The sequence below is a fragment of the Diprion similis genome, chromosome 1 (assembly GCF_021155765.1).
Source record: "Diprion similis isolate iyDipSimi1 chromosome 1, iyDipSimi1.1, whole genome shotgun sequence".
NCBI classification, from domain to species: Eukaryota; Metazoa; Arthropoda; class Insecta; order Hymenoptera; family Diprionidae; genus Diprion; species Diprion similis.
Window position 1 is genome coordinate 11440599 of NC_060105.1, and position 249495 is coordinate 11690093.

General features: G+C 35.9%; 9 protein-coding genes and 1 non-coding gene across 13 annotated transcripts; 5 read left to right on the forward strand and 5 right to left on the reverse strand.

Annotated features, from left to right (window-relative positions):
• Positions 1-14786: 14786 nt before the first annotated feature.
• Positions 14787-27673, reverse strand: LOC124406247 (acyl-CoA Delta-9 desaturase-like). 3 transcript variants are annotated; one of them, XM_046881613.1, is made up of 6 exons: positions 27633-27673; positions 21466-21737; positions 20003-20133; positions 18443-18648; positions 15521-15706; positions 14787-15064 (listed from the first exon to the last, which is right to left on the reverse strand). In XM_046881613.1, the coding sequence occupies exons 2-6, from the start codon at positions 21725-21727 to the stop codon at positions 14788-14790; spliced, it is 1062 nt and encodes a 353-aa protein (XP_046737569.1). In that variant the 5' UTR covers positions 21728-21737; positions 27633-27673; the 3' UTR covers position 14787. The 3 variants fall into 3 exon arrangements, with proteins under 3 accessions (XP_046737569.1, XP_046737565.1, XP_046737558.1); XM_046881609.1 differs by lacking the exon at positions 27633-27673 and adding an exon at positions 22957-23122; XM_046881602.1 differs by lacking the exon at positions 27633-27673 and adding an exon at positions 22947-22964.
• Positions 27674-27817: 144 nt separating this feature from the next.
• Positions 27818-52751, forward strand: LOC124409207. Its single transcript, XM_046886686.1, has 14 exons — positions 27818-28003; positions 42759-42955; positions 43348-43532; positions 43619-44011; positions 44483-44650; positions 45143-45369; positions 45667-45869; positions 45987-46252; positions 47677-48301; positions 50801-50937; positions 52039-52103; positions 52204-52295; positions 52404-52544; positions 52625-52751. The coding sequence occupies exons 1-13, from the start codon at positions 27835-27837 to the stop codon at positions 52461-52463; spliced, it is 2787 nt and encodes a 928-aa protein (XP_046742642.1). The 5' UTR covers positions 27818-27834; the 3' UTR covers positions 52464-52544; positions 52625-52751.
• On the forward strand, positions 52629-53793 carry LOC124409213. Its single transcript, XM_046886701.1, has 4 exons — positions 52629-52773; positions 52917-52977; positions 53077-53219; positions 53506-53793. The coding sequence occupies exons 1-4, from the start codon at positions 52629-52631 to the stop codon at positions 53787-53789; spliced, it is 633 nt and encodes a 210-aa protein (XP_046742657.1). The 3' UTR covers positions 53790-53793.
• Positions 53794-54209: 416 nt separating this feature from the next.
• On the forward strand, positions 54210-201072 carry LOC124410639 (prolyl 4-hydroxylase subunit alpha-2). The gene is made up of 10 exons (XM_046889156.1): positions 54210-54497; positions 169576-169767; positions 195047-195369; positions 195672-195839; positions 196280-196452; positions 197923-198189; positions 198392-198616; positions 198900-198965; positions 199117-199282; positions 199722-201072. Exons 2-10 carry the CDS (start codon positions 169589-169591, stop codon positions 199814-199816), a joined length of 1662 nt encoding a protein of 553 aa, XP_046745112.1. The 5' UTR covers positions 54210-54497; positions 169576-169588; the 3' UTR covers positions 199817-201072.
• On the forward strand, positions 55095-55197 carry Trnay-gua. Its single transcript has 2 exons — positions 55095-55131; positions 55162-55197. It is a non-coding gene; the product is annotated as a tRNA-Tyr (tRNA).
• LOC124409217 (von Hippel-Lindau tumor suppressor homolog) lies at positions 82096-83607 on the forward strand. The gene is made up of 2 exons (XM_046886714.1): positions 82096-82325; positions 83340-83607. The coding sequence occupies exons 1-2, from the start codon at positions 82096-82098 to the stop codon at positions 83605-83607; spliced, it is 498 nt and encodes a 165-aa protein (XP_046742670.1).
• Positions 172638-178294, reverse strand: LOC124410619 (probable helicase with zinc finger domain). The gene is made up of 4 exons (XM_046889121.1): positions 177204-178294; positions 174712-175386; positions 173971-174483; positions 172638-173797 (listed from the first exon to the last, which is right to left on the reverse strand). Exons 1-4 carry the CDS (start codon positions 178110-178112, stop codon positions 173114-173116), a joined length of 2781 nt encoding a protein of 926 aa, XP_046745077.1. The 5' UTR covers positions 178113-178294; the 3' UTR covers positions 172638-173113.
• A 15176-nt stretch (positions 201073-216248) lies between the features above and the next one.
• LOC124410702 lies at positions 216249-217909 on the reverse strand. The gene is made up of 5 exons (XM_046889289.1): positions 217754-217909; positions 217643-217716; positions 217295-217534; positions 217153-217241; positions 216249-216698 (listed from the first exon to the last, which is right to left on the reverse strand). Exons 3-5 carry the CDS (start codon positions 217530-217532, stop codon positions 216288-216290), a joined length of 738 nt encoding a protein of 245 aa, XP_046745245.1. The 5' UTR covers positions 217533-217534; positions 217643-217716; positions 217754-217909; the 3' UTR covers positions 216249-216287.
• Positions 217910-233141: 15232 nt separating this feature from the next.
• Positions 233142-237266, reverse strand: LOC124410718 (J domain-containing protein). 2 transcript variants are annotated; one of them, XM_046889325.1, is made up of 4 exons: positions 236854-237153; positions 235150-235251; positions 233708-233824; positions 233142-233492 (listed from the first exon to the last, which is right to left on the reverse strand). In XM_046889325.1, the coding sequence occupies exons 1-4, from the start codon at positions 236935-236937 to the stop codon at positions 233280-233282; spliced, it is 516 nt and encodes a 171-aa protein (XP_046745281.1). In that variant the 5' UTR covers positions 236938-237153; the 3' UTR covers positions 233142-233279. The 2 variants fall into 2 exon arrangements, with proteins under 2 accessions (XP_046745281.1, XP_046745283.1); XM_046889327.1 differs by lacking the exon at positions 235150-235251 and having other exon boundaries at positions 236854-237266.
• Positions 237267-238151: 885 nt separating this feature from the next.
• Positions 238152-246952, reverse strand: LOC124410562 (ATP-binding cassette sub-family C member 4-like). The gene is made up of 17 exons (XM_046889042.1): positions 246879-246952; positions 245086-245196; positions 244644-245022; positions 243909-244040; positions 243641-243832; positions 243273-243581; positions 243118-243204; positions 242583-242966; positions 242143-242448; positions 241565-241685; positions 240345-240896; positions 240015-240245; positions 239698-239934; positions 239344-239606; positions 238743-239188; positions 238469-238598; positions 238152-238377 (listed from the first exon to the last, which is right to left on the reverse strand). The coding sequence occupies exons 1-17, from the start codon at positions 246950-246952 to the stop codon at positions 238180-238182; spliced, it is 4152 nt and encodes a 1383-aa protein (XP_046744998.1). The 3' UTR covers positions 238152-238179.
• Between the last annotated feature and the right edge of the window lie 2543 nt (positions 246953-249495).

Below are 249495 nucleotides of genomic sequence, written 5' to 3' on the forward strand. Positions count from 1 at the left end.
GAAATACGTATTGGCAAGAGTAAGTTATTCTGAATCGCTTGTATTTTTTCAATGCTTCGAAATTTAATAAGCAATGTAATTTATTTAAAATCTAATAAATTTCAAGTAATTTTAGATGAATTACGAATTATTAGATATAAGTATATCCAACAACCTAGTTAAATTTTGACTTATAACTAAACATGAATGAATTGTATTACTTGGCGAATGCTCTATGAAAACCGATTTTATTGTCTCGAAAACTGCATGCATTAGACCAAATCCGAGAAGGATTCAACCCCTGCGTAGTCCGGCAGGGATTGAAAAACACAAGTTTGGCGATCGCATGAACGTCATACACTGGAAAACCTTGACTATCCAAATTCGTGAAACGTCCAGAGGAGCAGAACGTGTCGAGCCTTGGTTTTTATCGCTACTTTACCAGGCATGGTTATTTCTCTTATTAATTGATCTGCGCTCTTCATGGGGCTTGGACGACCCGAAGGGTCAGATCTACCATGAGACTGTATCACATCATGACGCGGGGAATTCCATGATTCAATCTAACGGTTATAGGTATAGAAAGTAATTACCGATTATTATCTAGTTATGGATAAATTTGTACTTTGCTTACATGGGACTGAACAATAATAAACATGTAATACAGCAAGTAATGTACCACACTTCAGGCAATTGTCCCGAGAGTGTTGAGTAAAGTATAATTTTTTGGAGAAGCTAATTATTTTTATTAATTGTGGGTTTAGTGCTAGCCTCACTACTTCAACGATAAAAAGATAGAAAAAAGAATTCTAGATAAAAACGATCTACATCTACGATAACAGTACTACACCTTCCCGCACCATGACCACCACTAACAGCACCACATAGATACATACATAATTTATACGGGCACTCACTTCGGTTGCAGTAGAGTCGTTTGTTGACAGATAAAAAAAAAAAAAAAAAAAAAAAACATCAATAATACGTGATACGACTAACACTATATCGATGTTACATAAGTAACAACACCGCTAACGTCAAGAATACCAATGGTAACAGTTACACTGGTAAATATGAAAAAAAGAAAAAACAACGGAATACAATTTGCATAATGCGGATAATGATAATGTCAATGAAAGTAATGAGAATATAAATAAATAACGTTCATTATATACCGCATGTAACAACTAATCGTTAACATATAATCTTCTAAATCCAAACTGTTGCCCCCCAACAGTTGATTGTCAGAGTCGATCGCAAATCAAAGGACAGCACGGAATCGCCGACGTGTAAGGAAAAAGAGACGCGATACAAACACAAAAGGATTTGAGCGCTTCGCGGGCGACGAAACGGTTGCGCATGGCCACGTGCGCATCAGGCGATGCTTGGCCCAACGGCCATACGACCAAATCCACTGCTCGATTCCCGGTGGCGTGATACTCCCCCCCCCCCCCCCCCGTGCACAATTGCCCCTTGCCGACGCCACCACACCGGCCCAGCACGTGTACCACCAGCCTCGCCACAAAACAAGAAACTTGGCAAATTGACTGATTCCCTCCCTCTCGCTCTCTTTCTCTCGCTGCTCTAATCTTTCTGTAGTTCGTTATTATCGTTCTTCTTAACTTTCTGACCACCTGCCATTGGGAATGATTATTTGGTCGAAGTTAGCAATTGTGGAAAGTTTTTGAAATTGGGGTTATTTTAATGTCTGGATCCATAGAGATGAGATAGTTATGTAGATGGTCATTAAGAATGAGCAAAAATGATCGATTTTTTATTGAATCCATTTTTTTTTCTTTATGATTCGTTGAGTATGATCGATTGTTTTTCCGAGCCTATTCTTTTTTACATAACATACTCTCGTGAACGACGCAATGTGATAGCAATTTATGTTATTACAGTTTGAATTATTATCATTGTCTTATTTAGTAAGTACCTGACCTATTTGATGTGATCAGTGAAAGATAAATGAATAATTTTACCTGAAATTGAAAAATATTTTAAATGAAACTGTAAATTATCGGAAAACTTTCCAGATATTAAGACTTCATATTAGAATTTACGAAATCTTGTTTTCAAATGTACCGTTTCAAAAAAATGCGAAGTAATCGATTAATCGATTAATTTTTAAGAATTCAAACGAGTCGTATTTTTCCGGACTCGATTAATCGTTGCATCGATTATCTTTATAGCTTATTGTTAGCGCCATCACTGCAGACGAATGTCTGAGATTCACTCTCAGATTTTAGTAGCAGTTACTCTATGTATTTCAATCCGGATTCAGTATTTCGGAAAACTTTGGCATTTTAAGGGGCTATATCAGTGTGACACTTTAAAAAAATTGATTTTTTTTCTTGCCCTTTTCTACAGTTTATACTTTCAAGAATATCCTGTGAAAATTTCAAGACCGTATCTCTAATACTCCCCGAATGGCAGCCTTCTAAAAAATGTGGGCGGAGTTACGTCATGAAACATCGTCAAAAGAGGGACGAACAGCTCAGAGAAAAGCAGCAGGAAAGGAAGAAGAGGGCCCATTGTATGGGCCAGGTGTAGCTGATTAGCAGTTTTTATAGTAAATATTATTTTACCTAGCAAAAATTGATAGAAATCTTTAAACCCTGTTTTCTTGAAATGAGATTTTTCAAATTTGCTGCCACTGTAACTCAAAGAGCAATTATCCGATTGATTTGAAATTTGAACTGAGTTCTCTTGAATATATTTACTCTACAATGAGCCACGATATTTTTGATTGTATGAAAATTGACCATTTGGCATTGAAGAAAACGACCATTCTGTGGGCAAAAAACAGACTTTTTTCATAACTACGCCATTTTCTTAGATTTTTATATTTTTCCAAAATCCTAGGTCATTGTACAGCAAACGCCTTTCAGTTTAATGACATTTTTTCCTCTTCCGGTTTCAGCCACTCAATCGGCCGAAATCATGTCAGGAGTGGATGAACTTTTCTTTGGCGCCTCCGAAGGCAGCGAAATCGCTTAGATCTAAATATTTTTCTATAGAAAATTATGTAATATAGATCAAGTATAGCCAAATATATTCTGGATTTTCCGAAACATTTAATTGAGTACTTTTCTTTCAAAAAATTCGCGAAAATCACCCAAATTTTCAGGAGAACCCCTTAAGTCTGCAATTTTTCAAAAGTCAGAAGAAAAAATTTTCTCTATCCGCAAACAAATTTATAACATCTAATCTGGTCTGGAGATAAAAATTTTTCTCGACAAATCACTAATGCAAATAAGAAATCGCCGGCGGAAAATTTCAAATTGTTTGGTACGAAAACAAAAATTAAAAAATTTTGCACCGATTTTTTGAGAGCTGTCCTGTATTTTTCAATAGTCGTTTCTCCAAAAATCGTTTTGTCTGTACTTTGATCCTTTTGTGTAGTAACGCAACAAAGAATTGTATCACGGAAACGAATTTTTTACGTTTTTATCGTTAGCAATTGAGCGTTTTCGCGAATCACCCATGATTCTGGGTATTCATGATATCCCAAAAAATGTAGTTTTAAATTGTTAAATTGTGTTATACCGTAAGTACAATCACAATTCCTGACAAACTGTGGTTATGAAAACTAATTTTTTTTTTAATTAGGTAGCTTTATTCTACTTCTTTACTTCAGCGCTGAAATAATTTGAAAATATTTTGAATATTTTGAATATTTTGAAGAAAAAAATATTCAAATGAATAAACGTACGGTTTATAATATATAAATAAGAATAAAAACCGAAGGTCAGCAGTAAGCGTTGATGTAAAAAAATTCGATAGCAAAACTCAGGAAAATAAATCGAAAATAAATAATCTTTAGCTACTGGACACCAAAGTCCGGGCATATAAAATTTCCATCATAACGTAGTAGTGGAGTGTTGCGTAATTTCAGTTGAAAATATCGCGTTTAAATTTATTAATCTACTTTCCTTTTTCTTACATGCGCGATTATTTAAAAAAAAAATCGCAATCGTAAAAGACAAGCCTCGTATGCTACTAAACTTGTGGGGAAAAATATATTTGCTGGTTCCCGAATATATTTCAAGTGATTAATTGTTCACCTCATGTATCCGGCAGCCATTCATGCATCGTGCGATGTAATAACATAACTCTTCCAAAGCACCAAAGAATATCATTGACGAAAAGCATCATGCACGGTCAGTCTTTAAAATAAAATAAAAGTACGCAGTGTAGCTATATGTTTATGGTTTTGGCGCCATATAATTAAGATTCATTTGACTCGGAAAAAAAGGCAAGAAATAATTAGTTATTAAAAATTTTTTGAGAAAAAAAACTACCCATTTTAGTTTTTGTGAAATATCTCGAAAACTAAGGAAGACAGGGCCACAAATTATATGTTATATACGTTTCTTGTATAAGTCTATTTTGATTCCAGGTCTCGAAAATGTCCGATTACCTTGCTTTCTGAAAACCGTCCCTAAGATTTTTTTTTACATTAAAAATGACAGGAAAAATCTCGAAAATTCACCCATTGTCTGAACGCTTATGGGAACAAATTTCCAGACGTTCTCAATATTTTCCAAAGAAGAGACACTGAGTGTTTGAAGTCTAGTCCTCTTGTTCCGCAGTCTCGCAATCTATGCAAGACGCTATTGTGGTCGGGTATTAACATGACATTAATTCGAATTTTAATTATTCATGATATATCATGTGAGAATCATGTAAAGACGTCAGTAAGTAAGGACTATAAGTATCCTACCGAAAACTAAAATACTGCTGAATATAAACATAACAGAAATGATTATACAGTAAATGTACTGTAGAAACGTTCATTCTGTCAAACGTTTTTCTTCTCACATGATACATACCATAATTGTCATAGGGTGCGTTCCCAAATTAGCTAGCGGCGTTAGAAACTCCCTAGGAAAGAGGCAAAGTTACTCACAAGCTCGAGAGTGGAAAAGTGATAAAAAATTGTTGACAGCGCCGGGGATTAATATCGAAACGCACCCATAATATGATAAGAAAAAATTGACAGTTCAATATTCATAAGCAGTAGACGACCCATGGTACAGAACAACTCTGGGCAATTGGTGAATGCTGGAAGTAATTCCGGCCAAAGTACTTGCAATTATTTTAGGGGGATACTACATTAATTTCATGGCTCTCATAGTACGTTGTATGAATTTACCGGATTAGATTAATCAAAATTCAACAAAATACCGGAGAGCGATAACTCGATAAATAATTTTTTTTTTTTTTTTTTTTTCAACTTTCAGCAAATAGTGTATCCCTGTAATGCTTTATAATATACCAGGACGAGAGCAAAATTAAAATCATGGCCAGGTCGAGAGGCCTGAAGTACCTCACCTAACCTATTCTGTGATGGGTACCCAAGTACGTCCAGCCCATGCAATCGAAGCGTGCACTAAAGTCAATATTGCAAACGCTGAAAAGGTTACGCTCCCTGGCAGATCGTATAATGATACAAACCACCGAATGTGAAGAGTTGCGTGACTCGAAAGCGTGCACAGCCACATGATCTTACCACGAGCAAAGGTCTAAAGTTCGCAAAAATAAATGACGCGATCTGACCATCCGGTACGTCCTCAGATCTTGTCCGAGTAAGTACATCATACGTGTTTCACTTTAATTTGAGATATCGATTTGCGTGCCGAAGAGTGCAGGGTTTCAACGGTTTCGACTCACGTGGACCTCGTCATCGGCTGATAACGGCCACGTGGTGCTGCCGTGTCTCATCCTCAGGATGCCCTTGCATAATTGCAGAAGCGTGTGTATATGTGCACTCCAATACGTTCGTTGGATCGAATTAAGTGTACTTTTGCATCATAGTTGATAGAGTCCAGTCAAAGTAGCAAAAACAGAAAAATTACCTGGTAAAAGGTTACAAATTGGTGGAGACTTTTGTTTCGGCATAATTTTCAAGATAGTCAAGGTCCTGAACTCTACCTCCAAGGCTCGATCCACCGTCTTAAAAAAAGGTGCTCCAATTGAGTTTTATTTATCATATCTTGGCAATCGTTGATCCGATCGCGATGAAAGTGATTAGGAAGTTAAAAATTAAGGCTCATTAAATTTTCTGTATAAAAAAGGTATGATGCATTCTATTCATATCTTCAATATTATCTCCGTAATGCATTGGTAAACACATATACCTAAACAATTTTTACTTATACGCTGTGCTCTTGAATCTATGCTTCTACGCGTTCAAACTATCAACAAAAAACTATTGGCAATATTTTTAAATTCTTCATACTGAATTTGATAATAATGTCCACGAAACAGTGTCTTACAATAGTCTTTGGTTATACCTGAACTTGTTACGTACAGACAGACGGAGAGGCGCGAAAGAAGAGCTCGAGGGTCAAGGAACCTTAAGTAGGTCGATTCCTCCGATTTTGATCTAGTTGATGTATGCTGTAGTCCATAGAAAACTACGAGAAACGTATATTTTTTTTTATCTTCTAATAAATAATTTAACGGGACGAAAACGACCCCCAAAGATGGACCTCAACGATGTGATTTCTTGATACGCTTGATGGATTTGAGTGAAATCAACGCTGAAATCATCACGCTCAACCGTTTTTCTAAATGTAAACACCAAGAAAATACCAATTGTAACCCAAGCCTAGAAAAAAATGATCATTTCTCGACTCGTGTTATTCGTGTGAATCAAGTTGACTTTAGACAACTTATTGTTAACCAATGGGAGTAGTACACCATGCTGTGACCTATGCGGTGCTCAGTTTTACCAACATGAATATAGGGACATTGTTTCATGTGTAATGGACAAAATACTCTCGGAGTCTCAGGATAACCGGCAAGTGATAAACATCCGACGGTACAAAGTCCACCACGTGATATTCGACGATCCATAGTGCGTGCATTACTCACAGGATAAACCATTACCGGCTACTCTGTCACGGATTTTCTCAACTTTCTTATTTTTGTTTTTCACGTTTCGGGTAAAAAGAATGTATAGTCCAAATAATATGGTTTCGTATAAGAAGAGAATATTTATTTGATAAGTTACCGATTTTTTTTCACACACTCATCGTAATATGAGATAATCAAAGATGTTTAGTTGGATGGATTCCTTGAGGCAGGAGTGTTTGAAAAAATTGATTGTGATGTCCTGATAGTCCACATAGAGTCTACAACCATAGCCCATTGACTGTTTAACTACCATTTGTGATTAAACAGGATTATGAGAAGGTTCAATAGTGATGGGGCTTGATAGGGTTGACATGGACTTGTTATGCCTGATGACAGAAATTTGGAATAATTGGATCCGTGTCTTCCGGATCTCAGAAGAGCGCAATTCTCATTCTTTCAATTCTTTTGGGTTACACCTTTCCGGAAGTATTGTAACGATATAGTAGATATGTCTCAAGTACTTCTGGCAGAAAATTCTGCTTAATTTTCGCATATGCAGAGTAATCGAAATTTATGATACGACAAGGAGAACTTGTGACTGTAGTCGGAAAAGGCACGACACCATACGAATTGGGAAATATCATTATTACCATTGAACACCAAAATTTCCATACTTCACACGTTATTTAAGATTTAGAGTTTGAGCTCTGAATCTCTTATGGTCCTCAAGATGTTGCAAAAAAGAAAAAACAAAAGAAAACAGCTTGCACAAGATCAAAGACGGTGAATTTTCCATTGAGCATGCTTATAAATTCAATCCAAAATTTGAGTAAAATATACTTTGTACAGCTCTGTTTAAGGTTAAGGCCTTAGGCCACTCTGGAGGCCGAAAAAAATAGGCTTTTTGAGGATTTTTTTCAGAAATACTACAAAATAAATCGAGATAACAGAAACGTGATTTTATTATTCATATCAGTGACTGCTTACAATAATTTTTTTGGAGCGATTTATTTCGAAATGGCGGCTGTGCAGCGTTTTTGCCACGACGTCTCCTTTTTTTCGGGGTCTACGGCCGGACTAACAGCTCCTGTATTTTTTTTAATCATAATGAGCCAATGAATTTTTTTGATTATATATAATAACTGCTATAGAAGTACGTAGGATTTTGCGATATATTGATTTTTGGCCAAATGGCGCACTTCTAAAGTGGAAAGTGAAGAACTTGCCTAAAAAATTGTTAGATAATTGTTAATAACAAATGAACTACTCAATATAAAAAAAAATCCTACGTACTTCTCTAGCAGTTATTATATATAATAAAAAAAAATTCTTTGGCTCATTATGATTAAAAAAATTACAGGAGCTGTTAATCCGGCCGTGGACCCCGAAAAAAAGGAGACATCGTCGCAAAAACGCTGCACAGCCGCCATTTTGAAATAAATCGCTTCAAAAAAATTATTGTAAGCAGTCACTGATATGAATAATAAAATCACGTTTCTGTTATCTCGATTTATTTTGTAGTATTTCTGAAAAAAAATCCCCGAAAAGCCTATTTTTTTCGGCCTCTAGAGTGGCCTAAAGCCTCAAGACAAACATTTTCTCCACGTATCGTCAGAATTGGAGATGGTGACGTCCAACCGTCGGCCGATTTGATGTAGAATGAACCATAACCATTGCATCGTTATTATATCAGTGTCAATGAGAAGGAGTTTGAAATTTCTGAATTTCAATAAAAAAAAATTTCAACTTGTGGCTTTTGTAATCGCGTCATACACGAGCTGTGACGTACGATGAACTTCTTGAATACATTTACAGTGAATCTAGTAAAAAAAAAAACTTCTCAGTGAGCCCGGTTAGTCCACATCCCGGATGAGCAGCCTTTGCTTAATTAACGTTTCAGTAGTGAAAGTTATTTCTTATTAAGCATCACTCGATAATGGAATATCGGAGTGCGATCAACTTCTTGTTCGACGATATCTCCAACACGAACGGATCAGGGTAGGGTCGTTATGATGATGGGTCTGACGTTTGAAGTTTGAAACTTCGTTAGAATGTTATAATTTCTAAGCCTACCAATGAACAAGATGAAAATATAATTAAGTTTACTCGTGCGTCATAGTTAATCCGATGCCATCTATTCTACAATGCAAGTACAATTGGAAACTCATTTGCAACATTTACGACAGTGAGAATAGATAGTTTTTCCACTTGACGCATATGTAATACGTGTTTTTCTCATACGTAATTTATAAGGCCATTTTCTCGTTCTTTTCTTTGGTTTAACCGGCTAGCATAGCACCAGCTTTGTTGAAGGAAAAAATGGAAAACTTCCATGTACCGTTCAAGTGATCGTCCGACATATAATATGTTAGGCGTAGAGGAATGATGTAATGCAATTTTTTCTTTCACGGCACGCAATCTATAATGTGAACAATCACTGCTGCGCTCGTTTGCATAGTTGCAGAACTGTTTCTGGAAAATACATTAGCAATGTCACTGTCATTGCCTATCAACCTACGTCAATTGGACAACAATAATGAGTACTTACGTAGACACATTTATTTTAATCTGGTAGCTAGTTCAATACATCACTGTTAGGCTACACGATAAACTAAAAGTAAGCAGACAGATTAAAGTAAGTTGTACACTGTTTGCTTCTACAATTTTCTCATTGGGTAATTTTTAGCACAGGTTAATAGGATGATGAGCAAGTTTTGGTGATTCTCACTAAATAAGCACCTTGTATTGAGAAAAATAAGATAGAAAAAATTATCGTAAGACCTGGAGGAGGTAGGATATTATCTCGAATTCGCTACCAATTATCGAAATATTTTTTATTTAATTTTATGTTTACATCTTACGGATTTATATAAATATATTAGTTAATTTTTTTCGCATCGTGGTCCAATTAATCATTGTTCATAAAAATCAGCGACATTAAGGTGATGCGATACTCCTCTGTCGGTAACAAAAAACTGTTATCCAAATTTTTCCAAGACGATTAGCATCCAAAATCCATTATCAAATTTGCCTACTGCTACTGATACCCCAAGTAAAATTCGTGAATAAATTTATCAAATTGTTTGATATTATCATCGAATCGATGACCAAACATTATATCTTCCTGCAGAGATCATAAAACATTTTGATATCCTGACGAAACGACCGTCTTTTAATTCCGAATTAGAACATTTTTACACGGCACGCGCAGGACAGAGATCGTACAGAGAGATCGAACTCTCGTCTTGTGATAACTTAGAAATAAACTCAGACTCAATTGTTCTATTAAAAAAAAAACTCAAAATTTTTTTAATCAAAACAAAGTGAGCTTGTTTTATATTTCATGTTTTGTTGAGTCAAGAGTTCAATACTTGAAAGCAGGTAATGAAATTTTTTGCATCGACTGATCATTAGAGTTCATCAATTGCACAAAACGTATTCTTTAAATGAAATCATTTCTAATTCTGCGGAGTCGATATTCCCAGGATGAACCTTATACTTTACGGATTAAATCTCAAAACTTATTCTCGCATATCTAGAAGTCTAGAAGAAAATCTATACATTTTTTTTTTATTGTAATCAGTTTCGATTTCGATCACTCAAAATTTGGAACTACGAATTCTTCGTTCGCAACCGGTCTGATGACATTTGATGACAAATTGATGAGCATAAGATTTTCTATATGATTTTTAACAGAATAGTTAGTCGTTAGTTGAACAAGTAGAAAAAATAGAAAACGTATTTTCTATGCCTTTTTCTGGAATCGTGAGAACAGAAAGTGACGGCACATCTTGTGACAGTGAAAATATTAAAGACGGTATTCTAATGATTAGAACACATTAACAATCTTTTATGCTGTGAAATTTGACCAAGTAATAAGCAGGAGAAAAAGTCTTTATGAATTGCATAAGAAATTTTAGGTTCTGAATTTTGAATGCGAAATTAAAAATGTAAATTATGAATGAGACATTTTTGTAAAAAAAAATTTGGACTTTTACTTGCAAAAATTAATGATAATTCTCTCTATGTATTCTTCATATATATTATTCCAACTCTCTACTGACCTTCGAGGTCGGATAATATATTACAAATCATCACCTTTGATCACGCAAGATAAGCTACGCAAATTTTTATGCAATAGTATACTTAATATGAATGAATTATACAAATTGGAATCGTATTGATGTTCCTGTGCTTTATTTTCTGATTCAGTAAAAGTGAATAGTTAGAAAATTAAACGATCTTGAACCCAATCCGTTGAACTTGGCCTTAAAGTCGTTGCCTCGTGATAGATCAGTAACAATTTGACTGTATCACAACTTTCAGTAAATTCATAAGATAGTTTGCATTCTATATTATGTATGTGGATACTGTATGCAATAGGAATTGAGAACTGCATTACAACTGACCGAAAGATTGCAGAAATATGAAACTAGTGGCATTATACAACATACTATCAACAATGATAATAATGATAATACGAACAATAATAATGCAATTATATAAAAAAATAAAATATACCCCGAAGCAACTGCTTCCTCAGCTGCTGATGCTATCAAATCTAAAATGCTTTGCGCATCGGTTACTTCATTTTCTATTTTCCCCCTTTTTTTCTGCCCTTCTTTTTTCTTTTTTTTTTTTTAATTTGAGTCTCCGCTTATAATTACAAAAAATACATAATCTTATGAAATGATAAGTTTTTGATATCAGTTATACCTCAAGTCAGCTTGTTTAAAAAAATAAACTTGGTAACATATTATATACAGTAGATAATTAATCATATTTATGATTTACGTGAAATTTCGAAATAAATTCGTGTTTTTGTTTCAGTTTTAAGAATCATCCACTTTCAGCGCAGATGTCATATGTATCATCAATTTGGAACGCATGAATATATTTTTTTTCTCGAAATCGTTGCTAAATCGTTTATTGAAATCTGCTTTATACGAACCTGCTGACTCAAACTTAAACTCAAACGTGTGTTTCATAATGTGCAACGTTATCGCTTATCGGCGAACGCGCGTGAAAGAGTTTAGTTGGAGTAACAATGATCAATGAGACAGAAAGACGAGTTGTTTATTTTTTTTTTTTTTTTGCAACGTTCTCAAGTCACGTGGATATGATAATTTAATTGAAAATACAGGCGATGATTCGTAGGCCATTTGAAACTAACTATTTTGTATCGTTCAAGTATTAAAAATGGAAATTCATTCCTGTTTTATGTCCGTGAAAACTTGTCTTGCAGTCAATCGCGGGTGACAAAATCTATCAAGATTCTCAGACTGTCAAAATATCTGAATAAATGTAAAAAATGATCGCGTGTTTGCTGAAAATTTATTTATAGTCATCTCTGTGTTTTTTTTTTTTTTTTTTTTTAATTTTTTTTATTCTTCCTTTTGCAATGTTGTTTATATTTTAATTTAATTTAATTACAATTATCCGCAGATTGTTTCACGTCTTCCCCAAACTTTTCGACGAAGATAAGAAAACGTTGAAAATAATTAAAACAGTCTAAGCGTTGACAATATAATTACAGTTACAATTGTTATCAAAAGTTATTGCAAATCTGCAAGTTTCGCGATACGCAATCGGATTAATAATTCTTGATCTAAAAAAAGAGAGAGAAAAAAAAACAAAAACCTATAATGACTAAGAAATACCGGCATACCATATTGAGTACACATATACAAAGGTGTATAATAAAAACAAAAGCGATTATCGCTTATCACAAGTGAAGCAATCTGGATATTCTTGGTTGGAATTAAAACCATTGAAACGCGATCAGTACTCGATAACCTCAGATAGTTTATGTCAAGCTGCAGTTTTCGATAACCGAAGGACCAATAATCACGCGGTGGACGCGTGAGTGATTTTCGAAATTGCACTACGACATGACTGTACACGTGGTTAATGCGATAACGCCTCAATTCCACCTTCCATTTCTCACTCACTGCTTCATTGCACTATCCTGGTGCAAAGTTGAAGTCAAAGGAATTCATCTTCATCGTCGTATTATGGAATCACGTATTGATAAACACGTGACAACATGTGAGAAAATTGATGTATCTACGTTATTAAAAGGCTTTGGGTCACATGATGTGTTACGCGTTTGTACTATCGTGTGTGTCTTACATTTATCTTTATTAATTAATGCACTTGGCGCAAGACTCTACTGCGTTTATTCATTCATAATGATCCAAGTATATTCATCATGCACTTGGCAGATGCACTTGACGCAAAATCGCAACTACGTAGGAGTTGGCAATGAAGAGAGAAGAGAGATACGTTATATAGGATCATGCAGGGCAGTTAGAAAGCATGGATTCAAAAAGTTTATAAAACTTTGCGACCAAGTATATTCATGAATATTAGGGTCATTCAACATCCAGCACTTTGACCTTCTTCCCTGTTTGTTAAACAAATTAATTTTAATTCATCATAATTCTGGATAGTTATTAACAAGTATATTTTTTTTTAAATTGTCCAATTTGTAGTTGGAAAACTTTATTTTTCTTCTTATGAATTGAATTCGTGATTTCTTTTGAACACATATGAATTTTTAAAGAACTTGTTTCTGTTTTAATTCTTACAATTAGAAATTGTTTAATTTCGCAAAATAGTTTCACAGTAAAATTGACCTAAGAAGTTATATTGTTTCGTGGAAAAGTGTTCGTTCGATCCATCGCACTCTTGTACGTTGTAATTAAAAAAAGACTCCAAGTCCTTTTGTAATTTTTAACTAGAAGAAAATCGATGCTAATTACATTCGTAATTTGTAATTGAAATTTTTTTTTTAATAGAACTGTAAGTCCGTAAACAAAAGATTTAGTCATTTTCTCTGCGATTTCGTTACATTTTGTGAAAAATTACTCGTAATTTGCTTTTGTCTCCGTTCGACATTCTTAGGGTAAAATGAAATGAAATTCAAAATTGTCGAAGGTTCCAAAGAATGCAATATACGACTAGGAAGTATTAAAAAATGAGTCGTTCAGGCATATTGCGTCCACAAAATGAACACAATTACTGTTCACCATTAGTCGTAAAAATCTGTTCGTTAAAAATATCGGTTCCAGCTCCTTGGAGCATGATTATGTAACATAATGTGTTCAAATCTGTGATTTGATTAGCGTAAACATAATCATTATCAGTATGAGAAAATTGCATGAATGTAGAATTTTTTCTATTTCCATAATTTTATATTTTATGAACTAACAATTAGCGTTAGCATATTCGATCTTTGTATGCACTTGTAAGTTCAATTTCCGCATATCATAGTACGCGCATTTATGACTAGCAATAGTTTTACCCATGGGAAAATACATGTGAAAATAACAGTAACAAGATATCAGTATCAACAAATGAAGATAACAATTACACGATAATTATCAACGTAATCCCTAGCATTTTGATATCATTCTCCTTATTTTTATCAGCGTCGATTTAAAATAAATATACAACAAATTTAAATAAATTCTGCGGTGCACGTTCAATAACCTATAATTTGTAGGTCAAGAAAAAGATCAAAAGGTAGTACTTTTTAGGTACGAAACCGGAAACTTGATCTAAGGGTAATTCGATGTCGGTCAATCGAATGGTGGAATAATAATTTTGCAATAAACTCCCGAGATTATTATTAAACTAGGTTAAACCGTTTAATTCGAAATTTCATAACTTTGTCGAAAAATATCTTTCAAAATTTATTTTCAATACGTTTAACATACGTGTTGTTAAAGTTATTAGGTTGATTGCAAAATTATCATCACCATTCCATTCAGCGTCATCGAATCAGCCTTAGATGAAGTTTTCGGATTCATAAATAAAAAGTATTACCTTTCATACTTATTTTCTGGACTATTGCGCCGAATTAAGTGCCTGCATGGGACTTGAATAATTGCAAAAATCCAAATCTCTAACAAGGAAAAAATGCAAGCGTCTTCTGACACTTCACTGCTCTTTCGGCTCGTCAGCCTCGTGCCATTCGTGGTGCGAACCATCTCCGTGCTTTTCTGCGACTTTCCTCACAAGTGCAGCTGAGGGTTGCTTCAGGTCGTAGGCCCATCCGATTTTCGCGAACATGTCAATGAGGAAAGTCGTCACGTTCACAGAATAATTGCCGAGTTCGGCCGCCTTGTAGTCCCATGGAAACACGTGATGGTAGTTATGCCACCCTTCTCCCATCGCCACTATGGCCACCCCTAAATTTTCGGTTGGCGATATGCCGCTGCAAAATGAAAAAAAAATAAAAAATTTCCGTCACCTCACGATAAATATCGTTTGACTAAAAAGTAATTTCAACCTTTCAGATTACACAGAGTGAATTAATTCGTCTGCTAAAATTTTATTTCCGAGAGCAACTGTTTGCCAGGGTGATCAACCGTTGCAAATGTAAAATAAAAAATTTTCGTAGTTTTCGTTGACAGTTGTGCTCAATACCGACAACCTTTGAGACGTTCGAGGTTACGTACATCGCGAGGAATTGTCGTCTACGAAGGTTGGTCACCCTGGCAGACAGCTGCTTTCGGATTGTAGCGCATGCGCATTGAATTTTATCAGACGACGGACCGTTTGGCGATACGCTCCTCGAATTCTATGCAAGATTTTACAAAAAACATTTACAGAAAAAATAAATAAATAAATAAATGAAATGAAGCAATTGGAAAAGAAAAATTTAACTCACGTGTCGTAAGGCTTTGACCCCCACATGTGAGCTGCACTGTTTACCAACCAGGTAAAATTCAAACCCGCTATGTAGCGTATGAAGACCTGGCTCATTACGGAGATGTACCAAGTCTCATTCCAAAAATAGACCGGAACCACTATCGGAATAATGAAACAGAGGAGGAGCTTCATTTGCCAAAAATATCTGAAAAATTAATTGGTTGAGAAAAATTAGATTATTCATAAACATTATCGGTCGAATTTATTGCTAAATTGTGCATTTTGTGGATGCCAAAAATTTTTGCCCTTTGTCAAGGTATCTTGATTTGAAATCTAATTTGTATTTTTCGTAAATCAAAATTAGAAAATTTTCTCATCAGTATTGAAGAATTTTTTCTTCTTTGATTCTATAATTCTCAAATAAAAATCCTCCGATATTTAATCGTGCATCAATTATCTTTCCAAATGACTTGACATTGCGGCAAAATCTTTTTCACTGATAAAGATTTTGTTCAAAAAGAAATTGTCGTGTTTCTCCGTTGCGCCATGAATTCACGTTTTATAATGGCTAATAGCATTCAAGAAATTACACGAAAAGGTAAAAAAATTAATTGTTGTTTGACCAAAATTAAGTCTTGTAAGATAGCAACATGACATTAGTCGAGGAAACGAAAACTTTTCTTCTACTTGACGAAGTTTCTCGCACTGGGCAATTGATGAGAAAACAAATCATTCGCTTTCGTTTTTAATACTAATTACGGTTATTAAATGTTGAAATTTTATAATTCCAGACTAATTTCCAACGGCTAACGATCAATGGAAAAATTTCTCGTATTCAATAACATCGAAAACTTTCTTCTTTCATTTCTTATCATTAGTGTTTTATTTTCCTTCTTATTAGGAGTTTAATTAAAATGAAACGCTTTCTTACTATCGAAATCAATTTTACGTTATATTAGTAATCTGAAACCGACTAAAATCGTCAATTCGCAAAGAATAAGACAGAAAATTCAGATCGCAGGCATTCCTCAGAGAAAGTGAACGTGATTTTAAAAAACATGACCTACTTCCGACATCGATGAAGATAGCGTTAAAAGAAACTTACTGCATAAATTCTAATAATGACGAGTTTATCATTACATATTTACGGGTAGGATTTCATTGAATTCTCAAATTGTACGACGGTTCATGTGAATTATTAATTAAAAATAAATTATGGTCAGGGTAAAAATGAAAGCGAGAGAGCACATGGTTATGTATTCATAATTATTCGGCTGATTAAAAAAGCCTTATCGCGAATTGATTAGCACACATTTGCACGTTACAAACATGTATTCACATCGTGGTGCTGATTACGTAGTGAAGTAACTTATGCAGCATACGGTCAAGCGCTATATGCTTATAAATCGATATATATACATATATAGATGTATATTGGGGTGGCGCAAAAAAACCGACGGTTTTTTTTTTTCGAGTCTCGTGTGACAAAAGGTTAGTTTTTGATGTTTTAAGAGCCCACTCCAAAGGACAGCTCAAAAAAAAAAAATTTAAGAGGTCGCTCCACATTTTTTAAGACGTCAGAAATCGTCAGAAATCGATTTTTTTTTCTCGTTACGGTATAATTTTATAGACAAGATATAAAATAAGTTTCCGAAAGCTTCAGTCCGAAATTCGAATTTTAAAAGGTCGCTCATAATTTGTTTTCAATTTTTTCGTGCATTTCTTTAGATCTTCTCGAGCGACCTTTTAATATTCATATTAAAATTTCATAAATTTTTTTTCTTTCATTTAGTAAGAAAGAATCGATAACAATACACCACGACATGAATTAAAAATCAAACAAAATACTGAAAATATAATTAAATTTTTGACGATTTTTGACATTTAAAAAAATTTGGAGTGACCTCTTAAAAGTTTTTTTTGTGAGCTGTCCTTTGGAGTGGGCTCTTAAAAAATCAAAAACTAACATTTTGTCACACGAAACTCGAAAAAAAAAAAAAAAAAAAAATAATAGTCGGTTTTTTTGCGCCACCCTAATGTATACATATATACATCTATTTTAAAGGCGTGAACTGATAGATACGATAATTAATTGTTTCCTCACTGATTTGAGAGTAATTGTATCAGGTCGATAAAAATGTATTCTCAAATTCGACGAAAGAGAAATTTCATAGCTCGCTTTTCATGTTCACTCTCAATGTTTAAATTTTGATAAACTTATACAGCGTGTTTATGTGAGTATTATAGACACGACGTTCCGTGGGAACATGTTATCGGCGATTAATCGCTTTTGCGATGAATTTATTGTGAGTGTGTAAACAAAAACGCGACAAAGACGAGATTGGATCACCGAGCACAGATCACGCCACTCGAAAGTATACGTTGCATGTTCGTATTATGTTTTTTTGTGTGTTATATACACATATTTATATCCGTGGAAATAATTGAGCGAAAAGTTGTTATTCTGTAGACATACATACATACATATATAAATTCAGTAATTTAATAACTTTCTTTTCTACTGTTTATTCTCATGGCTTTTTTGAAATCTTTGAAGAACCAGATGGTGAATTAAAAATGGAGAACAAAGTGTTGGCTCATAAGGTTCGTATTAATCATAAGAAATCGAAGTCTTTCATAAGCGCGAAGAAAATGAAAACTGAACGATTCTCTGCAGCTTGAGAGTCCAGAGTTTATAAGAATCTAATATAAGTATAAACCTTGGCTTTGTTACTTACAAGAAGAGAAACGATACACATGCAAGGAAAGTAGGTTGGTAACAGTTTTTCATTGTTAAACTTTGCGAACCAGATTGCAAATTCTTTTCTTGGATTTAGCGCTAAATATTTCGCAATAGCGTTAGTAATAATGCAAGCATCATCGTTTTCATCCGCCGTCTTTTTCCTATCTTACAATTCAATCCGTTTAGCTTTGTACTCACCTCTGGTGAAATTGGACTACCGGATCGGAAAGAATGTCAGTCATATCTACTTGACGCCCTCGACGTATCACTTCCGGATGTTTTCTCATCATAAGCCACCCCACATGAGCGAAGAAGAACCCCCTGTTACTATTGTGTGGATCTGCGTCAGTTTCCGTGTATTTATGGTGGACTCGATGGTCACGTACCCAGTCGAAAATCGTATTCTGTTTCGAAAAGAAAGAGAAACATTCCCTCACTCTCACAAGAAACATTCAGTATCGTATAAAAACAATTATTTAGTTTAATAAAGTATGTTGACCTTTTTATCACATAATTCGCGGAATTATTACACTCAACATGACAGTATCTCGATATACATACCGAGAAGATTCCTCGGGGATTAACGGTGCAAACGAGTTTTCGCCTGCAGATAGGCAACTGAAGTTACACGTGAGGCAATCAGTGCGTGTAATTTGTAGCCGCAGTTGCCTATCGCACGGAGTTTACGCCGGCAGATAGGCAACTGAAGTTACTCGCGGGTTGCTCACTGCGTGTAAGATGTAACTTCGGTTGCCTATCCGCAGGCGGAGCCTCGTTCGCAACGCTAATTATCGAGGAATAATTGAGGATTGTTGGGGACTCTCATTTTCGTACTTTTGAGACTTTTCTAGATTTACTAAGTATGTACCACGTAGATGATTGCTTTACTATTGAGGAAAGAATCGTAAATAAGGTTGAAATAGGAAAATTCCAGGAGAGCATCAAGCTGACAACTCGAACTGAATAAATTTTTTTTGTGTGCATACATTTTTCCGTCGAATAAAATCAATGATTTATTTTATATGGGCTGTTAAGTAAATATTGTGTTCCGTAAAAAAATGCATCCAATTAGATGAATTGAAATTTTTCTGGTCATAATAAATCGTTTGTTCTAAAGGAATATATGATTCATTGATTGGAAGTGATCCATTTCATGAGATCGAATAACGAGAATTGATTTACTTTTTCTTGAATCGCATAAACGTTTTCCACTCTGTAGTATAAAAAATCCATATTCAAACTGTGTTATTGTGCAGTTTAACTAATTTCAATTTTAATAATAAAAAAAAAAAAGAAAACAATGTATCTCCAAAGTATTTTGGTTTCTCTGATAAACGCGTTGCACGTAAAATTTTGTTATGCAAAGGCCCAATTGCAATAATTACACAGAATTTTATCACCTGATACGTTGATAATGGTCTTGTGATTTGGCTGAAAAATTTGTCTATCATACGTTTCTACTTGGTGACATATATCTTTTTTTGGAACGCTTTAGAAGTCTATGAAGATGTTGCATCAGCCGAGATGATATTCTCGAAGAATTGACCACTCGTCATATACATGCACGGATAATTCTAGTCATACGTTGATTACGCAATAACATACATAATCTCACAATAAACGAGAATATCGAATCACGCGACTTTCAGGGTCCAATATTTGCACTGTAATAATTTTCAACTACCGCGATTGCGGTCGTGCGTAATTCGTTTATACGTTCAATACGCTTATTACCAGTCTATAGTTAAATTTGTTTACCTGGCCAGCGATGGAATAGCATATTGCAAGGATGACACGAAGAGGCCACTTTGCTTTGTAGGAACGATGACTCCAGAGACGATGAACACCTCCGGTCACTCCGAATCCACTTGAAATCCCGATGAAAAGTCCTTGAATAAACAGACACCAGGTTGTAATTATTGTCATCGGGGAATGATGTATGCGAAACAAATGTCGAGTGCTCAACGATTTCCTTGCTCAGTGGTAGCAAGGATAAATAAATACTGTCAGCTACGAACGACGCGTTAATTAACAATAAGATGGCTGAATTGTGGGAATCGGTGAGCCATTCAGTTCAACCGCTAAGTTAGGGGCTCTTGAATACTCCCGAGATATATTCGGCGGCCAAGAAATTATTCCCGAATCAATTTGCAGAAGCCATTCGACTCGAATCACGCCTTTCGATGTGCCGAGAATTCACGTACGCAATTTATTATTGTCATAATATTTTTACGCTTACATTTACTTGTTGAATAACCTTTCAAGCTTTTCACGTTAATCAAATCACTTTATTGTAAGCTCCTGCAAGGCTATCGTTTATGCACACTCATTGTCAGAAAGTAGATCGTTCTGAACGGCCACGATTTGGTCGAATAATCAAATTCTTTTTTCACTGTATTGTTGTCAAACAATGGTTTTCTAACTTCATGGGACGTTCCAGGCTAGATCGATAATGTTCGTCTTTAATGTTTCTTAGACTTTACATCGTTTACTGCATTCTCCTGCTCTATGTCGTATTTTATTAAAAATTCCAATTGTGTATTGAAAATATAAAATTATCGTTAATAAAATCTGAATTCAGGTATTTCAAACAGTTTTTACGAAGTGCGTCAAAGGAATCATGTTTCAATGCAATACAAGTTCACGATGTAATTACAAGTGTACGCTGTGAGAAATGATAGTTTGCAAATCTAACCAACTGTTAATTTTTATGAGTGTTTCGCGTTTGCCAGAAAAGATTTGTGAGTTCCCGAAAAAATCAAGGAAAAAAATTACCGATCAATATTTTAAGAATTCTTGTACTTATATCTTGCAGAATATTTGACTGTATGGCTAATTAGTTGTAAGTTAGCTGGCTAACGTAATTAGCCGAGCAAAATTGTTTAGCGGTTATAAACCAGATAATTTTAATCGGCTAAACCTGAAAATCCTGAAGATCAACAAGCAAATTTTTACAATATTCGTTCGGTGGATTCAAATTTCTGCTCAAAATCGACATGGCGGAGAGTAGCTGAAATGTAATTTTACCGTAAACAACTATGAGTTCTAATAATCGAGAATTCAGCTTGTAATAATGATTTTTACATACATATGTTGTAAATATGTATTGCAAAAAGAAATGATTAGAGCTTGATAAGTTATTTTTATTTGAATAGTGAACGCTTTCACTGTAAATGCTAGGTTCAACGTCATAAGTGAACATTAATCGGACTTTGGCTCACCCCAAAATAAAGTAGGTATTCTGCATTGGAATGGAATTGTGTATGCCATGTATATTCCGGTTAAATGAAGCACAGTGATGCTGATGATATTTGGCCAGATCAAAGTTGTTTCAAACCAAAATCGTCCCTCAGAAGATTTCTTAGGTTTCTTAGAAATGGTCGGAACTTCTTTCGGAATCACGATATTATCCTGTTTGCATCCTTCCACCTTTTGAAATTCCACCCCCAAGGCAGGTGAATCGCTCACAATGTTTGGCGCCATTATTTCACAGCTGTAATTACAAAGTTTGAAAAAGTTATAATAAAATTGCGTGCAATAAATAAAAAAAAAGGCACGATTTACGAAAGTTTTCAAAATGCCAAAATCGATAATTTCGGTTTTTACCGATTCTAACCATCAAAAATATGCTTTAATAATATATTGTGTTACAAGTGCGGAAAAACAGGTTATTTTTTCAAAACACCTGTGAAAGAATGTTTGGTTTCAGAAGTTCTGAAGTACTCTTAACGGCTCGATGCGCAAAATTAAGTTATTTGAAAGTGCGGATGCGCCAAAACAAAGCCCTCGTGTTTAGTAATAAATTAGAATATTTTAGATGTGCGCATGCGCAAACGTTATTTTATCGCTTTATTCTCTGCGCTATCCGAAAAGCCGTGGAGTAATAACAAAATCTTTTTCGGAAAAAAGTTAAGAAAGGTAAGAAGTTTTTTTCATTTGCCCATCTTTATAGGCATGATTGGAACCAATACCTATGAACATCGATTCAAACGTACAGGATAAAACATTTATTGATGAAACTTTACTCATGAATAAAATTTTGCACACATTCAATAGTTTGGAGTCTTAGTCCCAATATATTCCCTTAAATTAAAAATTTCACTTTCAGATCACTAATATTTTTACAAATTTTTAATTCTTCTTCACAATTGCATCAAAAGTTTTTGATTTGCAGGAATATAATTGCAAAACTTGTCTTAAACATAGGATCCAAGAATGAGAGCTTTGTCTCTACTCATGGTTTGATATCGCTTAATAAAACATAAGTTTATTTTTAAATCTTTGAAATTACATCGATATCTGAACGATTCTTCGAACAACTGTAAAAGCAGCAGAAACACTGTCTCAAACTATTAATAGATAACCAACGTATCAATAAACGGAACGAGAGAACCAATTTAAATGTGCACAATTAATTATCAATTAACGACATCGTTTTTTAACCTAAGTATAGTGTGAAAATAAATTCACCAAATTTTTAACCATTTTCTCTGAATACTCAGGGTTAACTTTAACAAATTTCACTCCAGTAACATCGGTTGCATTTTCCAAGCTTGAAGCTAAGAAGCTTTATGAAAGGACGATTCGTCCTGAGCATAGAAAAAGCAACTTTTTTTTAATGAAAAACTAACGCCAGATGGCAAACACAAAGAAACGAATAAAATTTCGTGAATTCGTATGTTTCCCAATTACTCATATATACCAAGACGTACCTTGCATAATCCATCGCGACGTGATGCTTTTTTACATCAACTTTCAAGCTTTGGTGTATTAATTTCAAATTCGGAACACGAAAATGTAGGAATTACAAAAGAAAAATATAACCAGTGACACTTTGGAAGTTGGATTTGAAACTGACGATCGGTAATCGCATTACCGGTTGCCTCAATTTTAATTCACCTTGTATTCGTACGCCGACGGTTGACCAACATCGAAAATGAAAATTGATGGCTGTGCACATTACTCTTTAAATATAAACAACATGTCACCAAGTGCTTATATTGTGTGTGGGTAGCTCAACACAGGCACGTGGCATAATACTTGTCTCACAGAATTGTTGGAAAGATGGTAGAAAGGTCATATTTCTTTACCTATATATATATATTATATATATATATTATATATATATATACAGACGAGTATATTTCTGACGTTGCATCACTGTGTATGTTTTTCAGTCGTCAAAAAGCGAGCATGGTTATAACATACATAACATACCTGTGCTAATAACAATTACTGATGCACTTATTGGTAATCGTGGCTACATAATGCAAACTGCTTGGTAACAAGTTCGTTCTTTAATAGCCTGAAAGAATTTTCAGAAAAATTTCTCAAAGAAGTCATAATCATCATTTTTTCCTTCAAGGTTTACTTTGACCATAAAAATTCCAACGTTTCACAAAAATATTTTCAACCACGTGAGTCACAGAGTGTCGATAATTGATACCTCGATGTATAATTATGAAATGTAATATGCAGTTGTTGTACTGTTAGACTAACGGTATGAAATATCGCACCATATCGTATTATACTAACGACCCAAGTAAGTAATCAAATTGATGATGTATGTACGTGTAAAGGAAATCCTCGTGCGTGAAAACATCTGTGTTTTTGTAATTTTCCGTGGTGAATCAACTCCGTTATTATTAACCGAGGAAAAATAGTTTAAGAATAGCCATTTGATTGAAATAAAAGTCAGGTTTACTTGTCGATTTTAATGGATAAACAGAATGTGAAATTAAGGAATTTCCCGACCTGCGCGATAGGCGTTCGTATATTTAGATGGATCAACAATTTTTTGAAAGTTACAGGCTTATTAAATATAAATTTTGAGGTAAGCACGTAACTCTAATTGCCGTCACATTTCTCCTTGACTGTTAACTCTAAAAAAAAAAATACGGGCGTGATATTTTACCGATAGAAAACTCTCAAAACAATATCTTGATTACTTTTCGAATTATGAGCGTTCAAATATGACGTTACAATCCTGTAGCCCACTAAAAACTCGGCAATGCGAGCAAAGCTTATCGTTAATAAAATTCTTAGATCTCAAAATCTATCAGAGATATTGAAATGAAACGAATACTTTATCCCAAACTATATAAAGTCACGTCTGCGTTATTTTTTCGACAAAATTTTTTGATAACTTCAAATCCGATCACGAGCGAAGTTAGCTAATATTTGCATAGGATGTGCTGAGAAACGATTGCTTGTAAAAGAAGAGTGTATGCCACATTAATCAGAATATTCAATATACTTTATTTTCCATGTCTACTATTTTTATCATGAAACCATGTATACTTGGGAACCAATTTTTCCAACACTTGTTTGGAAAGTTCGATTTTCCAAACCTATGGAGCGTGCGTAAAGTGCTCCATTTCCGCACAGTGCGGTAAAACGTCGTTGTCGCATACCCACAATTGACGTGTTGTATTTTACACACTAAGGCTCTCTTTGGTTCATGCGCACTTTCAAATAACTCAATTTTGCGCACCGTATCATCGAACGTAATTTTTTTTTTGTTTTTTATATCAATGAAAAATCCAAATTTTTCCGAGCTCCACGCCTAGACTGCATGGTCAGAAGAATTTCGAAAATCGTTTCAACATTATTTATCCACTCGCTCTTCTGCCTGTTGGATTTGTCATGACGAGTTAAGTTTGAATTCATACAAATCTTACAATTTTTTTTGCAAGTTTTACAAATCTTTCCAAACTCTTGAATTTCGGAAAAATGACTTGATCAATCCAACGAAATGTTGCTGAGAAATCAAGTATTCGGACAAAAAGTGTCACAAGAATTCCGAATTTTCCACGTCTTCGATTGAAAAATTATGAAATAATAACCAAATAAGATTATTCTCAAAAACATCTAATCCTCAGAATTTCTATTCAATTTTCATAGAATTTCATACGCGACCTTAAATTTACACAATTTGCAATTTATATTCAAAGTTATTATAAAACATTATATTACACCTATATTGCTGATAAAAAGCGATAATTGTATGGTGCTAAATGTAAATGGTAAAATGTGAAAAAAGTCATACAATCGAATGGAAAATACTGCGTTAGGCGACCGTCTCCAGTCGAGGAAAAACGCGCAAAACAATAATCGTCGTTCATAATACGTGTAATAATTATAATTCCATTGCAAACTTCCCGTGGGAGTAGTCCTCGCTAACGTCAACAGACGTGACAGATCCGTACAAATGATACCATCTAATTCTCGGCCATTCGGGACCCGTAATGTTTCTAGATTCACATCTCCGACTTGCAACACCGTCAAGCCAGTCTCGCCACGAGAAAACATCCATTTTCTTACTTCATTCCGCTAGTGGCGGTTGTCAGGTTAAATTCTACGGATAGTCGATTTTTTTATTGTTCGTCATTTCTTTTGAAGGTTTGGTTATAATTTTAAAATATCTATCACGATCCTTATTCTGTGGTTGATTCGAACGATTAGTCTTCGCCTGATTGTAAGTAGAATCGGTTGTCAAGACAACAATACTCAATGACAATACTTGATTGATTTACTATGTTCGATTGTTCGGCCAGAAACGAAAATTCAGGCGTTTGAACCTTGGTGTGCTTAGAACTCCTACGACACGCCCCTTTTTTCGAGGTTAAAGCCTTTAAGTAAGATGCGTACCAACTGTCTAAAAAAATCCCTATATTGTTAGGGAATTACTTTTTCTGGCGGAGGCAACCCTGCTCGATAATGCGATCGCGTATAGTTCTGGCGTGAGTTACTTAAGAGTTCCGCTCATTTTTTCCCCACGCAGATTCAACGTCGCAACAATTAATCACCACCGATCTAGGGTATTTTTGTACCATTGGTACACATCTTACTTAAGTCCAGTCCAGCTCAAGAGAGACACTTTTTTGGAGACAAAAAGCTGCACTCCTAGGCACACCATGTATACTCACACCTTGATTTAAACTATCATGGATTGACGATGAGATCGTTAAGAAATTTTGCACTGATATATATCGGCATCAAGAGAGAAAAAAAAAAAAAAAGAAAACAACTGTAGTAATAATTACTAGAACGTAAATCGCATACTTAGAAGATCTCACTTCTCAATGATCCTTTTCTTCAAATCACGGTAAAATCGTCTGGAAAAAGGGCTCAACAGTCCCATTCTATACGCAATTCTGAACAAAAACTCTTCAATATGTTTTCCCTAGCTGCAAAAAGACAGAAATGGCATTCATTCCACCAAATCGCAACAGTAAATTCGTAAAATTCATGGCATTTCTTTATTTTTACGTCAAAGGAAAATGGATTGAAATGTTTTTGTTCGGAATTGCCAATAGAATGGGACCACTAAGCCCTTTTTCGCGTTTGAGATACGTGGACTTCGTTATTTCGAAGTATACATAACACTGTCAAAATCGACTACGGTAGTCCCTTAAAGGGGGAGGGGGGGGGGGGGGGCAATTGGGATGGTTCAAAATCATACTTATTTCTAATATTTTTTAAATTAAAAAAAATTTTTTTTTTAAATTAAACAGTTATAGAGCAATTTGAATTTGAGGCCTTTGTTATTCATAGTTTCAAGAACATTCTAAAATTTTTTCATTGAAATTGATAGCAAAATGGCGGCATGGCGCATATAAGTACCGAACGACTACGTTTTCAATTCAATTTTTATCCGATCGACTTGTTTATCGATTCAAGCTTGTGGATAGATTTTTGAATTTCAATTCCAAGATTTTTTATAAAAATTTTTTTGGTTGAAGAATCAAATTTATGGTTCATAATCGTATTATATATCGGTAATTGTATACACCATGCCGTCGTTTTGTTATTAATTTCAATGAAAAATTTCTAAAATGTTATTGAGACTATGAGTAATAAAACCCTCAAACTCAATTTGCTCTATAAGTATTACCATTTTTTGTAAAAAAAAAAAAAAAAAGAAACTCCCAAATATAGGTATCATTTAGACCGTCCAAATTGTAACTCTCTTAATACGATGATAATTGTGAAATGAAAAATGTTGTTATTTTCATGAAATATCCGACTTCAAACCGTGTCGATAGACCGTTTTAAACAGCGTTCTGACATCAGACTGGGTTATGAACTAATTTGGAATTTATTATCGGGCCGATAATCGCCTGTTATTCGAAAATCTTCGAAAAATCGTATCACCGAATAAACAAAGACGATAAGCGAGACTCGATGGCTAACTCCAAGGCGGCTGCACGCGATGTCTGTGACTCTGAGTGAAGAAGAAGCCGATTCCTGATTAATTAATAGGCGGGTGTCATAAGGGTTGAAAAGTAACTGACGTGGCATTTGAAAGAGTTCGATTTTCGATTCAAGATTCCTGGAATGGGAAAAATGATGGATTACGGTCTAACGGCGCAGGGATGATACGTACTTCGATTTGGTATCCGAAACTGGTTCTTCGCCCAAACGTAACGCGGGTCTTTCACAAACTGGCCAAAGTCTTCTCTTGCCAACAAGTTCGAACTACGTGGTGGACTTCGCTTGGCTGCGTTCAGGTGTCGAATGAAGAGTCCGTTGCGGTATTTATCAAAATTCTACTATTCACTGATTATTACAGGTGTCCGTGAACCGCAATGAAGGGAAAGGAATGGCTCGACCTCGCGTTCTTCTTCATGTTCAACGTTGCAAGAGCTGGCTCTCAGTGCATTTCGCCATCGCCTCTGGGGCTGCAGTTGATGATGGAATACGCGAAGTGGAGGTCGTTGGACCAGCTCATCATCTTTGACAATCTGATACCCAAGAGTGAGTTTGATTTTTTATGCCGACGACATCGTTCACCCCCGAAATCACTCATTGCTGCAATTATACCTGCGTTTTATAAACGTCGCTCTATTTTTCTTGTCGGTTTTAATTACTGCCTGGCCCATTATCGCTTCATTAGCGAAATGCAACTCGCGTACTTTACGTCACGGAAACACGTGAACGATAGGTGCGATATCTAATATCGACCCTAATGATGTATAGCAGTAATAGTAATGAGTTGATGTGGAGCAAGGCGTGAAGTTATTTATTTTAGGTATCTCGTTCAATTATAGTTCGTTCTTACTGTATTAACGGTAACGGAATTCTTTGTTACACTGCACTGAAAATTTTTCGGGACTACCAATAAAGGGAACCGCGTTCTTGTGTGTAACATTCCAACGATGCAATTATTGTCTTTGATTTTTTTTTTTAAATTTCTTTATTTTTTTTCATTCAGGATTATTTCTGTACATATTAATTTTATTATTGAAAAACAAAACTAACCTTACGGCTTGACCGTCGATAATTTTTTTTTTTTTTCACAAAATATCAATTTTATTCTCTTTGAAAAATGGTTTTATTTTTCGTACAGCTAAAATTCTAACCCTCGTTTCATGATCCAGAGTGCAGACCGCGTAGTTTTCTTTACCTTGGGTTTCCTTGCACTTATCGGTATGACGTAGATTATAGTATATTGTTCAACGAGTGAGGAAATATGACGATTCTGAGTGAGTGTGAAGTTAGCCGCACGAGCCGAATCAATGAAAATAAAGAAAAGACGCTGTTTCCCAATGAATGATCACGTGGTGAAAACAGTTTTTGACCCAATAATAAAGCAAATAGTTCGCTATTTCGTATTCGTTGAGAAATAGCGTCTTTTCTTCATTTTAAGTAGGCGGGAAAAATCACTTATTTTTACGTTTCCACGCTGATAAATTCTGCGTAACGTTTCCGAGAGTTGGGTCTGTGAATGTGTTCCAAAATTTTATCACTGGCAAAATTAAGGACGAATGATAGTAAAAGGCAAAATACAAACAAACCAATCAAGAATATCTTTTCAAAAATTAAAAAACTTTTCATCCGACAGTTGGCAAATGGCGAAATGAGCATTCTAATCAGAATGACTATTCTTATTTTATAATATTATATTATCTTTGGACTAATAGCGTTTTACATAGTTTATCCATCAACTCCAATCGAGTGACACATTTTCGGTGTATATTCAAAACACCGTCGTGAGAATAAAAAAACTTCCTTATTATGAACGTAAGCTTGCGACTATGTGTTATATTGTGGCAACTTAAAGGAAAACGTCGACGTAACAACAATTATACGCGACTTTTTTACATCAGGAAATGAAAGCTTTTGACGTCCATACGTAGGTCACTACCCAAAAAGTAAATACGGATATCCTGTGTCAAAATGACGGCAGTAAGAAGCTTAACGCTTGCAAGATTGATTTGGAGGATCACGAATAACGTAAATTCTTTTCTTGAATGAAAGTATCACTGCTATTGTTATTTCTTATTTCTTGCGCTGCAGTTCGATTCTTGACTAGTTTATGCAAGCGCTATACATGGCAAAAAAATTTCTCAGCAGGTACACTACAATTTTTGGGTTGATTTAACCACTTTTTAACGTCTTAATAAGTGAAAGAAAAAACAAAAAATACGAATTTAACGTTGATTTGATAATTTGAATGTTAAAATTACAATAGTTTGTGTCATGTTAACTAAGATGTAATAAATGACACAAACATAAAGTGGAACTGCTGAACATTATGTTTAGTTAAATTCTTCTAACTACTAATTTATAATTCTACATTTTACCGATCAAAATCAACTCCATCATGATCTGTGATTGGAAGAATTTAAATTTTTTAATAAACGTGATATAAATGGAAAACAGAAGTTTATTTAATTGTTATCTACAATAAGGGTTTGAAAAAAATAGGTAATATTTCTTAAAATTTAAAATATCGCTCTGGTTTCCAAAAAAAGCAAACTTTATATGATAAAACTATTTTTTCTTTTATTAGTTTCGTGTCAAAAATCAATATTTGACGACCAAAACCTAGACTCAAAATTCTTGTTGACCGGTTTAATCATTCTCACGCTAATTCAACAATGTCCACTGTATAAGTATCTTGTAATATGGCCTTGAATAATGCTTCGAAAGCAAAATGCGGTGTTCGCAAAAGCGCTCAAGCGGCCATTGCATTCTCTTTGAGAGAAAAAAACGAAGTACAAAAATCAGTCATTACTAAAAATATTCGCATATTTTTTTACACTCGAATTTTTTACATCCCCATTTACAAAAATCATGCGAATATTTTGCGAATGTGACTGTGAAAAATACTTTATATTTTGTTTATAAAAAATGATGGAAATAATATTAATAATAAGACAAAGAACATCGGTTCGATAATGAAACTTTATTACTGAAGTTCCTCTTCACGTTTTAATCACACTCTATCGTCAAAATTAATTCGCTTTTGTTGTCAATTTGTCGTTATCGTTTAACTATAATCAAACAATTTCCGTAATGAAATGCAAACCACGCTAATTAATGTGAGCGTTCGATTTTTACGGTGTTCCCGTCAGTTAATGAATTGTCAATTTTTAGCCATGGAGAAATGGCGCGAGATTTAAAAATGCATATTGACATTTGCGAGTACTAAAAATTTGCATTCGTTTCATCACTACTGCACCGTTCACCACGTCACAAGATTGTCCTCACGTCAGTAAATTAATGGCATAAACTTAAGCGGATATCATGTGACAGTAACGGTTGATGAACTCAATTATCTGAATCGTACGATTCGTTTGGTAATAAATAAATGCGTTGAATAATCTCTCCCACAGTTTGTGGTAGAAGTTATTAAAAGTCTAGGAAAGTGGTTTCAAATCATGTGATATTTTTAAAGAATTCAGCGTGTAATTTATTGCACGATTTAGTATGTAAATTCGATAAAATGTATAAGAAATCACGTAATAAATTACTCGGATATACTAGATCAAAAATCACATAATGAACTATATACAAATAATTTTACAGGTAAAACTCTGTGAAAGGACTTAAGTGTATCCAAAACTTGTACGTAAGGAATAACAAAACAGTCGATGTTTTCACTTCTATCCGCTTTGCTTCGTGACAAAATTTCATTCGTATTCTAAATTGAATTTCACTTATCGTTAGCACTGATCTCTTTCTGGCACCGAAAAATTCATCGTGTTTATTCACATTGATGAACAACACATATATCGTCGGGTTAGTGGAATAAAGAGCCACCTCGGTTTTGAAGTAAAAAACAGGACACGTCACAAATAAAATTTTCTTATCACAAATATGAATTGTATAATATTTTTAATAGCGAATTGAATAAAAAATATGAAGTTTATACAAAAGAAAATATAGCTACATTTTGTAGATGTAAAAAAAAAAAAAAACAAGTTATGTTTATTAATCATTTTACTTGAAAAAATTAACTTTTAATAAGACAGCGTTGCGATAATTTATTCTTGTAATAAACAAAAAGACTATTTCTCGAGTCCTTATGAAAAAAAAAAAACAAAAACCAAGATTATGTAGATAAGTTTATAATGAATGTAGACGAAAAAAAAAATATTAAATTTCAAATCAACCCGAACGACAGATGACATTTCCGGTGCATTTCTTACGGCAAATGGTGTTAATCGAATTGAAAATTAAACGACGATGAGACGGTACTGCGAAGAAGGAAGTAACGCCACTCCTCAGATCAACCCTTTAAGTCGCAAAGGGATGTTCAGCGTCCCGACTGAAAGGGTTAATCACACGCTTAAATACTGTTTCATCGCTAAGGAGGCCGTTACGAAAGTGCGATTCGCGAATTTCTGGCGATAATCGACGTCATTTGCTGGCCTCGATATTTCACGTCAGAAAAATTAGCGAAAATGTGTTCACATAAAAACGTTACATTTATTAATATCAATCAGAGAGAAGGTAAACGAAAAATTGGTATAAAACTATGAACATGTGGATCAATCAAAATCATATAAAGGAAAAAATCATTCGCGGATCTCGCACTCTAATTAAAATACGACATATTTTGTTGAAATATGAATTTCGAAATGACGCAGGGACTTCTTGCTGTTGAAAATTACGCTGAATTGAAAAGTGACTTGACTTTATACAAATGATTGTGAATTACTTGTAATTTCAAACATTTGTAAATGTGACAAAATTTGACCATCTGAGTATAATAGAACGATGAATGAATGAATGAATGAATGAATGAATGAATGAATGAATGTGGCACAGGTACCTATTATTCATTCGTTTATTATCTTAGCTCTAAATGTTACAGTTGCTGGTGAATTTGTTCAGGAATCAATGATCGATCCTCACTAATTATTGATTACGACATCCATGTGGGTTTCGGTTTCGATGATGAATTGAAATTTTAGAACGAATTTTAGAATAAAAAAACGAATGTTTAGATCGATTCTCAATCGCTTTAAAGCATTTAATATTTGCTCAAGGGACTCAAATGTCAATGGCTACTTTCTTACATCGTTACAATGGATGTTTGCAGCTTTAGTCTTTAAAGTATTAGTCAGCTATGTCAAAGTGGTTGGTCAAATTCATAAGTCTAAAAAATTTAGTCAAAATTTTAATAGACAATGTGCAACAGTGATTATAATCGTGATGAATTGGACGTCGCGTAAGTCAATGACGAAAACTGAGTGTGAAGACACGTTTAAATCCATAAATGTTTAAAAAGTCTTTAATTCCTTTCTTCACTCACCTCTAACACGAATCCTGTTTAACGGAAGGACGGCACTCGAAGAAATGTGAATGTCTCCAGTCTACGTACCCCAGCTAAAACAGGGGATCAACGTTGGAGAAAACGTTTTTTGGAAATGAAGAGACGAGCACGGTTCTCTCCCGTTTGAGTTGGATTCAAAGACTGATCCTAGCTGAAATACACTGGCCGATTTTCCGATTTTTAAATTTCGAATAGTGTGGCCGAAAGTGACGGGGATCCTCGCCTCCCTCCCTTGGCCTCAGCCACTAAGAAAGAACCAAATTTCCGGGTCATTGAGTCTCCAGAATCGTAAGGCCGAGTCGTAGTTAATGTTGAGAAACAAAAACAATTCCTCGAATCGGTCTTGACATTGTTTTGATTTTGCTTCGACGTATCTATTACACTCTATGACTTGAAAATTTTTTTGTCAATTCTTCACGGAACGATAGGCTTAGTAAAGTAACGTAAAGCATCTACCTTTGGGTGCGTGATCAATGTTTGTACGATCCATTTACCGGATAGACATGGATAGTCGGCTCCAAGGAAGAAGCTTAGAAACATCTCTCAGAACTGACGATATGAAGTTTTGATACGTCATCGTAGTTGGAAATTGTTTGTCACTTTTTTCTGTAAATTAAAAATAATTTCATCAAATTGACACTCGATATCGTCACGTACGGATCTCCTTCCTTCGTAAGACTGATGATAACTATTTATGTGGCATGCCCGTAAACTGCCTGTTTTTTTGGCAAGAATAAAGATTTCAGGACGAGCCGAAGGCGAGCCGGAAGCGAGTACTGAAATTATCCGAGCCAAAAAACGGTTTACGGGCATACCACATACAATATTTTTTACGGTATGGGCATTGAAAAGCAAAACGAAGAGTGAGGTTATGTCGTGATCTGTTCGACGAAGCTACTTTATAAGGCAGTTTAGGATGCGCACTTCGAACTGCGCATCAAAACTGCGGAATAAAGACTTTATTCCGCAACTTTGTTCGCTGCCGTATAAAGCGTTACTTTACGGAACAAAAACTGCCACAAAAAGTGGACTTTTCAATACCCATGCCGTAAAAAATTATTTTCTCGCGTTGTGAAATTGGTAAGGAATTTTTTTTAACGTAATTAAACTTCTTTCAAATCGACTAAAAATAGATCATTTCGTTCAATCGAATCACATCACCGTCTAAAAACATTTTTCTCAGTTTACAATTAGTACGCAAACATGCAATGGATACCTTGAGAATAATTGATTCATTGAACAGCTCACGTGACATTTGTTAAGAAATTGTTCAAAGGATGCACTGATGAGAGAGGATTAAAAGTGTAATACATAGGAGAAAAACGTGGCGAAACAATAAATTATATGAAACATGGAGTTGAAAGATGGAACCGAATGGAATTCAAGTGATTTTTAATAATAAAGTGTCTCCATGAAGCATAATAACTCAGAAACTGTCAATTTTAACTGAAACGTTTTAATTATGAGGAGCCCATTTCGGAAACTTTAGATTCATTTTATAATAACAAGAACATGTCATTCGTTCGATTTTGATAAAACAAATTCTTTTCTCGTTTTATTTAGAAATTTATGCTTTACGAATTGCCTGCAGATGAAAGCTATCCTCTATTTCATTAGTTGATCAATAAAAAATCAATAAATAAATAAATAAATAATGTAAAAAAACGTACTAATAAAATCATTACTGGAGATAAAGAATTAACTCGTACATCGTACATCAAAGTCTCGATCAATTTGCGTCAATTTTTTTTCATCAGTCAAATCTGCCACATTTAATAAAACCAACAATATACGTTTGGTATTAAAAAATGAATGCAGTAACGTCAGCCTTTTAAAATTGTTGACAGTCAATTTTTGTTTATTTTTTTTTCTCTCTTTCTTCTTTTTTTGGTGTATAGTAATGTGAATCACAGGAATACTGATATGAATTATTTTATTTTACGTAAAAGGTATAAACGCAAGGTCTTCCAAGCGTGTAATATAATGTTCATTCTGATCACTAATCGCATTATATATATAAACGATTAGCGATCAATTAAACCCATCTATTTTTAATGGATTCGTTTCGATTGGAGAAAGTAATTGTAGAAATTTCTGACGAATTTATGTTGGATTTTTTCAGATTGAATTGATGTTTTTTTTTTCGTTAGAAAAATGTTTAAACGCTGGTTTTAACTCAACAAGAAATTCTTTCGTTGTGGATCTTTAACATAATTTAAAGGGGTGCATATTTAATAATAATGAAACTATTTTTTTTTTTTGCGGAAATGACAAAAAACCTGATACATATTAATAAACCACAACTTCTTGTAACTTTTGGCCAAGATGGCGGACTCAGTATGATAAAAGGGTTGACCAAAGAACAAATTATCGCCAAAGGATTTGTTGATGTTTTGAGAGCTGTAGAAATTATGCGGATTCGAAATTTTGGATTTATAAGTTCTCAAAAATTTATTCCTCAAAAACCATCGAGACAACCTGAGTATCGTAGTAAATAGTTTTAAGGTTTGCGAAAAAATATTTCTATAATTTAAAATATTGCGAACTTTTTTGCATTAAACTAATTGAAGAAACTAAGATTGCGACAAAGAGTTTCGGAGATATGAGTTTTCCAAAAATCGTCGATCCAAAATTTGTAAGCTTACAACTTCTCCAATCTCCAATTTTCTTGATAACCGTAGGCGGAAATTTCTTTCCAGGTTAACACTTGAATGCCACGAATTTTTACCGAAAACGGTCGACCATAAGGGTCAGACGTGATAAAGCTGATGAGAAAATTCCGTAGAGTCATGGAATGATGTAAGCCCTTTAAATTTGACCTAAAATTTTTACTCGGTAAAACTAACGTTGAGACCTTGTTTTATAAATAATATGTATGCTTTCCAACGCCTACTTTCAAAGTCAGATTTTGAAGCTTGTGAATGTGACCGATTTCCGAAAAAAATTGAGTTATTTGAAAGCGTGCATGTGGCAAAAAAAGCTTCAGAGCGGAAAGTAGAGCATTTCAGTTGCGCGCATGCGCCAACGTGGTTTTACCGCACCGTTCGGAAATGAGTAACTTTGCGCACGGTTACAATGTGTTATTTCAATTCACATCGTTTCACTTCACTTTCAAAAGTTGGATGGAGCTGAAATTTTCACTTCGATTTTCCTCACTGATGCCTGATGATATCTTCCAAGAATCATAAATCAATAATTATATAGTCGCGAATCAGACACAGTTTACGCAATGTTTGTTTACAGATCGAAAAAATTTTCAGTCCTTACGCAGATGAATCACGATAGGATGTTTGTCTAGAATCATCTTACGAGGAATTTAAGGTGTCGAATGACACCAATTCATGTAATTAAGGACTTGTTTGTCGACTAATCAATGGTCGATGAGTTTGATGTTCGAATTTTTGACTCATTAATTCATTTTTATTTCTGTGTCAAAAATCTACTTTCAAAAATATCTTATTGTTGAAAAATTCTAATCTCACAATCCTGCTAGTTTGTTTTTTTTCACTATAAATTGCTGAATTAGTCAGTCAGTGTATTTGACAAAAATTGTTATATTTTTTAGGTTTGTCAGAATGTACGTATATATTTTTCTCTATATCTTAAGCGTTTCATCCAAAATGATTTTAATGTAACGAAGGTGTTTTCATTTCGAGCTAAATATTCTGGATTCTTATTTGAGTCAAATCAAAATATCTTTTTCACATAGATAAGAACTCATGGCATGATTGTTTTCACACATACTTCATGAAGCTGTTTGGGAAATAATACGATTCAAAAAGTGAAATTTTCGTCAAAGATGCCATTTTTCGATTTTAAAAAATCTCGAAATTCTAACGTGATGTAAAAAAAATAGATAACGCCATTACATATTCAGAGCATAAAAAACGTTAGTTTGCCAAAATTTAAAGCGCTGAATTTATTCAAGTATTCAAGTGAAAGAGAAAGTGAGATAAACGAGACCATTGATTGTGATTTACAAGTTAATTACAAAAGGACAACCATTTTGAAAGTTGTAAAAATAGGATATTGGTAAAATAACATTCACCTAGCCGTTAGGTTTTCAGTGCTGATAACGTTAGCTGCCGATTAATACCTTTCAGGCTTATTCGTAGGCGTAATTGGAAGAGAACCCGATATAATCTCAAGCTTATAATTAGTAATAATTTATTGAGAAACGTTTAAATCATACGGAACCGATTGCACGTCCACACACTTTCATTTTGACGAATTTTTGTAATTAGTTAATATTTTTACGGTTGGCAAATAATTACTTATTCACTTATAAGTATAAGTACGGTGGAAATAATTGATTACGCAATTACTATGATTGTCATTAAGCTCTAATACTGGAAAGGTACAGGTATTATAAGTACGTGTCGACACACTTCAAGAGTGCTTTTCAATTTTAACCGATTGCGGTACCTACAGAGATTTGCCATGGGCATCAATGGCGGCCGATGTGATCAAAGTACACCTAAAGCTAGTTCTTGCACCTCCCCGAGGCTCACGTTGGTCAGAAAACAACTTAATTAGGTATAGACTACTAGAGACCTGTATCATTTTACGGAATATACTTTTGGAAACAGTTTTTGTAAGAGTTAATTTCTTTGTATCCTAAGATATTTGTGATGAAATTATTATGCTTTCTCAGAAGATTTCGAATTTAGTTTCCACCTGATAAAAACTGTGAAATATATTTCGAACCCTAAATTCAAGAGAAATACTAAAATTCAGATGATACAGAAACGAGAAAGAGATTTTTAGGTGATTTCGTGCTTAGATTCTCTTACGTCCGATGATAATTTTCGCCTCCCGTTGCGTGATTTATATTCGGGTAGAACGCAGTTTAACATTTTCCGTTCAACTAACGTAAGAAAATAATTATAGTTCTTTCGGAATTTTGTAGCTCAGTAATGAGACTATATACATAAATTTCCGATACGTATTTTTTTGGGGAATTGAATGCTCAACGAAAAAAGATCTGCAATAATTTTTTGATAAGTAAACTCTTTCAAAAGTTATTTCAAGGCTGAAGTTGAAATCATCTAAGAATTCACTTTTTTCGAGATTTATTAAGCGAAATTTTTTTTCTTGTAAGGCATTTCAAACGCCGTAAAATCACACGATTTCATTAATTTTCAACTTAGGCAAATTAATTTTGTAATTATTACAAGCAATAATATCTAATATATGTAAATCTACTTGAAACAGCCTTTTTTTTTAGCAAAAGCAAAAAATGAATTTCTTCTTTTTGGGCCTGAAAGCAGAATCAAAAGTGAGGAAAAGAGTAAAAACCATGTGAAAATGTCCAGAAACGTTAATTGCAATAATAATAGTTAACGTGAGTGAAACGATGAGCCTGATAGGCGATAGAAAAAAGGTTTTATAATCGAAACGTTCAAGTGGTTGAAACTCTTGTCTGTTTTTATGCGATTCTAATATTTTAGCCTCATTTTACTTACTGCCCAGATTTCCATAAGCTATTTTTAAAACGTTCTAGAAATCTTAAATAATGGATTGGTGGTCAACAAAATAACCCAAAACCTTAAGATTGAATAAAAAACAACGGAGTTGAACCATTTAATGCGTTCGGAATGTAAAACATCTTCTAAAATTGTTTATATCTTAGCTTTTGTTATTGAAATTTATGCATGTTCATTCCCATTACACCTAAATATCGAAAACGTTAATACTGCTGATCGTAAAATTAATGCTTTGTTTACGTGGATCTGCTTGACGAGATGTGTGGTCAAGATATTCGATCAGCAGTTTAGACGCGTATCTATTTCAACAATGATTAGGCATCAGAGTTCAAATTTTTTTCCGGTTAACACAGTCTTTTTTACTTCTCATCGTCTATGGACGTTTTTTGTGGAAAAAAAACTTTCGGTCGAAAATTACTTCTTGTATTCTAATGAATCTTGACGATTTGGAACTTCAGTATCCGAAAAACAGGCTTATAAAAAAATTATCATGTTTCATTTTATTTCCAATATTCTATTATGTTCATGAATCTAAAAGTAAATGAATCTACAAAAATATGATAGAAATAAAGGTATTGAAGTGCCGAATCTAGATCAGCTTTCCATTTTATACCATCACGTATATATTATTACGTGATATGATTTTTTTTTTTATCGTTCAAAACTTAGAATTTGTCATTTTTAGGAGATTAGAAAAAAAAAATTAAAAACGCTTAGAGCAATTCGAGTTCAAGGGCTTTATTATTCATAGTTTCAGGAACATTTTCAAATATTTTCATTAAAATTAGTTGGACAACTTGGCGGCATGAGGCATACAAGTAACAAACGATATCCGAATTATCAAATCTATGATAATTATACAAAATAATAATAATAAGAAGAAAAAAGTTTTTTTTTTTTGCATAACAGTGTTTCAACTTTTGACAAAATCTTGCAGGTTTTTCGAAAAGGCTGGATGAAAAAAATCTGAATTTTGCTTGACTTCACGTTCAGTCCTTTGGACGTATAGATAATATTATAAAAATTTCTAAAAAACGAATAAAATCATACCGTGAAAAAAAATTTCATGAAAAATAAAAGGAACGAGAATTTACGAGACAAGAGAATTTCTGGATTCTTATTTGAAATATTGGAACTTTTAGTAAATGAATTGATCTTCATGGGGTCGAAAAGTACTGCGAAAAATACCATTTTTAAGGGTTGGTTTTGTGGGAATCACGATTTTTATCGGAACGACAGTATTTCGGGATTAAGAATTATTGTATAAAATTGGTATTCAAGTTTTGAAACCGAACAACCCTAAACGTCGATAATGCCTACGAAGATACAACTTTGATTTTGATTTTGGTGATCCAGGACGATCGCCCAATAGGCTATCAAATTATTTATCGTGATAATCTTGTTTTCGTGATTCTTAGTTTTCAAAAGTTATCCACTCTTGAAATACCCAATGAACGATTCTTAAACATTTAGAATTTTTGTCGATCTGATTAACGAAATCCAATAATATTCTCATAGGGTTATATTTGGAAATAATAGATCTATAGAGTGGGTTACACTCTGTTCGTAATTATGCTCCAGGTTCTAAAATTATACTTCATCACGTAAATGTATCAACTATGTGATGAAGCGAACTAATTAAAATCACATTGCTGGGAATCTGATATCGTTTATTTTGATACACAGAGTCACCTAAAATGACTCAAGTTCCTCACTAATAGTGTCAAAAAAGTGCCGTCAGCTATTTGTGTCAGATATAATAAAGAAATCATTTCCAATTTCTACTCCAACCTCATGAAGAATTGTTTCTACGTTTCTACAGGGTGTAACAAAATTGGTAATTGTTGAAAACAAGACTGAGTACATCCCGATAAAATTCTGTAAACACTAGCATATTGCGTGTTACCAACTAGTGCGGAAAAGTGGGTGATTTCCAACGAGTATGAAATTTGTAGCATAAGCCCATTGACACAGTGCGTAAGTTAACCACAATATTTTGCTCGTCTTCACGGCTCACGCAGCAAACTTTGCACACAAGTACATCGAAAATCGTCTTGCATAATTGCGTTTGCGACATTGTATGAAACCGACAATTATCCAATGGTGTAATAATTTTTTTTATGCAAAATTATTGATATATACATGTTTTATATGCATATATTTGCACAAAGCCTCGTTATTGAAGTCTCTGCAAGCTGTGGGAAATATGGAACTCGTAATGGTAATCTAAACCAGACATTGAACAAAAGTTTTCAATTTTCATATATTTTGCTTTCAGGCTTACCTCTAAAAAACCGAAAAAATTGCAAGGTTGCATATTTTTAGCAAGTTTGAACAAAAAAAAAAAAAAAAACAAGTTTTTAGAACGTTTTCAGAATTGCTAAAAATATAAAATTTTACAATTTGTTCAGATTTTTATAGGTAAGACTGGAAGAAAAACATATGGAAATAAAATTTTTCTTATTCAATTTCTGTTTCAGACAATCATTACGAGTCTCCACTGTTTCTCTTATGCTATTATGCTGTATCTCTTGATATTCATGTACAAATATAATATATAATAATCCATCAAGATATATATGTTCGAACGACATTAAATCCATCATTATGACAAACTCGTTATAAAACAGCTTTTTATAACACCCTTACTATACCAACACGCATACAACAGTGTTTCTTTCGCTAAAAATTGGATTCGGCGAATCGACAATAGCGCAAAATGTGCAAAGTAATAAGGCGTAAGTTGCGTATACGCAAGTTACGCTCCATCTGCTGATACCCCCAGGCTTCTTACTCGCGCACTTTCAACCTTCGGATTGCCACGGGCATTTGCTGCGCTCGCACTCATGCAAATCGCTTATAACGCGCGCAGGCGCGCGAACTAGCAGCGTTCCTGCCGCGCATGCGCAGTAAGTACTGATCGAGTCGATGCTTCGGTCGACGACGTGACGTCTCTCCCCTCCCCCCCCCCCCCCGCCCTTCCCGCAATCAGTTATTTCTCTGTATTCGGTGTTCCAATTTTAAATTTCACCATGAACGGCGCATGCGCATCCGCTGGTAATATCAGGAGTCGATCGACTGTCGTTCAGATTGGTTTAAAACCTTTCTGACTCCAATGAAACGCTTGGTTAGAGAGGTTCATCCTGCAGTACTCCATTTTTTTGACTACTTATGCTTTTCTTGGAACTGTCCGTAATAGATACACTCGTTTGATGAAACACGCAGCAGCAGAAACGGGGAGTAACGTTTCGTTATCATCACGATATGAATAAAAATAATAGTAGCCCAATAGTATTTAGAAAAAGTAATAAAGTAAAACCGAAATCGCGAACAGACGAATTTTTTGGACAGATGGACTGACGATTTCGTACTTTACTTATGAGGGTGGATGATCAGAACTATAGTGAGAAAAATAATAATAATAATAATAATTATAGTTTGATGATCATGGAACAATAGAAATATTAGGAATAATAATAAGATGACACTTAATATTAAGGATACGTGACTTTCAAGTTTTTCATCCCTTAGTTTATTACAGTCTTAACATATGTGTAAGCAAGAACCAAAAATTCGAACGTCATGATAACAGAAGTTAACGGCAAGTTATACGGGACGACTAGGTGGTCTAGTGGTGGTCTAGTCTCCTAATGTTATGTTCGATTTCCGCCACTTAGGGCAGTTGAATAAATCCCAAAATTTTCATCACTAAGTGATGAGTCGAAGAAATTATTGAATATTGATAAAATTTCAGAATTCAATTGTAAGTAAGGTTTCTTTCTTCTCAGCCAATATTCCACGCCTTTAATCGTGAACGGAATGAACCAGAGAGTTTTGGCGTGACGTCATTCTATGCCTGACCAGAGTTTGGCCAAAAAATGCCTCATTTGAACTGAGAAAAACGTACCTAATGGTTTATTTAGAAAAAGTTTAGAAGAGGAAAAAGTTTGTTTGTCGGCAAAACGTTGAATACGTTTTTTATGCCCATCATGTGATCGATAACCTCTGTAAGTTTCAAAAATTTTCACACACCATTTCTAAAATGATTTCGAAAGTTTGTCCAACAGATCGAAATTCAAACCGACATTTTTCTAAAAACCTGTTTTTCGGATTCTAGAGGTTCGAAAGGGTGAATATTCAAAATACGTTCTACGCAACAAACGTTATTCGAGGCAATTTACAACGCTTTCAAAAATCACAACCATCAGATCACGTCATTTCAATGCCTAGCTCAAGCTGTCGTCAGATTTTGTTCACTATTTTTTCTATGATTACATTAAATCTGAAAGTCACTCTTCATTTTTTTTTACAGTTTTTCAAGCAGCCCCTATTTTTTAGTGTTTATTTTTTGTTACGGGAAAAGGCGTATCCTTTTCAAAACGAAAAAAATCCCAAAAATCCGTGATTATATTCAGAACATTTTAGTATACATTGAAAAATTTTTTATTCATGCTAATAGAATGCCAGCGACTGTATGCCCGGTCATTGATGTCCTGCTGCAGCGAGAAAGGAATGAAAATCTCGATACATACAGCGCTTGATGAACACCTAACAGATATTTTGCCACAAGTATTTTTGATTCGGAGGCATCGCGTTGGGACGGTCATTTTTACAGACGGGTTAAACCTGACATCGCCCGACAATATCCTGCTGTTGGTAATGAATATTCATTTTTCGTACATTCATATTGTTAAAGAAAAAAAAAAATTTTACGTGCTCTTAGACGAAAGCAAACGAAAATTTAATTTATTTATATTCGTTACGTTCTGAAATTTCGTCGATTTAGTTTCTAACAGGAGAATTTCGTGCAAAATTAACAGCGATAGGTCTTGGAAAGAAACTTTATCTGTTCGACGAAGCTACTTTATTCGGCAGTTTGGGATGCGCACTTCGAACTGCGCATAAAAACTGCAGAATAAAGACTTTATTCCGCAACTTTGTTCGCTGCCGTATAAAGCGTCACTTTACGGAACGAAAACTGCCACAAAAAGTGGACTTTTCAATGCCCATGCCGTAAAAAAATCATTTGACGTTACATTGTAACTCAGGCCTCACAGAAGCAACTTTTCAATTACTACATCTCATGGCTGATAGTGGCAACAAAACGTAACGACGCCATAATTGACACGCTTCTTCGTGTTCTCAACATCGGCATCGACAGCGACCTCATTGTTGCGACTTCACCTCTTTCTACATCGCAGGCTTTGAATGTGACAAATCAGTATCTGAATAGGTAAATGAGGGTAAATTTTATGTGTAAAAAAAAAATTTTCCATTCAATTTCTCGTCCCGATATAATAATTTCTAATATCTACGCAGGACATGCACAGGACTTCAAAAATACGCGAAACACTATCGAATGCCAAAAATGAGGCGGATTAAAAACCGAGAAAATGCGACGTCCAATCTGGAATATGTTGTTCAGGAAAATAAAACCGTTTCTTTCTACTTGTGCCACGTCTACAAGATACGAAACTCAGAGAATTCCAGCCTCGTGATCGACCCTCTAGGATCGTGGAATCCTGGCACCTACACGTTGAGGCTACCAATAAGCGTAGAGCTGAGAAACAATTTTCACGGTTTTCCATTGCTCGTTGGAATTTTGAACTCCAGCAGCGAAGTACAGCGCGATGACGTCGACGAGGAAGAAATGGACGATATCCTGCCCCTCTTGGACATCATGGCTTTCGTTGTCAGCGGTATTAATGCCAGGTACACAAGCATTCGTTTAATACTCACTTCCTTCGATACCTTCGCACGTGTGAATGTTGGGTGTTGGAAAATAATTCGACCATTTGTTCGAAATTGCTTTTTTCTGCTTAAAATGTGCGTCCACTCATTGCTCTACGATGGATAGATGGATGAAGCCGGAAATATCAATCATTGAGTTAAATAGCTCACTACTCCCCCCCCCCCCCCCCCCCCCCCCGCCCCCCGTCACCCCCCAAAATTAATGATCTGTAATTTTTGAATTTTACCTTCTTTCTTACGAATAATAAAATGCGTATCTTCTCTCTTTATATACATACGTATATACTTTGCGTAAAAAAGTTTTGATCAATTCCGAAAACATGATGTGAAAAAACTGCAAAATATCTGTCCCGTTTGACGTGGAATTGCGCATTTGGCATTTATGAAAGCATTTCACCCAGCCCTTGGTCCAACTAATTGATCAATTACTAGCATAGAGCTGGTGCCTCACGATAAACTTGGAACCGTGGTGAACAAAGCTTGGAGTCATCTTCTTGGCGATGTGGTTTCTGGAGTGGTTGACATAGGACTGGGAAACATAAACGTGAACGACGAACGTCAGCGAGGAATGAGCTTCACGCATCCCATCATTCAGTCAATGTTTGTATTTAGTGAAACGTTATAATTCTTATTTTCGCAAGACAAGCATCTGTACAATCGTGAAATCTAAGGTTCTTTCGTCACATGACGGAGATCATTGAATTGCTTTCTTTGAAGTACCTTCTTAGTTAAAAAAAATGAAACAGTGCATCAGGAATAATATCCGTAGCTACAGAGAAAGAATTTCCTTAATCTACCAAATATGGCGAATTGAATGGTTTTTTTTCGATTCAACAAAATGTTATTGATATTTGATCGAATAAAACAGTAGTTACAACAACAAATTGTGTTATCAAGTGAAACCACATTTACTGGAATGAACGAAACGTTTCTTTCCCCATATTTGGTAAATTGAAGATTTTTTTTTTGTTTAAGTAGTTTTCTAGGATGACTCTCAATTTTTCTAAATAAGTTCTGAATGTTGATCTTACCATCAAAGGTTTGAACACTTCGTGTGACTTGTCATGTGACTGCATGATTAACGTTTTGCAGGAGAAACATTTACTTCCATCCACCAGAATCTGGTTCCATGAGAGACATATTTTTACAACCTTTCAACAATCGACTGCTAGGATGCGTAGCTGTTACCTGTATTCTCATGGTGCTAGCAATGACGGCAATAAATTACGCAGGGAAACTTGCTCTCAGCGATGAAACGGAAACCCATACTGGATTGGGTGAAGCCGGTTTATGGTGCATCGGCATCATGTGCATGCAAGGTTCGCTACAACGAACTTAAAATTGTTGAAGTTGAACTTGGGCAAGTTTGAAATTGAATGAATCGAATTCCTTTCTCAAAGCTCAGCCACTCAAGTCAGCCATTATCGAATAACACGTGTTCAAATGACTTCCTGTGATTTGAAACGCTTTTCTTACCATCTTCTCTTGACCCCAAGCAATTGTCAGAAAGTAAATTACCTTTACATACTTGCCAAAGTTCTTCTACCGATTCGCAAAGCAAGTTACACCCTGCAAAAATCACATCCTGCACAGAAATCAGGGGATATTTACCTTAGGGTCACCATGGAGTCCCCGAAGTCCATCCGGAAAGATAGCGCTTTTGAGTAGCCTGATATTTGCACTCGTTATTTACAACGCGTACGCTGGTTTCATCACGTCAATACTGTCAGTACAAGCTGCGGGTATCAAGTCATTGGCGGACCTTCTCTTCAACAACTACAAACTCGGGTACAGCGGAAACGACGACGAGTACATACGGGTAAGCCATGCGTTTGACACAGATTCACGACTCCATTGAAACCCAAAGTTCATAATTTTGGTTTTCCAAGTCTGCAAATCCATTGCGTCCATTGAGTGGAGGTCTCTGTTAAAGTAGAATGCGAACGACAGTAATCTGCGTGAGCTGTACATCAAGGCTTTCAACGGACGCGAGGCTGGGGTAGACACCACTTCCGGTCTGCAAAAAGCTGCGAAAGGTGGTTACGGATTTTTCGTGAGTGCAAGATTGGCTCGGCGAGCTCTCCGCACGACTCTTCTTCACAATCGATGCTCCCTCAAGGAGCTCGTGATTCCCCAGACCTTCACAGTCGTCGCCTTACCAATGGCTCACACCTGTCCCTACAAGAAGATCATCACTCATAGGTGAATGACTGGCAAGTGAATTACCAGCGAGTTTGTGCTTCAATGTCGGTCCCACTTGACCAACTTCTTTTACCTCAGTGAAACCGTCTGCGAAGCTCTTAACTCGCCATTCGGTCGAATGTGTTTCTTGAGAAGTTCAAAGTGTTGCCAGCATGCATGAGCTTGGCGATCAGCCAACAAGCGTTAATAATGCAATCCATAATTTAGCATTGAATTGGTTTTATGGACTGAAAAGCTTGTCTTGCCTGAATCGGGGTTCTAAAACGCATTTTTACCTGTTTGTTCGAAGTAACAATTGCGATTGGTATCGGATATTGGATTACCATGTTTGTGTTGGATAGAGTGACGTAATAACTGTATTGTTTTGAATTTCTGGTATAAGATATAATTTTTGTGCAAATCGTTCGCAAAAAAAAAATTTCGTTCGATTATTTTTTCAGTAAATTATTCAAGAATATACAGTAAAAATATTAGAGGATTTGACCGATGCTTGGGTGCTGAAGATTATTAAAAATTGAAAATGATAAATTACATTTTTTTTTTTGCTGTGCATTTTATGAAAAAAAGGTAAAAGTAAAAGCTGTGTGTCAAGTAAGTCACGTGTTATTATGAGTTTAACTGTAATGGCAACGAACAAAAAAAAACGAAACTACATAGAGTTTGGTTTGTTGCATGTAAGTCAACGAATTAATAACGGTCATTCTGGGAATTTATCCTAAGGGTAGAAAAACCTGATCTCGAAATTAACGTACAAAATTTACAATCATCAATAATAATACGCCCTTCCTCCATAGACATTCACTTTACTTATACAAAAATTTTCAGACCTACGTCATGGTTGAATAGAACTTAGGGGCCCTTCTTTAATTACGTAACGACGATTTTAGCCATTTTTACCCTCCCCTACCACATGTAAGAACACATTAAACTTCCTGGACTCTCCCTCCCACTTCTTACGTAATATTTTACCTATAGTTTTCACTTATTTAATTAAAATTTGTAAATATGAACACATTAACAATCTTAAAAACTTATTATGAAACAAAATTTTTTACAATAACAATATATATAAATGAAATCGTATATTAAAAATGAGAAAATAGATCTCATACTTTATCGAAAGTCTAAATACAGATTTTTTCTATAGGCTTTGAAACTATGTCCTTTACTTTTCTGTACGATTTTTGTTTCCTGAGACATTGCTGTACGGACATTTTTTCTCAATGGAAAATGTCTATTACGCACATTCGGACTTGTGAAATATTACGTAAGAATCACTTTTAACCCCCCCCCCCCCCCCCTCCGCGGATTTTTTAAACTCACGTAATTCACGAATGGCGCCTGATAGAAGTCGGTCAAATTCTTGTATATTTCTACTGGACTTCACTAGATCATAAATCAAAACTAAGCAAAATCTTTCGCAGCATAATGCGTATAAGCGAGGTTGGAGTGTTGAGCCGAATAAGCGAGAGGATGTTGCCTAGAATGCCGCAGTGCGAGGCCCCGACAACCTTCCACAGCGCTCGTCTGGCCGACGTTTACTCAGCATTCGTCATCCTCGTTACCGGCGTGATAACAGCCCTTGCTTTAGGAATTTTCGAACGAGTTTGGAGCCAGCGAAAATCGGTTCGTCAAAAATTGATCCGAGCGATCCACGTTCATCGGCGAGAAGGCCAAAGCCATGGCCAAGCAAACGAGGTCGCATCTACGTCTCGGAAGAAGCTCGACGCTCTTGTTACCGGACACGATAACTTTGAGGAGTCGGAAAGCGAGGTGTCCCATGAATATGGGCGACGTGTTTTCACCTCCAGTGCTGCTATCGGATCACCGAGAATCGACTTACAAGGAACAACCGCCGTCGGGGATTTTTCCATCGCAGATAGACTTCGGACTCGCGGGATATTCCCGACTCCGAATATCGTTAGACCGCCTGGTTTTTCAAGCCTTAAAATATTCTCACCCAGGAGACGAGGCGACGTCGCATTTTCCCCTGTGGACAACCAGGTAGCCCCTGGTAACGGGAATCGGGAACCCGTTATTCCGTTCCATGATTAATGCTTCACAAATATTGACCCATTTCGAGCAGATGGTGATTGAGTATTATACATTAGATGGCACTCGCACTTATGTGTAATCCAAATGTCTAGTAAGTCGAGAAAGTGAAAAATGTTAATTACGTACTATAACGTGGGCATATAAACGAAAAGTGTTTTGACTGGCAGTTAGGCCATGCATCTCTGTTTTTGAAGTCTAGCAGTTCCGGATTCCAACTTCTCCTGCCTGAAGAATTTGTTTGTTTGATTCTAAAACATTGCAAGATTTTCTCGGTGCCTAAGTAGAGTGGAATACCACGTATGTAACTCAAAATCTGGGCTCGATGGAACAGTTTTGATATTGGATTCGGATTCAGCATGTCCAAAAACCCATCAAAAGGACCTACTCCTAGTTCGCACGATTCAACTTTCCTGGTTACTTAGCAACAATGAAGAAAAATACGCTTTTGTTGGTACAAAGAAACAAAAAATTTCAAGCTTGTAACAATGATCAGATAGAACATACATTTCACAATGTCTTCGTATAGGTGAACATAATTTTGTCGAAATCAAATTTCTCTGAATGCATAAAATGGGCTCTAAAAGTATGGTTTATTGGAGACAAGAATTACACATAGTTTGCAACCAGCGTCCACGCTTACGAAACTATGACTTCACTTGAAAAACCAACGTTTATCGCGAGTCAAGTCACACTATAATCTACGCCACCATCGGTCATTAGCATTTTATTTCGACCATGACTCGCATTTTTGCAAAGAAACTACCAGCCTTCGTCACCTCGGGTCGAGAAATGTTCGAGATGCACTTGCAGTCACGGAAAAGACCTTCTTCTCCTCTAAAGTATAGACACGGAGACATATTGTCAATGACTTGCTTATTGTTTGTTTATACGATTTTATCTCTAATCGTCGCACCGATTTTAAGCGGTTTGGTGTATACCTGGCTGTTTGGAAGGTCGAAGCTCGTACCTGCAAAGAATTGTTGCCAAGTCCGGTGAACGTCGATCATATCCACTCCACCTCTGCCATTCTTTGTACAGGTTTAGAGAGCCGTATGCAAAGAGGTACGCGTTGCATTTAGATTTCAAACTTTATTTTGAAAAGACGATTTGATTAATTAGTCACTCGCAGTTGTTCAACTTATTGTCCTATGAAGACAGTCTCGTCATCCAAATATTTTAACAATATACTGCAGGTTGAACTTATTACTGGTCGATACATATGGTGGATATCGATAAGAATATGTTTTTACCGATGAGTGGAAATTTTTCATTTCAAGAATTGATTTTGAAATTAACGAATTTTTAAAAGTGCAGGTAGCTTCATTAGAATGTTCTTGACAAATTGTACAAGGAAAGATTCTCTACGTGCTTAAGTTTTTAACGTGAACTTATTTACAAATCGTTTATAGTAGATTGATAGAAGTTAGAAATATCCATAAACATTACAAATACAAAAACACAATCTACATCTTACTGTTTTCTATGTAAAAGACATATCACACAAATACAAAATAATTACACTTTTATCTACCATTTAATTTCTGCAAAGCCGCTATTCGGCAGTAAAATCGGATCCTTGCAAGAATTGCTCCAATGGCCAAAACTTTCAATAAATTCAAGTAAAACTTGAATGACTTAATGGTTATAATTAAGTCAAATACAACCATTGCATGTAAATAAATTGTCCGCAACAGTTACCAAGAAAAAGAATCTAAAATTTGTGTTTATTTTGGGAAGGATCAGGATGATGTGACCCATTAAGCGTTTTCATTACTAATAGTTTTTCACCCTGAGAATAATTATATATTCAGACATAAATGGAAGAAAATTAACTCTAGCCATACTTTTTCTCCCAAAGACCATCGGCGGTTGAAACAACCAGGGTAGCGCCTGGAATCCGATCGCAGATGTAACGCTTACCGTAAATTTCTCGCAAGCTGTAACTAGTTGTAAAATGGAATATGTAAAAATGCATTCATACCACTACGAAGTAAAATTATCCAACAAATGCTCTGGCCTTCAGGGAAGACTAGCGATCAAACCGTTTGTGCAAGGAAAGTTTGGCAGAAAAATGGAAAAGCTCAATATTATGGAATTTCACCAGATTAATCATTTCCACCAATCGGAAGTCTATTAAAGTAATGCAAAAAAAATCTCATACCATGTATATCTATGTATCATATATTTGTCTTGGTATTGTAAGTCTTACTGTCTAAATGCCTGGTCGCATGTTGCTTGCAATAAAGAATACGCCTGGCTATCGTTGAGCCAATGATCCGGCTGCATCGTATCGTGAGTATCGATCAATGTTTGATTAATCTAAAATAAGCGTATGAAAGTATGCATCGTATTGTAAACATCTGTATTTATCATTGCAAATGAAACAAATAACAAATAAAACGTGTGTTTGGCACCCAACACAAAAGTTGCGAAATTCTGCGAATTGTTTTCTTGTTTATTGTTTTGCCTTTGATGTTATTTTATGTTCTCCAGTTTTTTATCCATTACTTAATCATTGTTATCACGTTCAATCGACTGACCTGTTCCGCCACCGCGAGACACAAACCGCAGCGAATGCATGCTGATGAAAAGCGTACGTCGACAGGAGCACAAGAGGAAAGCGCAGGAAGGTAAGAAATTTTTTGGACTATTCCAAAGTTTGTCGAACCACAGTTACAGTGTGGATCGATAGAATCTTCCTTAGAGTCGGTCAATGGGTTATAAAACTTCTGCTCTCTCTCGGTGTTGGTTGTTGGCTTATTTTTACGACAACGTCGTTTACCGAATGTACTGACTTCCGGTGATAATAAACTAGCTATAATAAGAGTCGTCAAAAGTAAATTGTACATGATTATTAAATAAATCGTTCAAAAATCACTGTTATAAGTTGAGGTTATTTCTTTCGAAATATAAAAAAAAAAAACGAATACTACATTCATCACAAAATTAATCTAGAAATTCGAGCTTTAAACAGGTCTGAAGTTAGCTAAAATGCAAGCTTTCTTCTTTCTTTTGTTTATTTTACTAAAACTCACTAGGCATTTATTAATTTTTCATTTGAATCAACAAATAACCGATAACCGTTCAGGCTAGTCTATCAATCATCGACAAACGTTCAAAGAATGATAAAAAATAAATTAGCGTAAAATGGGCAGATGAGGCGCGAATTATCGAAATTCCCTAGGCCATTTTACAAAATTATTCCTCAGAAATGAATAGATGACTGGGAAATTTCAGACGTAATCTATCATTCACTATTAAACGATTATAAAACAGTTCAACTCACTCAAAGCAGATGAAGAAGCAACAAGTGGGGTAATAGCTCGTCGCCTCTACTCCCGGAAAAAGCATGAACACTAAATAGAAATCAGTGTTCTACAATCTACAGTCACCCACACGTCGAGTTTACTCTTCTTTCTACTGCTGACATAGATACGTTTCAAAATAAGCTACAAATGCTGTCAATAATCTTCTATTTATTTTGCTCTGCTGAGTTCGCGCGTAGCTTTGCCTCTGTTCTAGGGGATTTTTAGCTCTACTAGGTAGTTTCGGAACGCATTCTGAGCTGCGTTCTGAAACCTTATTCGAGTTACTCGAGTATCGTTGTTTTTCTGTTTGATCTTATGCGTTAGACAGAGATAGGATGATACATGAGTCAACTCGAGTAAGATTTCGGAACGCATTCTGCACATGCGTAATGCGAAAGACTCGAGACAGCGTGTTTTTCACAGTTTCACAGCACAGTTGATGAAAGCACGTGATTGGAATTTGTCAAACAGCAACCAGATTAAAAATGGTAAAAACAGCCGCTGTAATCTTTTATCTATACCGTGAGAGTTCATGGTAACACCCATTAACCCCAATAATTGCTGCATGTTTTTAATTTCTCATTCTAGTCAATGTCAATGAAGAAAGTCCTAGCCTCAGCAAAGAAGGTTATGCATCCGAACAGTCGAAAGTCGATAGCAATAACAAAAAAGACAAAAAGGTAATTCTGTTGGTTCAAGACAGTTTTTCTCCACATTTTCAATGGCTGCCACTATAACTAATTATGGAGTAAAAATACTTGCTAAGACAAGACTGTTTCGTTGCGCAGAATAACAAACAGGGAAAAACTGAAACTTGGAAATGCCATGAAGCAGAATTTAATCGGTGAAAAAATGCTGTGGATACAGGAAAATATGTTGCCTGACGTCTCCCCTTATACCCCACAACTCGCTGATGAGTTGCTCAAGAAGTATTTGCTGTTTTTTAAATCTCAAATTATCTGTACAAAGTTACAAGTTCCCGCTTCACAATACCCTCGATATTTCATAGGTACATGGCCCGTCACGATAAAGAATTGGAGCAGATAAATATCAAGCATTCGATCGGCGGCAGAAAAAACAGGCAACACGCTAGCAGGGAGGACATATTACGCATGACTAAGAAGAATGAGGAAGCGGAGTACGATACGTGTGGGATAGGTGAAATTTTTTTTTGTTTCTGTGGATGTTGGCCAGTAGACTCAACGGTTGAGAAAACTTGAGTTTCAAGTTGTTTTTGCTTTATATATACTGTTATTAGTGGTCTAGAAGAATCATGCTCAAATTCTGAGTCTGCTGAACAGGATCCAGTTCTAACATTCGTCCATGCTTTCAGGTTGTTCATTACTTTGGAAATCTCAGCAAGTACAGGCACTAATCATTTGTATTTGAAGTTTTGATTGATCCAGTTTGATGAAAAACTGAAGTTTTTTGGTTGCTTGGTTCTACTAATAAATTCTTAAGAAGCATAAAAATTCTGGCAATTCAACTTGAGGCTGAATATTGCGATGCTCTCGATTTGTTGTTTGATGGAATTCAGTGTCAAAGAATTGAAGAATGGCGTATGAATGATGTCAGTTTTCGGTCAAGCTTGATTGAAACTTCAGGTACATCCGATTATATAAAATTTTGCATTGTTCATACATGCTCGTTTATGAATTATATGTAAAATTTGCACATTAACATATAATGCAAACAATATTTTGAAGTCAATTTGAAACTACTAGTGTTATTCTCACACTCATTGGCGTCTTAGTTTGTTTTTTAATACGAATCTGGATTAAATGATTCGGGCGACAACATTTTTTCAATTGTGTGCTTTGTGCTTTGTCAAGTATGTTAAGTCTGTATCGGTACATTGAGCCAAACTGATTATTTGTTAACAAATTTCAGAGATACCTGACATATTCAACCCAGCGCAGTGTGAAATGCTTAGAAACTGGGACGGCGAGCTTAGATATTTACCAAATTTTAAATTCACACGATTTGGTAAAAATCACTTACTGAAAGCCACACGCCATAGCTTGAAACCCAGCAAAAAATCTACGCCAAAGACTAGTGACACGAATCTTGACAAATTGATGGTGGAAACACATGGTAAAGACAGTACAGAAGACAAGGAAACGAGCAGTAGAAGTGGTATAAGCGACAAACCTTGTTCTATGGAAATTGAATAAATAATTTTACATCCACTTTCACCTTCTTTTTTTTTGTTCCCGAAGTTCCAATCTATCAAGCTCGATTAAAAATTCAAATTTCCATTTCTGGATGAGCACGCAATTGGATCCAAAGGGTCGATGCAAAATTGCAGTATTCAGCTATACCGACGCGATTTAACATTGGGATTAATTTACACATTTACATCTATATCTTCACTCAACTTTAATGCACAAGCTATACCATCAGAAACTGCCGTACCATCAAATGAAACTGCACATGTAAGCGTATATGCGCAATGGATCAGTTGCTGTCGTACAAATGTTGCCTACAAAGAACATTACTGGGCGTACTCAGCGGATAAAACAGTTAGCGAGTGACTTACCTCATCTAGCATACGCGGAGTCTCGCCAGTTCAGCGCCACCAGATGGCGCCACATGATGCGACTCAGGTTTTCAGGACTGTCCAAGGCCAGGAAGGCCCCGTGATTCTGCAGGCGTAGGAATTCACGAAGGAAAACATCGAGAGCGGCGTGAACGAGCGTCCGAGCACGGCCCAAGGGTGTAACGTGTGCGATGGTGCCACGAGTAAACAACAAAAGCATCTTCATGCAAGTGTAATTAGTGCCAAGTGACGTAACGGCGGGTTGTTCACAGCGTTGAATCAACGACGGTGTTTGGCTGCCAAATTCGGCGCGAATCTCGGAGACGCCGACATTTCACTTCCGGTAAGTGCATCCTGAACTTATTTCCCTTGGGTTTGTTATCTCTCGACGACTGCGACTCGACCTCTTGCGTCGCCCGTCGGTCAAAACGATACGTAATCGCTGCGCTTTTGTTTCGAGTTACGTAGCGTCGAGACGACGCCCGCACACCGCTAAATTCGACCAACAGCCAACAACAGCGCACGTGTCGCTTTTGTTAATGAACTTGGCCTTTCGATTATTCGTCATCGAATCACCTTACGAAATCGAGTGAGTTCTTCACAGGCGAACGGCGCAGCTTCTAGACACTATAATGTGCTCTCTCGTTCTCGTCTAATAAGTTCATCTTAACCCAATTTGCTCGTATTTACGTCTCATCGTTCCGATAAGAAGCAAACGATGTCAAGTACAATTTATTGTTATTCGCTAAATACAGATACACGGTTGTGTTCCGATCCAGGAACTCTGGGTCAAGCAATTGTTTTCAATCGAGAGGTTAGGAGTCGATCGATGTCTCCGTTACAGGTACTACATTTCTACCCGTGTTTTTTTTTTTGTTTTTTTGGCGTTCCACTTTTTTAACTTTCGTCAAGACCAAATACTCGCTCGAAAGTATCAAGACCTTCGATAGCTCAGTTGGTAGAGCGGTGGACTGTAGTTGGTAGAGTTAAGGCTCAAAATGAGAGACATCCATAGGTCGCTGGTTCAAATCCGGCTCGAAGGATCCAATTTTTTTGTTGTTATTCTCCACTCTTTCTCATTGAACTGTTTTTTCTTTTAATTTTGTAACTGCTGTTTATCAAGCTGACAATGAGACTTGTGGCTCATATTTTTTACACAAAGACCAACAATTTACAGAAATTGACGTGTAAACACATTGGTTTGTTTACAACTCTTTCCATGTAATGAGGATGAAGTTAGAGTAAACGTTGCTGCAATCCTACGTATTTAAGAAAAATCCTTACTTTACACTTTTGGGAATGTCCGAAGTTCAGTAAACATGAACAATAAAATATACTCATATTTCGCAAAACCAACTCCTCGAAAGTCGTGCTAAAACCACGCAATAATGATATTTTCCCTGACGATTCGGTCCGTTGACGTCACTGTTTTCGGCATTATTTTATATAATAGTTTCCAGTCACAAATAAAATGCCCTCCGGCTAAAAAGTATGCCTGGATGTTTTAACTCGAGACGCTAAGTTCCCGGGAGTCGGTAGATATGCGTCTCTGTTCGTAAATACTTTATCGATACTTGGGTACGCCGGATTCAGTCGACAGACCTGTTTCGACGTATTTCGTAATATTTCGTATATTCCATTGTCCTTTTATTATCCGTCAGTCTCGGAGCAGATCACTACAGAATTCCCAGGCTTAAGCCCTGTCATACAGACCTGACAAATACGCTACATTTCGATAAGTTTATACCACTTTCACGTTGTATCCGTTGCCGTGAAGTATTTTTATTTCAAAGAATACATTTCACTCTTCGAGACATTCAAATTTAACGTTATACCGTTTACACGAGTGAAAATTGAACAAAGTCATTTTGTTCATATTTTTAATATGGGCAAATAATAATAATAATAATAATAATAATAATGTATTGTTTCCAGCATTTGCCGTAAAGATTTTCACTGTCTACGATAGTTCAACACTAAGTGTAAAATCGGTATGCAAATTCACTAATATCTACGTTAATTTGCGGAATAGTTTATCGGAAATAATGAGTTCTGTATTATCTTTAGAGTCGAAATCCGTGTGCTTTTTCCCAGATTAAGTGTGGTTTGTACGTCATAATTGAACGGGAAAGAAACGGAGTTCTGTTGCTATTTACTCCCTCTCGAAATATAAAAACCAGACATTATTACCTTTGAAATTTTGACTATAGCAATTTTCAAAAAATCATGTAATCCTGGTTTTAATTACGTCAATTACTCGCTGTGACGATTACGAAATAACTCAGTGCACTTTGCCGTGAGATACGGTGTGAAAACAGCTGAAAAAAGCATTCGAAAACGAAAAATAATAATAAAAAAGTGGTAAAGAAAATGGTAGCGAAAAAAAGAAACCCCCCCTCCCCCTCAAGGTATGACGGAAGGGTTCGTAATTTTGTTCGTTCCTATCGCTAATACGATCCGTAGTAATGGAAGCGCGCAAAGTGGAACCGATATTTCTTACAAGATATTCCACTGTATAATATTCTTATCTGTGCTTGCTCTCGCTTACCCTCCAATGTATGCAGTATAGGGTTTATGTTTATGTTCCCTATGTTATAGTTTGAAGAGACAAAAAAAAATAAAATAAAAGTATGTGGAAATATTCGGAGAAACCAAATGTTGGCAGCAGCATTTCATTTTCATCCTTGGTATTATATATATAATTTGTTTTGCGTCACAGATTTTCAAAAACGTATGAAAGATTGGTTTTTGATGATTTTGCTCTCAATCTGTTTGATTCTCCATAATTTAGGACTGATTATCTCTTGAGTTAAATCGGTTTTCCTATTCTGATTCATTAGCGAAAATGTAAATTTTTCTGAAAAATTCTAAACTATTACAAAATATGCATCGAATAGACGAACAAACAAACGGATTAACGGACAGACAAGAAAGTGATGTAATAAAAACGTGGTAAAATGATGCGTTACTTCAATTAAATCATATTTAGTTTTGAAAGACTCATTTTTCATAGAATTTTTTACTCTGTACGTCGATTTCTTGCAAACTTGTATCTCTAAAGCTTTACAGCTTGCACCGAGTTTTCCGTACTTTTGTATGTCACGTAATTGACCCAAAACAATTTTTCGACAGTTCAGTTCGTCTCTGATATCTTATAAATTATTTGAAACGTCCGTTGTCTTCAAGTCGTCTACTAAAATCAGGATCCCAAATTCCCTGAGGATTCCAGGGTTTTCCAGGCTTTTCCAGACAGGAGAGATCCTGTGTATTTTTTATTGCTTTCAAGATTATACCTTTCAGTGTACTGAAAATTATTTTCAATCAAAATATTGCAAAGAATATTTTCGAATTTTAAACTCAGACTCGGTTAATCGAAGTAGCCTTTTAGAAATTGTTATTAACATTTGAAGACTGAAGTCATTGATAAAACCGAGGTTCCACGTCTAACGCATGTGCAATGCAATGCCAAAATATACGATAATAAAATAAAAATAGTAAAAAATTTCAAATGGCAATAATTATGCAGGAAAGAAAATACAGTTTATCTCTGTTATTGAAAAAAAATATGGTTCAGGCACTTAAAAGCATTTTTAATTCTTCTTTTTAATTCGAAAACAGGGTTTCACGTGACACTAAATATGTCGAATTCGATATCCATGGAAAGAGGTGAATGGCGGAATAGACTTATCATTTCGAATGAATTTGGGATTCGAATTGCAACAAGTTTCAACGGATATAAAGTAAAATTACGAAGGATGGAAAACCAGCTACATAGTATCGGCATGCAAACGTGCGTGTATAGCTTGTCAATGCTCGATTACACCCGTTTTAACGAATGTATGACTCGTAATATTCCGTGGAAATGACGTAATGGTTAACCACAATGGTATTACGGTATTCCGGGGTTGTAGGTGCGTTTTCTCCTATCAAAATAACCAAAATGGAATAACGCCGAAGCTGCGAAACATGTTATAAACGTATCGGATATCATATTATTATATACATATATATTATGCTGGCATCGTGTTACGCCTGCACCATGGCTCGTTCTCGTATCTACAATTTATATATTAACATACGTACATATATAATGCATGTTAAACCATGGTATATACGTATATTCCTATGCGCCGAAGTGGTTATACATATAATTTTCAAAATATTCCCTCAGTTCGAAAATTATCTCCGTGATTGATATCCAAGCTGCACCCTGTACCGTGGAACTAATAAATCCCTCGCAGAAATCAACGTGAAAATATGGGTGTACAGTTATGACTATCCTGTTTGTTACCAACAATCTTACAATGGGTTGCGCCTTATGGTTTATGGTTCAAGCCAGCCGGTGGCTAATTGTCATTTGTGCAAAAATCATACTTGATGTACATCAAAGTAATATTTTATCAGATGGCTAAATGCAAATCAATTGGAAAATATTGGAGTTGTATGAGGCACGAATTTTTTATTGTCACTCTTTTTTGTTATTCAGATTAAAACCAATCAACTACCACAAATATTTTACTAATTGTTTTTTTTTTTTTTGCTCAATTTAATATGACAAGGTTGAAGTTATGTAGTAATAATGAAGTGACGAAACATATATGAGGAAAAATGCACTGTTTTGAAAATTTGGAATGATTTGAAACTAATTGATTTTCCAAAGTACACAAAAATTTCAGTGAATATAGTTTATATTAAGAGATTTTTTAATTGAGTACGAGGTCGACGTTATTAGTAATGTGAACGTAATTAAACATTGAAATAATATCTATTTTTGTCACTTGAGAATAACTTGATTGAATTAATTAAGTTTGCAAAATGTAACTAAACACTTTGTTACGGTTTCATGAATTTCAGGCGATCCTAAAGTCACGAAATAACGAATTTTTCATTGAATTCGTTGCTACAGTAACGTTACGAATGATCTCATTACACATGTAAAAACAGTTTTTTTACTTTGCCAAATTGTGGCCTTCGAATATGGCGAGAAAATTTTTTTCCAGCACATGTTTAGAAAGTTAGATCTTTAAAATCTGTGGAGTGTGCGTAAAGTGCTCCATTTCTAAACAGTGCGGAAAAACGACGCTGGTGCATGCACACTGTTTAGAAATGGGACACTTTCCGCACGCTATCAAAATAGAAGTTTCTAAGCAGGTATTGTAGTTTATCACTAATTCTAAGGAGTTTGGTTTTACCTTTCGCAGTATTGCCAAACAAATTGCAGAAAAACTTCGACGTTTTATTCAATTTTTTTTACTTTAAGTACATGAAAAAAAAAAAAAAAAAAACAAGTTATCAATAATACTCATCAGCTAATTCCAATGTTATTTGGCCATCATACTTCAGCAAACATCTATATTTCTTTTTTTCCTGCATATTTCCACGTTATGTGGAAAACGCGAAAGAAAACAAGTAAAAGTAGAAAATTGGATCAGGTCAAAAGACTAAATTTCTTTTAATTCCTCTGAAAACATTTCGATATCTAAGAATCCAAGAGAGGGATGAACTCATCGAACTACATAATTGTAAGTGTGACTGCGAACATCCGTAGCTCTTGAATTTTTTCGTGACTTTTGTCTTTCATCTGCAGTGCGAAGTCAAAGCGTGGAAACGAATCCATGAATCGATGCAATCCTGATTACGCCGAAGTTCATTGTTATAATTTTACCACGTATAACCGTTATAACGGGTTAATCGCCAGTTTCGTTGCTCCCGCGAAATCTCCCGGCGTCGTTCGATTTGCATGACAATAAGAATTTCACATATTGGTCAGGTATATACGTATAGTAGGTGGTCCGCCCATACTTGACTCCGCGTTATGACCCACTGCGGGGTATACGTAATTCCACTTTATTGTGCAATTGATATATTGCTACGCTGCCAGATTTCATTAGCCTCGTTACTCGTTGACTCGTGAACTTGTGGTGAAAACTAGAAAATAGTACAGGCGTGGGTCTCTATCTATCAATGTCATTTTTTTTTTTTTTTTTTTGAGTCTCGTGTGACAAAATGTTAGTTTTTCATGTTTTAAGAGCACACTCCAAAGGACAGCTCAAAAAAAAAAATTTTAAGAGATCGCTCCAAATTTGTTTTTCACTACTGTTCGGAAATGGAAACACTATGCATGATGGATAAACTTTCAAAAAATATCATCGAATGAAATTAAATAAAACTTGTGTGATTCGCGAGTCACACTCGTACGGATACCGTCTATTTTCCGCACTTGTTACGTAATATACTTCTATTTCCTTGCCTCATTTCGACGCAAATGATATTTGCAAATAAGGTTAGATTCACATCTATCGAGGTAATAGTTAGGTGTAAAACGACTGCATTTTGGAAACATTTCGATTTTCAAAAAGTGAACAGGGGGCCGCCCAACTTCAAAACTCGATAAGAATTATGAGATTTTTAATATGTGATAATTCTTCACAATGAGTTCTGAAACTTTAGACTGTTTTTCAAATCAGTTCAGACAATTCAATTCCGTTTCCCGTTTAAATAATACGGGAATTATTTTTTTTATTTTTTTTTTTCATTTTGAAATTTTATTGCTCAACAACGGATTGGCGTTTCGTAAAGAGCAATACATTTTTTTACAGGAAATGGAACGATCTACAAAAAAGGTCTGTTGCGATTTTTTCGTAAATCTGATGGTTCAAAAGTTGATAAAAAATATAAATATTGTACAATAGTTTACGTTAAAAACTTATTTCTTGTCAAATAATCGGAAATCTCGAGAAAATTTCAATGTTTCGGTTAAAAAGATAACATGAACTTTGAGAAATATTATAATTTTTTTCATTTTTCAACCATTATTTAACAATGGAAGTAAAAAAAAAATCGTGAAATTTGACGTAACTAATTTTCAACCTTAATTAATAACTTTTGAACCAGTAGACTTACGAAAAAATCGCAAGAAAACTTGTTTTGTAGATCGTTCAATTTCCTACAATAAAGTGTATCGCTCTTTACGATAAATGCTTATCAATTGTTGAGCAATAAATTCCAAAATAATAATAATAAAAATAATAATAAAAAAATTTCCTCTGTTATTCAAACGGGAAATAAAAAATCGCAAACAGGCATATCTAACTAACGAAAAAAAATAGTCTTTTTTTTTCTTCGCCCACCCTAGTACAGACACAACGCATGCATGAATCTTTTCATTCGGATCCGTTTCCTCCGTTTCCTATTTGACGAACAAAATGACGTCGCGCAACGACCGTCGTAAATTGCGCTGGCATAAGCCGGGTCAAAGGTCGTAAGTGTACATATCATAAACCCCTGACGTTATTACCTCGTGTTACCCGACCGTTTGCACCCGCTACCGCTAGGTATGCAGCCTGTCTCTGAAATATAGCAGAAACTAAAGCAGAAAGAAAGAGATACTCGTATCCATCATAATTATACTGACCGGTACACTTACACGTATACATATATAGAGTTATTGCTAAGACAAATAAAATCTACCCTTAAACCACGGAAAAGATTAGATTATGCTTATGGGGCATTCCAGGCCAATTTGACCTGGGTTTTACCCGGATTGACCTCTCAGATTTGGCGCGCGATTTTTTCTATGATTGTTCTCACTTTTTTTTTTTTTTTAAGAATTAATTTGAGTTTTCTACAATTTTTAGAAACGATTTTATCGACCGAACAAAATTAAAAATTTGAAATATTCTGAATAATCCTGTGTCAGATGTCAACATTTTTAAGCTTGGACCCGGAGTGGACCGATTTTCCTTTCTTACTGGTCTTAAGCTTTTTCCGAAAAAAAAAAAAAAATGACTTTCGCTTCTAGTTTTTTTAACGTTTTTTTTCGGAAAAAGCTTGAAAACAGTAAAAAGGGTAAATCAGCCCACTCTGGGTTTAAGCTTGAAAGTTTTCATACCTGAAGGAGGAATTTTACAAGTTTTTCAAATTTTGAATTTTGGTCGGTCGATAAAATCGTTTCCAAAAATTGTATAAAATTCAAATTGAGTCGAAAAAAAAAACTGAGTACCTTTCAAAGTGAGAACAATTGTAGAAAAAATCGCGCACCAAGTCTGAGAGGTCAATCAATACAGCTAATAACTGAAAAGTTCAAATCGCTTGTTGTAAAAACCGTACAAGTGCAATCGAAACGTCTTTTCTCAAACCGAGTCGAACTTATAATTCTCCGTATTTCATTCTTAAAGGTGAACTCCAGTAAACTTCCAACAACACTAAGTTTTTTCTTTTTGAAATCACTTCGAAAGATCTCCTCAAAATTTCCTTTCAGCAAGTTCTAGATTACGGTAGTTAATATAAGTCTAAAAAAAAAAAAAAAAAAATCACACCAGGAAATTTTGTCAGCACAGCGCTGGAAGTTCTCTGCATCAACACCCTCAACCGTCGAAATCCGAGACTTGATACAGAAACGGGAAGAAATGGCTAAAGAGGGGGGAGAAAGCTAGGGTGGGAAGTACTTGGAACTACGGAGCGAGGTTCGCTGAGTTGTGGTAAAGGAATGTCAGTGAAAGGGATAAGAAATTGGTGAGAACTCAGAAGGAGGTAAAACTACCCCATTTTACTACCTCTCACCTCCCTCATCTAGCCACTGTGCAAAAGAATGTGTAAACTTGACGCTTCGTTTCTCATACCTTAGATATGTGAGCTATATATAACTTTCTCAACGCGTTTCGAAATATTTCTTTGTCACATTTTTCTCATCGTATATTTATGTCACAATACACTTGCTGATAGGCGGAAGGCATTCGTTCAATTTATGCATGAAACGAATGACAAATAGATATGATCTACTGTAAAGTTTCAACACTTTGCGTTGGTACCCTTGTCACGTGAGTACTTATGTGGCAGTTCACGAGGTATCGATCGAAATAGGTGATCTTGAAGAGGAAATGGTAAGTTTAAAAGTACATTTAAGGGAAACCCCTTGAGTTTTAGAGTGCTTATAGCGCAAGGCACAAAAAAATAAGAAAAGGGTAATTTTAGGGGAATACGTGAACCACCATGAAGTCTGTGATACATACGCTTACGTTTTTGGGTACTTTTTCACGCAATTGTGATACTTCGCTTGACAGCGGTCTAAGGATTGATTTTCCATTGTGTACACTTTTTGTGCACAGTTCGAAGAAAACTCCACGCTTCGAAAATTGACTCCGTCAAAAATTTAAGGCTCGTAAATAATGTAATCCAGATCTTATAGATCTATTTTGAATGATCGATCACGTATTAAAGTATATATATCTACCAATGAAAATAACTTTACTCCACTCTTTATCTGACTTGACAAATTCCTCTGCACGTGAGGAGTGTAACAAGATTTGACTTGCATGCGAGTTTCGAGCTTTTAATAAGTTTATCACTGGTTTACAAAACGAAATTCGAAAAATCTGTAACCCTTATTCTAAATACAATCTAAATAAATCGCATTTTCCTTGCATCTAAGCCTTCAATCCTCACCTATAGACCTGCCATATTTTAACTATGGAACAAAGTCGCTGTTCGTATCGATACTAAATTATCTTTGGCTCAACACTTTCACGAAACATCACATTTTCTTCCTTACGGTACCCCTCCCCCCCCCCCTTTCACCCTCTTTATTTTCCCATCCTTAACTTTCCTTTGAGGAGAACAGCTCTCCTAGTCGTGCCAGCAAGCAAGTTGATACGTGGGAAGTGAGAGAGAGAAAATGATCAGTTTTCTCTTTTTATTGTACGTCACTTATATCTTCATAGAGCGTCATTTGAGCCCTGGACCGGGAAAATTGAGGGAGGAGTAAAATAGCGGCCAAAAATAGCGGATAAATAACACTTTAGTCTGGTCACAAATATTTTCAATTTTCATGGGGTGGGGGCGTTAATTATCAGAATCTCTTATATGGCTGGAAAAGAATTATCCGATTGAGAAAGTGCAAAGAATTTTTAGGCAATTTATTTTGCGAGTAAACATTTATTATATTTAAAAATTTAAAAATTGTGAGTAAAAAATTTGGAGAAATATTTGCTTTGAAAGAACGAGAACAGTGTTATTTTAATATTTTTAAATTCTGATATTCAGTCTTGGGTAATTCATGTACCGTAACATCCAAGTCAGATATATATATATATATTTTTTGAAAGGAGGCTCTCAACTATTTACGATATTTGAATGATGGACACGCTTAGAATTACTATATTGATATATTGATCGCGCAGAGATGAATTCGCTGGAACGAATATTCTCTGCATAACCTACAAATTTTTAAGAGGTACTTATAATTAGCTTCGATGAAAATTGAAATAGGAAAGCTATGACCTAGGTTAACCTTTTCGGAATTCATTTTGGAGTTGGAGTTCTAATTATCATCCTTACAGGGTCGTGTAATTATGATTATTTTACGTGGTAGTAATTAATTATTACCATTGACAAAGATTTTTAATTAACACGTAATATGCTGCTCGCCATTTTCTTTTCCTTTTTGTCCCCACTCTTCGCAGTCTCGTCCTTGTTTTTGCTTCTTTGATTTATTTCCCCGAACCGCGAGAGAATCTGTTATTTCACGCGACACTCAACATTGCATGTAGAAAAAACTCGACGAATCTCAGTGGGTTGGATACATCCTATCAACACTCGTCGATTTTTTTTTATACTTGAACGAAAATGTGAAAGGGAAAAAACAAACTAGAAAAAAAAATATACCATTATAGGCACCAGCTTGTTGCAACGAAAGGTTTATCCCTTTAGGCCAAGTTGAAATTCCTGTTTTAAAAAGCTCATTTTGTCGAGGCTTATCGTGAAAATGAATGTTGAGGATGAATTGAAAAGTAGTCAGGACGTGAAAAATGCAAAAAAAAATTTTTTTTAGCCATATAAACTTTACATATTTTAACTTTACATAATTTACCTCGCATTGAGTAAGCTTTTTCCTTTGTCTAATGTGCTTCGAGTGAACTTGAACCGTGATTATAAATTCCGGTTTTACACTGTTTACATAATAAAGCACGCGTTTACGGCACTGTGTAGCTACATGTGTCCCATCACAAAGAAAATCCTTATGGTAATTAGGTACTGAAGAAAAAACATAACAACAAAAAACATTCAACCATCCTGAATTTAAACTAAGAAATGATTGGTGTATAAGAATTTGAATACGTCATATACATTGTACAATGCTTGCTTTATTATGTAAACAGACTGGAACCGGATTTTATAATCAGTGTTCAAGTTCATGATATCATTATTTAATTCAAGTTCATATATATGTGTATATTAGGGTGGTGCAAAAAAACCGACTATTTTTTTTTTTTTTTTGAAGTCTCGTGTGATAAAATGTTAGTTTTTGATGTTTCAAGAGCCCATTCCAAAGGACAGCTCAAAAAAATAATTTTAAGAGGTCGCACTAAAATTTAAAAAAATGTCAAAAATCGTCAAAAAATTAAATTGAAAAAATTGTATTTTCAGTATTTTGTTTGATTTTTAATTCATATCGTGGTGTATTGTTATCGATTCTTTCTTACTAAATTAAAGAAAAAAAATTTATGAAATTTTAATATTCATATTAAAAGGTCGCTCGAAAAGATCTAAAGAAATGCACCAAAAAATTGAAATAAAAATTAAGAGCGACCTTTCAAAATTCAAATTTTGAACTGAAACTTTCGGAAACTTATTTTTTTTTTTGTCTATAAAATTATACCGTAACGAGAAGAAAAATTAAAAAAAAAATCGATTTTTGACCACTTCTGACGTTTTAAAAAATGTGGAGCGACCTCTTAAAATTTTGAACTGTCCTTTGGAGTGGGCTCTTAAAACATCAAAAACTAACATTTTGTCACACGAGACTAAGAAAAAAAAAAATAGTCGGTTTTTTTGCGCCACCCTAGTGTATATATATTAGGATGGTCCTTCTGTAGGATGCTGATGAATTCTTTTTGGACCCCCCCCCCCCCCTCCCCCCCATTTAACTTCAAATTATTCAAAAACAATCGCCTAATTTTCTTTCTTCAAGTGATGATAAAAAGTTCGAATTTAGTAATAAACTTTTGTCTTCCGAGCAAAGGAATCAATCAGCTTATTATGAAACTCATTTTAAATGAATTTGCGTCGTTATTTTTAAAGTTCAAAAGCTCAACTACTTTCCATAATTCGATTCTCAAACTCGTATTAAAAAGGAAAAAAACTACAGTGTGCCATAATGATCAAACAAAATCCATTCCAGAGTACTGTAAGAACCTAATCTATATATATATATATATATATATGTAGTAAATAATAATAATAATAATAATATGCTAACTTCACTTCTCTTAAAAAAAAATTATAAAAGTATTGAACTTTCCTGGTTTATCTCCATAATTGTTAAAGTTAATTTGTTCTGGTCACTTTGAGTCAAACGAAGAATCACGCCGGGAACCTAAATTCCTCTACATTGAGAGATTTCAAGCTGCAAACCTTTTCTACGTTTTAATTCAAAGTGTGAAGTATGCGTATACCTATATATATATATATATATATATATATATACTCGTACGTTCATACCTTTGTCGTGGATTATGAAGGTCGGTGAATTCTTCCAATTTTCACAATTTCCTTATTTTTTTTCTCTCACTGTGGAATTCGTGTGGAAAATATTCGCTAATAAATATGAAATGATTGATCGATACGTTTTACAGTAATGTGCTCGAGGTAACGCGAAGAAAAAAATGGAATGTAAAATATTTCCAAAGGAATGGAATCTCCGTCGATTAATGGCACAAAGCTCCGAAGTATTTCTATACGCATATGTACCTACAGTATGAAATATTTAAGAGTACGTTTCCAAAAAGAATTTTCTTGGCTTACTTTTTTATCACACGTGTTTCGGTACTTGGCCATCCAATTAGCTGTCGCGTATTTGATGAAGTGAAGAATATGAGTTCATATTTTTGATGCTTCAAACTTTCTATCAATTTCAAAGTTTCGACCTTTTGGAATTATTTTTGGCAGAGGATTTATGATGTACTTTCGATCCGTTACACGTCCCAGTGTATCACCCGGAAGTTGGCTGGCCAGTATTGCTTGAAATCCTTTGAATTTTTCAATTTCGAGAACTTGGTTCAATCCTGTGCTTTCTGGGGTCTGATGCTCTATTGGATTCCCCCGGAGAACTGACGGTAAGATCCTCGCCAAAGCGCCCAGATCGCAACCAGCCAGACCAACAGCAACGTCGTGATCCTTCCTTTCGATGACGAGGAATCTCACTTTCTACAGTTCGCAATCTCAGTACGAACCTCGACTCGTACTTGTATTTGAATTTACCTTTGCAACACGATTTCGATTTTTCCTTTATTTCCGTTATACCTTACACCGCTCTACATTCCGGATGCTCCACTAGAATGCATTTGCATTGAGATGATTTCGTTCCTGCGACGTTTCCTTCAAGAGTAGAAACTTTTCCAGCTCTCGTATCCTCGGCTTGGAAGGTTTTGTTCTCTTATTCTCTGAGGCCAGGAACCACGCACTCACAAACGTACTCACACACTTCCTCAGAGCTCGCGAAGCTTCGGACTCTCAGTAAACAGGCGGTTAAACCAGAAAAGCAACCCCCGTAAAACCAGGAAAGTTACCACCTTTCCGGCTTCTCTGATGGAGGGTCTCCTTCCATTTTCTCATAACATCAAACTGTTTTCACCATTTTCTCCGATCAATTTTCTGTGACGAAAACTTGTTTTCTGATAACAATGCGACCCGGCTTTTTGCTTTTTGAATGGTAAACGTGTAAATCTGCACGGTTATAAACTTGGATTTTTTTTAAATCATGATCGTACAGATATTACAAATAAAGTAGGCAAGTCAACCATGCAGACGTCTAGGCGACAAAAAAGAAATCACTTCTTTCGAGTATTAAACAAGACGTTTGTAACAGCGAAGCAAATGGGTATGTTGACGAAGTACGTTAACAGGCTTCAGTAAAGTCCAATTCAATCGGATGAAAAATAATTGGCAACCATCAACGTTTCTCCTGTACCAACTGCACACTGACGAAAATTCAAATATTCGCAGCAACGAAATTCAGCGGTAAAAGCTGTCGGATTATGTTGAGACGGTTTGTGTTTGGACGGGAAAGCAGCTCATCGCTGTAGGCTGCAGCTTTCCGAGCTAATTAAATGGGAATATAATCTCTGTGACATGAGTAGAGTTACAGCAGAAGACAGGCTGCTAGTATTGCAAATTGTAATCCGATTTTGACGCGTAGAGCTAATCCGTGAAATGTGGATTTTTTTTTTAGGACGCGAACCTACGTATGAATAACATGTTCGTTAATTGCAACTGGTTTCCAGGACTTGGATATTGGTTGCGATTTCATCGGGATGGGAAACGTCATTTTAATTCTATAATACGCAGAATTGAACTTGTGAAACTTTTATAGTTATATTCTTCGAAGAGCGCTGAACTAAATGTACGAATTTCACCGGTGATGGGGTCTAATGGACGTGCGGGAAACGGCTTGAAATTTCGTTACATACTTCATTTGACGCGGTGAAAATTTAACCCTTCTAATTACCTTCACGGAGAGACCGTTTTAGTAAGGATTCCGTTCATAATCAGCGTAATAATTTTCGCACATTGAACAGACAAAGTTTCAAACTGTTGTGGGAAAAGGTATAGCCACTTCCTCACATGTTTTGCACGAATCCTCAATGGAAGCTATTATCATACGAACACAACGATCAAAACTCTCTGAAAATGTGAAACGTTATGGTAAATTTACGATATTAAAAAGGTGTTGAAGGGTTGTAAATTTGACGAGAAACAGTGTTAAAATGTTGAGTTGTTTAGTATAAACAATGCTAATTCAGTGTCCAATGCTTCACTATAAATCTACCTACTACATCTTGTAATATTTTGTTTACTTTTGCCTGTATGTTTTTGTGTTCACCACTGACGATTGTTCAAATAGAAAACTAGGTGGTGTCCATCAAGGGCTTTTGCCGATCTGCCAATTTTGTTTTTTTAGTAACCATGATCAATAATTACTTTTTTACGGCATGGGCATTGAAAAGTCCACTTTTTGTGGCAGTTTTCGTTCCGTAAAGTGACGCTTTATACCGCAGCGAACAAAGTTGCGGAATAAAGTTTTTATTCCGCAGTTTTGATGCGCAGTTCGAAGTGCGCATCCCAAACTGCCTTATAAAGTAGCTTCGTCGAACAGATCGCGACATAACCTCACTCTTCGTTTTGCTTTTCAATGTCCATACCGTAAAAAATATTGTATGTTGCATGCCCGTAAACAGTTTTTTGGCTCAGATAATTTCAGTACTCGCTTCCGGCTCGCCTTCAGCTCGTCTCGAAATCTTTATCCTTGCCAAAAAAACAGGCGGTTTACGGGCATGCCACATAAATAGCTATTTAGCGATTGTAACCAAAATAGTCACTGATTGTGAGTGTGTTGCCGCATCGCATTACCCGCATATACCTAAAATCCCTTTGAACTACGTCCTGTATACCTACCAAGTAGTTATCGGACGCCAAACTGCACTGCACTCCCTCAACTCCGCTAGATTCTCCATTAATCATGCCTAATTCTATCCGATAAATAATAGAATATTACTAATGCGATTTATTGCATATTGCCGCTCTGCAATCCTCACTAACGCTTCGTATACCGGGACCATCTCTAGAAACTAAACAGGAACTGCGCATGCGCGAATTTAAATCCGCCGTCCGTGCAGTCTGGCCACCCCGAGACCCTGCTGTCAAACTCTGTTTCTGTCGGCGATGTAGTTCACATGCATTTTTGAGGTTAGAATCTCAAGTCATTCAGATAGTCACTCGGAAAGGCTTGGGAAGCATTTGTTATTGAAAATTGATTGTTCAAAGAACGGTCGGAATTTAATGCTGATGCTCTTTGAAAATTCGTCCTATTCGATTGAAACAAGAAATCTGTTCAAATGTTGGGTGCTTGGAAGAAACGAAGCAGGTAGGTGGGGACAATTTATTCAATCATTTTCATTACTTCATACATTAAGAATAACAATGAAATTTTTTTCTTTCAACAGAAAATACAGCCAAAATAATAGCATCTCTGCTGTTAGCTGATGTCTTCTCTTCCCATTCAATTCATGACACATGCAGAGATCATCGGCCACTTTTGTTGGTTGAAAAAGGAAGTTGTAGATCTTACGGTTTCTTTCAATTTCAAATCTAATCTAAAGAAATCTAATCCCAAGAGTAAAACTCAGAAACATTCTGTGACACAAGTTAAAAATCAACATTTTCAAAATGTGCCTCAGTAATTAACTTTAAGGATAATCATGTTTTAGAGTAATGTTCAGAACATTCATATGAAAATATTGACTTATCGGGTTCAACATTGTACCCCTTGTTCCTTTGAAACAAATGAATATCTAATTTTCACTGAAGTTCATGAAAATATCTACTCAAACCTAAATCCAATACAATATCTTGTTCATAGTGCTCCGAACATCATCCAGTAACATGAATGTCCGGAAGGAATCCCTCTGTCGCAGAAACCGTTATAAGGTTCTTTGTTTTTAACTTGTGCCACTAGATAACTTTTGCATTGCAGATTCCATTTCCAATCTTAGGATGAGATTTTTTGTTTCGAACAGTGTTAACATGGGATGCAGAATTAATTGTAATAAATGGAGATTCACAAACTCTCAGTTTCAATGAAGGACCATTGTAAGAGTATAAAATTGAATCTGGTTTCAAGCTTTCAATAAGTTACCGGATGACTCCCTGATAAAGATTCATCATAAAAAAGTTAGCCAGCAAGTAAGTCCTATTGTAGACAAAGTGATCATTTGTAACGTGTACTAGTAAGTGAATGCATTCCTTAGACCTTGCTGGGGTTGAACGAGGCTCAAGCACGGATGATAGCTGCAACTAGCTAGTCAGATGATACTGTCGATTAATATTGACTTTAAAGACATTTTCAACTGAAGTTATCCAACATTTTTAGATTGAGATTGGTTCAGTTTACCCATCAAAATTCATCCTTGGAATCTGATTTAACACTTGAAACACTATTCATCTGAATTGAATACCAAGAGAGTGAAAAATAAAATATCAAAACTGCCGATAATAAAATTTGAAAAATAATGTGGACCAATAATACTGCTTGGATTACAATGGTGCACGGAATGATTGCTCTGTAAAATTAGTTAGCAGCAATTGTTGAATAACAAACTTATTACTATTGGCTCGATAGATCTAAAATAATGGAATATTCAAACACCATGATCTGTAGCGTGTCGTGCTCTTCAATTTTGCCACGACTGATGTTCAGAAGGTGGCGATGACCAGAAGAAATTCCTTCGGATACCTGTTGTCTAATGGAACAACGGAACAACCAGGTTCGATGGTTGGAACGGTGGCACCAATCGAGAAACTAGGGTCCTAGCCACCAAAACGTTTTGACCATCAGGTAAGGTATGATTTTCATCCTATTATCCAAACTTGAAACTTTAAGTCTGTCAGAACAAACGAATTTTATCATTGAATACATGTGAAAATATTGTAATATGCAAATATCATAGCATCAGAAATTTACTTACACGCTTCAACGCCTGACAACTTTAGTCTCGCTTCGATGATGGTTGTTTCCCACCTGAAAATATTAAAAGATATTATCATCAGACAAGAGCTTCTAATTGTTTTGGATACCACTAATTTTCAATAAATTGCGACAGAAAAACGAATTGCTACTTTTTGTACTCCTAAGCTTTGTGTTTCAAGATACACTATTTCTTTTATTCCTTGTTACTGATTTTATTTTAATATTTCATGTTCATCGGCACTGATTACTGGCTTCCGGAGCACTGCACTGTAACAAATCTACTCTGGAGCAACCTTCTACTGGGTTTCAACAATCCATTTATTTTTAATTTTATGTAAATAAAGAATCTGTTTGAAATAAACAATATTTTTACTTACCTGCCTCAGTTTGTCTAGACTCCCACTCGTTGATGACGTTCCACATTTAATTTCAGTTTTCTTCTTTCAATAAATAACTGATCCAATTTCTGTAGCTTTTGATATTTGTTTCTCCATTGACGCCTTTATTGTGTCGATTAAATATCTGCTAATATCAACTACGGTATTGCTGAATGACACTTTTCTTAGAAAATTCACGATAAGTAGGAATAAATATCAACATAACCTCAATACGCTACTTTACGCGCGAGATATTCAGAGCCTTGTCACATTTCGTGTACGTTGGTCGCCTTGGTTAGCTGACGAAAATTACTCCGCGGGGCAATTTCGCTGACCAATGAAATTGAATCATCTGGCGCATGCGCAGTTCCTGTTTAGTTTCTAGAGATGGTCCCGGTATATATATATATATATATATATATATATACATGTAGATTTCATTTGATTTACGTGGGATTCATATTACGTCCACCTTTACCAAACCGCAGTGCATGCTTTGACCAAAAACGTTTGTGTAGAGTGATACTTGGTGATGAATACTCGTCAACGTCGAAATTGACTTGGACAACCCTTTGATTTAACTCTGCATAAATTATCCTGTACTTTTAATCCAACGTCTTGTGTACATTTTCCAAATTTGTGTTGGATGAAGCTTGTTGATGGTTATTTCGAGAGTATAAATTCCATTTGGTAAATTGAATTTTCAAATCGATTGCACCAGCTGCCGGCTGCTTGCCCGCAGAAGAATCTACTGCAGCGAACCTTGGTGTACGGTGATCATACCTGTGTACCTGCATCCACATGCGTGTGTTTTACTACGTGTATATCGCGGGTTCTCCGTGGCCAGTCTGCATCCGGGCAAGACTGTAAACTAGCTCTCGTAAGCTGGTGGAAAATTGAGTAAATCCCCTGATTTATGGCGATGCTTAAAAAGAGAACCACCCTGTCCCGCTGTGCAGCAGGCGAATACCGTGACCCATGTTAGTTACAATTAAGCTTGGGTAGTTACATTCGTGTTACACCTGCATGGCTGCGTTCGTTGGTTGTGATTCAATGCGTCTATTTTCAACTCGCACTTCCTCTTGGCATTCGAACTTCGAGTATCGCATATATGTGTTGATTAGGGCGTTTCAAAAAAAGACGAATTTTTTTTTTTTTCTTATGGTGTCCAAAAATTGATATTATACCTAAAACCAAAAATTTTGGCGCCAATATGAGCTCTTAATATCAATAGTAAGGTTTGCCTCTATCCATTTCTTTATTTTCTATTTAAATAACACGGGGATATTTTTTTTTTATTTTTGAATTTTTATTACTTTGGAACGGTTCATCGTAACAACAATCTGAAAAAAGAGATTTGTAGGAAATTTCACGTTCTAAAAAAAACGTCTGAAGATCAAAGTTCCTCAGATCAACCGTTTCAAAGATATCAGCGATCATAAATAACACTAATCAAAAATTTCAAATATTTTCCAATAAAGCTACAAAGAAATACCATATGCCATATTTATATTATTATTATATTAGTTTACAGTTTCAGGTTAACAGAATTAAAGTAATTTTACATAAAAAATGATATAAATATGGCATATGATATTTTCTCGTTCCATATTTGAAAGTTTCCCTCGGAAGATCCTGAATTTCATATTTCAGACTTTGCACTTTCGGTATATGTTTTTGTTTGTTTACTTTTCATATTCTTTTCATGCACTTTCTTATATGTAATAGTATACCACCGGAAACCTTATGCGTTTACCTTTATGAACTTTTTTCGATGACTCTTAATATGTCCCACAGAAACCTGTTAAACAAATTCAGCTTCACGGTCCCAAGTCGAGACAAGCTCCGATTCAATTTCTCTGTATACCTGTATCTTCAAGCGTTATGGCTTGAAAAGAAATTTTAACCGAGTCTCAATCTTCCACGGAAAGTAGATTTGACTTCCTGAAACTGCCCGTGGACATTTTTTGACATGATTAATTGATTTTTTCGGGAGTATAGAATTCATTTGGTAAGAAACAAATCCAATCACACGTCAAGTCTATTTCTTGAATTCTCTAAACCTTTTTCCATATCATCCAATATTTAAACTCATTTTAAGAATCCATTCCAACTTGACCAAACTTCCATTTATCCAATCTGTCACGTAACTCAAAATCAGACCGATATCCTTGATCACGTTACCAAGCTTCATCATCGTATCGTGTATTTATGAATACACCTTTTCCTGCAGGCAAATCGACGGCGTGTCAGAATCGAACGGAATCAATTAATCCTAATTGCATTACGGTTTGAGGTTACGTGGTCTTCGTGATGTCTGTTCGCCATATGGCGAAAGGAATGACATACGTATGCAGGAGGGCAGCAGACCAGAGGTAGTACCAGTTTCTCGTGAAACTGCAGAGCACGTGAGCAATACGCAATCTGTCATTCTGTAGGCAGGGGGAAATTCGCGGTGATGGTTGCCGCCATTTGGCCCTTGCATTATACGAGTACCTACCTATGTATACGACGCGGACAGATTGGCAACCCTGGCTAGAGTCGGAAATCGGGATTCTCCACTCGTAACGACGACTCAATCTAATTATGTTTAAGCGCTGAATTGCGGCTACTCCAATTTCCGGGAGATGATACCGATTTGATTAAACCGCTTTACCTGCGCAAACTTACTTCGGATGCCTCTTCAATATTGTATACATATATATGTATGCGAAAGATATACCCAAAGCTGCTATATAATTTGGATACATGATACGTTGAGATAGTGAAAAGTTGTATTCACAGTCGTTTTCGTATGGTTGTTGTTTATTTACAAATTTAATCCCAGATGTTATACTTGCATTTTGTTTTTTTTTATTAGTTTGGTTCTTTCTGGCTCATAGATTGTTTTCTAGAAATTACGGAGTTGCAATATAAAAATTATTACTGTACTTACTAAATGACTTGATTGGCTGCATAACTTCAAATAAATTCAGGTGAATTCAAATGATTTCTGTTTGTACCTCTGCTAATATTACGAATGCAACGACCTCCTCGTGATCTCCAGTTTTGATGAACCAGAGAAATTACTCGGGGATTTCAAGAAAGAGTAGAAAAATGCGTTTATTTGGATGAAATGATAGTGGACCATTGATTTCGAACAATTTCATGGGAACTAGGGTGCAAAGTAACCATACCAATCACTTGTAAACTCCCAATCCGAATAACAACTTATCGGAAACTAATAGATTGTCCTTTGGGATGTCTGCTGATAAGCTGGTGGTGTGATTCGTTTCCATGACGCGACGCTTACATCCTAACTACTGTCGTATACAAAGTTGCGAAACTCTGACGGTAGGGGTGAGTTCTTTATATCCTGTCTGTCATGCTTCACAAGTTGTTCGTTGGAAGTGTGGCGCTTTGATCTAGAAAGACATAGTAATCCTCTAGGGAGTGATTGGAAAATTGCGTCGCAAGTTTTCTATTGTTCCAAGTTGCAAAGTTGATCAAAACCGGAAGCGAGAGAGAGTAAAAGACAGAGAGAGAGAGAGATATATATATATAGAATAGTATAGTATATGAATGGCAAAAGGCAGAAAAGGAAAACCAGAGACTATAGTTTTTGTGAAATACCTTGAATCCACAATACTTCCATACAATTATGAGGATAAAACTGAACTTAAAGTTTCAGACATTTGGCTTCTAAGTCTGGCTGCTAAAGCTTCAGCTTTTTGCTCTGGTCGTCGCTGCAGCTATGACACACCACCTTACCGTTTACCATACAGGAGCAGATGTTACTCTGATCCTAGTAAACGGGGCTACAGTAGGTAGAAATTAATATGCATGAATGTGAGGACGGAGCAGTGGCATGAAAACCAAAGAGTAAAGGGACGTGCAACGCAACGTTGTGCTACGGCATGTGTTGACGGAGAGCCATGGTCCACCGGTAGCTCGTGTTAAATTTTGTCACAGGATTCGTGCCGCGGTAACCCTTTGCGAATATCCTTTGACAATAATTTTCCTTCCTTGTTGAGCTGTTGCCCTAGCCCAAGTGCTACTTACACGTCGTATACGAGCCCCATGCTTCTTGCCATGCCTACGTTTTCACACTTCACTGCTGCAGACCTCGTCACTCGATAAAACGCCAAGTGCTTTTTAGCGATTCGAAGACGTCAGGTAGACACAAATTTCATGTTACCTTAACCTGCGCGTGTCGTAGGGATCACCTTTTTTCCTTGCGACAATTTTTAATCACACTTGCAAAATAATGCAGGTTAAAGTTTATTTGATTTATTTACAACGTTTATCAAAAATTTAACTAGATGCATGGAAAAATCCATTCATGCCGTTAATTTTCCATTTACTAGACACAATTCTTGTACACTTGTCACGTGGCAGGTGGAAACAAACTCACGTGCCTTTTGAGAAGCACGATTCAAAAAAAGTATTATTGCAGGATGAAGAATTTTCGGGAATTGAAATGGATTAAATAGTTGCTCAGTGAGTTTAAAACATTCATAGCAAATAACAAGTCGAGAGAACATGATAAGAAAAAAATGAAAAACTGTATATAAATTGCGGGGGTGACTTGGGGTATGAAAAAGGGAAAAAAATGTCGAGAACAATTGACAAGAGAGGGAGGGAGAGTGTCTAAGGTATAAGTGGTAAAATGACGGGAGTCATCGATTTTTAAGATCGCTGTAAAAAATGAGGGGGAAAAGAAATATCGAGTATACTTTTCGAGTTCGGGAAGTTCTAACGGTAGGTAATCACACGGAAAATTCGTGTCAATTTATTCCACGTCAGCGTTTCGATTCTACTATCTTGAGCTATTCAGCCACCAGACGGATAAACGACACTAATTTTTTTTCTTTTTCACTGACTTCCTTCTCTTAAAAAGTAACGCCGATACCTTACTGCCAATGATGATGACCTGTCTATCGAATCGACGGAACGATGTGGGTCGGATATGTAATATAGGGTACGTCCGGTAAAGATGGTCCCCTTAAGTGGAAAACGTTATAAAAAATCGTGCATTGATGAAATCAAAAATTTTATTAGACAGACTTCTTACAATAACTATAGTTATTGGATTTCAATTGCTTGTGGTATCTAATAGAAAATTTGAATATGTTGCATCAGCCATCTCACTGTAAACGTATGGTGAGATGATAACCTTTTCATGTCTACTGACATCCAATAACCGTTATCGGATATAAATTGAATGCTATAAAGCTTTGGTTACTAAAGCGAGTTGAAAATTTCAAGCCAATTCAACAGTGCTTTGATTTGATACCGACACATTTAGGTTATGTTTGTTACATTGTGATGGTACATTTTGCACAACAGTCACCGAAGTTCAGTCTAATTCTTATTCCTTGTAAAAACGACAATCAGCAAATTTTTCGAAATTTGCCGTACGTGTAGATCATACGCCATATTGTATAAGATCGTCCATTAAAAGAGTTTGTCATCGTGGCTCAATGACATCAAGATGGCGGTACGCAAAGGATTGTGGGATATAGCGAACTTTTTCTATCCCTAGAGAAATACGACACTTTTCTGTGGACTTTGATGAGTAACAAGATGCTGATATACTTCTCGACTCTCTACGATTATCATAATATTCAATTTTCTCCAGTTGTTCGAGGTTATCGACCATGTATAATATAAGGTGACCAGATTAGTGGAATTTTATCAGGTTGATGTTGGTAACGTTACATTAACGATGCATGTTTAGGAAAATCGTTACTTCGTCGCCTTTGGATTGTCTCGAATTCAGCTAGTAAATCATAACCAAGAAAACATGTTCATATTTTGAAAAACCAACTTCTTGAAAGTTATTTTAATATAGTGCAACGATTTGCTCCACAATGTTTCGTTATGTTAACGTTACTAACTTCAATATGGTGGAATCTTTGATGCTGCAATGGATTCCCAAGGCGGTGATGAATCTGAGCACTTCAAATCCTGTGACACTATATCAAAAAGCTTCGTTGCAAAATTAATTTTGTAATATGTACCTACTTATTCGAAATTCTTTCGCCGATCTTCTTGCTTTATTGAATAAGCTTTTCTTTTGTTTTTGTCTTTTTGCATCGTATCGTAAATTGCAATTGCATACTTCGGAAAAACTGATTAAACTTTCGATACATCTTGCTATTCTCATTGTAATTGAGTACAGTTTCATTTTAATCTTCTGTTATATTTTTCGGAAAGTTACGTCTTTGAAAAATACAACGCAAGCACGTTGCCTGTTAAGTTCGTGCGTGCTTAGAAAATGAATTCCTCTGGACTCGCTCAAACAATATCCCGCCCCTCTCCACAATACTAAGGAACAACAACAATCGTGTTCAGTAGGTAAATATAAAAAACGCGCGAAGTAAGTTGTAGGTAAGAAAAAACAAAAAGTATTATCATTGATTAGAACATCTAATCTAGGATCATTGCATGTTCAGCTATCGAATTATTCTGCAAATCAGCCGGGGTGAATATTTTTCCATGGATTATAATTCTTAATTAAAAACTCGTGCGATGAGAACGAGTGTAATAAAGAATCAAAGGGAAAACGAAAGAAGAGAAAAAAAAAAAAAAAAAAAGAAAAAGAAAATTTTTTAAATCATTTTACATTCCTACGAAGTGAGGCTTGGGATTTGGAATCAACTTTAATTAGATCGGATTCATATAACTGTCAGAACAAATTGCCTCGACTTGATCGCACTATAGAACCCCTGCAGCCTCAGCAGAGTAGGACTAAAAATTTCCTCGGGGGTGGAGGGTGATTGTCGCCCGGGATATAGCGAGTTAAAATTTTTTCCAGGCAATGTAATATATGGGATACGCGGTGGTTGAGAACTGAAAAATACAACTCCAGCCGAGCGTGCAAAGCCGCGAGAAAATAAGAACGCACCGCAGGAAAATATATGGGGGTGTGTGGTATTCGCGGTTGAAACGGAGGGAAATAAACGACGCTGATAAAATAGTAATAACATTCGTTAACACCTCATTAATTCTCCTTCTCCTCTCACTCCATGAAACAACGAGAAGTCTACGAGCTAGGGAGGTAAGATCGCCTCGACTCGTATTAACTGGGAGTAAACCGATTTCAGAGACTATTTTCTCCAGCGTCTTATCTATACTTAAGATTTTATGCACCTTCGATCTCACTCCGCTTTTTTCACTTCAGTGAAGAAAATTGACTATTTCTACTAATTTTTGCTTGCCTCTCGACTCTAACGTCCTTTTCTTCAGATCTTGAATTTGCAGTTTTTGATTAGATTCAACTTTTGTATTAAGCTCAGCGGATCGTCATGACAAATTACAGTATTTATTCTCAGCTACGTGCTTTTAATAAATTATAAACGAATACAAAAAAAAAATTCGCAATTAATCATTGTCAAAGAAAGCGTAACGTCACACTGATGGAATGAAAAATATCGAAATTAGTTTTACTCTGCTTAAGTCACTTGATGAAGTAGATTCTTACATATTTAATTTTCATAATCTTTAGAACTTTCGATAAAACTCTTCGATCGATCGATCGATCTTACATAGGTATACCTATATAGAAATGTTGTAATTATTTTTTATACGAATTGCCATATGAATTCGCTCCGGAATTAAACGGTTCCGCGTTTTTGGAGTCAATTATCTTACGATTCGCCTTGCCATTGAATTTCAAATTTCAAAATTGCAATGTTTAGGTCAATCGAACTTTGAATTAACGATAAGAAGCTCCTTGCTTCCGAGAATTTTGACTTCACAGCATCACACGTTGAATAAAGCTTAACTCTGCGCCGTCTCGTGTGCTTGACAAACCCAAGTCACATATTCATATGCACGCAGCTGGCGTTGGCTAGATTTTAATTAAAAGTAGAAAAAGTCGAGCTTTGCTCTGCGGGCGTAAGATCATTCCACGTGTACACAGAGTCCGAGTAACTGTGTAAACCGTTTTCATAAATAAAACTTTCAAATCTTCTAGTCACATGCATGGAAGTGAATAAAATTTAAACGACTGTGAACTCTCTCATTTCAAATGTCTTGCTGTTTTCAAAATTTTAGTTTCATTTTTTGTTTATTTTTTTTTTATTTTTTCAAATAGATTGGTATTCCCTTTTCACTCAGACAAAAATCTTGGACTTAGTAAACATATGATGCATTATAAATAGTTAGAAATTAATAATTTACGTTGCAAATCTGAATATTGTGTCTTTTTTTAAGACCGTTATTTTGTTTTTTATAATAATAATTGCAACGACTTATGTCAACAATTGTGAAATCAATTGACTTTTAGAAACGTCTGAAATACAGAACGAGTAAAACCGTAATTATTTTCCAACCTAATCAAACAAACTAAACTTTTATTTGCATCTCTGATTTTGTTTGTTATACTGAAAAAAATTTGTTGAAACAATTTTCCTGTACTCCGAGTTAATGATACCAGTTCTCTGGATTAATTACACAATATTAACCGCGAACCTAATTTTTCGCCAAAATTTCGTAACCTCGTATAATTATTTCATACAATTCTAAAGAAAGTCAAACTCAGTTAACTTTTATTGTTACTCTCATGAATTTTTTCAGTGGATTACATTGAGCGTGGAACCCCTGCAATCTTTATTAATATAAGTTTTTCCCCAAGTTTGGAAACTGCGGTATTGTTGCAAATAGAAAAAGGAAAACTAGATCGTTGAAACACAGATTTCTGTGCAAAATAATCATACGATATCCAGAAAAGCCATTGTCCGCATATCGACGCTTAAGATTCTGTATACCAATAAATCCATATATGCATGATATACATTCTTATGGATATTCTTCACTATCCCACCAATCGTACGATCGCTACGGCCCGAGGCACCATTATTCATTGTAGCTTTGAAACCGTTCAATCAAATATACTTTTTTATGTATTCGTATAAAAGAAATATTTACGTGCAAAATCCCGTTTTGCATTTTCTTCGGATGACTGTTTTTCCATATCATATACTGACGATGGGCAAAGTACAGTTCTCGATATTCTAACCCAAGTGCTTACAAAACAAAACTGTTTCCAGTTCGAAAGTACTATTGATCGAAATGTTGCAAAAACCACAAAACTATTTCAATTTATAGTTTTCAATAGCTTTCAACTCCACGGTTTTCACGATATCAATAGTCAAGCTCCGTTGCTCTGCTTAACAGGGCTTGGAATTCTATCGATGGTCCATTGCATTGAATTCATTTCACATCTTTCATTCATTAACTTCAGTTCATTCGTTCGACATATTATATTTGCAATTACTGATTTTTATATTATTTCAATTTTTTCTCATGATTTTCGGATACTTGTTGAAGTTTGGGGCTTTAATAAAACTTCTACGTTTTTGACTTCGGTTCATTTTCGGAAGTGTCAGCTATTTTGGAAAAATAAATCGAAAAATGGTTCTTTCGCGATATCGTCTTAACCCCAAGTCCTAGGATGATGTAATATTTATCGATCTTGTAGAGGATACAAAATAAAATATCCAAAAATCAGACCCACTACGTATTTTAAAAATCAGAAAAAAGCTATGGAATCAGGATTCGGCTTGTTTAAGAAACGATTCTCTTTGGATATTAACGATGGATTCAGTTAAGCTCTAGAAACATTCTTCGAATAAAAATCTTACGGGATAAATAAGATGATAAGAAGATCCCTCTAAATAAATTCTCTTCCCATCATCATATTTCACGCTTAAATTTTCTCCGTTCAATGGATATAACGACAAGAGAAACACACGTGTATTTATGGTGCTTGTAGTGAAAATTAATAGAATATGAAGAAATAAATGACTATTTAAATAAGTGAAATGGGTTTAATTTTGATTTCAGTGCTCGGGCCGTAGTCGAGTATGGAGATTTGAGAAGATAGTTCAGCGGACAGTAAGAAAAAAAGAGATAAAAAAAGAGAGAGAGAGCTCTTGGAAAATTTACGTATTTTATAAATTCCCTGGTCAAATTGGAAAAAAGTTAGGTCTTGTAAAAGTATCGAATATAGAAAGAGAGAAAGAGAGAGATAGAGAGAGAGAGAGACACCCTTCGTCATGAGCGCGGACGAAACCAACCACCGAAATCAATCTCTGCGTTCCATCAACAACACTCATAGCTCCTTCGTAAGGTTTGTGAATACAACCTCGCGAAATGTTGGCGTTTACTGGATCGATTATCAAGGTCAGGCGGTACAGTACAAGGTCTTGTCCTACGACGACCACCTCGACGTCAACACCTTCGAGACACATCCATGGATATTTGTCGATGAGGAGACGAGAGACAGGTGAGAGATTCCTCTCCAACAAGTTAAAAAATCATGCCTTCTTTAACTTTCGGTCATGGGAAATCGAATTTTGGAATCACACTTTGCTTTTGGAGGTATTTACACAATGACGAATTTCAAAGGGGAAGTTCGATGTTCTTTCTCAAAGTATCGACTCTCTAAGCATCATTCATGCTTTCCGTTCACTCCATTCATTGCTGATCACTCGACTCTTGGTGCAGTCACATCAGCCATCGCTTTCGTTGATCATATTCTGCTCACATCTCTTATTTTTTCACGAAATGCCTGTTGTAATATTGTTTCCATAGCGGCATATAGATTAGGTATATTCTTCATCAATACACGGTTATTTGTGTATACCTGAATATTAGGGTGACGCAAAAAAGACGAATATTTTTTTTTTTTTTTTCAAGTCTCGTGTGACAAAATGTTAGTTTTTGACGTTTTAAGTGCCCACTCCAAAGGACGGTTCAAAAAAAATTTTTTAAGAGATCGCTCCACATTTTTTTTTTTTTAATTTTATAAACAAAAAAAAAAAAAAATAAGTTACCGAAAGTTTCAGTTCAAAATTTGAATTTTGAATGGTCGCTCACAATTTTTTTTCAATATTTTGGTGCATTTCTTTAGATCTTTTCGAGCGACCTTTTAATATGAATATTAAAATTTCATAAATTTTTTTTCTTTAATTTAGTAAGAAAAAATCAATAACAATACACCACGACATGACTTAAAAATCAAACAAAATACTGAAAACACAATTTTTTCAATTTAATTTTGTTGACGATTTTTGACATTTTAAAAAATTTGGAGCGATCTCTTAAATTTTTTTTTTTTTTTTGAGCTGTCCTTTGGAGTGAGCTCTTAAAACATCAAAAACTATCATTTTGTCACACGAGACTCAAAAAAAAAAAAAAAAAAAAAAAAAAAAATAGTCGGTTTTTTTGCACCACCCTACTGTATATCTATAAGGTAAAAGTAGAAAAAAGGGTGAAACTTTGAATCTCGTGGTTTTAGATTCAGAGTAAATGCCAAAGACGTCTTTTACCCGGAACCCTGGTTCGCCAAGTACAGGGGGATGCGACGCGAGGAGTTGCCACCGCGGATCGAGAGGACCTTTGTGAGGATAACCCTGCCCATGTACTCGCTGAGAGACCTAGCTTTGCGTGCCATAAAAAAGCTCTTGCGGCTCGATCACCACGCCTTTCTCCTCGAGATACCACGTAGTCTACAGTACGAGCTGGCTTCCATGAACCCCCGGAAACATGACCCAGCAAATCTTTAGCCTAATTTATTTAATCACTGATCCTTGATCGTTTTCCTTTTCTCTTTCGCGGCTTTCTTATTTGGTACACAAGCCTGGAAAAACTGGTAGGATTGCTGAATCTTATAACAAATTTTATAAATTACCTGTTTTACGGTATTACAGCACAGCTACAGTGGATTCTTCATAATTTCTTGTATAGTAGCCTTTCTGATTTGGGCGTTATGCATTTCTGAAACTCTATACAGTCACAATAAGTCTGAATTCAAAATATTTGGCTCGTGGTTGCATTTTGGTTTATAGGGGGTTTTCGATACTCAGGAACTTAAATCTAAAGTCATTTTTGAACTGCATAACCCGGGTTTTGAGAAAACAGCCAAATTTGACGTTTTTTGCATTTTTCTCAAAAACTACTATCGATAAATGAAAAATGATTTGACCATGACCGTCTAGAGCGGGAAATTCTACGTTGAATTATGTTCTCACATGTTGGAAGCAACAAATTGAGAAAATAGAAATATTAATTATCGCCGGTATCTGGCGAATTTTTATAAAATAATTAATTTTTTCTGAATTTGTTAATTCGACTCCATTTCCTACATATCAGAACATAATTCGATGTAAAATTTTACGCTCTACACGATGGTCAAGTCGTTTTTCAGAGGAAAATGTAAAATACGTCAAATTTGACTGTTTACTTGAAACCTTGGCTATACAGTTCAAAAATTGGCTTCAGATTTGAGTTCCTGAGTGTCGTAAACCCCTATAAATAAAAATGCAGCAGCGAGTCTAATATTTTGAATTCAGATCTATTTTGACTGAACTATCAGCTCCAAATATTTCGAATTCAGACTTATTTTGACTCGACTATTAGGTAAAGCTCTCTAACTTACCGATTCTTAGAAAACTTATGGAGAGTCTACCGTATAACGCGAGTAAAAATTTCAACTTAACGCATATTAGTGCTCTTAGCTTAGAAGTGCCCGCGTTTTTATTTGCAGTTATTTTAATAACATTCTATTGCGACATAAATGAATAGGATCTGACACATTAACTTTTTGTCATGTTGGAAAGAGGGTTTCACTTCATACATCAAACCAGAAACTTTGATTGCATGGATATTCCGAATAGTGACATGTCTCCGAAAATGTATAACGGTAATAACAGAATCGTATATTGTATTACAAGTGCAGAAAGTAGGTGATTTCGAGCGTGGTTCGTAGCATGAGCCGAAACGACTGCTGTAATCATGAGTCAGATATCACCAATTTGTACGTGTCCTACACGGTATTTTTGCAATTGTTGCGAAGGAAAGTTTAACTTGAAGAAACATGAATATTATATTCCCGCACAGCTCAGAAATTATCTACTTTCCGCACGCTAAACGTGCGTGCGTCGAAAATTGAACTTTCCATGCATATGGTATAAAAAATATTCCAGAATATCATCTTCGAATTTGTTCATCGTGACTAGTCACAATACGTGATTTTTTTCTCAGGTAAAAGTAAAATTTCATACGATGTTATTTTCCTATGTCGATATGACGAAGACCTGGAAGTTCGTATGATTTTCGACCCGGAGAATCTTGGAAGGTGAGTTATTGGACACTTGAGATGTCCGCATACCTTAATTTAGCTAAGATAGTTCGGAGCAGTTTCTCACATCGGTCTTATTCAAAATTATAGTCGGACCTTGTTCGTGACCAGTATGGTTTTAAAAAGATATCATTATTACTTTAAGTACTATTATTATTATTATTATAGTAAATACAAATCATTATGTATGAACAAAGTTTCAAAAAAAAAAAAAAAAAATGAAACTGCAAACGGGTGTTTTCCGACAACTGGTGTGGTCCAAGTCATATGACAAATATAAAACTTACGAAGTTTACTTAATTCGTAAGATTTTGAAATTGTATAAAATTTTTCGACGCTCCATAAGGAAACGTAAAATTTTTATATTAGTTTGAGAAAAGAATCTGAATTAATCTTTAATCAAGTCATAATAATGACTTTACAAAACAAAATCTCATAAATTACGAATAAAACAGGTATAAAGTGTATTCATAGTTTTAACAAAATTGGAGTGATGATGTATATATTTTTTTTTTTTTCTCTTTTTCATTTTAATTCTGAAAAGTCACAGAAGAAACAGTTATTTTGAACGTGATTTAAATGTATAATGAAGTTTATTTATAAGCTCTGCATCTGCAATGTATAATAATAGTGTATTTTTGAAAAGGTACAATTATATGCCTTTGCGGCTGTGTAGTGTGTAGGTACGTGTATAATATAGTATATATATATATATATAATAAATCTAAGAATTTGTTACTGCCTCGCGTTTTTTTATGTGAACATAATTTCTCTCATCAAATTTGATTGTAAGTAAAAATACTTTAATGAATCCTTCACAAATTTTGAGTAACTCCACGTAACGCCAAGTTTCTTTGAGTTACTTTGCTCACCAACTTTAGATATGACTTGAAAAAAGACCAACTCTGTCGGTAAAAAAAATAAATTATAGTGAACAGATTTACATTCATCAAAAAATAATATATTTTAGGGTAATTCGAATATGAATTAAAAAATGTATCTATAAAATCGAATCATTGATACGTTGGCAAACGTGATTTTATTCGGATCGCTTCGACGTATACTTCAAATAAAATTCTTTGGGTGTTCGGGCCGTGAAGGGTAATAAAAATTCGGTGTTTATCGCGTCTATTACGTTTGCAATATATATCGACACACGCGGTCACACCCTCGTCGCCGGCGTCAATGTCCTATTGTCCTTCTCCGTACGAATTTCTGTTTAAAAACGTCCCTCGTTCAATCTTTCACCTCGACTACACCCAGACGTGCTTCTAAAGTTAATGACGATCGAGCCAAGGGAAACGCCTTCACATCCAGCGACCTTCGCGATAGCGACGCGGGAAGAATTGTCAACCCAGTGTAAAGCGAATATGTCGCCATGGTAATTACGTGGAGGAAAATTATGTGTGAATTATTTCCTATTTTTAGGTCAAACGCATTTAGAGATGGATTTCCTGTTTCTAAACGGATGGAAATCCAAAGAACTGATATCTTGTAGTATCAGGACAATGGAGGAATCAAGGTCGAAGCAAGTTTGCGAAAAATCTTCCTAGTCAAGAATATGGTTTCGACAAAAAGTCATGGAAAATAGTAGAACAGTATATTGAGTTACAAGTGCGGTAATCGGGTAATTCCCGATGAGTGTGAAGTTTGCAGCGTGGACCGCAAAGGTGAGTGCTATAGTCACACGAGTCAGATTTCACCCATCCGCACGTGCGACGCACGATATTCAATTTTTCTCACACCTATAACGGAAAGTTTGATTCGAGAAGAAAAGAAGGCGCCTTACTTTCCAAGGTACAGTGCGTAAAATTGAGTTATTCGAAAGAGCGCATGCGCCAAAGTTGTCTTACCGCACTGTTCGGAAATGGGGCGCTTTACGCACGCTCTACACGATTTAAAAATCGAACTTTTCAGGTTTGGAAAAAACATTCTTTATCGGTCTTTGATGTAGACAGTATCACGTGTCGACTCTTGTCTTCTGACACCGTCTGGGTCACGGCTTTGACAGGCACCTTTCAAGTCCGTAATAAGTACCTGGTTTGGGTTTGCCGCGTCGTTAAAGTGCTTCAGCACGCCTGTGAGCTTCGCTTTTGTTGGCTGTAATCAACCCTTATGCACTATACCCGATCCAACGAAAGAATGGATTTACTTTGCACATCGACGAGTAGAATGAGAAGAAAGTCAGCCTGCCAAAGTGTCACTTGATTTTTGGAGGGCGGCCATTAGGTAACCATTTCTTTTTCTCGATTCCTTTGTCGTCTTTTCGTAACAAGAGCTTAATATCAGTAAAGCGACTTACAACTAAACGTATATTGTAAATTTTATAAAATGGTATACTTTTTTTGTAATCACAAGTACGATGTACGAAAAGTTATGAAAAAAGGAATTGCATTTCCAAAACGCAAGTGCATTTGGTGACCCAATCGATCATCTCAACTTGTTCGTGGAGAAGGTGAAGTGGAATAAAATGTCCAAAAAGGTCGAAGAAAAAGTTTTTCAATCGGCTGCAAAGCTTAAGGCCGCTTAGGTATGTTGAACGATTAAACATTTAAGCAACAATTAATTCATGCAGCTCCTGGGACTTGTCATTATTGTTACCTTACATCGGACGATGCTCTGTTTTCGCAGCTTGTCGTGTCTGCCGGCACCGAGGCACGACTCGAGGCTCTGAAATTTTGCAGTTACCAATTAATTAGTATGGTAATGAGAAGCGAGTTGAGCGTTGCCGTCTCCTGGTTACGGTAGATAGTCAGGAAGGTTCTTCTCCGTTTCGGCGTATGCTTGGCACTATGCAAACACGGGTGTAGTGGAGAGTCATTTGAGTAGTGAAAAGTGAATATGCGAGCATAGCATGAACTCATAATTTGTTCATCACCTCGATTCCATCAACACGCCAGCGGAATTGAAACAATTAAAAAAAAATCACAGACGGTGATCACGTTTGTTTTTATTGTGATTTTATTCGTGAATCTCATGTCGATAAGCTAAATCGTCGTAAGTCATATACTTTCCTGTGTTCTCGAAATGTGTGTTGAAAATATCATCAGCTTATGTGGGAATGAAATCGTCCGTTGCGCGGAAATTTGACGATCTCAGCGTTACCTTGTGCGACCGGATATTACAGTTGTTGTGTATTTGTTGTTTATTTTATTTTCCTTTCGTCCTAGTTCTTGTTATACTTTTTTCTCGCCGGGTGGTCGACGCAGCTGCCGCGCTTGAACTTTGTTCCAAAGTTTCGCTCGAGCTTCCCCGAGCAATAATTAATTGTTTCGTGTTTCGGAGAAAGGCCAATGGTGCTCCACGCCTAAGTAAGTAGTTCATCTATCGGACAGACGGAGTCGATACTATCCGCCGAATCCACCTTATCCACCATCTCACTCTACGAAAGTGTGGCACGGTTGTTGCTCACCACTTTCCAAAATTAATGGAGTTCGAAGTTGGAAATGACGGATGGCACTGACGTAGGATAAATATTATATTTCGAGGGTGAGATTTTCCAGGTCCTCTGATAGCACCTATCACTTCAATACACGGATTTTCACTCAGAAGATGGCCTTTTAAACAGCAAGAAATATGATTTCAACTTATTGATCGTTTCACCTTTGAATATTTTCATTGCTTTTTTGAATGACGTTCATATTACAGCCTACCGTAGTACGTATCTGACGTAGTGATTCGTTCTGAATTCTATGTTGATAGATAAATTCTGAAATTCTTTGTGATTTAGAAATTTTCTAAATTTTTTTTTAAGACTTTTTTTTTTTTGCAAATTGGAACGAAATCTGCAAACAAACTTACGTATTTTTCGTAATCGATGGTTTTTCTTCTTTTTTTTTGTGAAAAGAGTTGGACAGAATTTTGACTTTCTATTATCCTTAAACTTTGTAAATATATTTAAGAAAAACACAGTGAAAATCGCGACGAAGAAAATGAAAGAATTACGGCCCAAAAAATCCAAAGATCGTTATTATATTCTTGTCGATCGTATATCTTCATATACTCGAACAAAAAATTCTTTGATTCTACAATTGCACGGTTTTTAATTACTATCCATAATTGATTTTTCTTAAAAATTATTGCTAGGAGATTTTTCTTGTTTTTTTTTAACGTCCTTCATCTAATCGAGGCTTTTAAAAATGATATCGTTATTTCGCAAATTGTACATTGATTTTGCAACCTTAACTAATCTTGCAGAATAATTCCGAGGCTGCAAAACAATAATATTCCAAACTCCAACTCTCCCAAAACGGAAGATGAAGGTTTTTTTTAAAGATAAAATACCATGAACTACCCAACATGAGAAAAAAATTTCATGGCGTGAGCAGAGAAGAGAATTGTTGAACAAACAGTAAAGTGTTTTTCTTGCTGAGCTGACGCCAGTCTGGGTAATGTTTAAAAACACCGAAACAGATTCCTCCGCCGCAAAAGTGGTTATGTTGATTTGTATTATAATTTAAAAGTACAATGCATAATTAATGTTCTATAATACAGAGGATTTTGACGGACAGTATTTAGCCGTTTTCGTACTCGGTAGATATGCAATTGCGTTGCACAATTTCATACTTTCGCCGCTTTATCCGAATTTGCATAGAGATTGAGAAGGCCTTGCGATCCAACCAACTCGTGGATTCGGAAACCGTAAAAACCATGCAACGGCACCGGGGTAATTTGCAAACGAATGCAAATCAGTCCAAGTCTTTGCCGGAGAAGCTAACCGACAGAATCCCCGAGTATCGCGTTCCCGTAGTTACACGTGCTAGTCATTCTTTTTCGTTTTCCATCTGCTTTCAGTCTCTCCCGCCATTCTGTGAACACTGGGATTTTTTTGTCTTTTGCAATTGAGGTACAATTACGTATTTATACTGTAGAATCGTGGACAAAAACACTTACTTCAACATGTTAACGTTCACGTATCTCTACACCGTGATTCATTTCTCTGGGAAATAATTATCTGAGCTTCCAAATCAATAGAAACTGCAATCTACTGAATATCAAGCAGATCCTTGCAACCGAGATTCAAAAGTCATCGAAACGGGACACATTTTTGCAAAACGGTTGCCTTTATATCGATCACTTTGAACCATGGATCTCAATCCAAAATTTTCGTCATAGTATTGTGTCTTCGTTAATTTCCCTTGGGATTAAAAAAATGCGTAGCACATATAATAAGAAAAACAATGACAATTTCAAATTCTACTTCTAATCATTAATTCGTAACAGTGGAAGTAATTTTTCAATCTTTTTTACAAAACATCCATAAAGTTGACAGTATCCTTTGGCACTTCCTTGTTCCTCGCTACGTATCTATCCACAAGAGATTTGCAAGTAAAGTAGATTCGACTTGAATAAACTTCAAGCGAAAACGAGAAGAAGTAACGAAAAGAAACAAGCGAAACAAAGTTTAATTCCACGGAGTTGTAGAGACAGTGTTTCTTCAATCAGACCTCTGCCTTTTGTCTTCCTCTGGGTTCATCAATTCCCAAGCAAGAGGAATTTATCGAGAGGTCTGCACTCTTTCAGGACCCTATAGACGTCTCTGCATTTCCCCCTTCTTCCAGAAGAGGTCCAATTTTGTTTCGAATAATCTTCGTTATACAAAACACATGGAAGCGCCATTGCCCTAATAAAATTCTTGCCTCATCTCCTCATCTTCTTAATGTCAGCCTACTATGGCAATTTTTATTCATTCCACAGTGTTCATTGGCACACATCTCGTCAAATTGCAGGATAGAAATAAAAACGAAACGACTGGATTAGACTCTAGGTCATCCAATTCAAATACTGTAACTGCTAAAAATAAAAAAAATCTGCATCAGTGCAGGTTCGATCAATTTCCAAACTTCAACCTGTGCCGCCAAAGTGATCTTTCCATTCTCTTCGCTCAATCCGCATAAGAAATCGTTTGAAGACGAATGAAATAGCTATTTATGTGGCATGCCCGTAAACCGCCTATTTTTTTGGCAAGGATAAAGATTTCAGGACGAGCTGAAGGCGAGCCGGAAGCGAGTACTGAAATTATCCGAGCCAAAAAACGGTTTACGGGCATGCGACATACAATATTTTTTACGGTATGGGCATTGAAAAGCAAAACGAAGAGTGAGGTTATGTCGCGATCTGTTCGACGAAGCTACTTTATAAGGCAGTTTGGGATGCGCACTTCGAACTGCGCATCAAAACTGCGGAATAAAGACTTTATTCCTCAACTTTGTTCGCTGCCGTATAAAGCGTCACTTTACGGAACTAAAACTGCCACAAAAAGTGGACTTTTCAATGCCCATGCCGTGAAGAAGAAACGATCGTAGGACCATGCGATACAGATACCTCCCATGAAACTTGGAAACGATTCGACAATTACTCGTACTTCTCACGTCCTACCCAATTCTAGGAAAAGGAAGCTAGTAAGTTTCTGGTATTGTAATCAGCGTAGAAGGAGATCCGCATACCACATCTGTCGACCTACTGTGCACGGTATAGTCTCCGAATGAATTCATCATCTAGTATACGGCTGTTGCTGTACATTCACATCTGATTTCGGATTGCACCACCTAACCAAGAAACCAAGAGACCAAGAGACCAAGAGACCAAGAGACCAAGAGACGGAGTTTTCGTCAGCGGGGCGTGCCGGCTCATCCGAATTGTCATCGTATTGTTCGGGTAGGGAAATGTGAGCAAATACAGGGTTGGAACCAGCACGAAACTTGGACTCGCGTAAACACCACCCGGCGTAGCCCAGGTATAACAACCCATCTAGACGTAGGTTATACGTGGGCAACTACCCGGTGTGTCTACACACGTGCGAAAGCACACAATGCGTTCTACTTCAAATTGCATCTGCGGGACGTTCTGCATGCTCACCGGGGGAATTTGCTCGGAGTTGTAAATTCTAACCGTCTGAAGGATTTTCTTTTGGGGAACGATGTTATCTCTCTACACATGGGGAATCCCATGCGAATCTAACCAACGTCTGACCTTCGCCATTTTTTATTTTGTTCAAAAAAATTTTATGCGTTATTTCAACTCTGAAACAGTGCCCGGAATTTTTTCAAATTTTTCAAAACATACTCAAAATACTGTATTTTCTTTTACAAATGTTTTAACACCAGCCCCATGATCGACCGATTTAAATTTTTTTTTTTCTTTTGGCTTCTATAATTTTTGAATCAACTAAAACGTTTTTTAAAAGGTCTAAAAATTTTTAGGAAAAATTCTTGAAACTTCCAATTTTTACTTAGAACATTTCTATACCAGTTTCGTTATAAAGTTGATCAAGAATAAAGTTGAATCTGTCAAAAAAAATGGACAAAAATCGCTCCATGATGGAAATGGCCTGAGAAAGCTTTAAGTAAAAATAGAAGTTCTGAGAATTTTTCGGGAATTTCTCTACCGTTTAATCAATGTTTTCGTTGACCGAAAGAATCGAGCGCTGAAAAAAATGGAAAAAAGTCGACTCATCACGGATACGATTTTAAAATGTTTAGAATAGAAAATACGGCTTCTGAGAGTTTTTATTTTTTTTTGAAAATTTAAAAACAAGATCCTTTTCGAAATCACTTTCAATACTTATAAATAATTGACCAGTTGTATAAAAAATCTGAAAAAATTCAATAAACCGTTACAGATTTGAGACAATTGCTAAAATTTTTTTAAACAAAATTAGAAATGATGAAATTCGCTGTAAAGAATTACGTCCATAAATTTTTTCGAGAAAGGAGATTAAAAGCAAAAAATTGGTGAAATTTTGTTTTGAAAAAAATGTACCTTTTTCGTCATGATACATCGTATCGTTACCGATTAGTTGTGATAATAATAATCAGAGTCGCCTCGTCTTTTCTGATTCGAAACGGTTGAGGCGAGGCTGTGATCAGATGCTCGATGGAAGAAGCGATAATTTATTCCTCCAGGGGCGAGAATAGACGCGGGGGTCGTAAACGATGTGAACACTGCATAAAGCATCCACGCATCCCTGCTCAGCTGAGAAATGAGATTAACGCGGTCACAGGTGGTGGCGAGATGCCACGAAATTGTGATCCTGGCTCAGGATTACTTGAACCATCGCGTCGCTAGCACAACGATTATCTCGTGTCTCTTTTCCTTCTATACTTATGCTAAGTACTCGAAGACGGCTATTGCTCAAGTCGATATTCCGATTAGACAATGGCGGCTTAGGGGGGGGGGGGGGGGGGGGGGGAGGTTGCCAAAAAAAACGATTTTTGAGAATATTTTTAGAGAATACGGTTAATGCAAGTTTAATTACGTAATATTGTTACATAATAAAGTAGCATCTGAAGAATATTGCGTTTAATTTTCTTTGAAAAATATTAAAAATTAAGCCAATGGCAGTAAATTTTCGCAGGCGTCTCGAAAAAAAGTTGTTTTACGGTGCACCGAATAACTCAACACTGGATTATCTGAAGTCAAAAAACTATAGTTTTTGAGTTTCTCTAGCATCTGTGCAACGGTGAGTTTCTTCTTTTTCTTTTTAATTACTATTATTTATTTCACTATAAAAAATGACCGATTTTTACTCTAAAATTGTTTTTTTCACTTCTGAGTGTTAGCAAAAATTAACAAAAAAAAAAAAAAAATAAATAAATAAATAAATAAAAAACACAACGTTGCAACCTAGAGAAACTCATTATTAACTCGTGAAAAAACTTTAGTTCTTTGATTTCAGATAATCCAGTGTTGAGTTATGCGGTGCACCGTAAAACAACTTTTTTTCCAGGTGCCTGCAAAGATTTGCTACTTTTATTTGCTAATTTTCAATAAAAATTTAACACAATTTTTTTGAGTTGTTACTGTATCATGTACCAATTACATAAATAAACTTGCATTGATCGTATTCTCTAAAAAAAATCTTGAAAAATCGCTCTTTTTTACCTCCGAGACCCCCCCTCACCCCTTAATTGTCATCCACAGTTTTCTTTTAAATAAAAAAGAATCGAATTAAGCCGAGGCCAGAGGATACGATTGCGCTGGGTACAAATCTCGTTGTGAAAAATGGCACGCAACCATTTAAAGACATACGGCGTGTACAGTCAGGTCAAAAATGCGTGAAAATAATTACACATGACTAAACGAAGCTTCGAAGTCACAATTGAGGCTAATCTAGTTTAATCTGATTCGGGAATGTCCGGAAAAATATTGAAGCACTAAATTTTTACTACAAACATTCTAACATCCGATTATTAACAACATCAGAGAAATCATATTATTGTTCAATTATTCCGATGACAAAATTCGTATAATTAATACCACAATTCTAATAAAAAAATAGTCATTATTATCGCGTAACATGAAATCTCTGTAAATTGTCTGAGAAAAATTTTTTCGCCAACTCATCAGCTGCAAAAAAAAATTATAATAAGATTTTCTCAGTTGCAATTCAGTATTTCAAAAAAAAAAAAAAAATGCCATCGTGTCGCAAGAATTTTTTTAGTCGATGTACTCACACGGAGAGGCAAAAATCGTGAAATCAACTAAATTATTACTTTGTAAAAATAAATTATATACCGTTATTCAATTCATACATTTTTCAACACATTTTTATTTAATTTAATTCAATTTAACCTAATTTTATTTCAACTACTTGTGTTGAATTTGCTGTATGTTATTTACGGTTGGACGTGATACCAACATGATAAATACAGCCAAGTCAAATCAACCAAACGAGTTATTCTAACTATATGGTTGATTCGGTTGAGAATTCGACAGTTCCAAACAATATTTAGTTTCACCAACCCAAACGCTTTGCTAAATTATCATGCGGTTGAACGCATGCTATTGCTTCAATTAATTGTTTTGTTGTCATTGAAGAAGACAGTAAAAGATGGAATCAAATTTGAGTTTCTTGAATCAACCCTTACATGCGATTCGCATCCCGAAGAAACTAAAAATGTATTTTCTTTGCCTCGCGATTAATTATAAATACTGTGCGTGACTAAAAGATGTTCAAATTCCCCTAATTACGCTAAATTTTTTTTTAATTATACTTTTGATCATAACCACTCCAAACGATTGTCAGAATTTCCTCCACGAATTCATTCAGCTCCGTCAACCAAAATGTAGTATTTTTCAATCAACTATTCGGTCTCATGAATCAAACAAACGATTAAATAATTAGTGTTCGGTTAGTTGTACCCAGCTTTAATTCTTCCTATTAAATATTTAGTTCCGTCAATTGAGATTTTACAAAACAAACAGATTATGATCTTCGCTTGATAAAATTTATATAATTCGTTGGATCAGAAAGTAGGATATTCGAATCGATCAAACGATTGTTTTCCGTCTCAACATCAACAAAAGTTTTTAGTTCAATTCGTGTAACTCACAAATTGTTGCATTAAGTTAATATTTACTTCGCCACCTTTAACTGCCCTACACAATTGCTGAAAACGAAGATTTTTTTGTTTCAGCAAAACTCGTGTAACCTTTTTCTTCATCATCACTTTTCGACCAGACTGTACATCCCATTTATCCTCGTAATTGAACGTCGCGTGTATCACGTATCGAAACCTTCAGCAACGCTCACACCAAATTCCAGAATTGCCAAGGTTTTGCGTCATACGTTATCGCTGTCGTCGCAGTTGGAGACGTGAAACTCTCGACTGAAACGTTGAGTGAATATCTTGAAACGCGCATGAATAATTTATGCTGACGTGCTCGAAGCGTCAATGTCGATCGCTCAACATTCGGGGAAACGTTTCGGTTAACGTAACCCGACGTAACGTAGCACGGTACAATCGGTAAATATTGAACGTTTGCTCTCCATCCTGTTTCCACCACTCGCCAATAGATTCTCGCTAACGAGCTAACCATCTAATCGAACGTTACACTCGACAATTTTCCGTTTGACGCATTTACGAGAAATCAACGAGTTATAATTCAGCTACTCGCACGAGTGCATTTCTCAACAGCGACGATATTTTTTATTTTTTTTTTAACAAAAAAAAAAAAAAAAAAAAAAAATCCACTTTTTCCTCATCTTTGATCTGGAAATTACAGTTTTCCTCATGCTAATCAAATCCAGGAAATAAAGTTACCGAAAGTTTAACATTCTCGCTTACTTGACTTTGGAATTTGAAGAAAACAACTTAGAGAATCAAAAATACCACAAAACCGTTCCCATTAAAAAATCAATTTTCCCCCCCAAAAAAAAAAAAAAAAAAAAAAAAAAACTATATTTCACTTTGTGTCTACTCTAAAATACTAACAAGTTTCAACTTTTACGCAACTGTACCTACTTCAGAATATTATTCCTATATACATTCAACCTTTGAATGTAAAAATATTACTTCGACAACAAATTTCGGAGACGCCCCAGTCATTTTACGATACTCACTCCCTCTTCTTTGTATAAGTCGCTTTAGCCCCCTCGACGGACTTGATTACTTTACTTCCGTCGTGGCTTGGAAAGAAGTGGTGGGCGGCCAATATCTATAAGATGAAAATGATCGGTAAACTTTACTTGCGGAATTGGGGGATCTTCGATAGCATCGATTCCCGGTATTCTCAAAAAGATATTACCCTCTTTTCCAATAGCAACTGTATACACCTAAAAATCATTCCCCGTACATCATCACTTACAGAATTTTCAATATTTTCATCTGCAAAGACACAGATATGTAAAAAACAAAAAAAAAAAAACTATGGAGATACTGGGGGTTGAAAAAATCTATATATTTAAGTGATTGCAGAAGTTAAATATTTGGAAGAAGAATAAAGTCACGAATTTCACGATATCTAATTATTTATCTTAGATCGAATCACTTTATTTTAGATTTTTTTCATGGAGAATTTATGGCGAAGATGACTTGGGGTCATTTGAACCCTCGTGTGCAGTGTAATGGTTAAAAGCGCTTGAAGGCCTTAGGCCACTCTAGAGGCCGAAAAAATAGGTTTTTTGGGGATTTTTTTTCAGAAATACTACAAAATAAATCGAGATAATAGAAACGTGATTTTATTATTCATATCAGTGACTGCTTGCAATAATTTTTTTGAAGCGATTTATTTCAAAATGGCGGCTGTGCAGCGTTTTTGCGACGACGTCTCCTTTTTTTCGGGGTCTACGGCCGGACTAACAGCTCCTGTAATTTTTTTAATCATAATGAGCCAATGAATTTTTTTGATTATATATAATAACTGCTATAGAAGTACGTAGGATTTTGTGATATATTGATTTTTGGCCAAATGGCGCACTTCTAAAGTGGAAAGTGAAGAACTTGCCTAAAAAAATTGTCAGATAATTGTTAATAACAAATGAACTGCTCAATATAAAAAAAAAATCCTACGTACTTCTATAGCAGTTGTTATATATAATCAAAAAAAATTTATTGGCTCATTATGGTTAAAAAAATTACAGGAGCTGTTAGTCCGGCCGTGGACTCCGAAGAAATGGAGACGTCGTCACAAAAACGCTGCAGAGCCGCCATTTTGAAATAAATCGCTTCAAAAAAATTATTATAAGCAGTCACTGATATGAATAATAAAATCACGTTTCTGTTATCTCGATTTATTTTGTAGTATGTCTGAAAAAAAATCTTCAAAAAGCCTATTTTTTTCGGCCTCTAGAGTGGCCTGATGCCTTGAAAGAATCTAGACGCGGTGGAGAATGATCATCTCTTGGACGGGATAAATGAGTTGGAAATGAATTGGATCAATTGTTGAACACGTACGGAAACCAGCCCCCGTAACTTTGAAAGTAATACAATCGAATTGGCCGGTTTACGTGTTGTACAACAGCAACTACCCCGTTCCCACAAGCGCGCCAGTTCTTGACGTGTTTAAATTTGATTTAACCATCGACCTCGGCGCAAATCAAATTATCTATATATAGGGGACTATTCTCAGTGGTTGGGCGTTACTCCCCTCGATGAAATTGATGCGATTTCCTACGAGCATCAAGCCTCGCTTCAATCCCCACGGCGTGCAAAATTTTTTCACATGTTTGCACCCTTCCAATTTGAAACGACCACTATACATCAGAGTGATTAAAATTTAAAGGCAGGTTTCGAAAACTTTACAGATTCGGAGAGAAACATTTACTTGACGATAGAATTATGGAGGTTTGTTACTTTGAAATTTTGATATTTTATAAAAGATTTTACTTTTACTTAGCATCCTTCATTGCTCATCGCATATAATTTTCCACCGATTTTTTGGGGTGCAAAATTTTTCATCAAGAAAGAATTTTATTCAAGACTTGAACGTTAATACAGCGTTAGGTTGGGTATAAATTTTTACCAAAAATCATGATAAAATAAAATTCAAAGCCAATCTGCACTTGATGTTAAAAAATCCTGTTTGTTTTGCTTGATAAAATTCAGCCTTCTCATAAAATTTATAATCCTGTATCACACCCATTCGAATTGTGTAAGAGAATAATGAAAAAATAAGATTGAAATGGCGTGGCATTGATGTAATAAATACTGTGAATACTGTGATATAAAGCCATGAACATCGGTGTTTAAACTTAAAATAAATAAAGGGAGGTTTAAGGGGAAGGAAATCTTGAAAAATTATAGATCGTCACTCGTGAGAAGAAACCTTGACGCTTTTATGTGACAAGAAATATTGGAATAATATGCGAATCCAGAGCAAGTCGTATCACAAACACGTCCTGCCAACTAAACTCAGAAGTTTTTTCGTTTCGAACCAGCGATTTTCACACAGAGCCCACAAAAGAGAAAAATTTAACGCATAATCTTGTACCTGAAAAAACTAAGGTCCTAGTAAATTTTTTGGTAGATACTATCTATCCAAATGAACAAAGTAAAGGAACCTAAAAATTCTTCTACATTGATTTTCATAATTCACGGTGATGAAGAAAAAACGTCAAGTGTCAAACGGACAAACTGTCCAAACAGAATGTGAAAAATGAATGAATAATAGAATAACTGTCAATATACATGTAAAATGGATATTAATGTTGATTTTTCGTAAGAAGACTCTTTAAGTCGAAAAGATACCGAACGAATCAGCTTTTTTCCTATATACATCTGAGGCTCATTCATAGGGTAATGAACCTTTCGACGTAGACGTGAACGTACATCGTCAAATCTGAGACGCCGCTTTGAGACACCCCGTATATTATGTACGAGCACATTATCCATACGCGGCCGGAATTGCTGAGTGCACGAAATACGCAGGTCTAATTATATTGTCGGCTACGGTGTATCATTCCATGTATCGCATTTCGCTATTGCGCTACACGACTTGTTCCACTTGTAGGTACAATACTCATTCTGCTTTACACCGTTACTTTCGTACATTCATCCGTTCTTTACACGCCTCACAATATCGCAGTAACAGCAAGTCAAAGAATTCGCAAAAAGATATTCCGAACAAGTCTTTGGGAACACGAACTCTTCGAATTGCGTCATCCTTGGCTTCCAGACACGAATATCGAGGCCAGACGAGATTCATTCCTCAGATCCATAAAACGGCACTTATGGCTATGGTTCCTCTCTTCGTATCTGGATCACATCCGTTTTTATAACGTATAACGTACCTACTTAGCTACTCTTTCAGGTTTTTTAGACGCGACGTCTACCTAGAAAATTTTTATTATACCTACGTTATCATCGATCCTCTAATCTTTGAGAGACAAAAAGCTTGCCAATACTGGCTCACAATCAGTGCCTACCGATATCTGATACTGGCATTAACAAGACTTGCACCATCTCCGGCTTACTTCGGCATCTAAGTGTCCTAAGGTGCTTATAAAGACCCGTTGTGCACCTCGAAAACGCGGGGATGCAAAACTCCTATACCGCTCAAGCGATCAGAGTGAAACTTGGGCAATTAATGCCTTATTTTGGCAAAAAGTGGAGCGTCTTTTTACTTTTTCAAAATTTGGAAAAAAATTTTACAGACTGGTTACCACCCACAGAAATTGGTCAAATTTTCACAGTTGCACTGAATGGATCGAACTATCTGGTATGATGCCACTCGGCGGTGATAAAACACACATTTTGAGCCCAATCCCATCAGATTTGATAGTGAAGTGACGAAATGGCAGCTGATCTGGTTTTCGATTACGAAGTACACCGAAATCTCATTTTGGTGACATTTGTCGGTAATTTTTTACCGACACTACACGCATACATTACCGGCATGCGCGTAATGTCGGTAAGAAATGTCGCCAAAATGAGATTTCGGTGTACTTCGTAATCGAAAATCAGATCAGCTGCCATTTCGTCATTTCACCATCAAATCTCATGGAACTGGGCTCAAAATGTGTGTTTCATCACCGCCGAGTGGCATCATACCGGATAAATCGATCCATTCCGTGCAACTGTGAAAATTTGGCCAATTTCTGTGGGTGCTAACCAGTCTGTAAAATTTTTTTCCAAATTTTGAAAAAGTAAAAAGACGCTCCACTTTTTGTCAAAATAAGGCATTAACTGCCCAAGTTTCACTCTGATCGCTTGAGCGGTATAGGAGTTTTGCATCCCCGCGTTTTTGAGGTGTACAACGTGTCTTTATAAGCACCTTAACTCGAAGCTACACCCAAAGAAAGCTGCGAAATACAGAGTCATTCAAGGTTTTCTCTTTCCATGGATTTTCCAACTTTGGCTTCTTCTGACTGAACTTCTTTACATGGAGTTGCAGTTTTACTGTTTGATGTCGTACTTTGATGATAATGTTTAGTTTACGTAGCATTTTTATCGATTCTCTGCAATTCCTTGAACAAAAAACTCGCCAGTGTTCATTGAAATTCTTCAGTTTTTGGACATCTCAATATTTTAGCCACAAGTTTTTAAGCTGGATGAGAATTCCGACTCAATTAATTTCAAGTGACCTTAAAGATATTGTGATCAACGTACTGAAACGCTAATTTAACTAGGTTGGTTACGAAACTTAACCGAGCGCTTCAAATTTATGAAACTCATGCAAATACGAACTGGTGTTGCACAGAGATCCTTAATCCTCGTTTCGTTCTCATTACCGTAGTATACACGAGAGGTGAATGTTGGCAGTACAAGTAAACAAAAGAAAATTTTTTTCCCCGCCCGCAGATCTTGCTTATCCGATTTGCACTTTGCCTATTTGTTTTTAAAATTTTTTTTCCCACTGTTAGGCTGTTTGATTGCCCCAATTTCCGCTCAGTTTCACACTTACTGGTGAACTAGATATCAAGATGGTTATTGTTCTTCTTGTAGATACAATTTTGTAACAATTGTTTCCACAGATGCTCAACGCCTTTTAAATCTGATGAATATGCATCTAGATATCGAAAGACTTCGTGTTTCATCGACAGTGATTTCACAAATTATGTTTTATACTTATAATTCGTGGTGAAGGAATAATGTAGTTAACAGATAACTGGGTTAAAGAAGATCTTCTGCGATCATACGTGTTCATCGTATCAAATATTTTAGGATACTACAAAGGTCACGGGAATCGAGTCATCCTACTCGCCTGCAGCAAGCAGGAAGCTCAACTGACAACCCATAAAAAAGTAATACAAATTAAAATTGAAGTAAACAAAGTTTCGTTAATCCTTTGATTCAGACATTATTGTGCTGAGTCAACTTTTATAACGAGATAGTATTCTGTGGTTTCTGTAATCGCTGATTACGATTCTGAAATCTGATTTCAAAAATTCAAAATAGCGGATCCAATATGGCAGACGAAAATTTTTAAATTTATCGAATCCGGTCGGGATTTTTGGGGTCGCCGATTAGATTCTTTCGATTTTTTTTATGTCCGTCCGCCAAATTAGATTCGCTATTTTGAAATTTCTAATTCCGATTCCCAGAAACTTATAATTTATGCAAAATATGTATACATATGTATAAAGGGGTAACTTTCGCGGAAATAAATTATTCTTTCAATTTTCACAAATTTTTTTTTTTTCACTCAATTTGCTTTCAACAATAATAATTTACATATATTGCAATAATTACTGTACAGTATTGAAAAACTATTTCTATATTGTGACAAAAATACGAAAAAAACCGCAAATAAATATGTTAAAAACTTTTCTAAATATCCAAAAAAAAGAAAAAAACTTTCACCAGCTCTTTCATAGTAGTCTTTAAAAAATTTCAAGGCATAATCTATATCCTAACCCAATAATAGTTTACAATCATTAAAAAAATCTGCTTCAATGAACCAATTCAGCACCAATTGTAGAAAACTTAGAAAAAACCGTAAACAATAAGAAGAACTGAAAATTGAAAAGAATTACAAGAAAGTATAAGAATAAGACGTAAAATCAAAGAAGGACGGAGATCATTCGTTGGCAAGGGCAACTCGAATCGAGGTTAGTGGGGGCAGCCTGCGATTCGCCCGAGAAAAGTAACAGCAGAAGCAGAGAATCAGAAGCAGAAGCAGAAGCAGCAGCCACCCGTAACGGAAATCCGGGACGTCCGCGGACCGACTGCGTTCGCAATCGATAACGGCGTTTCAGAGGCTTCGTCTACGTTTGCGTTTCGTCTCGTTCCAAGCGAGAATCGAACCATTTTCATTTCCGGTTAGGAAAATTTCTGATGGACAATGGGTGCCTAGTCGCCCTTTCCGGTCTTCAGCGCGTTGCTGGTCTGTCGTTACACGTGAAATATCGAGCTTTCAATTAGCCAGAATCCTCTGCACCCGTCTTTCATTTCTGGACGTTTTCCTCTTTTCTACACTAGGAGGAAAAGTCGCGCAATTTTTTTCTTCGTTTGTCTCCTCAAAGTATCCGTGGTTGTTTTAATCCAATCGAATCCAACGAACTTACTTGTCGTTACTGCACGTTTTCCTCTTTTCTACACTAGGAGGAAAAGTTGCGTAATTTTTTTTTTTCGTTTTTTTCTTCAAAGTATCCGTGGCTGTTTTAATCCAATCGAATCCAACGAACTTACTTATCGTTATGCTCTAATCGAATCAGCTAATCAACAGTCCTCTGACAATCATAACGAAGGTCTCCGTTTCCTCCATTGTCTATTCAAAGGTACTACATGGTTGCATGTGGCAATTTTATGTGGATTAAGTTCGTAACGTTGACGTGACGAAAGTATCGGAAGAAAATGGAACCATTCTAACCATTCAAAGCTCAGAAAGTCGCGGAAAAATTGACTACATGAGACTTTTAATTGCAGAAGTAATTAACACTGTTCTCTGCCACTTCCTGGACCTTTAATAACAATTGAAGTGATCGGAATTCGTCTTTATATTTCCTCGTGCTTCAACGTCACGAACTTCAACCTTACAAAAGTTTTTGATAGGAAACTTCGTGCAATAAAGTTAGAAATCATCATTATCATCATTCTTTATTATGGTCTACGACAATTTTGGACAAGACAAAATTGTCTGTTGAAATAATCTCTACAGTCATAAAGACAAAAATTTGAAACAGAATAAAGATAAACATGAAACATTAGATAATAAAATTCAATCAAAAACCTCAAACTAACTGACACAAGTGAAAACAAGTCTAGATTAGTAAAAATAGAGAAACAAACTAAAATATAAAATTAAATCTATCTATGATGTGATGATTGTATTTCCACGAACATATCGCAATATTTCCCGAGTTAATATTTTTTTGCGATTTGGAGTGACTTGGACAGGAAAAAAAGTCCAAGAGCACATCCAGAAGAATTATTTGCTCGAACGCAAACCTGCCAGACAATTTATTTACCCGTCGAGTGTCACTCGACCCTCCACGCTTCCACTTTCTTTTATATATATATATATCTGGCCAGATTCCGCTGCAAATGGAATACAAGGGTTTGTTAAATGCACGGTTCAGTCGTCAGAATCGTCAAATATTAAAAACTAAACTTTGGCTGATCAATATTTTTTGCACCGATATTCGTGTTCAATTCATTCGCTGTTTTTCTCTTCTTTTTCTACGACTTGAAATAATTCCGATGAAATGAAATTCCCACTGATTTTTGTGGTACCGATTTTTTCCAAACTTCTCAACCTTAGTAAAAAAAAATTGTCGTCGAATTACAGCCTTCTACGTCGATTCTGAGGAGTCTTTTTGCTGGAAAAACGTTTTTTTTTTTCATTCTTCCAGTTTTTAAATACCAAGAAGCGATCGATAAATCTGGAAAAAATCTAAAAAATCATAACCATCTTCAAGTTCATGGAACAATTTTCTCCAATTTTTAAATGCTGAACTCTGTTTTCAATCATCGAATCTTTCTTTAAATAATTTATTCTAGATTGTATCAATTTTTCTGCTATTATGAAAAAAAATAAATATAGACATGATTCTACTCTTCGTTGCCTGCAAATACAAAAAAAAAAAAAAGTTTCAAAATCCGACCTGTGCCATATTGAAAAAAGAAAAATAAAAAGAACAAAATTTCACATATTTTCCCTTGAAAAACCAAATATAAATCATTCTTTGGGTTTAATTGATGGCTAATCATGACTGGAGTAGTTCTGAAATGTAACAAATAGATGTAAACAATAGGATTTACCATTCTTATACCTTAGCCCTAATCCTTTCTTCCCTTGTTCCATAATCCTAATTCTCTCGGTGTTTCTTCTAATATTTTACTCAGATTTTCACCAATTTTCACTAAAATTATCAGCCAACCACCTGACGTAGTCTCTGAGCTTCCGTCACCGTTTCTATATACAGCAAAGCACCAGCCCCGGTTCTCGCTTGGGATGGAAAATAAGATACACAAAGTTTGTTTATGTTTACGCTTGTCTCTTCCGCTTAAGCCATAAATTCCTGATTTCTGTCCCTTTATTATGGAGTCAGGAGGAAGCGTTAGTATTTTTTTCTTTCTGCCTTGAGCCAAGGAGCAGGAAGCTTTCCAGGCTCATCCTCGTCTACTGCGATTCAAAAAAGCTACGAAATTTAAGGACCCTTCTTGTTCGTCGGGAGAAATTCTCTTCGAATCTGCAGTTATTAGAAGAATATTCTTCTCGTTCAACAATCAGTTTCATATTTATATAATAATAATAATAATAATACCGCAATACTGCAGACGTCGAGCTGTTTAAATTTTTTTCCATCATGTCATAGGCATGTAAAAATGAAACTTTTATTCCAAATGCATGAAAATTTTTGAATCGATGGTTTTATCTTCATTAGAATCAAAGTAACGACTCGGGTCGAGTCTGAATAGGTGTCTCCCGGTAACAGCGACCTCAGAGATATAAATTGAGAGTAATTCGAGTTAGTATCGATTTCCGAGACACCCGCCACGTTGCACACTGCAACTTCATTTTCACGCCCTCGCAAACACCCGCAATTAATTCCGTATCACCGGGTGAAATTTAACCCGTGTTCAGTCGGCTACTTAAAAGTATTACCGTAATCTGTACGTAATCGATTGGTGACGAAGAAAATGGAATTGACTCACAAAATTCTGTCTGAATCCGAAGGTACAAGGGTGACGGGGACGAGGATCATTATTCCGTCTGAATTTTTTTACCACTGTTCACCTATTATAGTAAAAAATATCTCAATCAATTTTTTTTCCATCTTCTCCACTTTGCCCCAGCTTGTGATATGTGTGAGCAATGATTTGACTTGATTTTTTCAAAATCTTTTCACCTCGAGCATTCAGAAATCATTTTTATTGAAAATTTTTATTTATTTTGTCAACCTGGTCAATATTAACTATAATAATTGGGTTATCTTTTGGATTTTGTTTCTACATATAAATCTCAATATTTAATTTCTTATTTCAATAAAATTATCGACAGTTTTTAGCGATCAATCAATGTACAGAACGGTCTATACCTTGATTTTTATCACCGAATTTTAGAATAGGGTTACAATTTCGGAAATTATTCAACCGTCTCACTGATTTTCGTATTCTAACGATTTTTCAATCCTAACCCCCCTTTCATCGTAACACATTATTATGCTAAGTTAACTTTCATAACAAAATAGTAGTCCGTGGTTTTTGGGCTCGCCGATTACGAGATTGAAATGATATTTTGGAAATTCAAGATAATGGATTCAATATGGTAGAAATTCTGAAATACTTGAATTTAAGTAATCATACGGGAGTTTCGCACAGCGAATAAACTCAATTGAATCAAGTTATTATGCATGTTGCAAATATTTCTTTTCCCAGCCGATTCCCTCTGGCGAAATGTAAATTAAAAGTAAAAAAAAAACAGATCCAAGCAGGGATCATCTTTCAGAAGCTACTATTAACGGCGAAAAAAGTTTAATATACCGGGTGAGTCAATTGAATGGTCGAGAATGGGAGGAGCTCAGTAGTTTTGATTATCAAAGTAAGGTTCGAAGTCTATATACAGCTGTTTCGTGGTAATGAGAAATAAAGTCACGGTATGACAACGAGTCAAAATGAACCTAATTTTGATACTTCATGCTGACGTCTTTCCTCTGTTTTCATATCTTTATTATTATTATTTATAATCGACAGTGGTTACCTACACGTAGACTTGGAATCTTACTTCGATCAAGACTCCAGATTGGCTGAAGGATACGGCCTAATTCATCAACTTGCTCCTCCCATTCTCGGTGTTTCAATTGACTCACCCTGTATATTATCCGTCTTAACACGCGAAGCCTCGTCGAATAGAAGCAAAAAAGCTTGACTTCTTTGCAGCCAGCCAACGTAGATATTCTTGCTTGATGCACGATAAGTCGATTAGCATAATCGATTTATTGCTTTGTAAGTATCATGCTGAGCATCTTGCGAACCTCTTTTTCTCTCGGCCGTCATTACCGAACTGGCTTGTCGTTTTTTATTTATTTATTTTTTTTTTTTACAATTATTCTGAACTTTTAAGTGAACGAATAAACGAAGCGCGTGTACCTTACACTGTCAGAAAAATTTAAGGGGGGATAAGGGTCTGAGATACCAAAAAAAAGCATATTTTTTGGTTTTTTTTTTACAGATTACCGTATTTATTAATATTTTTAAACTTATTGTACATTATTAAGCATTATTCTAAGAATATTCTGATACATTTTTATAAAAAAAATATTGAAAATTCAACCAGTGGTAGTGGTGAGAACCGAGTCATCTTAAAAAAAAGATTCCATGCGGTAGTCAGGATAACTCGTAATTGCTTCATCTGGCATCAAAAAACCAAAGGGATTTCTTTGGTACATAAGTTTATCTTGAATTTAAACGAAGGAATTAAGGAAATATTCATTTTTGAATTGTCGGTGAAGGTGCAATCAAAAAACTCTGATTTAAACTTTGTTTTGCTCTTTTTGTTTAATTGAAAAATTAGTTGTAATTGAAAAAAATCCTTCGTTCAGAAACTAGCATTTAATATGTAAATGAAGTGTTTAAAGTTTAGGCGAAATCGGTCCGAAGGGTTTTGAGAAATTTTGACTACCTTATGGAAACTTTTTTTTTTGAGGTGACTCTGTTCTCACTACTACCACTGGCTGAATTTTCAATATTTTTTTATGATAATGTAGCAGAATATTCTTAGAATAACGCTTAATAATGTACAATAAGTTTAAAAATATTAATAAATAAGGTACTCTGTAAAAAAAATCACAAAAATATGCTTTTTTTCAATGGAATAAAAGGAGCAAATCAAAGTTTAAATCAGAGTTTTTTTATTGCACTTTCACAAAAAAATCAAAAGATGAATATGAATGAAAGGTCCACTTTATACTTTTGTTATTTTTTACGTTTCTATTAATGAATATGACACACATTTTTGTTATTCTAACATTGAAATCGTCATATCGACATTTAATTGGTAACTTGCAGTTTTTTTTCACCTGGTAATTTATCAAACAATGGTTAAATGAACATAAAAACTTTTAGTCGACCTGCTGGGACATTTTTTTAACCGTGTTTGTTAAAATTTGGTCGATTATAACGCAAGTGTAGTCTAAATCCGCCATACGTGAAAATTGGCTGATATAAAAAATTGCACAAAAACGCTGTTTCCATTACTAGATAATAATCCAGGCTTACTTTGCTGGCTCGCATGCGGCTGCTTCGACTCTACTTTCCAAAGGTTTCTTGCGCAAATAAATGGAGTTAAATTGCTGAAGACACAGCTCAGAATGGTAATCGCAAGCTGTGCATTTATTAAACTCCTCTTGCATAGATTAAACATGATAATTAATACCACACTTAATTCAAATACTACAGTCTGGAAATTGTGTTTAATTACGCGTTGCACTCTATCCGGAAAGGATACCCACTTTAACAGCTCCATTATCTTTCGGTATTCAATTACAACATCTTTCTATTAGTTTTTCTTTATTCTGACAAGGAATATCCCGAATCGAAAAAAATGGTCTGTCTTTGAAAAGAATTGATCTAAAAATATTAATATAATTATATAATTTCACACAACGAATGAGTATCAAGTTCGTACGAGTAATTGGGACAGAAAATATCAGCTCATATTGTGATTGGATATAAATATTTCATTGATATTGAACAAGACACGTGCAGGTATAATTGAAAATCTTTCATTAAAAATAGAATCGTCAAATCATGTGATCCCGAAACTTTTGACTCGTTATTGATTACAGTCAAATGAATCTGATCGTAACCAACGAGTACAAACTCATAATCGTAATTATGCGAAATGTTTTTATAAGCGTCGCTGAAGCCTCTGGTTGTTCAGGAAATTTTAAGAGAAGATATTTTTAATAACATTTAAATAGTGTATCAAATTTATTCAAGACGTTAAGACGAGACATTAATCAATATTTTTCTAGCTAGTATAGAGTTGTAAGAACGCGTATTAATTAAATAAACTTCAGATGCAGGTCTTGTGAAATTCTTCCTCAGTGAAAACGTTTATATCTCGCCTAAATAAAGTTTGCATATTTTCAAAAGTTCAATCATAGGTATTGTAAAAACGCAACACCACAACGTCTTTAATGTTAGTCTGAAAATGTGATATTTGTCATTCGAAAGTGACTAATTTTCAAGATAATCTCTGAAATTACTCAGAAAATGAGACTCAAACCAATTGAACAGCAGCTTTAGTTACAGGCCTGAGATAGCAAGTCGAAGCACCGTAAATAGGTCATACAATTCATCATAATTTCCATTCATTTCACAAATCTTAGATCAAGAGACAAGCTCTGCTAAATGCCACGTCAATTACTCTTCAGTCCTCACAATGCCTTGTCATTAATTTACAGAAAGAATCTTTCTCACTTTAAACCTTTGTGTCTATCAAGAGATGATTATTGGCTTATGGCTAGTCGTAAGATGTATTCAATTTTCTTCTCTCATTCCATTCTTTTTCAGTAATCGGCTATAACGAAGTAATATATATAAATATAAATAAGGTGTGAAACCGAAAACGAGTTTATCCTGCTTATATGATCTTTACTCTGCTTGTTTCACTTCGTGATTCTATAAATTATTGACTTTTCATTTCTCCTCAAATATCACGCTATGCAACGTGATTATTACGACCTTATTAATGAATTCATTGTCCACATTCCAAATCAATTATACGTATGGTTGTCGGGTACCAATTGAGCTTTGTTGCGACAATGGACTCGGGTCAATACTTGAACAGGTCTGCATTAATGCCGAATCGGGAATCCGCCAATGAAAAAGCCACCTATTGATGAAAATGAAGGACCTCGGTGTTACGAACGCAGTACTCAAAGCTACGCGCTTCAGTAAATTATCCTTTTTTCCTGCAGTAAGCGGATCCTCGTGAATCCCTTAATTTTTGCCATATTTTTCTTTATAAATACATCTGCTCAATGTTGGTTTTAGTTCCAATGTTCCAACTGACACAGGAATACCTTATTAACATCCACACATCCATTTAATACACATGTTACACTGCATAGAGTTCAGTGAACTATTGCAGAGTTAACTAACACCAATGCCTTGCGCAGAAATGAATTAGAACCATATTATAGTGATTGGAGCGATAAAAATAAACCCAAAACAAAATTTTACCATGCATGAATGACCCAACGAGTACGATTGGCTCACGATCGTTTTTAGAGGATCTTTAAAGGGATACGTCAGTGAAACTCTATGATTTACTTGAAATTTAAACTCACAATAAAGATTCATAGAACAAGTGATTTCTACTCCGTTTCAATCAATGTTCCATACGTGTTCAAATATTATTAAAAATAAAGTCACGAAGTAGTTTTTTTTTTCTTTTTTTTTTTCAAAAAGCTCCTTGCAGTGCAATTTGTGTCGAAAAAAATTCCAAAAATCTATAATTACCGGAGGAGCCTAACAAGCCGAAACTGTTGTGGCAATGCAATCAACCGAAAAGTTACCACCTAATTGTGCCAGTAATTCGCAACTCGATATTCATTTCAATTCACAAAAATTTTAGTGAAAATTTTCAAATGTTCTCAAATTATCGGTATGATTAGTCTCACTTTTAACAAACAGTTTCATTGACGTGTCCTTAAAGATACTTCCTTAAATACTTGTTTTTCTACTTCTTAATTCTAACAACTAGACTTAGTTTTCGTCAATCTTAATTCATCAGTTTAAATGTCTCATGGATTTATACCAAATTCATCTATAGCTAGTTTTATACAATTTCAATCTAATTTGAGACTCTGGTATTCGAATTAACGGTAGTTTTCCACTCAATCTCAGGGCACGAGAGTAAGAGATAGTTTAATTGGTTTGAGAATTCTGAGGATTTGAACAAAGTTTCGCACTTCGTACAACTGCATTATTAATTAATGTTATACTTTTCTTCATAATGATAATTATTCTCTAATTTGTAATTTCTTTCTTTAATCCGTTATCCATCGTCGAAGAGATCTTCGATATATTCAATTGTTTTATACGTCGCTTCCGCACTTTATAAAACTATTGCAGTCATGCTTTATAAATAATTTTTTTTTTTTTAATTCGATTAAAAAACAGAAATGTTTCGGTTGTTTGCACTGTAGAAAACGGTTTTTTTCTTTTTAAATGAAAATCGTGTTTCTCGAGTACTTTTTGAACGTCTATTCTGTAAAATAAATAATATATTCGAAAACGTGATAGTTTTTACATCAATAATGGAGAATTGTTTGTTTGAAAAGAATTACTGTTCATTCTGGATATTATAAATATTTTTTGTAAAGTTTTCCACTTGTTTAGACTACGTACTCGGAAAATAAAACAGAAAAACAATATCGATTTTGAAACAAAGCACTTGTTGAGTTATTATCTATCCTGGAACCGCAGCTACTGTACCGGGAAATTGCGAACCAAATGTGTACCGCGATATTGCTAAAGTTGCAAGTGCTTCAGTACTATAGAATACTGTGGGTATAATCAATTACTTTAAATAGCGGCTGAATGTATTATTAAATACTCGTGAGATTTTCTCTCGATGTAACAACGTTCGCGTAACCTTTCGTCATTTTTTCTTCTTACCTTCGTCCGTTTTTTTTTTCACCAATCTACATTTGATCCCACTTTTGGATAAACTTGTCAGAAACAAGAATATGGATGTGGCTATACTGGATACGGAGACACGAAGTAGCCAATCAACTAACCATTTTAGGTAAATTATATGTAAACGAATTTCACAAAGTGTGGAACTTGGATTCGAGTGATCGGAGTTTTTCTTCATACAATTCAGATGAAACACATGGCACAGAGGGTGAGTTTAGAAAAAATAAAGTATATTTTCTTCTCACAGATTTTACGCTGCGAAATATTCATTCTCGAAAAAGTGAAAATTGACGAGTTTTGAGTAAAAATACTTGCCTGTAACGGAATTTGAACTTCTGAAATAAGCATAGTTTTGGATGCTGCAGCCTAAAAGAGTGATATGCTTCAGCGTTGAATTCTCAATGCCAATTTTAAAGCGATATCCTTCCATGATCAATAACAAGACCCCGCAATTCTGAGCCAAATAGCAATCCAGTCTGAATTGATGTTAAAACCAGAAATCTTTTACTCAAGTGACAGATAAAATTACTGCTATCGAATACGCGTTTGTACATTTTTGTAAACCGTGTTTCTCACACCGATTGTGAGTGAACCTTTGACTTTTACTCTCAGAGTAAGTTGCTTTTGCATTCTTTCAAATCCACGCGATTTATACTTCCAGAACTAGGAATGAACTACTTATTAATTTTCGTGGCAACTGGATTTAAAAATTAGTAGATAACACAGACTCAGAAAAATGTTTGTATAACGAGGCATTCCACCTCAAACCAACCTACGTCTGACCTTCACCATCGGAGATTTTATTTATTTTATTTAAGTATGGTGTAGAGTGTACAAAAAAAAATATTTTATACCGGGTTTGAGATTTTTTGGACCACGGGTTTCATTTTTACTGCTCACGAAGACACGAAAATCCAATTTTCGAACGAATAGCTCCAATCGATTGGCTTTAAATTTTTAGTACGAATTTATCGTTGAAAAACGAAAATTGTGAGACCAATATGGAAACGAACAAGCTTTTGGTTCAGAAGTTAAAGGCAGAGCAAGTAATTGAAAAGTGAGAAAATATTTAAAAACCTAACAGTTATATTCTTTCCTTACTGTAACTAAACGAATCAAATCTATATGTATGGATTTACGCTATCAAACTCACTTTCACATACAATGAATGAATGAATGATCTCCTACAAGTGTAGTCCCTCAAGGGAGAAGAGAATTTATCAGTCGCTACTTCTATTTCGGTGACGTCACCGAGCGATTGCTGAACGCTCGATGATCCGACCAACCGCTTCTTATAAAAGCGCCATCGCTGTTCGAGACGCACTTCTCGTTTGACCAGCGCCGAGTTCACTCCAGATTCGCACATCAGACGAATCCACATTGTTTCAATAACAGGTTGACAACGAGAACCTTCCCTTATTCACACTGCACCTAGTTCGTGCATATTCACTATCGCACCTAGTTCGTGCACACTATTTCAAGACACCTAGTTCGTGCAACCTTCATGAGAGCATTTAATTCATGCATTGTACTCGATTGCATCTAGTTCGTGCAATCTGGTCCGCAGCGCCTAGTTCGCGCTATTTTCTCCGAACGACTTGATCGTTTATCATTATTGAACGCATTTCGTGCATACCTTACTTAATTCTGAATACGACATCTACTCACCTATATGACAATATCCAACTTGTAACTACATTTCCGGACCAACTTCGTCAATCAACAACGAAATAATACTGTTTCTTGACTTTTCAGATACTTTCGACGTACAGGGCAATTCAGTTGTGAAACCTCGATTATTTTAACGATTTCAATTTACATTTTCTAATTCTACTTTAATTATTATAATTGTTTTTCATATATATATTTCCTTTTCAAAAAGGTCGGGACTTGTCTTTAGACTATTCATCCGAGCCCGACTCTCAATTTAAACAGAAAAATCGAATTAAATATAATTTGATGTGTTATTCGTTTTCTCTCACTTTTCAATTACTTGTTTCGCCTGTAGCTTCTAAATCAAAAGCTTGCCAATCTTGGTCTCAAACATTTCGTTTTTTAACAAAGAATTCATGCGAGTAATTTAAAGCCATTCAACTCGGCCTTTTCATTCGAAAATTGTGTTTCCATGTTTTTGGGAGCAGTAAAAATCAAACCTGGGTCAAAAGTATCCAAAACTCTGTAAAAGATGATTTTTTTTTTGTACAATCTACACCGTACTTAAGTGTACATAAATAATATCGTCGATAGGGAGGGTCAGACGTATGTCGACCGGGGGTGGAATGCCTTATATATTTTTAAAGGATTTGAGATCATTTCTGACCACATTTCATAGGATTCCAACAGACGCCATGTAAACTCAAAGATTTTTTGTGGATTTAAAACATCTCACTTCGCTTCGAATTTTGAAACATCTCGAAGTTTCAAAATTCAGGATTTCGCAGAATTTTATGAAAGTTGGCGGGATTTTGAAACATTCTGTTAACGGTGAGCACGGAAATTCGAACGTAGTTAACCCCTCGTTCCACGTGAAAGACCGGCTAGTGACTCGTAATTCTTTAACGATTTTTGAAGAATCGATCGTTGTGGCGTTGCATTAATCGATTATTATTCGATTCTTCAAAGTTCCGATTATCACCTAACCGATTCTTTTTCCATACGAATCGATTAATTATGACTTTAATCGAGTCGTTAAGAATAAATTCCTATAAAAACGCAAAGTTATATATATAGTTTGTATTTTGTATTGGGATGAAAAATTCTAAAAAATAACGTCTGTCTCTCATATTTCATTGAACGAAGTTATTTACCATTCCTGTTATCCGATAACGTGAAAAACATGATAAAAAACTTCAAAATACCGCTTATTTACTGTCAACAATAGTACACTGAATAATAGTACTAATGCTGTCAATAATAAGTACACTATTACTAAAAAAATTCTCGTTACAGTACGTAATATTGATTATTTTCAATTCGCTCATTCGTTATTTTTTTTTTTTAATATTATGCCGATTATTCATAATCGATGCTATTTTCATTCTCAAAATCTGCGGAACAATTACAATTAATCGATTCTTTAATTTTCTCGCATCACTGAAAGATCCTTTTATCAAGCCATTCTATACCGCCACACTTTAATCCCTCGTTTCGACTGTTTTTCGATTCCCAAAAACGACCATTTCGCAGGCCGCGGCCGGAAAAAGGTCGAGAAACGAGTCGCCAGTCGACGATGCACAGAGTCAGATCCCGCCGCGCGACCAACGCCAATGCGAAACGTGGTGTCCCGCCGCTCTGCTTCTGGCTCTGGCTCTGGCTGTAGCTCTGGCTCTGGCTCTGGCTCTGAGTCTGATTGCGCGCTGCGGCGCGCGCCTACGCCTTCGGCGGGCCATGCGAGGAAGCTACGAGCTTTTGCTCGGCTCCCGGCGAGCCCTCGGTCGCAGTCATCTGCGACAGCTCAGTCTGTTCGTGCGGTGCGATTTCTCTCTCCGGTTCGGCGTGCGGACTAACAAGTGTCAAGTGTGGCCGGGTCTGACGTCGTGTTTGAATCACGACCCTAAGTCAAGCGTTCGAAGCTCTCTCGGCGTGTCGTGACACTCGTGACACGTTTAACAGCCAAGGAAAAGCTCCGCGTCACGCGCCTTCCTTTCAGCAGTGACGTAACACCCACCACGTGTTCGTTGACACACATAGTTCCGTTTGTCAAGATCACTGCGCCGCTTTCCCACGGGAGGTTAGGTCGTCGACGGCACATCACCGCTGGATACGACTACAACTGTGTGCAACTAGAAAAGGTAAGACGTGATGCAGCATCGTTGTTCTTGGTGTTTGTTAACCTTCTCGCACGTTTAATTCATCTCTTGGTCTATACCATGAGGTGACCGCATTTTCGCGTGGGTCGTAGCACAGCCTTTATGGAGTGTGGACTCGATGTCTCGATGGTTTGTGACACGTATTTAATTCGCGTGATTAGATCGATGGAGATTCTTGTGTTTCTCGAATGTACGGATCACGCTTTCTTATACTTAATGCTTGCTGACGAGGCTTGCGAAACGTTTTTTTGTGCCAAGTGTTTTGAACGATTTGAAGTTAATAACGTTGGAAAAAGATCGATATTTTCGTATTTTTAATACGATTTCGAAGGTACTAACTTACCATGTTTTGTTTCATTACGGTTTACTGAATTTTAAATCGTTCGAAAACGGTTTTTTCTCATTAGCGTAAACCGTTGTGGCAACCCTACTAACTTCACATCATAGTGTTGAGTGGATTTTAGCAGAAAATTGACACCGAGTGTAATAAATCTTACAAAGTTACCGTAACTGTTTTAAAGAAATTTGAAAAATCTGTTTTGAAGCGTTGACATCGTGTGAAATGTTGCGCGTGAACTCTTACGAAAAAAATTTACCTCCATTAATCCTGCGGTACAACGTAAAAGCGTTTTCCTAATTCGATATAAGCAGTAAATGTCAACAACAACTTCTCACGCATTATTCAAATAGTTGAATTCGGAAATGTTCGTGGCAAGTGATCAGAACTGATGTTCGTTTGACCAGAGTCGAAATTTCGAGACTCTTCAAGCGTCGAAGTTCCGCATCGCCGAATCCCACAGCTTTCGAGCATCTTGCACACGTGCGAACCGGTACTTGACGTATATTTACGCCTGCCAGAAAGAGAGAGATAGAGAGAGAGATGGAGAGAGCCGGTTGCACGTGCTTCGCGAGCAATAAGTCAGCAGTCAAGTCAGTCTTCTCGAGCTGAGAGTTGCGACGTCTAGGCTGATTGTCAGCGAGCTTTCAGAGTCCCGATGGAGCTGTGAATTTTTAGAGCACGCTGCTTTACCAGCCACGTACGTACCCCAACGCTCTGTCAACAATTGTGCGGCGGAAATTGTCAAGCCTTTAAAGTGATCGGTTAGTGGTGGGTGGGTGTGAAGTCGGAAATGTTGGAATTATTATGAGAGCTTAGTTTTTCAGATTATCGAAAAAGAAGTTGGGCTGAAGTTGGTACTTCAGTGAAACTCTAAACTTTTTAGACTTACTTGAAACTTGAACTCGTAATGAAGCTCCATGAGACAAGTGCTTTTTACTCGGTTCCAATCAGTTACGTTCCACATGTGTTCAGTTATTGTTTAAAATAATGTTTTAAATTTACCGTGGAAATTGTAATCCGACAAGTTACCACCTAATTGGTAATTGACGATTTTTGTGAACTTTTGTGAAAATTGTCAATCACGTGGTAACTTGTCGGATTGCAATTTTCATGGTAACTTTTGTTCTTGACGATGAGAATTGTGAGGCAAGGAGTTTTTCGAAAAACACTACTTTTTGACGTTATTTAAAATTATAACTTGACACATGTGGAACGTAACTGATTGGCACTGAGTGAAAAGCACTTGTTTTACGGAGCTTTATTATGAGTTCAAGTTTCAAACAAGTCAAAAAAGTTTAGAGCTTCATTGGCGTGTCCCCTTAACGATAATGTAACGAAATCTCAGGCTAAATAATCAACATTACCGGGCACTTTAAAAGTGACTTTAAACGAGTAGGATTTTCAAAATTAAAGTATATTCTGTTTGTAATCGTTGACTAAATCTCGGACATTTCTAAAGATGCGAAGTAGCGATTTTTCTAAAACATACGTCGTTACGGTAACGTTAATAACTTCGTACTCGTAAAAGGAATGGATTAGTGACTTACCGAATCGTTCGGGAAACTCATCTTATTGGCTATAGATCGTTGTTACGATATAGCAATGATTAATGAATAAGTTACAGCTTTTCAAATTTGTCTTATTTCAATAGGTTGTACAAGCTTTCTAAACTCTACTGAAAAGAAACTTCAGTTCACGAACGGTGAATAGATTTATTCACAAGAGTTTCATGTTTTCGCGATCAACAAATTTCTTGACTCATAGTCAGACAATCCTCACCAATGACTTACCAACGATCATCAAGTCCAACCCTTTTCCGTATTAACCACAATTTTTTTGTCAACCGTATTATAACACTTTTTTCGTTTCAATGACTAAAGTGTAGTTGAATCTAAATTTCATCAATTAGTCAAAATTCACAAGCCATGCCACATAATCCTATCACATATCTATGATACAATGAAAAGAATTAAATACTGTCATATATATATCAGAAAATATATTTTTGATTCATTTGTTTTTTTGCTTTGCTCCTTTTCTTTCAATTTTCAACTTTCCACTCGATATTCTTAAAGAGAAAAAAACGAAGAACGACGAAAGTTGTCACAAAGTTACTATTGCTATCAACAGTAAAAGGTAAATTTTTTTTTTTTTTGTTAAAACAATTAAGTAATAGCAAAATTGTTCGTTTATAGTGATCAAATGAGGACAATATATTCGTCTGAAAAAACTTTCTTCTCATCGAGTGGTATTTAGACTTTTAACGATAGGCTTTTTCCTCTCACCGTCTGCCTCTCCTAGGAGTTACATTAAAAAAAAACCTCCAGACACTCTAGTCTGACAACCGCACACCACGTGGATTCACTTGTAATTGTTATGAGAAAACGCCGGGTAGCCACGATGTACTGCAAGTAGTTCCAAGGGTGAAATTAGTAACGTTAATGTAACGAAACATGATGTAAAAAACCTTTGTTTTACAATTTTAGAACCACTTTCAACGAGTCGATTTTTCAAAATATGAACATATTTTCTTTTCGCTATTATTTACTAGCTGAAACTCAGAAAATCCTGAGGATACGAGTAACGATTTTCTCTGAACATGCCTCGTTAAACTAACAATAAAGTTACCAACTTCAACCTCATCAGTACTTTGTCCCAGAGACCTCGAGAATCTTGGACTTACGTGCCTCGTTACGGTTGTTCCATTACAATTCTTGGATGCTATTTTCAGTTATGATACTACTTAACTGATTCGTGTGCTCAACCGTTTTAACTCATTGTCAATACCTATACTCACTAGGGCGTATCAAAAAAAGACGAATTTTTTTTTCCCCTTATGGTGTCCAAAAAGTGATAGTATACCTAAAACCAAAAATTTTGGCCCCAATATGAGCTGTTAATATCAATAGTAAGGTTTGCCTCTATCCATTTCTTTATTTTCTATTTAAATAACACGGGAAATTTTTTTTTTTTTTTTTTAATCTTTATTACTTTGGAACGGTTCATCGTAACAACAATCTGAAAAAAGAGATTTTTAGGAAATTTCACGTTTTACAAAAAACGTCTGAAGATCAAAGTTCCTCAGATCAACCGTTTCAAAGATATCAGCGATCAAAAATAACACTAATAAAAAATTTCAAATATTTTCCAATAAAACTACAAAAAAATATCATATGCCATATTGAAAGCTGAAATATAAGTGGTCTGTATTTACATTGTCATTTTAAAAATGCAAATTTCATTTAATTATACAGCTTACTTTATCCGGAATAAATACTTAACTTTTGGTTAAAGCTCGGTGAGCTTTTACTTTTATTTGCTCAACAACTCGATGGTCTGGTTCTGCATGTAAATTATTTCGTTGACACCACAAAATTTTATAGTGACTCGATTTTGACTTGTTGAACGCCTGAATTCTTTGAAAAAAATTGAAAGCAATCGTTCAATTTCGAAAAACTCTCTTGGACGTAATAAAAGTATAACACATTTTTGAAAATTTTGTATTTTCTCTTTCCAATCCAGAACAATTTTATAAAATTCATGTCAATTTACGAGATTCTATTCAAGTCAAATTTCTTCTGGTTAATTTCTCACACTTCTGTTCGTAAATCTTCAGTGACGGATCATGATTCAAGGATGATTTATATTCATGAATTAATATTATCAAATGAATATCATTTTGGGTATTAATTTTTTTAACGTGACAATAAATTACCTGTCATATACTATAGGTACAAGTGAGTGCATGCGTGTGCAAGAATTTTGAACCCATTAGCTGAGGAGGATCATTAGCATAAAAGTCTAATCAGTTGAGTAGGAAAAAGTTTGGCTTAACATTCAAATTACGTGCGTTATTGGGGCGGGAAATGACAAGTTGATAAATAAGGATAAGTGTTTGTAATAAAAAGCAGTAAAGAATTCCTTTTTCAACGAGGAAATAAAGATTAGCGTCAAGTTTTATTGTCCTACACAACTTCTGTGGATTGAATTACGGCAGCACTTGCTTCTGTACAGTCGTGAATCGAAGTAAAATATATAAGCCTATCCTGTTTAAATGCAATTTCAATGAGCTTGGAATACTTGCCTCAAAGTTTTTTGCATTCCATTGCATCGAAATTCATTTTAATATCGTTTATTATAATCGCAGATTACGTACGACTATACATATGTGTATTTTTTCTTGCACGATTCCAAAAGTAAAAAATTATCGATCAAATTTATGACGTAGAACAACCATTTCCGAATAATTTCAGTTGTTGATAAACTGAATTCAATTGTTGTGACAAATAGGATCAATCCTGGTCTTCATATTCATCCCCAAAAATAAAATAGTGCCACTGAAAGTTTGAACATTTAGTCCACTTTCTCCATATTGTCTAGTAAGGATACATATAAATTTAAATAGTCGTTATTAAAATGTTAAAAGTCGGGTTGTCAATATCGACATGGAATCACCGAAGTTATCTTCAAAGTGCATCAAAATCTGAACTAACTAATCAATTATTTGTATCAAGTAAAATGGATTCTAGAAAAAAGTCCTGTACGTGAAAAATTTAACCAACACCGATTATTTAATCCCTCGCCGATTTATTTTAAAATACAAACAAAAAAAAATTATCTTCGATATGGTATTCCAAGTGACAAAATTTCATAAAATTGCAGCACAATTAAAGGACTCCTGGATTTATAGGTCAAAACTCGTTTCAAAGTAAAAAAAAATTGTAAAAATTATCCAAAAACTTATAAATCCAATTTGATATATCCATATATCTATCTGCGTTCTCGTTCGGACGTCGATCGAATTTGTACGAAATATCCCATTCGTATGTATAATCCGTATACACCGTGAGTTTTTGATGGCAGAAAAACCCTGAGGTATCGTTTTTCAAGCTCGCAGCTGTTCTCCGGGCAGCAGCCTCGTAAACTCTGAGGAAACTCGTTAACATCGCGGAATCGAGACGGAATTCGATAAGATCTGAAGGGCGAGAAAGAGCGAGAAAAAAAAAGGCGCTTGGGGGGGTGAAACAAGTATCGTCGGTAAAAGTGTAGCGTGGAGGATCCTCGGTCGGTAACTCGGTCGGTACGGCAGGCGTTAAAAGCTCTCCCTCGAATTATGGGTCTGCAACGATGATCGCAGCCGCGAATGCGTATCACGCATACCTATTTCACACCCTCTTGTACCTCCAGGATGGTCTTGCTTTTTTTTTTTTTCGTCAATCCGTTTTCCATTGTCAGCAGCATAATGGCCACGATAATTTGCCCTAAAGCATTTTGACGCCACTCCGTGCTGCAGTTCCAGGCTTTTTCGCCAAGCTTGGTGCAAGCTGTGCTTGACACCGTTGGCTTCGCATAACTTGTCACGTTCCCGCATAATATATTCATTGCACGCTGCGATTATATCCTTCCCTGGGAAAATAAATTTTATCAACAGATTTAAACCCCCTGTGGTTTATAAACGGTTATAGAGTCAGCGTTATTCTTCCAAATTTTGCATCCAACGATTGCGCCGATGGTTTTATATCTCTGCATAAAAACTCGTTTTATCAACGATTAAAAAATTTTTTCCCGTTGAGTTTCGTTGTAGGTTTTTTTTTTTTTTTTTCAACCTTCTCTGCATATCGAATATTACTTGAGGTAGGATAAACAAACAAAAAAAAAAAAAAATTTAATAAAACACAATGTCAGCTACAATTACTAAAAAAAATTTCTTGCTTGAAGTAAAAATTTTATTGTATTTAAACAAATTTCGATCAAGTGAAATCAAATTTTCTTCCTCCTCATGACAATTTTACTGATTGTGAATAGAATTTCATTCCAAACTATAGGAGTTTAAAGTTTTTTTTTTCTTTGATTTCGTACTTTTTTAATCGGTAGAAATTTTTTTTGCTAGGTATTATAATCTATCTGTAAATACATTTTTTTTTTTTAAATTATAAAATATTGAATTCCTTTGAAAATCCAGCGTGTCGTTTACCTTAATAATGGATATATATCTTTGGTTCTATTCATTATGGGAAAATCAACGAACGCGTATTTCGAAGCAAAAGGTAGAAAAATTTAATGAAAAATTGTGAGTTCCTGAAACGCTAGAAGTTAGCTAATTATTATGAATATTTGAAATTTTTTAATATTCAATGTTTGAACCTAGCCGCGTCAACTTTTAAAGGGTTTACCCAACTGACGACCAAAAAAAAAAAGGTTTTTCCAATAATATTCAAATAAGTTTTAACTGTAAATATTGATATGAGCTCCGTTATGCTTAATAAATACACTCTCGAATCGCACAAAAAAATTTGCTTTTCATTTTAATCACTTTTTGTACACGAAAATCGTATTTGAAAATCAATCTGAAAAAAGGTATAAGGTCCAAGGTGTTAACCTCAAACCAAAAAATCGAACGATTTTAGATTCATCATGTCGATAGCCTTGTAATGAATCATACGTTTTATGAAATTTCGTTTTTGACTCAACATTTTTTTTTGGGGGGGGGGGGGGGGGGGGGGATCAAAACGGCAAAAAAGCTGTCTTTTTCAACTTTTTCGAAAAAATCCTACGATACGTTCCAAGACCATCAACATGCCAACCTTTTTTTTTATACTGCTTTTCAACTACGATTTTCGTGTACAAAAATTGATTAAAATGAATAGAAAAAAAAAAAAAAAAAAAAAAAAAAATTCGTGTAATTCAAGCCTAACAAAGCATATATATAAATATTTACAGTTAAAAGTTAATAAAAAAATTGTTGCAAAAACTCTTTTTTTTTTTGGTCGTCACTTTTTTAGACCCCTTAACAAAATATCTTCGACGAATAACTAAATACGAAATGTTAATATTCTGTTCACACATACTGTGTATGCAAAAGAAGTTTCGATCGATTTAAAAAGTACCAGATCAATTCCACACACGCATGGATAAATACGCCTACAGTTATTGCGAATTTTTGCACCGCGTTGTACAAATTTTGCAATAGGCCAAAATACCCACCCCTAATACCTACCTATTGGAGTGCTGCTGTGCTGTGACGCAAATAGGACTTCTGTCAAAGTTTCGCTCTCCACCGAAGGGGATTAAACTTCTACTACGGTATCTGAGCAATAGGATTTAGTTGGAAACAACCTGATAGAATTGGCTTATAAATTGGCGTGCATTTGAGTGAAATATATCGACAGTTTCCAAAGTCATTCGATGAATATTGTATCGCCGAAGAATACCAGTTTCGAGAATGAAAATTGCAAAACTGCTGCTTCGTTTCCGGGAATACTTTTTCCAATCCACGACAAATTTTTGTATTCACATGGTCATTTTATTGTATACGTATACAATTTTCACTCGCTTTTTTGTTGAGAGGATTAACAAAAGAAAGAATAAAAAAAATTACTAGTTTTTAATCTTAAATGAATTTTGAACCAGTAAATCTACGAAAAAATTGCAATCTAGACCTTTTTTTGTAGATCTTTCAATTTTCTGGAAAAATATTTATTGCTCTTTACGATACGCCAATCCAATGTTAAGTAATAAAATTCGAAAATAAGAAGAAAAAAAACAATCTGTGTTACTTAAACAGGAAATGAAAAATCACAAATCGGCACCTTTTGATATTAATATTAATATTAAGAGCTCGAACTGTTACAGAATTTTTTTTTTTCGTCATTCTGATCGTTATTTCCACAGTGACTAACGAAAAAAAAATTACTATATAGGTATATATTCTAGCACACATTACTTGTTGCAAGCGATTAAACTATTTGGTGTTCGAAAATTGACTTGACGTTCAGTTATTACACAACTTAAAAACTTGTAGAAGTGAATAAACAATCGAGTTGAGATCTATGGAAATTATATTAAAAATAGAAAATCTCCAATTTAGTACAAAGAAGCTTGGCTTAATTATTACCGATGATCTATACAATGATCTATACGTCAATGATAATTATATAGTTTCCACTCACTTTTATAATTCTTCGTTTAGCTTCTTAAAAACTCCAAGATCTGTCGATCTGCAACTGAAGTTTCGAACCCTTTCACCTTATATTATCCCATAATTAAAAAGACTGTGATTCCAGGCGATCGATATCAATTCCATCGTGAATCAATTTCGTATTTCATCGTATTTATTCTTTCCATGTATACTTTTTTTCCGACTGTACCAAACCGCCCGAACTTCGTCGGCAACTGTTGACTCAAGCCACAGGCTTAAGCTAAAAGGTTTCCGGTAAATCTCTGCGGGGTCCACTTTCGATCTCCATGTCATAAATCGCCAGCTTCTCCGGTGTCAGTAATCGATATAGCATAATTCATGGTTACAAGAAAAAAAAAAAACACGACTCGGTACAATGCTAGTTTAAAAATATAAAATATTGCGATCAAATTTATATTCAAAATAGATAAATTATCGAAAATATTATTATTAGAATTAGAATGAAATTTGTCGGACAAATCCTGACTTTTTTTTTACATACACATATATTATTTTTTTTTTTTTTTATTTTTTTTTTATGGAAATAATTATTCCAAAAGAAAGTGAAGCGTTAAATACAAATTGAAATTATTTGAAAATTTTCACAGTCTTGTCCACGAGGCGAGAAAAACTTTTTGTCGCTCGAGTTCATTGAATTCAACGATTCGACATAAATTTTATTGTCACTCATTGTCAGGATGGCTCGGGAAGAGAAGCGTATTTTTCACGTTTGGTACCGTTGACGGGTTGACCCGGTTCGATTGTTGCCCAGTTATTTACGAGGTCGTTTTATTCGAAAAGAATCGTAAAAAAAGCTGTAAAGCACGAGCATCGTTGCAGTCTGCGATCTACTTGAGGCAAGAATTACTCGCGAAGATTTGATTCTAGTTCGGATTACCCAAACGACGCAGCGATTCCGTGACGCGATTTTTAAGACTTACGGCCTGCCGGCGCCTCGTCTTATTACGCATTGATTTAGTCTCTTAATCCTCAAGTACATTCATCGCTTTCAAAGATGTCTACGAATTTGAAAACTAACGTCAATTGTAGTAACGTTAGTAAAGTTATTTAAAATGATTAGGATTTTTTTTAATAGTGAAATCTCTTCGAACTTTTGTAAATTGTTGATCTTGTAATTGTGCTTGAGGGTTGGCTGAGAATATGTTGAAAAATTAATGATAAGACTTGAAAAATGTCTCATTCAGATCTGACGACCTAACGTAAGCTTGAATCGAGTGTAAAGTAGCTGCACGTATTATTAATTTTTCAACCAATTTTACTGACAATGGAACATTTTCCAAAGTTTGAAAGAATTTCGTCGCTTAGTAAAAGGAATAATTGTTGAATGCAATTTATTTAACGGATATTTGACGTCCCCTTAACATTGGCAGAAAAGTTGAAGATTTTTTTCATTCTCAGCAAAATAATGGTAATAATTTTTAGTCACCTGGGATTCGATTAAAGAAGGTAAATATTTTTTATTTAGAAGCATTTAATATTAATTATAACATACTTTAATATAAATTTTAATACAGTAGCAAATTTCGAAGAAAAAATGATGATTCCATAAAAAGTTGTACAATAAACAAAAAAATTCTGTTTAAAGTTTCAAAATTTTTTTCTTCAAAACTTTTCATTTTACATTGCGGAGGATTGAAATAATGAACTTTGGTTTTCACTTGAGTATAAACAACAGAATTTTGTATCAAGGAACATCAAATAGACAAAAATTTTAACGTCACTTATTTCTGTTAACGGATGTGGTAAACTCGACAGCTCATAAGCTGCAGTCACAGAGAAATACGAAACGATAGATCAGGTGACAAATTTCGTCATCCCATGGGACAACCGAAAAGACCCATCCATCTATAGCCGTAAGAACCATCCATTATTCCAATGTCGTTATTCGGCTGGGTTTGCAAACTGTGACAGCGAGTTGAAGGCATTGATAGATCGTATACTGAAAAAATAATCATTTGATCCAATCAAAGGATTGCTTAGCTATGAATAATAAGCTAGATAATATGTGTAACTGGATGAATTATCGTTTACTTGTTGCAAAAAATCCTCATATGGAACTTTCTTTTGCGAACCGAATAACTTTTTGACACATTTTTTATTTGGCTGAATATATTTTTTTTTTTTTTCTACGGGTTCTATAACGAAAAAAAAGATATACGTATTTCAGGATTTTTTCTTTTCACATATTTTGGAAAACAAGAGTCGATCGAAAATTTGAAAATCTGGTGATTTTAGGCTTGGAGATTCAATTTCGAAAATTCATAACTTCGGTTCTATTTCAGCAAGGTTTTTTTTTTTTTTATTTTGAAGCTAAAAGAATGAATTTCAATTTAAAAATAATTGTTTTTTTTCTGGTAATTATTAACAAATTCATATTATCATAAACAGTTGAATTGTTTAAATCGATTTTATTTGAATCAAACGAGAATGTATTTAATACCAATAATCGTCGACGTACAAACATTTTTATCATATTTGTAAAACTCAGATCCCCACAAGGATCCGGATGTTGGGGAGTAAACGCCAACACTCCTTCGAATATTATCTTTCTTTTCATGTAAAGTCCCGTATAATACGATCTTCCCGAGCTGCGTTATTTTTATTCATTTTTTTTTTTTTTGCAAATATTTGGCCGTTTACAACTCCCATAGAATTTGCAAGCACCATTACGCGGTCTTTTACGTTTTATTGCTTGTTTTATTTCTACCGGAACTTACCGTAAATCAGTTTTTCTGTTTCGAATATGCTTGGTTGGCTACACATCAGGATGCTTAAATATACGTTTATTAAACTTTTCGAAAAAATTCGACAATTTTTTTCTTTTTCAAAGTCACATGTTTCATAGTTAGTTTTTTCATAGTTAGTTTTCTTGTAGCTCAGTAATGAGACAATATACATAAATATCTAATCCATATTTTTTACAGGGAATTTAATTTTCTACAAAAAAGGTCTGTTATAATTTTTTGTTAACTAAACTGTTTCAAAAGTTATTCAAGATTGAATCTGAAATAATGTGAAAATTCACTTTTTTCTAGATTATCAACGAAAATACCAGACTTATCACACAATATTATGGTTTTTTTTTTTTTTTTTCTTCTCTTTTCTTTTCTTTTTGTAAAGAATTTCAACCGCTATAAAATCATGTCATTCGATTAATTTATACTTACTGTGTATATATTTGAAATTTAGAAAAATGTAAAAAAGTGAAGTATCAATTAAGCTCGATTTTCCAAATGACATAAAACGCTGATATTTTTTACAGAATTTTTCTTTCAACATAAATAAACGTTTTAGGGACTGTTATGGTGGAAAATCGCAAATTATTATTTTCTGAAACACCCTACTATACAGATTATGTATATTATGTTTATTAGTTTATTGGTTTATTAACCTAAATTTCACTTCCAACGTACGTCTTGCATAGTGCCTGGATTTGTAAAATTATACATTTATTGTTGATTCTGTTTAAACGAATTCATACAATATTTCGAACAAACTGCGAAATCGATTTTACTGTAATTTCTAAAAAATATCAAATATTCATTGAAAATACGACACAATTTTTTTTACAATATTCATTAACTTTCGGTTACAAAATGGCGGTAGTGGGAAATTCAACAAAATCCATCCACACTGCTCTCGGTGTCGTTCGCCACTTCGAAATTAATTTTCGTGTGAAAATATCTCCTGTTGAAATATTTAACGAACTAAACTGTGAACGTCAGCTTTATTTTAATGAGGACTCGGTACGTTACATCGTACACTCGTGCCTATTGCAAAAAAGCTAAGCGTTTTTTTTTCTCTGCCTTTAAGGAATTATTTTAAAGATGATATATATTAGATTTATTGAAAAGAGAAAAAAATCCTCAAATTTCAACGCTCGATAATTTTTATTTTCTGGTTTGTTTTGAATGAATTATTTATTTATTCGCTACTACAGTGTTAATATCTCAGTTTATCATTTTCACTTGTTAATTATTGTTGTTGTTGTTGTTTAATTTATTTTTTTTTAACACTTTATTAGCAAAAGCTGTGCACGCAGTGCAGAATAAATAATTTCTCGTGTAAAGCTCGACGATTTTACCTCTAGGTAATAATAATTTCGATAGACTTCACATCGGTGTTTAAACCGCAACGAGCTAGACGTCCTCCACTCACCAAAGTGGAAAGTTAACTTCGCTACAATTTCTCTGCTGCGAGTGTATGTACAATGTACATCCGTTATTGTCCAATAGTTACAACCGCAGGCTTTGTGCAGCCATTCATATATTCCTCTATTTGACTAACTGCAACTTTGTGCCGCTGTGTTTCACGGGGTTCGCTTTTATCAGATATAATATATTCAAAATAGAAGCGGAATGGAAAATGCGAATTACGTTGTGATAATTATCAAAATTTCTGTCAAACTTTTCATTCCGTTAATATTATACAACTTTTTATTGTATTTAATTTTTACACACTTTTCTTTTTATATTATAAAAAGTTAAATGTAAAATAAACTTTGATCACGTGTTGATTTCATAAGAGAAGAATATTCAATGCAAGAAATTTCCAGTATTTATTTAATTTAATTTACTTGTCATGAAAAATATTTCAACCAGCTAAAAATACGTTTATCTCTGTTTATGACTAACATAACTGATTTCGAATGTTGGAAAAAATATTTCTGAAAGTTATTTAAAAAAAAAAAAAAAAAAAAAAAAAATGTCGTGACAAGACCGACATTTTTAACGTCACACGAGTAAACATGAAGAACAAAATCAAAGGGTGGAAAGTAGGCAGGGTAAAAAAAACGGCGCGAAATCCCTTGTACACGCATTATTAGATCATTTTTCTCCAAGAAACATGATCATCACCGACGATTCATTCTCCGACGTTGGTTAATGATCGATGGATCTGATACTCGGCTGACGGCACTTGCTCTCTTCCCCGGTGAAAAATTTCTTATCGCTTCCACACCCTCGGTGGCATGCAGAGCAACCGCACGTTCCCTAGGAGATATCAAACTGCCTCTTCCTGCGGGCGATAAGCCCACGCCGATACAGAGAAACCGAAGTGGAGTGAGGCTTACAAATGCGATTTTGAAAACCGGATTCAAGCGCTTAGTGATGAGCTTCGTGTGACGAGAAGAAAAACTTCGGCTCGGGATCAATTGCAACTAGTACCTAGAAGGGAAGGAAAGAAATTTGACGATCGCGAGTAGAGGGTAGAAGCTGGGGTGGTGGAGGGTGGACTACAAACCCGAGAGCGCGTGGACCCTCGTCCCTTGACTGTCTTTTGTTTTAAGGCACATTTACCTTTCCCCACTCTCGTGGTCCCCTCGACGACGGTGTGTGAAGGGCGAAGAGATGAGGGCAGCCAGAAAAGGGAGGCTCACGATTTACAGGGTGAATAATACCGGGCATACGCGTGATGTACATACATGGAGGCGACTTTTTACTGCAGTCGGAATAGGTTTGAACTGAAAATATTCGGGATATGGCTGCATTTTGTTTTTATTACAGGAGTTTTCGACCATCAGGAACCCAGTTGTGAAGGCAGTTTTGACCTGCGTAGCCGGTGTTTTGAGAAAACAGCAAAATTTTACGGTTTTTTCTACGTTTTTTGTAAAAAAAACTACCAACGATTGATTAAAGATTACTTGACCATTGTGTAGAGCGGAAAATTCTATATCGAATTATGTCCTCATGTGTTTGAAACGGAGTCGGATTAATAGAGTAAGAAAAAAGAAATTCTACTTATCGACGACGTCTAGGGAATTTAAAGTTTTTTGCGTTTTGCTCAAAAAATTGCCATCGATTTATGAAAGATTACTTGACCATTGTGTAGAGCGGAAAATTCTACATCGAATTTTGTCCTCATGTGTTTGAAACGGAGTCGGATTAATAGATTAAGAAAAAAGAAATTCTACTTATCGACGACGTCTGGGGAATTTTTAGTTTTTTTGTGTTTTCCTCAAAAAATTGATATCGATTGATGAAAGATTACTTGACCATTGTGTAGAGCGGAAAATTCTACATCGAATTTTGTCCTCATGTGTAGGAAACGGAGTCGGATTAACGAATTAATAAAAAAGAAATTCTACTTATCGACGACGTCTAGGGAATTTTTATGAAATAATTTCTTTTTTTCTTTCAAATTGTTAATTCGTCTTCGTTTCCGACACACGAGGACATAATAAGATGTAGAATTTTCCGCTCTACCTAATGGTCAAGTCATTTTTCATCTATCGATAGCACTTTTTGAGGAAAACCTAAAAAAGAATATCAAATTTTACTGTTTTCTCAAAACTCCGGTTATACAGCTAAAAAATGACTTTAGATTTGAGTTCCCGAGGATCGAAAATTCCTGTACTCAAAAATGCACCCATATCCCGAATATTTTAAGTCCATACCAATTCTTCCTCGGCGACGCGACGCGACACCGTCACGCACGTTGAGGTTAGTTTCATTCGAGGAGTTCGTACTTGCTTACATTTTCTCATATCACAGCAGGACTCACTTCGGCCTCGAGTCGGTTTCTTCTCATCGTTCCCAGAAAAATATATGTTCGAGAGTCTCTCGCCCCTTTCTCGGGAGAGCTAAGGAGAGTGAGTGAGGGAGGTCGGGGCCTCCAGGCTATCTGGGAACAATAATTGAGAGATTCACCAGCAAGATAAACATTCCCTAAATCTTTTCCCAAAATCTTCACCCACCTTTCTCGCTCTGTATTCACCCCGAACAACCCTCAACTTCTAGATATCCTAACCCCCAAAACGAGGAAATTACTCTCCGTTGCGTTTATCTGCAAAGATCATACTTTGTGGGTTATATTCATAACTTGACGAGACTTTTTTGTTCGCAATTTCCGCATTATATTGTAGAAGCGTCGTTTCTGATTGCATCTTTGACCATCTTCGTAATGTTCAATTACTGAATCAATTGCGAACAGATCCTTGTTACTGTGTCATAAAGTTCACGGTAGCTGTCTTTTCAAACTTCATGTATAAAAAATTTTGAAAGTACAAGATCAAAGTTCGTGGTATATTGATATAAAGTGACAATAAAGTTCGATAAAAAATTTAAAGCTTACAAATTACTTGGTTTAGTTCAAAGTGTCTTGAGCTTAAACTAAATATTGATTTTATTTTAAAGTCCTTGTCTGTAGTCCGGCCGTTTTTAAGCAACTGAAGCATCTTTTAAAGAAAAAAAACCCCTTAAGCCAAAGATGAGGACCTTCTTCTTTTAGAAATCAGGGTGGCCTGCTAATCGTCAACGTCCCTGCTCGTGTGGCTCGTACACGAGCTGCAGTCCTAGCAAGCCACTTTACAAACTACAAGTACTTGGAATTACAGGGCAACTCGTCCCTTCTTGGCTATTGTTCTGAAGGGCCAGAAGCCCTTCCAGCACCATCAATGAATCAAACCCTAGCATTCGGTCACCTTCTTACACTGGTTTCCCTACTTTTTACATGCATGTTTAAACTCCGGACTGCCTGGATTTGATGAGCTTTAATTCCCTTAGAAAGTCCGCAAATAGTGTGCTTATATCTCAATATAACCTATAAAAAGTTCCGATCACACGTAGGGCCTATATTTAGGTTTTCCGGCTGTTAACGGTAGGGAAAAATTCAAAAGTTGAAGTTTTGCGTAAGACCTGGATGCGGGGTTTTTTTAGGGTTGCTGATAACGAATCTGGATCAGAATTTCGAACTTCGAGATGGCGGACAAAAATCGAAAAAGTCACTCTACGCCACCATATTGGATCCACCATTATGAATTTTGAAATTTCGAGTTCTGATTCGTGATCAGTGTCCTCGAAAACACTCGAATACCGAGTTTCATCCAAATCAATTGACTTTTCAGATTTTTGTCCGCCATCTTGAAGTTCGAAATTCTTATTTCAGATTCGTAATCAGCGACCTCAAAAACCTTTGAGTACACAGTTTTTATAGATTGTTCCACGTCCTTGAGAGATAATATTGAACAGAAATTATTAAGTACCGAGTTATTTAAAAGTACTTTTTTACAATTCTCAAAGCTTAAGAAACAGATTTGCACCATTTTCAGTCACGCTGCACGCCACGCTGCACTGTTCGTAAAGTACAAACAAAAAATATAATTGAGGTTAAAAAAAAAACTGTACGTCAATGTACTTTTATATTAAATATATACTTATTAAATTTGTTGTATTGTTGCCAAATGGAGGGAAAAGCCGCATTCACTGAACTGCATTAACGATATTTATAAAACGAAAACAAATTCACCGAGACTGCAATCTTCGCTTTCTTAACTGCCCTGAAGTTGCCGCCTATAGATATACACTGTACATGAACCCGCCTGCATTCTCAAGTTAAAGTTTTCCTGGCAGTACAGCTAAAGTGTTATACCGTAGATTCGAGATCGATCGATGCACCCCCGACCAAAAGTTCATTTTCAAGTTCTCGGTGAACTTGCTAAGCTTTCAGAGCCCCGAGTGATTGTTTCGCCGAAACAAATGACGGACGGATAAAGAAAATTGAAAAAAGTTTTATCGCCGTTTTTCATTTCATTTTCGTAAGTCTATAATAAACGTAGTAAGAATAATAAAACCCCGTTCGAAACACGTAATAAAAAATATTCAAAACACAAAACTAGATCAGTGACAATAGAAGCTTCCAGTTATAAGCATTCATACCCTTAAAGCGTAGCATCGAATTTGCAAAAAGCTCTTTTACATTCGGACTCGACGCGATTTATCGAATTTGTCATCTTTTTTTTCTTTTTCTATCAACGCAAAATGCTGGGCCGTAACTGCGGGCTTCGCTTTAAATCCATAGGATTTTGTAGGATATGTCGGGACAGACAAATTGATCAACGTAAACCGGTGGGACGCGACGACGACGGTCCAGGTTCATATAATAAACAGTTTGGTGATCCAAACGCCTGAACGATATTTCTTTCTTTTCAATCCGCCTGATCGACTTCAGTTAAGCCAACCGAGTCTCTATCAGCTGAACTCTGCACGGTGCTTGGATGTATTTCCACAAGCTCGAAAAGCCGTCTTTCCCGTTTCTTCCTAATCCGCTGAGGAAAAAAGTTTCTTGTCTACTTTCCGTGAAAGTTGTAATAAAAAGGATATTGTGGTAATGAAAACATAATATCCGATGATTATAAACAAAGTCAGTTTCATCGTTACACTTCTTTTCAACCATTCTTATATGATTTGGATACCGTCACAACCGTCAATTTTAGCAATTGCAATCACACAGCAATCTAAGTACCCCTGAATATGTAAAATAATCGATAGTCTTGCTGAAATAAAAGTAGGTATCGTATATTTTTTTTTTTCACAACTGTTTGGAAAGTTCGATTTTTAAAGCCTGTGAACCGTGCGAAAAGTACCCCATATCCGAACAGTGCGGTAAAATGACGTTGGCGCATGCGCACTATTGAAATGATCGATTTTACACACTAGAGGGTTCCTTGCAGCTTGATGCGCACTTTCGAATATCTCAATCTTATGCGCTGTTACCATAGAGTTTAAGTTACGTAACTCGAATTTTACACACTATCAGTGGAACTTTTTTTGCTTCCCGAAGCAAACTTTCTTTCACAGGTGTTGCAAAAATGGGCGATATCTGACTCGCATGATTACAGCACTCACATTGGTTCCTGCTGCGCACTTCACACTCATCGGAAATCGCTTACTTTCCGCACTTGTAACATAATGTACGTTTTTTCTATCGTCTAATTTGAAATTTTTAGTCACAGTTGATCATACCTACACCCAGTTAGCTGAATACAGGTAGCTACAACTTTTTAGTGTCGTTATCTAATGTACAAAGGTATCGATTCATTTACACCACAGTCTAATTCTCATTCAACAAATGTTTTCGCGATCGTTTCCAAAATTGAAAAAAAAATACCAAACGCTAAAACTTGATCATTTTCGTTGCTATGAGTTTTTGCATTTTTTTAATAACCACGACAACAACTATTGACGTTCGACAAAAACTCTCGCCTCGCATACGATTACAGACCAAGTAATCACCGACGTCACATCCATATACGTACAACAAACTGGACGCACAGAATCGACCTGGTGAAAATACGTTCCGGTCGGAGCCTCACAATCAGTCTGCACTTAACCCCACGGATATCAGCTAATAACCGGCCATCCTGTGTCTCGTGCACCGTGTCTACTACGCGGTTGTATTATAGGTGCTGCAACTGACACCATGTGACGTTAGTTGGATGGCGTTGTATTCCTGTTTCGAGTATGGCAAGCACTCGTCCGTCCCGTCTCCCTTCCATTGCCTACAATTCTTCTTTTTTCCCCTTTTCTTTTTCATTCATTTTTTACTTCCCCTCTTCCTGTTTTCGTTTCATTTTCATCTCTTTTTTCTTTCTCCTCAAGTTCTTTTCTCCTTTCTCCCCTCTCACATGCACAGATTTACTTTGCTGTTTCGCACTCCTGCTGCATCATCCCCCGTCTGTTCAATATATGTGCAATTATTTTGCCTGTTTACCAATACACGCGCGCATATTGTGCAGCCTGACATTGTGTAGAATTGTGAACTTTTACAACGTGATGGCGGCGTTCACCTTCTCTGCATTTAATCACAGCGCGCAGAATGTGAGACGCTAATTAGTGGGGCTCGGTATCGACAAACTGGTGATGAAAATACAAAAAAAAATATATATATATATATATATATATAAATAAAACGAAAAAAACAAAATCACGGGGTAGAGTGAGTGAGAGAAACAGGGGAAGAGAGAAAGGGAAAAATAACGAGCCCAAATATCTGAGAGCGGTGTATGGAACATGCCATGCGTGTGCAAAATAGGTTCTACCACGAAGTAATTGGCTCTTCGCTGCGTAAAATTACTGCAACTTCAAACGCATGCAACAAACGTTGTTCGTATAACTGCAGAGGAATGTAGTGGATCGGGATTTTAGTTAGTAGAAGTTATGACGTACGTCGTTCACGCTACGTTGTATTATCTACGTCGGTGGATACAATAAGTCACTTTTATTTTTCATATCATTATTAATTTTTTGAAAAATTTTATTTACTTTAATAAGTTATGCGTCTTCCGTCACATAATTGATTGTTTCTGCTGCTTGATGAAGTGAATTAGAAACTTGGCTGCAAAAATAACTTTCTTTTATCATCTAACATTGGTTATAACGCACTTTTGAAATGCAGAGAAATTTTGTCTAGATTTAATGGTCAATTATAGAGTAAATTTTTTGTCTGTCAAAGTTTAAAACTGATTCGAACCGTGCAGTATATCGTCAATAACGTTGATTGAACATCGTCACATTTCACTGCATGGTTGCAGCAATTAGATCTGCATTGTTCAGCGAGTTTGATACCATGCAGTTGATCAATGATCATTGTTGTTGATTTGTGTTTATTGAGTAAGAAATTATACTGCATCGATTGGTGATTTATAATCGTTTAAACATGATGAATCTCGGGTGAAAATTAGGTTACTTTTCTGTCCCGAAGACGACAGCTGGACGAGAATGAAAAAGAATGACGAACCCAAGTTTTAATCAATAGTAAACAAATCAAGCCTTTTTTTTATTATTTTTAACAGATTTTCCGTATGAAGAAGCTAAGTAATTATTTTCAGAACGTATTTGGGGTAATTCGTTTAATATCCAAAATGCAAAAGTCACTTTACGTTGGCACTACTTCCAAAATTTTTTTTGTCAAACTTCGCCATTATGCCTGTGTAGCAGTCCTACCTTTACTGACCGAGCAAACTCACCCGTCTTTTTGTGATATTGAATAATTTTTTTAAAACAAATGAACGTAAGAGATTCGAATTTCTACGGTGCATCACTCTTTCATAGCTGAATTTAGGTAAGTGACTCGTATCCCGGAAATCGTAAAAAAAAATACGTGTTTTCTTACAAGTGTTATTATTTACACAATTCCCGCATTTCGGAGGCCGAAAAGTGCACAAAAAGACTGTTTTTTTGAAGATTTTTATACATGAGTAACTTTCCTGAATTCAACTACTAAACAGCGATGCACCGCGGAACCCTTTTCGTTCATTTGTTCGTTTAATATAGGGAAAAAAGGGTGGTTTTGCTCGGTCGGTAAAGATAGGACTGCTACATGACCTTAAAATTAGAATGAATGAAATTCGTGTACCGCACCGAAATTTTTTCCCTTTTTTTTATCATTCTAATTTTTGTGAATAATGAGACATGATCGTTTCAGCCGCCCAGAATATGTGTAAAAAACAATTTCCCAAGAAAGTTTCAAGTCAACATTGCAGTGGTCTACTTATCGTAGTGATCTGCGGTCAAGAAAAATATGTTTCAACCTTTAAAATTCGCACACATAATACACTGCAGTAACAGTTTACTGCTGGACAACGTAAAGGCCGGACAAGATTGATTTAGTAGTGACAAAGTGGGCCAAGAGTGGCCATAAGTTGTATCTAAGGATGGCTTGGATTTTTCATGCAAATAACTTACCGTCATTGTGAATGTTATGAATACACTTTACGTCGAAAAATAGTCTGACATGTGACGCTATGAGGAAGTGATACTCGGTTGAACAAAATACTTTTCTCAATCTAGTACGTCAAGTGTTCATTTAACCACAGAAATTTTTATTTAACACCGAATTTCTTTCAGTGGTTTTCTACATGCGATTCTGATTTTTGCACTAGCTTGTTATCATCTGCCTAATTACCCGGTTTGCATTAAAATTTTATTCGAAATTAGGTCTACTTTCGTTTTAGGTACGTTCAGGAAGATATGCCGCACAGCTTAAGGGGGCACAAGGATCTGAGATACCAAAAAAAGCATGTTTTTGTGATTTTTTGTACAGAATACTTTATTTATTAATATTTTTAAACTTATTGTACATTATTAAGCATTATTCTAAGAATATTCTGCTACATTTTCATAAAAAAAATATTGAAAATCCAGCCAGTGGTAATGGTGAGAACCGAATCACCTCAAAAAAAAGTTCCCATGCGGTAGTCAGGATAACTCATGATTGCTTCATCTGACATCAAAAAACCAAAGGGATTTCTTTGGTACACAAGTTTATCTTGAATTTGAACGAAGGAATTAACAAAATATTCATTTTTGAAGTTTCGGTGAAGGTGCAATCAAAAAACTCTGATTTAAACTTTGTTTTGCTCTTTTTGTTTAATTGAAAAATTAGTTGTAATTGAAAAAAAAAATCCTTCGTTTAGAAACTAGTATTTAGTATGTAAATGAAGTGTCCAAAGTTTAGGCGAAATCGGTCCGAAGGCTTTCGAGAAATTTTGACTACCTCATGGAAACTTTTTTTTTGAGGTGACTCGGTTCTCACCACTACCACTGGCTGAATTTTCGATATTTTTTTATGAAACTGTAGCAGAATATTCTTAGAATAACGCTTAATAATCTACAATAAGTTTAAAAATATTAATAAATAAGGTACTCTGTAAAAAAAATGAGAAAAATATGCTTTTTTTGGTATCTGAGACTCTTATCCCCTCCTTAAGGGGTTAGGTCCACTTGCAAGGCCAAAATAAAACTTTTTTGAGACTTTTTTTTGAAGACACTTTTCATTATTCATTGATCAATATTTTTTAGTTCAGAAGATACACATGTCAAGAAGTTACAGTGATTTTTTCATGTAAAAAGAGTGATAAACAACCGAATTACAGCCAATTTCCCAGAGACCCGAAAAAAAAGTTGTTTTGCAGTGCGTAACGTAACTCATGACTGGATTATCTGAAATAAACAAAATCGTTGGAATTAGTTAAAAACAATATTCTCTTTGACCTCAAGAATCGGGCGTTAACAGAAATTATTATCCCCATTACTACAACACTAATCTTGAATCATTCAAAACAACTTTCAAAACTCGTATGTGGGTATAACCACAGTAAGTCACTGCACTACGCGTAGATATGACGAGATACAGCGAGGAAGATATTTCACGTTTTGTTTCGTATCTCATTCTATCGTTGTCTCTCTATCTTGCGGGGTAATGACCGACAATTTATCGCATCTCTACCCTACGACGCTAATCACTAGCCCACCAAGTTCTCCGCTCCTTCAGTTGCACGACAAGCGTTCTTTTATACCGTGTGTCCATGAGAAAAGTGCGCACCTTATGCGCATGCGTCAAGTCGTTCGAATTTTATTGGTCGACAGTTACCGCCTGATTAAGCATCCCACGCAATGCCAATCGTGACTGTCAGATAATGTCCCTAGGAACCCACCGTTAGCTGTCTGTAAGAAAATATCCCTAGGAGTCAACAGATAACAGTTTTCTGTCAGAAACTGTCCCTTAAAGTCTACAGTTTTTTATAGAAAAATGTCCCTAGGAGCCCACAGATAACAGTTTTCTATCAGAAAATGTCCCTAGGAGTCCACAGATAACAGTTTTATGTCAGAAAATTTCCCTAAAAGTCTACAGTTTTCTATCGAAAAATGTCCCTAGGAGTCCACAGATAACAGTTGTCTGTCAGAAAATGTCCCTATGAGCCTACTGTTAGATGTGTATTCCTAGGGACATTTTCTGACAGTCGCGATTGGTATTCCTTCGGCTGCTCAATTAGGCGGTAACTGTCGGCCAATAAAATTCTAACGACTTGACGCACGCGCGTAAGGAACGCAATTTTCTCATGGACACACGGTGTACCGAGAAAAAGTATCTACCAAGCATATACTTACTCCAGAAAGAAATCTAATTCCAAAGTTACGATTATACCGCGGAATGAACGAAATACTACCTCTTAACCAGGACATAAGTCATGTAACGCGAACGTTTGTCAACTGAAAATCTCATTCATGAGCGGGTGAAAAAAAATGTTAAAAGCACGAGGAAAGGAGATAATAAACATTTCCCTCACGCGTATTTACGCGAGTGAAAAATATTATGCGTCAAACAACCAAAACGTCCAAATGGCAGACAGTTTGCTTTTTATGTATGGGAATAAACGTCGGACGCTACCAACTGAGCTCTGAATTCTCTCCAAGCCTCAACGTGATCCCATATATTATTTAGTCACAAAAAGCGTTTCTTCAACTACGCGTAGCGGCGAGTTATAATGTAGGTAGACCTATACTCACTCATCTCCTAAATTATTGTCTTTCTCGGCGGTGAGTTTTGCCTTTTTATATAACCTCTTAAAGTCATCCGACTGCAACTAGTCACACAGACACGTCGTCACCGAGGATTGATCTTCATCTGACAATAATGAAAGATGTCTGAAAATAACGAAATTAACGAATAACTTACTTGAACAAAAAAAAAGTCTTTATCAATAAACCGTTCTTTTCAATCTTCAAGAGCAAAATAAGTAACATCTGGAAATCTAAGGCTTGTGTTATCAACATAATTTTTAACAAATTAGGGGGAAAAATTAAAGACACTTATTTACTGTTGGCGTTCGTTAAATCAGACGAATAAATAAAGTTAATCAACAACTTAACTTAATATTTGAATGTGTAAGAATTCTAGACACTCAAGCCCCCCCCCCCCCCCCCCCCCCTTCGATCAGCTCGAACTTCGCCAATAAGCTGAATATTGAATCCGCGAATTCACGACTAGCTCGTAAATTACTGGACTAATCGTAAACAGTATTTCAGCTTATATTTCAATAAATCGTTCGATTCTCGATTTCGTTAAATATATCACACCGCTAGATTTTTTAAATTCTGCACTTGATATTGATTCTGAGATTTGAGGGGGTGTCCTGGTCGATTTCGACGCTGACGTATAGGTATATCTCGAAATATCGAAGTCCATGTACGTTAAACGCGGAAAAGGACTTAAAAGTCCCATTCTATACGCAATTCTGTACAAAAAAACTCAAATACATTTCCGTTAGACGCAGATATGAAGAAATCGTATAGTTTCTACGAAATTGCAATAATCAATTCGTAAAGTTATACTGTAATAAACGTGAATTTATATTACATATATGGGGCATTCCATCTATAAACGAGTGTTACTTTTCGACCGAAAGAAGACAATGCAAAATTTTTTTTTTTTTTTTTTTCAATTTATCCTCTCGTTTTTGAATACACTTAACGTTGTTTATACTATTATTTATTAATTAATCTAAACATCGTTTTATCAATAAATAATATAAACAACCTTAACTGTGTATATTTTCTTTTTTTTTACGAATAAAAAACACATTTTTCACCGTTTCACACACATAGAAAAAATCTAAAATTGATTTTCCTATGATGAGACGACAGCAATAAAAACTTGTGGTTATCAGTATAGTTTTTAGTGAATTTGTTTGAAAAAAAAAATTGGGCGTCACATTCTCGGAGAAGAAAAAAAAAATTCTGCTTTGAAAGGTGTTCAAGATGGAAAATAATTTTTTTTTTTTTTTTTTTTTTTTTCCAGAAATACGTATATATTTTTTAGTCGAAAAGTAACTGAAAAAAAGTCGGCGTGACAAAAATAAAATATCGTTGTAATGGCCGTTCCATTATAGCTGGAATGTCCCACATATGCTGTATACGTATAGTAACGAAAGGAGGAAATAGATTACGATAACATATGGACCTGCAAGCAAGTTCTCGAAGCATGCTGGCGAGTAATACTCACTTGAGAAAAGAAGATTCTGGGTGACCCCACGGCGGACAACCAGGGCCGGATGACAATAAATATTATGTAAAGTTTTCTGAGGTGCGGAGTGCATTTCTGAGGTATGTGCACGTAGAAAAGAGTTCAATGACCAGAGACGTGTGCAAATCTATATTTTCAAATATTGTTTTCAAAAAAAGATTGACATTAAGAAGTTAAAAAACTGGGAAAACTTGGGGAATTTCTTATAGCAGAGAAAAGTTATGGTATTTCGATAATACTAATGGAAATTTGAAAGTATTTATCGAACTTGAGGGAAAAAAATTTTACCTAAAGTTTTGCTTTGAATATATTCTATCTACATATTAGTTAATAATAAAACTTATTTCGCAGGCTGTTATTTGTAAATTGATAGTTAGATGGAGTAAGATATTTACTAGGTAATACTAAAAGTATTAGTATTAATGTAGTAAGAAAAAAAAAATTATCATTATTCAAATCTTATTTTCATACTGAAGTATCTGGAAAAGTGAGGGAAAATTTCAGATTACAGAAATCGTGCGAAGCCTGAATTAGAGTATTTTGATTGTTTCTGGTTTTCGAAGTACGAAATTCCATACCTTTTCGATCTACCTTGTATGTTTACAGGCTGGCCACACACATGAAAAATCTATAAAACCTAGAAATCAGTCAGGGGACTTTTAATTTGGTCATGGAAAAAACTGACAGCATCAGTTTTCTATCATGGGAATTAGAAATTAGTTTTTGTGGTAACAAGTTTACCCTAATTCCTTATTCGAGAAAAGAAATTGGTTTAAACTGACTTTTTTCTACATTATATGTTTCTTCAATTCGAATTGAATTTTAATCAAATACAGAGTTAATGAACTGAAAGATTCAGGTCTTAGTAACTAACTAGAATCGGGAAAATGTCTGAAAAAAACTAGGATTTGGCTCCTGGAAAATGTAGAAAAGTCGTGTAATTTTTTTCAAAAAAATTTCTGGCCACCCTGGATTACAAACAATTATAATGAAATAAAGATTTTCTATTTTTCGGCTCGTTTTAACATTTATGTCTCATTGATGGAACCTAGCAACGTAGCAGCATAGATCGCTAGCTTATCGAGGACGTTTATCATTATTCATTAGGTTGGCACTCGCCGACGCAAAGTGGGGTCACATCGATGTACAAGAGAACTACGTACAGCGAATGTCTCAGGGAGCGAGGACCGAATTAGATTGCTCTTGAATTGATTCGAGTTCCGCGTGAGGAACGCGCTCCTTTTCACCAAATTCTATAACGTCTGGGAAAGTCCCGAGTGCAGGAGTTGAACGAGGACCGAGTCACGTAGGCTAAAGTGGTTCGAGCGCGTCCTGCAGGCTTGAATGTCGAATAAGTTGTTGTTTTTTATTTTTTTTTTAAAAAGCGGAAAGGAGAGAAGAAGACCAGAGGAATAATCTAAACAAAACAAATATCGAATAAACGTTGCGAAACCGTGTCTACGGAGGCAATGAAACGAAATAAAATGGAAATCAAAATGATCGTAAGCCCGAGCTGCAGCACTCTTGCCTGAATACAAAGCAGATGCATTTTGTGAATTCTGTAGCGTTCTCGCCAAAAACTTGCTTGAGAATTAAATACGTGATATTCTGGATTTTACGCATATATGAATGTAATGGCGAAAGTGTGATGAGAAGACGAAATATTTTCAAGCATTATACTACGTTGATATCGGTACAGATTAGACTGTACTAAAAAATCTCGTCTATTTCTTTTTCGAAATTCAATTCGAAAACATTCAATTGCAAATGTTGGAAAAAGAATGCTGTCCAAATTCGAGCTCTTGATATTAATATTTATGGATGTCCCATCGCGATTTTCTATTGCCCATTTGAATAATGTGGGAATGTTTTTTTTTTTTTTTTTTTAATTTGGCATTCTGTAACTCGTTAACGCATTAGTGTACTGATTAGATTAGAACGTATTTTTGTTGGGAATTAAACGCTCTGCAAAAAAGGTATGATTTGATATTTTGTGATGAATCTACTTTTTCAAAAGTTTTTTAAGGACAATGGAACCTAAACAACTTTTGTAATAATAAATTTATCACAAAATGATAAGAGACCTTTATTGTAGATGGTTCAATTCCCTACAAATATAACTTCTGGTCTTATTAGTACACTAATGCGTTGACGAGTTATAGAATTCCAAAGTTTAAAAAAACAAATTCACATGTTATTCAAATGGGAAATAGAAAATCGCAATGAGACACCTATAAATGTTAATATTCTTAGCTCGAACTTAGGCAACATTCTTTTTTTGTCATTTGCAACAATATTTTCGAATCGTATTTAAAAGAAAAAAATAGTCCTATAAAAAAAAGTACCATAGTAAGCCAATTTCACGTTAGTTCTACAATTGATTCAATTACCACATCTTGAAATACTTATCAGAGTCTATAGATAATTAAATCAGAAACAGTTTGATGTTTGCAAATTTTTTGAAATTGATGTAAAATGTTTTCGGAACAGTGAATAAAAAGACGTAAATTTTTTTTCCTTTCCATCTATAATGATACGCAGTATGTGGGGAACGAATGACCAGCGAGACGTTAGATAAGGAGAAAATTGAAAGTCCCCTAGAAGCCAGATCGGTTTCGCGAATCTCTTCGTATGATTTTCTATCTCATGCGCAGATTGAGAATTGCACTGAAGCATGTAAAGCAAGCTTTTCCAGTGAACGACCGCGGCGAGGCGACGCCAGAGGTTGAAATACCTTATAGTTCCTCAGCATCCTCGAAAGTTGGCAAACTCGGTTTCAACCCTCCTTAAAATGCCAATCCTCGATGTACACCCAGTCAGATTAAATCCGCCCGATTCCAAGGACGGAAATAAATTTAAACAAAGTTCGTGACACGCGGAAACGTTCAGCCGCAGAACGTTTCTTTAAATAAGATATTTCACATCTCGAGAGACTTTATTCTAAACTTCTAAGAGTTACGTGCACCTATTCTAATGGTACCTGGATATTCTCTGGAGCAAGTTTTTGTTATACGAATTTTCCAAGTCTTGCTGTGCTTGAAGTTGCTAATTCTGACTCATCGAATATTCCGGACGCAACGTGGCGTCATTCCATTTCATGCGATGGTCTCAATTCTCCATTTCAGTCTCGCGTCGACCGATTTGATAAGGTCAGAATCAATTGCGTCGAGTGTACTTTATACGAATAATCCGCGTGACGTTCGACCCAATACTTTTACGGGAAAGAGAATGACGTGACGATTTATAGTTTAGAATTCCAAAGAAATTGTGTATAGTACGTTAAAAACAAGATGGACTACTTATCCTATATCTATGTATGTCCGAAAGACAATAGACTTATATTCACCCGAGCGTTCTTCACGCCTCTAACATTCTCTGAAAGGTAATGTCAATTGGCAACAAGAGGGTATTGGACAAGAACAAAAATGATTAAACTCATAATCAGATTCAGAAACTCACCTTGCATTTAATTTGGGTGGATTTGATTCAAGCGATATTCCCAAAACGTGAAGAAAATATTTTATGCGAACGAATTTCTTTGAAATTGTCATATCAGTAACAATTAATTCATTATTATGTAAGTTTTTCCTTCTTCTAATGTCAAAAAAGAATTTATACAAAAAAGTGTGTCCCAAACAATCAAGGTTGGAGCATAAATGCGATTCTTACCTCCAAACGATGAGACAATAATTTTATTATTCTCAAGTCGTTGTAAGAAGCCGAACTTTTTAAAATCGAACTTGCGGCTTACGGGATAAAAGTCAACTCGATCATCCTTCGACTTTATTTTTTTAATCTTGATTTTATCACTTCATTTATTTTGTCAACTTAATAACTGAACTGTGCACATCTGATATATTCTTAGACGATATCGAACCTTCCTGTTTTACCGAAAATTTCCTAAAATCGTATTTCGCACTTTTGACTCCTCCTGAAAAATGAAATCTCCTTAATCTTTTGGTGACTTTGATTCAGTTCGTCTTCGGTCGTTAATAACTACTTTCAAAGATACTCCCAAGAATATCTTTCATACTTTCGTGTAATAAGTGTATAAATATTTCTTTGCAAAATTCATTTCTCTTATTTCCATCACAAATTACCACGATTTTCAGTCTCTCTGATGAAGTATTCTTACTGATATAATACGCATAAAAGTTTGAAAAGCATTTTATTTAATTCATCCATATTCCCTTATTAAAAGCGGTATAACGGGTACGGTTCTGAGATACCATTATTATTAAGACGTTCTATGGAGTATTCCACCTGCAATCCACCATAAAAATTCTTAGCCCCTTTAAACTAGTCCAAACTTTGTGAAACCCGCTCAATGATTGATTGCATTTTATGTGTGTTTTTTCGTAGATTTTTATTGGGAGACCTTTAGACCATAGAAGTTGACGAATTATATTAAAACCTACAATTTCAACTATAATTTTATGGGAAAAGGAAAAATGGATAGATTTTGCCGAGAATTCTTGTACAATTTAAGCGAGATTCTCAGAAAGTGCAAAAATCTGCAGTCCTTACTCGAAAAGGAACGAAAATTAAGTCATTTCCATTTATTTTTTTTATGTCAAAAAGCGAATTTTTGAGTATAGCCTGAAGTTTTTAGAATTCGACGAATATATGATCATAATCAAAACGGTGTGAATGTTCAAGAGTTTTAGAATATGTATTCAGTCAATTTGGGATCCCTGGAATATTATGCCGGTTCATTATTAGTATTTACCGCATTTTCACTGAACTGTAAAATTTTTGGATATATTCCAAAATGTCTGCTTTATTCCCAAATTAAATTAGAACGGTTAATTTCTTTGCTAATTTTTGTTTTTCTGCTTTTGAAAAAAACGACACTTCTGAAATATTTATAGTAATTTAATTACGATCCCATGTTCATCCTAGTCTGAAAATTTGTGGATATATTCCAAAATATTTGGTTTCTGAATCCTTGAAAAATACGAAAACAAGTTATATCTCAATTTGAATTTCACGTTAAAGAATATCACACGTTTTACACAAAAAAACAAAAAAAAACAGACAATATTTTCTCATAATTTTTCTGACGAAAGGGAATACTAAAAATACAAGAAGACAAAGGTTCCATTCGAAAACGTGATACAATTAAACGGCGTGTTTCTCGAAAATGTTAAAAATCTAAAAATTGGAGGATTTTCATATCTGAGCATAGACTATACATACAACATATCGAAATTTGGTGGATCGTCTCGTATCTTATATTGCTTCGTCATTTAATTATTTTTCAAGTCTCAGATTCCATGTCAAACACAAATTAACAACAATAATGTCCATCCTTACGCACGTTATTAAGGATACAAGCCGACTTGAACCAGCCACAAATAATGGCGAGATTGAAGCGGATAAGATCCAGAAAATGACGAACAAGAATTACGGAATATGAAGTAGGCTTTATGCGGACAGGATGGTTGGAAGAAAATTTCTTCCCCCCAGACGGTGGCGGAATTATTCTTGGCTCGCGATATCGTACAGTCTTTAGAGAGCGATCGAGGAATATCCGTCGAGTTTTAATGACGGCATAAGGTAGATGTATATACATATATATATACATATATATATATATATATATATATATGTATATTAGGGTGGCGTAAAAGAACCGACTATTTTTTCTTTTTGAGTCTCGCGTAACAAAATGTTAGTTTTTGATGTTTTAAGAGCCCACTCCAAAGGACAGTTCAAAAAAAAATTTTTTTAGAGGTCGCTCCACATTTTTTAAAACGTTAGAAATCGTCAAAAATCGATTTTTTTTGTAAATTTTTTTTTTCTCGTCACGGTATAATTTATTAGACAAAAAAAAAAGTTTCCGAAAGTTTCAGTTCAAAATTTGAATTTTGAAAGGTCGCTCATAATTTTTTTTCAATTTTTCGGTGCATTTCTTTAGATCTTTTCGAGCGACCTTTTAATATTCATATTAAAATTTCATAAATTTTTTTTCTTTAATTCAGTAAGAAAGAATCGATAACAATACACCACGACATGAATTAAAAATCAAACAAAATACTGAGAATATAATTTTTTTAATTTAATTTTTTGACGATTTTTGACATTTTAAAAAATTTTAAGCGACCTCTTAAAATTTTTTTTTGAGCTGTCCTTTGGAGTCGGCTCTTAAAACACCAAAAAACTAACATTTTGTCACACGAGACTCAAAAAAAAAAAAAAATGGCCGGTTTTTTTGCGCCACCCTAATATATATATATATGTGTGTGTGTGTGGATACGGATAAGTTTCTTCTTGATAAAAAGATCGGATGGATGTAGAGGTTCCTTTCTGTTATAACTGCCGTTGAAAAAGCAACACTTACCCTGTGAGAAAGATCGGCTGCAACGATGGTGCTTAATTCTAGCAAGTAGGTATAATGATAATAACGAACGAAATGGCAACCCTCTTAATTGCGACTTTGAAGGTATAATTAGTGCAGAAAGGGAAATAATGAAAAAAAATATGAAATTAAAAAGTTGGCCAACTTACCGAGGAGGAAGCTTTGAAATTAACGACTGCTTAGACTGGGCCGGGATCGATGTTCCGGATTTGAAAAGTCCGAAAGCGAAACTTGAAATAAGGAAATCAAACTTTAACGAAAGAATGAACTTTCGAATGGTCGTAATACCGACGCGTCAAAGTTACAAAATGCAACATTCCCAAAAATTAAAATATACTCACACAGTGTAGTTTATTCAATGAGTGAGTGTAAAAAAAATCAGAAAAACCAAGAATCCAAAAGTGAAAATGTGGAAAATCCACAACGAAAAAGGATTAAAGTGGTGAAGTTTTACGGAGCCAGCAGGAATTCACGAAACTCACTGAAAATCTTCCATATTTCATATTTCACATTTAAAAATTTTCTCATTTCCTCACTTTCGGCATTTTGTCTTCAACTTTTCAAATCGGAATCTCAACCCCTTTCCCTCGACTCGTATCGGTTCACCGGATCCTCTAGCTTGGATGCCTCGAATCCATTTCTGCGGAAATCACCAGGACATTATCTTTCCTTCGTAGACTTCTTTTTCGTGTCCTTTCTTCCTTTCTCCAACATACTCAGCCCTCTTCCGCTCAGCAATAAGCATTAAATCGTACAATTCCAGGCTTTTCTCTATTTTCCTTTTTTCTCTCACAATAGCTCACAGCTCACAGGGTGGTGCATGGGTATGGGTTATTCAAACTTTGCGTCGCGTCGTCCATTGCAACTCGATTGCTATGAATTGAAACGTTAGTTGTTCAGAGCGACGGCGTTTGCAACGATTTGTGGCCAATTTTCCTCCACGGCTATCGACAATCACGAGATATTCGCACCGTTTTATCTCGCGCTCGTAATTTAAGCTGGATTCCAGATCGATCTCGCTCCAAATAGTCCCTTATTCGAGTTAAACATTCGGATTAATGGGGCGGTTAAATTTCGTTATCATCGTCGGAACGTTCGATCTCTCTTTTTTTTTTTTTTTTCTTTTTTTTTCTTTTTTTATTGCAACTCCACGTTTCTTCTCTCAGTTCTTTGAGGTACAATTTTCTTCAATGTATGTATTTTTTTCGATGTATATTTCAAAGAGAAAAAAAAAGGCACCGAAAGATAAAAAGAAGAGGGAATGAAAAGAACGTCTGTGGAATATTAATTATCACGTTTTTTTTTTCGTTGGAAAATGAAAGGTTTGCTTAAGGGGTTGACTTCTTTCAAGTTGATTTTCGACTGGCGTTACGCCGGATATGCTTTCAGCAGACGGTCTTTCATCTTTCTCGATTCGACGAAATTTTTTTTTTTTTTTTTTTTCTCGCCTTTTGCATTCTCTCTTCTCCCTTCTGCTGTACGATTCTTGCTTCTGATTAATTCATTTAAAACGAAGTCCAGAAGGCCAGAAATTAATTACTGATTCTCATTTCAGTTGTATGTTATTATTCAATATATGTATATATATATATACACCTGTACAGTGTAGGATTTGTTGAAATTCTCTCAGATTTCATGACGCGCAGAAAACAGACGAGAATATATTATAAGGCGTAATAAATCATTCGCGCGCCTGCAGGACATTCCGCGAGATAATCAATAAACATCGCTATACACACACACACTAACTGTACTTCGACTTTGCCTGGTTTAGATGCAGTTTATGCGTGAAATTTTTTATTTTATTTTTAGGCTGATTCGCGAACCTCGTGAATTTTCATTCAATCGTAAATGTGCCAAAGTTATAATATAACAGGATCAACAAAATCGTTCGAATTATACATTTTTCCAATATCGGACTTCGTTATCCTTTTTTCTGTCTTCGTCTCTCTCACTCTCTCTCTCTCTTTCTCTCTATAAACTTGTTTTTCACAAGTTGCGAAAACTCGATTCGCAACTTGTGAAAAATGCGAATGTAATGAAGCGATTTTGGAACGAAGGGACTAGGCAGTTTCCTTCCCTCGATCCATCCTGGAACCAGGACTCCGCGTTGACACTCTTCCTGCTTCCTTCGTAATCGATAAACACAGGTCTTCCATGCGTTTTCCGCGTAAGGGTTAGCCCACCCTCCCTTCCCGACTCAGCCAAACCCCCGTCTGTATTTCGGAAGGGCATAGCCGAGACCAGAAGGTATTCGATACACGAGGGTCTTGCAGACATTACATATATATATATATATATATACACATATATTAGGGTGGGCTAAAGAAAATTGCTGTTTTTTTTTCTGCTTTTTTCATTATTTACCGTAAAAATATCGTTCAAGTTGACGAAAAAAAATATTTCTGTCAAAGTTTGACTCTTATTAATAATATTAAGAGGTTCCTATTTGCGATTTTTCATTTTCCGTTTAAGTAACGCAGGAAATTTCTTTGTTTTTATTTTGGAATGTTATTACTCAAAAATGGATCGATATATCGTGAAGAATAATACATAATTTCGTAGGAAATTGAACGATCTACAGAAAAGGTCTGTTTGCGATTTATTTCTAAATATACTGGTTCAAAAGTTATTTAAGGTTATGAATTAGTTGTGTCAAATTTAAGTTTTTTTTTTTTTTTTTTTTTTTTTTTCATTTTCACTATGAAATAATAATGATCGAAAAATTAATAAAATATAATATTTCTTCATAAGTTCGTGTTATCTTTTTTACTGAAACATCGAAGTTTGTCGGATATTTCAGATTACTTAACGAGAAATAAGTTTCTAACGTAAACTATTGTACAAAATTTATATTTTCATCAACTTTTGAACCGGTAGCTTTACGAAAAAAAATCACAAGAGAACTTTTTTTGTAGATCGTTCAATTTCCTATAAAAATATGTATTGCTTTTTACGATTCGCTAATTCGTTGTTGAGTAATAAAATTCAAAAATAAAAAAAGAAAATTTCCTGCGTTACTTAAACGGGAAATGAAAAATCCCAAAAGGCACCTTTTAATATTCATATTAGGAGCTCAAGCTTTTACAGAATTTTTTTTTTTTCCGTCATCTTGAACGATATTTTCACGGTGAATAACGAAATAAATACTTTTTTTTTTTTTTTTTTTTTTTCAGAAAAATTATTGTCTTTTTGCAGCAAAGAAAAAAAAAATACTTATACTGATTTGGTCGAAAGTTCACAATTTTGGAAATCGATTTTAGTTAATTGTACATCGCAGCGATTGTTATTAGATTTTTATTCAAAATTCGATTCCGATTCTTTACTCTTCGTGGTCACACTTATTTATCGTCCCGTAAAAACTACATGTTTTTTGGGGTCAAAAACGACCCCGTGTGACCACAAAGGGTTAACAACACTTTGATAAGTTTTAATTCTAGTTGTATCAGGAATCCCACAATAAAGATACTTTTTTTATAACATATTACTACCACGTACACTGAAATTTATCAAACTTTCAACCTAATTATCAGGCTATTCTTTTGTGTTTGAAAATGAGTAAAAAGTATATTCCTCACTGCAAATCGAATGCAAATTCTAATCGTTTTCACGCAATCGCTTCTCGTCGATCTATTTAACTTTATTTTTCCTACCAATGCAAATGTTTCTTCGAATTTTGTTTACTTAGTAAATTTATTTCTCTTATTCGTCCCTCGCTGAATAATTAATTGTTTTATTGTTTTTCAACGGGCGAAATAATGCGATTGAAAGTAGAAAGAGAAATTCAATATATTCTTAATTCTTTCTATATGTATATATAACACTCAATTATAGATCATCATTCTTTTGATCCGATTTCAAAATCCACGTATATTACATTAAAGTAGTACTTACAACCACTTTATGATAGGAGACAGAAGTCCTGGTCATGTATGAATTATATTTTCATTCTTTCTCCCACAATTGACCATCGCAAAGTAGAAACGAGGGAAAATACGTCAACGACTTATGGACGGTACTTAAAGTCACGTTAATCAAGCGTTACACCACCTCAGTCAAATTAGCATCCCCTTCCAATTAGCGGGATCAGCTTCGATGTTGCAACACCGATTCTCTCCTCGTAGACGATGTATGTGTATACATATACATTAGGGTGGCGCAAAAAAACCGACCATTTTTTTTTTCTTCCGAGTCTCGTGTGACAAAATGTTAGTTTTTGATGTTTTAAGAGCTCACTACAAAGGACAGCTGAAAAAAAAATTTTTAAGAGGTCGCTCCGAATTTTTTTAAATGTCAAATATCGTCAAAAAATTGAATTAAAAAAATTATATTTTCAGTATTTTGTTTGATTTTTATTTCATTTCGTGGTGTATTGTTATCGATTATTTCTTACTAAATTAAAGAAAATAATTTATAAAATTTTAATATAAATATTAAAAGGTCGCTCGAAAAGATCTAAAGAAATGCACCAAAAAGTTGAAAAAAAAATTATAAGCGATCTTTCAAAATTCAAATTTTGAACTGAAACTTTCCGAAACTGATTTTTTTTTTTTTCTCTATAAAATTATACGGTAACGAAAAAAAAAGAATCGATTTTTGACGATTTTTGACGTTTTCAAAAATTTGGAGCGACCTCTTGAAAAATTTTTTTTCTAACTGTCCTTTGGAGTGGGCTCTTAAAATATCAAAAACTAACATTTTGCCACACGAGACTAAAAAAAAAAAAAAATAGTCCGTTTTTTTGCGCCACCCTAATATACATATATGTTCTGGATGTAATAATTAATGATTCGCCAGTGTGACAAAATTCTACCGAACGATTTGATAACGAATTTTAATATTTGTTCTCTTCATTTTACTCATGAAATTTGTGTACTTTTTTCGAACTCGACATATCGTGCAAAAGAAAAAAAAACCGTTGATTACCTTCCTACCTAGCTAGCTAAATCGAATTAATTATTGACGAAATTTCAAGCTTTTAGCGATGAAATTTGGCCGAAATTCTAATGCGATTTCACCTTGTTTACCTCTTCATTACAGTGTTTGCGCTATGCGCGTAGGTGTACATGTTTAATTCACTAAAAGCTTGAAATTGTTTGCTTGCGATTAATCGCCAAATTTCATGTCGGCCGAGGTCTTAGGTACACCCTATTCACGCGGTGTAATATTTTACAGGCTGAAATTTATGATCGAAGGCTCGAGCGGCCCGGGAGTGTGGCTTATTTACATCGCGGAATGGAAAAAACAATTTACAATATTTTTTAAAACAACATTATTATGTGTTACTCGGTATATCATCATTCCAGCAGACAATATACACTGGATATATATATATACGTTTACATAAACCGGAGGGAAAGGAATTCTTGAACCGATGAAACAGACTTTGTTGGAGTCCGTTTACTTTGATCTAGTATCCTTTATTTGTTCGAAACACCGTGACTTCAATTCAACAATTTCGATTCAGATAGGTTGTCAAAATGATTAAGTGAAGCGAATTATTTGATTCAATAAAAGTTCTTCTTGTCGCGATCGAGTGAAACTTTTGATGTGTTTCCGAAATTGAGTCAACTGATTATCATTTCGTTTGAAGTTTATGTGTCGTTCCTCCGAATCGTTACTTTAATTAAAATTTAAAACTCAACAATTAGTTACTTGAAATAAAATAAGTACATGAATATAGCCAAAAAGAGGAAAAAAATTTTTACATCGATCGAATGTTATACTTTGTTGATATAATCGAAGCTTGTTTGGCGCAACTGATTGAATCGGTTGCACTAATTTCTTCACGAGGTAAAAGAAACACTTCATGTTTGGAAACAAGTGGAGAATGTATTCATCGTAAATATCAGTTCACTAGTACTGTAAACGGCCACTAGGTGGCGAACTTACTCGCTACGAAGGTAGCTATTTCTAAAACTGGGTAGTCGAATAAGAAGTCAGACACGGATCACGTGATCGAAACTTGGCATCAGACATATTGTAACCATAGAAAGCCAAATTCAAAATTTTGAGTCATTGATATTGACTACAATTAATCAAAAATTATCAACACATATTCAATTTACATTTTTGAGATTTACAACAATAAGGTTTCGGGTTTGATTCATTAAAAATCGGGTAATTTCAATAAATTTACAAGTCAACAGAATTGTAAATTATTATTTGATTCGTAGATTAAATTTCGTGCGCCTTAACAACGTTAATTTTCAATTTAAACGCAAAAGATTTTTTTTTATACGACAAGTTTTATTAGGTACCTGTTTAATCCATTGAACTCTTGACTCAACCATACATGAATTAAAACAAGCTCAACTTGTCTTGATACAGCAATTTCATAATTATATAAACAAAAATCGATTGAGGTACGTTCAATCAAGTTTTTTGTCATTTCAATCACGCATTTTCTTGATACAAAATTCACATTATTTTTAATGAATTTATAGTCAACTTGGTCATTGAAAAGCTTGATTTAATTCTGTATGAATTTTTCACAAGTATTCTATTGAATCGCGTGAGTATTTTGTTCCTAACATTTGACTATAGCATTTAGTCGAATGAAACGAACATCACTTGAACAATCGTCAAATAATCCTTTTCCTTTGTGTAGCTCTCCTGATTTTCGTTAATTTCACTAAACTTCATCTACCGAATAGATTCAGTGAAATGTATGAAATAATTTAGTTGAATCTACCAGAAGTTATTCAATATATTGATAATACCACGAAAAATACATTTTTCCATCAAATTGACTCAATCAAAATCGACATTTCGTTTTTATAAGTATTCTTTATTGGATTGAATTTTCTTTTTTTTTTGCAATTTTGAAACAATCATTTCATTAATTTTGGTACTTAGAACAAAATATTATTCCATACCCACGAGAAAGTTTTCTACGAAATGTGTCTACAAATTGATTTTTTATTTTTTTATTTCGCTGCGTCAATTTCTTCCTAAATATAATTCATAACCTAATATTAATTATACATCTTTACCTTACATTCAATCTACATAAGAATAGTTGAATATATTCCGTGTAGAATGTGAATCTAAAATTTGTTATTTCAGGTTTATCGTGTAATTTTCGGTGGCGAAATGTGCCGATTAGTTTTCTAACATCAGCAATGACTTATTGATAAACTCCGGAGTTTTTCGGGAGAATCAACCTCCGTTTCTTCTTCCCAGAATCTATTGGGTTAATCGTAAAGTTGGAATGGCATAAAAGATGCATTTCATCAAGACGTGCCTTACACATCGTCCGCAGGGTTTTCTCCTTATTTTCTTTATTCCTTCTCTGCCTCCGTAACCTCGTTGCTTGCAAGAATAATGAAGGGGAAAAAGTTCGGGCGCGAAGCTTTTCTTCTTCGTCACAATCAGCTTCATGCTCAGAATTCTGATCACTTGCCTTTTCCTAATACAGACATTCTTGCTTTTCAGATTGCACTCAATACATTTTAACCAAGAAAATATTTATTCACATTTAATATGCACAGGTATATATAGATGCTTTATCTTAATGGAACTCGGCAGGTTTTTTGTTCACGACATTTTTAATATCGTATAGACACTTTTTTTAATCCTCGTTGGAACATTTTTAACTTATCAATATTAAAATTTTTTTCATCGTCCCACCTTTCAAATATATATATAAAAAAAAAAATCATTTCTCGTTCTAATCATTTCAAGTCCTGTCTCACGATGATCAATGCTTTCCAAATATTCGTCAACACTTTGAAAATTTTGACTTATGGAATTATATGTTGAAACGTTTTTGAAAATATCGAGTATATTCTTATTTTCGATTCTATTACAAACATTCTCAAATTAAAAGTAGAAAGTGAAATTGATTTTTAATCAAATCTTCCGTAAATAGGATAACAACTTATAAGAAATTTTAACAGCTTATCTTTACGAGAACAGATATGGAGACTAAATTAACTTGTGCCATTTGTTCAGAGACTGACTAACAAAGTTACTTTATTTTCACCGCTTATTATTAAGTATTATACGTACTGCATCTACAAAGGTAATTGTGAATCTTATCACAAAGCGTGAAAAGGGGACTAAAATTGCCTTGTTTTTACACTTTACAACCCCTTTAAAATGGTACCTCTCAACTCACTGGCAATGCATTAAATGTGGCACAAGCTTTAGTTTGTGCTTAAATATTATTATACAATAAAATTTACTCGTAATATATATACGATAGAAAAATTTCCATTCCACTTGCAACATCTTATCATCGTGTAGCTTTACGAATCAGTTGATGATGATAATCGATCACGCGCGGGTCGCTTAAACGCGAGCTAAACAAAAAGTTCTGGTACTTCTGGTTGTTTTGTGCTCAAGTGTTCCCCGAGGTCTAAATATTGAATTTTATTTTCTGTTTTAATCGAATGTTTTAATAGCTATTCAAATTTTGAAAATTAAGTGTTAAAAAGTGCTTTTTTCTTTTCTGCAATTTTCTACTTATCGATCCCAGTTTTCTTATGTTTTTCACTGCTCCAGATTAATTTTATATTCAAAAAACTTATTAACTCTGGAAGGAAAAGAATTTTCTTCAAAAGAAAATTTAATTTTCAAAATTTTTCGAGCAAATGCCAATCGCTCGTTATCTGATTGAAAAAAAATAAATAAAATATTTCAATATTCAAATCTCAGAGAACACTTTTGCCGAAAAAAAAAGGATTGCCAGAACTTTAATATATATATATACTGGTTTTTTTATTTTTCATGAAAAATGTATCGTTTGCGAATTACAGTCAATTCGGTAGCTCATGACAATTCAATAATGATTCGCGAATCGATCAATTTCAAATGGCTGTGATTTGCAAACTGAAAAATTTCTCACGAGAAATAAAAAACGTCTCAATCGCATATTTTATGAGAATGAAGTTAGTAACTTTTACTGTAAACGATGCCTGTTTGGCAAAAATAGTTACTTTCCAGAACAAACAAAATATACTTATATTTTGCAAAACGAACTCTCCTCGAAAGCCATTATAAAATTCTATGCAACCAACGATTTCTGCATAGTTTTCCATTTGACGTATGTTTACGTGTTAACGTTACTAACTTCATCCTCATCTGATTTTCACGAGGATCGGGACTATAGTTCTGGGACACCCTGTATACAACTACTGACTCGATTTGCGAGAAGTTGAAAATGTTCCTCAGTTCTAATCGCGAGTTCTTTGATCTCTCGGTGGCACAGAGATAAGAAATATGGAGCTGAAAAAGGGTCGGATGGTCGGATACTTGTCTGGCTGATCGCTTACGCTCTGTTTTACGGGCGATTTGGCACGACGGTTCTCGCAACTGATCTCTCGCACTATACCCGGGCAAAATGTTGGACGTCCAGCCAAAGATAAATGGGAATGACTTGCAGAAGCGAATCGGATCGAAGGGTCATTCGACGAGCGATCGGGGGACGATGATGCCTTTCGCCAAAATTTAAAGGCTTCCGGACTGATGGCAGAAGCCCCGCGTCTCAAGATGGGATTCCGGCTTCTTCTTCTTCTTCTTCTTCTTATCCTCGAGGGTAATCCTCCTTACGGGAGAAGGACACCGTAATTGCTTCAGAGTTCGCAGCCATCGTCTGCTCAAACTTTCAGTCAAGTTAATTATCATAACTGCCAACAAATTATGACGTACAGCTTCGTGGCAACTACCAACGTTATAAAGCCATTAAAGGGGCCACCAAAAACCTGGATTTTCATCTCGTCGCGTCGACTTTCCTCCAACCATTCCTCAATTTTTACATCCTAGTGTTTTATGCTCTTTTCGACGACTCTCAAATGCTTTTTATATCTTTATTAATTGATACTTCAATTTCGATATGAAAAGAAAATTTTAAGCAAACTTTCAAAGTATTGGAATAGATATTTATGTGGCATGCCCGTAAACCGCCTGTTTTTTGACAAGGATAAAGATCTCAGGACGAGCTGAAGGCGAGCCGGAAGCGAGTACTGAAATTATCCGAGCTAAAAAACGGTTCACGGGCATGCCACATACAATATTTTTTACGCTATGGGTATTGAAAAGCAAAACGAAGAGTGAGGTTATGTCGTGATCTGTACGACGAAGCTACTTTATTCGGCAGTTTGGAATGCGCACTTCGAACTGCGCATAAAAACTGCGGAATAAAGACTTTATTCCGCAACTTTGTTCGCTGCCGTATAAAGCGTCACTTTACGGAACGAAAACTGTCACAAAAAGTGGACTTTTCAATGCCCATGCCGTAAAAAATATCTTACACTTTCGAGTAGAGTGGTCAATGGATGCACCGGTTGTAGCCGCTGTACCATTTTTGGCCATCCTCGTGGAATGTGTCCGATTATTCAATTCATTGCAAAAACCTGCCCTGCAGATAAAATTAATCTGGACTCTTCGATAATCGGTTGTTTAAAAAGAAATATTAATAACGATCAAAGCTGATTTCACACTTTTCTACCATTTGTGGCCACATCGTTATCTTAATGTAATTGATATGGCCAAAAATGGATCAATGGATGGCCACTGTGTGTCTACCCTACTAGCGTAAATAATATTTTCAATTTTCCTTGACACAGAGTTAAAGTGAAATTTAAAGCTTACAAGTTTGCAAAGTTGATTTACAGCTTTCCTTCGCACGGTACAAGTTTATACAAATTTTCTTCAATTTAGTAGAGAAAAATATTTTGTCAAGGTGAAACTTGAAATAAATATGATTATAGTTTTGAATCGCATATTTCTTCAATGGTGCGTAATTCAGTTGATTTTCATAAAAATTTACTCATATAAATGATAATCGACGAGATATGACGATATTTTGCAACGTTTTGAAAAATTCTATCGCGAATCGTTTAAATATTCCAAAAATTAATAACCACCACGATTCTTGATGTTGCCATTAATCCGATGATACTTTCGACGAAGTTTTATTACGGTAACTTCTATGGCCCAATAAATTTCCTTGTTTAAAGTCAGCTCGATGTTCCAATTACCAAAAAACCGCGTCGGATATTTTCTTCAATTTCATTTCCTCAGTGACGAAATAAACTCTAATCACTAATTTCTCGCCATTATAATTCTTCTTGCTTCTCTTAAAACATCGGCATTCCTTAGCGCGGCCTCCTTGGTCTTCGGAACCTTGGCAATATGGCAAAAAGTGGGTAATCAATCATGGCGATGTTCACGAGCCAACGAAACGTGGCGAAAGAGCCGCGGATTAAGACACTTTTTTCTCCATGGCGTATGTTATACGTTTCGATTTCCGATATATGTATATTAGGGTGGCGCAAAAAAACCGACTATATTTTCTTTTCGAGTCTCGTGTGACAAAATGTTAGTTTTTGATGTTTTAAGAGCCCACTCCAAAGGACAGTTCGAAAAAAATTTTTTTAAAGGTCGCATAATTTTATAGACAAAAAAAAAAATAAGTTTCCGAAAGTTTCAGATCAAAATTTGAATTTTGAAAGGTCGCTCATAATTTTTTTTCAATTTTTTAGTGCATTTCTTTAGATCTTTTCGAGCGACCTTTTAATATTCATATTAAAATTCCATAAATTTTTTTTCTTCAATTTAGTAAGAAAGAATCGACAACAATACACCACGACATGAATTAAAAATCAAACGAAATACTGAAAATACATTTTTTTTTAATTTAATTTTTTGACGATTTTTGACATTTTTAAAAATTTGGAGTGACTTCTAAAAATTTTTTTTCGAGCTGTCCTTTGGAGTGGGCTCTTAAAACATCAAAAACTAACATTTTGTCACACGAGACTCAAAAAAAAAAATAGTCGTTTTTTTTGCGCCACCCTAATGTACTTTTGTTGACAAACTTTTGCCACTCCATCCCCCAAATAATTGAAAAACAATTACCTAATTTTTTCAGATTTTTTTACTTCAACTCTAAAATACTCCGCCTTGTGGTCGAAGTTTCTTATGGAAATAAAATGGAAAAAATTTTTTTTGCTTCTATGCAACTGCAGAATCGTACGAAGTACTGTATATCCTAATAAAGTGATGCATACTTAATATTTTGTGAACGAAATTCTTCGAATATAGTTCTAAACTTGTAAAATAGTCATTTATTTACCGTCACTCTTCGCCTTAACATTACAAATTGCAAACTCGTGACATCCCTTGAACCTTGAAGCTTGGAAATAATCACGTTCACCTAGCAAAATCGAATTTACCACGAAAATTCGAATCACAAACGTTTCGAGATCCCACGCAAAAAGCAAACCACAGCTTAAACTGATCTCCCTCGTAGTATCATTCTATTTTACGAATCTCGTTACCTATCGAACGTTACGCAGAATCTAGCAAATAAAAGCTGAAAGCAATCGATTTCATATCGATTATTAGTATTGCTAGCAATTTTCATTTCCACGGGAATATATTCGTTTGAATAAGTATAATGCAGATGACTTTGCGCAGTTTCTACCATTCGAAAATCTACCTATTACGTTAAATCAGTAACTTCTCTCAATCATCTCGATATATTCTTCAATTTATTTCCCTTTTCTAACTAACTTCAGATTATAAGAAATAACTTCAGATTCCAGTGACATAATAATTTCTTCAGTTGAATTAATTCAAATCGATTTATGTAGTTCAATTTGATTTTTTCTTTGTTTTTTTTTCTCATTTCAAATTAATTTGTTTAATTCAACTTAATTAATTTTGATTCTAGAATTTCAGTTTTTCTTTCTTTTTATTTTTTCCAAACAACTTAATTTAATAATTCACTCTCCAATTCACTTCAAGTGAGGTAAAGAACAAAAAATTCTCTTGATTTTTTTTTTGTAATTTCTTGTCAATTAAGGTTAATTTTTTTTTTTTATCTTATTTGAATTTATTTTTTTACCTCAACATATAATTCTGTCACGAATCCAAACTAATTCAAATCAACTCGACATAATTTTCTATAATTCAATTCTTTCTCAGTTAATTCTCATTATTTCATTAAATTGTTATTATTTTAGTCGATTTTAATTAATTCGGTTGCTTCTCATTAATTCATACGAATTAGCATTAATTTACAAACCTATCGACACATCAATTCAGCGATTTATTTCCCCCGTCGCGTCGGATCGGAGCTTTTAATTTGTCGTAAACGTTTACGTGACTTCTCGGATCTGTGCGAAAAGAGAATTTTTCACCTCCAAGTTATTTTTTTTGCCCCTTTTTTATCTCAGGTCAAATCGCACCCATAAATCAAAGTTCAGTCGCATCTCGGATGTCGCGATATTTCAAAAATTTTTTTCAACAGTAACGAAGGCATATATTTTATTTGGAAAGCAGCAGGTGCTGTTTGTACCTGCGACTAAGAACGTCGACGCAAATAATGGCGGCGAACAGACGGCGGGGGATGAAGCGAAAGGTAGAGAATAGAGGCAAGACGCCAACTACGAGAAGGGTCTCACAGTTTCCGCATCCCGCACCATCCAGAGTTAGGTTATCGGTTTTATGTCAGGCTCAGGCTCGTATATGAAAGGTGTAAAAGTGCAACCTCCGACTCTTGTTCGCTCTTCAACTGGAGATAAATTCTTTCATTTGCCAGATGTCGAAGGAGGCCATTTTGTCAATTTTTTAATCCCTTGTTTATAAAAATTCTGGATTCAAAACTGCTCGGATTTTCGTTTCGTTTCTGTCGTAAACTATATTTATTTTAATAATATTGTAAGAAATTTGTACTGGTTTTTGAAAGGGGCTATTCGTTAATTATTTAAGGACGATTTTAGCCATTTTTAACCCCTCGTTGCACCATCTAAAAACATATAAGATTTTTTCGACTTCCCCTCCCACTTCTCACGTAAGATTTTACCAATAGTTTTCATGTATTTAAGATAAAAAATCGATTCGTTTGCAAACTCACGCAGTGCTGAGTGAAAACTATTGGAACGGTCCAAAAATATGTTTGAATTGAAATTACAATGGAATCAAAAGTCATTGAAATTGATGACGTATGACTGGTTATGACTCTTCAATTTCAATTTGGTAGACCATCTTGATGGAAGCCTAACCTCAATAATATTTGATAAGTTAACCTGGATAAAACGGTTTAAACAGAGTTTGATGAACTTATAATTGTTTGTTTTAATTAAGATCTTATCATCTTGGTTGGTCTCTCGGTGGTTGGAACTTACAGCCAATCGTGATCTAGATGATATCCCTGATAATAGGGCGTCAATTATCCTCCAATCTCCTTATCGCCGGCAGGCGTTGGGTATGGTTAATTTAGGGGGTAGGTTAGGGTGTCCCTTATTTAGGGTGTTAACGAATTTTTCCCGCACCACCCCTCAAATCAACTCCAAATAATTAGAAAACAATTACCTGATTTTTTTCAAATTTTTACCTCAACCCTTAAGATAGTTCGCTTTGTGGTCGAAGTTTCTTATGGAAATAACATGGGAAAAACGTTTTTTCCTCAGTATATAGGTATCTTATTGTAAAAGTAATAACGTTAAGAAAAAAAAAAAATAATTTATAACCGTGAAGTTTTATTCGGCATTAGTGATACTGTCTGGTAAAAAATTCACATAATCATCTCACGAAATCTCGACGAATTGCAGAAGCTCGAAATCTGACCTTTTTTTTTTTTAAAAGAAGTGCAATTCGTTTAGATTTGCTGGTATCGTGATGTAAATTTTTTTACAAGTAGTAGCACTAATGCCTACTAAAACTTTGCGGTTACAGGTTTTTAAAAATATTATTACTCTTGCATAAAAAAAAATATTTACTGAGGAAACAAGTTTTTTCCATATTCTTTCCATAAGAAACTAATTTTTTTTTTAAATTAGGCAATTCTTTTAGAATTATTTGAAGTTGATTTTGGTGTCAACACCCTAAATATGGGACATCCCAGGGTAGATAGGTACATAAAAACTCTGCTTAGGATACCTTCCGATTGAAAATTGGACGTTAGATTTTTCTTTAAAAAAAAAAAAAAATCATGTTTACAGAGGCGGAATTACATCGGGTTGGTCTTGCAACCCATCGCAGTGCATCGCTGTCGTCGTAATATTTATGATCCCTTAGCTTCTTCTTCTTCTTCTTCTTCCTCACGACACAGAATTACCAATTCACATTTGCTACCCTGCAGCAGTTGAAAGTAATGCTTTGCGTTAAACGTCAAATGAATTATTTATAAACTGAGGATCCTTGCGTGGCAGCAAACCTCAGAGCTTGTTTCCAAACCTCCATTAAGTTTAGAAAATTTCCTTCCAAGGTTCCTTAAACTCTAAGGACTTTTCCATCCTATATATGTAACACGTGAGGTCACGTCACGTCACGTCAATTCTTTTCACATGTATCGAGATTATACTTTACACATATGGTTTACTTGATCATCAAAGATACCAAAATCAGAATATTACACGGAGTGTCCAGTATTCATGGAAATTATGGAAACAGGGAACTTTATATCCCCTGGAAAAAAAAAACCTGGAAATTTTAGGGAAGTTCATAAAAATTTTGCTATTTGGTGAGAAAAAAAATGTTTCTCAAAAATTGTACGTGCTAGCGAATTCTTACAAATTTGTCTCACAATAAACTGTGCTCTAGTCATCAAGGTTCAATCATAGATAATTTTAAGATTTCCTTCGATGTTCATAAGCATTTAAAATTTGAAAAATTATGGATTGCTTTGGATTTTGATGTGAAAGTTAACAATTTATAAATAAACTTGTGATTCATTATATGATGACTGAGTTGCCACCTGGATTTGATAGTTTCTTTGGTTGACAATATCTCTGCTACGGATTTGTGATTTAAATTTTACCGTATCTGCGTGTTTCTTGTTTGTTCTTTCATTATGAAAGCTTCACCTTTATTATCAAGTTTTTCAAGTAATCAATTTTTTTTTCTATTTTTTAAGCAGAAGAATATTTAGCTATAAGTAAAGTCAACTTTGTTACCTTTATTCAATAAACAATATTTTTAATTTTAGAAATTCAATCAATAATTCTACTCGATTTCGCTAGGATGAATAAAATGACAAGATGACACCGATAAAACGACTGAAAATCATACATTTTTCATTTTCCAATCATGAAGTTTTTGGAATGTGCTTAAGTTCACTTTAACGATACTCTCGTGCACTTATACGTCGATATTCCCGTATCCCTTGAAAAATCTATAACTAAAATTACACTGTACTACAAATGATCAACTTCTTTAACGCCTTGAAATTTCGTAAGTTTATTTTACATTTCTCAGATCTAAAAAAATCATCATTTAATTACCGCTTAGCGTACTTCAATTCATATGAAAAAGTCATGGAGCTCTTTTGATCCTGACGACAGATCAGATACGACTGCCGCCTACTCCATTATTGAACCCTGTTCGAAGAGCCGCGCCCTTAAGAATGGCATAATTCTTCGATTGGGAGGCTCTTTCAATCTCTTCCGCATGTCCCCCTGGCGTTTAATTTTGAACGGGCGTGGCATGCAGGAAAGAAAAAAATGACGCCATTCCTCAAACCGTCAGAGAACATTCTGTGCCGAGTTATAATCTGGATCTTCCTCCTCTACTCTCTTACTCTAGTCAAAGAGCGACCAGATACAGAAGCCTTTTGTCCCTGACGAGACCGCACGAAGTGCAATCCTCTGGTTCCACGTCTCCCTCCATCCTTCCATCGTCCTTTTATTTTTTCTCTTTGTGCTTACCTGCAGGATTATTACTTCGTTTACTCTGATTCTCATGCTGCAGCGGCATTCGGGCGTGAGTTTCATTCTCTGGTGATATTCGCACCTCGTAATAAAAGTGTCCCATCGTTACACCCCACGTGGAGAAAATGGTGTTCCAAAAACACGCAGAGTGCAGGCATAGTACAAGCTACACGATTAAATTTGACACTGTACAAATTAGTCTGCATTCAATTCTACGGATACCACACTGAGCTCTGAATTGCCTCCATGTACTAATGACAAAAAACTCGTCGGCAGCTGGAAAAAAGTACTCTCGATGAGTTATGGGTCCTCGTTATGCAGCAGGTACCATTAGTCCAGTGACATCGTACAACGAACTCTGATATCTTCTGCATAACATATGTTTGGCTATTGCAATTCCATCTGTCTACACTTTTTTCACATGAATCTATGGTGAAAACATTCGTAAGTTTCGACGTATGTATGTTATACCATTCAAAAATGGTTTCTACTCTTCGATTTCGGGATCGGTCAAAAGTCGGTAGTCGGTTACGAAATTTCAAAACTTTTTAATGAACCATTGCAGATCGTGCGCGACAACCGCGTCTATAACTCGAGTTGCGTCTCCAACCATTGGAAAGGTAGGATCCTGTGGGATCCTGACTGTTGCAGCTGGTTGCAACACGTTCCATTTCAAAACAACTAACGAGTACAACGGTGTAATTAAAACGTTAACGCGGAGAGACGTACGTTTCTCCATTTTATTAGATTAGATTTTGATCATTGGGGATTGAATATGCTCAAGAATGTTTGAAATGACATTTTCTTTTTGCTTTATAAGTCAAGTTTTCTCTGAAAAAAGAAGAAAACATAATGGAATTAGAAATTATCCAGTGATGCGATATCACTTATCTTGCATTTTTTCTCACGAATAACAAACAAGTGACGTATTTCTTACCTTGAGACACGTTATATTCTGCTGGTGTGTTCAACTGCAGAAAGTTTATGGAAGTTGTTTGTGGAACAGGTGCATTTTATTTAATATTTTCGTATACTTATATATACTTTTATATGTATATATATGTAGGTACTCTTTGACGCTGCCCTTAATGGTACTTCCGGGGCATAATAAACGTTATCGCTTCGTCTCCCTTTCTTTTTCCTCTTTTTCTTCAACTTCTCTGTTTCCCTGACGGGGGAAGAAATATATTGGCTCCATTCCAGGATCCAGTGAAACTGAGATGGTTTTATATTACCGCACATGGCTCTCACCGGCGACTTGTGCGCCAAGCGTAGGACAGCAAATTGAAATCTGCAGAAGAAAAATAATGCTCGGGAAAAGAAAGTTTTGTAAAGAAGCAGATAAGTAAAAATGCAATTGCGTAGAGAAATTGATATTACAATTTCAGTCTTTAATTTTCAATGTCCTGGAAAAGGAATCGTTTCCGAAGCACCAAGTTTATCCGGATGAAAAAGGAAGTGGAGTCATAGCAAGTTTGCAAGTAGTTCAGCGGCACTTTGAGTGATCGGTTTTAAGTTAAGGAAGAACCGCATTGACTGAGATCAACTGTCCATTCTCTAGACCTCGAATCGTGTAAACCTGATAAAAACTTGACTTTTCATTCCCGAAGTAGCTAGAAAAACTTTCCACCTTCTCTGAAGAAGGATACAAGGAAAGTAAACAACACATAAAAAGTGCATGTAACCATATTCATCGAAAAAATTTTAACGCAGTATTTTTGACTGGATGTGAAAACCTTTTGAAAACGCTATTATAATTGTATTAACAAAAACGTTGAAAACATAACAACGAAATTAGATGAGTTTAGAAGAGGTGACGAAAAAGTACATTTTCTCCATTGCTTCATGACCATTTTCTACGACTTGCAATATTTTCGCTCTTAATACCTACGTGACGATTTACACTAGTACTACAGGACTCGAATGAGTGAATAGCCTTTTGTTACGGAAAATCCAACGGACGTGGGTAGCTGTATTATATAATCTTCATGGTGTCCAGAGCGGTGCGCGAAACCAACTTCCATTCAACGCGTAGCTGAATTACAGGCTCAACCCTTGTGTATACTTTACACCGAAAACCTTAGCCGAATGTTGAATTGCAGATGAATATTCGTAATCAAACTCACGAATTTTAGAGTCTAGACCTTATCTTTTATGCAATACTAGAAGTTCTGAGATGCACAGTTTAACATTCGTGTCTGAAATTCCGTATAATCGTCAACAGCTTTTTTCTCTGTTCCCCATCACCTCTTCCATTACCCTTTCATTTTTAAAAAAAGTTTTTTATTTTTTTCTTGACATTTTTCGGGTGCTTAGAAATCGTCGCGTTTCATTATTCGTTACTTCGATAGTATTCAAATTATTCAATTCAACGATGCACAATGGTATTTTGTATTATTAGTGCGGAAAGTAGGTAATTTCCGATGAGTCTGAAGCTTGCAGCGTGATAAAAGGCGAGTGCTCTAATCACATTAGTTCCTAGACGCTAGTCGCTCATTCTCACCTCTGGACACACGGTATATTTTGTAACACCAGTGAAGGTCCAGTTGACTGCACGTCAAATTGGGGTTAGGTTACGTCAGGTCAGTGACGCTGCGCGTAAAATTAAGACATTCGAAAGAGCGCATGCGCAAAAGAAAACCCTCGTGCGAAAAATGTAGCATTTCAATTGTACGCATGCGCCAACGTAGCCTTACCGCACTGTTCGGAAATGAAGTACTTTACGCATACTTCTGCACATTCTTTGAAAATTGAACTTTCCAAGCAGGTGTTACATAATATATGTATATACTATCACTCAAATGCAAAGAATCATGCGAAATACCGTATCGAGTTGTATGTTTTACATACCTATACAAAGCATCAAGCAATGCCGCATAAAAATGTTTCACCAACGCTTCGTCGTTCTTACTGTATTACATGCATAAAAAATCGGCAATATCATAAATTTTTATACGTCGATACATGCAATATGCAGAGCCATGTAACGCATATCACGTGACATAATACTGGAAGAACGGCGCTTTGCGTGTCGCTTGATTTATGCGGGGGTCCCTCAGCATTTACGCACCCGGTAAATTGAAGTCCTTTGACCCTACTCCTTGGGGAGTTGAGCAACGCCTAGAGCCACCGTGTCAACGAGGCATTATATACTTTACAAAGATGGACCTGTATCAATGTAATCGCCACCCCCGACCTCGACTTTACTCGGAATATCTGCGTTTAGTCTGTCGTTACTAGTTTTTACTAGATTTTTTTTTTTTTTTTTTCTTGTTTCTTGCTTCACTCATTTTTCATGGAACTTTGGAACAGAAAATAGAACACCGAAGTTCTGATTCCGCAAGTAAAAGAAATATTGGAGATTTTACATGTCTTGTGGTGAATATACGAACAGCACTTTTTGAGAGCCAAATCTACGTCAATTATGATAAATATAGTTAAGCATATTGTAACTCTTACTATCGGTTTTGTAAATGGAAAATATTTTTGTTTTTCGTGTGTGTTTATCTGCAACTAAATACTAATTTAGAAAACTTACGTAGATTTTGATCGCGAGATTGTTTAACTTTGTACAGGGAAAATGTTATAAGAATATTTTATGCACAGATATTAATTGATTTTTCTTCGTGAGATTTATTTTACGGTAAGTTCTATGAGCCAGATAAAATATGATCGTTCTCCCGAAACAATCAAGATTCCATTATGTTTGGAGAGATAGTTGATGATGATGGTGGATAGACGTGGGATTCGCGAATTAGCGATAAAAAATGACTGAAACTCGTGAACTGGGTCGGGATATTCGATGAACTGACAAAACTTGGTAAAAATGGTACTTCAATTTATTCAAGATATCGATCACGGGTTGTAACGCGAGTTCACGTGATATTATCAAGTTCCTTGACATTAAAATTTGGCTCACAATTACTTGGAGTAAATTATACTGTTGTTAATATTCAGGCTATGGGACTTGATTTTTTTCATTACACATAAATCATTTCGCCAGATTTAATGACGAGAAAATTTTTAAGTTTGTCATCGTTAATTTTTAATTTTTTTTTGTTTCTTCGTTTTATTCGAAAAAAAGGGCTAATGACTCTGGTCAAAATTGTCCGTAAGCCTCAAGATGTACATCACACGGTTTAACGAAGAATTTTTTTAGAAAAATTATTCTTTGACTCTGCAAAGATTGCCAACTATAAAGTCAAAGTCTTCGCCACGTTTATGGCACGCTGCAGAGCGTACTGGATATCGAGGTATGGAAACTCGATGAAATGAGTATAGAATAAAGGAATGAAAGCTAAGGAAACGCATAATAATTAACTTTCATTAATTCCAAACTTTTCTTTTTGATAAAACTTTCAAATCAGTTGCAAAAAGCCGTTCAAAAAATCCATTCATTACCGACCTCTACCGACCGTAGGTATAGTAGCGTAGCGCGTAACATGTGAGATTGCGGAACAGGGGCCTGATTCTGACTTATTTTTCACTCGTGAAAACGGTGATAAGCGCCATCTAGACCAATCAAAAGGGAGATTTAAATAGAAACTGTTCTTTTCACGACTGAAAAATAACCCAGAATCAGGCCCCAGGAGGACCTGAGTTCAAATTTCCAGGGATAGTCTCGACGAGGATCCGAGCGACTCGTAAAAATTGTAAAACTGGTCACGTCGTTCAGGCGCCGAATCGAGAAGCTGACGCGTAAATTTGGGCCTATTATGAAAATAGACTTGGGACTAATGTAGCCAAACTTGGACCGCGATTTTAGAATAAATGGCAAGCATCCAAAAGTAGAAAATTGAAGAAATAACTGATTTAGGCTTTTTTGGGACTTAAAGGGACCCCAAAATTAAAGATACGTATGTGAGAGTAAACAATTGTTCCGAATACAAATCTACTACAAAAAAGTAGGTGTCCATTGGAGGTAACATCGATTCCGTCTTTATTGGGCCAATAAATGGGCCCGGAGCCATTATACAATCCTTACATCTGATTCCTCGTCGAAAATATTCAACATTTTGTCTCCTACAATAATTTTTCAAAAAACTATTTTCGATTGAAAAGATATTTACGAGTTCCATCTTTTTTTATGCGTCAATTATGTTTATATTATTATACATGTACCTGGGGACGTTGCGTTGCGGTAAATGTAGGTTGAAGCATAATTTTTTCCCTGCTTTCTTTGGTTTTATTTTGTAATCAGTGTACAACCACCCGGCCAGATAACGATAAGCCGGTTGGTCGACTCGTGTCCTAACATTTTTACACTCAATTAAAGCGTGGGTTCTGTTTTCAAGTAGTATTTCACAGTAAAAAAATGTTGAATATCAGGACCGACATTTTTTTAATGTCAACTTTTATTGTGCTTCATTTTTACATACAAACTGTAGGACCATTTTAGTTTCGATAATACATATTATTCATCGTGAAAATTATTCGCCTATGAAACGGCTTATACCTTAAAAGAAATGGCAAACATTTTCAACATATTCGAAAAGATGAATTTGTTTGGTGAAATTTTTTCGAAAAACTCTGGATACGAATACAAAACTTTTTTGTATGATTTTAACGGAGTTCGGGGAAGAAATATATTATTTATATTTAATTATAATTATATAATTATAGTTGTATAATTTATAAACTAATTATAATTGTGTAATTTTTCTCAGAGAATATATCATATTGAAGCTAGTAACATTATTGCAACATTCGTAATGATTTATGCTGACGATATGAAAATTTTTTTTTTGTGCCCGTTTTTTGACCTTTCTAAATTTTCTAAAATAGTAACAAATTGTTTTTTTTTTTTTTAATTCGAACTTCCAACCATAGAGGGATATACAAAAAACATTTCCACCAAATTTCAGGTAAATCGGTCTATCAGAACTTGAGATATCATGTCGACCGTTATCGAAAAAGTCGTTTCTAGAAAAAAGCGTTTAAAGATTCGTTCCGGCCAGACCGATTTAGTTAACGCGTCACGTAAATAACCGTAACTCCGAAAATAATTTTAATTTCCAAAAATCCTCTCAGAGGCTAATTCTTAATGGTCTAAAACTTTGAAAATTTGAAGTAAAAAAATCGATTATCTCGTAACTTATTATTTCCCATCACCTAAGCATGTGAAATTCTACCAAACACGGTAGTCCTTACCTCGACTAAAGATGTCCGCATCCCATTACGAATTGTAGATCACCTTTCTCGTATATCCGTAGACTTTTTGCATCAATTGTTTTTTTTTCAATTGCAAATCGTAGTAGACATACCTTTTACCTGTAGAATTCGAAATACCGACAGAGTATCGGTTTTAGATCGGAGAGATGTTGTGAGTTAACCGGTCCTTTTATTTCAGAATCAAACTCAGGATGGATCGAACATTCTTTATCGTCTTGACAATCTGCGCAATTTCGCTACCCGTCAATCGTGGGGAACTTTATACAGCCTTGGCTGACATGGAGGAACTCTTGGAGACCGAATCAGTCCTCATTGATACCTTGCACGGATTTATTCACGCTCAAGAAGAACGACTAGCTACTCTCAAAAGGTAAGCGTTTATACTCATAATGTACCAGACGTCTGTACGATAGCATGATATAAAAAAACTATCTTAAAAATATGACGCAAAATATTTCTGGACTGTCTTCTTTTCTTTTTCCGAAGGGTTAATTGTCAGTATCGATTTTATTATAGTCTAAAAATCTGATATCCCGAGACCATTAGGGGGAAGGTTAGATACATTTTATAGTTATGAGAAATACTCCGTCGAAAAGTTATTTTTTAATGCGAAATTATGCATTATTGAATGAAAAATATGTACATAAAGTAAATGAATTACAAATAATCCGGTAAAAATGTTAGAATTTTTTCAGCCACGGGCTACTTCTTTTTTTATCTGTGTCAAATTTTGAAAATTGGAACCTTCCCCCTTAACGAAAGATCGATATTCGAAATTTTTTATTTTTGTTACGTTCTAGCTCATGGTTTTAATAAAGAAAATGAAAATTGTAGTCAAAATTTCATAAGAACTTTGGGCCTTAATGGGGTGAGGAAGTTCGTTAGTTGAAAATCAATACTTTTTTGCAATTTCATTACGAGATGGTCAAACGTTGACTATTTATCGAGTTTATGGGTTATTAAGCTACCGCGATTCTTCTGAAAATAGGACAAGATAAACCCTGAATTGTAAACAAAACCTGAAATAACGATTTTTCACCGCAAATCGTTTTTAAACAATGAAAAACCTGGTACATTCGATCGATTTCAATCTACGACGAGTCATTATTCGCAAAAAGATCCAACCGATAAGAAATTTTGTTATTAAAATTGTTATTGATTGTTAATAAAAAGTTGAAATTCTTTCTATGTTAATTCAATTATTAAAAAAAAAAAAAAAAAAAACGTGTAAAACAAATGAAAGCATTGTTACACCGAAATATCTATAAACTGGTGTATAAATTTTTCACACTTCATCTAAAAGAATTAATTCCTTCTATAGATCACAAGGATTATCGTTTCAAATAGAATTAGTAAATCCGAATGTAGTTTGATCCCCGCCTTTTATCGGATATCATTAAAGCTGATTGCAATCACTCATCCGTAACACTATACAGAAACCCGTCCATGTGTACAATGTATGGTGGATACAAGCCATGATGCGGGTATTTAAACCAAGGAATTTATCGATTGGTAATTAACACGTATACAAATTGGAAAGATCGGTAAAATACGCGAATTTTCGAAGCAGATGTCTGCCTAAATATTTTCTTCTTTTTAAAGTCCCCGCGATTCGACTGACAGAAGGAAATTATCATGGTGTAAATGGCTGGGTATAATAACGTGGATGACGAACGCAATAATTCGTTCGAAATAAAATAAAAAACAAAATTCAAACCATACAGGGAATATGATTGCGGAATTATGTTTAAAAAAAAAAAATCTATTTTGTAATTCTGACGACATATGCATTTTTATTTATTAAACAAATATCATTCATATGTACAATCATTCATGAAACATACAATTATTTATAATTATTATGTATTATAAACCATCTGCGAATCTGATACAATACTTGATTATTTTTTTTATTTTTATTTTTTGTTTTTTGTTTTTTTGTTTTACACACATAGACGAGATGAGATCGTTATCTCGTTAAGTTCATTCTTTCCGAGACTACTACTACGTTTTTTTTTTTTTTTTGCGATTATTTCTCATTTTTAATTTTTCAATCAGATTTTCAGTTTTTTTTTTTATTTGTTTTCTTTTGCCTCGATTCAATGTTTCTTCGAGTTATTTTGTTTTTTTATTTTTTTTTATACTTCTTTTTTTTTTAATTTTTGTGGTGATTTTTTGCGTTCACTTTTAATTTTTTCGTTTTTTATTTGTTTTTGTTTTTTTATTCATTTTTATTGATTTTTTTTTTTTTTTTTTGTATTTAAAAATTTTTTCTCCGTTGACTGATGTCTTCGAAACAACGAACTAAAAAACGTCGACAACGGGGATTAATTCACTGATACAAGCTACCTTGGTGCCCTTTTATCGAGACCGACATCATAATGCAATCCTCAATTCTTTCTTTCTTTCTTTCTTTCTTTCTTTCTCCCCCTCTAACTCTCTTCATTTTTCTCTATTATATAATAATTATGCTTCAGCAATAAAGTTTAATTCGTGTATACATTTCGATCGATGCATCTTAAATGCATGTTAAAAATAACAAACAAAACTAAATACTGAAGAAAGCAGTTGTGTGTGTGTGTGTGTGTGTGTGTGTTACATAGTGTTAGGTATGCGTATGAAGAAAAAAAGGTGATACGGGAAAAATTTTTTTTTTTTTTTTTTCAATGCAAAGACTCGAACGTGAGTTTGCGACGGAACTGAGAGGTTCCTGACATGTGAAAGAAGAAATAAAGGTCGTAGTGTGTGTGTGTGTGTGACAATACATACAGCGAGTGGCGCGCTTTGTTTTTTTTTTGTTTTTTTGTTTTTTTTTTTTTTTTAATTTTTATTTTCTTACGTAAATTTTTTTATTTTTATTTATTTATTTTTTTTTTTTTCATTTTTTTTATTATCGTTTATTTTATTTTTTTTGTTGCTTTTTGTGAATTTTTTTCATTTTTCAAATTTTAATTTTTGATCTACATATGTATATTAGGATAAAATGTTTTAAAAGTAAAGTTAAAAAAAAATATTGTTCAAATTTTATTTCCCATTTTAAAAAACAGTCCCCTACGAGACGAAGAGATTTTCCTATATTATATCATTTTTATACATATTTACAAAATATTGAAAGAATATAGGTCAAATAGTAGATATCGTTGATAACAGTAATTTATACGTGGTTATTGATTTTCTCTCTAAAAAAAAAAAAAAAAAAAGAAAGAAAAAGAAGTTTTTGTTCAATCGTCCGCTTTTCCTAAGTCAGATTTTCTGATTTCCTTTTTTTTGTTTTTCTGTTGTATATAGAAAAAGTATAAATTTTGTATTTTTTGAAATATAATTTATACATATGTACAGGAAATTAAAAATCATTCCAAATCCAATCGATCTTCTGTTTCCTTAACTCAAGAATTGATTGAGTATTGGCATTGTGGGCTGAATTATATAGCAAACGGAGAATAGAAAAGAAAAGGTAAGGAAAAGAAATTGGTAGAATAAAAAAAAAAACAAAAAAAAAAAACGTTCGAATCGCATGTTTGCTATCACGTTACAATACGTTAACGTCGACAGTGACTTGGGATGAAAAAGAGACATCAACGAAAAAAAAAAATCAACCGAAAATGTCAAACATTGAAAAACTTGCACAATCGACGTTCAATTGACAAGTGCAACTACGGTTTATAATATATATTTTTATTTTATTGTTATTCACTTCATTATATTTCATTTGTCATCTATTTTTGTATTAGGTCTAACGACGAATTTTTCTTAGTCGTCGGTTGCGTGTTATTTGAATTACAATAAATCACTGGATATGGTACCGGTATAGGTACATACTCTACTTGATAACGAGGCTGCGGACTCCTTGGTATAAATTCTTTAGCTAAAGGATTCAAAGGTGCAGATTGCGGTGTTTGCGGTAAATTGTCAACGTACCTTCTAAGAGTGACATAATCAATGCCGTACAATGTTGCTGCGGAGAAAAACTTTTCCCAAACTCTTTGGCAAGATCCTATGGTCAGCAGTGCCACGGGATCTCCTATTATGGCTACGAGACACTTCGCCCGAGTGATAGAAGTATTCAGGAGTCTCGGATTACTCAAAAAACCGAAGTCTCTAATATTCACATCGGTTGAATACTGACAACTATTGCGCGTCCTAACTGTGCTTATAAATACAGCTCGAAACTGTTTTCCCTGTACATTCATAACTCGTTCCACCGAAATATCAAATAGCTTACGTTTACGCAACTCCATACGGATCCTTGACACTTGCTCTGCGTAATGCGCTACAACCCCTATTGCCCCTTCTCCGTAAGGTCCCCACTGCTCCGTCGGCCAACAACTCTTCAATTCTGCTATTCGATCCGTCACCTCAAACGCCTCCGCATCGTTGTAAAATCCAGTCGAATGCATTCCCTGGGACAGAAATAGATGTTCAGGGTTTACAATTAAAGTAGCGCATAGCCATGGTGGATACAGAATTTTGTTAGCCATGAAAATCTTGCGTTATATTTGTGTCGTCACCCATTTGTGCATATTTAAAATCTGTTCTCGCTTATTGATTGAAAAATAACACTTGTTCGACGTACCTGAATATCTTGGCCTTGAACACTGAAGAATGTTAAAGGATTGAAAATCGGGTGTGCCAAGTGTTTCCCACAGCCAACAACCTGGCCAGAATAGAAAAGCTCAGAAGTTAGTCCGATGATTGTAGAGTGAGCCCTGTAGTTTTGACATAGTAAAATTTTGCAGGGGAAGATCGGAGGATAAAGATTGCAAATCCTCTCTAGCAGACTAAGTCCCAGTCCTCGTTCATTGGCAAGATCGCTGTACAACTCAGGCGCCAATTGCATTTGGTCCCCAGCTAATATCAAACGAGTTGTACTTCTAGCCAGCGTCAGGGCAGTCAATGCCTCGCATTCCATAGCTTGCGCAGCCTCATCCACTATTATGTGTGTCAGACCGCAATCCAGACTTGCCAGACAGCTAGACGTTGCAAGCGTAGCGATAATCAAACCGCATCTAAGAACATCGTCCTTTGTGGGCTCTCGAAACCGGCCATTTTCATCCATCAGACAATATTCCTGGACTACTGGGTGTACCTGTACCAGTCAATCGTTTCCCCCTTAGATAAAGAATAAAACGACTCGAGATTTTCAAAAGAGATCTGATTATTAGAATGCGCTTCAAAGTTAGGAGAGTGAATTTAGAAGTGAATGCCCATCTCGATTATGAATAGAAAATTCCTAAATATCTTGCTAACTGGCTGAAGAAAATATTTTATATTGAAATTAGCAAACGATATAAAAAGTAAGATGCAAATTGCATACCGTGTTTCTAAATCGTCCTTTGTAATAGATTCGAAGAGGTTTCATCCGGATGTCCATTGTTTCTTTGTACCATGCGTCAAAGAAGTCCTTAACATATAAATCCGCGGCACTGTTGCTGTGCGTGCAAAGCAATACCTTGTGTTCAGGGCCCTTATTCAAAATCATGCGTATTCCTTGGGCTAGTGTGTAAGTTTTACCAGTTCCAAAGGGTCCGACAAGCAGAATCGGCGGTAGGATGATGTTAATGGGGGCAATCATAGCCATGACGGCTTGCTTCTGTTTGACGTTTAATTTCTGGTCAAACTGAGCGCTCCAGTACTCTTTCGAGTCCCAGGGTATGACGGTGTCCTCCGATACGGTTGGGAAAATCAGGCTGGTATCGATAACACGATCTATGGATCTATGCCACTCGCAATACGGCAATCGATTTAGCTGGAATTGTACTTGAACCGTAACATCCGTGTCTGGCTGAAGCTGAAGCGTTTCTATGCAATGCTTTGACAACCTCAAGTAAATTATTCGATTGCATTTGTCTTCGATGTGCGCTTCAAAGACTATTTGCGGCTGGTTGTCACTTCTCTCCCAATCAACTGGCTTGAATAACACTCTATTGCAACCCCTAAGCAACAATCGGCCGCTTTTCGAATCCTCGGATATCTCTCGGCCAAGCGGCAGCTACGGAAACAACGTATGAATATTGAAACATCTTTCACAGAGTGGGTATACTAGAAACTCTTTTAAAAAGGAGATGTCATGTTTTTTAAGCTTGAAACAATAGATTGAAGATACTAAGTTGCAGTTTGTAATATTAACGTGAGAAAATATTTTGTTTTAATTGTTGTACTGCAACGTTAAGACTATTTTTTAAGGATTACAGTCGGAAATCGAGTTCGATTCGCTATATCTTAGCCTTTATGGTTGATGAGATTGCAGTTTGAAATGTAAGCATATTGAAATATTCATAACTAATTACTATTTTACAGCCTTTGAATTAGTTCCCAGGAATTGCAGTTATAGAAAAATGTACATGACGAGTCATCGATCATGTTCGATCGAAAGAAGTTTCAATAATAAACAAACAGATCAACGCATATTGAGTCATAAGTTTACTATTTTGTGCTATTCAACAAAATTATTCAACAAAAATGACTGTCAAATGACTCATACTTTTATCTTCTGAAGTAAGAAATTGGTGTTTAATGATAAACTTTTTTAATCTACTCAAAGTCAATATGCTTAGAATGAAAAAACTGAAAACAATGCGCAATTAATTGAATAGAGAACATTGCACGAAGAGCACATTGTTAAATCTATCGCAACACAAATTGAATGAATAAAATTAAATAGATTTAATTTCAATGTCACGAAAGTATCATTTGAATTGTACAAATAGCGCACTGTGAAAAAAAATTTAACAATCACATATTATTGTATGTATCAGGCAAGAAGTAAAAACATGACAAGTTTTTTTTTAAATATACAAAAAATGAAAATTCAAGGAACATCATTTTGACTGAAGTAAAAATATTGGTTCAACTGTAAAATTAATGTGAAATCAAAATGCAATATATTGAGGATCTTAATGAATGAACTGAACTTGTACAGATTTTGATTTCAGTATCATTCTCCCTCACCACAGGAGTAATTTATCTTCTGACTAAGTTAAAAATTGAATTTTAAAGCTAATGAAGTCAGTAACATTACTTTAACAACGGATGTTTAGAAGAAATCGTTACGTCGCACTTTTTTGATCGTATGAAATTTGATAAATCATGATAAACAAAACATATTCATATTTTTACTAGCCAGATCCTTGAAAGTCATTCAGAAATTGCTTGTCCCTGATGTTTCGTTACGTTAACGTTACTAACTTCAGTCTCATAGCTGTGGAAAGTATGATGTAAAACATTGAAAAAAACAATATTCAAGTTAGTAACGTTGATATAATAATGCATCGAAAAAAGAACCATTGATTCACAATTGTTTAACAGTCTTGGAATACTTTAGTCTCAATAATATCAGTATCATTACTGAATTGCAATCAATCCTGCAAAGTAACGAATTTTGTGTTAAAAATGGATCGTTACATTGCCATTACAAACTTCAACCTGATGAAAAAGAATGTATCCTAAGATCGAATGGAAATATTCGATTGAAACTTTAAATTTCCATTTCAGAGTTCTAATCCAAATATTCTCTCAATTTCTGAGAAATCTAATTAGCATTTTATATGCATGAAATGTTGTAACTATGGCTAAATATTGCATCGATACAAGATTTTTCAAGCTCGATAGATCAAAATTCCAAGCTCATGAAAAATAAATATATTCACATATGCAATAAAATGATCGATTACTTGTTCTCAAAATCGATTCGCAATGCTGCTTATTGGCCTATCGGCGCTAAAAATAATTCCTGCAATTTGAAACACGAATAACAAGTAGCACGGCGCGTTCCACATCCAGACAACATTTGAAACTAATATCGAATACCTGAGCAAAGAGTTCACCCGATGGAGCATATTTAGCAGTAGTGGCGCAGTCGGCGTCAGGGGCGACGATGTAATACTGGCAGAGTCTTAGCTGGGTAACAATGTTGTACCTGGCGACTTGTTCGTGTCTGGCCAGTTCTTCAATGGAGACAAGTTCGTGCATGCGTCCACGATAGTTTGTAGGAGTGAGAGATTCTTCGGTGAGTGTGTCGTGGGTGAGATAGAAGTTAGTTTCGTCCGGAAAGGGATAGGCCTTGGTCAGATTTACTTCCTTGATGTCTTTGGCTGGGACAAAGGGTGATTCAAAGGCGACTATCAGGGAGTTGCTTTTAGTCCACTTGCGCACGTTCTGGCTAAGAATTATTCTCCTGGCTTCCTCGATGCGCGGTACGTCGGCGATGGGAATGCAATCGACCGAAACCTGCTTAGCCAGAACCGGATAGCCACCGAATCCGAATATAACGGTCTGTCTGTACGTGCCGTAACGGTCTGTCTTAAATCCGATGGTTATTTTGTAGCGGTTGGTGCTCGAGTAGTTGAGATCCAAGCCGGGGAGCGCGGCTGAGGCCTTAAACCACTCTTGCCCGTTGCATAAACCGCTGTTACCACTGGCGCTTTTCACCGATAGAATGGTAAAGTGCTCTCGATGGTTGTCGAGCATCAGCGAAACGTTCTCCAGAGACTTGCCTATCGTCAGTACCTCAAACGTCCAGACATGATGGGTGCATTTGGAGCAAAATCTTAGGTTCAGATTACCGTCGACGAAAACGACGACGTTTTCGACCGCGTCGGACATCACAGACTCCGGATTGTCCGAGGTGAACCATCGCGTCTCCACGAGCTTCGAAAAGTTTGGCAATATATTCTGGACGAACATAACCTCGTCGCACTTACTCGGTGAACAAATCATCGCGTGTGTTTCGGCCGTTTGGGTCTCAACAGCTAGCCTACATCAATAATCTATTAGACTATTTATTATAGAGTTAAACCTGTCCGCGATATCGCCTTTTTATTTCATTCTTTTAACCGATATATTGCCGTAATGTACCGTTTTATTTATACGTAAACAATAATACATGTTATCCGGCTGACAATTACGCGGCGACTGACCTTTTCTAGAGTGGAAACCTCCACGCAAAACCCTGTGCGCATCACTCATCGCGACATCTGCCGCATCTCTCTTATACTCGATCGATTCGACCGGGGCGGAGCCGCCGGGCAAAAGCTCTGATCGTCTCGGCCGACGGCGTACCAACAGCGGCTATTGTCACTGCCTCGCTCCCTGCTCCCTGCTTAGCCCAGTCGAATTAGCAAATATAAAAACATTAATTCTTTACAGCAATTTTCCTTCGGAATACTTTGGGGGGGGGGGGGGGGGGTCACTGGCAGTCTAAGTTTCGGTTTTCGGGATACTAGACCCATTGCGTAATTCGCCATCTTGAATTATCATATATCGATCAGCTGTATCGATCCTAGGAAAAAATTTATGAGAATCAAAATTGTAGGAAATTTGATTTCAAACAAGTTTTGTAATAACTATTTTTCGCGTAGAATCGAAAATGAACGAGTTGTTAGATAAAAAATCAACCCCCTCTTTTCGCGTGTAAATCGATAAATATTGATCGTAGGAAAAAATTGTTAAGAATAAAAATTGTATAAAATTTGATTTTAAACAACTTTGTCTATGATAATTTTTGGCGTAAAATTTATAATAAACGTGATAATACGGTTATAAGATTTTACCCCCTCCTTTTATCGGGTATAAATCGAAAAATATCCATCCTAGGAAAAAATTTATTAGAACAAAAATTGTGGAAAATTTGATTTCAAACAACTTTTGTAATTACTATTTTCCGTGTCAGTTGATAATAAACGAGTTATTCAATAAACAAAAATTGACCCTTAAATTCAAGATGGCGGATGACGCAATGGGTCTAGTATCCCGAAAACCGAAACTTAGACTGCCAGTGTCGACGTATTGTTGGCAAAAAAGAATAGACAAAGCGTCGGCTTAGCGGTTAGAACAAAAAAATGTCCCAGCAGGTTCACTAAAATTTTCGAGCTGATTAAACCATTTTTTAATGGATTACTGAGTGAAAAACAAAGTACAATTTGAATATTGAAATTACAATTATTTGTGTTGTATTTACTAACGGAAATGTAATAAATAATACAAACATAAAGTGGAACTGCTGGGACATTATGTTTAGTTAAATTTTTCTAACGGTGCATTTTTGAATCAGTATAGATTGTCAAAAAAAATTGACTTAATTAAGCTTGACATGCAGTATGTTTACTTTATGTTTACCGGAAAACCCGATGTCACGTTATAGTGACACTGTGAAGTCAAGTCAAAAGTTTTTCACGTTTTTCAGACAAATAATTGTTCATCTGAACGCATTCATGTGGTGAATAATCCTCTTTGTGGCGAATGACCGTCAATGTCTTCTTGCAGTTAGACTGACTAATCGCTATCTCTATCGCTATGAGTATACTATTAGTATACTAGTACTATAAACAGCCACTAGGTGGCAAACTATCTCGCTATAAAAGTAGCTTCAGAAATACTTATAAAGCCGGATGTGTCTTCAGATCAGTTTTCACGGTTAGTACCAGCGGCCTGTAGGTCATTGGCGGAATCTTATTGATGTTACCGGAAGCCACGTATGACGCTGTATTTGAATCTGAAATAAATCGAGTAACACTAACTTTTTTGCATTAGAAAGACGTGATAACCGATTGTGACCCAAAAATTTTGTGCTCTCAGTGTGTCGTGTTTTCTTAACCTCCGAGAATCACGGGTACAGTTGCATTAATGATTAATGAGATACAATAGTCAATAATTGGCAAGAAATATTGCAGTGTAAGGCTTCCTCGGAGTATCCGTGAGCTACCTAAACCCAGATACAAATCAAGGTAACAATTATGTGGTTTAAGTACTATGATAAGAATTTATAATAAATCTTTTCGTTGCGGTTTCGGAATATTATAAAATCAAATAGGCTAAATTATATATTTTTTTTATTTATTTTGTCGTTTTGTGTTCTGTTTTTGTAATGGTATGCTATCGTCCGTTTTGTATTTTCGATGTGGTGTTATGGTATTTCTGTTTGTTCTATTCTTTTTGTTCATTTCTCCTGTGATAGTCGTCCACTTGGCGCCTTGATATCACGTTTATGCCGATATTTGCTGGTGTTCGCATTCGGGTCTCGGGTTGACGTAACAATAGTTATGAATAGTTATGAAGTTTTAACAAACTTTTAAGCTCGTTGCAATCGTGGTATGAGTATACATGGTGTGCCTAGAACTCCTACGAAACGCCCCTTTCTTCGAGGTTAAAGCCTATGAGTGAGATGTGTACGAACTGTTTAAAAAAATCCCTATATTGTTAGGGAATTATTTTTCTGGCGAACGCTACCCTGCTCGGTAATGCCATCACGTATAGTTGTGGTGGTGAGTTATTTAAAGTCCCGCTCATTTTTTTTCACGCAGATTCAACGTCACAATAATTAATCACCACCAATCTAGGGTATTTTGGTGCCGTTGGTGCACATCTTACTCGAGTCCAGTCCAGCGCGAAAGACAAACTTTTTTAGAGAAAGAAGCTGAACTTCTAGGCACATCATGTATACTCACACTACGGTTGCAATAACAGTTGCAATTTCTTATCCTCAAGAGCGTTAACATTATCCTTAACGACGACCAACGCGAATGAAACGCTGTATTAGATCATTAAAAGTTGGATTTGTTTTTTCCTTTTCTCCAAACTTTTGCCGTGTTAGTGATGCGGATGAATGCAATTAGTTGACACGAAGTTCATTGCGTACTGGTACTTTTTTTTTTTTTTGTTGAATCTTACACCATTCACCGGAATTTTATTTTTATGTTATACTAAGAAAAAAACCTACTTAAAGTATTTATCTCGTATGCCAATGAAATCACAGTATTTATTTTCTCCCAATCATTCAGACTTTTCTATGGGTTGAGAGAATTTGTTGCAATACTAGATTCGAAGTACTCAATTTTCGAATGTCCCTTTGAAAAGATAATTTATTTTGAAACAAAATCAGTTTGAGAAATTCAATTATCCCATGATTGCATTAACACAGTATTTGTCCAATTGCGACTAAAGTTGCAAAAGACTTCGGCTTTCGCATTACCAATCGTTTTAATACTTTTTATGAAATTAAATAATTTTACATTTTTTTAAATACCCCTTCACTTTGCTGTTCCGAACTTAAACTCGGCTGCAACTAATATCAAACTATTTCATTTATATATAAAGTTAAAAAAAAATCAAGTGCTTGAATCTGTAAAAATTCGATATCTACTTGGAATTGCGAATAATCATCTCTACCGTTTCAAAAAATTCAAAGAATTTTGTTGAGAGTGAACTACAGGCACTCTGTTTTACGATCGTGCTTAAAACTGATTTAATTTATAGTCAAATCACGAAGTTATGGCCATAAAAAATGAGTTTAAGTGATACTCTGATATTTCCAGGATGTCTAGAACAAACTTTTCACTCATTTTTCCACAAGAATTTTTCGTTAAAAGTCCCACACGAATTGTGCTGTGTATAGATGAATATGTCTTCACACAAGTTTTCCAGTCTCTTTAGATCGGTACCCAAAAGGTACCTTTTTCACTTATTATACTTATAACGGTCGAGAACGGTACAATTTGCCTTCATTGGCTTCTAAATCATTGGATTTCGATTGCTTGTAATATCCGAAACTATCTTTTTTGATAAAATAAACTAAAAATACGATTCGATTATTTTCTATTTCTCTGCGCTGTGAACATCTGAAAATTGAATTAATTTATAGAAAACTTTACAATAGTGACAACGATAACAGCGGCAACGACAACCAACGTGACAATATCAATAACGACAATAAAAAAAATTGGATACATCATAATGAACACCGGAAAAGACAAGAAACGACAAAAAAATTACCGACATTTGAGCTACTGTGGATAAACGGAAGCTTTCAGCCAAAGACACCAGCATCGATTTGCGATTTCACGGACGATATAATGATGCCCGTTAATTCAACGAGGGTCTTTCAGTTATAGCGGTGTAAGCGACGCGACGCTGGGCGTCGCCCCGAGTTCCATTATTATTCCGGTAAAATTGAACGTTTTGTGAAATAAAACAAATAGACGGTCAGAAATTGGCTTCCTGGACGTTTGTAGAAGCACGTGCAGTGCACACGTAAAGAGCGTTCACTTGCTTGGATCGTTCGATTCTCGAAGCCTGTAAAGCGCGCGTAAAGTGTCTCATTTCCGCACAGTGCGGTAAAGCAACGTTGGCGCATGCGCACTTCCGAATAACGCAATTTTGCGCACTGCATCATCGAGTGTAAATTACCTGACCCAAATTTTAGGCACTTTTCTTCCATCTTATAAATCGAACTTTCACAGGTTTTACCAAATATATTGGTTTTCAGAAACCCTTCAAACCCTTTCGAAATGTTTAAAATTATAGCATAAATATATTTGGATCTTCCTCATCTCCATATAACATATAACAGCGAAAACGAATTTAAGTCACTAATTACACTTCGTAAAAATTGCCAAGTTTCCCTGCGTATTTAAGGACAAGAGTTCTGTTTGAGCGAGTCGGTTTGTTCGATCGCCTTCATCATGCAGTATAAAGTTCCTCGTTTTTTTGCTGACAAGTAGAGACCCACCGAGATAATAATATTTTAATTATTATTATTATTATTAATTGATATTTAATTGTTGTACGTATTAATGTAATTTGTTTGATTTTTACGATTGCTGAAAACGAATGATTCGTACGATGACGTACTTACTAGATATATATGGAATACCATTCCAATTTAGTGGTTAGTCGATCAAACTAATTGATTTCAGTTTGGGTTTTTATCCTACATATTAGGTCCGCCAGACATTGAACACTTGCGTTTGATAGCCAGGTTCGGGCCGCTTTTAGTCGCCAGGCAAAGAGCCCTTTTCCCGAATCCCGAGCTTCCGTTTCACTCTATTTCCGCCTTTCACCATACCGCCATACCATCCCGTGATCCTAATGGTTCGGCAAATGTAAGTGGCGACTGCTACAGGATCCCACGCCCCACCAACTAGTTCTCGACTTCCACGTTCCTGCAAAGTTAGCCTCCTCTCGGATGCAAATTCCGGACCTTTCATATGCGTGACCCTCGATGCTAATTTTACCGAGTATCCTTCTCGTTCAAAGGACTCGAAGTCGGTGGGACCTGACCCATTTGGTTTCAGTACCGTTTCCCAAATAACGGGCGTCACCCACACTTCCAAAGAACCTGATTTTCGTACCGAATTTTCCGGGGAATCAAACTTTCATTTTACTAATTAGCTTTTTTTTTTCTTTTTTTCTTTTCGTTTTGCCACTGTTCTGGCCGTCAGTCTTTCACAGTGAAAGAGTAACAGACTTTATTAAAGATTATTGGGAAAATGATAAGAATATTCAAAAAACAATTTCCACTCAAAAAGTTTCATGAGTTTCAAGATTCGAGTAGAAAAAAAACTCAAGTTTGAAATATTTGAACCGATGAAACTCTGTAGTAAGGATGTGATTAATAAATAGTCGACGTTTACAGTTCAGTCAACAAGCATTTGTTGATTATTGGACAATTTGAAAAAAAGTCCAGCGCACGTTTCATCTTTTTTTTTTTTTATTGAAGATTAACGTGCACAACACAAAGATAAACAAAACAGCTATACTTCACATATCACCATAATTTCGTCCAAATCTCTGAAACTATTTCTCTCTAATTCAGAATACACGACATAATTATTGAAAAGTTCAAGAATTCATCATCCCGTAACCGGAAGCGGTAAAAGCTTGGGAAGCTTCATCCAAATCTATGAAACCATCTCACCAAACTTCACACACGTGATTGATGACGCTGAAACGTGTTTAGAAGCAGCAGATCAATGTTTTTTGTTGTTTTTTTTTTTTTTTTGCGAGCCGACGTTTTTCATGATCACAATTTCAATAGGCACTCCGAGTTACATTCGTACCTAAAAATAAAAATGATGAAATCCAAATTCCAGGCAGATTTGCGAGTGAAATTGGCGAGCGGGGAAGTACTTGCCTGATGAAATGTAACAAAAAAGTAATTGAACAAACTGTTTCCGCAGAAATATTTGTCTCGTCCTCGCACAGCTATGTATACGTAGGTTCCTACATATAATACGCGTGAATTAACCGCGGGAATTTCATTGCTGTGAAAACTGTTGGAATCGTATTTGAACGCCGGTAAAAGTTAATTACTCAACTTTTAACCCATTGCTATACCAGGAAGTGGCAGAAATCTTTGGCTGACTGTATGGTGTAGGTAGGAGGTGAGGAAGGGCTAAAACTGTGCAACTTGCGAAACAGTTAAGCTTATAATCATCTGTTCGCTGAAAGCTCTTGCGAATATATTATACTTTTGACAAAGAGAAATGAATTTGGAATTTCATTGCTGGCGATGTTGTTAAACTCGAGTCCCTAAACCATTTCGGATTTTAAAGTTCATTCGAATTTTCGCTGTTTTTTTTTTTCCTTGTAAACGTGACTATTTGTGAATTCTATAAACTAAAAAATTTATATTGTGATTGATTAAAATCCGATCAAAATCGATAACTCATCTTCACAGGATATCGATTATCTCAAACTATTTCTAAAGGTTCTGCGTTTCTTTTCATTTTTTCTTCAGTCGTTAAGAATCAGAAGGTTATCTCAAAAAGATAGCTATGTATCGAAATCTCCCTATCATATCTGAAAGTAATAAGATGATATAGTGTTGGAAAGTACCTATAGTATCTACAACAGTGGTTGATGTAGCAAGCCAGTAATGCACCTATTCATGACATACATTTATCTTCAAGGGTTAATTCCATTGTTTAAATATACAAGGTCAGAGAGTACACCTTCGTTACATTAGATAGTGGTTGATGTGGCAACCCAGTAACACATCTATTTATGACATACATTTACCTTTAAGGGTTGATTCCCTTGTTTAAATATACAAGGTGATGGGGTACCTTAGTTAGATTGCAGGTTGATTCCTTTGTTTAAATATACAAGATGAAACGGTACCTTTGTGACATTAGATACATAAAGTTCGTTCGATTATCCCTCTCAAGCGCCAGCTATCAGACGATCATCGAATCGCTTTCACGAAATAGGGATGTACTGTCTTGTTTTAGAACTCCATATAACTGGTTAAACCCCCACTCGGCTCTCGAAAAGAGGTGCGCACGCATCATCAATAAAGGATGAGTGTGGCTTCCTGGTTGTTTGTCTCTTTTCTTCCGAGGAACACTACCACTTACGTATGTTCTTACATCTACTACTAGGTACATAAACTCTTCGGTTAAACTGCACCCTGATTTAATGTTGTGTATATAGTTATTAAAAAAGTGCAAAGTAAACCGAGTCCTTATGCCACAATGAGTCTTCATTCAGACTTTTTTTATGAAGCGTTCAACATCCTACGAAAATTTATCTTATGTTATTTAAATGGAAATAGATAATTGAAAATCGTCACCTTTAATTATAATATTAAGGACTCATTTTTTACAAGGTCTATGTTTAAGGATACTCTGTCGATTTTCTAATGTTCTTTGAAACATTCTAATACATACGAGATGCAGGACTTATGAAAGTCTACGAAAGCTCGAGCGTAGAAATTTAAGTGACACTAAAATAGGGTTCATGACTGCGTTGGACTAGGCGGTAGTATTGCCGAGATACAGACCACAAAAGGAGAGATTCATTCGATAGATTAGGTCAATCAGCACAACCCTCGACGCCTGGCGCCGCCGTCAAGCGTCCCCATGCATACATATAATTTCCACAATATACGTTGTATCGTTTTCAGGGTAGATAATGGGAGAATCAAGTATTTATCATTCACCACAAAGTTTTGTTTACTGTGTGTTGTGCACGGAAATTGAAGTCTGGGGAATGTCACGTCGTTTTATGTCACGAAATGTTTTATTTCTTCTTTTCCAAAATATCGATTTGGATGTTTCTGAGGCTTGAGAATTCATAGGATAAAGGACAGGGATTAGAATTTTCGGGAAACTGTTTCAAGGGTCTTACTAACATAGCAAAAATTCATGATAGCATCAAAAAACCTCAGGATCAACCGTTAACTAAGTTCACGCGGAAAGACCTGCAGATATAGATATAGATTTAAATAGCTATTGCCGAAACCGACTCAAGAGAAAAGTTTTTTTTCTACTTTCGAAAAATGACTACATTTTTATGCTTTGAAAATACTTTCATAATCAGTCTTCAGCCGAGACATTATCCCGGCGGGATTTGAATTTTTATCTAAAAAATATTAAAAACCTCCAAGAACATCTCATTACTCAACCTAAGCAGCTCTTTGCCGCAAAAAAAGCTCTTTCGTTCTTCTACCTCTTACGCTGTAACGACTGTATTATCTCGTGAATACGGTACAAGGAAGGAAACTATTATGCTTTATCGGTCATAGCACTTCTATTTATGATAGGTATCCTATTTCTTATGAAAAATAATCACACGTTGCCCTTCCGGATTCTCTCGATAACTTTGAGAAGTGCCAAGTATTCTAAAGTTAATTCACATCAGCGTTCATAATCGGTCACAAATTCTATCACCAGCTATCCACAAACATTTGGAATTGTACAAAAATTTCAAACTAGATTGTTTTTGTCAATCTCTATGAAATGTGATTATAAACGTGCAATCTTTTGTTACCTTTATTTTACATTGTCTTATTTTACTCTAATCAATTACTATAAACTATTTCATTGATACATTAAAGATAAATTTTTCGTTAAATCAAGTTAAAATTTTTAGAAACCTTTATCCTATCTGGCAAGCTTAAGTACCACTTGTAAAATATGGTGATCTTTTTTTTTTACGGACGATGTTATTTTGAAAAGAACATCAAGTACGGAGTGAATAAATAAATTTTAATGTTCGTAATATAGTCGTGGAATTCAGGTTGCAACAATGCCAAATAATACGAGGACCCGTACGAAAACCGCGAGCAGCTTTTGCTCTTACTTAAATTATTTCAAGTACACACTTTCTGGATTCTCTACAGCCCTTATCGTCCAGTAAACTTCTTCATGTGGAAGGTACGTCCAGATAGCTCGAGGGCTGTAAGCAAAAAATCTGGGTAACTAAAATTACATCTTTAATTAACGCAACCCTTTTGCTGAGTTGTCTCTACCGCGCAACTATTCGCAATTCCCATTAGTTACTCCAGGCAGCTTGAAAGCTCTTTGTCCCAAGCTTCCGTCACGCTTTTCACATACGGCTGAAAACCAAATCTCTCTCAACCAATTCTTATCTCGTTCAAACCGCACTATTAGATACAGATATATGTGGGTTGGTTGGCTTGAAGGTGTATCGCGGTGAGTAAAGATCGTCGTCGAATAAATTTTTCAGTTACTATTGAGATTGTCACTTTGCGATGCGCCATCTGGTGGAAAAAAAAACGAACTAATGCAACCAGGCTCACAGCTGACCGTTAACAGGGTTTTTTGCGTGTATATCATTGTTTGCGTTTCGTCAATTTTGATGACACGAGTAATTTGAAATTCCAAGAATCACGATTTTCCTCCAATTGAAGTGAAAAACTTGGATTATGTGGTGATAAAATGGCGCCGACAATCAAGCTCTGATGTCATGAAGACATATTCCAATAGGCATTAGTTTCAAGAGCTTTTGAGGCCAACCGGTTTCGGATATGAATATGGTGTCTCTGCGCAAACGAACCAACGAAAGGCGGTATTGTATTACAATTTCAACACCATGAAATTACGTTTAATTAACTTTCGGATAAAATCTAATGTCAGAAACCTCGAGTTACTAGTCTTGAGGATTTGGAATAAAACGTTCCAAATTTATATATAATTGTAGGTTATATTATAAATAATATAACCTATATATAACTCTGAAAATTTCTGATTTCGAATTACAAGTTTGACTGTCAAACGGTCACAGCGTATAAAATATACGAGTGAAAAAATGGCACCAGCCTGAAAGCACGGGTTGGTATGCAGTTAGTTTTCTCAGTAACTTTGTAGCGACTTTGCAGAGTCTAGAAGTGAATGTAGATTGGAAACCGTAACTAAATATTGGCTTTTGCCAGTAGTGCAGCCCTTTCTATCAACCAATGCGCTGCGCACGAACAGACAGAGTTTATCCACACGCATGCAACTTGAACATAAACAAACCAAACGTACATACATGCGAAATAAAACATGCTTTTGTACGTGGAAAACTGAAATATTCACTGAGCTTTACGAGGAGTTCGAGGATTCGATTCATGGAAATTACTGCGATAATTAGATCTGTAGAAAATTTATAGGGACGTTATCCGGCGCCTCTCGGTGTCCTTCTCTTTCTCTCTCGAATCTATTCTACTTTATTTCTTCTAAATGCGGACTCTTATTTCATTGGAGCCTTCATCGCCAGTTCGGATTTCAGTACAAAACGTCATTGCGAGTATTGCAACTATGCCAATGTACCCCTTTATGCAGAAAATATTCATTCAAATAAAGCAAGAATGATAAGGTTTTGAGAGTTGGATTTGTACAGAAAAGTTGTGTATGTACGTACACATGCGGAAATTGATTCTGCTTCAGCTGGTTTTCCTTCATTGCCAACGTAGTCGTCTAGGGAGAAAATTTAGCTGTCATAGAATCAATTTCCGCATGTGTACCTATTCAGAATGTATCACACGACAAAATCTCAATATGAACCGGCGTCTCTGCATGGTGATGATTCAATAATCAGCAGAGAATATCCCGACATTCTCAAGTGTGAAACAAGGTTTGAAATCGATATCGCTGAATCCATTTTGGTATGGACTTGCGATTACTCTTTATGTATAGACTGTGGTGTGAATAATGTTAGTATACATGGTGTGCCTAGAAGCGCAGCTTCTTTCTCCAAAAAAGTTTTTCTCTCGCGCTGGACTGGACTTAAGCAAGATGTGTACCAACGGCGCTAAAGTACCCTAGATCGGTGGTAGTTAATTGTTATGACGTTGAATCTGCGTGAAGCAAAAATAAGCAGGATTTTAAATAACTCACACCAGATGTATACATGATGATATTACCGAGACGGGTATCGTTCGCCAGAAAAATAATTCCCTAGCAATATAGGGATTTCTTTAAGCAGTTGGTACACATCTCAATTAAAGGACTCAACCTCGAAAAAACGGGCGTTTCATAAGAGTTCTAGGCCCACCATGTATACTCTCACCACTGTATAGATGTGTGTGTGGATGGGTTAACAAACAGCATATATGGTTTGACTGTAATATACGAAACGCTCCGGATTTCTATATAATCATACGGGTTACACGATTACCGCGTTGTAAATCACGATTCAATCTAATAATTCAATTAGAAATCTAATAACCGGCCATAATTTCGGATACCTATACAAATGTATCCACTTTGCACACGTTAAACTCTCAATTCTACCTATACACGTGACTATTATGCTGATCACAGTTCACGTACGCAGTGACACTGTTGTGAAGTAGATATAAACGGCCACGGTGAAAAAAGATCGTTTAACACTCCGTTTAATCTTCATCTATCTCACTCTCTCTTTCTCCGAGAATAATTATTACTATCTACTACCGCAGCTTCGGAATATATTGCTGCACGGAAAGTTTCCCTGCTACTTTCGTAACGCAATTTCAATTAATTTAGCCATTAATTGACGACAAAGTTAATTATGAGTTCATGACCCTGCAGCCCAGCCCAGCAAAGCTTTTGCCACTTGCGTTGACGTCATGGTGCCAATTTTCTTGCTACGCTTCGATATATTAACGTATACAAGTTTCCTTATAATAGAAGGGCCACTGAGCTCACTTGCGATTATGTGCGATACTTTCACACACGACCGTTGGTTGGAAACCAATTATTTAGTATTTAGTATTGCCATTTCATGTGATGAAATTTGCCAAACAGGAAGGAGACGTAAAACACTACCCAGCGACCATCTAAATGTTCCTCTGAATTAACAACATTCGCTGAACTCAACGTGTCAAATTCGTGCCCCTACAAACGAACTTGTATTGTATTTATATGGCTTATCGTCATGCCGCTATCGATTATGGGGTGAATGCTGTTGGACCAGTAGCCAAGTCATCTTACAGCGTCCGCCTTGAACAATTCCAAATCTGTTTACGTTGAATTTAAGGTATCTGACCACCCTTGCCAGTAAAACAACTAACTTATATTCAGAAAATTATAATCTCGAAAATATCGAACGAAATTGTAAATAAATAAATTACTTTTTTAGTAATGGTCGTTAAACCTATTAAGTAACATTATTCTCGAACCGTCTCTTTCTTGCCTAGTTTTTTTATTTATTTTCGGCAAAGAAAATGCGTGTCTTTTGCGTGAAAAAACATAAGTACATGCAACAATGGCTCGCAACCTGCGAGCCAGTCGTTTTATAACATGTGTGCATATAGGTATACACATGTCGGTCAGTAAACGTTTTAATTAAATTTCACATCTTTTCCTAAACAAATTTAACGACGTAAGCATTTCACTGCCCGTTTAAAATTGAACTCCGTACTGCAAAGTAATTTTTTCATTTAAAATGTGTGTTTTGCTAACATAACATATAATTTCATCATGCACGTGCACGTGTTCACATATTAAGTGTCCATTATATCTGAGCATACAGATATAATAGTAGCATCATAATGTACAGAAAAGGTGAAAATATGTCTACCAAATTCAAATTTTCCATCACTTGGAATCTCGCAATTATTTTTTATCCTTAAAAAAGAGCTTTATTTATTTTTATTTTTTTCACAGGAGTCCAAAAATCCGACCTGAAGCAAATAAATAGAGTCGAATCGAAATTCGATACAGTTAGTTATTTATACCAGATTCTATCTTTAATATAGAACGTCGTTATTTTGCAACTTTATGATAACCTAAAATTTAGCAAACCGTTAATATAGCAGCAACATGAAACTCAGATGTTTTAAATTCAACTTCTCCAGTTATTCTAAACGTTTCTATTCGTTAAGGTTACTAACTTCAGTCTCCTAATGTCATATTTACTCGTTGGAATTACAAATGCAAGCTGTTACGCGAAAACGGTAGGAGGAAGTGCAAAAGGAGAAACGAAAAATGAAATAAAAGTAAAAAACAAATACTAAGAGAGGAAACTAAAATCAATAGGAATACAGGCTTGTTATTAAAACGTCTCGCTCCAGTGACGACAGCTGTAAACAACTCAATTCTGCACGAAATTAATTTGTGTTCGTAAACTGATGAGCGGCCTGGGGCGGGAGAATTTTTTTCTGCACTGCATTTGGCATAAAACTCGATATCCTCTATTTAACGTATCTGGGGTTTGCAATTTCTTTCTGGCTCTGCACGTACGGTCGTATTCCCTAATTTCGAGAGTGCTACCCTGCCATTCGAAAATATTTCCCTTTTATACCGTGGTTTGAGTATACATGGAATGCCTTAGAGTGCAGCTTCTTTCTCTAAAAAATTTTCTCTCTTGCGCTGAACTGGACTTTAGTAATTTAGTAATACCAACTGCGCCAAATACCCTAGATTGGTAATGATTAATGGTAAGATTTTCATTGGCAATAAAAAGCAGCAACAGTTTAGTAACTTACTAGATTTTACTTTGGATTGCGGAACTGCTGTTCGAATGAATGAACTTCCAAGCAACAAAAATTTTCAGTGAATCGCTGCTGCTGCTACTACTTTTTGCTGCCCATGAAATCTTACCCTAATTGTTGTGACGTTGACCAGTTCTACTATAAACTTTATATTCATCTTCGAAAAACATTTGAAACAATCTGTTTTCCATCCACATCACGAATAATCTGTTTGTTACACGATACATAACCGTCAAACTGTAATGACCTTTCTGTTTTGTTTATTCTACAAGATGGCGTTACCGAGCAGGGTTGCGTTCGATAGATAATTAATTCCCTAACCATATAGGGATTTTTTTTAGACACTTGGTACAGCAGCAGCAGACATCGTTTTTTATTGTCAAAGAGAATTCTCACGACTAACGATTTCCCGCCAACGCCAAATCTGCAAATCACAATTCCCCAACAAGATTTTCGAACGGGTTGGGATGCCAAGTCACAGAGTTTCATAATTACGCTTCTCCCTTTCACCGAGAACGTATCCCAAGCTTATTGTTCATTAATATACATATATAGAAGTGATACTTGTCTGTCTTTGATACCGATTGTTGGATGCTACTCAAAGCATTCAGTCTCTACACAATCCTTCTTGGAAATGGTAGATAAACAATGCTGCCAATTATACCTCTGGAGTAAGAAATATTATTGTTAAGCTTTTGGTGGGGGAAAACGGGGAAAGTTGACAGAACCACCTTTTCAATCTCTTCATACCGAACTGCAGATTCTTACTAGTCAGAAAAAGTGATTGGGTGAGAAATTTTGTTGGTAAAAATACGAGCTGCGTTGTAACTTTTCAAAAACTAAAGTCAAGTTCAGACAATGTTTTACGGGTTTCACGATTACACTTAGTATTTTCCGTACTGGGTACGTAGTAAATGTATGGGATACATTACAGATCGATAAATATCTGACGGATATATAATTTATACATACATACATACGTATATAGACTGCGGGTAAAAAGGTGATATGAAAAATCGTTCACGGCAATCATTCCTCGGGTTTTATTACGAGGTTAAAAATAAGGTAAAGGTAGGTATGGACCGTTATTGGATTCTCCAATAAAAGGGAAGGTATCGTCGCGATTCATGGGCTTATACTCGTAAATCCTCCTATCCTTGATCCGTGAAAGCTGCAGAATCTGTATATCATATATATTCCGCCGGAGCCAGTCTTTCGAGCACTTCATTCTTCATTTAGTCCGATCATCTCCTCAAAACCCTTAATATACTCGATGAAAATCCCATGCTGCTTTCCCCCATATTCCTCAATCGAGTCAAAGCCTTATGTACGTACCTGCTACCCTGTTTTATCTCCCTAAATTATACATCGAAATTGATCAACATTCGCGATGAAAACCATGCCGTTAAGGTCCTTCTCGATCGATGCTTAAACATCTGTGGGACGTATAGTCATGTCAAAAATGTGTCGAATGAAAAACGTAAGAGAACGAAAATTTATCAGGGTAGTGAAGCTGAGCAAGTTGAATCTGATTTAAAGAAGTCTCTGTGATCCAGGAAAAAAACGTTTCAACTCTGACTCAACTTATCGTAAGCTGGAAGAAAAATCTGTGTGTATATAATCTTAACAATTTTCAAATGTTGACTCTGTGATTCGAAAAGAAGTACGTTATTGCTAATCAAAATTGAACTTAGACGATCTGTGGTGAATTTATTTACGAATAAAATCAGCTATTGTTCATAAGAATCAGACGAGCAACAGGATTTTTTAGAGAAAAAATAGTAGAATGATGAGATTTTTATGATCTTAAAATAATGAGGTGTCTTTGGTTAAATTGCAGTGTTTTAACATTTTCACCACCGTCGCTGGATTAGCTGCAGTGACGCTGTTTAAAAGACTATTTCATCACGTTTTTGTTTCAACGCTTTTTCAACCTGACTGTACATTTCATGTCCTTAATATCCGTGACGTACTTTATGCGAAAATAGACTTCGATTCTTATGGTCCATCGGAAAGATGCTGAGTTATCCTGAAATAAAAAGCGCTATCAACGATAATGTCAGACATCCGAGTCGCGGATTCTGATAGAACTTCTATGGATGTTTGTTTGGCTCAATATATAGAAATTCTGATGCGTAGGTCCATCTATACTGGATTCTTCTTTACTCGATTTACAGTGGAAGAGATTGTCAACAATTCGCAATTTATACTAGCCTATAGCTCTGTAATAATAATATATTCGGTTACACTTTTTGATCTATAAGATCCTGTCATCGAAACTTTAACGGATGCCAATGAAAGTTAATAACTAAGGTAAAAATAACTGACAGGTTTCATTTGTTATGGAATTTTACTCATCAAACTGCTGACATTATCAATTTTGCCTGGAGTGAAACGAATCCTGTGAAAAAATGAAATACATGAACAATTTCACTACTATACACATTACGGCTAAAAGAATCTTCTGAACAAGCTGAAATGACAATAATTATCAACTATGATTCCTATTCTGGAAAACTATGTTCCATACAGATATACTCCGTCATCATCACCATTATTATGACGATACAAATTGAAATAAGGAGATATAACAATGTAATTATAAATAATTTTCCTATGACTCTGAAAAAACAGTAATCGAAAAACTTGTTTTAGTTCCATTTGTTTGATTCTTTATTAATTTATATGAAAAACTTGTGCAGGAAAAGCAACCTGTGTTTAATCAAATTGACATTTAATTGTGTATAAGAATTTTAACACGATATAACTCAAAATCCTTTCTAAGAAATGAGTAATTTACACTATGCAAATCCCATTACATATTTAAATGTAATTGAAACGTTTTACTATTCATCTAGTAGATTTAACTATAGGTTTAATTGATTTCAACATCGCACACAGTTCGGTTGACTATATTTTCTAGTACAGACAAGGGTAGTTATCGTCAGTGTAATTGACCAAACTACTTTTAACAATTATCTCAAAATCTCGCGAGACTTTCTAGTCAGAGTATATTTATTTTTAGATGCCCACTTTTTTAAGCGTATAAGCTACAATGTTTTTGAAATGATGCTTAAGCTTTCTAGTTATAATATCTAAAACTTTCGGAAAGCCCATCGCTTAATTTTATCCGCATATATACATATATACCTAATTGGGAATTTTGCAATTGCAGAAATGTCGAAGATTACGCGCGAGAACATGAGGAGGCGTCAAGGAACATCCAGCAGTACTTGTCAAATCCAATAAACGCTTATCTTCTGGTGAAGCGTTTGACAACCGACTGGAAACGGATCGAAGAACTAATCACCGAAGACGTCGGAAAAGCTTTCGTCAGTAACATAACGAACTCGAGGAACGACCTGAAGTTCCCCACAGACGAGGATCTCAATGGGGCTGCGGTAGCGCTCATGAGGCTTCAGGACACATATAAGTTGGACACCGCCCACGTGGCCAGGGGGGTCCTTAATGGAGTTCAGTACAGCACTGGTCTCAGCGGTGAGTAAGAATGAAAATCTGTTATTTTTTCCCGATTAATCGATTATTTTTAAAACCTCGATAACTTTTCCTCAAAATCGTTTCTCGTTTTTTACTCCCGTAAGAGACGCAATGCAAATGATTTTATTCTTTATTTTTTTTGTAACAGCGTCATACAGAAAATATCACAGAATTGGTATGGTTTTTGCAATAACAAAATGATTTGTTAATCATTTAATTTAGCAGACTAATTTTTAATCAGAAAATTAATGAAAATGCAATCACTTGTGTTCGAAAACTCAATTCTTAATCGTGTTTCGCAGCCGGGGATTGTTTCGAACTGGGCAGGCAGTCGTACAACAATGCCGACTATTACCATACGGTGTTGTGGATGCAGGAAGCCATGGACCGTCTCCAGGAAGAACACAATAGAACTACAACCACGAAACCCGACATTTTGGAGTATCTCGCATTTTCGACTTACATGCAAGGTAACACGGTGGGAATTTACTCTATAACTGTAATTTTGCTTTATTTGAAGCGACATATAACGAGGAGTTTTACTTAGAAAAAACTTTGGGAAAAATATAATTGAAGGAATAAAAACTAGGATTTTTTACAGATTGTGTTTTTGAACTCTCGAGCAAATATCTCCTTCATCAATGTTTATATAATGTCCGTATATATCTATAATATATAAGCAAAAACAAAACGACATAACATAAAATATTAACCAATGTTAAGGACAATAGCGATTTTGTAAAATACAAGTTTCCTCTGCAACAAGAAAAAGTAGATTGTCATTTATTTTCGATTCTGAAGTGCCATGTCATGCATCAAACATCTCACGATCCCATGCATCATGTGTGTCTCTAGTTACTTTATTGCGAGGCGCAATCTTTATAACGATAAACTATCTTTTATCCACTAGGAAACGTCGCCCGCGCACTCAGCATGACTAACGAACTTCTTGAATTAGTGCCAACCCATCAGCGTGCTCTAGGTAATCGGGCGTACTATCAAGAGGAAATGCAGAAAAAAATGACTCAGAAAATACGGAAGCGTGGCGAAGACGGCCAGGAAGAAGCAATTCCAGCTGACCAGGTGAATGATTGAAGCATTTTTCACTTCGTAACAATTTTTAGCTTCTTTTGTACTGTTTTATTTTGAAAAATTACCCATATATTTTACTTTCAATCGTTAAGTGGCACGTATACATATGTTCGAAAATAATTTTTATCGAAATTTGTAACTTTCATAATTTTTGAAATGCGAGCTTTTATTATTATTTTCTTTTGTTTCTTCTTTCATTTTATATAAAGGCATTTTTACATTGCGTCTGAATTTTTTTTCAATCACTTCTACGTAAAACTCTCATATTTTATGTGCTGCATCACAAAACATTTCAAATACATCATTTTAAGTCAATTTCCTTGACATATGATTTAAAATTGAAGACTTGCAGAATTCTGAAAATGCATTATTTCTCTTGAATTTAATAAAGAATTTATACGTAAATTTTTTCAATGTTCTTTCGTAATTGGCTATAAATTTGGTCGCGGAAATTACTTACCAACCATGCTGCGAAGCAGGTGCTTTGCAAAGTGGGCGAGAAAATTTTGAAGTGATCCAAGCAATTAGTCGGTAGTTTGCGGTATGTTCTTGACATTCAATCAACGAACTCTTGGCGGAAAGACTTGAGAAAACGTCTACCTTCATTTTCTGCGAGTTCTTATTACCAGTCTTATTATCAACTGGTACTGGAAAAAGTTTCAAGTTTTTCATTACTTTTCACATAATTTTCTTTCCTAGAATTTTTTTCAGATTGCCCGGTAATAGGTAAAATTTTTGTGCAAGGCTGCGCGGTAACTTCCTTGTTCCCATGCAATGGTCACAATTGAAAACAGGCAAGAATTGTCGCTTTGAAGAGCTTAAAATTTCGAGAATTTCGATATTTCGAAAATCTTTGATACTACACGTTTTCAATTTTAAAATGAACTAAACGAAGTATTTACTGACATGATGTTCTTTAATTTGATGCTTTGGAAAATTGAACTTTTTTGTGTAAGTCCAATATTTTACTCAGAAATTCTCTAGATTTCTCTAGAAATTTTCGATTGGCGTAAAGTATCATAAAATCTAAGTATCTATTAATAAAATCTATGTATTAGTGACGATAAAACAAATCAAGTCACAATTCGGCAACAGGAAGAATGCCTAGGAGTGTAAAGGAATTCGAAGAATGAACTCCCATTATACAATAAATAGGATTTTCGCTGTCAGAGTTTTCGGCGATTAGAAATGTGATACTAGTAATGAGATTTTACTGTGAAAAGAAATTTTTCTCTGCAGGCTCTTATTATTATTCATATAATTCATTTGAAATACGTTTTTATTAACTAAAGAAGCTGCGTATTTTCCGTTTACAATTATATTTGAAAACAAAGCTGAGAGAAGTTTGATCATTAGATATTATTCTTTTCCGGCAGTAACTTTCGAGTTTTAATGTGTTGGTTCATAAAAGAAACTAACTGAAAATCAGACCCGATTTAACTTTTACAATTTACTGTTCAGCCTTTCACTGTAGCTGAGAAGAAGATCAAAACTTGGGAAGAGTTGACGGAAAGGGAGCGGTATGAAATGCTGTGTCGTGGAGAGGTGACGCTACCAGCGGACGTCCAGAAAAATTTGAAATGTCGTTACGTGGAGCGAGGAATCCCCTTCCTCAAGATTGCACCATTTAAGGAAGAAGAAGCTTACTTGGATCCTAGAATCGTGATATACCACGATGTAATCTATGACGAAGAAATTGACACTGTGAAGAGGATGGCTCAGCCAAGAGTAAGTGTTGCAGATTGTGCATCTATTAATTGTAATTATAACAATGTGTGATAAATATAATGAACAAAATTCCACCTATATCGAAAATTGTCATAATTACAATTAATCGAGGCATAGCCTGGAATAGAATTCCAGTTAATGTGGTTTAAATCCGTTGATGAGAAATAGACATACATCATATAACATCACTTTTGTTTTTTAGTTCAAAAGAGCAACTGTCCAAAACTACAAAACTGGTGAAGTTGAAATTGCGCATTATCGTATCAGCAAAAGTGCCTGGCTCCAGGAACATGAACATCCACACGTGAAGGCTGTCAGTAGGCGAGTGGAAGACCTGACAAGCTTGACTGTCGATACTGCCGAAGAGCTGCAAGTAGTCAATTATGGAATTGGTGGACATTACGAGCCCCACTTTGACTTTGCAAGGGTGAATAAGATCTTTTTTCTTTAGCCACTGCACCTTTTTCATGCATTTTCTAATTACAAAATGTATGAAAATATAATGAAAGTCTCGTACATATAGCGTAGAGTTCTAACAATTGGAAGGAATACTTATTTATGAATGCAAAATAATATTCATATCTACCCAATTTTGGACTGTTCTGTGTATAATTGTACATATGCCCGATTTGTTAAAAACTTGAGTATTTCACTACTCCTGAAATCATGAAGCGCTATTAACAAAAAACTTTTTTATATCACATCCGAAGCGAGAAGAAAAAAATGCTTTTAAAAGCCTTGGAACTGGAAATCGCATCGCAACGGTCCTTTACTATGTGAGTTAATTTGAGTTTACTTTATTCTACCTTTAATATAGTTAAGGTCGACGTTAAGAGACTTAATCGGCAAACCAGTAGAACTTGTTAACTTTATTACCAGTATATCTTCGATGATTACAGATTGTTATTAGATATTTACACGTTTCAGATGAGCGATGTGGAACAAGGTGGTGGTACTGTTTTCACAAAAATCAACCTTGCTCTTTGGCCACGAAAGGGTAGCGCTGCATTTTGGTTCAACTTGAAGCCAAATGGCGAAGGAGATTACAGAACAAGACACGCTGCATGTCCAGTTTTGACCGGCTCTAAGTGGGGTGAGTGTCTGTCCCGAGGAAAATTAAGCTTTCAAAAATAATTAAAGCCGTTGAGACATATTCCAAAAGCGTGAAGTGGACAATTCATAAGCCCAAAGTAGCAAAATAATTGTAATCATCTAAAAGAGGTACTGTTCGAACCAAAATATGAAAATAGTAGTCTCAGAACTTATTTCAACCTGAAAGATACAATATATACATATATTCATTATCCATGGAAAACAGCAATTTGATGAAAGTAGAAACAGCTGTAATGAGTATTAAATGTAGGTTTTGAATGTAAGAAAATGATAAAAAATAAAAATTGTTCCTCAAAGTACCATTGTTCATTTGAACATAGAGAGAGATCAGAATCAGACTGCACAATTTCAGTTAATTTTATTATCAGCCTTGAAAAAAGATTATATCGACTTTCTTTACGTATGTGTCTTAATTTCAGTGGCAAATAAATGGCTTCACGAGAGAGGACAAGAATTCCTACACCCCTGTAACTTGGAGAATCAGACACCAGATCCTGATAGCGGGCTCTACTAAATGCTCACAACTAACTCATGGCGTACACCTTGTTATTTCTTGGTGTAAATATCGACATATGAGAAAGTCCTTGACGCTTAACCAAACTGCCAGGTATTCGTCAGCAGATTTTAACCAAACGCTGAGACAATTAGAGTTAAAATATAAATCAGTCTTTCAAAATAACAACGTCTACATACCGCGTAATGAGGGATTCTTGATTACTGTGAAAATGAGATCAAATGTTTCAATGATACAGGTAATTTACGAGTAGGTTCTAGATCATACTTATAATCCATATGGTGGAGAAACGTTGGACGCGCCAAAGCTGCCTTGGCACAAAGGACGCTGTCTTTTATCCTTTTAATGGTCTTATCGATTTCTCATTCTTTATGGTTAAGTATATTAAATACATTAGCTGCGCCCTCTTGCAGAATTAGTTTTCATTTTTTAGCTCTTGATTAACGCATAACGAGTCTGCACTTTGCATTTATCGGGGGGGAGTGATAAACTGTTATTTACCATTTCATAAAATTAAGAAGGGTTTTATATTGATATTATTAGATGATATTATATATAGTATAATTACTAGCAATTTATTAGAAATTATACTAATTAACAAGTACAACTTGTTGTGCCATCGTTATTGGCAGTGTGTGGCAAAAATAACTGCATATGGGCTCAAACCTAAAATATTTAAAATTATAATCACCAATCGAAATTGGTCAGAACTGAACCATTCCAAAATTTGGTTCTCCTGACATTCTTTTACAACCATTTGATAGTTTATTTAACTATCTTACTACGATCAACTACCTAAGCAACATACTTTGTTATAACACTTAGCGGCCACTATTACAAATGGCATAGAGTTTCGTACTGGGCGGCTAGATGCCGCAGTTAAATACATTACTCGAAATAATTGCACACAGCAGTATTTCTTGACTTAGAAAGTAAACTTTGTTCCATATGCGAAATTATACAAACCGGTGATCATTACTGGTGCATTAGTTAACTTAATTATGTAATACATTTCTCAATAGCATGGGATGAATATTTATCTCAGTAAGGAAAAATATGATCAATTAAAAGCAGAAATGTGAAAGAAAGATAGCAGCAGATCCTATGCGAAACTGAATATAAAGCAGTTATAAGAATTACGCGACTGAGAATTTATGAAATGAAACTGAAGGTATAAGACTTTGCAAAAATTTGCTAACACATTGTTATCTTTAAACGAATGACAGTCAAGAAAACTTACACACTTACAAATGCAATATGAATAATATTGTATGGCTGAATATTACACTAGATAATGGTCGCATAAGCATATTTTAAAATGTAAATCAATTTATAATAAATTACAATCGATATTATACATGTATTATTATATATGCATTACATTATACACATAAGTATAAATATTGCAGTTTAGTATATTATTAATGTTGTTCAAAAATATGCTGCGATATGATATGATGCGTAATATCGGTTTAAATAATTGAGATCATGATATCATCCTTATTAATATTGATTAACTCATTTTCGCAATATTGTATAATAACAAATAAACATTTTCAAAAATCACAATGCCAACTGGTAGTTGAGTTGTGTTTTCATTCATTTCTCTAACATAATAGAGGTTCATGGATCATATGAGTGAAGATTTTGATGCAACACAAACAAATTTGACTAAGATTATTCATAATGGGGTAAATAAGGAATTATTCGTATCATGAAATCAGGTGGCTGTAATTCGATTGACCTGAATATTTTAATGTCGTTTATGATGACGTTGCTTTAGGAAAATATTCAACTGAATTCCAGCATCAAGAAAACGTCACCTGTTTTCAGTCAGATGCAAGAAAGTGAGTCAAGAAAGGGTGGTACACATCAATTAAAGACGAAAAACTGTTGGCTCAGAAAAGAAGTGGGACTGAGCCCTTGACATTTTTGATGAAAATTGCTATGATCTACAAGAATGCTCAAAAATATTCTTTCATGCATTGTATAGACTTGATTTTGCAAAAGGAATCGAATGGGCGCGATTCGTCGGAATTTTCACCAGATATCCGAATAGATGTAACGTACTTTTTGTGTAGGTAAGGGATGTTTAGTTTCGGAATCGATTTGTATGACCCTTTCTTGACTTATTCGACCCCCAGGAACTTGGAGAATGCAGACAAGACAGCCCAGTACCGACAGCAGGAAAATCACAGACGAAAAACAATCGGCAGAATATTGAGAAAACAGGATGTATCGTTTTTCGGCTGTAACTTTTGATCCGTTGCTCCCAGCGTATTGGGACTACGCTTAATCGATTCCTCTCGCAAAATTACGTTGGAATAGTGCCTCAGAGAATTGATTGCAGCACTTTTCAAAGTCGTTGAAATTTTTGCCAAAAATCCAAAAGGGGTGGTCTCACTTTTTTTTGGGTGATAAATCTTTTTTCTCAGAATCAATTTCTATGATATATTTCAGACTGATTAGACCGCCAGGAACTCAGAAAAGACATAGCAAACTGCCTTGGATCAACAGCAGAGAACGTATGTGGCAAATATCACGTTTTTTGGCTGTAACTCACGATACATTGCTCGCAGTGTATTTGTACTGCGTGCAATCAATTTATCGCTCAGAATTACGTCAATATAGTGCATCAAAAAGTTGCTCCTAGCATGTTGCAAGGTCGGCAAAATTTTCGCCGAAAATTCAAAGGGGTAGGAATTTGATTTTAGAGATAGGAGGCTGAGCTATTGCCTTGATTCCTTACCTGTAATGCTGAAGCGTTTCAACTTAGTATTAACGATTTCATTAGGATTATCAAGTTTAACTCTATATTCGCCAGAGATGTAGTTGCAGGTATTTTAATTTTTGGGTTCTGTAGCCAATCTTCTTGTTTATTATTTTTATATGAATTTAAATAGAAAATAAGAATCCTACGTCCATAGAACTAATCGTTGATAACATGTCTGTAAAGCCTGAATAAAAATATGAATATAGAATTTATGACTTATCACTCACCTGTCCCCACTGCATGTCATCAGAAATTTCCACAAAATTGTGTCTAAGTAATAGAGTGATAATAGACTAATCGACGAGGGCCGTTTCGGTTCATTTTCAAGCCGCCTAATTAGAGGCAACCAATTTTACGCGACCTCAGAGTGCCTAATTATGGGCAACCAATCTTACGTCACGTGAGAGTGCCTAATTATAGACAACCAATCTTACATAACATCAAAGTGCCTAATTATAGGCAACCAATCTTACGTAACCTCGGGGTGCCTAATTATAGACAACCAATCTTACATAACATTAAAGTGCCTAATTATAGGCAACCATTCGTACGTAACCTCAGAGTGCCTAATTATAGGCAACCAATCCTACGTCACGTAAGAGTACCTAATTATAAGCATCCATACCCGTGTTTGGAAGACCTTCTCGGCTCGGATGTTCTCCTGATACCAGGAGCAATTTTCGACTGAAATTTCTCCGATTCAATTGATTCTAAGTGGCTGTAGCATGTAAGCAAGCGATCACACGCCTTCTCAAGCAAGCAGGCATGCATCAAAGCTCACAGTATCAACGTCGCAAGCTGTCAATCAATCAGTCCCTGTTTTTGGAAGACCTCCTCGGCTCAGATGTTCTCCTGATACCAGGAGTAATTTTCTGCTGGAATTTCTCCGATTTGCCTAATTCTAAGTGGCTGTAGCATGTAAGCAAGCGATCACACGCCTTCTCAAGCAAGCAGGCATGCATCAAAGCTCACAGTATCAACGTCGCAAGCAGTCAATCAATCAGTCCCTGTTTTTGGAAGACCTCCTCGGCTCAGATGTTCTCCTGATACCAGGAGTAATTTTCTGCTGAAATTTCTCCGATTTGCCTAATTCTAAGTGGCTGTAGCATGTAAGCAAGCGATCACACGCCTTCTCAAGCAAGCAGGCATGCATCAAAGCTCACAGTATCAACGTCGCAAGCAGTCAATCAATCAGTCCCTGTTTTTGGAAGACCTCCTCGGCTCAGATGTTCTCCTGATACCAGGAGTAATTTTCTGCTGAAATTTCTCCGATTTGCCTAATTCTAAGCGAATGTAGCATGTGAGCAAGCGATCACACGCCGTCTCAAGCAAGCATGCATGCATCAAAGCACACAGTATCAACGTCGCAAGCAGTCAATCAATCAGTCCCTGTTTTTGGAAGACCTCCTCGGCTCAGATGTTCTCCTGATACCAGGAGTAATTTTCTGCTGAAATTTCTCCAATTTGCCTAATTCTAAGCGAATGTAGCATGTGAGCAAGCGATCACACGCCGTCTCAAGCAAGCATGCATGCATCAAAGCACACAGTATCAACGTCGCAAGCAGTCAATCAATCAGTCCCTGTTTTTGGAAGACCTCCTCGGCTCAGATGTTCTCCTGATACCAGGAGTAATTTTCTGCTGAAATTTCTCCGATTTGCCTAATTCTAAGTGACTGTAGCATGTAAGCAAGCGATCACACGCCTTCTCAAGCAAGCAGGCATGCATCAAAGTTCACAGTATCAACGTCGCAAGCAGTCAATCAATCAGTCCCTGTTTTTGGAAGACCTCCTCGGCTCAGATGTTCTCCTGATACCAGGAGTAATTTTCTGCTGAAATTTCTCCGATTTGCCTAATTCTAAGCGAATGTAGCATGTGAGCAAGCGATCACACGCCGTCTTAAGCAAGCATGCATGCATCAAAGCACACAGTATCAACGTCGCAAGCAGTCAATCAATCAGTCCCTGTTTTTGGAAGACCTCCTCGGCTCAGATGTTCTCCTGATACCAGGAGTAATTTTCTGCTGAAATTTCTCCGATTTGCCTAAGTCTAAGCGAATGTAGCATGTGAGCAAGCGATCACACGCCGTCTCAAGCAAGCATGCATGCATCAAAGCACACAGTATCAACGTCGCAAGCAGTCAATCAATCAGTCCCTGTTTTTGGAAGACCTCCTCGGCTCAGATGTTCTCCTGATACCAGGAGTAATTTTCTGCTGAAATTTCTCCGATTTGCCTAATTCTAAGTGGCTGTAGCATGTAAGCAAGCGATCACACGCCTTCTCAAGCAAGCAGGCATGCATCAAAGCTCACAGTATCAACGTCGCAAGCAGTCAATCAATCAGTCCCTGTTTTTGGAAGACCTCCTCGGCTCAGATGTTCTCCTGATACCAGGAGTAATTTTCTGCTAAAATTTCTCCGATTTGCCTAATTCTAAGCGAATGTAGCATGTGAGCAAGCAATCACACGCCGTCTCAAGCAAGCATGCATGCATCAAAGCACACAGTATCAACGTCGCAAGCAGTCAATCAATCAGTCCCTGTTTTTGGAAGACCTCCTCGGCTCAGATGTTCTCCTGATACCAGGAGTAATTTTCTGCTGAAATTTCTCCGATTTGCCTAATTCTAAGTGGCTGTAGCATGTAAGCAAGCGATCACACGCCTTCTCAAGCAAGCAGGCATGCATCAAAGCTCACAGTATCAACGTCGCAAGCAGTCAATCAATCAGTCCCTGTTTTTGGAAGACCTCCTCGGCTCAGATGTTCTCCTGATACCAGGAGTAATTTTCTGCTGAAATTTCTCCGATTTGCCTAATTCTAAGTGGCTGTAGCATGTAAGCAAGCGATCACACGCCTTCTCAAGCAAGCAGGCATGCATCAAAGTTCACAGTATCAACGTCGCAAGCAGTCAATCAATCAGTCCCTGTTTTTGGAAGACCTCCTCGGCTCAGATGTTCTCCTGATACCAGGAGTAATTTTCTGCTGAAATTTCTCCGATTTGCCTAAGTCTAAGCGAATGTAGCATGTGAGCAAGCGATCACACGCCGTCTCAAGCAAGCATGCATGCATCAAAGCACACAGTATCAACGTCGCAAGCAGTCAATCAATCAGTCCCTGTTTTTGAAAGACCTCCTCGGCTCAGATGTTCTCCTGATACCAGGAGTAATTTTCTGCTGAAATTTCTCCGATTTGCCTAATTCTAAGTGGCTGTAGCATGTGAGCAAGCGATCACACGCCTTCTCAAGCAAGCAGGCATGCATCAAAGCTCACAGTATCAACGTCGCAAGCAGTCAATCAATCAGTCCCTGTTTTTGGAAGACCTCCTCGGCTCAGATGTTCTCCTGATACCAGGAGTAATTTTCTGCTGAAATTTCTCCGATTTGCCTAATTCTAAGTGACTGTAGCATGTAAGCAAGCGATCACACGCCTTCTCAAGCAAGCAGGCATGCATCAAAGTTCACAGTATCAACGTCGCAAGCAGTCAATCAATCAGTCCCTGTTTTTGGAAGACCTCCTCGGCTCAGATGTTCTCCTGATACCAGGAGTAATTTTCTGCTGAAATTTCTCCGATTTGCCTAATTCTAAGCGAATGTAGCATGTGAGCAAGCGATCACACGCCGTCTTAAGCAAGCATGCATGCATCAAAGCACACAGTATCAACGTCGCAAGCAGTCAATCAATCAGTCCCTGTTTTTGGAAGACCTCCTCGGCTCAGATGTTCTCCTGATACCAGGAGTAATTTTCTGCTGAAATTTCTCCGATTTGCCTAAGTCTAAGCGAATGTAGCATGTGAGCAAGCGATCACACGCCGTCTCAAGCAAGCATGCATGCATCAAAGCACACAGTATCAACGTCGCAAGCAGTCAATCAATCAGTCCCTGTTTTTGGAAGACCTCCTCGGCTCAGATGTTCTCCTGATACCAGGAGTAATTTTCTGCTGAAATTTCTCCGATTTGCCTAATTCTAAGTGGCTGTAGCATGTAAGCAAGCGATCACACGCCTTCTCAAGCAAGCAGGCATGCATCAAAGCTCACAGTATCAACGTCGCAAGCAGTCAATCAATCAGTCCCTGTTTTTGGAAGACCTCCTCGGCTCAGATGTTCTCCTGATACCAGGAGTAATTTTCTGCTAAAATTTCTCCGATTTGCCTAATTCTAAGCGAATGTAGCATGTGAGCAAGCAATCACACGCCGTCTCAAGCAAGCATGCATGCATCAAAGCACACAGTATCAACGTCGCAAGCAGTCAATCAATCAGTCCCTGTTTTTGGAAGACCTCCTCGGCTCAGATGTTCTCCTGATACCAGGAGTAATTTTCTGCTGAAATTTCTCCGATTTGCCTAATTCTAAGTGGCTGTAGCATGTAAGCAAGCGATCACACGCCTTCTCAAGCAAGCAGGCATGCATCAAAGCTCACAGTATCAACGTCGCAAGCAGTCAATCAATCAGTCCCTGTTTTTGGAAGACCTCCTCGGCTCAGATGTTCTCCTGATACCAGGAGTAATTTTCTGCTGAAATTTCTCCGATTTGCCTAATTCTAAGTGGCTGTAGCATGTAAGCAAGCGATCACACGCCTTCTCAAGCAAGCAGGCATGCATCAAAGTTCACAGTATCAACGTCGCAAGCAGTCAATCAATCAGTCCCTGTTTTTGGAAGACCTCCTCGGCTCAGATGTTCTCCTGATACCAGGAGTAATTTTCTGCTGAAATTTCTCCGATTTGCCTAAGTCTAAGCGAATGTAGCATGTGAGCAAGCGATCACACGCCGTCTCAAGCAAGCATGCATGCATCAAAGCACACAGTATCAACGTCGCAAGCAGTCAATCAATCAGTCCCTGTTTTTGAAAGACCTCCTCGGCTCAGATGTTCTCCTGATACCAGGAGTAATTTTCTGCTGAAATTTCTCCGATTTGCCTAATTCTAAGTGGCTGTAGCATGTGAGCAAGCGATCACACGCCTTCTCAAGCAAGCAGGCATGCATCAAAGCTCACAGTATCAACGTCGCAAGCAGTCAATCAATCAGTCCCTGTTTTTGGAAGACCTCCTCGGCTCAGATGTTCTCCTGATACCAGGAGTAATTTTCTGCTGAAATTTCTCCGATTTGCCTAATTCTAAGTGGCTGTAGCATGTAAGCAAGCGATCACACGCCTTCTCAAGCAAGCAGGCATGCATCTAAGCTCACAGTATCAACGTCGCAAGCAGTCAATCAATCAGTCCCTGTTTTTGGAAGACCTCCTCGGCTCAGATGTTCTCCTGATACCAGGAGTAATTTTCTGCTGAAATTTCTCCGATTTGCCTAATTCTAAGTGGCTGTAGCATGTAAGCAAGCGATCACACGCCTTCTCAAGCAAGCAGGCATGCATCAAAGCTCACAGTATCAACGTCGCAAGCAGTCAATCAATCAGTCCCTGTTTTTGAAAGACCTCCTCGGCTCAGATGTTCTCCTGATACCAGGAGTAATTTTCTGCTAAAATTTCTCCGATTTGCCTAATTCTAAGCGAATGTAGCATGTGAGCAAGCGATCACACGCCGTCTCAAGCAAGCATGCATGCATCAAAGCACACAGTATCAACGTCGCAAGCAGTCAATCAATCAGTCCCTGTTTTTGGAAGACCTCCTCGGCTCAGATGTTCTCCTGATACCAGGAGTAATTTTCTGCTGAAATTTCTCCGATTTGCCTAAGTCTAAGCGAATGTAGCATGTGAGCAAGCGATCACACGCCGTCTCAAGCAAGCATGCATGCATCAAAGCACACAGTATCAACGTCGCAAGCAGTCAATCAATCAGTCCCTGTATTTGGAAGACCTCCTCGGCTCAGATGTTCTCCTGATACCAGGAGTAATTTTCTGCTGAAATTTCTCCGATTTGCCTAATTCTAAGTGGCTGTAGCATGTAAGCAAGCGATCACACGCCTTCTCAAGCAAGCAGGCATGCATCAAAGCTCACAGTATCAACGTCGCAAGCAGTCAATCAATCAGTCCCTGTTTTTGGAAGACCTCCTCGGCTCAGATGTTCTCCTGATACCAGGAGTAATTTTCTGCTGAAATTTCTCCGATTTGCCTAATTCTAAGTGACTGTAGCATGTAAGCAAGCGATCACACGCCTTCTCAAGCAAGCAGGCATGCATCAAAGTTCACAGTATTAACGTCGCAAGCAGTCAATCAATCAGTCCCTGTTTTTGGAAGACCTCCTCGGCTCAGATGTTCTCCTGATACCAGGAGTAATTTTCTGCTGAAATTTCTCCGATTTGCCTAATTCTAAGCGAATGTAGCATGTGAGCAAGCGATCACACGCCGTCTCAAGCAAGCATGCATGCATCAAAGCACACAGTATCAACGTCGCAAGCAGTCAATCAATCAGTCCCTGTTTTTGGAAGACCTCCTCGGCTCAGATGTTCTCCTGATACCAGGAGTAATTTTCTGCTGAAATTTCTCCGATTTGCCTAATTCTAAGTGGCTGTAGCATGTAAGCAAGCGATCACACGCCTTCTCAAGCAAGCAGGCATGCATCAAAGCTCACAGTATCAACGTCGCAAGCAGTCAATCAATCAGTCCCTGTTTTTGGAAGACCTCCTCGGCTCAGATGTTCTCCTGATACTAGGAGTAATTTTCTGCTGAAATTTCTCCGATTTGCCTAATTCTAAGTGACTGTAGCATGTAAGCAAGCGATCACACGCCTTCTCAAGCAAGCAGGCATGCATCAAAGTTCACAGTATCAACGTCGCAAGCAGTCAATCAATCAGTCCCTGTTTTTGGAAGACCTCCTCGGCTCAGATGTTCTCCTGATACCAGGAGTAATTTTCTGCTGAAATTTCTCCGATTTGCCTAATTCTAAGCGAATGTAGCATGTGAGCAAGCGATCACACGCCGTCTCAAGCAAGCATGCATGCATCAAAGCACACAGTATCAACGTCGCAAGCAGTCAATCAATCAGTCCCTGTTTTTGGAAGACCTCCTCGGCTCAGATGTTCTCCTGATACCAGGAGTAATTTTCTGCTGAAATTTCTCCGATTTGCCTAAGTCTAAGCGAATGTAGCATGTGAGCAAGCGATCACGCGCCGTCTCAAGCAAGCATGCATGCATCAAAGCACACAGTATCAACGTCGCAAGCAGTCAATCAATCAGTCCCTGTTTTTGGAAGACCTCCTCGGCTCAGATGTTCTCCTGATACCAGGAGTAATTTTCTGCTGAAATTTCTCCGATTTGCCTAAGTCTAAGCGAATGTAGCATGTGAGCAAGCGATCACACGCCGTCTCAAGCAAGCATGCATGCATCAAAGCACACAGTATCAACGTCGCAAGCAGTCAATCAATCAGTCCCTGTTTTTGGAAGACCTCCTCGGCTCAGATGTTCTCCTGATACCAGGAGTAATTTTCTGCTGAAATTTCCCCGATTTGCCTAAGTCTAAGCGAATGTAGCATGTGAGCTAGCGATCACACGCCGTCTCAAGCAAGCATGCATGCATCAAAGCACACAGTATCAACGTCGCAAGCAGTCAATCAATCAGTCCCTGTTTTTGGAAGACCTCCTCGGCTCAGATGTTCTCCTGATACCGGGAGTAATTTTCTGCTGAAATTTCTCCGATTTGCCTAATTCTAAGTGGATGTAGCATGTGAGCAAGCGATCACACGCCTTCTCAAGCAAGCATGCATGCATTAAAGCACACAGTATCAACGTCGCAAGCAGTCAATCAATCCCTGATACCAGGAGAAATTTTACGCTGAAATTGCTCCGATTCGCTCAACTTAAATTGGAAGTGGCGTGTAAGCAATGTTTGCAATAGTAAATCTATTGCAAGTCAAGGACATACCTTGTACGGGACGGAGTGAGGGATTTTGTATGTAATTGAAACAACTATTCATGATTATCAAATTTCAGTTTATTTCTGTGATTAATTCAACATATTTAATTCGTGTATTCTTATCAGTACTCCAAAGCTCATTTCACAAACTCCAGGTCATAATGTTTGTTGTTTATATATAATATTATACATCGTATATACCATACTATATTTAACTATAATACGTATTTCTTTACACATTATACAGTTACCTATTCATATATATATATATACCATTATTACAATTATTATTATTATATCTTACATTTTCTAGATCCACGGATATTACATGTGTACGGTATAGTAATAACTGGCAGTACAACTTTTAACAGTAATGGCAGTAATAATTTTTTTGGTCATTTTCGGGAACGAAAACTTTTTGTCTGGGAATAAATTCGTATGACCCTTTTTGGAATAATTGGACGCCCAGGAACTCAGAAAACACAACAAAAAAAGCGTATGACCAACAGCAGAGAAATTTCGACGCAAAGACCAGCAGCAGAAAAATTGAGAAAATACGTCTTTCGTCTTTTGGCTGTAACTTTTGATCCGTTGCTCGCAGCGCATTCGGACTGCGCTCAATCGATTTCTCTCGCGAAATTACGTCGGAATAGTGCCTGAAAGAATTTGTTGCAGCACTTCTCATAATTGTCGAAATTTCCGCAAAAAATCCAAAGGGGTTAACCTTACTTTTTTGGTCATTTTTGGAGCCGAAAATTTTTCGTTTCGGAATCGATTTGTATGACCCTTTTCAGAATAATTGGACGCCCAGGAAGTCAGAAAACACACCAAAAAAAGGGTAGGACCAACAGCAGAAAAATTACGACGCAAAGACCAGCAGCAAAAAAATTGGGAAAATACGTTTTTCGATTTTTGGCTGTAACTTTAGATTCGTTGCTCGCAGCGTATTGGGACTGCGCTCAATCGATTTTTTCTCGCGAAATTACGTCAGACTAGTGCCGTAACGAAGCAATGGCAGCACTTCTCAAAGCCGTCGAAATTTACACACAATGCGACAAAAGATATAGTATCCACAAAAAAATGAAGGCTTACTCTTTTGGATTTACGGCGAAATTATGGACGACTCAAGAACATGCTTCGCACAATTTCTTGACGCACTGTTCTGACGTAATTATGCGAGAGAAATCGATTGAATGCAATCCTAATACGCTGCGAGAAACGAAAGAAATGTTAAACCCAAAAACCAAAAATTCCCACCGTCATTCTTCTGCTTCTGATCCTACGCTCTTTCTGATGTGTTTTTTGAGTTGCTGGCGGTCTCATTAGTCTTCACAGGGTCCCACAAATTGATTTCGAGAAAAAAGATTCTCCACTCGACAAAAATTAAGGCTTACCCCTCTGGCTATTAGGTAAAAATCTTGACGACTCTGAAAATATCCTGGAACCGCTCCTTTTATGCACTTCAATGACGCAATTTCGCGAAGAATCGGTTGGGCGTGTACCGCGAATACACTGCGCTTAACAGATCAACAGTTACAACCGAAAAACTGGAGAATTTCTAACACTTCTTTCAGCTGACGGTTTCCTGCTGTTTTTCATACCTATTTAGCATTATTGTGGGTCTGATCCGTATCCAAAAATCGCAGCACAAGCAATGTTAAACCGACAAAGAACAAAGCTAAAGTGAGGTCCGAAACACAATGAATTTCCGACGGATTTTGGAAAAGATGGGAAAGGAAAATCACAGATTCATAAATCAAAGTTTCAGTTTATTCAATATCCCCTAATCATAGTACAGATTTTCGGTTGTTAGAGTGTAGTATTTTAACAAACTGTAGGGTAGAACCACAGTGAAAGACCAAGAGAACTGTAAGAATTTCATTCAACATTACTCAAGAAATTTGATTTATGTATGTGAAAATACAGTATACCTACGTAGCTTTAAGTAGAATATGGACGATACTATATCAAATAGTTAATACATTCAGGATTGCAGTTCCAAAATACATCTCAAGTTTCGGCCTGTACAGGTGCATCACGCATCTGCAGGATACAATGTATAATGTATGATATTATATTTTCTCTATTTTATGCAACCTTCTCTATTTTATGTGACCTGTATTGAAATAAATAAAAAATCAATTTTGACATTACCTTTTTTGTATTTCTTTAACTCCTGGTCGTTTGCAGTTCTAGATCTAAATTTCACATTCCGCATGGTCCGATCAGTGAACAAAGAGTCACACACATCGAGTCTGAAACGAAAAATGTTTGATCCAAATAAAAAGTATGGTTAACTCATTTCATCTGACTCTTGAAATTGTTTAAAAAAAATCCAATGTGACATATAAAAATGTTTTAGCAACCATCCATACTAAAATAACTTCCGCTTCTAATTTCTTCAACGTTTTTTTCGGAAAAAGCTTGAGAACAGTAAGAAGGGAAAATCGGCCCAGTTCGGGTCCGAGCTTAAAAATTTTGATACCTAACACACGATTTTTCAGAATTTTTACAAGTTTTTAATTTTGGTCGGACGGTAAAATCGTTTCTAAAAATTGAAGAAAATTCAAAATGAGTAGAAAAAAACCCGAGTACCTTGCAAAGTGTGAACAATTATAGAAAGAATCGCGCGCCAAATCTGAGAGGTAAAGCCCAGTTCGAATTGGGGTGGAATGCCCCATATACTCTAAGGCATGATCATGGCATGAACGCACGATGATCTAAGGCAAGCACTTCTGTAATCACAGGGGTCAAATATCAATCATACGTGTGACACACGCTATTTTTTTAAACACCTACGTATGAAAATGTTTTATATATATTAGGTATAATAAAACCACTTGCACAGATGTGTTATTCGTAACCAGTAAACTATCTTTCTATTTTTATAAATTTAAGTCGCATATCAATCCGATTTCGTTTCCTAACCAATTATTTATACTCTTTTCTTGCACCCTTGTGTCTTTTGCGAAATTGCACAAGCGATGATAATACTATTAGCTTTGAATCAAATAACTGTAATGACGATGAAAATTATATTCATGGCAATAATGCAATGTTTTCTGTATTAAAATCACTGCTCACGCAAACACTTCAAATCAGTTGTTGAGGGCGTATTCATGTGCTAAGAATTAAATATTAAAGTGATACAATCTGACATAACTTTATTTTAATCAAAGAAATCGAAAATCTTTCGTCGCGGTCTTAGTACAACCCTCATCGGGTAACCTGGAGAACTGACAGAAAATTGCTGCGTAGCAAGAATTTGACAATGGCCACAATTAAAAAAGGCTTATCTTTTATTCGAAAATATGAAAAAACTTAGTGCTTATGCTCAGACACAGCAGATATGCCTTGTAATAATCCCACTTCGGAGATAATAATAGCTCTAGTTTTTCACAGAGTGCAGTGTCACTACATACCGTGTGTCAGATAAAAATTGACTTCCTATTATTTTTTCAAACTTTCGTGTTGGATATCAAAGAAGAATAATACATCACTGTCTAGAATGAATGTGATAATGATAACGATTGAATGTGATAGATATAATGTGATTGGAATTTTTCTTTTACTTTTTCTTTTACGTTTCAGATGTTTTTGACTCATTGCATTTTACTGTACATACCTATACCTACGTATACGTAGAGTGTGTCATTGCGCATGTGCAGTTCACATCGTAAACTACAAAGCAGAACAGACGACAATTTTATAAACCTCCAGCATTTTCTTCGCTCAGGTCCGTTAGGGTATTGGATTGGAAGGGCGAAATCCTTTGATGCCGATTATCACGCGCCACATCTCTCGTGAGCAATCAATATAGGTATCTACAAATACTCATCGAATTTCAAGCTTAACTTTTACGATGCTCAGTCGAATGTGCTTTGCTAACGTAGTCATATATCTCGGACTATATCTTTAATATTTCACCCTGAATTTGAGCGGTATTCAATACCGTAAATTCACGCGTAACATCAGCATACTCGTAAGAATTTGAGTGAATTAATGGGGTTGGAAAACATTCCAAGCATTTATTGAATGGCAGTGGTTGCAATGGCAATGGCAATCCTTTGATAGGATTGTTGTAGTTGAAATAGTTGTGACGAAACACAAATGTGACTGAAGCTAGAATAGAATGTTAGTAAACGATAAATGGGGCTGCCGCCAAAGCCGAGTGGAATTACGTTTCGAGGATACAAGGATTTTGTATACTTAACACTGAGCACTATTTGACCCATAACAATATCACAACAAGAATAGTCAAGTTATGAATTAGTCTAAATCGTACGAATTTGGGGAATGAAAATCACTCGTAGGTGTGTAAATGTATACGCGAACAACCCCACCATAGCGACCCCTTCACTGCCCTACATCCGAAGACTGTTTTTCTCGAGGTCTTTCTATTTATAATAATCGAAGGAAATTATTATTTTGTAACGTAAGAATTTTTACTCACTCGTATGATTGATAACCTTCGTGCATGATGAATGTAGATTTCTTATTGCAAAAGAAGAAACTGTATTAAAAAAAAAACAGTAGGTGATAATCTACGATATATATGTTTATTTATTTGATTATGATTCGTGGTAATAAACAACCGAATTATTGAAACTGGATCTACTATGATTTTTGAAAACATTTTGAATATGTAAGTTTTCGCGCCACGCGGGTAATCGACAGGAGAGGTTAACGTAGAGTGAAAAATGATTTTTGAAAACATTTTGAATATGAAAGTTTTCGCGCCACGCGGATGATCGACACGAGAGGTTATGATAGAACGAAAAATACATCGAGTAATTTAAGCAATATACGGTTACGATAATAACATGTAAAACATTCTGTGCATCATCAATGACATATTTTAATATGTTCCCAGAATACGACAATTTTAGCTGAAATACGATAAAATGATGTCCCTGGTACGATATGCGCCATCATCAGGGTTGCCAACATGGCTCCGTTCATAAGTTCGTGGTGATACGGAATGATTGTGCGAGTTTTATTGTTTTAGCAAGTTCATTAAGAATAGAGAAAAAAATAAGTCGACGGTGCTGTTGGGCAACGTAGTTTCATATTAAAAAGAAATCGGTTAAAAAACGCAACAACACCGTGTTGCTAAATTAGTTGCTGCAGCCAGGAGACGCAGTTAGATTTACAAACTTGACTAAGATGTTGGCACAAGATTTTAGTATCATATAAAATATCATTTGAAAAACACACCCCGCTTTTGAAAGATCCTGCTACTAACGATTCCTTTACTTTACAATACATTTCAAAGTATTGAAAAAAATTGTTCTTGGAACAGTTGCAAGAGTGTCGAAAGCAATAACTAATTTTTCAATCGATTACATTGAGGTAAATAAAAATAAACAACAAATACTGATTATATGGAATTGATACAATGAGATTTAGAGGTAGAAGCAGAAGCGATGTAGTCCTTAGTGATTGGACACAGCTGAGCTGCTGTTTCAAATTACCGGAGTGGATAACGCAGAACTATGAATGTCAGAACTAAAAGTATTTATATCGTATTTTATAGTCATTGTATGGATTTTTTGTACTTACTAAATGACAAAAGGGTAGTTACAGTCCGACCCGTCACGAAGAACGCTTCCCTAGTTTCTCGATCGCACATGTGTCCCACACTGATTCAACCTCAAAGCTGCAATTATTCATGTGCGAACCTCTTAATAAGTGCGCCCAGTCCACAAGAAAAGAAAGCGAGAGACAGAGACAGTTTGTGAGTGAGGAGCACACGCATGGTGGGGGTTTTGGAATGTGAGAAAACACTCTTTCCCTCAGGGGCTTTGGCGTCCTTATTGATAGGTCAGACTGTACCATGTAAGGTTGATATGTATAAACGTATATTGTAAGAATATATAAGAATAATTTATTTAAGTTTCAATACGCTAACTCACATTCATCTCTAATTCGAATAAGGTGTTACTAATTCTGTGCTCCGCAATAGCACGGGATCGATCATCGAATTTGCGTAGTTTCGCCGCAATATAGTCACCAAAGAGACTGCATTCGTCTTTCGGCTGCTCAGATCCTGCAGGTACTTGTCGCAGGTAACCCAACACCTCTGTATTTCTTTGGTCTGGGTCGACGTTATTTCTTTTTAGTACTCGGGTTCTCAGAGTACTGAGCTCTGGTTTTTCAGTGTCGTTTGATCCTTCTTCTGCATCTGATGTCCGAAAATTTCCAGCTTCTTCTATGATCTCTTCACTTTTGAACTGGTTTCCTGTGTTGCTGCTGTTATGGAGACTTTCGTTGTCAAAATGCTCTGTTGGTATTCCATCACGCACGTTTTGCAAATTCTAGAAACACATCAAGAATAAAAATAATTAATTGTCAGCCTATTATTTATGCATTTTGTTGGAGTTAGTCTATATGATTTGCAAAACTTTTTCATAGTTCTTCAAACTTGTCAGGTGTTTGAATATCTATTTCAACATGTTCAAATGCAATCTAATCCAGAAAATGGAATGGAAGTTTTAAGAATACTATGAATTTCTCAAACTATCAATGAACAGCGGTGCTCAGTGGAAATGATTTTCATAATTGAATGTTCCAGTTCAATACTGTCTTAATGTCCGGAGCGAATGCTGATTACAATACGAGAGATACGAGAGGAATTGACAAGATACTGTAGTCATACTGTTATGGTATTTTGGCAAAACCAAATATGCTTGGATAAACGTTTATTCTATACATCTTTAGCCAAACAATATTTGAAATTGAATGAGGTTGTTATTCATTTTAAACACTTACATTTAGAGTCTTATAGGGTATATTTTTATTGTCCAGAAATTGTAGACTCGTGTAAGCGAACCATTGCGGTCGATGAATATCACTTCGCCCTACAACATTGAAGACTTTCAAATAAATGTAACTTGGAAAAACTTCTTGTTACCTTTTCCTGTTCTACAACGTTTTCTTGCTCGCGTCTTTTCACGCCTGTACGTGCTTTTGAGACTCTCTATCTTTTTTTTCAATTCTTCAGTACTCCTGCCAAATTTAACAGCAATTTCTGTCCAAGCATCTTCCTTCATCATTTTGTTATAATAAAGCGGATCACGCAGGTTCCACAGAACTTTTCTTTTACGATACTCATTTATTACTTGTAAGCATATTTCCTGGGTCCAATTCATTGCTGCAATGCAGATCAGCTAATGACATTTACCTGTATGAATATCACAATAACTTTAAATTATCTTTAGACGAGTAAGTCGACTTGATTTTTTTCAAATTTTTCCCTCACTGATATTCAATGCGTGTGGCTGAAGACGTCCAATGGTTCTAAAATTCGCGCTGGATCACATCCACGCTGCATTCCTAATTTCCTACTCCCAACGCAGTTTTGGCGTACAACCCAAGGCAGTTTGCCGTGCCTCGGATCACCGTCCACATATTATCTGCATCCTCATACTGCCAGATTCAACCTGCCTCATGCTTCATGCGTATACAAAAAGGGTACACAGTGTGTTAATTCCGTTTGGGCATTCGATAACAGTTGAAACCAGGGAGATCACAACCTGTTGTACTACGTATGCACCAAACTATCTTATATCTGGAATTCTGATAGATATAACTGTAGTTTGGTTAGTACGGTTAGTACACCTAAGTAATATGTTGTGATCAGAGAGTGGCATGCGTGACAAAGTAGCTGGCAACGTTAAAAACTCCCTAGGACAGAGGCAGAACGAATCGAAACTCAATAACGCGAAAGAGATAAAAGATTGTTGGCAGCACCGGGAGTTAATATCGGAACGCACTCCTAGTAATACCAAAGAGTAATATGTTGTGATGAGATAGTCGACATGTGTGCACTGAAATATAATAATACCACGAAGCAATATCGCTGTTACGCGCGTGAGTTTCGCCGAGAAAGATAGAATATTTCGAGGATTTTGTCTTTCTCAGATACTCGGTGTTAATTGGCAACGAAAGAGACAGAGTTCGGAGGACTCTATCTCTCTTTCACTAATGGGGAGCATGTTTCTATCTTTGTTTAACTTTCGCGTGGTGATGTGTGTGATACTGGGGATAGACTGGCGACAATTAAATCTTTTGCACACAGCGCGCGTTACAGGATTACTATATTTCAGTGCATGCGTGTAGACCTAGATTGACTTCGTATCTCCCTAAAAATACCCTAGATTCACCCAATACAGTTGTAATTAAATTTGAAAAAATCTATATCAGTCGATTGAATGACTTCACTGTCGGTTGGAATTGCCGCGTTTTAAATGCTAATTTTCTGCTGATTTAAGGCGATTTTCACAAATATCGTGGGAACAGTTTCAAAAGTATAAGGAACAGTTTTGATATATAGTATTAAATGGAAATTTCTGTCAGTCTCGATTAGACCCAGAAATTAGAACCAATGCGCGTGTATATTCAACTCGAAGTAGGTAAAACTAAACAAGAACAAGTATATGTATGATGAGACAATGCGCGTCGATGAACGACAAAATAAGTTTATGTATTTATGCCACACCTTGACACACAACTAGTTTTTGATCCGAAATAAAATGGACTTCGATTCTGTACGAAATTTGTGATCACGCATCCCATTTTTTAACGTCAGCTACATCGCCAGTCATTATCACATAACTATTATAGAATTGAACCCGCATTTTGTTTCGATCGGAAACAAGTTAGTCGTAAGGTTAAGATAATTATAAATTTTACTGTACACATGTGGACACAAATTCTGTAACATCTCATTTTTTCCCTAGTCGATTACGTTGGCAATGGAGTCAGCTCGCAGCGCCCCCGCGGCCGGTCGAGAAACAGGCTTAATCTTCGTAAGCATAATAAAACCCAACAATGCAAATTTCAAATGCTGTTTTGCAAAAAATGTTTGCGGCCGTCCGGTTGTGGCAGCGCTGCGGCTGACTCCATTACCAATAAAGGGTGCATTTCAAAGCTAGCTGACTTAGCAGCTGAACTTAGCAGCGCAACAGAAATGAAAGATGGTTAACAGCACTGGGAGTTAATTTCGGAACGCACCTGAGGTACCATAATGCTATGAGACAGTAAAGTTAGAAGTTAACCCACCTGCGCCAGGCATCTCTTTTTCTCGGGTCGGTTGAGAGTCAGCTTGACGCGCGCAGGAAGTAAAACTGATCCTTCCCATGAAGGTATAAGGTCAAAGTGGGGAAGGTTAGGCGCTCGTAACAACTGATCTTCCTTCTCTCTCTAATCACGCATGCGCAGTACTATAATCATAATCTCAGCCATCCACCCGACGAGACTTAATTCGACGTTACTGTGTTTACAGTAGTTCGCGATCTATTCAAATGTGTAAGATTATTCAAAATAATGTGTAGCAAATCGTGATTTATATTGTAAAAGAAGATTATGTGATATAAAGATTGTCAACTGATTTATTGAGTTCTTGTTACTGGTAAAGAACGATCGTTGCCATCCCTTATTTATTTTATTACATGAATCTACATAGACAAGCGACTGAAACATGAAGGTAATAAATAGGGGTGCGCGTCTTTCAGCATACCACTTTTTTTCAGTATCTTCTTCCTAGAATTGTATTGATAATTACCGAAATATCAAGATTCCGGTAGATATCATAATACTGTAATATTGGTAGACACCGAAATATTGAAGGTTTGCCAAATCTCACAATATCTAAAAACCGATATGTACGGAATAATCAGATTCGGTGGACAGTTAATATTGTATTATTGTAGGTATATGTGTAGTATAATAGAAACAATATGACTTACATTTATTTTCTGAAAAAAATTAGGGAACGATAATGTTATCGTTTATTTTAAGGGTTCTTGACTTATGACCACCGTTTCCAGTAGCTGTTTACATTCAACAACCTGATTAACAGATCTCATACGATTTGACTGTGAGATGGGGTACTGAGACAATTTAGTTCATTTTGTAGTGAAATGTGCTCGCATGTTGAATTTATAGTAGTCCGCTTCAATTTCCGTCTTCTTTCAATTGTTTTGAAAAATCTTTAACGAAGTATTCGCAAATAGAAATAATGCACAAATAGTCGGTCTGCGAGATACTTACAGCTTAGATGTATTACGTAAATAGGTAGATACATTACACTGTCACACAAACAAAATGTCTTGTTCTTAGGGTGCTGAAGCAATTCTGACACTGGATTCAGATTCAGCATGTCCAACACACACAGGTATGGTGACGTGGTCCACCGGAAAAGACACTTTTTTGTATGGCTGGGTTATTATCATGGGTAAACGTAAAAGGTATATGCATCATGTATGTGTAAACTAGAAATGCGAGGGCAGTAAAGGACTTCAATGAACCCCCGCGCTGCCCGTCCTGATCCCCTGGACCACCCTCAGCACCTGTTTGCATATACTCGGGCCCGAGAGCAGGTCTGATCGATTGAGGAAGGAACTTATTTTCGAGCCCGACCCAGCCCATCGGGCAATGTTCGGATGACTCGATAAGCTAATCGTGAGCAAAAACCTTCGGCACTGGCGCACCAGGCTGTTATCTTATAATAAACATCTAGGCTAGAAACTTAGTCCTTTCTATTTCTCGGGGTAATTGGAACCCAAAGGCCGCAGGACCTACCCTTGAGAAATCATGATATTTACACCCCTGACGCGAACGCTGCTAAGCGATAATCGCAAGACGTCTGGTCTCCGAGGAATTCTGTGGGTTTATGAGGATCTCGTCTCAAGATTTGACAGTCATCGAGTTATACGTAGGTGAACATCTACAGCGTATTCATTTTTGGGAAACCATGCTAGGAAAGAACATTTTTTAGCTATATAGATATATTTTTTGCTAACTTATTTTGCATATTGTTAACACATTATCGCGCAACTATCCGAAAGGGCAGGAAAGGGCCCGAAAGGTATATGGTTATGAAATTATTCTTCCCTTGACAGGTTTTGTAATAAATTTCACACAAATCCTCGGCCAATACACTATAAATTATAGTGTTGGATTTGCAAAAATTTCTTTCTAGTTAACATGCACTAAGAGTAATGTAATTTTGTTGTAGTTACTAGGCATTTATTGCTAAATAAGTACTGGCACAGTGACGTTGAAATATTGATGCATTATAAGAAAATGCGGTAGAATTATCAGTTAACTTTATGCGGTTAACAATCAATTATACATTTTTTGGGAATTGCAACATCAACTTGTTTGCTGGGTGCACTAAAATCTCATAAAAGAAATTAACTATAACACAGTACATTTAGAAAATCAAATGTCCTGTCAAATATTTTTCTATTTTTTGTGTCAACAGTAGTCTGACGATGATCAGCTGGGCCCGGTCGAAATGCCACACATTGTTTCTAATAAAACTTTTATCATGATTAAAATCGACGAATATTTTCCTTCATTAATCCTCCATGATCATTAACCTCAAATTTAACTACATTCTTAGAGTTAGATTAGGTTCTTATAGTTGAATTTTGAGGCAAACTTTCAGTTCAGGAATACAAATTTACCCCTTTAAGTTGGAGATTAATTTTGGTGTAAATTCAGGGGTAAATTTGGATGCTTTTCTGTAAGGGTCAATCCTGAATTTGAAGGTTAAACCAGAAGTTTAGGGTAAACAATCAATTAAAAAGTACAAAGTTATCTTTCAAAGTTGGGGGTTGATTTCGGCAAAGTTTGAAGAGATTTTCTTGGAAAACAAAAGAATTGTAAAGAACGATTTGCCGTATTGAACGCAGGTCCGAAATCCTCTTAAGAGTGTAGGATCAATTTTTGTTGCCAATATAGGCACACAATTGGATGTCCTAATATATTCTGTATATATCTGTATTCAAGTTTCCTTAGATTTTTTGAATATAAAGAATTCGTTCATTACGAAGCGAAACGAGTTCCCAACGGTTGTTTGCCAATTAACCGAAAAGGGGACGTAAAGCATTTATTTTGAAAAAATTACACACTGGGTAGAAGAATGAGAACACGGATAAATTTCCGGAGCTTGACATAATAATAGTAGTATTGAAAAAAGCTATTTTCGCAATTTTAACACTTGTCGCTGCCTAGCTGATCCTAGTTCCAAAACATCAACTCTTATCTTCGACGATTCACGACGTTAACGATACGAACTTGAATTCTGTAGCTTTCGTCATTTTCCCCATTCGATTTTGCAATGATTTTTTTGCAAAAGATGATACGTTTTCCTCGGAAGTTCAAAACGTTCAGGGAATTAAGAATTGCACTGGTTTGAGGAGAGAGTAACTATTACCGGGTGGATTCCTAGAAGCAGCGCGGGATGACACAAGTTTCCCCTTCGACTTTCTTATTTAAGCAACAAAACAAGAAATTGTCTAGTAAGAGTGGTAGCATTGATTATAATAATAACAAACGATGAAAATTTCTTTTCTTTTCTATCTCGAAAATGCGCTGCGATAAAATTGTGTTACCAACAAACGTGGGAGAAAAACTCCAGAGTTCTACTAACCTTTGGTTACTTCGTTACCCAGCTCGATTCAGGTGGTCATTTTTTGTAATGGGTTGTCGAATAAGTGTCCTATACTAAAGCATTGGGTATCACTCCGCTGCTTACAAGCTTAACAAATATCTTATTATCTTACCGGCCGATAGATAACCAAACTGACATCTACACGCAGTAAATATCCCATTTATAACTTCGGTTACCTATCTTCCGGCGAGTGTCATTCACATCGTTAATCTTCCAGGAATCCTCTCATTGTCAGTATATTTCGTCGAGAGTGCAAACGTTTTATCTGTATTCAATGCTCCATCGACTGTGTATCGATTCTCCATTGGCTCCGATTCAGTGGTTATTGAATTAACGTTTTCAACTGTCTCTGGCCAGAATTCAATTCCATAGGATTAAATTGAACCTGAAGCTTCGGGACTTTACATACAGCACTGCTGACCTATTGTTTCCTGAATAATTGGATCGAGATGAACCTATTTTTAGTACTAATCTGACCCGTTCCAACTACCTCACTGAAGCAATAGCAAACCCCTGTCAATATTCAACGAAATGATTCTTCTATTAGTCCATTGAATGAAGTTCCAATCTTGGTTTCCGTTCAACACATCTGTTGCAGGAGTATTTTCCTTCTCGGATGTATTGCAAATTAACCATAGGTAGTAGTATAGGTTTATACCGACAGTGAGTTGTATTATTTCACTTGATTCCCGGATGTTCCAGGTTACAATTGCTCTGGACTTTTGTCTCCAGAATGTCCGATTCCTGCTGACTGAAAACTCAAGCCCAACCGATAGAAAAAATCTTTGAACCCTTTCAAGTTTTGTCCAATTCATTTTTCATAAGGAAGCTTTGATTGTTACGTGGTAATTAAGATGTGGAAATATTTTCTGCAGCTGTTTTGAAGCTATAGGGAAATTATAGATGAAATCTCTTCTTCACTAAACTACTAAAAATATGACTAACAAGAAAGATGGAAGGGATCGCTGAACATATAATGTCTATGTCTCATTTACACTCGAAAAAAACGATTCTGCTGCAGTGATATTCAAATATCTTGAAAAAGAGGGCCAAACATTTTCCAATACTATGATCTCATTTAGTATATAGCATATTTTGTGATACATACCATGCAGTATTGCTGTTCCATTTTAACTTCAATTCGTGTCCCAGTTATTCATGTTTGATAGGGTGGGGTCGATAATTGAGTCCATTCTTTTCTCATTGTCAGTACCTACTCAGTACGCGGTGAATCTCATGTATGCAATCAGATACCGAATTGAATGAAACGCAATGTAGGTGTCGCGTGGTATTCTGGAATGCTATCTCAGCAGAACCAACTGTATCCCAGTCATCAAAGCTGAAATACAAGGGTAATTTGACAATGAATTGGGGCAAAGTTTTTATTGCTGAAATGGCTTCATTTTGGCCTCCACATGAACATGTTGAGTTTCCCTCCTAAAGTGCCTCTACGTGAAAGAAGGTGGTGACCATTGAAGCAAAAAAAAATAAAAAAATCTAGGAAATATGTTGAATATTTTTTTCCAACAACTATTTGAAAAGTTTGATTTTCAAACTCTGTGGAGTGTGCGTAAAGTGCTCCATGTCCAAACAGTGCAGTAAAATAACGTTAGACTATGTGCACAATCGAAATGCTATATTTTCCATACTACGGCTTTCTTTGGTGCATGGAGTAGATGAATAGGAAACATGACTACCAGTATAATTGACACTGTCGTAAGTGACGAACCGGGTACTTCTAATAGACCGTACCTGTGTATTTCAATCTTGGTCTATGTTGTTCACGGTCAATTTGCGAAAGCAGGTTGTGTTTGGTACTAGAAATGAAAAATACAGTGTTTAATGGCGTTATGGAGACAGTTTCGAAGTGAGAATGGATAAAATCTACGTTTACAAAGCAAGAATAACAGTCTACTGTGTTACAAATGGGAAAAGTAGTCAATTTCCGACGAGCCTTAAATTAGCAGCATTAACTGGAAAGGTGATTGCTGCAATAACCCGAGTTCTAGCGTGAAAGCGGGCTAATTACACATAGCTTGTATAAGCTATGGATGATCTTATGATAGTGGCCATGAGAAAATAGCCACTGACGTGTTATGTTCATTACACAACTCTTCGGTTGCATAAAATTGAGAAATTTGCAGGGCGTTGAAGAAAAAAGAGATTACTTACCTACATTGTTTAACCAGATTGTATTAAACCTACTCCATTTTTGATGGACAGCTGTCACGTACTAAATTTTGTGGAATACTCCAAACAAGATTAACGAATTTTCATGAATAATTCCACCACGAAAACGGTGTATCTGTCAGTTTAGCATGTGCGGTGAAAATGGGAAATACGCGGTTTTGCTGGTACTGTTCAGACTCGACATGGGTAAATGGAAATGCAAAGCGGTATGTACACGCCACGGCAGACCAAATTCAGTACTAACACGAGTACAACGTTTTTGAAACCCAAATAAGGAAGAACGAATGCATTATTATTTCGGGTAATAAATTCCGGTAAAAAGTTCAACTACCTACGCTGTGGCGTAGCTGCGAAAAGGTGTTTAATCATAGCATCTTGTGAAACACAGAGTGTGTTACAGGCTGTTATTTTCAATAATCTCCAAATTGCTGATTGTCAGTATCAGTAACATTTGAATCTGACAGCGTCAGTTACTTTTCAGAGAGAGAGAGACTCATTCATGATAGTCATCGACTGGTTAAATCGTTACTCTTACGTTTAGCCAATCCCACGCATCGGAGGCTTCTAAATAAAGAAATTATCCTCCGGAAGACCCCCGAACTTTTTGGTATACGGGGTGATGTTTTTTAATTGCCGTAGGAAAATATCTCGATAATTAGCAGAGATATGAGATAAATTTTTATATGTAACTTGAAAGGTTTTAAGGGGAGAAGACGATTCTGATATGTGTTGATTTGTGGATTGCGTCACTTTTGTGTTTTTTCTAGTACGTCGTGATTTCAAATGGGGAACATAAATGTCGATAATTATCAGCTACTACCGGGTTTGGAGAAAAATTCAAAAATGTAGAAAAAAATTCTGATCTTATAAAATATTAAAAATTTTCAGAACATTTACAGAATTTTTCGAAATTAATTTCTGACTTCGGAAAGCGAAAAATACTCATTTTCCATCGTGATGAAACATCAGTCCCCATTGTTTAACGAAACTGCGAATCGTGTTTTCGATGTAATTAAGCATTTCAAACAGTCCCTGCAAAAAAGTAATAACCTTTGGAGGTTAATGCCTTGTCTTAGCAGAATATGTTATTTTTTGAAAATTTTGAACAAAAAAATATTTTTCTGACGTTTTTAAAGTTGTCTACAAACCGGTCATCATTCGGTCATAGTCAAAACATGTTTCCTTATCTGAAATCAATAAGAACTCAAGAAGTCTTTCTCAAAAAGAGGTGCAATCACGACTTATACCAGCATTATCTTTTCTCTTCAAAACCTTTCAGGTTTTGTATCAAACTTTTTCTCGTATCTCTTGTAGTTTTCGAGATATTTGCCTGCGGCGATTAATAAAACCACCCCGTATATCAAAGTACCTACCTCCATGTTATGTTATCCGCGGACGTAATTTGCGTGGCTTTGAGTGGCAGGACTTTGCGGTCCCAAGTTTGTAGCTGAAATAATCTGGATTGTCTCTGCAAGAGCTGCGTCAGTTAATAATTGAGTTTATTTCGAGTATCATGACCAGCTAGCAGTTAAACCCAGTCACGTGTTTCGGAAGTCTGGGCACGCAGCAGACCGAGAGTGCTCAAGGATACGTATATACATACACATATACGCAGAGCAACATACAAGTACCGATGAAGTACGTGAGCAGTGCCATATAATTTGTGCCACTGAAGTAATACCGGAACAGACTAAAATCGGATATTTCCAATTTATTGGAAACTCCTTTTTCCAGTGAAAGTCTGGAATGATAGACTCATATTAATCCATGGTCCATAAAACACATGTCAACGGAAAAACCGCATTGCCAGAAGAAATGTAATAGAGTTTTGAAATGGATTAGCAGCTACTTTATCTCAAGATGTACTGCACAGAATTATTCTTAAATTTACTTCTTTTCATGCGATCAATAGTATATGTTTGAGAAATTATCCTCTCATTATCAAATAGGACACATTTTAAAAGAGAAGGTTTATAAAACGATAATGCAGAAGACTTTTTCTTCCTTACAATGGAAACGTGATTTTTCAGAATTCGATTTCTTTGGGATGTTATACTTAGATAACATTCTAAATAATATGAGTCTTGTGATTGTGTATACTATTCGAGAAATGGCGGATAAGTGAAGGTCACATTGGTATCAAGTGTGCCACGCATATTCCATTCCCCAAAAACCGATCTTAGAGTGTTCCAACACGTGGTAGACTCTTGCAGGTGACAGGATGATCTGCAGGAGCATTATCGGAACACATTGGATATACATACTGCAATAGTAAATTGATAACATCACCCCATCTGCGGTTGAAGTCTGCTATCATTAACCCTTGATCACACATTCAGGGTTTCGAGCACGGTGGAACTCGCGCAGATTCTGGTTGCGTCATGTCATTGCTTACGCACAGACATGAACTAGTATGAGGATCAATATTATGGATAAGGGTGATCGGGGCTAATGCATGCGAGCGTAGGTTGGCGCACTGATTGTATCTTTTGATCCAAGTAAGGTTCAGCAGTGGTTACGACATTTGAGTAATTAATCAGCTACTGTCAACTTCTGAACGACTTATGCCCTCAGCCTATTTTTCGTCACAAGACGAACTCGCAATTCTGAGGTACGCTAGTTGGTTTTTTAGCTTTAACGTTTATTTCTGGAAGTTAAGGATTTCAGAAACTGTGGCGATAAGTGCAAGGACTATATTGAGTTGTTGATCTCAAAATGAGTAAGATTGCTATTTGACCTGTTTCTGACGTAACTGCCAAGCAGCTGAAATATGATGTTTATAACCTAACCGATAAAATAAGATGATTCTAGCGTGACTAATGAGGTAAAATGTTTCTCACGTAACTGATGAGATAAGCTGTTTCTGTTCGCAGGTATCGATTTGTTATAGACGCGTCAACTAACCTCGAATACAGGGCAAATTGGCACATAAATATGCTATGGTTAACCTACCAAAAGTTGAGGAAATCCAACAATGGATATTGGTCGTGGAAGATTCACTCTTCAAGATAAGGTTACGCAAATTTGAAAAGTGTCTCATTCAGAACCGATTGCCTCTATCTGTAGTTGAACTTCGAGTAGAATTTTGGTAGCTAAAAGAACTGTCGTTGAAAATAATTGCTATAAAATTTAAACAAAAGTAACGAGAGAAATCGCTCTTTTATCACACGTGCATGGAAGGTGAGGCTTTGCGTATAGCAGGTGAGCGGGACGAAAGTAGCCAATTTCATCTCAGTGTTGTTAAAGTAGGTTTGCGCATGCGCAGTCCACAATTATTTCACTTTCGTCCCTAGGGAGAAAAAATTGACCATGAAAAGCCTCACCACTTTGCATTCACTTGTGATAAACACTATCGTGTGTGACTCGGGCCAAAAGTTGGCGATTACAATTCGTCTGATTGCTGACATCGCGTCGTTTCGGCGCAAACTTTACGGTCGTCGCAATCACCAACTTCCGTCCGTTGTCACACAATGTTCTATTGCGAGTTCCTAACAATAGTTTGAATTTTGTTTCAAGAAAATGTGTGATCGGAACAATTAAAAATTTGATTGAACGCCACGTAATCGTTTTGTTTAAAAAATATGAATTTTTTGTACCGAAACGAATTGAGCTGCTTTTAATACATGTTTAGTTGAGGCAAGAATTCAATGGTTGAAACAGCTGATGAAATTTGTTATTACACCAACAACCTTTGGTATTAAGTGAAAATTTGAGTTATACAAGCGCACAAAACGTATTCTTCGAATGATATGATCATTCTTCGAATGATGACAAGACTTCTGATGTGTATATATTTATATATATATATATATTACACTACCCGAATTTATAAGTATCTCTGAAGCTACTTCTGTAGCGAGAAAGTTCACCGCCTAGTGGCCGTTTATAGTACTAATATACGGATGCTTACGATGAATATATTCTCTACTTGTTTCGAAGCATGTGGTGTTCCTTTTACCGGGTCAATAAATTAGTGCAACCGACTCAACCAGTTAGGCCAAACAAGCTTCGGTTAGATAAACAAAGTACAGCATTCAATCAATGTAAATTTTTTGTTGTCCATATTCATGTACTTATTTTATTTCAAGTACCAAATTGTTCATTCAATGAACATGCGACTTGGAGGAACAATTCATAAACTTTAAATAAAATAATATTTAGTTGACTTGACTTCAGAAACACACCAGTAGACAAGAAACAATTTTTTTTCAATCAAGGAAATCGCTTGTCTAAATCATTTTGACAAACGAACTAAATCGAAAGTTCTTAATTGAAGTCATTGTATTTGGAACGAATAAGGAATAGCAGATTGAAGTGAATGGACTTGCCACACAATCTATTTTGCCGGTGCAAGAATTCATTTCCCTTCGGGCACGGTTTGTCGTGTAGATGTGGCAACATACACACCGCACTTAACTTCCACGAATAGATCCACTTGTAGCATAGAGAATTGTAAATAGTATATAGATAATCGACTTAACGTCACTGTATTTTATTAACACATTTATTAAATGATAGTACATGATATTTTATCAAGTAACGACAATGATAGTAACACACTCGTATGCAACGTTTTGATCAACGTCACTCACAAGGTAGTCACATAAATTTCTGTATTTTTTCGTTTCTAATATTTCATATTCGCTTCTCTCTTCTTTTCATACTTATCGATATTATTATAAACTAAAATGTTTCACAATTTGTGCTTGTAGCACCGACGGTATGAACACCCGAGTCTGTCGAATGTATTAGAGTAGCTAGTTGATCTCATGATACAGACTTCATTCCGTTCAAGAAAAAAAAAGGTATTCCATTCCAGATTACCCAGCTTATGGCTCTGCCCATTTTGTTTTGTATATGATGGTCCATCACTTAGAAAACTAATAAGAAATGAGAATAAAGGTTTTCTAAACCTATTATTTTGTAAAATTATCTAACCTATCTCTAAAAACGAAATTAATATAGTTTCTGAAAAAATGTAAATGAATTTTATGATATAAAAACTATGTTATTATTCCAAAACGGAATTGTGATGTCCAAACGTTTTTTCCTGTATTAACATTTATAAACTCAATACCTATGGCGAAATCGGTTATAAATTTTTTGTCCGCCAATTTTTCATACAATTTCATAAAAATTAAATCAGTATAATGCATAAATGAAAATTTCACAAGTAAACTGAAATTATTTTGACATTACAGTGTGAGTCTTGGTCTCAAAATCGTTGTTATTAAGATGGCTTAAATTTTCACAAATACATGCGTAAAGAAAAAATCTTTCCTTGAAGTAAATCTAGTAAGATGAAAGTTCTTAAAGCTTTGAATCTGTGCGACTATAATTAAAGTTTGTTAGCGCACATCGGAGCTACAAGCACCAAAGGTATAATATATAATATATAATATTAACCGAATTTTTTTTAATTGTATAATATATTGTTACCATTGAATTAAAATATCACCAACGAGTAAGATCACAGATGGAAACCATAAGTATTTATAATATACATCTTTACATGTTCTTTTACACAACAATTTTATATGACAGTATACAATAATGATAAAATGTACACGGTGATCCCATTTGTAGGTTAATGCGTAAAATATAATTTAACAATTTACAAATAAAATAAACACACGTACACGCGTATTCGGAATAGTTGAAAATAATAAAGTTTTATCCTACTTTAAAAACGGAATGTGAAGCTGCACCAACGGAAATCATCCTTCGTAATAAATTATAAATCATATAATAAATATATCATAACATACATGTATAATTTGTGATCATTTCTTTCACAAAATATATGCTACCTTCTATACAATATATAATATTTACGGATATGTTAATATATAATATGTTTGTATATATAGTACATATATATGTATATATATATATATAATATATTAAGATTGTCGGGACGTGGGAATTGGTCCTTGTCGATTACAAATCGCAGATGGCCAGAGAAATGGATAATGTGAAATTTTTTTTTGTCGCAGAGCAGAATATATTATAAACAGAAATTATCCCCCAAATTGAATAAATAATTTTTTAATGATTGTTGTATTCTTGATTCTCTTGATCACCTAAATCTCCCGGGGATATAGTTATTTTTGATATTTTTATTGTTTTGTTTTTATTTTTTAATTATAGGGTTTGTTTTTATACATATATATATATATGTATATATATATAGATCTAATTTCTGAAGGGTACACATTAGAGGTGGGGCAACATTAATCGACAGTTATTTGTTGATTATACAACGTAGATATTGCATTGCATTCTCTATCTACGTCTCTGAAAATATTTCGTACAGTTTACACAATATTTCAATATATATAAGGATTATTTCAGGACAGAATAGTTGTTATTGTTCAATGTGACGCAAAGGATTATTCAATCTGTGTTCGATTCAAGAGCGTTTGAAAAAAAGTACCGTAGATACCGATATTCAAATTTCACGCGGTTAGTGATGATCACCAAAAGAAGTCACGGCTCATGATTTACATCAATACTAGAAAATTTGAGATTCGTTTTACGAAGAAGAAAATCGAGTTACACTAAAATATTTTCTATCCATGAATATGATATGGTAGGAATTACAATCGGGGTTGATTATTGAAATAGTTTTCTTTGGGCTGAAGGACGGTTTTTGAGGTAAGCCTCGAAAAGTTAAATTTATGTAAATCCGAATACTCGGTTTACAAAGTATTGATTTCATTAAAATTTGCAAAACATTCAACGACGAATTCCCGTCTCTTTTGAAGTTCAGGTTGATAGGATTTACGTTCGTAATGAGGGATTGTGGCGACGGTGTCTGACTTCGCTTGCTTTAAGCGTCGAAGTTTCGTTTCGAAACGTCATATTCTTTGGCAAAATGAGAGCAAAGTAGCGCACTTTTGATCCGTGTATATATCGCTAATCGCTGATATTTTTCAACTTGCTTAAAACTCAAAATTACACTTAAGCCTGATGGTGCCAGATTTTTCTACTCGATACACCGTAAAAAATTTCCGTATTGAAATTATTGGTTATAAAGTGACACATTTTTTTAAATTGATATTATAATAATTGCTTGAAAATAATTCTTTGACGAACATTAATTTGAAGGAGGAAAATCAAAATTTTCTCCTCAAAAATGTGGAAATGTTTTTTTTCTCAATTCTTCAATTTTTTTTTACACCTAACGGCACCTTCATCGAGATGGACAAATTCCATTTTCCATTTAGCATGAAATAATTTAAAGAAAGTTTTTGTTACGTTAAACATAAACCTTGGAGATACAAAGTATATATGATTTAAATAGTGCGAAATCGTATTTTTTTCATCTCTGGAAAGATGTTATTATATGCGAGAAAATGTGTAAGGACAGAAAAATGATATTTGACTATTTCGGCGCATGATATAATTTAAAACATCACTAAAAAAAATGTGAGCACAAACATCGTTGAGTGTTAAAAACATACGTTAAAGTCAAAGAAAATTTTTTCCGACGGTTTAGAATAACGCAACTGACGAGATTTCGAAATTTTTTCTTTGAAATTAATTTGTGGCAACCAAAATATTTTTGGGAAATTTGAAGATATATATATTTTTTTTTTTTTACAAATCCATCGACCACCTTGTTTTTTTTTTTTTTTTTTTTTTTGATACAACGTTTCAATTTCGAGATAATATCGATCGAAAATTCTCGTATTTCGTAAAACATAAAATTTTGACTCTTAAGAACTGCGGAACGGGAACCCGGAAGATTTTGAAAAAAATCAGGGAAATTTCACGTACCTAGTGTAACAAAACGGAAGCAAAATCGAAGGTGTCGGCTTCTGAAGCTGGCTCACTTAAAGTGAAACGCCTCTGGCTTATTTGCTATGCACTGAAATATTGGCACATAAATGAATCATAATCGTTGGATAAGCAACGAGGTTTAGTAAAAGCCTCGGAAGGATGACGAAGAGATCCAACATGGCTGACGTAGATATTGCACAGCTTGTAGATAGATTGGTGTAATGTTATAACAGTGATGAAGGGTAATTTTATAGTGTGTATGTATATAGACATACATATATCCACGTGAACAATCTGGCAAGAATATTCTTGATTCATTGAGTATCTTTTTCAGTATGTCGTTTCATTTCTGATTTAGGTACCTACGAACTAGACAAAGTGGTTCTGAGGAAATTTAATCCCGTTCAAGTTGATTTTTGCAAGAATTTTAGTCGACGATGGTGGAATAAAATAATGTCTTTTAAATTTCGTAATTGCGAAACTTGTTTACCACCTCACTTGGTGGCTGGGAATCCCAATTGACGTCACGCCGTGCACCGTAATGAATGTTTGCGCCACCCTCCGAGGCTCGACGATGAGGATTGGCTGGTTGACCCCTGACATGACCAGGTGAGCCACCAGCTGCGTCAGGTAACATTCGGTCTTTTGTTTTCGGAGTAGTCCAGTGCATCGACTGATTCAGAAAAACAACGATTTCATTTATTCCATTCCTTTTTTCAAATGAAAATATAAGAACCTTTTGAGATAAGAGTTTAAACAGAAAAGTTCTCAGGAACCTTTTAGCATTCCTATCGAAAAATAATTGGAAGCCGAGCCAATTGAACAAAAAGGGAGAAGGTGGAAAAAAATTGTTTGACGATCTTATTTTCTATAGAGGAAAACACTTACTTGATGAACGTGTTCCTTCATACCCAGCCACTGTTTGTAGCTAATGGAAATTCCACTGTGTCGCCATTTGTCGTAGTTGAGCCTTTTCTCAGGATCACAGAGAGTTTCCTTTGCATTCTGAAAATTCACTTGCTTTTATTTTCGACGTATCTGAATTACACTTGTGAATGCACTCATGTATGGCTTAAAAACGTTTAATAAACAGGAAGTAAATCAACGATCATGCATGTATTTTTCAAAATCATTATCATGTTTTATGCGTTAAATGCGTCTTGAAAATAAGACACAATAGTTTACAGGACTACAACATGTTTTTAATTAAGACGCAGAGCGAGTAACGATTCCAAAGATATTTTCAAAATTAGTCACAAGTGAATTCAATAATATGACTAAACTGGATACTGAGAGGTAAAAAATTGTGGAAAATTTTCATGACAATATTGAAATTACAGTATAACTTAAGGGCTGTTGTATTAGTCAATTGGATCTTTACGTGAAACAATTTAGTCCAGGTACGTATCAAGCAAAAAATATTTTTTCTTTATAGGATTAAACGAAAATAGAAGAAAACACTGTAGGTTAAAAACTAAAATAAAATAGGATCACGTATGCGAGGTATTCCTATACATGTATTGCGAAATCAGTCGAATTCGATTGCTTCTAACACCTCGAATGAACTTTTTTGAAGAAAAAGAAAAAAACGTTGACTAATTATTTTGTGGTTTCGTTAGATACATTTAAAAAATAATTTTTTTTATTTAACTCAGACACGATTCCAACACAATACTTCATTTGACTGACAATAATAGTATTATATTTATCATGAAATCGATGCACAACTACGTTATTCGCATAACGTTTATTTTCAAGGAGATGTTTTTGAATGAAGCTTAAAAAAACAACGGTTTACCATAAAAATTTCATCCTCAATTTTTTGTTCCCTCTCATTTTGCAGATGACGAGAAATTCTATTCTTTCATTCATAAACATGTCAGCGTTGAAAAATGGGGAAACACAGATTAAATCAAGCTCTAACCCTGGCTAGAAAATGTATTTTTTCGACTATTTTATAAATCTAACAAGACAGACGAGGGATTTCAATTTATAAAATTGACATCAGTTTATTGATAATTCCTGATCGATGATTGTCACGAAAAATAAACAACTTTGTGCATTTTTTTCATTCACTATAATTAACAAGAGTTTCAGGAAGCCAAAAATGTTGCTTGAACTGCTGGTTTTTGGATATATATTTCAAACGACTGAAAGTTTGCAACATGATTACAGCGTGACTCAATCTGGTTTATCCCGATTTGTCAACGTTCAATCAGGCAAACACTGCTAGTTTTCTTAAAATTCATCGTGATCTCTTTTTCATGCCACACGTATTATATGCAATATTAATAATGGAATGTTCTAAATAACACGAAGAGAATATTCACCTTGAGTTGCTGAAATTTTACTTCGGCCTCCTTGTTCCCCTCGTTTTTGTCAGGATGATATTGAAGAGCAAGTGCCTTGTATTCGGCGGTGATTTGTTCAATCTACAAGAAATACCTTTTTTCAAGAATATACGCAGAGCTACATTACAAAAGTTGCCAGAGTTGAAAAGTAAATACAGTTTTTCATCATCCAAGCTGAAGAACTTGAAGTTGATGGTTTAACAAATCGCCTTTCTCCTCGATTTTATAGATTTTGAAAATTTTCAACACGTCACGCTGTTCATATTGATCGAACTAAATAGTGACTTACTGAATCACTCTTTTAAATATTCAACAGCTTCCATGAGTTGAACAGATTAATTAACATGGCATACAGCTATAATTTTGTGACAAAGTTAACGAAGCCCTCAATAATATTTTTGCATTATATCAATGCTTCATGACTTCAAAAGCTCGTCGAATTCGAGTCGGATTGAAAGCTTGTGCCCCAGTTATAAGCTTCGGATTATTAACAATGTCAAGCGGCAATCGGTTATTTCCACGTTCCTAATAATTGACAACTAATCGACAATGAACCTGTGGATTTTTGCTACGATTATCAGATAATATAACGACGAATCTTTTTGGCGAAACGGTTCGTTCAACATGTACCAGGACGACAAAACGGCCGTTCGATAAATCTTGCGTAGTCGCAGTTTCGGGCTCCGATGTCCAAACGCAAAAAATGACTTTATTGCCAAATCGCTTTAAAATTTAGACCATCGTTAATAATCGTGGCGATTTAAAAGGACAAACATCATCATCTTGCAAATTGTTGTCTTGATCAATGCACAATTTTTTTACCGCCAATTACTGAGTTGCAAGTGAATATTGGTTAGCATAAATAATCAAAACAGGATGAAGCTTCTTGGTGATTAACGAAATGCGAGGTATTCCTTTGAAGTAAAAGACGGTAAGTCCTGAGTTGATGATTTAATGAAGAAAAAGCAAATCATTTAGATTTAATCGACGTAGGGACAACCGAGATACACAAATGCTAAAAAAAAATGTAATGCTATCTCAAGTGCTGCATTTCTATGCTGTTGCCATGCTGATATTTGACAGTTTAAATAAGATGAAATTCCACAAATCATGAAATCGCAATAAACAGAAAGAAATGTGTCTTTACCGTGTGTTCAAATAGTTCCAATAGAGTTTTAAGTAACGATGTCGAAACTTCGAGAGAAAAATATTAATCATCACATTTGTCGTAACTATAAAAGCGAAGTGAATCTTTGAGGTAAGAAAAAAGGAACTGGTCATATGTATCAACAAATGTATTATTACATTTTGTGACATCAACACCGAGTTTTTAGCAATAAATAAAAACCGCATCGTAAAATCATTCGGTAAAATACACTGTGTCATTTAATGTTTCAGTCAAGTGTGCAGTAAAAACATTTGCGTTTCGAATTAACCAGATCCGCAGCATTCCAATTTGTGTGAAATCCGTGTGGTCAACTTACGACTGTGAACAAGAACACTTTGCGCAATTTAAACCGCAAAAAACGATAATCACGACGTCGATCAGAACCGTGGCTCACGCTATACGTCAATACAGCGTTGAAAGTGTTCTCAAAGTTATTGGGTAAGAAAATGAATGTTCCAGTACGATTAGGCGAGAAATTCGATGAATAAATTCAATAAATAACAGCGAAAACTCACCGTCGAAGACTCATCGCATCCCAAAAGAGCGTAGAGATCCTCGTCCGGGTTGGGTTTGTAACTCAATATGTCGTCGACACTCATTGTTTTCGTTGTTGCTGATGTTGATGGTTTGGAAAGAACTTTGACACTGCCGAGTAAAAGTTACTGGACTCGCTGAGTAACGTCAGTAGGTTTGCACCTGTTGCCTATCGAGCAAATCCGTAATTGTGAATGAGCCACTGTGGCCTAGAAAAAGCCTCGAAGGCGTCGCGCCGCCCTGGATTGGCGGCGCGCGCGCTGTTCGCGGACTTTGTTAAAACGTGAGCAGCTGCGCAGTTTCCATTTATGAACGTATAAGCTGGACTTTTGTTGGACAGTAGCGACCTCAGAGCGAACGGCCAACTTCAACTTTCACTCATTAGCCGATCAACCTTGTCCAGTTACTTTTCTTATCTCGGTCTGAATCATTTGAACGGTCCTCTGTAGTTGGTCCCTCATTCTAATGGCCCAGTCCTTAGTATCACGCCGACTCAGAACGACGCGTGGACTCGGCGTGAAGTGCAGAATCGATTTCACTGTCACAATTCACACTTGAGGGATACTCAGTTCCTCTCATTCCTTAGATATTGCGTTTTATAGGAGGATCAGATTGAAGTGTTGCGGCGACGACAAATCTGAAGTAAATGCCTTTGAAGAAGGTCTAAAAGGGTCATAAATAAAATCAGAAAGTTTAGAGACCCAGTTTGTATGTATAGGAAAATAAAAAGTAAAGGCAGAAGTACTACGTGACCTTAAATATATTTAAGCACGACCTTTCCACACGAACACGTTGCGAAGTCGGATCTCACGTTTCGTATAGTGGTATTGAAATATCACACAAGAGAGATACGTACTTGGAGGGAACATTGAATTTTTTCATATTGCCGTTACTATACTCGTTTTTCACCCAGCTCAACAATTAAAGAGAGAGAAGTTTGTATACGTATACTGCTTTTATTATTTCAGAATCTTGAAGTTCGAATAGCGGCACTGTACACATAAAATAATTGCTGACGTCTTTTCACCATCACTGTCCCTCGCTTTTCTAACGACAACGGTTCGTCACATGATCGATACGGTACAATATCACTAGATTCTACAAATGCGTAACTCCCCGGGAATGATCTGATAATTAATGTAGTACATGATTGAATCGAGAGAAAAAAAAAGTGACCAACTACATTTATGGTAAAGATTTGCACGTAATTAGAGACCCTTGATGTAAAATAATAACAATAATGTGCTGACAGAAAATGCAGTATGATATAAAATAGGTTTTATCATGAAATCCAAAGGTTACTGTAGCTATAACAGTTTCGTTATTATGTTTTCACTGTTACGAATGATGAGGTCTGTAGAATCCTTTCTGAATTCGGGGCTCATTCGATAGGCACTCTCGGCAATTCCTGTAAGTTTTTCCGTCATCTCTTTTCCCGTTTGTTGAAGCAATCTTGAGAAATGACCGTTCGGATTTTGCAACAGTAAATGAGGATGACCGAACTCCTGTGCACAATAGATAGTCAGTAGACAGACATTCATTTGGACAGATTTATATACGACAAGACTGAAGAAGTCGATTATAAGAGCTACAAACCGCTATGCGACCCTCTCTCATAACCATGATTCGATCGCTGTCCATTACGGTGTTCAGTCGATGAGCTACTGTAAGCACCGTGTAATCTGCAAACCTCCGCTTGATGGTATTTTGGATCAAAGCATCGGATCTGCAATGACACAAACCACTCTTGGTCTCGTTGTTATCCGGAAAATAATTGACCGGTCATCATTATTGGAGACCAGAAGCAAAGTCACGTCGTCGAGTGATTAACAAAGACATTGGAAATGAGTCTGACACTATTTATACTGACCTACGATCGATGTTTGCGGTAGCTTCGTCAAGAACGAGCAATCGATTGTTCTTCAGTATGGCTCTGGCCAAGCATATCAATTGCCGCTGTCCAACGCTGAAGTTTGCTCCACCTCCAGCTACGCGGAAATCGAGGGATCGAACTGCATTCTCAAGTTCGACTTCTCGGAGACTGGCCCACAGCTCGGCATCCGAGTATTGGTCAAATGGGTCCAAGTTGTAGCGAAGACTTGCAGAGAACAAAATTGGTTCCTGAGGAATGATCGAGATGAAAGGACGCAACTCGTGCAGCCCTATCGACTTCGTGTCTATATCATCTAGTATTATTTCACCCTCTAGTTCGTCTCCAGTCAAACGGAATAGCGCTGATATGAGCGAAGACTTCCCAGCACCGGTTCTTCCAACAATTCCGACTTTCCAGCCAGGATTTATTTTCACATTGAGGTGCTAAGATTCAATAACAAGATTTTTAAAAAATGGAGAAGAGAGACCTTTACGAAGTAAACTATGTAGGTATCAGGACGAATTCTTCCTTGGTTCTCCGAAAAGAACGAACAAAGTTTAAACCATTTCGGAAAAGATACTGTTAGTCTGAAGATTACCTTCAACACCGGTGGCTTGTTGCTGGCGTATCTCATGGAGACATCATTGAAGACTAAACTGCCATCGGAAGGCCAAGTGTCCGGAGGTGGTTTTTCAGTTTTTAAAGGTCCCTCTTTTGGCAGATTTGTGTACTGAAGGATCCTCTCCACTGCTGTCATTTGTGAGATGACCAGAGTGCTCTGTTGCATCCCGAACTGGACCAATCCGGCCAAGTTAAAGCACTGCGAAATGGCTAGACCAACATTGCCGCTAAGAACAGTACCTGCAAGTTTCAGAGGTCAAAATCAAAATCAAAATCTCTTCAATAATCTTTCGACATAATACTTTATACCCTGTAATCGCGAGGAACCAACCTCTGTCCATCACAATAAACGAAAAGCAAACGAAAGTCGTCAAACCACACAAAACTAGGTCAAGGGTAAACCCAAACGCAACTTGCGTTGCAATCGATAAGTACCAGGCGCCAGTGTGGCCATCTTGATGATGGTCAAATTCGTCCAGTAACATCTTTTTAATCTGTCCTCCCCGACTTCGTATCGTTGTCAGCCCGTCCATAGTCGATTTGACGTGCGAAAAGACTGGACTTTTGGCTAAAGACATACTGCATAGTTCACGGTCTTGTGCTAGAAATCAGTGCAATTATACCACTCGATAAGAGATTACAACTTACCGAGACCTTCGAGCCGCGTAATGTCCTGAGCCGTTCTAAGGTAGTAAATTCTTACTACATAAAACAGTCCACTAGTGACAACCAGTGGTATAATTGTCAATGGGTTGACAATGCTCACCATTACGAATATTCCCGATGCGGTGGTGAAGAGTTGGAGTACCTCAAGCATCGTTTTGGGCAGCTGCTCGTCCATGGTTCCAACGTCCTTTGAAAATCGGTTTAAAATCCTTCCTGCATGTTGACGAGGAAAACCAAATAATCATTGAAGCCTTAGTGAAATGGGCTGAAGTCGGAAACTGAAGTCATAACGTATGTGATCATTCACCATACCGGATGGGTTAGTTTGGAAGAATCTCATGGTGGCTTGCAGCAGATTAGCGAACATCCAGTTGTGTAAGCTCCGACTGGCGTTCATGCATAACCGATAGTGAAACATGGTACGAAGAGTGAGAATGATAGTAAAGGCTGCAATGAGTACACAATAAACGTAAATTGCCACGCTTGAACGCAGCAGTCCATGATCGTCCAGCCATTGAAAATCGATGCTCGAGTCTATCTGTTGATGACTGTCTCTGGCTAAACTCCGATGGATCGTAGAATTGGAAGTGGACTCGTTTACAAGTTTGAGCGTGGCTCTTTGAGCATTTTGGTTCGTCCAATATGTTATCCAGTAATCACTTCCACTACCTAATGCTTGCGCGATAATAAAAGCTGCAATGGCTATGATAATTGTACACACGTTACCAGCCGCCGAAAAGTAGCTCTTGTACACTTGGTTTGACATTTTTCCAGTTGCTATCTCCTCCTGTTTCACGTCTAATGAAGAAGTCTCGTCACTTCCAGAGAGTTCGCTTGATTCGTCGTTGCCTTCCACAACTGCAGCTAATTCCTAAAAGTAAATTTTTTCCACAGAAGAAAACACTGTGATATTTCAAAATGGCATTTTTGATTAAGGCACCACATCGCAGTAAAAGTTCGAAATTTTTCTTTTTTTTTTTTCTTTCCTTTTTCTGACAGACGCATGTTTCAAGTATGCTCTCTTCAAATTGTATTTTTTGTGGAATAGTTTGAATCACGTAACTACGGAATTTACACTTCATTATTTGGAAACTGCCGCTAATATTTTAGTCGTATCAGCCATGCCATGCGACTGCGCGTGAGTGACCAGTGGTTGGGTCTTTGACTCTAGGTGCGTCTATGGCAGCAGTGCAGTGCAAATTAGGGAAGTAAGTACATTCAATTTGTATGGGCCAATTCGTAAATTGTATAACAGCGAATTTCTCTAACAGCACGTGGGAATTTTTTTTTATTACAGGCCCCCTTCGATTTTTTTTCGATATATAGCAACAATTACGCTCGAGTTCACTTTTGGCCCAGGGGACAAACAATGTAATTTCAGATTACAGTGCAAATTTACTCATACGCTTCTTAATATGGATGTGACAACCACGCAAATCGGTTGCTTAGAAATAAGGGAAAAAAAATTACAAAAATACACCCACATTTCCTACCGCTACCGTGGTGTGGTGCCTAAAACTAGTTTGTATAACAATTTTCTGAGTTTACCTCTTCTGCTTTGGTCGTATTAAATTCCTCTGACTTCTCAGTATCCAATAGGTTCAGTCCAGAGAGAACCAGGTTTTCATAAGTACCCTGGTACTCGACAGACCCCTGAAATTGAAGATTTCGTTCGAGACGATGTTGGCTATTGATGTAACTCGAGATTCTAACAAGGAACATCAGTTTGGTGTCCCTCTCTGATTTCGTTAAACATTGAAAACTAAGAGACACGTATTTTTTTATCTGCGGAAAAACGGTTTAGAGGGGTGAAAACGACCCCCAACGAGGTGATTTCGTGATGCGCTTGATGGATTTGAATGAAAGTAACGCTGAAGTTTTCCTATTCGTTAAAAAAACATTTCAGTGTTGATTGCATTCAAATACATGAAGCGCGTCAAGAGATCACTCCGTTGAGTCCCCATCTTTGGGGGTCGTCTTCACCCCTTTAAACCGTTTTTCCGCAGATAAAAAAAAAACAAGTTTTTAAAAACATACATGAGTCTCAACTAAATCAGAGGGGGGACACCAAATTGATGTTCCTTGTAAGTAAAAGAAAAGTACCACTGACTCGATTTATAACAATGACACTGTCAGCTTCTCGAAGAAATTGAAGCTGATGGGTGACGAGGATTCGGGTTTTACCCCTCAAGAAGCCCTGGATGCACTCCTTGAACAAGTGATTTCCGACTTTTGAATCCACAGCGCTGAGAGGATCGTCGAGTAAGTACAAATCGGCATCTCTGTAAAGAGCTCTTGCCAGGTTAACCCGAGCCTTCTGGCCTCCGGACAGAGACGCTCCTCTTTCTCCTGCATAAGTCAAATCGCCTTGAGGCAGCTGCTCGAAGTCTTCGACTAACGCGCAGACTCTAGTCACCTACGAATAATGTTCAGAATACATGAAGACATGATATTTTCTGTCAGATTCTTGGCAAGTTGAGTTGTCATGGAGTACCCCATATACACACTTATCTGAGGAAATAAATATAAATCTAACTTTTATCCACTTACCTCTCGATATCGATCTTTATCGTAGGATTGCCCAAATAGTATGTTGTCGCGTATTGATGCAGCAAAGATCCAAGGGTCTTGGCTAGTGTATGATATGCGAATATCCTTATGGCTAATTTCAGTCTTCTTGTTGTTTTCGGTGGTAAAAAATGACATTTTTCCAGCACCGACCGATAATTCGCCCAAGAGGAGTTGAAGCAACGACGACTTTCCGGAGCCGACAGGCCCCACAAGCACGGAAAGTGTTTGACTCTTGACCTTCGTCGAAAGCTCGAACAAGGTAGGAGGCAGCTGTTCGTAAACCCAGTTTGCGGAAACCCGAATTAATTCAAACTCAACACTGCATTTACTCGACGTTTTACCGATAGTCTTAATTTCACTGTTTCGAGCTGAAGCGATTTTTTCCACCGATCGTCTTTTATCCAACAGCAGCTAAATCAACGATTTGTATCAACCACAGTTTTTTTTTTTTTTTTTGTTTACAATGTACCGACATGAGATGCATGACAGCAATTACCATTTCATCTCCTAGTCCATTTTCATCTAGTCCATTACGGTTCTCATGCGTAGTTATAGATTCAATATCTTGTCCACGTTGGACTTCTTCCAGTAGTAAAAATTCCTGCGAATAACGTGCTCAAGACTTTACCAATCGCTGATAAACACGAAAACAAATTGTCCTGAACGTACCGTGATCCTCCTTAAAGACACCTTTGTTTCAGAAGCTCTGACGACTGCCGTGGGAACACCCAGAGCACACATCAGCCCAAGAACGTCAAAAAATGTAGTAAGTGCAAATGTGATTTCGGCAGTAAGTTCGTTTCCCATCAGAACAAAGGTCATCAGAGTCAAGAACAGAGAGACTTTCTTCGCGAACCCCAAGATACTCGTGAGTATACCCGACAAGTACAAGGTAACGGAGATCAGTTTTACCTCCAGTTTACGTATCTTCGACACTTCCTGTTCGAACGGTTTTTCCCACGCGTACATTTTCACAACCTGCGATAGTTAAGCCACATTTCAGATCGCTCCTTCTCTTGCGTGGACCCTGTACTCACCTCTATCCCAGAAATCAGATCGCTCATTAGCTGCACCCGTTCGTCCGTCTTCGCCGCGATTTTGGAACGGAATTTCGCCGTGAGGTGGCCAACGTAGACTTGAAGAGGCATTGTCTGGATCATAATCGCCGCTATTCCCACCACCGCAACCACGCCGATGTATTGCCACATTACGTATCCCACCACTAATAACTGTGAAAATTTACGCACCCACATAGTTTTCTCAGGTTACTCGAAGGTCCTGCTTTGAAAATCATCAGCTACTCACTTGCAACGGCATGATCCAAATGAAGTGGATGAACCTCATAACTAAGTCGAACCTCGCCACGTCGTTACTGATTAAATTGGCCACTCGACCTGCCGCTATATTATTAATTGAGGCCAGATTAAGCCGGAGGAGCTAAAATTTCCGAACGAAGTTTTTTTTAGCTGAGTCCTTAATGCTCCTCGTCAATATCAGTTGTGGGCGGCGGTTAACGACTGTCCAGTTTGTGCGTTCACCGGGTTTTAGAATTGCAAGATTGTGAAATATGTCACATGATTTCAAATATTTCATAGAATTTCGAAGGATTCTATAACACTTTATATGAATCTAGATATTTCATAGGATTTCACAGGGTTCGACTAGATTTTCAAGGATTTCTTGGGATTTAAAAAGATTTCACTAAATTCCAGGGATTATTTGTAACTCCAAGGATTACTATAGTATTTTGAAAGATTTCATCGGACTCCAGATACTCGTCTTGTAATTTTCAAGATCTTCAAGATTTCAACGATTACTTAGGATTTTACAAGATTTCCCGGTATTTCAGAAAAATTTTATACGATTTTAGGGACCCGTGACGATTCCAAATATTTCACGAGATTCCACAATATTCAAAACACTTCCTTAGGACTTTGGAATTCTCGAAGATTCCACGAGATGAAAAAAGATTTCACTAAGGATGTACGCCACTTTTCAAGGATTGTCAAAACCTCGGTTACGGGTAAGAGTACTAATTACCTTCCGGTATATTAAAGAACAGCACGCGACCCTCATGCGCATTCCGACTTCCAGGCTTCGCAATCGGACGTGCTGAAAAAGGATAACATTGGCGAGGATGATAAGGATCAGGAAGGTTGCGTAGAGGAGAACCTGATTTCGGGTCGTAGGGTTTTCGCCTGAATTGAAGTAGTTGATTACCCAGCTCTGGACCACGGGATGTATAGGCCGTAGCACCACCATCTGCACGACGAGAAGCAGTCCTTGCACCGTAAAAGGAACCCAAAAGACTCGAATCAGAGCCCAAGCCAGATTTGGCTGTCTCTTCGGCTTCTTTTTCGTGCTGCCTCCTGGAAGCATCGGAATTTCCTTTGCTTTCGCCAACTCCTTCTTCCACTCTCTGAATTCAAGGGAGGATTAAAGAAGTGTTGAACCCGAGAACAAGGTCATTGACTGTACCCACCGTTCAAGACGATCACCGAGTTCCTTGGACTCGTTGGATTTCAAGGGATCATACAAATCTGTGATCTGCAAATCACGCTTCGCTCCTTTTATGAAGATCGGTAACGTCCAACTAAAATTGAATACATTTTAGCGTAAAAAGTTGGATACGTATTTCTTTCGAAAAGGAGTCTCGAATTTCAGGTTTACCGTATTCGTTACAATATCCGAAAAGCTGTTATTATTTTCAAAGTGCACTGCTTTATTTATCGATTTCAATAATTCATTCATAACTATTTGAATTAAAAACCTATATTTGGTTAAATTATACATGAATTGAGTTTGCCAGTAAGATCATTTTCATGAGTATTTTTATGCCTCTTATTGTCCATAATCATTTTAAGTGATTGTAAAAAAAACGATGCAGCATAATTATTAATACTATTATGAAAAGATATGTTTCATTTTTCTCATCTTTTAGTCAAGGCTATAAGACAGCAGAAAACGGAACATAAGACGTCTTTTCGTTGTCTTTTTGTTGACTCTAAGTCACTTACTACAGTTTAATTGTGGATATTAAAATCATATACTTGTGAGAGTATACTTGATAAAAGACTTAGGTTATATTAATTTAATTCCTTTCTAAATTAAGTTTTGCGAAACACGTGAATATTATTATTTGTAAAGCAAATAAAAGATAACCATTTCTAGATAGAAATGCTAAATTCAAAGACTCCAATACTGTGCGAATATTTCATATTTCTCCTGTGAAATCAGTAATGACAATTGTCACATGCCTAACCAATTTAGATACCATTTCATGGAATGGTGCCATGAGAAAAGGAATCTTGAAAAGATACAGCACAGGGTTTTCCGTAAATTGTTGTTTACGCAAATTGGACCAGAGGATTAAACAAGTTATGATTAATAAATGCCTCTAAAAAATATGATATTATGTCAAATAGGGGAAAGGGGTGGTGCAAAGTGGGCCCCTTAAGAAAATAATGCCTAAAATCAGAATAAAATGTTTAGCTTTCATATGAACAATTATGTTCAATAAATTCAAGTTCAGAAAATTATTTGACTTTGACTAGTTGAGAGTAAAGCGCAACTTCAAACGTTTAGCGTTATGAGGTGTGCAATTACTTCAGTAAATGATTTTCGAATAATTCATATTTAATAAAAAGTTCAGGTGGTTAATTTTATCCCTTGTTATTTAAAAAATTTCTGGGGGCCCACTTGGCTCCCAAATTTTTTGAGATTCCAAAAATTTTAAGGTGCCAACTTTGCCCCACCCTCCCCTAATAGTTTACTTAAACGCTGAGATGCTATAACTATTTACAAAATTCCACATAGTAATATCAGTACTGGAGAACTTAAAAATCACTGAGAACCAAAAATTCATTTTAATATGTACATTGAGAAGTGTGATGGCGACTTTATGAAGTGAGATCCTACAAACCGTTTAATGCAGACTGGCAATTAGCTGATAAACAATGATGTGCCACTAATTAATTTTGATGTTAATAAAGAAATTGCTGATGGGCTTTTAAAAGGATTATTTTAAATGTGTAAATGGTAGTAATAAATCCACTTGATTGCATAATTTATACTCTATATTTATGTGATTGTGGTCTATATGCGTTGAAGGATTAGCAGTTGTTAAAAAACTGGATCAGTACTAAGCAATATATTGTGTAATTAAGGGCTATACCCGTACGAGTATTATTGAAATTTCAAAAAAATATTTCGTACAAACTGTATTGACAGTAATCACGTAATTTTTTAAATCGATTTTGGTAAAAATTTTCTCACCCGAAACATAACGCGCTCAAGAAACTCGCCGTTTCCTCCGGACTTTTTAAACTGCGTTTTTTCTTGTTGTCCATGTTTTATTTATCACACGTCAACTTTATGAGGTAGTTTTGTCATTTATTCTCTTTTTGACGTGATGTATTTCACCAATGTGATCTGGCGGAAACATAAAGCAGGAATTAGTTCACAAATGAAGATCTCGAATCAATCAATTCATTATTATATTCATTGATTTTGTTCCATTGAATTATTCGATAACTAAAGTTTTAGTCGAAGCAAAGGTGATAAAGTAAACAAGGTTAGAAAATTTCATCAAATTTTTTCTCTTCAGTTTCAATCGTTGAGAGATTGAGAATTACAATAATCCACAAAATAGAAAAGGGAGAACATAAAAACTCTGAAAAATTGTTTCTCTTTAGAATTTCCCGTCACTTTTCACAAGAAAGAAAAAAAACACGAAACTTGAATTCGCAAGCTTTTCCTATATATATTCAATGTAAAATTTTGATTGCTCGTCATACACAGTCTTTAATTGCAAAAAGTCGAAATAAGATTTTCCTTAGTTTCACACATTTACTTGTCGGCGTCTTCCGCTCACACGTTCTATCAGTAAGTAATTTTATTACAACTACATCGTAGATATGCCTCATCGTTTCATCCGAGATAAGATATCCCCTTCTCTCTCGATATACTTCACTCGCCGATTAAAAGTCACATTCCAAAACTACACGCATCTAAATATATCTGTCATATATCAAGGTTACACGTGTATCACTTGAGCTCGAGTCAAACGGTACGAACGATTTTTATTTCAACTTTTCTCCTACTAATTTCGTGAATTATTTTCTACACTACTTTTTGGCTACAAGCCTTCTTGATTTATTGCTCTGACATCAAGTCGCAATATTGTCACAACCTCATTTAGTACAAGTTTCATTTAGTACAACGTATTTACAAAACAAAACCAAACTAAATTCAATCAACAAATATAGTCGTCAATCAATAATTAAAGTACCTGACTATGTGTGTTGAAGGAAAAAAATACATCTTCGGTGTTTTCCGACGAAAAATCAAGGCCCGAAGGGTGATAGAAATATATATCACAAGATTTTTCATGAATATATTCGAGAGAAAATTAAAAACTTTTTGCCCTGACGTTGTTTTTATCCGCGATCGATTTTTTTCGAGGTAAGTCCTCTTGTAAGAAAATGGAGCATTGCCCAAATCGTCAGTTTAAAAAAATTCAGGTATGGTCAACAGAAAGTCTTTAAATTTGTTGTAATCATTCCTGCTCACATAAAATGCTTAATGTAAAAGTAAAGTGTCAAATTCTTCGATCATCGTTCCCAGCAGCTGCTCGTCTAACCTTTTGACGGTCTCTTGGAACCGGTTGAGAATCGTTTGTTCACAGCGGCTAGAAATACAAGGTCGTCATTAATAAACTAGTTATTACATCATTACCTCATGAAGAAAACGTAGGTTATAAACTGTTGTTCGCAGAAGAATCTCATTTTCGTTTACAACAGGTTTGGTGAACATCGCGTTTTCCAATCCAAAACTGACAAAATTCAGAGAAACGGGTCTGAATGCACCATATTTCTGCTTCTGCATGTTGAACTTACGCGACAAAGATCACTTACGTGAATATGAAAATCATTGGACAATCAACATTACGTTATTTTGCACTTTGGCTGATGATTTGACAGGTCGGAAAGTACCACAGATCCTGCTATAATTTATGTTTCGTAAAATTTTTTTTTCAGTACCACCATGGTTTGGTTATTGGCCCATTTGGCAGTGAATTAAGTTTTAGAGACCGGAATGATATTGATTAATGGATGATTTTTTTTTCTCTTTGACATTAACGTGACTAACAAAAAGGAATAACGAAAATACCGGGAAACAAAACCAAATTAAGTTAAGCGAAATTTAATTGCAAATTTAATAAAAATGCTTAGTAATTCACTTCGAAACACCAAGTTTTTTTTACAGCCACACTTTCCTGTGTGAATTTGTGGTAAATTTACAATGTATTTTAACTCAACCGATAACGAGGCGTTATCAGCAATCTCTAAGAGTTCTTTCCCAATTGCGTTACGTTCCACAATATATTTCCCTGATTACCCGTTCGTCTGAATATTCGTGAAGTATGATCGTCTGGATTACGCGAGAGCAAATGAAGGTGGACTAACTCCAGTGAAGGTGCACAATCGTACGCAAACATTAAATCTAGTTCATTAAATTGTTAGAGTACATATAAACTATACGAAATCAAGAAGTTAGCCTAAGAAATCACGCACCACGATGCAGCCTCTTTCTATAACTAGTACCCGATCACTGTCTATGATCGTGTCAAGTCAGTGAACCACGATCAGCACCGTGGTGTGAGTATACATGGTGTGCCTAGGAGTGCAGTTTCTTTCTCCAAAAAAGTAGAAAATATTAAAAGGAAAGGCAAAGGAATTACAACACAACAACTGTCACTTTTATAATCGAGATTGATCTTATTTTTTGAATATCTCTAATTCTTTCGGGCACAAGTTTCTACAAGAGGTAGACCCTAAAAACTTAGAAGTCATACATGTTTGTTTTCACAAAGCTTCTTTCTCTAAAAAAG

Bases quoted from the DNA above. Each gene is read 5' to 3' on its own strand.
- LOC124406247 (XM_046881602.1), bottom strand. The intron at 18,649-20,002 runs GTAAACAAATTT...TTTTCGAAACAG, and splicing joins GCTATTCCATCGCTGGCCAG to AATACGATTTTCGACTGGGT. The intron at 15,065-15,520 runs GTGAGTTAAATT...TTCATTTTGCAG, and splicing joins GGGTCAAAGCCTTACGACAC to CGGCATATCGCCAACCGAAA.
- LOC124409207 (XM_046886686.1), top strand. From the start codon at position 27,835: ATGAAGGGAAAGGAATGGCTCGACCTCGCGTTCTTCTTCATGTTCAAC. The intron at 28,004-42,758 runs GTGAGTTTGATT...TCATGCTAATAG, and splicing joins TGACAATCTGATACCCAAGA to AATGCCAGCGACTGTATGCC. The intron at 43,533-43,618 runs GTAAATGAGGGT...ATATCTACGCAG, and splicing joins ACAAATCAGTATCTGAATAG to GACATGCACAGGACTTCAAA.
- LOC124409213 (XM_046886701.1), top strand. From the start codon at position 52,629: ATGGCCCGTCACGATAAAGAATTGGAGCAGATAAATATCAAGCATTCG. The intron at 52,978-53,076 runs GTACAGGCACTA...TAAATTCTTAAG, and splicing joins TACTTTGGAAATCTCAGCAA to AAGCATAAAAATTCTGGCAA. The intron at 53,220-53,505 runs GTACATCCGATT...AACAAATTTCAG, and splicing joins AAGCTTGATTGAAACTTCAG to AGATACCTGACATATTCAAC.
- LOC124409217 (XM_046886714.1), top strand. From the start codon at position 82,096: ATGAGCGCGGACGAAACCAACCACCGAAATCAATCTCTGCGTTCCATC. The intron at 82,326-83,339 runs GTGAGAGATTCC...TCGTGGTTTTAG, and splicing joins GATGAGGAGACGAGAGACAG to ATTCAGAGTAAATGCCAAAG.
- LOC124410639 (XM_046889156.1), top strand. From the start codon at position 169,589: ATGGATCGAACATTCTTTATCGTCTTGACAATCTGCGCAATTTCGCTA. The intron at 169,768-195,046 runs GTAAGCGTTTAT...TTGCAATTGCAG, and splicing joins CGACTAGCTACTCTCAAAAG to AAATGTCGAAGATTACGCGC. The intron at 196,453-197,922 runs GTGAATGATTGA...TTTACTGTTCAG, and splicing joins AAGCAATTCCAGCTGACCAG to CCTTTCACTGTAGCTGAGAA.
- LOC124410619 (XM_046889121.1), bottom strand. From the start codon at position 178,112: ATGATTTGTTCACCGAGTAAGTGCGACGAGGTTATGTTCGTCCAGAAT. The intron at 175,387-177,203 runs GTATTCGATATT...TTGTTTCCGTAG, and splicing joins CGGGTGAACTCTTTGCTCAG to CTGCCGCTTGGCCGAGAGAT. The intron at 173,798-173,970 runs GTACGTCGAACA...TTTCTGTCCCAG, and splicing joins TTCAAGGCCAAGATATTCAG to GGAATGCATTCGACTGGATT.
- LOC124410702 (XM_046889289.1), bottom strand. From the start codon at position 217,532: ATGAATTGGACCCAGGAAATATGCTTACAAGTAATAAATGAGTATCGT. The intron at 217,242-217,294 runs GTAACAAGAAGT...TCAATGTTGTAG, and splicing joins ACGTTGTAGAACAGGAAAAG to GGCGAAGTGATATTCATCGA. The intron at 216,699-217,152 runs GTAAGTGTTTAA...ATGTGTTTCTAG, and splicing joins TACCCTATAAGACTCTAAAT to AATTTGCAAAACGTGCGTGA.
- LOC124410718 (XM_046889325.1), bottom strand. From the start codon at position 236,937: ATGAGTGTCGACGACATATTGAGTTACAAACCCAACCCGGACGAGGAT. The intron at 235,252-236,853 runs GTGAGTTTTCGC...TATTTCTTGTAG, and splicing joins GATGCGATGAGTCTTCGACG to ATTGAACAAATCACCGCCGA. The intron at 233,493-233,707 runs GTAAGTGTTTTC...TTTCTGAATCAG, and splicing joins TGAAGGAACACGTTCATCAA to TCGATGCACTGGACTACTCC.
- LOC124410562 (XM_046889042.1), bottom strand. From the start codon at position 246,952: ATGGACAACAAGAAAAAACGCAGTTTAAAAAGTCCGGAGGAAACGGCG. The intron at 240,897-241,564 runs GTTATACAAACT...TTTAGGAATTAG, and splicing joins AGAGGTAAACTCAGAAAATT to CTGCAGTTGTGGAAGGCAAC. The intron at 240,246-240,344 runs GTATGGTGAATG...GTCAACATGCAG, and splicing joins CTTCCAAACTAACCCATCCG to GAAGGATTTTAAACCGATTT.